The sequence below is a fragment of the Aedes aegypti genome, chromosome 2 (genome assembly GCF_002204515.2).
Source record: "Aedes aegypti strain LVP_AGWG chromosome 2, AaegL5.0 Primary Assembly, whole genome shotgun sequence".
NCBI classification, from domain to species: Eukaryota; Metazoa; Arthropoda; class Insecta; order Diptera; family Culicidae; genus Aedes; species Aedes aegypti.
In genome coordinates this window covers 266,851,318-267,139,675 of record NC_035108.1, presented here as the reverse complement: position 1 = coordinate 267,139,675, position 288,358 = coordinate 266,851,318, and the positions used below count along the sequence as shown (strand labels likewise).

The following is a 288,358-nucleotide window of genomic DNA, read 5'->3' as shown; positions in this document are numbered from 1 at the left end:
GTGAATGCAAAATACATAAATGTTTTATTAGAATGAAACCTAAGCATTTTTGTTCTATGGCTTAGTATTTCCACAGACAAACAGACGTCATACTCTCATCATTGTCCATCGACCACCTTTTTAACGGTCGATTCAAAAATATAGTAGGTGGCCAATCCACCACCCGCAGCGCTCGCATCGTTTTTGTTCGCGTTTGACGTTTGCACACTACCGCCATCTGTTGGCTCGTCGGCCAAATACAATAATTTTAGCATTGGGCGCACATGTCCTCGTGACTATGATTTTGATCGAGATTCGTTCTAAGTGTTACGTCTGTTTGTCTGTGGTATTTCCATGAGTCTGTGGTCTCTTCAATATCCACTCATGAAAGTTTAACTGTAGGCGAATTTATGGTGTAAAGAACATGACCCGACCAATGGTGGTTTTACAGGGCCACAGCCACATCTTCTGGCGATAACGTTTAAATGATGCGCAAAGCAAACAAATCGAGAGGAACTGTTGAAAATCGTTTTCTGACTGTTATACTCAGCTTATTGCATGATACTAACTGGCGCAATACTGAATAACAGGAACCATACCGCAGTTCCCAGCGAGATTGGATCTAACTGAAGGGTTGCCCTTATCACTCAACTTCCTAGTCTAACTTCCCGCGTAAGATCTTTCATTCATCTTTTTTCTATAGCCTTGAACACCTGGTGTATACGCCATTTGTAAGGGATTATCGGTTTAGTAAATATGTGTTTTTAACCTTTTATTTAAACATTTATTTGACATCCACCTAGGGCATAATGCAGCCGGATTCAATGCAAATCGAATACAACGTATTTAACAATAGCAACATTGTAAAATCAAATCATTGACTTGCCCCACAAACTTTTCAAGGTAGTGTTTCCGTAACTCTGCATCGTCAATTCAGGAGTACGAAATTCTTCTCTTTCGTAAGTGTGCTGGAAAAACATCTGGCATAATAATAGCGCCGCTAACTCTTACGGTGGAGCCTATCGATGTAAAGTTTTCTGTGGTTTGCTTGATTGATCGTTGACATTTTGATTCTTCTTTGTTGTGCTTCGGAGCTGTTGCTTCGCCAGGGGCGGTCGGCGGCTTCCAAAAGGGTGACCATTGTTTATTGGTGTTCGACATCTCGTTCTGTTGTTGTGTAGATGCTGCATTTTTCAGCTGTTGGTGTTGAAGTGAGGTTCTGATAACATTACTCTGCCTTACAGGTTGAGCTCTGGCTTCTGAGCGTCGAAACTTTGGATGCGACTTGTTACTGCAATTCTCACTAGTGTGTACTTGTTGAAAATGAGTAACAGAAGTAATTTCGTCTTCTATAGTTATGTATGACGGAATCGGCTTCAGGATTTGCATTCGCATCATGCGTACGCCATTGTTGATGCCAGGAAAGTAATGTTCCTAGATCTCATTCTGAATGCTGAACACATGACCATACTGACTCATGTGATTCATGACGTTCAGGTTATCGATTTTCTCCGGTAGATCATGGATACGCACATCGACAGTTGTACCATCTACGTAGGTTGGTATTTTTCGCTTTATGCCGTTGCACTCCATGCAGTGCTTTAAATTATGCTTTGATGCTAGGTTAACTGCGGATTTCTCGTTGTGCATCACAAGATATATAACATTTTTAATATTGTGGAGTTGCAAACTTTTCACTGTGGTCATATCTATTTTGAGTTTCTCATCGAGAAACTTCTTTATTTCAGGAATACTTGGCAGACTTGGGAGAACTGATGTATCAAGCACTACACAATTTTTTCTCGACATCGGCATAATTGTAAAAAGAATGTAAAAATCCGTTATAGCAATACGAAAACGCTCATATGGTTTAAGTGAAAGATGAATAACAACTGAAGAATCGGCTTACCAAGATCTGCTCTGTTGTCGAGCGACCATCAATAAGGCTGGTTTGATGATGGAAGACGATCTGGGATTACAATGCGTAACATGTAGGCGGTATTTGACATAGCAATCACACGATGGGTCTCACACGTCAACTGGTCACCTTATCTTCCATTTCTCCGATAGTTTGTTTTGTTTCCAAGATTCTGTTCTGACTATCAGCTGGTGAAGGTAAACAATCAGCTGATCTGACTCACTTTATAAGCACTCGTCTGAGCTCAATCAAATGGACAAGCAAAATCCAGTCAAATGAGGGTTGTAGTCTTCTAGACGAAATATCTAAGACACTTAGGTGCAAGCTTTTTCACTATTATGTTACAAGCTTTATTGTCACGTACAAAATAAGCTTTTTCTTTTAATCAGAAACTTCTTTTCAATATTTTCCAACAGTTGCATACATACCAATCTCAGGTTTGCTGCAGTTTTGGAAAGAAAATTAAATATGAGAAAATTCCAAAGAGGGGTGGTTTATCATGGGTAAGGATTGTTGTGAAAAAAAGGTCCAAAACATATAATTTTTGGAACTTTGTACGCTCATATCGCAGAAACAGTTACAGTCAACTCACCCTTACTCGATATTTCGTATCAAAATGTCGTTTGGAGAACTAAGGACTGTTCATTTGATAAAGTGGACACCTTGTGCACGCTGTATCTTTTAAATTTATCAATGAAATCACAATCGGTTTTTGTGTACATCGTTCGACTTATATTGTACAATGTTGTGATAATAAAAAAGCCTCCACAATATTAAAATTTCATACGAATAAGGAACAACGTTTAGATCGGTCGATTTTTGGAGAAAATCAGTTCTCGATTAAAAAGCTACCAATGTATTCCAACCATATGAGCTGATATCTCATCGCACTTAATCAGACCAGACAATGGATGACTTCAATCTCATTCTAGAAAAAAAAAAAATAAAATTTATACTTTACAGTTTCTCGGCTGCAATAAAAAAAAAACAGATTTATGATGATAGCCGTTGTGCAAATTTGATCTCCAAAAAAGATGCCCGGCATAAAGACATCATCTCACTTAGCAATAGCAGGGAGAGAGCACAACTTAATCTAAAGCTTACTGAACCCAGACGTAATTGGTATCCCATCTCTCGCGCTTATCTCTAGTTTCGTGGCAAAGATTGAATCAAGAAAAGATAGAAGCCTAACGGCTCCCGCAAAAGAACTTTTTGGTCCTCCTGGACCATGGGCAGTAATGAATACCATCTCCAGCTGCATCTTTGTGTATGCATTTACAATGCATCGCAGACGGAAGTATTATTTATGCATTCCGTTATCTCCGTAAGCCCTGGTGGTATCGTCCAGTAGTAAGTAAACCAGTAAGTAAGATGGACCAGGAGTGACACAGTTTTAAAAGTGAATTTACCGTAAATTTTCCGTTTACTACTATGGAACCGGCCAACAGTGCTAAAAATCAATACCTTGCGACATTTTTCTGTAAGTTTGGGGCATTTTATACAATTTATGTTGCCATCAAACAATATACGGTACATTTTCATCAGTGAATCTATTGGCAATCAGTTATGGATCCAGTGCAGGATGGATGTCACCCTCGATTCCCATATTGCAAGCGCAAAATTCGCCACTACCAAGTGGGCCAATAACTACGGAAGAAGGGGCCTGGATTGGAGCAACGCTTTGCCTAGGAGGACTCACTGGGAACATCGTTTCCGGATATATGGCCGATCGGTACGGACGGAAATGGACTGTATGCTGTTGTACCACAGATAGTCAGGAATAATTATCCTTCCGAAATCATGCAATTTCATAAGCACATGTTTTTCTAGGTTTCATGGGTTTTAATCATCGTTGCAGACAATGTGTATTACCTAATAGCGATGAGATTTTTGTCAGGATTTGGAGGTGGAGTTTGCTACATGATCAATCCAATGTTTATCGCGGAAATTGCTGAAGACAGGTAACGTATGATATGAGCTTTAAATAACGGACAAACGGTTGCAACATTTGAGAAAATATGCGATCGAATTCACCGTTCTCACCGTTCTCCTGCACACCGCCAAAGATGGCCCCAAGCACCCGTCGTTCGAACTCTTCAAGTGCTTGCAGGTCGTCTTCCAGCATGGTCCATTGGTCCGCAGCTTCTTCTGGATACCATAGTAGGCACAACTTCCACTGATGATGCGTCTCCGTATTTCACGACTAACATTATTGTCAGCCATTAACAAGGATCCGAGGTAGACGAATTCATCAACCACCTCGAAAGTATCCCTATCGTAACTATCGTAACCCTGTTTCCTAGGCAGGCTCTGTCTTGTGAGTTTCCCGGGAAAGCTGTGCTCGGGATGATTTCCTAACGTTCTCTGTTGTTTATGATGCGCTGGGTATCAGGTATCAGAAGGCCGGCTCCAAAGGCACGTTCCCCACCAGTTGGGAGATTTGTGCCATCGCCATATTTGAGCCTATTTCATCATCTACCCGATGGAAGAGGAAAGGGAAGGGAAAGATGGGAGGAAATAGGAGTGGTGTCCCTTGAAGAGGGAAGATCGCATAAGCGAAATGAGAGCATGTAGCTCCATACCACAAATGGGTTCGAACAGCGCCCTAAAAAGGGTACTGCAAAACGCATGAGCGTAAAGAGAGCCTATAGCTCATTACCACAGCGGGTTAAGAATAACAGGATGTCCTGAAGATTCAGGCTTCTGTATTCAGTTTCACTTAATAAGTGTTTACCAAGTAATTGGAATCGCATTTGCGCAAAAACTGGACAGTTACATATCAAGTGATACGAAGTTCCATAATCGGAGTCACAGCTATCACACACAAATGAGTCAGCACGCTGAATATTTGCCATGTGATAGTTGAGTCGGCAGTGGCCTGTCAACGCTCTGACCAAGAGACTGCAATTCTGCTTTGACAGATTTGTTAAATACTTCGCCACCTTTGGAGATGGCTCAGTAATATACAATTTTGTTTGACGACACGACTCCAAACTATTCCAATATTGCTTGTGCTGAGTTGCCGCCCAAGAGTTTATCTGAAGCTTCACCCAGCACTTCGAAATTGGAATAGCCGGCTCAGGGCCAATGAAGTCATGCGATGCTCATTATTGTTTGATATACTTCTTTTCAAATAGCCAGACGTCCACTCTTCCCGTGAAGGGAATTGTGTGGTAAATGTCCTGTAAGGAAAGTTACAAGCAATTGTGAGATCACTTGGAGCAAGGACAATTTTGTCCCAATTCACCAAAAGTGGAAACAACGAAGTGTGTGTAGATCTACGATTCACTGGATTTTTCTCCAGTAGATCCAGTACCCATAAACGGTAAGAGCAAGAAAGTGCTTCTTGTTTAAGATGTATGTGTAGTGGCGCAACGTCGAAAAGGGCCTCGAGCGCTGCTGTGGGAGTTGTAGAGAACGCACCAGACATCGCCATCAAGCACATCCTTTGGAGATGGCCCAATTTTGATTGGATTGTTCTCACTTCGCCCTTTTGCCACCACACAAGACATCCATATGCCAATATTGGTCGAACAACTGTTGTGTAAATCCATTTGATATATTTAGGTTTGAGGCCCCAAGTTTTACCAAAGGTTCGCCGGCATTGACCGAAGGCCATACAAGCTTTTTTGACTCTGAAATCAATGTGAGCTGTCCATAAAAGTTTGGAATCTAGAATGACTCCGACATACTTTACTTGATCAGTCACATTAATCTCAGTGCCAAAAAGACGTAAAGGTCGAATTCCATCGCGGTTTCGTCTTTCCGTAAAAAGAACAATAGATGTTTTATTCGGGTTAACCGTATGGCCATATTGGCGACACCAACTCTCGACTACCTGAAGAGCACTTTGCATCAGGTTGAATAGGGTGCTTATGCACATACCAACTATCAGAGCTAGATAGTCGTCGGCAAATCCATAAGTTGGAAAACCGCAATTATTGAGTTGCCTCAATAGCGTATCTGCTACGAGATTCCACAAAAGTGGTGACAAGACTCCCCCTTGGGGGCATCCGCAAACACTCAATTTTCGAATCGCTGCTTGACGCAATGTCGAGAAGAGATGTCGGTTTTTGAGCATTTGATGAATCCAATTGGTAATCATTGTAGGTAGCCCATGGTTTCGTGCGGCTTCCAATATGGCATCGAAAGACACGTTATCAAAGGCACCCTCAATATCCAAGAAAACACCCAAGCACGATTGCTTCTGAGCGAATGCTTTCTCGATATCGTATACAACTTTGTGTAAAAGAGTCACAGTAGACTTTCCAGATTGGTAAGCATGTTGATTCACATGAAGAGGCATGTTTGCCAAATAAACATCACGGATGTGATGATCGATAATGCGTTCCAGGCATTTCAGAAGAAAAGAGGTCAGACTGATTGGTCTTAAACTCTTCGCTTCCTCATACGACGCACGTCCTCATTTTGGGATAAACTTTACAGTAATATCACGCCAGGATTTGGGAATGTACCCGGTAGCAAAACTGCTTACAAGTAGCTTTTTCAAAACATGTTTGATAAACTCAAACCCCTTTTGGAGCAGAACAGGATAAATCCCATCCGCTCCTGGAGATTTGAAAGGAGCAAAACTATTAAGTGCCCATTGAATCGATTCAGTAGTTACGATACTGCGAGCCGAGGCCAGAGACTCGTAACTACATGAAAAGACATTTGGTTCATCCTTAGATGCTATGTCCACACATCCGGGGAAGTGTGTATTGAATAAACATTCTAAAACTTCTTCATCGGAAGAAGTAAAGTCACCATTAGGTAAGCGAATTTCGTTCACTTCGAAATCCTTAGATTTTGCAAGAATTTTGTTCAACCGACTGACTTCACTCAAACTGAAAACATTTGTACAAAGGTTTTTCCAGCCGGATCGTTCAGCAGAACGAAGAGCCTTCTTGTAAGCCTTGCGAGCTGACTTGAACGACTCTGATCCAGCTGAACGGCGTCTGTTCCAACTCCTTCTACATTGTTTCCTGAGTCTAGTCAGATCGGAATTCCACCATGGGGTCCCTCTTGTAGTCTTCACAGACCGCAGAGGACATGCTTCTTCAAAAGCTTCCATAATGTAGGATGTTGTAGTATCAACGGCATCATCCAGATCACTTGGATTTTCAATGGACGGAGAATATCCATGAAATTTGGTCGCAACCAATTCAATGTAGAGTTCCCAGTTTGACCGGGGATTCCTAAAACGCAAAGTCTGCGCAGTTACATTTGAATGTTCAAAGAAGATGTAGCGATGATCAGATAATGATTCCTCATCTGATACATGCCAATTCGTCAACTCGTGACTGATTCTATTCGAGCAGAGCGTTATGTCTAACACTTCTTCTCTATTAGAAACCATGAAGGTTGGGCGATTGCCTATGTTAAGTAATCCAAGGTCTGTACTACTTAAGTATTCCATCAGACTGGAGCCTCTCAAATTGATATCCGAGCTGCCCCAGATGATGTGATGAGCATTGGCATCACTGCCCACAATCAGCGGAAGGCCTTTTGTTACGCAGTGTACGACAACTCGTTTGAAGTCATCCGTTGGGGATGGTTCATCATGTGGTAAATATACCGAACAATAGACGTATTTCCTGTTGAGGTCACCAACAGAAACATCGATTGTGACAGCACATACATCTCTGGTAGTTAACTCAGAAATGAGTGTAGCAACGATTGCTTTATTAACGAGCACGCATGCGCGGGGCATGGAGCGCGAGTTTGCCATTTCAAGCTTGCTAAAAGTAGCAAAAACTGGGTCCACAAGGTTACCTAGATAGAAGTTCCCTCTACGAAAGTAGGGTTCTTGAACTAGCGCCACTTGGGCTGCACCATTTTGCATGAGTCTGCAAAGATTGATCGTTGCTGTTCTTTTATGCTGAAGATTGATCTGAGCTAACCTAACCGTAGCCACTACCCAAACTAGGCAGGATTAAGCTTTTTGCAATCTCAGCACGAAAAAGACCAGCAACGAAAAAACCAGATCGGTATCTATTTAAAGTCGCCAAAGGCGAAAGAGCACAGAATACACTGTGTAAAACGCATAATGCGAATCCATATAGGTGATAATTTAAATTAGATGTCAACATATTCATAATCCCACCCTTATTAAGCCTCAAGATAGAGACTGAAGAAGGGCAGCCGATTATCTCGGAGAAACACAAGGTCACCTGCACCATTGCTCCGGGTAGCACAGGAAGGACTCAATACTGTGGAGGGCGCCCTGGTACCCCACAGGCTCCATTTGCGGTTAGGTTTTATTTAGACCCCCCTAACCATTCATTCTTAGGCACGGTACGCATCACACCATAAATTAGGGGTCACCTGTGAGGTGGACTTTTACCACCGGAACAGGCAGTCCGTAGTGTTAATTCTTAGCCAGTTGAAACAACCGCTACCGACACTACGCGGCTATCTAGGCTGCTCGGGAAAAGGAGGTTAATATTGATGATTAACTCCTGACGTGCCCAAGCAGCCATCAAAACAACCACCTCGAAAGTATCCCTATCGTAACTATCGTAACCCTGTTTCCTAGGCAGGCTCTGTCTTGTGAGCTTCCCGGGAAAGCTGTGCTCGTGATGATTTCCTAACTGTTGTTCCTTCTCTGTTGTTTATGATGCGCTGGGACTTGACAGTCACGGCATTTCTAGAAAACTTGTCGTACAGTTAAGATTTGGTCCGTCATCGTGAGGCCGTTGATGAATTGAGCTTGGATTGCTTCCAACAAACACATTTGCTGCTGTTCCGTTTCCCAGATTCTGACTATCAGCCGGTCCAGACAGGCGGTAGACCTTTCCTTCATCCGCCGTGCTAACATTGTCAATTCCTCCGCTGTGGTGACCCTATTTGCCTATGTTCTCCATGCCATTCATACGTTCGTCGTAGTGCTGCTTTCACCTTTCGATCATCTAACGTCCGTCCGTCAAGATGCTTCCGTCCTTTATCTCTACACATTTCGGCTCGCGGCACAAAGCTTTTCCGGGAAGGGTTAAGCTCCTAAAACTTTCGCGTTTCTTGTAAACGATGCTGCTGCTCCATTTCTTCACATTTCGCTTCTTCCAGTCAACAATGTTTGCCCTGGTATAGGCGGGTTTGTTGTTTTCGTTTCCTTTTATATCGCTTCATGTTTTGGCGCATTCCTCACTGTAGCATCGCAGCCCGCGCTGCATCCTTCTCCTCCAAAACCTGCCTGTATTCTTCGTCGAACCAATCGTTACATATCCTCCTTTCCACGTACCCGACGATGCTCTCTTGATGGCTTCGTCAAACTCGCCCTCTTCCAGCAACGCTACCTGGAGATGCTGTGCGTATGTGATTGCGACGTTCGATTGGGCCAGCCTCGCTAGGTTATCCCGTGGCGGACGTCGATACCGTACATTGTTGATGACGGATCTGGGCGCAGTTTCACCATCACTAGATAGTGATCAGAATCAACGTTAGCGACACAGTGCGCATCGTACCTTCGTGCTGTGCGTACACGAATTCTCTCTGCTCCAAGAAAAAAAAAAACTACCTAAAGCAATAAAACAGTACTTTTCAGTGCTACATAAACAGTACTTTTCAATGTTAAAATTAAAAACGGTACTTTTCAGTGCTACTAAAACAGTACTATTTTTTCTACTATTGATCCCTTTACGATCCTTGTTTGGACCCGTGCCTTCGAAACTGTCACTACACGTGGCAAGAATGGAAGAAAGGACGTTTCCCTGGAATGCAAACTTTCTTCCAAGGGTGAAATGAATAATTGTATCGAAATGAGCAATCAGTTCGATGCTGTAGACAAATTTTCCGAATACCAAATCGAAGCAGCCTCTAGCCCGGGCTCTTTGATTCAAGTGAGGAAGCAAAGAATGCCGCCTATCGTGGTCAGTTGTTCCGAATTTGGAGGATTTAGGCAGGAGATCTTGAACTCCATTAGGGGAATCAAGGTTTCCTTCCAAATCGCAAAAAAAGGAGACTGTCGCGTTTTGCCGGATACTCTTAAAGATCGCGAACTTCTTCTCATCTACTTGGATTTTCCCCAGTCCAAGTAATCATTATGAAAAAAAAAAGAACCCAATCTGGCATTGTTCGGAAAAGGCTTTCTTAAGAATTTTATTCAAACAAACAAAAAAGAACTAAATAATATTAAAGCTTTTGAAAAACCAAAACTTTTATTTGATGTCCTTGTGACATGGGAACATTTCCAGAAACCTGGAGGAAATTACCAGAACCCCTCTCAGTGCCGTTGGTGCCAAAAGTGGGGTCATGGTACAAAAAATTGTCGCATGGATGCAAAATGCATGATTTGCGGAGGCCAAGGACGTCTGTCCAGTGAAGGAAGATACCACCAAGTTTATATGCTCTAATTGCGGGGCCAATCAAAAGTCAAATTTTTATAATTGCCCTTCACGCAAGAGAGTCTTTGAAGCTCGTGCCAGGCAGATGAAAGATAATATCCGTTACGATAACGGACGTTTCCGGAATTTCCCTGGTAGAGTATCAAACAATACTCATTTTTTAGTTAATGATCGCTTGATAAGGAATCATACCCATCAGGAAGATCATAATCATGCTCATTCACAAGCTAATTTTAATGCGTCGGGTAGCAGTTCGAATCCCACGGAAAATCCTTTGCCGATATCGTAGCAGGTAATTTGAACTCCTCCCCTATTCGTACTATGAGTACCCATTCTACTTGTTTCAAATCAAATGGAAAAAACCCTACCGCCACAGGTAACTCCACTTCTTCGTCTACCGAAAATTCTAATGGGAAATCAAATGACATGTCTGCCTCTGATTTTAATTTTCTAACTGAACAATTGAATCTTATGATTGATGCAATATTCAAAGCCACCACTATGACTGAAGCAGTCCAAGTAGGTGTTAAATTTAGTAATCAAATTGTTATTGGATTACGTTTTTCTAATCGATCGAAATAATAATTTAAATATTTTAAATTGGAATGCTCGTTCTCTGAATGGTAAAGAGGACGAGCTGTTTAATTTTCTTACAGTTCATAACGTGCATATAGAAGTTATTACTGAAACATATTTGAAACCTGCATCTAAACTCAAAAGAGATCCTAACTTTTTTGTTTATCGTAATAATCGACTTGATGGGGCATGTAGGGGAAGTGACAATCATCATTCATAGACGTATAAAACATCAACTGTTTTCGTCATTTGAAACTAAAGTTTTTGAAACTTTAGGAATTTCAGTTAAAACACAACTTGGTAAATATCCTTTCATAGCTGACTATTTGCCTTTTCAATGCTCTGGACAGCAAGATAATTTGCTGTCTTGCGAAAATTGACTCGCAATAAGTAAAAAATTTTTATCATTGGTGACTTTAATGCCAAACACCGGTTATGGAATAATTCTCAAAGTAATTCCAACGGCAGAATTTTATTTTATTAGTGCTCTTTTCTCAATTCAATACCCTGATAGCCCTACATGTTTTTCCTCTTCTAAAAATCCTTCTACGATTGATTTGGTCTTAACCGACTCTAGTCATTTTTGTAGCCAACTGATTGCTCATGCTGATTTTGATTCTGATCATGTCCCTGTTACATTTCAAATATCCCATGAAGCGATTCTCTATCCTATCAGTTCAACTTTCAATTATTTTCGAGCCGACTGGAATACATATGAATACATATCTTGATGTTAACATTTCTTTACAATCTAAACTTGATATTGACAATGCTCTTGAAACTTTAACAAATTCCATTGTTGAAGCCAGGAGCATTGCAATTCCAAAATGTGAAGTAAAATTTGAATCCGTGATTACAGACGATGATCTTAAACTCTTGATCCGTCTTAAAAACGTGAGGAGAAGGCAATTTGAACGCACTCGCGATCCTGCTATGAAAATTATATGGCAGAATTTGCAGAAATAAATCAAGAAACGTTTTGCACAATTAAGAAACAAAAATTTTGAAAATAGAATTTCTTAATCGGACCCTGGCTCTAAGCCCTTTTGGAAATTATCTAAAATTTTGAAAAAAAAAAATTTTGCAGTTTGAAAGCGCGCACAATTTTAATTTAGGACTTTCTAGTCCAATTGAAAATGAAGTTACTCAGGAGTTCAAAAATAATCTCAATCAAGAGAACGTTTTCGAAAATGCCTGGGAGACTGATTTGGAAGAATTGAGAACTATTATTAAAAAATTCAAAAATATGAAAGCTCCTGGCGATGATGGAATTTTCTACATCCTCATCAAGAAACCTCCCGAAAGTAGCTTATCATTTTTAGTTGATATATTTAACAAATGGAAAAATGAGTAGGTTGTCAATTTTAAAACCAGACAAAAATCCTGCAGAAGCTTCTAGCTATCGTCCAATCAGTTTGCTCTTCCATCAGTAAACTTTTTGAAAAGGTCATTTTTAACAGAATGATGGTCCACATCAACGAAAATTCAATTTTTGCCAATGAACAGTTCGGATTCCGCCATGGACATTCGACCACTCATCAACTTTTACGTGTAACAAATATGATCCGTTCCAACAAATCTGAACGCTATTCTATTGGTCTTGCTCTTCTAGACATAGAAAAAGCATTCGACAGTGTTTGGCATGAAGGTTTGACTGTAAAATAAAAAAAACTTTAATTTTCCAACATACATTGTTAGAATAATTCAAAGTTATCTGTCAAATCGTACACTGCAGGTTCATTATCAGAACTCCAGATCTAAAAGACTTCCTGTAAGAGCTGGTGTTCCTCAAGGCAGCATTTTGGGACAAATATTATACAATATTTTCACATCTGACTTACCTGAGTTACCTCAGGGATGTCAAAAATCCTTGTTTGCGGATGACGCAGGCTTCTTCGCCAAAGGACAAAGCCTGCATGGCATCTGTAGTCGATTGCAAAAAAGTTTGGATATTTTTTCTTCATACTTGCAGAAATGGAAGATTTCTCCCATTGCTTCCAAAACTCAACTAATAATATTCCCACATAAACCAAAAGCTCTTTATTTGAAACCTTCAAGTAGACATGTTATCACGATGAGAGGGGTTCCAATCAATTGGTCAGATGAAGTTAAGTATCTAGGGCTCATGCTAGATAAGAATTTTACTTTCAAAAATCACATTGAGGGCATTCAAGCCAAATGCAGCAAATATGTAAAATGTCTCTATCCCCTTATTAATAGAAAATCAAAACTTTTTCTTAAGAATTTTCTTTTGATATTCAAACAAATGTAAGCTGTTGTAATACCAGGAAGAAAGCTCAGCAGAAAATTCAAATTAAAATTTTGAAAATGATTCTGAAGCTTCCACCCTGGTATAGTACCAATGAGTTACATAGAATATCCAATGTTGAAACATTGGAACGAATGTCAAATAAAATAATTAATAATTTCAGGCAAAAATCGTTGTAATCTTCTATTGCCATGATTAATGCGTTATATGTTTAGGTTAAATAAGGTTAAGTAAATCGAAAACGTTATTTTTTTTCTCTTATAAACAAATGAAATCAACTCACCTGTAAAAAATCTGAACTGATACGGCAAATGAAATGTAATATTTTGTTAACAAAATGTTAATAAAATCTTTAATTTGTTTTACCAAATCCTAATTTAGATAGTGTTGTCTAATAACACAGAACACCTAGATATAAGAAATGAATGTAATGTTTGGAATGATACTAGGGTGAAAGCACCAGTTTTGGCCAGCCTGAGAGAAAATGTCAATAAAAATTATAAGGGAAGCTATATTTATTCTACAAAAATGTCAAATGCAAGCTTTCAATCCATATTATGTTTGTAAAATATCAAAACTGAGCTATAACCATTTTTTCGCTTTGAAAATTTCGTTGGTCAATATAGGCCAACGGAACCAGTTTCAGCCAGAGATTTATATTCGGTTCCTAAATTGGCCAATCGCATTGATTTCTCATGAGAGTGGCCAAATTAGGTGCATGAGAGTTGAAATTAAAAGGAAAATTAATTATTTTTCTTATGTTTTGAATCAATTTGGGCGAATAAATGAATGTAGCTCTATCATGTGAATGTGATCTACTGAACACAAAAGGTTTCATGCTGATTGGCTTTGTAAAACGGTGTATAATCCCCTATGGCTACAACTGGCGTATGGCCAAAACCCGTGCTTCTACCCTAATAAAAAAAAAGAATGTCTTCAGAAACGAATTCTGCCGCTCATCCAAAAGCATAAGTGTCCGACACTTTTTTGGCCTGAGTTGGCATCCTGCCACTATGCGCGTACCACCATGGACTGGTATCACGAAAATAACGTCCAATTTGTAAAAAAGGTAATGAACCCCCAAATTGCCCGCAAATAAGGCCCATTGAAAAATTTTGGGCTTTGATGAAAGGAAAGCTTCGGAAGAAGGATAGAGGAGCAGATGACATAAAAAAATTCAAAACAGACTGGGTAAGCAAAACCATCGACGGAATGGTTGTTCAAAACCTTGTGCAGTCAAGAAGAAGGTGCGAGAGCTGGCCAAATCCATGATTTTTTTTTTGATGTTATGAGATTTTCTGATTTTCAATAAACATTGTATTGAAATTTTGATTGCAAAATAAATAAAACTTTTTTAAATAAAGCAATTTTTAGGTGTATTTATAATTAACGATAGGGGACGGACCTGGTGTAGTGGTTAGAACACTCGCCTCTCACGCCGAGGACCTGGGATCGAATCCCAACCCAGACATAGTCACTTATGACGTAAAAAGTTATAGTGACGACTTCCTTCGGAAGGGAAGTAAAGCCGTTGGTCCCGAGATGAACTAGCCCAGGGCTAAAAATCTCGTTAATAAAGTCAAACCAACCAACCTAATTAACGATACAGTCCTTACGCAATGAAAGTTCGAGCGAAAATTACAATATTCACGTCTGAGAAAAACAAATAGCAAGAATTTTCCCAAATCTCGATTGATTTTTATAATATATCGAGTGAATGAAAGTCTCGTACTTGTATAGCATTTGAGTCACATTGGCATTTATAACATTTGTTTCAGATAGATCTAGATATCTTAAAATGAAACTATTGCCCACTCGATCTTTTGCCCCTCTTTACACATTTTGCCAAACACTACCGGTTCTTTATTCCTAGAGAAACAACCGTTTATAATCTCAAAGTTTAAATTTTTGAAGCGAACAAAGTAAAACACCAATAAAAAGTTTTATATTCTAATAAAATGTAATTTTTGTTTTTGTAGGATTCGAGGGCAGCTTGGTTCAACACTGGTTTTCTCGAGCAATCTTGGGCTCTTAATAATGTACATTTTGGGCGCATCAGTGCCGTACAATATTGTTCCATATGTGCTGATTGTCTTGCCAGTAGTTTTCCTCCTAGGATTCACTACGATTCCTGATACTCCCTTCCATTTTATGAGGCAAAACAAATATCAGGTATGTTTTCCCTCCGATTGAAAGGCTTTCGAAATACTCTTCATAAACTTTATCCACAGAGGTCAGAAAGTTCGTTGAAATTCTACCGTGGCTATCCGTCAGACACCAAACATGTTTCTGTAGAATTCCAACAGGAGCTACTCAGACTGAAGGACTCTTATGGAAACGAGAAACAAATCGCTCAAAAAAGTCAAATCACATGGAACGATTTAAGTGAGTAGATGCAGAACAATGATCCGGAATGCTTTCTCCCTTTTGTGTGTGTTTTCATTTGTAGGTACACCTCACGCCAGAAAGGCATTCCTGATTGGGATCAGTTTGATGGCTTTCAATCAATTTTGCGGATGTTTTGCCATGCTCAACTATACGGCTAGTATTTTTGCGGAATCTGGCTCAACGTTGTCGGCCAACATGTCGGCTATCGTTACCGGGTCCATGCAGATGGTTGGCTCGTACTGTTCTACGCTTCTTGTGGATCGCGTTGGCCGGAAGGTAAGGTTGTTTATAGCTGGGCAAAAAAGTGACGAAGCTCACTTGGTCAAATGATTTGTTGGTGAAAATAATGTACTTGAATCAAAAAATTGGTTTTTTAATTATCGAATTTCATTAGTTCAACAGCGTAGCAAGGGTTTCCGTTAAGGAGGAGGAAGGGGAACAAGCAACCTCGAAAATGAACTCACAAATTTTACGCAAAAAGTTCTAATGACAATTTTTAGAAAATATTCAAATATTAGATTAGTTGTTGAGTCAAGACGTTTTTTTTTTCATCGGTCCTTCTTTAAATACGCCAACGTTTAAATCCAAGGATATTCCACAGAAACTAGCACAATCATTAAGCTTTTTCAGGTATGATTTCAACCAAAATGACTTCTTCCAGCTTCTCCTGATATTCTCTGGCACAGGTATGGCAATTGGTTTATCGATTTTTTCCGGCTATTCCTACGCCAAAACTCTCGGCCATGATGTGGACTCCTTCAGTTGGCTGCCGTTGGTTTGTTTTTCGTTCGTCATTTTCATAGCCTCCATCGGGGTCCTGCCGTTGCCTTTCCTCGTTCTAGCCGAGCTGGTACCACAGAAGGTAACAATTGTAAAGTGTTGTTAAACTAGAAGCCTAAAATCTATCTTCTTCTGTTGTCTAGATCAAAGAGTTGATTTTTAGCTCCTGCATGAGCATCTCGTGGCTTTTCGCATTCATTGCCGTAAAGGTAAGTAGTTTTCATCGATGCTTGACTGAAAAATTCAAATCAAACTGTTGCCTTTCTAGTATTTTTCTACACTGTTCGATCTACTGGGCATGCATGGTACTATGCTTGTGTTTGCGGTTTGTTCTACGAGCGGAGTGTTGTTTGTGGCTTTTGTAGTTCCGGAAACCAAAGGCAAAAGTTTCGAAGCTATTGCCAAAATGATGGGCTGAATAAATAAATGTAGCTGAGTATTGCAAATGTCTTTTATTGGAGAAAGAAAAACTAGTGTTCTTGTTGCAAACTAATAAAGTACTGATTCACAGATTGTATTGGAGAAAATGAGGATTGATTGGACGCCCTGGTTGCTACCGCAGTACAGATCAGCTGCACTTACAAACGGAAACAAACAAAAAACTGCTTAGGACTTAAGGGCTAAGGCTGGATCACAATAGCGCGCTGCGCGTCGCGTCGTGCTTTGAAAACATTGCGTGCCTAATGAGCCGTCACAGAGGCGCGTTGCGCGCTTCGCGTCATTGTACTAAAAATCCAAAAATGTTTTGTCCAATATTGCTTGTAGTGCTACAGAAAACGATATCGCTCGCTTAGTTGCTGATTCACTTCACGCTGTGGGACCCGAATGCCTGAATATAACAAAACTGGTACCGCGTTGGAAAAACTGCAATGATATGGACTATATATCAATTAAGGTTGTTTTAAATAAACGATGGAAAAATGTTGCTTTGGATACTAAAACATGGCCCCGAGGTGTAAAGTTTCATGAGTTTATCAACAGGCTTAACGATACATGGAAACCGTCAAATCTGTTGTAAATTTTGCATTGAAAATTAATTGTTTAGTTCCTTTTTTATGTTGTTTATGTTGAAAGCTAACTGTAAGTTATATTGTTGTGTTCGCAGTTGTTGTTATAGTTTATGATATTTTGGATTGTATGTAACGCTTTTATATGTTGATCAGAATTGTTAATATTAGTGTAAGTAATTCAATAAGATCATCAAAGATCAGTTGGAGTATCTAATAAATAAAAATAAATAAATAAATATCGTGTGCCAAGCACGATGACACTCCTTAAAGAATAAATGCATGCAAATATACCCAAGTAATTCGAGAATATTTATAACCTGGAAAAATCATCGATATGATGGGGATATAGATGAACAAATTTTTCAAGAATTCGTTTTCTCTTGTCCTATATTTACGTTCCATTCGTAACACAATTTGTCTTTTATTCTAATATGATTGTGTGATTTTTGTGACAAACTAAGCAGTTCTTGATGAACCTTGAAACCTCAGTACACAGCCAAAAATCGTAGTGCTATTTTCTTAAAAATTCATCACCCAGATTCAACTATTCTCGCAGACCAACAAACCATAAAACAAGTTTTTGAAAAACGTCGTCCGGCTTAAGAATAGCACAGTAAAAATTCTGCGAATTTAAAATACACCTTGGTAATTTAAGAACAGCTTGACACTTTTAGATTGGATAATGCGTGTATCCCGGGCTATATAAAATATCTTTGAAAGTCTAAGAACGGCTGGATAAATCTAAGAAGTGCTGGATAAGCGAAATTTTGTAAGGATTTTAACAAAGTTTTGTAAGATGTTAGGATTTCCAGACAACCCTGCAAGTCTTGGTGGATCTATGGACTACTGGTAAATCTGCAGACTTGTGAACAATTTAATTTATATCTTTACATCAAGCATTTATCAAAATATTTCTGCGGCAATTAGGGGATTCATCTATAGTTTCCTCTTCAAAATAACCAATACATTCCTTTTTGGTTATATTCCAGCATGATTTCCCCTTGAAAATCCTTCAGCAATATCATAACAGATCTCTTAAACAAAAAAAAAAAAGAAGAATCCTTTGATCACAACTAGTTCGCAATACATTTCTCAAATAACGGCAACTTCACCGGTGGTCCAAACTACATCTAAAAGTTTGAGCTTGCACCGGTGTTGCAAATGTTGTTTCAATTTATTTTACCAGTTTTTTGGTCCTTTTTTTTGGAACAGGAATTTTTGGTCGGATTTGGACCAAGATTTGAGCTGTTCTAAATCTGGTTTGACACATGTTGGTTCATCAGTTCGGATTTTTCTCCCTGAAACAGGTGAAGGTGCAAAAGTTGAAATGATTTAAGAAGGAAAAAGGGAAAAGAAAGGATGCGCAAAGAAAGCTTACGATTTCGGAAACATTCGAGAAATGAAGGAATGCAGTTCGGAATTCCAAAGGAAAGAAAAGAATATTTGAAAATATGCGACAGGAATTTTGCCGGGGATTTCCTCCAAGAATTCCTCAGGCGATTTGCAACAGACATTTTTTCGGGCCTTTTTTGAGTGCATTAATCCGGAGATCTCCTCCAGGAATTTCACTGGGGATTTGCACCAGAGGTTTTTTTTTTCAAAAATTCCTCCAGTGATTTCCACCAGAAACTCCGGAGATTTTCTCAAGAAATTCTTTTGGAGATTTTTTTAGAGAATTTATCCAGAGATTACCTCTCGGATTTTTCTTGCGATTTAAACCAGGGATTTCTCAGGGAATAACCTCGGAAAATTCCTCCGAAAATTTCTCCAGGAATTCAACTGGGATTTTTCAGGAAATTTCAAGGATTCTTCCGGCGATATCCTCCAAGAACTCTCCTGGAATTCACAAAAATTTGCTCCGGATATTTCCTCCAGAAATTCAAACGTAGATTTGCTCCAGCAATTCATCCGAAAATTTTATTCAGAAACTCCTCTGGCGATTTTCTCCAGGAAATCCTCCGGAGATTTTCTCCTAAAATTCCTACGGACATTATTTCCAAGAACTCCTCCAGGAATTTCCTCCGGGGACATACTTCAGGAATTCCTGGGGGATTTTCTCCAGAAATTCCTCCGAAAATTTTGTCAAAGGATTCCTCGGGGGATATTCTCCAGGAATTTTTCAAAGAATTCTTCTTCTTCTTGGCATTCACGTCCTCACTGGGACAGAGCCTGCTTCGCAGCTCAGTGTTCTTATGAGCACTTCCACAGTTATTAACTGAGAGCTTTCTTTGCCAAAGTTGCCATTTTCGCATTCGTATATCGCGTGGTAGGTACGATGATACTCTATGCCCAGGGAAGTCAAGGAAATTTCCTTTACGAAAAGATCCTGGACCGACCGGGATTCGAACCCAGGCACCTTCAGCATGGCTTTGCTCTGTAGCCGCGGACTCTAACCACTCGGCTAAGGAAGGCTCTGGCTCAAAGAATTATCAAGAGCAATATTCCGCCGAGGATTTTGTCCAGGAATACTTTTGGGGATTTCATTAAGAAGTTCCTGCAAGGATTTTTTCAGAGAATTTTTCCGTAGAGTTCCTCCTGGAAGTTTTTAATGATTTCCCCCATGAATTTCTCCAGCGATTTCTTACACGAATTCCTCCGAGGATTCCAAGAATTCCTTCGGAGGTATCCCTGAAGAATTCATTCGGAGATTTTCGCAAGAAATTCCCCAGGGGTTTAGTAATAGCAATTCCTCCAGGGATTTTGTCCTGGAATTCCTCAGGGGTTTTTATTAAAAATTTACTCCGGGGATTTTTTCAGAGAATATATCCGGAGATTTCCATCGCGCATTTCTCAGGAGATTTGCACCAGGAGATTTCCCACAGGAATTTTTCGAAGATTTCGCTCAGAAATTTCTCAGGGAATTTCCTCCAGGAATTCCTCCGGAAATTTCAATGACTCCTTCGGGGATATGCCTGAAGAACTCATTTGGAGATTTTCTCCAGGAATGCACCAGGGGATTTGTAACAGCAATTCCTCCGGGGATTTCCTCCAGAAAATATTACGGGGATGTCGTCCAGGAATTCCTCCACAGATTTCCTTTAGAAACTCATCTGGCGATTTGCTCAATGAATTCCTTCGAGAGTTCTCCCAAGAACTCCTCCGGGGATTCTCTCCAAGAGTTTTCTCCAGGAACTCCTCCAGCGATTTATTGAAGAAATTTCACAGGGGATTTCCAACAGCAGTTCCTCTGGGGATTTCGTCAAGAAATTTTTCAGGAGATTACCTCCAGGAGCTGCTCCATAGATCCTCCAGAAATTGTTCATCCGAATTTTTGTTTTCAAGTATTTATCCGGGGATTTTCTCTAGGAATTCCTTTGGGGATTTCCTTAGCAATAATAAAATCAAACATTTTACCTTGATTTTCTTGATCTGCATCGAAAACCACAATAAAAAAAATCAGTGATTTGAGCAATTCTATAATTTCAGGAAAATATGGATATTTCAGCAGATATTTTCCTATGAATTGCAACAAGATCTTTTTTTCACGTGTCTTCAAAGAGCATACTACTAAATACCATACATACATACACATACCCATACAGACAGTTTTTCTTTGTGTTTATTTTTTATATAGCATTGTTTCCCAAATTTGGCTTTCTCGACCTCCCGACCTCTCATCGCTTCACTCGTTTTATCAATGAAGAGCGAGCTGACGAGACGTTTAGATCACAAATTCCAAATTTGGGAAGCTATGTTATACAAATTTTCAGCTGCTGGTTCGCCTCTTACAATACAGAAAGTTATCCAAGATACGAAGACAGTAAGAATAGGTTTTAATTTTTAAGTCACATAATGAATCTTCGAGCTGAAAGTGCATGAAATTCTTTGAAAAAAAAATGGCACTGGGGGGATTGGATGACGTTTTGTATCAGACTATTTGATAGCAAGGCGAAGTTGGCCGGGACCTGGGAGGGAGAAACCGATACAAAATTTCTGTACATCAAAATGAGCCGAGACTCTGCTGTCACTGTGGTCTCGGATCTTAAACCATGTGCAAACATGATAAAAGCTCGTAATTTATCAAAACACATTTTTGGATGCCATCAAAGGTGACAAAGGTGAACAATTATTTATTGCATATAATGTTGCCAAATATACTTATTTTCAATAAGACAATCACCAATGAAAAGTATTTCTCTCCCTAAAGTATTTTTAATCGCGAAAAAGTTCGTCGAAGTTAAAAATAAATATTAAAAAACAATAAACAATTTAAGTGGAAAACAAATTGTCATTACAGAACAAAGGCAAAAAAACTACTTTGAAATCAAATAGCCAATACTGAAAAAACTATACTTTGTTAAATAGCTGAGAAGAAAAATTATTATTTACGAGGTCGATGAACTTTGTTACCTCTTTAATATAAGGGTTCAAATAATTTATCCTTTCTTCGTGGCATGATTTGGTCAGTAGTGTTCGGTCCATCAATTGCGTCGCTTGCACCTACAACAGAATGTTTCCTGTTTGCCAAAATTCGTGATCAAAATTGTTTTGAGTCTGAAAAGTTGGTTTTAGAGGTATGGTGTGTTCAGAGAAGTTCTGTATGTTCTGTGAATGTTTGAAAATTATAATTATGCAGCTTAGTATACTGCTTACATTAAAAACTAGAAGCATAGATTCTGACAGAGAGCCTATATTACGTCATATCAGCTCTATTCTGAACGTAGTATAAAGCACATCGTTTATTGTTGGTAATTTATGTACCTTAACATTCAAGCTTCAAATAATAATACAGGAAGGAATGTTTATTTTAAGGATGTCCGGCCATTTGAACATATGCCGTTTGGCCGAACGCCATTTGGCTGAATGCCATTTGGACGAACGGGCCATTTGGCCGAATTATGAACAAAAAATCAAATTGATTCAACGTTGATGAGTAGGATTCGTAAGTGTGGACACATAACTGATCAGATAGATAATTTGTTATCAGTCAGTTAATGATTGTTATGATGTGGCCAAACGTTATTTCTGTCGCAATATTAGTACGACAAGAGAACAATTTAAACGATCCGTTATTTCAGGACAAAGTTGTGAACACGCGTCATAACTCATGACTCAAGTTTTTTTTTTCGTTTCGTTTATTGTTTCGTTTTTGGGTAACCAACGGCGATGGTTTAGAGTGATCATCATACATTTTTATTTTTTAAACATAGGTTATTCTTCAGATGTGTACTTATTCCATAAATCATTGGCAAAATTTAAACTTTTATTTCAATTAGACATTTAACCTTCTTTAAATAATCGGCAGTTCTTTGTGGTTATACCGATATAATAACACAGCGTAACAAAAATGACATTTTTGCATGTCTCAAGAATCAAATTATGTGTCTCTAGTAGATTTTGGGTCGCTGAATCTGATGCCGTTTTCAGAAATGTTCCTGCACGTCACAATTTTTAGCTACAGGTCACCAAAGTTGTATAAAACACTAGTTTAATTGATGATTTATCATGTTTACATGAAATTTAAGTATGATTTATCAAACTTTTCTGTGATCTAATCCAGCAAGCATGCAAAATAGGACTTCAACTTTCATTTTAGATACAATTTAATTTAAATTGCACGATAAAATTAAGGTTAAAACGATTTTTTCAACATGCCTGCAGTCTCCATACTAAACTGTCCGTTTCTCTTATATGGCGAAATACAATACTTTTCAAAAACACCAAAAACTAACTTTTAAACATCGATAGTATTATGAGCCGTGTTAATAAGTATTGTTCTACACATAAAGTTTGAAATTTATGACAAATTAAGCAAATAAATTGCCTTACAAGTTCGCAAACTAGCATGCAAGTTGGCTACCCAAGTAACATTTTTAGTTTTTTCATTTACTACAAGCTGTTGTTACCACCATATCGTTAAAACTCATTTTAGAACTTATTAGTCTTAATAACCTTAATAAACCTTTGATAAAACTCCGTTAAGCCCGAAAAGGCCCACACTACAGGAGGTTGTTAAGACTATACCTTAAAACTGTTTCTAAACTTCTTAGTTTTGTATCGTATGAATACATCTACCCTTGTAGTATGCTATAAAACATTCATAAGAGCTATTGTATAGACTTATTGAGCTCAACTAGCGGTATTAAATCTTTTAAGATATCCTAATACACGGAATAAAACCAATGTTAAGAGCTTATGATTGAACAAACATCAACCGATAAGTTGTTTATAAACCATAACCTTTTTTGATATTGAAACCGTCATGATGTCTGCCGACTCAAAATAATCAATTAAAATTAAAATCATTTTTTGCATGGCCGAAAATTTCCTTACGATCGCGTGAATTTCCTGCCAATAAAAATTTACTGGTGGAATGAAATAAAATTTTTCGATTTACAGCAACGCGCCACAGTTACGACATCATTATTGGCTATCTAATATTTTAATCCATGCCATTTTCAGAATGATTTCATGCTCATCTCAATCGTAAATTGAAATTTTCCACGCATATTGTAATTATCAATCCGAAACGGCGACAATAAAAATGGATTCCATCCAGTTAAATCTTGCTGGTCTTGTCTGGGATAGTTTAAGATCAATTGGTGATTATTCTGAACAATAGAACCATTCATAAACGCTTTTGATCTTAAGAACCCGTGCGCAAAACCCTCACTGGCTAAATTATTCCTAAATCAGAATATTTGTTCTGCACTAAGACAAATAGGTTTTTTAAGAGCCTTGACTTAAACTCAATGCACTCAGGAAAGCTAGTGCTGTCAAAAAGGTAAACAAATCGGAAGATACAGTTTTGTGATGCAATTCATTTTATTAAATTTGTGCCGTTATGCATCTGGATTGTTATAATGGAGCCGGCCGTGCTTGATCGGCTGTACTGATGCAGAAAACGATAAGTGATAAATGCCTGAAAATGAAAGCTTTTTTCGTGTAGCTCAGCTGTAGTGTGCAGCATAGCTATGCTATAGTTGTCCCACTTGAACGGGAAGTTCAGGCAAGCATGGGAAAAATATGCTTTATACGGTAGTCTGTTAATTCTTCGAGAGGAATATTTGTCATTTCTATGTTTGCGTTTTGATTAATCCTTATTTAACTACATGATTATCATCATCATGATAACCACACGCAGACTGCATTCCAATAACATGCATCAGACAATTGAGTTTTAAGAAGGCTTTAACATGACTTAGTGTAGTCTTAGAAGTTTTAGCCATGCCTTGACAAGACAAGCAAGATGAGGTTTTATGTTTAGGTTTTAATAGACACTACACAGCTCCTTCAAAATACAATTTATTATCAACAAATGTGGCAAACAAATAAGTTTTAACGGTAGCTCTTGTAGATATCTACAAAGCATTTTAAAGTGGGTTTTACCGAAAAGAACGTTTGGCACTTTGCAATGCTTCATTAAATCTGTAAGGAATGAATACATCTCTAATAAAACCTCCATAAATAACATCTAAGATCAAAAAGCACTGAAATTGTTACTTGGGTAATGTAGTCAAATTTTGCATTTTAAACAACCAATATATCAAAAACAAGACGTGCTATGATATTTTTGAAAACGGCAATGGATTCAACAATCCTTAAACAAATAAATAGCGGTTTTTTTATGCTTGAGACAAAAACGTGTTCCACAGTGTAATTATTTGCATTACACTTGCTTAAATTTTTATAAGAGATTTTCCCTTCTTTAAATCATAGTCTGTTCTTTCATATTTGAATATTTTTCATAGTTAATAGGATTGATGGCTTAAAATACGCTCATAAAAAGTCTTATCAATTACATTTCTTTAGCACAAGGGTTAACTTAGGTGCGATGTTATTCTCCTCCAAGATTAACTCTGCATCGTTGCTTGCGTATATCAGTAAACCGAACGACTCGGTGAACACTAACGTCAAATTGGATCACTGTTTCTCCGTCGGAAAAGAAGAAATCCAAACTCGTGTTTTTTAGAGCTATGAATTAATTTACTTAGTACGATTCGAAGCATTAAAACAAACCTATGCTACAGACGGTCGAATATAGCGTTGGACAAATTTGACCAGAACATCGATGTTACTGAATCGATTCGAATTCAATATAATGAATCGATTCATCGATTTAATCGAATCATTTTAATCGATGTTTTTGAATCGATTCAATTCTCAGGCTCATATAAAAATTTATAAAAAAAAACAAGCTCTCAAAATTAGACCATATGCAGTTGTATTTGTATATATAATTCCTTCAATCAAATAACGATTGAAACTAAAAATTTTACATTTAACGCTTTAAAACTAGGCTTGTGATTCATCAACTCATTAAACAATTGTAATCAATTTCATACTTTTGAATCGAAACAAAAATCGAATGAAGAAAATCGATTCACTCGATTTTGAGTGATCCTAACATCGATTCAAAAAATCGATTAATCGGAACGAAAAAATCGATGTTCGGAACATCGATTCAAAATCGCCCATCGCTAGTCGAATAAGTCATAAACTGTTTTAGTTACTGTCAGAGACTGACAACAAACGCAATGTGAAAACCTCTGGTGGTAGCTATTACCTCTAGCAGAGTAGTGGATGATTGCTTACATTTAGGATGTTCTTCTTTCAGCATTGACTGTTTCTTAAATTAATACTAAAGAGCTGTATATTAACGACAGTTTATCCTTCTTTAGTAGTAAACTCATCTTTGAAATTCATTATAAATGCATGAACTGTAGTTCACTATTGTTTTCAATTTTGGCCAAACAACAACCGGCAAAATGACCCTTTCGGCCAAATGGCGTTCGGCCAAATTGAAACGAGTAGATTAATATATAATCCGTCGTTTCAAATAGAAACGTTAGCTTGATTGCGCCTGTACTATAGGCAAGAAAAACAAAGTGCTCGAATCAAATTTGTGTGTGTATGGGTAATATTTAAGATAGGATAAAGTGGGAGGAGAAAACGACGATCAACAGGAAACCCGGAACAGATGATGATTTTGATGGCTGCTTGGGCACGTCAGGAGTTAATCATCAATATTAACCTCCTTTTCCCGAGCAGCCTAGATAGCCGCGTAGTGTCGTTAGCGGTTGTTTCAACTGGCTAAGAATTAACACTACGGATTGCCTGTTCTGGTGGTAAAAGTCCACCTCACAGGTGACCCCTAATTTATGGTGTGATGCGTACCGTGCCTAAGAATGAATGGTTAGGGGGGTCTAAATAAAACCTAACCGCAAACGGAGCCTGTGGGGTACCAGGGCGCCCTCCACAGTATTGAGTCCTTCCTGTGCTACCCGGAGCAATGGTGCAGGTGACCTTGTGTTTCTCCGAGATAATCGGCTGCCCTTCTTCAGTCTCTATCTTGAGGCTTAATAAGGGTGGGATTATGAATATGTTGACATCTAATTTAAATTATCACCTATATGGATTCGCATTATGCGTTTTACACAGTGTATTGTGTGCTCTTTCGCCTTTGGCGACTTTAAATAGATACCGATCTGGTTTTTTCGTTGCTGGTCTTTTTCGTGCTGAGATTGCAAAAAGCTTAATCCTGCCTAGTTTGGGTAGTGGCTACGGTTAGGTTAGCTCAGATCAATCTTCAGCATAAAAGAACAGCAACGATCAATCTTTGCAGACTCATGCAAAATGGTGCAGCCCAAGTGGCGCTAGTTCAAGAACCCTACTTTCGTAGAGGGAACTTCTATCTAGGTAACCTTGTGGACCCAGTTTTTGCTACTTTTAGCAAGCTTGAAATGGCAAACTCGCGCTCCATGCCCCGCGCATGCGTGCTCGTTAATAAAGCAATCGTTGCTACACTCATTTCTGAGTTAACTACCAGAGATGTATGTGCTGTCACAATCGATGTTTCTGTTGGTGACCTCAACAGGAAATACGTCTATTGTTCGGTATATTTACCACATGATGAACCATCCCCAACGGATGACTTCAAACGAGTTGTCGTACACTGCGTAACAAAAGGCCTTCCGCTGATTGTGGGCAGTGATGCCAATGCTCATCACATCATCTGGGGCAGCTCGGATATCAATTTGAGAGGCTCCAGTCTGATGGAATACTTAAGTAGTACAGACCTTGGATTACTTAACATAGGCAATCGCCCAACCTTCATGGTTTCTAATAGAGAAGAAGTGTTAGACATAATGCTCTGCTCGAATAGAATCAGTCACGAGTTGACGAATTGGCATGTATCAGATGAGGAATCATTATCTGATCATCGCTACATCTTCTTTGAACATTCAAATGTAACTGCGCAGACTTTGCGTTTTAGGAATCCCCGGTCAACAAACTGGGAACTCTACATTGAATTGGTTGCGACCAAATTTCATGGATATTCTCCGTCCATTGAAAATCCAAGTGATCTGGATGATGCCGTTGATACTACAACATCCTACATTATGGAAGCTTTTGAAGAAGCATGTCCTCTGCGGTCTGTAAAGACTACAAGAGGGACCCCATGGTGGAATTCCGATCTGACTAGACTCAGGAAACAATGTAGAAGGAGTTGGAACAGACGCCGTTCAGCTGGATCAGAGTCGTTCAAGTCAGCTCGCAAGGCTTACAAGAAGGCTCTTCGTTCTGCTGAACGATCCGGCTGGAAAAACCTTTGTACAAATGTTTCCAGTTTGAGTGAAGTCAGTCGGTTGAACAAAATTCTTGCTAAATCTAAGGATTTCCAAGTGAACGAAATTCGCTTACCTAATGGTGACTTTACTTCTTCCGATGAAGAAGTTTTAGAATGTTTATTCAATACACACTTCCCCGGATGTGTGGACATAGCATCTACGGATGAACCAAATGTCTTTTCATGTAGTTACGAGTCTCTGGCCTCGGCTCGCAGTATCGTAACTACTGAATCGATTCAATGGGCACTTAATAGTTTTGCTCCTTTCAAATCTCCAGGAGCGGATGGGATTTATCCTGTTCTGCTCCAAAAGGGGTTTGAGTTTATCAAACATGTTTTGAAAAAGCTACTTGTAAGCAGTTTTGCTACCGGGTATATTCCCAAATCCTGGCGTGATATTACTGTAAAGTTTATCCCGAAAGGAGGACGTGCGTCGTATGAAGAAGCGAAGAGTTTTAGACCAATCAGTCTGACCTCTTTTCTTCTGAAATGTCTGGAACGCATTATCGATCATCACATCCGTGATGTTTATTTGGCAAACATGCCTCTTCATGTGAATCAACATGCTTACCAATCTGGAAAGTCCACTGTGACTCTTTTACACAAAGTTGTATACGATATCGAAAAAGCATTCGCTCAGAAGCAATCCTGCTTGGGTGTTTTCTTGGATATTGAGGGTGCCTTTGATAACGTGTCTTTCGATGCCATATTGGAAGCAGCACGAAACCATGGGCTACCTACAATGATTACCAATTGGATTCATCAAATGCTCAAAAACCGACATCTCTTCTCGACATTGCGTCAAGCAGCGATTCGAAAATTGAGTGTTTGCGGATGCCCCCAAGGGGGAGTCTTGCCACCACTTTTGTGGAATCTCGTAGCAGATACGCTATTGAGGCAACTCAATAATTGCGGTTTTCCAACTTATGGATTTGCCGACGACTATCTAGCTCTGATAGTTAGTATGTGCATAAGCACTAGACTGATGCAAATTTTTAAATTTTTGCTCCCCTATGTTCAAACGATGCATTTTGGGGTTCTCATGATATCCTGAAAATTTCAATTTATTTGCTTTCAATTTGACTGTGCACACGCCATTTGAAGTTTGTATGAAAATTACTATGGAAAGTTCAAGCTATTCATTGCGGGTGCAATAATGCTTGCCCACATAACTCTAAAATTATTATTTGCACAGATTCATACAGCCCAAGTTAGGTACTGAAAAAGTCCAGAACACATGAAACATGTGAAACCTAAGGAAAAAATGTTATTCGATAAAATTCATTTCGGAAACTTTAATGATGATCTATTATTTTCCATTCTGGAAACACTGCTTAAGAAAAATTCTTCCCAGTAGGCTTGCAAAAAAAGTTTGTTTTGGAAAATGACAAAATGGGAAATCAATAAGGTGAGTATGATTGTGCACACGCAAATTGTGCGCTTGTTATAGGATAAATCATATGTTCTTTTTTTTTACAGGAGGGAAATCTGTCTGTTGCCTGCAACAACTTGAAGGCAAGCAACCTCGAGGTGACTACAAAGAACTTTTGGAGCTGGTGATTATGTTCTTAGGAGCCACACACCCAAAAGGGCCTCGTATTCGGAAAGCCGGGGCAATAAGTCAAGCAAGTTGAAAGGCCGGACTTATTTACATTTTAAAAATATGGATGCTTGGAGAACAAATGAAAGAAGTTGATGCCAATCTGATGCGGCACTACAAAACGTTACGTATTTTTATTGTGCAGTGCTACGTGAAATTCTGGTTTCACATAACAAGTGCTGATGCTGCTCCTCGGGTAGATCTTGAGTTTATCAACGCAATTTTTTCACGACAAACAATACGCTAAAATTTCCACACGCGCGATGTCTACTCATTTGTGGTACTTCATTGAAGCAACAATCGCTCTTCCATTGTTTTGGAGGAAAAGAAGAAAATGATCCAGTTTTTGAATAAGCCAATCATTCATATTCAAGAGCAGGAAAGCGAATTCAAAACGTCACGAAAGCCAACAAACATATCTACGCACTTATCCTTATCGCACCTATAAGTGATTTCGTTGCGCAAGCAACATATTTTTTTTTTTTTCAGAATTTTGGATATTGAAACAGTTTTTTTTTCAAAGGATCCTGAAGACTGGTCTAAAATTGAAGTATACACGATGGCACAGAAGCGAGTGGAGTATCATCGATCACTGAAATACTGAAATTTAATAAATATAAAATGTATTATCCTAATAACATGTCTTTTTCATTTTTGTTTTATGAGGGAAATACCATCAACTGTTTTATTCATCCTCATAATAAATAAGGTAAATGATAAAGTTTCAAATTAACCATCAGCTCAAGATCGGTAGCAACTTCAAAAATCGCAAAAGTAATACGTGGATGTTTATTTACAATTTTACCAAATTTAGTAGGCAGTTGTGTTTTGTGTGTTTAAGTTGGAGAAGCAGTTTGCTTAGGCTACTTCTGCTACATGTGTTGTGTTATATGCACTTGCCCCTTCCCGAAGAAATACCGTACGGTAGTTTCGGGGAGATTAGAGTCTTAGGCCAAGGGTAATGTCTGTGCATTCTGTACACCACTTGAACAATTCAACAAGAATTGCTCAAGTAGAGTGCATAGGCTGGTTATAGCAGTCGTCGTTGGTGCGGCATCTCCACAATCCTTGGGTTACCTTCTCAGGCATCTGTTCGCAGATTTCCCTCCTGTACAAAAAAAAAACAAGAACAGATGATTTGTCCTATAACAAGCGCACAATTTGCGTGTGCACAATCATACTCACCTTATTGATTTCCCATTTTGTCATTTTCCAAAACAAACTTTCTTGCAAGCCTACTAGGAAAATTTTTCCTTAAGCAGTGTTTCCAGAATGGAAAATAAAAGATCATCATTAAAGTTTCCGAAATGAATTTTATCGAATAACATTTTTTCCTTAGGTTTTACATGTTTCATGTGTTCTGGACTTTTTCAGTACCTAACTTGGGCTATATGAATCTGTGCAAATAATAATTTTAGAATTATGTGGGCAAGCATTATTGCACCCGCAATGAATAGCTTGAACTTTCCATTGTAATTTTCATACAAACTTCAAATGACGTGTGCACAGTCAAATTGAAAGCAAATAAATTGAAATTTTCAGGATATCATAAGAACCCAAAAAGGCATCGTTTAAACATAGGGGAGCAAAAATTTCAAAATTTGCATCAGTCTAATAAGCACCCTATTCGACCTGATGCAAAGTGCTCTTCAGGTAGTCGAGAGTTGGTGTCGCCAATATGGCCTTTCGGTTAACCCGAATAAAACATCTATTGTTCTTTTTACGGAAAGACGAAACCGCGATGGAATTCGACCTTTACGTCTTTTTGGCACTGAGATTAATGTGACTGATCAAGTATGTCGGAGTCATTCTAGATTCCAAACTTTTATGGACAGCTCACATTGATTTCAGAGTCAAAAAAGCTTGTATGGCCTTCGGTCAATGCCGGCGAACCTTTGGTAAAACTTGGGGCCTCAAACCTAAATATATCAAATGGATTTACACAACAGTTGTTCGACCAATATTGGCATATGGATGTCTTGTGTGGTGGCAAAAGGGCGAAGTGAGAACAATCCAATCAAAATTGGGCCATCTCCAAAGGATGTGCTTGATGGCGATGTCTGGTGCGTTCTCTACAACTCCCACAGCAGCGCTCGAGGCCCTTTTCGACGTTGCGCCACTACACATACATCTTAAACAAGAAGCACTTTCTTGCTCTTACCGTTTATGGGTACTGGATCTACTGGAGAAAAATCCAGTGAATCGTAGATCTACACACACTTCGTTGTTTCCACTTTTGGTGAATTGGGACAAAATTGTCCTTGCTCCAAGTGATCTCACAATTGCTTGTCACTTTCCTTACAGGACATTTACCACACAATTCCCTTCACGGGAAGAGTGGACGTCTGGCTATTTGGAAAGAAGTATATCAAACAATGTAGTATGTTACACTGATGGCTCCCTTCTTGAAGGTAGAGCTGGTGCAGGAGTATATTCTCGTGAGCTAAGGCTGAATCAGTTTTACTCACTTGGTAGAAACTGCACCGTTTTTCAGGCGGAAATACTTGCTCTTATGTGTGGAGTGCAATCAGCACTTCAACAGCGCGTAATGGGTAAAGTCATATACTTCTGTTCAGATAGTCAGGCTGCTATAAAAGCTCTCGCTTCGGCCAACTCAAGGTCGAAGCTTGTTATCGCATGTCGAACTCAAATTGAGGAACTGAATTCAGTCAACTCTGTAAACCTTGTATGGGTACCTGGCCATTCTTCCATCGCTGGAAATGAATTGGCTGATGAGCTAGCTCGCGATGGAGCATCGCATGACTTCATTGGCCCTGAGCCGGCTATTCCAATTTCGAAGTGCTGGGTGAAGCTTCAGATAAACTCTTGGGCGGCAACTCAGCACAAGCAATATTGGAATAGTTTGGAGTCGTGTCGTCAAACAAAATTGTATATTACTGAGCCATCTCCAAAGGTGGCGAAGTATTTAACAAATCTGTCAAAGCAGAATTGCAGTCTCTTGGTCAGAGCGTTGACAGGCCACTGCCGACTCAACTATCACATGGCAAATATTCGGCGTGCTGACTCATTTGTGTGTGATAGTTGTGACTCCGATTATGGAACTTCGTATCACTTGATATGTAACTGTCCAGTTTTTGCGCAAATGCGATTCCAATTACTTGGTAAACACTTATTAAGTGAAACTGAATACAGAAGCCTGAATCTTCAGGACATTCTGTTATTCTTAACCCGCTGTGGTAATGAGCTATAGGCTCTCTTTACGCTCATGCGTTTTGCAGTACCCTTTTTAGGGCGCTGTTCGAACCCATTTGTGGTATGGAGCTACATGCTCTCATTTCGCTTATGCGATCTTCCCTCTTCAAGGGACACCACTCCTATTTCCTCCCATCTTTCCCTTCCCTTTCCTCTCCCATCGGGTAGATGATGAAATAGGCTCAAATATGGCGATGGCACAAATCTCCCAACTGGTGGGGAACGTGCCTTTGGAGCCGGCCTTCTGATACCTGATACCTGATTGATTGCGCCTGTACTATAGGCAAGAAAAACAAAGTGCTCGAATCAAATTTGTGTGTGTATGGGTAATATTTAAGATAGGATAAAGTGGGAGGAGAAAACGACGATCAACAGGAAACCCGGAACAGATGATGATTTGTGACGGGAAAATTTTATTTATGGAAAAGGAAATCAAGTGAGAACCGGAAACCCTGAAATTAAGAAATATATTAATAAAAAGAAAAGAACAGAAATTTCTTGGTTGGTCGGGGAGATCGAGTTGAGCTTTCCCATTCGGACCGCCGAGCTGAAAAGTTATAAGCTGAAATATTAAGTGCAGTGAGAAAATCCAGAGTAAAATTAAAAAGTTTTAATGATTGCAAGTAAATTAAAATTATTAAAAAATCGTGAGTCGCGCAATTGAAAGTGTAAATAATTAGAAGGCAAGTTAGATCGTGAGTCGAAAAATATAAAATTAGTGCGAGAAGAGAAATCGAAGAACAGCCACAACCCGATGGCGAATCCACCTTGGGGTCTTTGCCACGGAATCGGAATTCGAAGGTAGCTGGAGAAAGGTGTGAGTGTGGCATCAGAACCGTGAAGAACCGGATCAATCGGTGGTGGTATCAGGCGTGATTACCCTGGGTGTGCTTATCGTCTCGTGGTGGTATACCACTATAAGCACATTCGGAGAGCGTTGGTCATCGGCAGAGATTGCTCGGCCCACGTGCGTCACACGCTACACTTGAACGCTGAATCGTGGAAAGGTCCTTAGGGGGAAAGTTTTCCCAACGCCAGCGTGATCAGCCCGACTCACGTCCACGTCCCAAGATCGGAGGTCCTCCGAAATAATACCACCCACCGACGCCAGAACGAGAAACCACGCCGACACGATCTGAAATAGTATTGGAGCCTTCCCAGCGTCTCCTCTATAGCGCTCCTTCTCGACGCTCGATCGGAATCGAGCGTGCTGTCGCGATCCCGCCAGCGTCGCCGCTACCCCATGCGCCTCACCCACTTCCAAACCCGACGCCTGCATACCCGAGTTATCAGCACGGTGATACCCCACGAGATTTCGCCGACGCCAAGCCGATGTGCTACTATCGGCTCCATCGGGGTTGAACCAGCACGATCTCCATCGGTCATCTCGATAACGAAACCACAGCACGGTTGAGGTAGGACCGAATCGACATCAACTGTAAGTAGAGACCCGCTGACACACACTATTACACCACACCAAAGTAGGGAATATTTTTGTGATTAGTAGGGGAAAAGACTAGGGTTAGAGGGGTAGGAAGACTCACGTAGAACAAACAACACGAAGGGGAGTGACGTCACGAGCAGGGACTGAGTGACCATCGAGAAGTTCGGTACCGTAGGCTAGCTCCTGCTCCGGGAGAACTTTCGATGGTTAGTCAGTAAGAAGCTGTCTCTTACAGGAGGTAGATCAGGGGACTGTATGATCGAAGCTATGAAAAAAAAAAACAAATTTTAACAACAAAACGATCTTTTCTCTAGTTTGTTTTTAACGAGAGTTGAAATAAAATTTTGATTTTCTCTATGCAACTTAATTCATAAACGGATCAAAAATTTTTGGGAAATCGTAGGAATTTTATACCGGAATTTGGGAATTTATGGGATTTTGGACTTGGGAGTGATTTTGGAGTTTTGGAAAAAACAAAGAAGGATTCTGTTGTTGGGTAGAAGCATAGCTTGCCGGGCACTCGTGATCGGAATTCTTGGTAGACGACTCCGTCGTCTGGCGCTAAAGCCAAGGATTTTAGGACCCCTAGCAGGATCCTCCTTACAAAATGACCCGGAATCTTTTTTTAAGATTTACAAGGGCACATAATCTATATAAATTTATCTATCATTCTATACAAATAAAAAATAGAGTGTGTTAGTTTATCACGAAATGGCTTGCAAGCGGGCTACCAGATTTTGAAAGTTCTGAAGTGATCATGAAACTTTCCGACGTGTTTGTGTGCACAAAAAGAAATAAAAACGGGACAAACGAAACGATTAGTTTGTATGGGAATCTTACAAAGCAAAAAATAACAGCATACTACAAGGCAATATAACATTTGCCGGACCCACTAGACATAAAATAAATATCATCTGTTACCACGAACAAGCTCTATGTTTCGCTGTAGTGTTTTTATTTTTTGAGATATTATATGTATAAGAATAAGAAAATTTTAAATTGGTCCATTCTCTCTACAATTTCTTTCTCCATTAAAAGACTATCTTTTTCATTATAATTAATACATAAGTGATAATACGATGATTTGTAGTCTTAAGAAAATTGATTACTAATATTATCCACTGTGCTCAATGTGAAATATCTCAGCATCTAGAGATGACCAATGGCCGACTTATGTCAAAGCGCTAACCTGTATTTAATGAACAAGTTTGGTGTTCTTATTGTATGCTTTCTACTAGTGCACATAAAAAAAAATTACAGTGGTTCGATGCTTCCTACGCAAGATTTATGACTACAAAGTTTTAGCATAATATTTTATATGAATTTAAAGCTGTTTCACCTTAATGATATCCAAAAATATTTAGTAAATAATAAATAGATCGCGTTTCTACAGTCAAAATCAAATATGTTATTACCAAGAGGACCTGAAAATAATCACTTAGCCATGAAAAACGGCGTGTTTAAAAAAAGTAGTATAAAAAGCTGCAAAATTTTAATTTTAAACATTTTACAGCACAGATTTTGCAGTCAAGGAAAATAGTGCCCAGTGTTAGATACCACGGACTCGATAGCTTTTGCACGCAAGCCTAAAATATTGCCCAATTGCAGAGGACCCCTCGGCTTTCATAAAGCAAGTAACACATCACCATCCCCCTCTCATCCCCAAAATAATCTGCATTCGGGCGCAGCCGGCACCGTCATTGTTTGTTATATCAATGAGAGCACCAGTATTTACATATTGAGGATGCTACTGATCCCGAGTAGTTCCTGATTCCCTGAGTAAGTTAAGCTGTAAGTATAGCTATTCTTGCAATAAGGGGTCATGCACAAATTATGTCACGCTCCAAGGGGGGGGGGGTCAAGCCAAGCGTAACAAGCCTTACAAAATTATCAGAGGACTCATACAAAAAACGTGTCAAAGGGGGGAGGGGAGGTGGTGAAAAAAGTTGAAATTTAGCGTGACATAATTTGTGTACCATCCCTAACGAAGTAGCAACAGTGGGCGGTCAATCATACTCATGCTCATGATTATTTCGGTATCTGTTTCATGCTTCGATAAAACCATAATGTTATATTTCAAGAAACTTTGAATAGTGAGTGATGCCATAATTTCCGAGATGATTCGATTCTGTCTACTGCTCCAAGATCAAAGTTCAAACGTCCATTTTCATTGGCCCATTTCATTATCTATCTCAACCAAGCTCAGCGTTGTCAACTGGCTAAGGTTAAGGGATTAAATCCGTTTTAATCAACCGCAAAGTTTCCAGTATATATCACACGGACCATAACGTGGCTGCAGAATCAAAACCGTGATAATCGCACACCGCCATAATAAAGAAAGCATTCATCCATGAATGGTATCTATAAATTAGCTTAATCTCTTCATACAGCTTCTGTTTGTGAGCACACGTTAATGGGCCAATGTTTGTTCATTACACTACCGGACCAGATAGCCGTCGCTCGAACGTGATCATGGAGTTCAGTCCACTGGAGGATGTCAAGGTGTTTTGCGGAAAGTTTGTTAATTAGATTGATTTTTGGAAAGTTTTTCAACTAGATTGGTTGAAAATCAGCTTTCAACATGAGTTCAAAGAATAGTGCACGAAACCAATATTTGGCCACTTTATGTCGTAAGTACAGCTAGTTATTTATTACAATACGGTGAATTACTTGGCTATCAAATAAGTTATTAAAATATATAATGTTTTACAGATAGTTTCGTATGGCTGACTGTTAGTGTTCGTCCCAGTCCACTGCTTAAATTGTCCCTAATAGTAATAACATAATAGTGATCAGCTAATTTGCATTTATTGTGATCAGTAGACTGATGCAAATTTTGAAGTTTTAGCTCCCCTATGCTTAAACGATGTCAATTATGATGAAAATGATCCTCCCAAAATTTGAAAAGAATCGGAAGAAATTTGGTTGTGCACACGCTATTTGAAGTTTATATGGAAATTACTATGGAAAAGGCAAACCTTTTGTATTCAGTCCTCTGACTGCTCGTCATAATAATCTATGTAAAAGTGAACACACTCATTTAATGTGAAAACTTTCCAGCTATAACTTTGCCGAAGACCACATTTTGATTGGACGTAAGGATAATTTGTTATCATCAATAACAAAGTCTATATCATGCTAAAATGATCAATCTATTACTTTCAGAGCAACACTGCTTTTTGCTGTAGAACATAGTAGCCTGGATTACTTTGACCTATGGACCAATGCACGAGTTCACTATTTGACGTTTTAGCGGTGCCGTCTTATATGTGTGACCATGGAAACCAGTGAATTCGGCACCGCTCAAACGTCAGATTAGTGAACTCGTGCATTGATCCATGGACCGATGCACGAGTTCACTATCTGACGTCTAAGCGGTGCCATGTTATTTACGTGACCATGGCAACAAGTGAATTCGGCACCGCTCAAACGTCAAATTCATGAACTCGTGCACAGGTCCATAGACCAATGCACGAGTTCACTATTTGACATTTGAGCGGTGCCGTATTATTTACGTGACCATGGAAACGAGTGAATTTGGCACCGCTCGAACGTCAAATTAGTGAACTCTTGCATTGGTCCATTGCCCATTGCACGGTGACGTCATCAGACAATCGCTCTCTTTCCTTTCTCGCGGAATCTGAAAACAACGGTGCCAGTACCTGTCAAAGTTGACAGGTACTGGCACTATTATTTTCAAGTTTTGTTGAAGAGCGAAAGAGAGAGAATTTCGCCGCGAAATGCCTAATTCTTTCCGCCAGGAGCACCACTGTTGCCTCCTGAACAACTGGTGAAGCATGCTACATGCAAACCCACTTTATGATGATGAATAGCAATTTATCATGACGTCCAATCGAAAAGCTGTAGCTGGGAGGATTTCACATTAGAAGAGTTTGTTCACTTTTCCAAAAAATGACGAAGAGTTAGAGGGCTGATCACATAAGATTGGCGTTTTCCATAGTAATCTCCATATAAACTTCAAATGGCTTGTGCACGGTCAAATTGTTTTCGAATCACTTCAATCTTTGGGAGGATGGTATTCACCATAATTAAAATCGTTTAAGCATAGGGGAGCAAAAACTTCCAAATTTGCATCACTCTTGTGGTTAGTGTATCAGACTGAATGTAATTTGAAGCTGCAGAAAGAGAGCACTGACAAATGTATCGATTTCTTCAAATCATCAAATTGCTGGTGAATTATTCTAGAAAAACTTTATTGGACTCACCTGGTACATCTATCTTCCGGTAAGGTACCCCGAGGCAAGCGGGACAAAAAAACGACAGTACAGATAAATTGTTCAATATGATTAAAAAAAAATCAAATCAAACGGCACAAAAACAATATTGATCGTTACCAATAATCAATCATGGTAATTATTTCATTATGAACACATGTTTGATCATGTTTGAGGGGCCCAGATAGCCGTAGCGGTAAACGCGTAGCTATTCAGCAAGACCAAGCTGAGGGTCGTGGGTTCGATTCCCACCGGTCGAGGATCTTTTCGGGTTGGAAATTTTCTCGACTTCCCAGAGCATAGAGTAACTTCGTACCTGCCACACGATATACACATGCAAAAATGGTCATTGGCATAGTAAGCTCTCATTTAATAACTGTGGAAGTGCTCATAAGAACACTAAGCTGAGAAGCAGGCTCTGTCCCAGTGCACAGTGGGACGGATTGGGGTTTTAGGAGGAAAGATGGAACTCACGCCTTCAATTGTGATTTTACGTAAAAATGATGTTCTACAAAGTTGTTCCTATTATAAAAAAATTTTTTGGTCGGAACGAAAATTAGGGTGGCCCTTTGTAAAAAAAGATAACCTTAAAAACTTTTTTATTTTAAGGAATTTTGGTACAGTTTGTTCTACAAAGTTGAAGATCAGAAAATCTTAAGCTAATTTGACGAAAAAAGTTTTTTTCTAGCTCAAAAATTGACCGTTTTAGAGCATTTTTCGCTATTGATGTAGGGTGGCCCTTCAAAAACAGGTTTTAGTGTTTTATTTTTTTATTTAGAGTTTTTCAGCAAAATTGCCTTCCCATCACCTGTAGAGTTGATTGAAACGCATATTTTGGGTCCTGCATAATTTTTCCGATGAAGAGTTATAAACATTTTTCATGAAAAACAAACATTTTTCCACTTGTAGATGTATTTAAGGCAAACAAAAAGTTTTTTTTTTTTTGCAATATAATGATTTCCTTTAGGCTTTAAATATGAATAACAAAGTATTTTATTTCATATTCATATAAAAGTACTTGTGAATATATTCAAAGGAGGTTAGCAATAAAAATAAGGAAAATAGTCTTCTAAACATCATCTAAACACTTTTGTTATGGGATTCACCAGCCTCAACGGAAAAAATTCTGATTGGAAGTAACGAATTTTTAATTACCGGAAATCCGTTTACAAGTAATTTGTGCATCGTAGGAGATAAAGCGTACCTGAAACGGTTGATTATTAGAGTATGATTTATGATTACGATGCTGACTTTACAGTCCAGATTAAGGAAAATAACCATATGCATTATTTATTAGAGCTGTTTTGGAAGATGCTCAAAAACTGTTTTTAACAGTTATGTACTTATGATCCAGTCAGGCGAAGAATAATACAATTTTTATTCATATTTTAAGCTGAAAAACGCTATAATAATATCAACGATTTTTTTTTTTATTTCCCATACTCTACTCTACTCTAAACCCATAAAATGTTATTTTTTGTTATAAAATGTATATAACTCTTCATCAGAAAAAATGCTCTAATATTCTTTTTCTTGGCATTACATTCCAACTGGAACAGATTTTGATTCTCAGGTTACTGTTTTTAAGAGCACTTCCACAGTTATTAACTAAGAGCTTTCTTTATCATATTTGTCATTTTGCTATCGTGTATCGATGATAAATGATGTCTATGAAAGTAAATTAAATTTTCATGACGAAAAGATGCTTGTATCTATTCGTTTCAATTAGCTTTATCTTGTATGTTTGCGTTCCAATTTGCTCTAAAAGTGATGGGAAGGCAACTTTCTGTCAAAACTTAAAATAATAAAAGTAAAACACAAAAATCTATTTTTAAAGGACCACCCTACATCAATAGCGAAAAATGCTCTAAAACGGTCAATTTTTGAGCTAGAAAAAAACTTTTTTGGTCAAATCAGTTTAAAATTTTCTGATCTTCAACTTTGTAGGACAAACTGTACCAATATTCTTTAATATAAAAAAGTTTTTATGTTTATCTTTTTTTACAAGTGGGCCAGCCTAATTTTGGCTCCGACCAAAAAAATTGTTTTAAAAATAGGAACAACTTTGTAGAACATCATTTTTACGTAAACTTACAATTGAAGGCGTGAGTTCCATCTTTCTTTCTAAAACCCCAATCCGTCCCTCTGTGCAGTGGGGACGTAACGCCAGAAAAAAGAAGAATGTTTGATCTAATTTAGGTGTCAATCATTACCCGAGGAGGAAAGAATAACTCACAATAACTTAAAAATACCATATTTTGGTATCATACCATAATTAAGTATTGCTTAGTTGTCAATACCTCATTTTGGTATTATAATGATATATGAAAAAAATGTTTAAAACAATTAAAAATACTTCATTTTGGTATTCAATAGCAATTGAGGACTGCTGGAGGTATTGAACTACTATTGGAAAATTTCAATTTTATATGAAAATCGATCATGTATGATAATCGATTTAGGTATTACAATACCTGATCTAATTATCAGCTTGGTATGTGTAGAATATGCAGAAGGTATTATTTGAGATATTTTACCTCTTATGCAGGGCTCATTCATACCTCATTCAGGTTGTAAGTATTGGAAATTATCTGGTATGGAATACCTCTATTTGGTATTCAGTAGTTATTTTCTTCTGCTCGGGTAGCTACATAATGCTTTTAGAAGACAACGTTCGATGGACGCAATGTCACATTATACAGTCGACTCTCCACATCTCGATATCGAAGGGACCATCGAGATAGGGACAAATCGAGACATAGGACAAATTTTTAATGAATACTATATTGAAAATCATTCCGTTACCAGGAAAATAATAAACAAACAGCCATCGTAAATTTTTTGGAAATCTCAAATCTAGTCTAGTAACCTTTGATAACGGAAATATCGACATTCGGAGAGATAATTGGGAATGCAAATCACATCGAGATAAGGAGGATATCGAGATATGGAGAGTGAAAATGTATGCAGAATGGAGGGACCTGAAAAATCAAAGGCATAGGGAGATATATCGAGATGTGGAGAGTCGACTGTACTTGATATTTGATGTTTTTTTTTATATAAAAAGCAGTAAGCAGAGTGTGGAATGATCAAGAATTTTTCTTTTTTTCGATGCCCACAGAGAATTTAATTTTAAAGTTACTGTCGCAATTGTTACAATGCCCTGTAACTATGTTGTTTTGTAGAGAACCGCTTAAAGGGTGGTACTACTTGTCATGTTTGGACTTCTGGATCGTCGTGTCTGGACTTATATATTGTCAACACAATATTTTCCGGCTAGTGCCATCATGAGAATGACTTTGAGCGAAAAGATCACATTTAATTTATTACCAACTTTTGATTAAATCACTGGACTGAGATATAAGCGAATAAATTGTTTGTCCACTATAACCCGCTATTCGGTTAAGTATATTGTGGCCGGAAATCAAGATTTTTGCTCGGTCCATTCTGTGAACGCATTTTTGAATATTTCTGGTCGTCAACGCTCTGACCCAACAAAACTTTAGTTTTCAAGCTATCGTAGTGTCATTGATTTCGAAACTCAAGATTTGGATTCTTGAAAATACACGCGAATAAAAAATATGGAAAGTGTTAAACTTAAGAGCCAGTTCGTGAGATATTGTACGTTTAGCTTAAGTTTTGTCATTGGGGTGATTTCTTACCTGTTGACTAAATCAATAAATAAATAAATAAATAAATAAACCGCAACCCCCTCTCTAAGTGAAGTTGTATTGATGTTCTCCGATCAGGCTGAAATTTTCAGGGATTGTTCTTCTATATAAAATAAGATGGTTTGCAAAATTTTGGAACTTTATATTAGGGAGAAGTGGAACAAAATGACCCCCAATGATTTCATATCACTAAATTGACTAAATTGAAAATCACTAAATCAACTAAAATTGAAATTTGGCATGATTACTCTACGTTATATAAACTTTTCGATTGGCATGGTATTTGGATTTGGAGAGTACTTCAAATCGAAAAAAAAAATGTTTTTCATAAAAATTTTAGTGATTTTCAAATGGATTTTTTTCTTGCCAACCGAACTACTTCAAAAATCTAAATAAAACGTTTTGTAGGGCAACTCATGGGCTTTCATTTGAGGTATAATCAAGACATGCCGTTTCAGGAATTTTCGAAACAATTTTTTTTTCGGGTTGGTGTTTGAACTCGAACCATTTTGCGAGTACCGCAAACCCCTTGTATAGAGAGGTTGCATTGATGTTCTTCGATCAAACTGAAATTTACAGGAGTTGTTTTTATAAATAAAAGAAGATATTTCGCAAAATTTAAGTTTTTTATATTAAGGGGAAGTGGTACAAAATAACGACTAATAATTTAATATCAAATATATATACAAAATCAAGTGAACTGCTATAGCTATAGTAAAAATGCACGGATTTGTATGAAATTTGGCATGTTTACTTAACGTTATATAAACTTCAAAATGAACATGGTATTTGGATTTGAAAAAATGTTTCAAATCGAGAAAAATCTTTTTTTTTTTGTAAAATTAGTTTTTGTTTTTAAAACGACTTATATTTTGTCAACCGAACTAGCTCTCGGGCCAGGGATGGGAAATGTACTGTAGCAAACATTTACCGCCTCTACATTCACATCTTTCTACACGACCATCAAAATCCAAAGCAAACCATGACAGTCCAAAACAAAAAAATGTCACGGCTCTTCAAAACTGTAATCTTCTTCTTCCCAACGTTTATTCAAACCCGAATGCGAAAAGACAGTTCTCCGACATTACCCGGAAAACCATTACCCGGAATGCAATTTACCGGAAGACCATTACCCGGAAAACCATTTACCGGAATGAACCATTTACCGGAAAACCATTACCCGGAAGGACCATTTACCGGAAAATTATATCTCCATTTCTCGACTTTTTTCATTCACGTCCTTTAAACCATTTTATGGTCATTCATGTCAGTATGTTGACTTAAACATATTTAAAATGACCAGCAAGGATAAGGTTCTTAGTTCAAAATACATAAGCACCAGAGAGGAGTCTAAGATATCTTGATACTTGATGATGTCAATATGCACCATCTTCATATATTTGCATTTCATAAATGATTCACCCTTCTTTCAAAAATAAGCTGTTCTTTCAACTTATCTTTTCAGCTTGTCTTGGCTGAATTGGCTTAATTTGGCTACAACTATGTAACTTTACGTTTAATATTCGACCGTCGATTCACCAAGTGTCCAAATGTTAATAAATAAGCAATGATCAGAATCTTCAATACTTTTCGCCGAGTGGCAATTCGCCGAATGTCGTTTCCGCAAACGTCAATCAACCGATTGTAAATCTCCAGTATATTTCTTTTTCTAGAATGACCCATTTCGGGTCATCTGATATTCACCCTTCTGTATTTGGTTGGCGGTTCTTTCGAATTCCACCGATCTCGGCATTTTTGGCAAAATGCGTTTAGTCGAAAATGACCAAATATCTTATTATTTTGATTGCTTAATGTTATTTCTTGTTTATTACACTGGCATTGAATTCATGATACAGACATTCAGAGTTATGACATTTGGAGAAAAATAGCACAATCAATCAAATTCAAAGGAAAAGTAGATGTTCCAAAAATGGACGTTACAATGGCGAATAGTGTCCCTACTCTCAATCATCAAGGCACTCTTAGTTTTCGTCTTGATTTTTTTAGCTTTCCCCAAACCATAAAGCTGACATGAGAATTGAACTGCTGTATGTTGCTACCCTCGCAAGATAAGTGTTTTTTTTTATATTTTCATACAATATTGAAATTGGATTCTGATCTGTTTTAACGTAAAGGAATAAGAAAACCATAATAACTTAACAAATATTTTTAAATGCTGAGATGTTCCATTTACTCAAATGCAATCTACCTTATTTGTTAGGCTTTTTTCGATTTCGATAATGATGATACCTTCCAAGTGGTCCTTGCCTGTAATATTTAGTTTTATAGCCTAAATTTGAAGACATAGTTTTCCGATCTGTATAAGGCGATTCTTTCCTAATTAGGTCGCCAATAAAATTACATGTTCAATCAAATTTTGGTATCGTGATATTCGTTCATAGTTTAAGGCTTACGTTGCGGCAAAGTGAATTTATTCAGAAAGATCAAGTTGAGGTTGGTTCAAAATTATTTCTGGATGACAAATTTGACAACGTTTCAGAGGCAGAGTACTTACATAAGCTGAGAAGCAGGTTTTGTCCCAGTTGAGTCGTTACGCCGGCATGAAGAACAACATATTTGACCCATAGCTGTTTGGAGATGTCTTTTGAAATAGTGTTTATGGAAACCGAGGGAGTCGAGAATGTCCATGGTTAGCGTGACATAATTTGTGCTGCGCATCAATGAAAGCGAAAGGTCGTCGAAAATGGAAGATTTGGCTTTCCGGGTAATGGTGCATTCCGGTAAATGGTACATTCCGGTAAATGGTTTTTCCGGGTAATGGTACATTCCGGTAAATGGTCTTCCGGTAAATTGCATTCCGGGTAATGGTATTCCGGGTAATGGTCTAAAATCGAAAAGACTCGAGCACAGTGGTAACACGATTTTTCCGGTTTTCGGGGTTTTGACTTTTTACCCGGTAATGGCGGCATAAAATTGAACTTGTTTATATGTATCGCAACGGAATGATTGTGCTCTTGCTGTTAGCGCTAATAGATTTCACTTAGTTGAAAACAAAAGTGAAATATTAGCGATTGAATTATTTGACATTTTTTTTCTATCATTCACCTTGGAATGGCTGCCCGAAAACGATCATAATGGAGAGACAAAAACATTCAAGCAGTGTGTGAACCGTTGGCAGCGCAACGCCTGATGGTATTGATGCTGCTGTTGCTTTGTGTTTTGGTTGACTGGCAGAATCGATGAACTGTGGTAAATTGTGGTCACAGTTCCCAAGCCTGGTCTACAATTCAATATACAGTATTGGACAAAACATTTGCAACTTTTTTGATTTTCCATACAAAATGACTAACTTTGGTAAGCTAGACATCAGTTATTTATGGACCGATTTGAATGAAACTTTCACAGAACATCAGATATAACTTGAATTTTAACATATATTTTTGAATAATTTTTCCAACCACGAGTTTAAAAGTAATAACGGTTTGACTAAAGTGTAAATTTCGACGAAAAATTTAAAACTTTTTGTCTCAAAATCTGATAGCCCAACACGAAAACTGTCTTCAGCAAACTTGTCCATCTCGTCAAAATCTACAACTTTGCTGAAGATACTATGAAGCTTCAATATGTTTAGTTATGTCAATTATAAAAAATCGTCAAAAAATTCACTTTAGTCAAACCGTTACTGCTTTTCAACTTGTGATTGGAAAAAATCACTCAAAAATATATGTTAAAACTCAAGTTATGTCTGATATTCTGTGAAAATTTCATTAAAATCGGTCCATACATAACCGAGATATAGTTTATCAAAGTTGGTCATTTTGTATGGAAAATCGAAAAAGTTGCAAATGTTTTGTCCAATACTGTATCTTTTTCTTCTTCGAGGCCAGAGCCTTCTTCTTCTTCTTCTAGTTGATGAAATTTTCTTTGAATTAAGTTAAAGCTTAGAGTTAGCATTGCATATAATCCATAGAACATAAATACTATGCTTTTTTTTCAAAAATATGCGGCAATAAAAGAAAAACTGGGAACTTCTTCGTGTGGCCCATTCAAAAATTTCATATAAAATGCGTTAAAATGAGGTACCGTTTTGACTCATGTTCCGAACACTTAAGGTCAACAGTTGCTTCAGCTGTTGGGTGTACCAATAATAATGTTGATTTAATTAGTCTTAGTATTGTATTTGCGTAAAAGTATGGAACAACATTTTGATTCAAATGCCGAACACTGTGTTTATTCTGTCTCATATTCCGAACAGCACGAATAAATCGTATTCAAATGAATAATTTTTCAATTAAATTTATGTGAGCTTGTACTACTGGTCACAAACTAGAGAACCATCACTACTCCCGCGGTATAAATTATATTGGAGACGTTAAAATTGAATTGCAATTGACTGCCATTTCCTTGTTATTTGGTGACATATTTCAGCGAAATTTTTCAACCAAATCGCCTTACAAAAACCCAGTGTTCGGAATATGAGTCTGTTCGGAATTTGAGACAAAACGGTAGTTGGATATAAAATTAGCCATATTAGAGTTATGGAATTTGTGAATGGAATCAATCAATTGTAAGATTTTTTTTTTAATTATTCGTTGATTTATAAGACGAGCTAATGCAAAATGGACCGAATCTACAATTTATCCGGAAAAAAGTGTTTCCTCTGTTCTCGTCGATTTTAGACGTTCGATGTCTTCACCCGCTTCGCAGGAGCAAGCGTCAAGGTCGAATTTCAAACACAACTCTCTATACAAATTATATAGAAGCCAAAAAATCTAACATTCTTCTACGAATTATTAAATGTTTCCCATTGAAAGGAATAATCACCTAAAAATACTATTGGGAAGCTTGAACAAGTCGAAATGTTTTGAATCTACATAGCAAAGAACCAACCGAAATGTCACTACACCCCTTTGCATTTGAGGCCATCATATCTTTGGACCGAACATCTCATTCACAACTCAAATCCAATGAATTAATTTATGTCATCTCAAAACGTGCAGGGAGATCTGCCCCGGGCCCCTCGAAGCCCAAATCTGGCACTGAGGACACCATCGATTCAATATGATAAACGAACCGGATAAAACGTATAAAATCCAAAACACAAATCATCAAACAACAACCGTTCTACCCTAATCGACGTTCAAATGGAAAGTTTAAATGAGGTGTTTCATGTATGAGGAAAAGCATTTTACTCCAGATCACGCCTATGGAAACGCATGGTGGCTTGTGTTTGATCTTATTTGAATGACAGAACAGTGTGTGTTTAAGAGTTTTAGTTAAATTTTAGCATTGTAATGCATTGGATTCTGACATTTTACGGAGAAATTGTCAGATAAGCTTTGATCTGTGCAGGTCGGATTATTTTAGTCTAAATTTCATCACACCGAGGCAAATTAAAATGGCAACACTCTGCTTTTCAAAGTATTTCGAAGAGATGATGTTGTATTTCACTAGTAAAAACTGTCACTAATTCATTCGTATCCTCAATCCATTCTCCCCAGTAAACTTCCTGCCGTTTAGTTATGGAGTTTGTTGCGGTTGGACCTCGCCATCGCTTCCGATTCTGCTGTCATACGATTCCCCTCTGCCCGGTGGTCCGATCACATCCGAGGAAGCATCGTGGATTGGAGCGTTTCTGTGCGTTGGAGGCTTTTTCGGAAACATAGTGTCCGGATGGATGGCCGACCGCTTTGGCCGCAAGCTGACCGCTTGCCTGGCTGCGATTCCTCAGATTGTACGATGAGTTCGGCGTGGAAGTTGATTGATAGGTACTTGCCGTTGATGTCGCCTTTTGGTTTCAGATTGCATGGATTTTGGTGATTACTGCACAAAATGTGTACTACCTGATGGGGATGCGGTTTTTGCTGGGGTTTTCGGGTGGTGTTTGCTTCATGGTTATTCCAATGTTCATTGCGGAAATCGCAGAGGATAGGTAAGTAATTTTGGAAGCGTTGCACAGTGGGATGAAACTAAAACTAGCTGGTCATAACCTTTTATGATTGTATTGAGGACAGTTGTTCTTTAGCGTTTTGAGCAATAACACAAAATATTTGTCAGATAAAAGCAATTAAGATAGCTGACATGTACATGAATAACCTCTATCACTTCTGCAAAATTTATGAACTTTTAAATTTAAACACATTAACTTAGTTTTAACCCTCAAATAGGAAATAAGAGGGGAGGTGGTTTTCTTTTTATACTCTTTATTTTTCTATGAGGGGGGAGGAGGGGTAAAAAATCAGTGAAAAAATACTACGACATTTATGAGTGGGCCCTAAGAGATTTCGACCGGCTTTCTTTTGTTACGTTACACTGTGCGATGGTTTTTATTTAACCTTTTCATAATCTTCAAATATAGAATACGTGGATTGTTGGGCTCTACTTTGGTGTTTTCCTGCAACTTGGGCATCTTGTTGATGTACATTCTTGGCGACTGTCTGCCGTATGCTATGATACCGTGGATTCTGTTAGTGTTCCCACTGGTTTTCCTCGCAGGATTTCTACTCATACCGGACACACCGTACTACCTTATGAAGAGAAATGATTTCGTTGTATTATTAGATTTCGTAGTATTTGACAGCTCAATAACTGTTTAGTTATATTTTAGAAATCGGAAAATTCCCTCAGGTTCTATCGGGGCTATCATGCAAGGACGGAAAATGTTTCCATCGAGTTCAAAAAAGAATTGGTCAAATTGAAGGATGCGTTATACAGCGATAAGCACAACGAACAAGAGCCGCGTATCACATTTCAGGATCTAAGTATGGGACATAATACAAATTAATTTAATGATGCAAATTTCTTGGAAAATGTTATTTTATCTCTTTTTCTAGCTACTGCACACGCCACAAAGGCATTTTTGATTGGTGTCAGTCTGATGGCACTCAACCAGTTCTGCGGTTGCTTCGCGATGCTTAATTACACGGCTTCCATTTTCAGCGAATCAGGATCAACACTGTCAGCCAACATGTCAGCTATTGTAATTGGTTCGATTCAAATGGTCGGGTCGTACCTGTCTACTGTGCTGGTCGAGCGTGCCGGACGAAAGGTAGGTTTTCAATTCCTGGTACATATCATTACATTCATTGGAGCAATTTAAAAAAAAAATACTAACGAGCACATAGAAAAAATCACGTAAATTTAAGTTACAGGAACCTGACATATAATGAATGAGAGTGTCATATACATTATGGATCAATTAGTTGCAAATCTAACCTACTGAATTAAAAATAAACAATATACAAAACATAAACAATAATAATGTAAAAGCACTAATCGTCTCATTTTACATTGGAACATCGGATAGTAAACTATTTGGTGTTCATTTTACACATTCTTCTTCTTTCTGGCGTAACGTCCCAACTGGGACAAAGCCTGCTTCTCAGATTAGTGTTCTTATGAGCACTTCCACAGTTATTAATCCGTATAGGCCTGAGTGAAAGCAAAAATTCTAAAACCCTTACCGCTCAGCGAATTCTTAATGGATTCAAATGATATTTTGTCAGTATATTGACACACATATCTAGTTTCTAGAAGTGAACAGAGGAGAACGGAAATATTCCTGTGGCTGGAGTTATTCCGGTAGATCACTGGGTCAGGTCGGGTGAGAAGGGTACTGTGCGTTGGTGCCCCTGAAGGTAGGCAGATTTCAAATCACAGATAATTTCCGGAATCGGCTATTATGTGGCCACTACATGACAGAATTTTAAGAAAATTGCATCAGTGTAAAGCTTTTGAGAAACGATTAAATTGGATAACTATGAGTTTTGCATTTGATTAATTCTACAAATTACCATTTTCGGGTCCCGGGACGCCTCAAACTTACGATAAAGTGAATAATTTGTATCTGAACATCTATGCCAAGCATATGGGGACGCATTTTAGTGAACAATTATGTTTGATTTCTACTTTTCGAGAATTGAAACGGTTTAGTATCCAACAAATCTATAGCCGGTTCTTCAGGGCATTACGTCCAAATATCCACATCCAGTATATTTGAAACGATGCAAAACTCTTCATTTAGGATGTTGAATATCAGATCTTAATGATTTATGCAAATTAAAATGATTGTCATTGCAAATAAATAAAGGTTACTTGGCATGTCCCGAAAAATAGCCCTTTTCTACCCGACTTGACCCAGTAACCCACCGGAAAAACTCCGGCCACAGGAATATTTCCGAGTTCCTTTGGCTAGTTCTAGAAACTAGGAATGTGGGCCAGTGAACTGACAAAAAATCATTTGAATCCGTTAAGAATTCGCTGAGCGATGAGAGTTTCATTATTTATGCTTTCACTCAGGCCTATACGGGTTAACTGAGAGCTTTCTTTGCCGATTGACCATTTTTGCATGTGTATATCGTGTGGCAGATACGAAGATACTCTATGCCCTGGGAATCGAGAAAATTTCCTTTACGGAATGATCCTCGACCAGCGGGATTCGAACCCATGACCCTCAACATGGTCATGCTGAATAGCTGCGCGTTTACCGCTACGGCTATCGGGGCCCCGATCATCTTACATATACAGGATTTCAAAAAAAAATAATGTTCTATCATTTGCCAAAAACCATATTATGCATCACTTTTCGCACTGTAAATCTAATTTTGATCTCATTTTTATTACCAATTTGTCACATATTTTAGCGTGAATAAGCAGGATCGACACTGGACACAAAGGCAAAAAGTAAAAAGAGGATTTCCAGCTTATAGGGGAGATACTGAAACTTTTGGAAGATTACATTCTGACTTATTTAATTTGCAGATATTTTTAAATTAAATTGACCGTCGCTTACTACTTGCTTATTTAATTGATCTTCATCTGATGGAAGCATTCGAGAGAGTACTCTATATCTTTCTTTGAATTCCGTGTCTTGAAGCTTACGGACGTGGACAAGATTTTTTAATGCGGACATCAGGAATAAAGCGGAAGAAAAAATTTTGTTCATGGAAACCCTTTATGACGGAGGGATTGTTAGGTGATGGTAATTCCACTTATGACCAATTTGCTTATTGTGACTTCCAGCTTAATAATATTCTTTACGCAAATATATGGTTTTGCAGACAGTGTTGATGACCTCGGGTTAAAAACAGAGTTTGCAGTAAAAGCTTTGAATTAATAAAAATTAAAATTGTGCCCATTATATGTATCGGGAAAGGAAAGACGAGTTGACTAAGGCGACAAAAGTTGGATTGCGCATATGGATTGTTGGTACAATGACTGATACTTTTTCAATTATTCAATCACTTTTGTTTTAGCGACAAAATGCTACTCTCGACGATAGTCAAACTAAACGTAAATCTTCGTTTTCATATTATTCAGATTCGACCACTATCTTTTCCACGGAATGTTGGTTCGGACAAATATCATAAGCTTATTGCACAATGTTTCGAAATAGAAGAATTATGGACAAAAAAGTTATGAATTTTTTAAAAATTACAGATTTTGAAAAAAAAATCGAAATAGAGGAAAACAATATTTTTTTATGTGATTATTTGAAAGTACAGAAAAATTGCAATCGAAAAGTACTTAAATAAATTTTTTCTAGGTTGCATCAATTTCGAGATATACTCATATTTATATGAACTTTTCAAATAAAAAAAGAAAAATAGGCCTTTTTCAAGCATATTTCGTGTTTCTTCATTCCAGAAAAAAAATATTTCGATTGAGCGAATCGTAGCTAAATCGTTAATCGTTTGATCAAAACATTTATGCTTAAGTATTGAAAAAAGAGTGCACGGTAAAAAATATAAACGATATTTTCAAATGAAAATTTGAAGCTAATAGTTCTTGAAAACCGCAACATTGATGTTTTTAATTTTTGGATATATTTTGCGGTTGTATTGTTTAGGACTATTTGGAAAAAAATATGCACGGTAAAAAATAATGACAGATTTTTTTTAATAAAAAAATTAAAATCGATTTTCTATGAAAATGCATCTGTGATATTTATTATTTTTGGACATGTTTTAGGGGACAACTTAAGTGATTTATTGCACAATGTTTCATAATGGAAGAATTATGGACAAAAAGTTATAATTTTATAAAATATTACAAATTTTGAAAAAAATCGAAATAAAGGAAAACAATATTTTTTTATGTGTTTATTTGATAGTACAGAAAATGCATTGGAAGAGTACTTAAACAAAATTTTCTAGGGTGCATCAATATTTTTTTATGTGTTTATTTGATAGTACAGAAAATGCATTGGAAGAGTACTTAAGTAAAATTTTTCTAGGTTGCATCAATTTCGAGATATACTCATACATATATAAAATTGTCAAATAAAAAAAGAAAAATAGGCCCTTTTCAAACATATTTCGTGTTTTTCCATTCCGGAAAATTTTATTTTGATTTCAACAACACAAACCAAGTCAAGTACACAACACTGAAGACGGCTTTACAGTTGAGGTTGAAATACGCGTATCTGTCGAAGGATACAATAGTAGAATTAAAAGGAACAGTACTACTCATCTTTTTGTATATTTACAGGCATTCTACTAAACAGGCTCCACAAGGGTTTTCATCACTTTTGCCTGTGTTAGTAGGTATGATGAACAAACACGTTTTTCCCATACCCGTACATTTGGACATGGTAAATGAATAAAAGAACGATGGTTTTTTTTAAACGTAAAAATGTGCAGATTCTACTACCTTTGAATGAAGCTTGTTATTAGAAATCGAAGAGAATGGCATTGATGAATTACAATTTGAACAGTGGGTCACAACCGACAGGTGTGATATTGAAACTTTTTTAAAGCAGCCTGATGAATTTGTATCATATTTTACTCGTAAATTGGAGTAACTAATACCTCATGATTTCATCAAAAAAGAGCAAGCTACATTTATAAATAACACAAAAAACAATTTGATAGAAGGTTAATTTGTGGTAATTTGTGGTTTTTCGGAAAACTACACATTTATTCTTCAAGATAAAGTTCAAAGCCATCATTGGAATGCTCAGCAAGCTACTTTGCATCCGTTTGTAATATATTATCGTCAAGATGGCAAAGTCAATCATTTAAGTTTTGTTGTATTTTCAGAAGATTTACGCCACGATTCTGTATCTGTCAACTTATTCATATCTAAAATGATAGATTTTTTGCAATTGGATCACAAATTAACTGTCTACAAGATATATTTTATGTCTGACGGAGCTGCATCACAGTATAAAAATTGGAAGAACTTTTCAACTCTTTAGCAATTTAAAATCAAATATGATATAGAAGTTGAATGGCATTTTTTTGCAACATCACATGGAAAAGGGCCATGCGATGCCATAGGAGGGACACTAAAACGTATGGCTACCAGAGCCAAACTACCAAAGCCAGTCTTGCCAAAGAACGTGAACATCCGATAAAAATGCTATATGATTGGGCTCAAAATCGGAAAGAAGAGCAGCTTACACAAATCTTCTTTTGTTATTTAACTACTGAGGAATATGATATGATTGCACAACAACTTAACCAACTACATATTTTCAAGTGCAAAAATAGTTCAAGGCACTCAGAAATTACCCTCGTTTATCCCTATCTCTGAAACACAAATTGAAGTTAGACAATTTTTGAGCTGTGACGATAACAAGAAAGTAGTTGATATAATTAAGAAATAAAATTGCAGTATATATATATATATATATATATATATATATATATATATATATATATATATATATATATATATTTATATTTATATATATTTATATATATATATAAAACAAAAAAACAAACTTTTTCTTCATGGTTGTACGATCTTGCCGCGATGATAGGGCTTTACCCATTAGCCGGGCTTAGCCCTGAGGACCAACTCAAGAAAACGCACCAAAAATATCGTTTTACATAAATTCGTTTTATTTATTTTTTTTAATAATTTATTTTTTATCCAAAAAATTTCCGTTTTGAGGCATTGTGCAAGAAATTACAAACAATATGCTGAAAAACATATCCAAAAATTAAAACATCAATTTTGCGGTTTTTAAGAACAATGAACTTGGGGACGGACCTGGTGTAGTGGTTAGAACACACGCCTCTCACGCCGAGGACCTGGGATCGAATCCCATCCCCGAGATAGTCACTAAAAAAATCAGTGACGACTTCCTTCGGAAGGGAAGTAAAGCCGTTGGTCCCGAGATGAACTAGCCTAGGGCTAAAAATCTCGTTAATAAAGACAGAAAAAAAAAACAATGAACTTCAAATTTTCATTTGAAAATTTCGTTTATATTTTTTTTTACCGTGCATACTTTTTTGAATACTTCAGTATATAGATTTTGATCAAACAATAAAAAAATTAGCTACAATTCACTCAATCAAAATAAAATATTTCTGGAATGGAGAAACACCAAATATGTTTGAAAAGGGCCTATTTTACTTTTTTATTTGAAAATTTTATGTAAATATGAGTATATCTCGAAATTAATGCAACCTAGAAAAAATTTATTTAAGTACTTTTCGATTGCAATTTTTCTGTACTTTCAAATAATCACATAAAAAATATTGTTTTCCTCTTTTTCAATTTTTTTTTCAAAATCTGTTATTTTTTAAAAAATCATAACTTTTTTGTCCATAATTCTTCCATTTCGAAACATTGTGCAATAAATCACATAAGTTGTCCCCTAAAACATATCCAAAAATAAAAAAAAATAAAAAAAATCGATTTTAAAATTTTGTTTTTGAAATAAAAAATAATCTGTAACTTTTTTTTACCGTGCACATTTTTCTCCATACAGTCCTAAGCAACACCTACAACTTTGTAGAAGATCTCAAATCGATCGGACAAACCGTTACGGCTATTACATTGTAAATTACGCTTTGTTTACATTCAGTGAATCAAATTGTCATCAAAGGAGACGAACAACAAACAACAAAGCATGCTCGCGCACAACCGTTTATCCCTACTTTTGCGGATTGGGTTTCAATCAAAAGCAAAATTGACATGACAATCACAGCACACAACATTGTTGCAATCATTTCAACTCGCGATATATCGATTATTTTAAACACAAAACCAAATTTGTTTTATGGATGCTCTTCGATAATGTGCCAATGTTTACCAACACGGAGAAAGTTCTCGAAAATTGCATTGCGAAGCCCAGAAAATCGCTGTGCACGTGGTGATCGATCATTGTCATATTCTGTTCAAGTGGTGATAAACTGATGATGTGGAATAAAACTGTTGCAACAAGAATAGGAGGTGACAATGTCCTTGTTGCTGCGTGTTGGGTGACATTTGAGTCACTGGTCGTTCCTCCAATGTTTATTTTTAAGGTTGACCGATCATGTTGCAAAAATGTAATGGAGTTTCAAGGAAATTACTATAGAATTTTCAACATGAATTTGAAATTCCAGCACTTTTAATTAAGTCATCTCATATCATCAAGTACCCATAGAAAAATTCTTCCAAGAACGCAATATTCGGATTCAAGGTCAATCCATCTAGCTCGTTGCGCTCCGTGTCTTCTTATTCCGAACGGATTCGTAGCGAACACTATCTTTACGAGGCACCTTCAGAATACTGGGTTTGTTGTAGAGCTGGGCGTGCTATTGGTTCATTCTTCGCCGCCGCACACTGGATCCCTGGATCATTATTACCGTTTTGTCTCAAATTCCTAACATTCCGAACAGTGGCTATTTTAAAGGCAACTTTTAAAAGTTAAAAAACTTTGAGTTGTTTGCCCGAAAAATCGCTATAAAATGTCAACTGTTCGGAATGTGAGTCATGTTTAAAATTTGAGACAAAACGGTACTCAGAGACCTTGCAATTTTTTATCGTGCATATCTCTGGTTTGTAATTAGGAATTTCACATGCCAATTCGTCTTACTTAGCCTAGTGGTAACACAAAGTAAACAGAAAGATGCAGCCTTGTCGCAAAAGTAAGGTTAGTGCTACTTGAGTTGTATTGTTCGGCTTGTGTCTGCGAAGATGATAAATTGTTGTTGCAGAAATTTGACCTAAGCTATAAGGGTATGCGATATGGACTTTTTCCATGTCGATACGAAACGAAACGATACGCGGAATATCTTGCGCTGATAATGACGAAACGAAACGAAATTTAAAAATGTTTCGTGTAACTCGATACGAAGTCACATATCTCACGGAATTTTTCGAAACGAAACGAAATTTTTGAATTTGTTTCGCGGAATGCACGTTTAAGTTTTTTTTTTTCTTGTCAAAAGCTGGAAATTTGACAATGGGCATAAAAAATGTCTTTTTAAATCCTATACCATATGGAAACCTTAGTGTTGCTCAGCGGAATCCTTCATGTTTTGGTAAAACTCTTTTCTGTTCGTTTGAAATCTTCTTAATAACTTTATAAGGTTTCATTTCAACATATCTGACATTCACACAAGGCAATGAGTGGGTTTAATTTAAATGTTACAACTATGAATTTGGTCGAAAAGCAGTTACGAACATTTAAAACAATCTCAAACATATTTAGAGGAGCCCAAAATTAATTTGATTCTTAGAAATGCCTTACCATTTTTTTAATCATGTGGATGTGATGTTATGCTAATATACACCATAAAACGAGCACTTTTTGAAATAAAATTGTTGCGTGGAGCACCTGTTGTTCATTACCACTCCATTTAAGTTCGAGACTTTTTACATGTTTAAATCGAGCTTATAATTCCTACGAAAATCGTGAAGTTAGATTTATGTCGGCCAATCTTTCATTGAGGTGAAGATGATTCGAAGTCAACCCTAAAATTTGAAAGAAACTAATCGATCAAGTCAAGTTGGTGACCCTCAGCTCAAACGGATGTTCGCTTTTCTAAATTTGTCCTCGATAAGAAATTGAGGTTAGGCTTCGATTTATCTTCACCTTAATTTTGATATTTTTAAATTTTTAATTCTAGTCTGAAAAGCTTCGTTGTATTTGGTTGAGAAAGTTTTTTTTCTTCAGGCCCAAATTTTGGAAATATTGATGAAAGTTTATTTGGTTCTTCGTCAAATATTTTAAAATTCGTGGTTTGAAAACGGCAGAACTGCTTTGGTTAAGAAATTTTAGAACTTTAGTTTTCAGTTCGATCAAATGAGCAAATTTCTGTAGCGCCATATTTTTGTTTGAATTAATTAACCACAAGTTCAGCACTTTCGAAAATATACATAGTTTTGATAAAACTCGTGAAATCTGTATTCTTAATTTTGTAACATGCAATCAAAATTTCGATAACTATCGATGTTGCATGTTCTTCAAATATTTTTTCGATGAGGTTAAGTGTCTCGACAAAATTTCACAACCAGCAAGTTTCAAAATATTATGTCGGTAAATTGGATTTCTTCAACTTTAAGAGTGGTTTTTCATAATAAATTCAAGACAACCAAATTTTATACCTTAAATTTGCATCTTAAACCTATACAAAATGTATAGGGAAATTTTATCCATCCAAATCCATTCTTAACTCATATGTTGAACGTTTTCATAGAAATAAACGAGGTATGTATAAAACTCATTAAAACTGTTTTACGTCATCCATAACTGTTTTACTTCATCCAAACCAAGTGCTCCGCGGAGCACGATAGGAAAACCGCTGTCATAAAACATGGAATAATGATATTCATTTTTTTGGCTGTACTTTATGCTTTGTGGCTTGAATGAATGTGATTGGGGACACAAGTCGATAAGTGATCATGAAAATACTAAACTGAGAAGCAGACTCTGTCCCAGTTGGAACATAGCACCAGAAAGAAGAAGAACAATAGGTAGAACAGAGGAATCACTGGAATATTTGCTTTAGTATTTGCTGGAGTATTGAATAAAATTAAATTTATAAGAATCCATCAACACATACCTAAGAAATCAATCAAGATAAATTTAAAAGAACTGCAACAACAGTAATGAACTCCAAGAGATATTGCGGCAGCAACTTAACCAGGATTGCCTGTTGGGGTTAATTTAGAAGTTCCTAATAAATTTTCTGGAAAAGCCTTGCATAAACTGTGAATTAATTCTTGGAGGGATCAAATCTGAATGAATGCAAACTTTTAAAGTAAACCTTGTAGCAACTACTGAAGGCCAGCCCTGTCGTCCTGCTTAGTCGCGCTTAGTCGACGACTAAGAAGCTTTTCTTGATTCTTTTCTAAACGCCCTTCGGGACATCAGTTGAAAATTCAAGCTGTATCATCGACCTGAATTAATTTAACTTTGTTGCATGTAGATCAGGTGCAACTAAACACCCTGTGTAACATCAATTGAAATAGTCAAGCTGTATCAACACCCTAGAGTAATTTGGCCTTGTCTCAATTAGATCAGTTGCATTTAACGCCCTGTAGGATATCATTTAATAATTACAAGCTATATTAACGCCCTAGAGTAGTTTTACTTTATTCTATGTAGATTAGATGCATCTTAACGGTCTGAATCCCTAGTTGTATCAACGCCCTGGAGTATTTTGACTTTGCTCTATGTAGATCAGATGCAACTCAACGCCCTGTATGACATCAATCGATCAAGCTGTATCAACGCCCTGGAATAGTTTGACGTTATTCCACACAGATCTTTGCGAGATCGGGAGCATCATTATGCCCTGTAGAAAATCAATCGAAATTTCTAATCTGTATCAACGCCTTGTAGTTATTTGACCTTCAGGCGCATCTTGCCGCTCTGTAGGACTTCAATCGAAATTTACAAACTGTTCCAACGCCCTAGGCTAATTTGACTATATTCCACACATATCTTTGCGAGTTCTGGAGCATCTTTACGCCTTATAGAAATTCCGAGCTGTGTAAATGCCTGGTGTGTTTTGACTTTGCCCCCCTCAACGCTCTGTAGGACATCAATTGAAAATTCCAAGTTTTATCAACGCTGTGCAATAATTTGATATTGTTTCACGTAGATCAGATACATCTTAACTCCCTGTATGACATAAATCGATTCATCTGTGTCGACGCCCTGGAGTAGCTTGACTTTATTCCATGTAGATCAGGTGCATCTTGATGCTCAGTAAATCAATTGAAAATTCCTAAGCCCTGAAAACAATTGGCTTTATTCCACACAGATCTTTGCGAGATCTAGAGCATCTGAACGCTCTGTAGAAAATCAATCGAAATCTACGTGCTCCAGGGCGTTGATACATTTTGGAGTAATTTAAGCTTATCCCATTTATATCAGATACAGGGCGTTAGTAGGACATTACTTGTAAAATCTAAGCTGGATCAACGCCCTGGATTGTTTTGACCTTTTTCCATGTAGATCAGGTGCATGTGACCGCCCTTTAGGACTTGATTTGATAATTCCAAGCTGTATCAACGCCCTGGAGTAAGATTCCACAAAGATCTTGGAGAGATCTGAAGCATCTTTACGCTCTATAACAAATCAATCGAATTTTTATTGCTGTATCAAACCCATACGGTTATTTGACTTCATCCTATGTCGATCATGCGCACCTCATAGCCCTGTATAACATCAATCGAGATTGTCAAGCTGTATCAACGCTCTGGAGTGAATTGATTTTGCCTCAAATAGATGAGCTCTATCTTAACGCCCTGTAGGACCTCATTCAATAAATGCATTGCTGTATCAACGCCCTGGAGTAATTTGTTCTTATCCTTTGTTGATTAGGTGCATCTTAACGCCCTGTAGAACGTCAATAGTAAATTACAGAATGTATCAAAACCAAGGAGAAATTTGACTATATTCCAAATAGATCAGGTGTATTTGAACGTCCTGTACCAAATTAAAATTGGTCCTACATCAATTAAAATTGGTAAACTATCAACGTCCTGGAGTAATTTGACCTTATTTCCAGAAGATTAGGTGCATCTTAACGCCCTGAAGGATATCAATTGTAAAATACAAGCTTCTAAAACGCATCAGAATAATCTGGCATTGTCTTATGTAGATCATTTGAATCTGAACACCCTGTATCATTTGAAAATTTCAATATGTACCAAGGCCCTGGAGTAATGTGACCTTATCGTAAATAGATCAGCTGCATATTAACGCCCTTTATGGCATCAATCAAAATTGTTAAGCTTCATTAATGTCATGGAGTTTGACCATGTCTCATTTAGGTCAGACCTGTAGGACATAAGCTGAAAATTCCCAGCAGTATCAACGTTCTGGAGTAATTTGACTTTATTATATGTAGATCGGCTGTATCTCATCGTCCCTTAGGACATCAATTAAAAATTTCAAACTTCATCAACGCTCTGAAATATATTGACCTAATTCCACGTAGATCATATGCATATCAACGTCCTGTATGGTATTAATCAAAATTGTCAAGCTGTTCAAATGCCTTGATGTTATTGTTAGATCAGCTGCTTTTTTACGCCCTCTATGACATCAAACGCCAAGGGGCCCAGATAGCCGTAGTGGTAAACGCGCAGCTATTCAGCAAGACCAAGCTGAGGGTCGTGGGTTCGAATCCCACCGGTCGAGGATCTTTTCGGGTTGGAAATTTTCTCGACTTCCCAGGGCATAGAGTATCTTCGTACCTGCCACACGATATACACATGCAAAAATGGTCATTGGCATAGTAAGCTCTCAGTTAATAACTGTGGAAGTGCTCATAAGAACACTAAGCTGAGAAGCAGGCTCTGTCCCAGTAGGGACATAACGCCAGAAAGAAGAAGAAGAATGACATCAAACGAAGTTAACACGAGCTTTATTAACGCACTGGAGTAATTTGATATTGTCTCCGATAGCGCATCTTAATTCTCTGTAGAACAATAATTTAAAATGTAAAGCTTTATCAACGCCCTGCAGAAATTTGAACTTAATCCACATAGATCAGGTACATTTTTACGCTCTGTAGGACACCAATCGAAATTGTCAAGCTGTATAAACACCTTGGAGTAATCAGAGAAAATTAACGCCCTGTAGAAAACCAATTTCAAGCCCTTATCACTACTGAATTTTGAAATTCTGATATTCCTTTGGTATATAAATCACTTTATCGTGTGAAAAGAAAAATTAAGCTGAAATTGCGACATAACCTCAACATGAAACAATATCGACCGAATTATCCAAATAACTCTTGAAGTTTGATAAGATACATGAAATTTCGAAGCAGAAAAAAATCATTTCATATGCTCTAAAGACAATCAGTTCGTATTCTTGTTCATTTTGGTTAAATAGTTTTCATGTGATAGTGAGAAAAATTCATTATAAAGTACGCATCAAAAACGGTATTTGCTGAAATGAGTTTGAAAACCTGTTGTAATAAATAAAAGGGTCCTAAAATGTTTAATGAAATCTTGTTTTCATTCAATAACACGAAAGAACTTGTTACTGCAACTACTTTAGCAATTTTTCCCGCTCAAATATCGGTTACATCATATTTAAACTTCAATTTAAAATTTTGGTCCAAAAATGAACCTTGACACTTTTGATCATGTTTGACGTTCGCTTAGTCGACAAATACACCACAGGGCTTTTAGTTTTAACACTGGGGTTGTTCCTATCTGACATTGCGGAAGGGACACGGAAAACAAAATATACCCAAAATTTAAGTTTAAGGCGAGGGATGTGACGAAATCTAAAGAAACATAAAAAAATGTTTTTTGAACTTAAACAAATGAAAAACATTGAAAAATTGAGTAAAAACAATAATAAACAATAGCGAAATATTTTTAAATCCAGGACAATTGTCAAATTTTTTGCACTTTGATATTACTTCTAGAGCAACATTTTGTTTTAAAATTAAGCGATATATGTATTTGGCTGAACCTCTTGTTTAATCCAAAAATAAGATTCGGACATACGCAGACAAACTAAATGTTTGTTAAATTTATGCGCTGCTCAATCCTGTCTTGGATAACACCGACAGGTTTGTTTAAATTGGTTTTGAAACGTTTTTTTACAATACTTCAAATGTCTCATGTAATTGTGACTATTATCGGCATCCTCCTTTTTTCGGCCGCCTTTCTCATAAGAACTGCAGACAAATATGTTCTCAAATTACCGGGTACCGTAATCCGGGGGCAAATTGATCAGTGGGGCGAGTTTGATCAGGTCGGTACCAAAAAACATTTCCTCCGAAGGATGCTGAAAGCTTCGTTAGCACCACAGATATTCAATGTTTTCTAGTTTATGGATGTTTAATGATGATGTTGCACTATTTCATTTTTATTAGGCTCAGTTTTGCATGAAAATATTCACACTTTTTGAAGGTGTAAGCAATACCATTGGAAATGTCGTAGCTAAACAATCTACTGGTGCTATGCGTACATATCAACTTTGAGTATTTAAAATGTTGCGTAAGCGTAAGTATGAACTACTGAACTAATTTTTGATATCATACAGCATAGCATTTATAGTTTTTTGCTCATAAAACCGTTTATTCTAAAAAAAATGAGCTCATTTCAAGGGAAATTGCCTACATTTAGGCGTATTCGGCAGATTTTCAAAGTTTAATTTTGCAATAAAATGATCAAAAACTTGAGTTGTAAGAATTTTGACATCATTTTCAGATTCAGGAGACCTAAATTTATTAGATACGGACATTTTTCATTGTGAAACCTGCTTTGTTATATGGTGATCAAGTGTGTCATTTTAATTTTTTGATATTAAAACTATTTTTATGATATGTTAAATATTATTTTATGAAAAGTCGATTACATAAACTGATAAAGAACAATGGAGTAAAAATGGTTCAAACGTCATTTAGCTCATGGAACGGAGTGAAGTGAGATGGAACGCTGTGGAACGGAACGCAGAATCAAAACAAAACAGTGAAAGAGGTACCGTAATCCGGGGTAACATTGATCATTTTTTTTAATGTTTCTTTAATATTTCGTTTGAAAATGCAAATGTTGCAATTTTTTTATTTTTAAAACAAGTACGGCCACCCATAGCTCGAGACTATATACTGTATTTTGTTTATTAAAAAATTTAAGCATGTAAAAAAAAATCTTTAAGGCGATTTTTTGATTTAGCTGATATGGGGTAACATTGATCACCTATGTAAGCAACGTTCGGTAATACTTAAAATGTCGTTACTTACTTAAATCATGGCCCCTGAAGCCGAATATGAAGGCCAATCGCTTACAAGTCATTTACTTTTTGAGTTATTTTAAAATTAAAAATACCTTGAATCACGGAATACGCCTAAAGGTAGGCAATTTCCTAAGGGAATTTTACATTCTTAACAGTAATTCGGTAATGTTGCCTAATTGAGCATACTTATAAAAATTTTGACAACGGAATCGTTTTCGGCGATGTCATTTTTAGTAAGAACCACATTTTCCTTGCTTATATCGTTTGCAGAACTTATGTGAGACATGAATCTTTGGTAGTGTCATCCTTAACAATTACAATCATTATTTCGAAAAGTCGACAAAGTTACGCATAAGGTAAACGCAATTTTCGCAAAAATATTAACTTTCATTAGCTCATGAATATAAGAAAGAGAAGCACCATTCATGATTTGGAAATGTTTCATCAATAAATGATTATACGAACTTTTGATAAGATGAGTCATTCCGATCAATTTTACCCCGCTGATCAATGATACCCCGGATTACGGTACCGTAATCCGAGGTAACATTGATCATTTTTTTTTTAGTTTTTCTTAAATTTTCCATTTCACAATACAAATGTTACAAGTTTCATATTTTTAAAACAAGTAGTGGCACCCACCGCTCCTAACTATGTACTTTATTTTGTTTTTCGAAAGATTTAAACATGTTTAAATAAATGTTTTAAGTGATTTTTTGATTCAGCTGATATGGGGTAACATTGATCACCCAAGTAAACAACGTTCGCTAATATTGGAAATGTCGTTACTTACTTAAATCAGGACCCCTGAAGCCGAATATGAAGACCAAACTCTTACAAGTCATTTACTTTTTGAGTTATTTCAAAATTAAAAATACCTTGAACCGCGGAATACGCCTAAAAGTAGGCAATTTCCTCATGAAATTTTACATTCGTAATAGTAATTAGTTAATGTTGCCTAATTGAATAAACTTATGAAAGATTTGACAACGGAATCGTTTTCGGCGATGCCATTTTTAGTAACACCCGCATTTTCCTTGATCACATCGTCTGCAGAACTCATGTGAGACATGAATTTTCGGTAGTGTCAGTGAAAATGATAGAAATCATTGTTTCAAAAAGTTGACTAATTTGCGCATGAACTAAACGCAATTTTGGCAAAAACCTTATTTATCATTAGCTTATGAATATACGAAAGAGAGGCACCATTCATGGTTCGAAAATGTTTCATCAATAAATCTTTATTTGAACGTTTAACAAGATGAGTCATCCCGATCAATGTTACCCCGCTGATCAATGTTACCCGGATTACGGTAACCAGAAACACGTTTCTAGGGTGACAAGATGTTCAAATTAAAAATGAACCCCGATGGTTTGCATGAGGTACTGTTCAAATTAGCGGGGGTGCGCGGTACACATAAGCCGGATTTTGAGGCGTATTCATTTCCATTCAAATGACATTTCTGAAGAAATTGTTTGTTCGGAAATCTCGTTAGGGGGAAGTAGACATACTAGTGGATCCCTCTTACGCTAGCTAGCAATTTAAAGAAAAGCTCATTTTTTGATACTTTTTTTTCATATATTCTAAAACACAAATTAAATCGAGAAAGTTGTAGCTTTTATATGCAACAATTTTGGTCTTTTCGAAATTGGGCATCTTGAATTTTATCAGAAAAAAAAAATGAATTATTTAAATTAAATTATTTTCACCATTAGTGCACCATTCGTTTTTAATTTTGTGATCACCATCAAAAAGCTAACTAAAAATGACATCCATTATTTGAGGGGTCTACGAAAGTGTGACAGTGCATGTATTAGGTATTGGAAAAGTGTGACAGAGGGGGGCGGGGGTCTATAAATCCCGAAAAATGATGGACGTCATTTTTGAAACTTCTCTTAGAAAAAACTGAGTTAGAACAGCTGTAAAAACTAGGTGAGTAATGATATTAGTCGTTAGAAATTAACGATTTTCTAAATATATGAAAACAACATATATCGTACAACAAAGTAATAAGTATTCAAACGCTGATTCTTTCCTCGAGTAAACTGTAAAATGGGATTAAATTTTGTGTAAAAAATCTGGTGGCCATATTGTATTATGACGCCATCTTGATGTCAAGCAAAAGTATGAGTTTTTAGTATGTTGAAATGAAGTTTTTATCATCTTGAAATGAAATAAAAACTGAGTTGAAGCAAATACTCACCATTTTGAGAATCTGTGAGAATTTTGATCATATGTCCCTGGTTATGAAGATATTCCGATGTATCTAGAGCATAGTTTCCCAAACCGTGGGTCGCGACCCCCTGGGGGGTCGTGAGCCAGTCTTTGGTGGGTCGCGAAAAAAAAACCAAAATATTAATTTATTTCGATTTTTTTTTCAAGTTTCTCAAAACTTTGGCCACTGGGTGGAACATATTTATTATATTCTTACTTAATCATTAAAATATCTTTTTCCAGTGATTATGTGATCAGTGAGTCAATCTATTAATACTATTCTAAGACTAAGAACTAAGGTTAAAACATTTGAATAATTATAAAAGAAAAGGTCGTCAACAATAGAACCACTAACAGCCTTAGTTGTTCTTTCTAAATAAACCATATAAATTCTACAGTCGAATTTCAATGATTCAAAGAGATTATCGGCCCATGGGAATATCGAGTTAGGGAACAAATATTTTCTAGAAAGTTGTTTGAGAGGAGGTACTTATTTTTTTTAAATTTTCAGTGTTGTTCAGTGTCAAAATCTCAATTATTATCGAGCCATCAGGCTCCTCCTATATTTGTACGAGAACGTTTAGCATTTAAGCTAAGGTTTTGTAGTTGTAAGGATAAAAAATAATGTTGTAGAAAATTTATGGGACAGTTTCAGCTGCAAAATTTGCTTTTCTTGACTTAGGTGTGCAAAATAACCCTTAAATTTGAAAATATCCAATTTTCTCCGACAGAATATTTACAAACTTTTTGGACTGAAAAAAATCAGCGATACATAAAACTTTGGTTATAATCGAATAATTGAACCCGTGAAACCACACTGAGTCAATATTGAGCAATGGAACAATGGACTCATGGATGTTCGGCTTAAGTTTTGCAAGAATATAATCTATTTTTAAGTTTTGACAAAATTTGAAACATTCAAACAATTCTTAGTGGTGTTGTAGGAGTTTTGTTTGTTAATATTTTCATCTTGTAACAAATAGTTTCGAGTTAAAAAAATGTTTTTATTCACTGTACTTTTAATCTAGCATACTGCATGGTCAATGACCATTGGTCATGTCAATTGCGTTTTGTGATCAAATCCCATTCCCAACAAAGTAATAAGTGACCTCAGAAGCTTCAGTACAACACTTGTTTCTGGATAATATTTCATTGGTGGGTCGCAAGGAATACGCGTGTTGGCTAGGTGGGTCGCGCAACCAAAAAGTTTGGGAACCTATGATCTAGAGGACTCGACATTATCCATAAATGTATTTTTTTTTTTAATTTATAGGTGTTTCTCCGTTTCGCGTTTTAATTGGAATGAGCATTGCACACAAACTAAACATGTGCAATTTCATATTAGTTCTCATCTGTTTGGAATATACATAAATTTGATACAACTTTCTTGTGAGACTCCCTCATTAACGCTTGGGAGTACAACTGCCCTCTGGGCTATAGCAACGCCCCCTCAAAAGGCGATGACTAAGAAGCTAAAATTTTACGACGACAGGGCTGCTGAAGGCTTTTCTATTATTTTGTAGAGCAAATACTGGAGAAATGATACTATTCCAAAATTTGTGAAGGAATTTTTGGACGATTTCTGGAAGAATTAAGGATTGTTGATATTATCTCATTTTCAGATTCTTTGTTTAGAACTGACTATAAAATCACATTTTCACTGAATTTTGAGCCTCCAAGAGATATTGCGATAAGATAAAACTATATAAAGATAAAAATATTTGAAAATTTCGAATAAAAAAAGTTTTGAACCTGGACTGCATAGCATAGAGGAACCGCAAATAAGATTGACAAATTCACCCATGTTCGTTCAGACAATCCGTCTTTCAATGAGTTAAATTTGATGTTTGGCTTATTTTTTTTTCTCGAGATTTAGATATACAAAAATCGAAAAAAAAAATTGTTGCGCTTTTCCATTGTGAAATACCCTAGGTACCCCACCAAACTTGAATCTGAATCCGGAACCAATTTTGATGGTGTTTGCAATGCATGAATCAAATTTATAACTGATTTGTGATTTTTCCTAAAATAAATCATCAAAATCGATCGAAAGATGGCGAAACTAGAGAATTTTGAAACTTGATGTCGGTATTGAAAAGGTTAAGACCATTGCCTTGCGGCATTTGGCTTCCAATACTGGTAATGATATAAAATCAATATTCGCATTTTTTCTTTTAATTGGGGGTCGTGAGGAAATTATGTCAAGTTATAAGAGGAGAGAGGAGTTGGTGGTGTGGTACAGCGTGAATAAACCTAGATTCATTTTTCGATAGAAAATGATGTATGCATCTTCCTTGTTTAAGGTGAATATATATCGAAGGCATACCTCAGAATTTCAAGAGCACAAATCTAACGAACCCGACAGCGGTTCAAGCTGAACACTTGATCGATTGGCCATCGAGTAACCAATCGATAGAGTTTTCAAACCCATACCACAGTTATGAATCTAAGATAAGACGATTCCTAAAGAAACGCCAAAACGTATGCTTTCACTAGCACACCATTCGTTTGCCTCGCAGATAATTTGCTGTTATAGTGTTCTGATCCATGATATGAGTCGATTTGATCCATAATACGGACCCATTTTTGACTTAGGCAGCGTCCATTTATTATGTAACGCTAAAATTCGAAATTTTTGACCCCCTCCCCTCCCCACCGTAACGCTTTTTGTATGAAAAATTTCAAATTTTTGTATGAACCGTAACGCTTGAGCCTACTCCCCCCCTCCCCCTAGAGCGTTACGTAATTTGTGGATGCCGCCTTATAGCTAGGAGTAGAAGCGAACGCTTTGCCTCTTTTTGTTCGAAATTAAACTCGAATTTCGCGAAATTCCGTTTTATTCCGTTTGTTTTCAATTTTCCGTGGAAATATTTAAACAATTTGGCGAAACGAAACGAAATAGCAAAATACAAATTTCGCCTGTGCTAGTTCCGTGGAATTCCGCGGAATTTCGTTTCGAAGCGTATTTGACGGAATCATTCGGTATTTCGCATACCCTTACTAAGCTATCCTAACAGTAGCCACTACTCAAACAAGGCTGAAATAAGTTTTTTTTTTGCAATATCTCATCGGCTGTTTTTTTTATCACGCCAATCTGTCATGAAATGGCCAACTTTTCTGCACTGAAATATGCAGTGCGGTAATAGTCATTACGCAACTGAAACCAGTGCTGTAATGATCTATTACGCAATGCTTTCTCGTTACACAACTGTTTTGATTTCCGTCATGAATCATTACACAAACATTTTTCAGAAATTGTAAAATAATGGTGAATGCATCTCGATATGACTTCTGATACCCTCAAGTGGTCTTCTATAAAATTGCAAAAATTGCTATACGCAACTCGTTGCAGAACTCGATTTTTACAGCGCTCGTCGTAATTTTAAAAACCGACAAGCCCCCGACAAGTTAGATGAATGTAAGACTCATGCTGTAAAAATCATCATTCTTCAAGGGGCGGTCCATTAATAACGTAAGACAATTTTCATGAGTTTTCAACCCCTCCTCCCCCATGATAAGATTTTTTGTAAGAAAATTCAAAATTAAATGTATGGTAAGTAAGGAATTTCGAACTTCCTCTCTCCCCATAACCCCTTACGTAATTAATGGACAGCCCCCAACTTGTTGCATAAACTACTATTTGTATTCTCAGCATGAAAATCGATACCTATTGAGAGCCGTCAAAGTGGGAAAAGCACAGAATACACTGTGTCAAACACATAAGGCAAGTCTATATAGGAGCAATTCTCGCTGAAACCAGGCCGCCATCGGCACCCATCGTTAGAATTCCAATTTAATGTCACTGATCGCTAGTTTTCGATAAAACTTACGGGTGGTCCTTTCTGTTTTCTCAAATTGATTGCACTCGCCATATACGTCAAAATAGTAGAACATGATTTAGAAAATCGTTCATATCATAAGGTAAATACCTTTGCACACCTAGTTTCTGTAGCCTATCTTACGCAATTTTTCCTCAGCTTTCTGATGGTGATCTCAGAATTCAAAACTAGCGGTGCGCTAATGGTGAAAATCGATTTTTCTAACAAAATTCATGATGGCGGCCAAATTCAAAATGGTCGCCAAATTTTTTTCAAGTTTAAATGAAAGCTATATTCTTTCTCTAGACGATGCCCTTAAGTTTGCTATGTGTTCCAAGTGAAATATGAGACAAATTCCATGAAGAAATACCCAAGATTTATCAAAAAATGGGCGTTTTCGCAAACTGTTCAGCTAGCTGGCGTACGAGGGGTCCACCAATTTGAGAAAACAGAAAGGACCACCCTTAAGTTTTATCGAAAACTAGCGATCAGTGACATAATCAGTGAATTAGTTAAGTTATAATATACGACTTTCAATGAAGTTCTCATAACTTTGATACTTCCAACCAATTGTTAATTTTTGACGCTGCCACACACCGTTGTCCTGCACGCCGTTGAAGATCGCCCTTAGCACTAGGCGTTCGAAAACCCTAAGAGCTTGCAACTCCTACTCTAACATAGTCCACTTCTCATGCCCGTGGAGCAGTGATGGAAAGTAGCGAACGCTTCATCTGAACTGGAACAAAAACAAAACCAAACGCTCCCGAGCGTCAGAGCGCTGGCTTACTCGCATCTGTCGACTCCCGAGTAACTGAAGCTAAAAGTGATTCGCGAACGTGTTCGGAGCTGCTCAGAGTCATATTGTGCTTTTGGGAAAAAAGCTGCTTACCCTCCGAGATTTATGGTTTTCAAGGGCTTTTGACTACAAACTAGTAGTTTACTATCGATATGATGGTTATACAATAAATTTGTCTGTCAAAACCATAATAAATCACACCTTGCTCGGTTACTCGCGAGTAAACGCTCGCGAGCTTGTTGCTACTTCTTTTGACATGTTCTCCCGAGCAGACGGGTGCGGGCTTACTCACACCTAGCCAGATCCCGAGTCTGTGATGTTTGTTATGCGTTGGTATACACTCGTGAGCTGCTTCGTGATGCGAACTTTTCCAGCACTGCCGTGGAGGATTACCGTTCTTTTGAGCGTTTTGTTCATCGTGCATTCGATGTGGGGGTGAATCTTTCTTGGCCGCAGTTTCTTCTGGAGCCTATAGTAGGCACGACTTCCACTGATGATGCACCTTCGTATTTTCCGACTAACATTATTGTCAGCCGTCAGCAAGGATCTGAGGTAGACAAAATCGTCCATCACTTCGAAGGTATCCCGTCTATTGGTCCACTGCTTCCTAGGCGGGTCTTGTCGCGCTCAGTTTCGCCTACAAGCATGTTCCTTGTTTTCTATACATTCACCACCAGTCTGACTCTTGTTGTTTCGCATTTCAGGCGGGTGAACAAATCTACCACCGTTTCAAATTTTCTCCCAATAATATCCATGTCACCGGCGAAGCAAACAAATTGTGCAGATCTCGTGAAAACCGTGCCTCGACAGTTAAGTCTGGTTCTCCACATCACACCTTCAAGCGTAATATTGAACAACAGACTCAAAAGTGCATCGCCCTGTCGTAGTCCCCGGCGAAACTAGAATGAACTGGAGTGTTCGCCCGAGATCTTCACGCAGTTGTTCACATCGTCCATCGTTGCTCTAATCAATCTTGTGAGCTTCCCGGGAAAGCTGTTGTCGTCCATTATGATCTCGTCCATGTTGAAGTTTACAAATTAAGTTAATTTCATAAGTTGATTAGAAAATACGTTCCTAAATTTAATACTTTAATCATTGGATATGGACTATCATATCACGTGAATGTTATTTTTAACTAGGGAAAGTGTACCAGTTATGGCCATAGTGGTTCCCTATTTGGCTATACGGGAAATTTCGATAACATTCACATTTTAAATCTTTTTGAATGTTTAAACATTATGATATATCTTAAATCTTACTACTGCAACACACAAAATCTTTCAAATTGTGAAAACATGCAAGTAATCTCGTATGGCGAAATAGGGAACCACTATGTCCATAACTGGTACACCTACCCTAAGTAACAAATGGATCTTAAAAATTCATACAATTTAAATCAAGTGCCACAAAAAAAGTTCTGAACTGAAAATAAAGAAACCTTGAAATAAATCCAAGTCTACACTATGGACAAGAGTACTGGACAGAATAAAGTCCAGTTTGGGTGCATCTAGCATTCCGAATAACCAGAAACTTTCGCCACAGCATGAAAGTAACCTAAAATTTTATTAGCTGGCAGTCCAAAACTTTTTATAAACTATCTCTAAAGTTAGCGCAAATCTCAAATTTTGACAAAAATGATAAAATTTTGATTTATTAATAATTTTTAATTAAAATATTAAAAGCAATGTGCCTCTCTGTAAAGTGTAGTAATCTAAATAAATTTACCCATAATTAGTAATTTTTCATAGTGTTGTTCCTGTCTCATCTTACCTCGTAGATTGTTTAACCAAACACTAATAAAAATTGCATATGATTTTCAAACTCCTAGTTCAATTCCTATTTGTAAATAGTAGAAATTTAAGTGTAGTTCACGCTAGACTAATAGTTGATCATTCTAACCTATAAGGCGAACAGTATAAGTAAGATTAGATTGTAAGTAGAAACAAATTTAGTTTTAAGTAGGAGCAACAAAATCCTAGCAACCAATTTCACTCGAGTTCATTTGTTTTCTGCATGTACAATTCATTATTGTTCGTTATGACCTCCACTGCGACCGCCCTTAGACGAACGATCCTCCATCGATCGACCGGTGTGGCTAGCGTTATCTCTTGGTGCAGTCAGAAGTGTAGTAAGGTTGCAGGTAGACGTGGTGTCATCAACAGATCTATTGAACCACTAGAAGCCTGGATTCAGATCTCTAAAATTGACAATTTTACATGGAAAACTGCCAAAGCGTTCTTTATTCTGTACAGCACTGTTTATTTTTATTAGCTACTAACTATATCATAAATAATTACAATTTCAACAAAAACATGAGGTTATCAGTCAGAACCGGCTTGACTTACAGTTTTGCGGATAGTTGAGTTTTTTTCGAACAAAAGTTTGAGCAAAATTTAAAATGTCCAATTCACGAGTCTTGATCATAAGTGTCAACTGAGCTTATGCCTGCTCAATGCTCAAGAAACTGTTGTCTATAATCAACGTGGTCATTCAGTCTTGGATTTCGAAACCAACCCCTTTCGATGCATGTATTTTGTTCTTACAAAAATGTTCAAATTTTCAGAGACCTTGGACTTTGGTCAGACCAACCCTTCTTCCAATTGCATGACCACGTGACTCATGGATTACCCCTTATCTGAAAACATGTGCCGATATTAGAGCAGGCATTCTTAATTTAATATTTTTTATGAAAGTATGAAACTCTACAGTAAAATGCATTTCTATTCTATGGCTATTGATGCATTTTTTAAACTTTGGAATTCCTTTCATAAACAAGAGAACAAATCTGACGAAAGTGTATCAAGCTAACCTATGTTATGTGAATCCAAGAACCCAAATAAATACAATTTGTTTTTAAATGAACATCGAAAACAAAGGCGTCTCCATATATCTAAATAAAACATGCAGTCGTATCATACTTGAAGACGAAACCACAGAAAACACAATGCCTATTTATATAATAATTTTGTACAACCACACGTTTAAACCGAGCCCAGCATCGGATTGCTAATCACCAAAATAATAACACTATTCCCAATTATTTTTGCAGCTCCTGTTGATAATCTCGGCAGCCGGCATTGCAATCGGGCAGGGAATCTTTGCCGGGTTCTCGTATGCCAAAAGTCTCGGCCACAACGTGGACTCTTTCGATTGGTTGCCCTTGGTGTGCTTCTCGTTCAGCATCTTCATCGGTTCGGTGGGTGTCCTGACTTTGCCGTTTTTGGTTTTGGCCGAGGTGATGCCACAAAAGGTACGATGATTCGCTTTTTGTTTAACGAGGCGATTAGAAAACCTCAGCATCTGTTATGTGAGCAACCAGCAATACTAATGTGATTGTCTTTCCCATACATCGGTGCATCGGTGTCCAGATCAAAGGATTCGCCATCAGCTTCTGCATGGGGATATTGTGGATTTTCGCCTTCGTCGCAATCAAGGTAAGCTCTGAAGTTGGCCAATTATAATTTGGTAAGGGGCATGGTGAGATCTAGCTTCAGTCAGCATTGGTTTCAAATTGGTTGCAATATGGGTAGTAGGGAAAAATATTCATCAAATCTACAATTACCAATCGTTTTCCTCTTACAAAGCTGAATGTCATAGCAAAATATTATAAATATCGTAGGGCCCGTTTTTAAATTATACCCTTTTCATTGTATATTATTTTTTCTGATAATCATGGTGCTAGAAAACTGTGCAAATTTTAGCAGAATCTGTCAACTCCAGGAAAGCGCTGAACAAGTTTGAAGATTGTATGAAGAAAAACGACCAATTACCGTTTTGATTCATATTACGGACACTTAAGGCCTCAGTGAAGTATAACCCAGCTTGGACCATACAAAATAAAGCATTCTGTATATTTTTTTAACGTTATCGAGCGTCGGAAGCCCTTAACTTTCGGATGGTGGGTAAAGAATACGTGTCCGCAACTTAAATAATTTTAAATAAATCAAAACGTGTGGCCTTTTCATGATTCTTATTCCGGACGCTCCCTCACTTTTGCCTCATATTCCGGACGCTTTGATTCGAATTACGGACAGCTCATGATAATCATTAATGGAACAGTCAAACCATCAATTGAAATCGTTCAACCACTTAAGAGACGTCTAAGGTAGTTGGGCATTATAAATTTGCAATGATATTTATCGAAAAAACCTAATAATAGCCTCGAAAATGAGAACTTTTGGACGGCGAAAATTGAAACATTTCGTGTGAAATGTTTCCTATACAAACGAGAGTGTCCGGAATTTGAAGCTGTCCGTAATATGAATCAAAACGGTACATGAGAGTCGATTCTTACTTCTTTCTTGTCCATAGATGACGTTGCAGTCGACGGATTTCTATCATTACCGATATAATTTTGCAATCAATGCAGAAAGGATTACAGCAGACCGGAAGTTTTAAGGTGAAGATGAATCGAAGCCAAGCCTCAAATTTTCAAGAGCACAAATCTGGAGAACCGAGCATCCATTTAAGTTGAAAACTTAATCGATTGGTGACCAATCGATTAGGTTTTCAGCTCAAATGAGTATTCGGTTCTCCAGATCCGTGCTTTAGAAAATGTGAAGGTTGGGTTCGATTCACCTTCACCTTAAGAAACAAAAAAATTATACTTCGAATTTCCTCAGTACATTTTTTTGTTATTTAACGGGAAAACATTCTGTGACTATAGCGCCATCTATGGAAGAAAAAGTAATTGGAATCGTTTTCCCATACATTTGGTGGATTTTCGACAAACAAATTTCAAGCTACTTCAGCCCTCTTTAAGTTGAGGAATTCCGCTTACATTTTCACTGAAGCTACAGTGGGAGTCCAAATGAACAAATTAAGGGGGTGTAAATATGTTTTTTTTAACAAACATGAACCAAACTAACAAGTAGGTATCATACAAAAAAATATTATATTTAAAAACTTTATAATTCGAAATGAATGCAGTGTTCTCCACCATCAAAACTAACCAAATAAAATCTGATTGTTTCCCCTTCTGCAGTATTTTTCGACGCTATTCGACGTGCTTGGAATGCACGGAACGATGTTGCTGTTTTCCGTTTGCTCCCTTGTCGGAGCACTTTTCATTGCCCTCGCTGTTCCGGAAACGAAAGGAAAGAGCATGGAAGCCATTGCCAAACTGATGAGCTGAAAGTTTTCATAATTTGCTGGAGCTGTGATTGTTTTATATGGGTACGCATACATAAAGTTATTTTGTGAACAGAAGGGATAAATATGCTTTTTCTTTGTTCCGTAATAATACACTGACAAACTTAAGTATAATCGTAAAAATAAAGGACAGCAACATGGATGTTGATATTTTTTTGCAATTTCTTTATTAGTATCATTTCAATTGTTTATTATGTACATCTTGGTGTTCTGTGTTAGGATCCACCGCATCCCAATTTGGTTAAACTAAATTAAGCATCTATTAACATTTTGTTAACAACATATTACGTTTCATTTGCAGCAGCAGTTCAGAATTTTTACAGGTCAGTTGATTTCACTGACTTATAAGAAAAATAAAAAGCTTTCAATTAACTTCTAACCTAGATACATAACGATTTTTATTAGCAAAAGAAGATTGCAATGATTTTTGTCTTAAACAAACGTTTTTATTAGACATTCGTTCCAATGTTTTAACATGAAATATTCTATGTAATTCATTGGTACTATACCAGGGAGAAAGCATCAGAATCATTTTCAAAACTTTATTTTGAACCCTCTGCAGAGCTTTCTTCCTAGTATTACAACAGCTAGTCCATATTGGTACAGTATACAATACGGCAGGCCTGAAAATTTGTTCATCAAACATCAAAAGCTTGTTCTTAAGACAAAGTTTCGACTTTCTGTTAATAAGTGTACAAAGGCATTTTATATATTGGTAACATTTGGCTTTAATGTCCTCAATGTGATTTTTGAAAGCTATTTCTTTATCTACCATGAGCCCTAGATACTTAACTTCATTTGACCAATTAATTCTAACCCCGCCAATCGTGTCAATATGCCTAATTGATGGTTTTGGTTTATGTACGAATAAAGTAAGTTAAGTTGTGAAATCATTAGGAAACATCTTCAATTTTTGCAAATTTGAATAAAAACATCTAAACGTTTTGCAATCATCAGATGACGCATGCAATGCTCATTTTACCCACAACTACCCTGCATGATGTGTTTCTAATCCAACCAATATTATCCCATTGAGTAAACAATATTCGCACTTCATCAACAAAATCTTCAACCGCTAATGCAAGATTTATCTGGAATCTCTTCTCATCCGGTTGCGTCAAATAATTATAATTTGCATCCCTCGCTAAATTTGGGTCACCAAACGGTACATTCAATTCGGCTCTTCACCGTCTGAGGTGCTAATTAGGTTCGGCGGTTCTTGACACACACCAGCAGCAGACGTTCGAAGCCCAAGTTGATGAATAATGGCAAACATTTTTTGTAAGTCATTGCGATGAAAAAACAAAAGTCAGTGAGCCGCATTGCAACCGAGTACTGTAACTACGTCGTTGCGTTGTCAACTTCGTTTGAAAAAATATTGCTTTGATGGTTTTTTATTCTTATTTTCTATTGATTGCTGTAACTGACCACACATTTTTTGCGTTTTTGTTTGATAATGAAGTTTAATAAACCTGTCGCATGGTAGCGTTCTCGGAAGCATTTCACTGGTAACATAATTCCACGATTTGGAAGCTTTGCACGCTGATAATGCGGCACGTTCCTATGGTTCTTTTGAAGCCGGTATCAATCGTCATGTTTGTAGTTTCCGCTCGTTGATTTTGACATTATCTATCCATCATTAATACTACATCACATGAGTATCAATTGGTAATGGAACAAAGATTCAAAACGTTCATTGATACTCTCAACGTTGAAATCATTTTCAGTCTTTTTTTCAGAATTTTATGTAATTTCCAAAAAATATTCCATTTGTAAAATATTATTTTGATAATCTTTTTTTTTTTGTTTTTTTTTTCATATTAACATTACATTAATTTCTAACATCTAGGTGTTCTGTGTTAGGCAACACTCTCATTCTTATTTGGTAAAACTAAATTGAGCATTTATCAACATTTTGTTAGCAACATATTACATTTAATTTGCCGTAGCATTTCAAATTTTTTTCAGGTGTATTGATTTCATCTGCTTATTAGAGAAAAAAAAAACACGTTTTCAATTTACTTAACCTAACGTGACCTTAATATATAACGCATTAACCGTGGCAATAGAAGACTGTAACGACTTTTGCCTGAAATTATTTATTATTATATTTAATATTTGTTCCAATGTTTCAACATTTTGTATTCTATGTAACTCATTTGTACTATACCAGGAAGGAAGCTTAAGAATCATTTTCAAAATTTTGTTTTGAATTCTTTGCAGCGCTTGTCTTCTTCCTGGTATTACAACAGCTAGTCCATATTGGTACAGCATACATCATAGCCGGCCTGAAAATTTGTTTGAAGATATAAAACTTGTTCTTAAGACAAAGTTTCGATTTTCTGTTAATAAGTGGATACATACATTTTATATATTTGTAACATTTGGCTTGAATGCCTTGAATGTGGTTATTGACAAATATTTTTTATCTTGCATAAGCCCTAGATACTTAACTTCATCTGACCAATTTACAGAAACCCCTTTCATCGTGACAACATGTCTACTTGAATGTTTCAAATAAAAAGGTAAGTCAGATGTGAAAATATTGTATAATATTGGTCTCAAAATGCTGCCTTGGAGAACACCAGCTCTTACAGGAAGTCTTTCAGACCTGGAAATCTGAGGATTAACCTGAAATGTTCAATTTGACAGATAACTTTGAATTATTCTAACAATGTATGTTGTGAAATTAAAGTTTATTTTAATTTGACAATCAAGCCTACATGCCAAGTACTGTTGAATGCTTTTTCTATGTCTAGAAGAGCAAGACCAGTAGAATAGCCTTCAGATTTGTTGAAACGTATCAAATATGCTACACGTAAAAGTTGATGAGTGGTCGAATGTCCATGGCGGAATCCGAACTGTTTACTGGCAAAACAATAATTTTCATTGATGTGGACCATCATTCTGTTCGAAATAACCTCCTCAACAAGTCTACTTATGGAAGAAAGCAAACTGATTGGACGATAGCTAGAAGCTTCTGCAGGATTTTTGTCTGGTTTTAAAATTGGAACAACCTTACCATTTTTCCATATGTCAGGAAAATATGCTAATTGAAAACATTTGTTGAATATATCAACTAAAAATGATAAGCTACTTTCTGGAAGTTTCTTGTTGAGGATATAGAAAATACTATCATCGCCAGGAGCTTTCATATTTTTGATTTTTTTAATAATAGTTCTCACTTCTTCCAAATCAGTCTACCAGGCATTTTCTAGACGGATTAAGAGTTTAAGATCATCGTCTATAATCACGGATTCAAATTTTACTTCTGATTTTGAAATTGCAATGCTCCAGGCTTCAACAATTGAATTTATTATATTTTCAAGAGCATTGTCAATATCAAGTTTAGTTTGTAAAGAAATGTTAACATTAAGATTAGAGTCAATAAATGATTCATATATATTCCAGTCGGCTCGAAAATAATTGAAAGCGGAGCTGATAGGATTGAGAATCGCTTTATAGGATATTTGAAATGTTCCCTGTTACATGATTGATTCTGATCAAAATCAGCATGAGTAACTAATTAGCTACAAAGATGACTAGAGTCGGTTAAGACCAAATCAATCTTAGATGGATTTTCAGAAGAGGAAAAACATGTAGGGCTATCAGGGTACTGAATTGAGAAATATCCTGAAGAGCACTCATCAAATAAAATTCTGCCGTTGGAATTACTTTGAGAATTATTCCAAACGTAATCCAATAACAGTTTGGTTTGTAAATTTTGCACCAACTTGGACTGCTTCAGTCATAGTGGTGGCTTTGAACATTCCATCAATCATTGGATTCAATTGTTCAGTTAGATAATTAAAATCAGAGGCAGACATATCATTTGAAGTGGGTATATTAACCGATGATTTCCCATTAGAATTTTCGGTAGACGAAGAAGCGGAGTAGGAGTTACCTGTGGCGGTAGGGTTTTTTTTTCCATTTGATTTGAAACAAGTAGAATGGGTACTCATAGTATGAATAGGGGAGGAGTTCAAATTACCTGCTACGATATTGGCAAAGGATTTTCCATGGGTAGATACATTCGAAATGGAAAGATCCGAACGGCTTCCCGACTGATTAAAATTAGTTTGTGAATGAGCATGATTATGATCTTCCTGATAGGTATGATTCCTAATCAAGTGATCGTTAACTGAAAATTGAGTATTTTTCGATACTCTACCAGGCAAATTTCGGAAACGACCGTTATCGTAACGGATATTATCTTTCATCTGCCTGGCTAGAGCTCCAATGACTCTCCTTCGCAAAGGCCAATTCCAAAAACTGGACTTATGATAGTTCCCGCAGTTTGAGCATAGCATAGTGGTGGTTCCCATGTTACACGGACATCAAACATAATTTTTGCTTTTTCTAAAGCTTTAATATTATTTAGTTCTTTTTTGTTAAAGTGAACTAAATAAAATTCTTGAGAAAGCCCTTTCCGAACAATGCCAGATTGGGTTTTCTTTTTCATAATGATTACTTGGACTGGAGAAAATCCAAGTAAATCATTTATTCCATTTTTGATCTCTTCAGGTGACTTATAGTCACTTGAGAGACCTTTCAAGACGACTTTGAACAAACGTTCAGTTTTGTCGTCATAAGTAAAAAAATTTGCTTCTTTTCTTCAAGATGTTTGAGAAGTTCGCGATCTTTAAGAGCTTCCGGCAAAACGCGACAGTCTCATTTCTTTGCGATTTGGAAGGAAACCTTGATTCCCCTAATGGAGTTCAAGATCTCCTGCCTAAATTCCCCGAATTCGGAACAACTGACCACGATAGGCGGCACTCTTTGCTTTCTCACTTGAATCAATTAGCCTGGGCTAGAGGCTGCTTCGATTTGGTATTTAGAAAATTTTTCTAGAGCATCGAACTGATTGCTCATTTCGATACAATTATTCATTTCACCCTTGGAAGAAAGTTCGCATTCCGGGAAAGCGTCCTTTCTTCCATTCTTGGCACGTGTAGTGACAGTTTTAAATCCCACTTTTTTGGAAGGAAGTAGTGAATTCAGAGATTCACCCTTCCTTTTGTTTGTTGTTGATACCATGTTTAATTAATAAACGAAAGAAGACGTGACCTTCGAGAGGTTTTTTCCCCAAGACGGTGTCCAAGAAGGATTACCACCGTTAGCTTTCTCCAGCGGGTCCAACGAAAAATCGAAGGCACGGGTCCAAACAAGGATCGTATAGGGATCAATAGTAAATAGTACCGTAAAGCGGGGTAACTTTGATAATGCGTGTAACTTTGATAGTGCGAGACCCCCAACATATTAAACGAAATAATGAATTTTCTGTCAATCAGTTAAGAAAAACGAATGCAAAAGTAAAGAGTATTAGTATGACACTTCATACTTCTGATAAGGTACAGTGGGGGAAGTGTATCAGTGGGGTAAGTGGATCATTTGTCAATATTAAGCATAAATACTTGTATATGTTGTATGTTTTCGCACCATTGCTTCGTTTTAGGTTATATTCTTACGCCCACACTGATACTTTTGCAAAACTGGTACTACACGTACACAAACACAAGCAAACATGTTAGCTGCCAAAAATAATTAATTTGAAAATTGTTTAACATCAACCAAAAATCCATTGTATCTCTGTCTAAAATCAAATACCGTAAAACGGGGTAACTTTGATAATGCGGGTAACTTTCATAATGCGAGACTCTCAACATACTAGACGAAATAACAAAGTTCCTGTTAATCTGTTAAGCAAAACGAATGCAAAAGTAAAGAGTATTAGTCTGACACTTCATGTTAAAGCTATTTCCGTTGGAATCAAGTACATTTGAGGGTTTATATGCAAACATGGAAAAGGAGATTGGGCAAAAATGTATGGGGTTTGGTCCCGGAATGTACACAGATGACTCATCTTCTTCTTCTTTCTGGCGTTACGTCCCAACTGGGACAAAGCCTGCTTCTCAGATTAGTGTTCTTATGAGCACTTCCACTGTTATTAACTGAGAGCTTTCTTTGCCGATTGACCATTTTTGCATGTGTATATCGTGTGGCAGGTACGATGATACTCTATGCCCTGGGAATCGAGAAAATTTCCTTTACGAAAAGATCCTCGACCGATGGGATTCGAACCCACGACCCTCAGCATGGTCATGCTGAATAGCTGCGCGTTTACCGCTACGGCTATCTGGGCCAGATGACTCATATATCATTTGAAAGATCTAAATGAGACAAGAAAAAGTTGATATGGGGCCAAAAATATTCGTCGTGGGAGAAAAAAGTTATGTGTGCTGGAAAGGTGTGAAAAGGGGTATGTTTTGAACAGTTTTGTATTAAATAATATTTTCTTGCGCAAATGTTTTGAACTCGTGCGTGTGTATGTACTTATGCATGTTTTTATTTGAACTGTTTAGATTTTTCAAATATTGTGATTTGACACAGATTGATCAGATGTATTCCTGCAATGTGAATAATTAAGACATACGGAGATAAAAAAAAATAAGGATATAGGTATGTGCGATTGACAAACACGTCGCTTTAGGTAACAGGACACAAATATCAAATCGTATTATCCTAATTCAGTGTTCTAGTAATATGTTTGTATAAATCAGTGGTTTATGTACTCAGGAAGGAATTTCCAGACTATATCCGTTTTAACATTACTGCGGTTGCGTTGTTGGATTCTGTTCTACACTGGTAGAATTACCTCGCTTGTCGTACACAACTTAAGCGTACTTGAAATCTGCGCGACAGTTACCACACATCTATCTCTGATATCAATAACATAATACTGTCATGCTACCGCCTCTCAGAGAAGGGAATCAATTGAACTGGAAGCAACTGCAGTATTTGACTGTTTGCTGTGTATAAACTGCCAATAATTCGAACAAAACCATTTCAGTTTGCTATCAATGTCAGTTCCATTGGCGACGCCTAAGCACATGTGCCTCCGCTTCGCTAAAATCGCTAAATACTCATAAGGATATCAATAATGTGAATGTTCTGAAGTAATCACACTTGAGCTGGGAACAACTTTCATCGTGATGAACGACATGCAAAAACATGAAATCAGATGGTGGTCGATCAACAAAAGAATGTGCAGGTTGAGCATCAACGGACTGATGATGACAAAGACGCAACGACGACGACGAAAGCAAGTAGGCCTGCCACCCAAGCTTCCACGTCAAGATCATCATGGGAGATTAGAACGCCAAGATGAGGAATTGAGATGGACTATTGGGAAGATCAGTGCTCACCGACTTGCGAACATGAATGAAAGCTTAAATGATTTACCATCTCCAAGAATATGGTCATTCGCAGCACCTACTTTCAAGATAACCTCCCGTACTAATATAACTGGCGATCACTACTGCAAACGGACCCAAATCGATTAGGTATGGATTGATGGATTGCACATCTCCGACATAATCAACGTCAGAATCTATCACGGTGCTAACATTTACTCTACCCTTTACCTGATAATAAGAAAACTGTGCTTAAAGCTCCCTGTCATTAACGACGGACGGTACCGACGCCTGCCTCAGCAAGACCTTCAGCGACCGAAGTAGAAGCATATCGCCACAGCATCGCTCCGCATCTCGAGCAGTCGTTACCGGAATTGGTTTTACTGGCTGAAACCCTTCTTGGTTGTTCTACTACAGTAAAAGTAGCTATCAACTCACAGGTGGAATCATTGTGGCTCCACGGCTTTCGTATACCAACTCGTAAAACGATAATGATTGACATTTTAACTTAAGACTGGTTATATAATGTAGGAGTACATGTAACACTAAAGGTCCACGTATGCAGTATACAGCGTGAGATGGTTTATAGATTGTCATTGATTTAACCACATGAAATGCTCATTTGAACTTATCAGTAACATATGCGTAGTATGTATGTTACTGATAAGTTCAAATGAGCATTTCAATTCACATTTAATGTTTTTTAAGGCTGATTATGTTGTTCATTGAGGTTGAGCTGATAGTTTATTGATCTCTTCGCAAAATCCGTTCTGGAGAAATATGTACTTTAGCAAAAACAATTAAGTCAGTTCTCTTATAAGACATCACACACTTTTCTATCACCGCTGTTTCCCAATTGTTTTTCATCGAATGAGGCTGACCGTTTTTTTTATTTGAAAACAAGTTTGTTACCCTATTGCGAAAAAAGGATTGGTTGGTCAAAAAACTGCGATTAGTATAATGTTAGTAGCAGGGTCTGGTTGAAAACTTAACTGAATATACATACATATTTTATAACGATTTTAATGTTATTATGGTCTAACATCACCTTGTAATATTTTCATCTCTGAACCAAAGTTCTAATTCACTTGTTTAAGACAAAGAGCTTTTCTTCATAGGTGCAGAAAACATACATGTTTTTATTTTTATTCGATAAAACATATAGCAAAAATATAATAAAATACATAGAAAATCCATCTCAAACCATGCGGAATAATTTTTTTCTCCCACGACGAATATTTTTGACCCCATACACACTTTTTCTTGTCTCACTTAGATCTTTCAAATGACATATGGGTCATCTGTGTACATTCCGGGCCCAGATTTGCCCAATCTCCTTTATAAGATTTTAGCAATTTTGAAATGCTCTCAAACAATCTGTTCTACGATCACTATTTGATGAAGTCATAATGAGGGGACGGACCTGGTGTAGTGGTTAGAACACACGCCTCTCACGCCGAGGACCTGGGATCGAATCCCATCCCCGAGATAGTCACTAAAATCAGCGACGACTTCCTTCGGAAGGGAAGTAAAGCCGTTGGTCCCGAGATGAACTAGCCCAGGGCTAAAAATCTCGTTAATAAAGATAGAAAAAAAAAAGTCATAAAGAATTCGTCACTTATATCAAGTAGTTATAGTAGAACTCCAATTCGGTCTCAAAACTCTTAGCGAATACTATTTTTACAAACTGGGACCATTTTTGTAATCTAAGTCAGAAATTTCCATATAGCGTTAAACGCCAAAAGATATGCAACGCCCTACAAATGTTCTGTAATTCATTCAATTTTGTTCGAGTGATGCTTCATTATCAAAGTTACCCCAAAACAGAAAACCGACTTTCGATCACATGAAAAATTATAAAGCCATTAAGAATAAATCTTTTGGATATCTATCAACTGGAATCGATAGTTATGATACCAGTACTTGTTTTAAAAATATGAATTAAAATTCTTTGAAACAGCATGCATAAATATTCAAGTTTTCTTCGAAAAAACTATCAAAGCTACCCCGTTTTACGGTACCATAAATTTTTTCAACACATGGTGAGCATTTCAGTTCTAATTGAATCAATTACAATAAAAAATATGTGATTTTTATAAATAAATTCAGAGATATTGTACATGGTACACTTACCCCTACTTTTTAATGGGGTGGGGTAAGTGGATCAAGTATTATTATCATTTATTGGCAGACTGCTTACAAGAATCTTAATAAGTTTGAATATCCGTAAATATTGTTTTCCTTTTATTTTTATCATTCCCAGCTTAAATTTGTCAAATTGACCATAGAAAATTTGAATTAATCCGCCTAAAAGTTTGTTTAACCTCTCTGGTATAAAAAAAAATTATAAAAGAATAAAAATTTCAAAATTTACACGAAATTTTTCGTGGTCTATCTAAGCTGAGTTGCTAAAGAGCAATATATACCTATTTTTCAATTGAAAGCATATTATCGTGCCTTATTTGATTATATAATTTGTACTAGACAGATAATACAAATATATTCATAAATAGAATAGAAGGATTTCAGTTTGTTATTCAAAAGTAAATGTAACTAATATTATTAAACTTCGAGTGTTTTTTTAAAACATCGTGAGGAATAATCCTTTAATACTTCTGTTTAACTTACTGCTAAAAATGGATGATTTTTTCCAAATTATTCTAGTTACAATGTTTGTTTTTGTTCGAATTGTTGTGAATTAATGTTTACTAATTTTTCATTATATTTAGATTAAATAAAAATAATTTTTAATTTTAAACTATTGAAATTTAACATTACTAGCACTAGCAATAACACCCGAGGAGGGACAAATAACTCCCAATAACTTATGCATACCAGTTTTTGGTATCATACCAAAATTAGGTATTGTTCAGTTGTCAATACCTCAATTTGGTATTATAATGGTATTGAAAAGAATCTTTAAAACAATTAAAAATACCTCATTGAGGTATTAAACAGCTATTGAGGTCTGCTGGAGGTATTGAAATACAATTGAAAAATTTCATTTTTATATGAAAATCCATCAAGTATTATTGAGGTATTACAATACCTAATCTAGTTATCAGTTTGGTGTTCGTAGAATATGCTTGAGATATTATTTGAGGTATTTTACCTCTTATGCAGGACTAATTCATACCTCATTCAGGTATGTAGTATTGGAAATTATCTGGTATGGAATACCTCAATTTGGTATTCAGTAGTTATTTTCTTCTGCTCGGGCAAGAACGAGAGTAATATCATTCTCACTATACAGAATTACACCGCATTTGTTTGAGAACAGATTTTTTTTATTGGTGATCCACTTACCCCCCCATGGTGGGGCAAGTGGATCATTTGCCACAAATTTTTAAGTCTCTTATACTCAGTACATAACAATCCGAAAAATCGAAATAAATATCGAGTTGACGTATATTAGTCCCTCATTTGTTATCCACAGAAAAAAGTTTGAATTACATTATCCACGTTAGCTGTACATAACAATGAAGTTGACTATTGATTTTTCTGTATGCACTTACCCCACGGTACCTTAACAGCAATGGATTCTGCTACCCTTAATTAAGTAAATAGTGGTATTTTAGTGCTTGAGACAAAACCGTGTTCCGCAGTGTTATTTACATGAATGTGTAGGCATCAATCCATCCATTAACGGAATTGATAGCTTCATTTTCATAAGGACTCAAGTTTGCGAATTGATTGAAGATTGAATAATCATGGGAATCAACTATTTGCAACTGCCATTTGAACGATACCAACCAGTCGGTTAAGTTAATTCTTGCATACATCCAGCTCAATTGCCTATGCTAATCATATCTAATGCAGCACATGGCCAATACTGCGCATGCCCGGCACCAATTGATATCTGTCAACTACGTTTCGCGTGGTGTTGCTCAACGGAGTGTGTGAGTTACTACGCCAGACAAACGGCTCCACTACGCTGCATAGGGGAACCCATTTCCGTCTGTTGGCATATTTACCTATCTATATCGATAACCATAGGCCCTGACGGTGTTTTAAATCGTTCTGAGTGGCCTTACTCCCAAGAACTCAGTACATATTGGCAATTGTCAATCTCCGTTCAGCTGTCAAAAGTCAGTTTTTGTCGTCTGCTAGTGAGAACGGTTCGCGAGACGTAGTGTAGTTCTAAGGGGAGTGGATTGAAGCCATTTAGATATATCGTTTGATCTAACGGCGGAATTCCGAGCGTCGGAAAATTGTGAACAATGATTCTACAGATTTTTACGTACAAATCTTGTACCAGTGATTAGTGTATCAAATCTAGGAAAATAAAGGTGTTTTCTAGTGTCGTAGTGATATAGATCCATTGGTTAACTAGTTTTTACGTAAGATGTGAAGAAGCAGCCTCGGAAAATGTAGGTGAATTGTACGTGATGCATTATAAACAACCGCTGAATGCTGTGTAGAGCAATGCAAAGAGTGCCTGAGCGAACAAGAAGAAGTAGAAGACATCGATTTAAATAAATGAATGGTTCTCCGATCCTCCCGAGCGAATGGTCAAACAGTATCCAGACGGTAGATGGTGTTTGTGTAATTTTCGTCGGTTCATCTACCGGAAAAGGTCATTTTAAGAATATGATACCGTACGTACGGCCATTTTTTTAAGCTGGTGGAATGATCTTTCCAAAATATGTAAAAAAATATCACCTCGGCGAAATAAACATCCAACAGTAAAGTCTGATTGCACAGTGTTGGTGCTTATCGAGCTTTATGGTGTTTTGATGTACGGCTGTTCAAGACCGTTGTACAGATAAGGGATGTCAGTCTTAATAGGTCAGATATAGGTAATTGGTGTGGGTGGCACGGAGGAAATTTTGCTACTCGGAATGGGTAATCAAGCACACTGTATGAACTACAACTGGGTCAATAGAGATTCTACGGAACTAAAATAGATTGCTGCAGATAGAGATGATTGGATAAGTGATTTTATCACCATTATGAAAGGACGCCAATGAACTAATTTGCGATGAAAGCTATTTTCAGTAGGAAGAAAACTTTTATTTACAAGAAATGAATGGTCTCGTGAATTCTCGCGGAACATTACTAAAGGACCTATGTACAAATGAGAGGTTCTCTCCTCTCTCGTTCTCTTTCGATTATAACAGCGGAATACTAAAGATTTTGGGAAGCTTTTCACTATAGATCGAAAGATTTCTTTGACTAGCGTTTCATACAAAAAACGCAACAGAGGAGGTTAATGTGACTCAGTCATTAAATAAAGAGAAAGTAAACAAAGAGAGCCTCTCAATGTTAGATAGGTCCTTTAGTAATGTTCCGCGAGAATTGATCTTTAAAAAATCTTCAGACGGCACTGTTGTATGCTGTACAATATGGACAAGCTGTTGCAATACCAGGAAGAAGTCTCTACAGAGCGTTTGAGCGGTGCCAAATTCACTCGTCACTATGGCTAAAAAAATAACATTCTCAAACATCAAATAATGAACTCGTGCATTAGTCTATTGAAACTCTGAACTGCTGAGCTACTATTGTAAGAGCATAACTGTTCCAAATGGTTTTGCCAACTAACACATTTTTTCATCGCAATATTCATGTTTCAATGTAGAATTTACTATGCATATAAAATTGGTGCAGTACCTACTAAATTGAAAAACAAAATAGACGTATTTCGCGCCGAAACGTATTCCCAGATGGCAGCACCCTCTCAGATTTCAATGAACATTTCTGGAGTTTAGTTTTTCCATTTATCTAGACTATCATTTGAAAAGGCCAAACTCATTTATCAGATTTTTTTTTCAAAACATGTGTGATCGAAAAATTGCAATTTTTATAAAAAAAGTGTTGTGTGGATGGCTTGTATAAAATGGGCACTTCTAAGAAACAAGTTGTTCCAACAAAACCTTTTGCTTGTCTTAAATTAAATTTTTAGCGTGTTATTTACAAACAAATGAAGGCCACAAGCACATTAGAATTCAATGAAGCTCAATAAGCGAGCCAATTTGGTTAATCAAGAATTTCATAAAAAGGGACTTGCATCATCAATATATAATGTTATTAAATATTCAAATGTAAGTTGTACACAAATTATGCCACATTCCAGGGCCCCGGTCAGGCATAATGTGACAAGCCTTACAATTTTTTTTGGAGTGACAAGGGGGGTGGGGATTGTGGTGGTCGAAAGAGTCGAAATTTAGCGGGACATGATTTGTGTACCATCCCATATCGATAACATAGATATTATAGGATCAATTTAATCGATACGATATATTTACCGATATTGATAAAGATAAAGCTATTGAATTATTCGCATTCATTAAATAAAACGGACTATTTTTTTTTTAATAATTGCAGAGAAGAACATGTAATGGAATTAAAATCGAAATGTAAGAAATCCATGACGTAACAATTGGTCTTGAAGATAACTATAAGGGACTGTCCATCAATTACGTAAGGGTTTATGGGAAGAGGGAGGCAGTGAAATCTTACACACCATACAAATAATTTCAAATAAATAATGATTCACATTTAAGTTATTACAGCGGAAAATCAATGTTGCTCTGAAAGCAGTTGAATAATCATCTCAGTGTTTTTTAGACCTTGTTATCAATAATAACAAATTATTGTCACGGAGTGGAGTTTGATGCTTCGACCATATCGCTTGCTCCTCGCCCGCCCCCGCGATCATATATAAGCGTCGATTGAATAGTAGTGAAAAAGCGCCGCGAATCGATGGAAGTATTTGATCTATTGATCGCGTCGTGGACGAATGATGAACATTTATTCAGCGTACGATGCGATTAATATTGCGAACCCGGTTAGGCGTGATTGTATCATGGATCGAATTACCAAACATTGGTGACTCCCACTGACCCAATATCCTTTCCATGACAACTGTGGAGATGCAGAGATATACTCGGTCTTTAGTAACAACGGTTGTCTAACTAACATTCCTTTCCTTCCCCGATGAACGTAAAAACGTGTTCTGCGCCGTCATTGACTTATAAAATTTGAGCACTCGACTTGTGCGCATTGAGAAGCCACATTAATTAAATCTCTGTGCAACTTCAATTGTATATGGGGCCTTCTTTAGCCGAGGTGTTAGAGCCTACGGCTACAAAGCAATGCCATGTTAAAGGTGTCTGGGTTCGACTCCCGGTCGGTCCAGGATCTTTTCGTTATGGAAATTAACTTGACTTCCCTGGGCATAGAGTATCATCGTACTTGCCACACGATATACGATTCCGAAAATGGAAACATTGGCAAAGAAAGCTCTCAGTTAATAACTGTGGAAGTGCTCACTGAATAATAAGCTGAGATGCAGGCGCTGTCCAAATGAGGACGTAATGCCAAGAAGAAGAAGAACTTCGATCGTTCTGGTCAATCACGGAGAAGCAACTACGAATTTTACGGTCATCTATGCTCATTCCCATTAGAGTGATGCAAATTTTAAAATTTGGCTCCCCTATGCTTAAACGATTTTTATTATGGTAAATAGCATCCTCCCAAAGTTTGAAATGATTCGGAAGAAATTTGACTGTGCACACGCCATTTGAATTTCAGATGTAGATTACTATGGAAAACGACAACCTTCCATGTTCAGCCCTCTATCCAGTCATCTTATTTTTTTTGGAAAAGTGAACAAACTCTTCAGAAGTGAAATTCTTTCAGGTACAACTTTGCTGAAGATCACATTTCGATTGAACGTCAAAATAAAATGCAAATAATATTTTTTTTTTAATTTCTTTATTAGTATCATTCCAAACATTACATTCATTATTGCTTATATCTAGGTGTTCTGTGTTATTAGACAACTCTATCATCCTAATTTGGTAAAACAAATCTAAGTGTTTGAACATCACGTCAATATGTGTAATTACCCTACTTATATTACCTATACCACAATGTAGATATATATGAATAAACAGTTGCTATTGAGTCTCCGCCATGGCTGGACGATCAGAAAATCGATTGTTTTTATTTTAACATCACTTCGAGAGGGATTCGCGATAAGGGCCTATCTGACAAATCAATAACAATGAGAAAATAACCAATGAAATTTTCATGTGCAATTTTTAATCCCAATTGAAGAAAATATACTCCAACTTTAACTATTTCACTTTGATACACATTTCATAAACCTAGTTTTAAAATCCTCATCAATACCACACACATCTCCTTCAATTTTCCTAGCTATTTCGTAATAAAAAATATTATAAGGTTTCGCCTTAAACGCACTCAAGAATGCCAGTATCGCCCAATGTTATGAGCCTGTAATCGATATTATTTTCAGTGTCGCCTACTACTTTGCGCCGCCATGTACGCCTTGTTTATTTTTTGTTTGCAGTGTCGCCGTTTACTCTCGCCGTGTTTTGATTTCGATTTCAGATGCGCCCATCACTTTGATAAACAAAAACACAGGCGTAATCAATACAGTGTGTGGTTTTGCATGAGGTGAAGTTTCGTCTTCTACAAATTTGCGTTTTTCGAATAGTTAAATTATCGAAAGGGGAAAAGTTCAAGTGCAGTGAATAGACAATCAAGCTACAATTTCACCGCTATAGTTTCTTAAATTGTGTACATTTTGTCAGTTTCGCCCAATTCGCGAATCTGTCTAGACTTAATCACAACGTAGGAAATAGTATCCTGCCCAATGTCCGATCATAATTGGTGCCGTGACCAAAAACGCGAAACTTTGGGTAGACGGTAGAATGTTTTATTGCTAAAATGTACTATGCAGAAAGTTCGACGCAAGTGACGATAGCAGACAGGCGATGTGAATGACACTGACAACAGCAAGCAGTCCTACGGCTCCCAGCTACGGTGGTGTGGCCCAAGGTAGCCACCTGGCAGATCATGTACGTTCTTGACTCGCTTTGAACTCCGGATAGTTCTGATCAAGAAACATGTTCCTCTCAAACGGCGAGTGCGTTTACTGGATTTTTGTGTTGTTACCGTATTTGCGACGCTGCTATCTGCATATTGCAAGGAGAAACAAAGCTTCGATGTATAGTGGCACAACAACTAAAATTCTTTCTACACATGTTGATGACCGAATCTGCCGTTCAACATTTTCGTTTCCTGTATGTGTATTCAATGTTACTCTCGCCAATGCACGCTTTATTAATAGAAAACCGTATGTTTTGGCGGGCGGTATGTTTGAACATCACGTCAATATGTGTAATTACCCTACTTATATTACCTATACCACAATGTAGATATATATGAATAAACAGTTGCTATTGAGTCTCCGCCATGGCTGGACGATCAGAAAATCGGTTGTTTTTGTTTTAACATCACTTAATCACAACGTAGGAAATAGTGTCGTGCCCAATGTCCGATCAAAAGCAAATCTAAGATTTTATTAACATTTTGTTAATAACTTATTACATTTCATTTGCCGTAGCAGTTCAGATTTTTTACAGGTGAGTTGATTTCACCTGCTTATAAGAGAAAAAAAAAACGCTTTGAATATACTTAACCTAACCTTACCTAAACATATAACGCATTAATCGTGGCAATAGAAGATTGTAACAATTTTTGCCTGAAATTATTTATTATTTTATTTGACATTTGTTCCAATGTTCCAACATTGGATATTCTATGTAACTCATTGGTACTATACCAGGGAGCAAGCCTCAGAATCATTTTCAAAATTTTATTTTGAATTCTCTGCAGAGCTTTCTTCCTGGTATTACAACAGCTAGTCCATATTGGTACAGCATACAACATGGCTGGCCTGAAAGTTTGTTTGAATATCAAAAGATTGTTCTTAAGACAAAGTTTTGATTTTCTATTAATAAGGGATAGAGACATTTTATATATTTGTTACATTTGGCTTGAATGCCCTCAATGTGTTTTTTTGAAAGCTAAATTCTTATCTAGCATGAGTCCTAGATACTTAACTTCATCTGACCAATTTAGTGATACCCCTCTCATCGTGACAACATGTCTACTTGAAGGTTTCAAATAAAGAGCTTTTGGTTTATGTGGGAATATTATTAGTTGAGTTTTGGAAGCATTAGGAGAAATCTTTCATTTTTGCAAGTATTAAGAAAAAATATCCAAACTTTTTTGCAATCGACTACAGATGACACGCAGGCTTCGTCCTTTGGCGGAGAGGCCTGTGTCATCCGCAAACAAATATTTTTGACATCCCTGAGGTAACTCAGGTAAGTCAGATGTGCAAATATTGTACAATATTGGTCCCAAAATGCTGCCTTGGGGAACACAAGCTCTCACAGGAAGTCTTTCAGATCTGGAGTTCTGATAATTAACCTGAAGTGTACGATTTGACAGATAACTTTGAATTATTCTAACAATGTATGTTGGAAAATTAAAGTTTTTCAATTTTATAATCAAACTTTCATGCCAAACACTGTCGAATGCTTTTTCTATGTCTAGAAGAGCAAGACCAGTAGAGTAGCCTTCAGATTTGTTGGAACGGATCAAATTTGTTACACGTAAAAGTTGATGAGTGGTCGAATGTCCATGGCGGAATCCGAACTGTTCATTGGCAAAAATTGAATTTTCGTTTATGTTGGCCATCATTCTGTTCAAAATAACCTTTTCAAAAAGTTTACTGATGGAGGAAAGCGAACTGATTGGACGATAGCTAGAAGCTTATGCAGGATTTTTGTCTGGTTTTAAAATTGAAACAACCTTAGCATTTTTCCATTTGTCAGGAAAATATGCTAATTGAAAACATTTGTTAAATATATCAACTAGAAATGATAAGCTACTTTCTGGAAGTTTCTTGATGAGGATGTAGAAAATTCCGTCATCGCCAGGAGCTTTCATATTTTTGATTTTTTTTTAATAATAGTTCTCACTTCTTCCAAATCAGTCTCCCATGCATTTTCGAAAACGTTCTCTTGATTGAGAATATTTTCGAACTCCTGAGTAACTTGATTTTCATTTGGACTAGTAAGTCCTAAATTAAAATTATGCGCACTTTCAAACTGCATAGCAAGTTTTTGAGCTTTTTCGCAATTAGTTAGTAATAATTTGTTTTCCTCTTTCAATGCCGGTATTGGCTTCTGAGGTTTTTTCAAGATTTTAGATAATTTCCAAAAGGGCTTAGAGCCAGGGTCCAATTGAGAAATTTTATTGATTTCTTTCTGCAAATCCTGCCATATAATTTTCATAGCAGGATCGCGAGTGCGTTGAAATTGCCTTCTCGTCACGTTTTTAAGACGGATCAAGAGTTTAAGATCATCGTCTATAATTACGGATTCAAATTTTACTTCACATTTTGGAATTGCAATGCTCCGGGCTTCAACAATGGAATTTGTTAAAGTTACAAGAGCATTGTCAATATCAAGTTTAGTTTGTGAAGAAATGTTAACATCAAGATTAGAGTCAACATACGTTTCATATATACCGTTTTGATTCATATTACGGACACTTAAGGACACAGGGAAATATAACCCAGCATAGAGCATACAAAATAAATCATTCTAAATGATTCCTTAGCGCTATCGAGCGTTGGAAGCCCTTTACTTTCGAACGGTGGGTGAAGAATACGCTTCCGCAACTTCAATAATTTTAAATAAATCAAAATGTGTGGCCTTTTCATGATTCTTATTCCGGACGCTTCCTCACTTTTGCCTCATATTCCGGACACTTTGAATCGAATTCCGGACAGCTCATGATAATCATTAATGGAACAGTCAAATCATCAATCGAAATCGTTAAACCACCAAAGAGACATCTAAGGTAGTTGGGCATTATAAATTTTCAAAGATATTTATGGAAAAAGTTTACTTAAACAAGCCTTGAAATTGAGAACTTTTGAACAGCAAAAATTGAAAAATTTCGCGTGAAATGTTTCCCATACAAAGTAGAGTGTCCGGAATTTGAAGCTGTCCGTAATATGAATCAAAACGGTATTCCAGTCGGCTCGTAAATAATTAAAAGTGGAGCTGATAGGATTGAGAATCGCTTCATGGGATATTTGAAATGTAACAGGGACATGATCAGAATCAAAATCAGCATGAGTAACTAATTGGCTACAAAGATGACTAGAGTCGGTTAAGACCAAGTCAATCGTATATGGATTTCTAGAAGAGGAAAAACATGTAAGGCTATCAAGGTATTGAATTGAGAAATATCCTGAAGAACACTCATCAAATAAAATTCTGCCGTTGGAATTACTTTGAGAATTATTCCATGACCGATGTTTGGCATTAAAGTCACCAATGACAAAAAGTTTTGATTTATTGCGAGTCAATTTTTGCAAGTCAGTTTGGAGCAAATTAGTTGCTGCCCAGAGCATTGAAAAGGCAAATATGCAGCTATGAATATGCAGCTATGAAAGTATTTAAACATAAACACTTAAAAACTTTAGTTTCAAATGACGAAAACAGTTGATATTTTATACGCCTAGGAATGATGATTGCAACTCCCCCACTAGGGCGAATCAATTTTTTAAAATGTTTGAAAATCCAACCTCCCATGTGCTTCTTACCATAAAACTAGTGTTCTGTGAAATTTTCAGCTCTCTAGGTGGAGATTTAAAGGTGGCCCAAAGACAATGTAGGTTTATATGGAAATTACTATGGAGAAATTTTGATAAATATTCCAAACACGCTGGTACTGCAATGTAAGTAGAAACTTATCATCCCATATGGAAAACTTATTCTTCAATTAATGAAGGATGTTGCTGAAGAAACAAATCCCTTTCGAGCCAATTTTGTTTGGGATTTTTGTACATGTTTGCAGGGCTATAATCCCATATTAAGCTAAATAATAGCAAACAAACTCACGAATATCTCTTCTGCTATACGTCGGATTGAATTTCTCTCTTAAGCAAATTTATTTGTTATGGTTTGAATAATCAGTTTTAACTATGAGATAACAAGTTTGTACTTACATGACAGTACTAGCGTTTTTGGAACATATCTCAAAATTTCTCCATAGTAATTTCCATATAAACCTACATTGCTTTTGGGCCACCTTTTAATCACCACCTAGAAAGCTGAAAATTTCACAGAACACTATATTTATTGTAAGGATGGTAAGGAACATATGGGAGATTGGATTCTTAAACATTTTTAAATTTTGAACCGCCCTACTCCCCCACATGCCCCATCAAGTCGATCGTAACGATAAACAAAAAAGTTAGGATCTCTTTTGAGTTTAGATCCAGGTTTTAAATATGTTTCGGTAATAACTGCTATATGCGCGTTATTAGCTGTAAGAAAATTAAACAGCTCGTCCTCTTTACCATTCAGAGAACGAGCATTCCAATTTAAAATATTTAAGTTATTATTTGGATCGATTAGAAAAACGTAATCCAATAACAATTTGATTTGTAAATTTTACACCTACTTGGACTGCTTCAGTCATAGTGGTGGCTTTGAACATTGCATCAATCATTAGATTCAATTGTTCAGTTAGAAAATTAAAATCAGAGGCAGACATATCATCTGATGATTTCCCATTGGAATTTTCGGTAGACGAAGAAGCGGAGTAGGAGTTACCTGTGGCGGTAGGGTTTTTTTCCATTTGATTTGAAACAAGTAGAATGGGTACTCATGGAACGAATAGGGGAAGAGTTCAAATTACCTACTACGATATCGGCAAAGGATTTACCGTGGGTAGATACATTCGAAATTGAAAGATTCGAACGGCTTCCCGACGGATTAAAATTTGTTTGTGAATGAGCATGACAATGATCTTCCTGGTGGGTATGATTCCTAATCAAGCGATCGTTAACTGAAAAATGAGCATTTTTCGATACTCTATCAGGCAAATTCCGGCAACGACCGTTATCGTAACGGATATTAACCTTCATCTGCCTGGCACGAGCCTCAACGACTCTTTTGCGTGAAGGGCATTCCCAAAAGTTAGCTTTATGAGGGCCCTTGCAATTGGCGCATTCAAACTTTCTGGTATCTTCTTTCACAGGACAGTCGTCCTTAGCGTGAGAAGAACCTCCGCAAATCATGCATTTAGCATCCATGCGACAATTTTTTGTACCATGACCCCACTTTTGGCACCAACGGCACTGAGTGGGGTTATAATAATTTCCTCCAGGTTTCTGGAAATGTTCCAATGTCACACGGACATCGAACTTAGTCTTGCTTTTTCTAAAGCTTTAATATTATTTAGTTCTTTTTTGTTAAAGTGAACTAAATAATATTCTTGAGAAAGCCCTTTCCGATCAATGCCAGATTGGGTTCTCTTTTTCATAATGATTACTTGGACTGGGAAAAATCCAAGTAAATCATTTATTCCATTTTTGATCTCTTCAGGTGACTTATAGTCACTTGAGAGACCTTTCAAGACAACTTTGAACAAACGTTCAGTTTTGTCGTCATAAGTAAAACATTTGTGCTTCTTCTCTTCAAAATGTCTGAGAAGAAGTTCACGATCTTTAATAGTTTCCGGCAAAACGCGAAGGAGACTTCTTTGCGATTTGGAAGGAAACCTTGATTCTCCTAATGGAGTTCAAGATCTCCTGCCTAAATCCCGCAAATTCGGAACAACTGACCACAATAGGCGGCACTCTTTGCTTCCTCACTTGAATCAAAGAGCCTGGGCTAGAGGCTGCTTCGATTTGGTGTACGGAAAATTTGTCTAGAGCATCGAACTGATTGCTCATTTCAATACAATTATTCATTTCACCCTTGGAAGAAAGTTTGCATTCCTGAGAAACGTCCTTTCTTCCATTCTTGCCACGTTAAGTGACAGTTTTAAATCCCACTTTTTTGGAAGGAAGTTGTGAATTCAGAGATTCACCCTTCCTTTTATTTGTTGTTGCAACCATGTTTAGTGAATAAGAAGACGTGACCTTCGAGAGGTTTTTTCCCAAGACGGTGTCCAAGAAGGATTATCACCGCTAGCTTTCGCCAACGGGTCCAACGAAAAATCGAAGGCACGGGTCCAAACAAGGATCGTAAAGGGATCAATAGTAGAAAAAATAGTACTGAAAAGTACTGTTTTAGTAGCACTGAAAAGTACTGTTTGTGTAGCACTGAAAAATACTGTTTTATTGCTTTAGGTAGTTTTTAAGAAAACTTCCAAGAGCAGAGAGAATTCGTGTACGCACAGCACGAAGGTACGATGCGCACTGTGCATAATCATAATCATAACTTACTGCTCGGCAGTCAACAGTGTGGTGCTCCTGGCGGGTAAAATAGTTCAAATTAATCCAGGCCACTATGTTCTACAGCAAAAAAACAGTGCTGCTTTGAAAGTAGTTGAACGATTATCTCAGCATGGTTTAGACTTTTTTTACTTATGATAACAAATTATCCTTACGTCCAATCAGAAGGTGGTCTTAGGCAAAGTTGTAGCTGGGAAGATTTCACATGAGAAGAGTATGTTCATTTTCCATAGATTATTTTTACGAGCAGTTAGAGGAATGAACACGAAAGGTTTGCATTTTCCATAGTACTTTCCATATAAACTTCCAATGGCGTGTGCACAACCAAAAATCTTCCAAATCACTTCAAATTTTGAAGTATTGATTTTTATCATATATGACATCGTTTAAGCATAGGGGAGCAAAAACTTCAAAATTTGCATCAGTCTAATGGTTACTTCAAATAATAACTTTTATGTTAATACCCATAACTGCACGAAGCACTGAATATTCCATGCAATTAACATACTCTGTGTAGGTTATCCCAATTTGTCACTGCGTAAATTAATTTGTTTGTCCATAAGCAATCAACAATCAATAGCTTTGGCAGAAACATTGTAGATAATTGTTTGCACGGCACGGACATAAGATTAAATCGATTCTTCTAGCTCTAGTATGAGCTCAATCAACCTCGATTATAGGGTCAAATCAAATTCATTTCTGTGCCACGAAGCTGCCGAATAAGTAGCCAAATATTTGTTTCGGGAGTAGAATGTGCAAAATTATTATCAATTATCGCCCGGAATGAAACCGTGGTGTTTTCTTTTTCTAGTTCAAAAAATTACGTGGTTGCCAATATCAGCTCTACAATTATCAATGACCCGTTGCATGTCCACTAATCTTTGCTGTGAAATATGTTTGGTCTGGTGGAGCTTGACAGAAGCATCTCCGTTCACTCAAAAACTCCTAAAGGTCTTGATCTCAATTAAATGTAATCTTTTGGCTGAATCAGACGGTTTTAAGGTGAAACAGTTCTGAATCAACTTCTAAGATTGTACTAAAACTTCAAAGGCACAAATCTCGCAAAGAAAGCATCCTTCAAAGGTGCACTTTTTATTTTGGCTTTGTGCACTAGCAGAAAGCTTAAAATAAGAAGATCAGGAACGTTTGCCAACTATTTCTCCAGTTTTTTGTATTGAAAACGTGAGTAGGGGGAGAAGTCGGTCATTGTTCCGGCCATCTTTGGATTCCGAGATGTTTCACCTTAAGGTTTAAACGGTAGCTTATGATTTAAATTTTACACAAAAATATTTTTTTGGGTGGGCTGGGCGACCTTTGGTCCTTTGGACGATTTTTTTTTCTTTCGACCTTTTCGATTCCCGGTCGGTCCACGATCTTTTCATAATGGAAATTTTGTTGACTTCTCTGGGCATAGAGTATCATCGTATCACGATATACGAATGCGAAAATGGCATCTTGGCAAAGAAAGCTCTCAGTTAATAACTCGGAAAGTGCTCGTTAAAACACTAAGCTGAGAAGCAGGCTCTTTCCCAGTGAGGATGTAAGTCAAGAATCAAAAGAAGAAGAGAGGGAAAACATAGCCACTTACTCTACTAGTACACTTCCCCCACAGTACTTTATGTTAACCCGATTTTTGTGGCGAATTTCTATGCATTTCGACAGTCCATTTACCTGAGTGTAGATATGGCTTTAGGGCCAATGTACACTGGAATTTGCATTTTGATAGCCAATCACTACGATGAAGCTCAAGAATCGCCAAGTAATCATTTAGTTTTTTTTCTGCAAAATACGTTTTATGCGGAAATTAAGCATATTTGTTTTAATATATTCTCAAACATTTGTACGCTATTTGGTTGTACATTCCGCAAATTTACAGTTTCATATATGTTATGATGAATATATATCGAAAGAAATAAAATTGGATAAATTGTATCAATAATTTCAGTTGTAAAAAAATCAAATAATGTAACGATTAATTACTATGAACGCCTTCAATCAATAAGGTATATGTCATGATAAGCTACATATTGCATAAGCACAGTTCATTCATTTTGACTGGTTTGTTAATCTGTTTTATTCTCACTATCTCACGTTGAATGTCTTCTGTAACTGCTACACGTTTTGAAGAACTCACCCATACTTGATACCTTCAGCCTAGCAGAATTGAATAAACCAGCAATAAAATTAACTAGAAATATTTTTCGTACAGTAATTCCAAATGAACACAGTTTTTTTCCTAGTTTTTTCTAGTTTAATTTGATATTTAGTTTAAGTTTTATATGAAAATAAATTTTCTTAATTTTGCGTGAAATCATCTACCCGTTTATACCGCAGCCACTGCTGCTGCATTATCAGGTGCATACATTGCATTATTCTTCGTTCACACAAACAAACTGCCATGCAGACACATCATTCACATCTCCTGTGAGTTCCAACGGAAGCAACTTCTTCATCTTCTTCATTATGACTCTATGTTTACATTGGAACTTGGCCTTCCGCTATTACCAAATATTCTCCTATAAATTTACAAAAAAGCTGAGAAAATTTTCCACCCAAAAAGATCGAATCCCCTACCTCAAAATTGGTAGTCAGACGACTTTTTCTCGAAGCAACCTTCGACCCCTAAATAATCAAGCCCGTCAACGAAGTTAAGAAAAGTAGCAAGACAAACTGAAGATGAAATTCGTTGTCGACGTTGACGGCCGGCTCCTTCAGCAGAATGCGAGTGCGGTTGTGTTATCAAAAACAAAACAAAAATAAACAAAAATAATCATTAGGAACAACGTGAGCCTAATGGTGAGATGCATTTTTTCGGCTATCGTTTTACGTAAGAACGAGGCTGGTTCAGTAATAACGGATTTTTTGTTTTCAGGATAATGTGTGAGTATCCCTGGAATTTAAAACTAATACGCAACCTACATAGTACGAGACATATACTGATAGTATTCCTTACTAAGTTGTTCGATTAGTACTTATATCCTCCCTATTATTTTGATCTGAATTTTTCTATTCTTTTCGAACATAAGCTGTTCCCTGAATTCATTTTGTTATAGACGCTTTCACGCTAAGTCGAACAGATTTCAGTTTTCGATCAAACTTTCTGGATGCGTAGTCCTTAAAAAAGTTAACCACTAAGTATTCAAACAGTTTCAAATTTGATCTGGACTATCATTTGAAAAGGGCTAAACTTTTCCACCATTTTTTTTATATAATATAATCGAAAAATGGCAAATCCTACAAAAATGTGTTGCATGGATTAGTTGTAGATAATTGTCAAAATTTTTAAGTAAAAATATTGAAAAAATAACTGAACGAAAAATTGATTTTAAATATTTGTACCTATTTTACCTTGATATCTTGATGGCTACAGCGTAGCGTCACGCCGTTGCCGGGCGTATTGTAGAGCTCCATCTTCGTCGGTCTTGGGTGAAACTTCTCCAGTTGCCACGCACGTTTGAGGTCGCCAGGTCATCTTCCACTGCGTACAGCCAGCGTATTCGTGGTCTTCCCCGAAGCCGCTGACCTCTACCTGGTTCCCTGCTGAATATTATTTTCGCAATTCTTTCTGCCAACATTCGCACTAAATGACCAGCCCACTGAAGTCTGTCGTATTTTACACGCTTACTTGATACAACTCGAGATTCATGCGTCTGCGTCACACACCATTTTGGAGTTTCCCACCGAATATTGTCCGCAGCACTTGATGCTCGAAAACATCGAAAGCTTTCTGGTCTGCCACTTTTAACGTCCACGCTTCGTGCCTATAGAGAGCCACCGGAAGAATGAATGTTTTATACAGGGCGAATTTTGTTTTCGTTTGCAAGCTGCGGGACCTAAGCCGGATACGTAGTCCTTAAACGGCCCTATTCACAGCCGCAAAACGTCTCTTCAGTTTGCGGAAAACGTCGATATCACATGTCACATGTGTTCCAAGGTAAATAAATTCTTCAACAACCTAATTAGTTTCGCCGGAATACCATGTTCAGACATTATCTGCTACAGCTCATTTTTTTTTCACTGAGTTGTACACCGCCTTGAAATCAATAAACAATGGAGAGTCTGCAAGTTATACTTTATCTAGGATCATTCGCAAGCTAAACATCTGGTCCGTTGTCGAACGGCCCTCACGGAAACCAGCTTGGTATTCGCCGACGAAGGACTCCTCAAGTGGTCTCAGTCTATTAAACAGAATGCGCAACAGAATTTTGTACGCCGAATTGAGCAGGGTCCTCTGTAATTGGAACACTCCAGTCTGTGCCCCTTCTTGTAGATAAGGCGTATGAGGCCATCCAACCAACCGGTGGGCAATTCTTCGTTCTCTCATATATTCAGAAGTACTCGGTGCATCGACTGATAAAGCTGCTCACTTCCGTCCTTGAAAAGCTCTACCGGGATCTCGTCCTTCGCAGCAGCCTTACAGTTCTTCAGCTCGCTGATAGCCTTTTTGACCTCTTCTATGGTCGGTGGGTCAACAGCTTGTTCGTCATCATCAATGTTCATCCTGCTCTTCGCTACATTTCCATTTTCACCGTTCAACAATTGCTGAAAGTGCTCCTTCCACCTGGCAGCCACCGCCTTTTTATCAGTCTGCAAATTCCCTTCTCGATCATTGCACATGGCGGGCACTGGTACGGTATTGTGCCGCGCCCAATTGACCGTTCCTTAGAATCTCCGCATATCATTCCGGTTCATGCTTTCTTGAGCTTCAGCTATCACACTATTCGTGCTGCCTTTTCTTTTTGTGGTGGATTTGCTTTTCTTCGGCTCTCGCTGCCCTGTACCGCTCTCTATTCTGTCGGGTACCGGCCATAAGCATACGGCTTCTGAGGCAGCTTCCATAAATGACGTAGCATTTTTGGACAGTTTTGACACCCCCCTCCCATATCGCAGCCTATTTTCCCATACCTAATACATGGCTTGTAGCAGAATCGTATGCTCCCTCTCCCTCCATAAAACTACGTCATTTATGGACGGTCCCTGATGACATTCTTCATGTATGTCACTCTCTGGCACTCTTCATCAAACCAGTCGTTTCGTCTTCGACGTTGACCAGTGCCAATCACTTCCCGCGCCGTTGTTGTCACAGCTTCGTGGATAAGGTCCCACAGGCTGTCGACATCTCCAGCGACGTCGATTCTTCCCAACTGCTCGTCTAGCTGCTGGCGGTAATGGGAGCAGGCATCGCCACTCGGGTAGGTGTGTTTGCAGATATTCTTTCGTGCGAAGTAGGTACTGCTGATTGCCATCCCTCTAGCAGCAGCGAAGGTTACTAGCCGCAGGCCATTATCAATGGTAATGGAATGGTGGCTTCCGTTCCAATGACAGGTCGGAAGAAATCTTCTTTCCCGATCTGCGCATTTGTGTCGCCCATGACTATCTTGACATCTTGTTTTGGGCACTCTCCGTAGGCTTTATCCAGGCTCTTATAAAACTTATCCTTCATGTCATCGGGCTTATCTTTCGTTGGCACATATATGCTGAACAGGCTGCAGTTGAAGAACTTGCTATTCATTCTCAACACACAGATTCGCTCGCTCACCGGTTTCCACCGAATAGTTCGCTTCATCTGCTTCCGAATCACTATGAAGCCAATTCTACGTTCTGCACTGTTGCCACCGCTGTAGTTGATGTGGTTCTTGAATGAAGTGTTGGCGATGGGGTCCACTGCTCGGATTTCACGTTCTTCGGTTCTCGGCCAGCGTATTTCCTGGATAGCTGCCTGGATAGGAGCCCAACCTTCCATCTGCTCAGGTTCTTTCGGACATGCTACTATGCTGAGCTTAAAGAATTACTCCTGTTCCAGTGCTTTCTGCAGAAATTTCTCCAAGCATACTTACAGAAATTTCCCCACGTAGACTTCTCGAGATTTCTCCAGGAATTTTTCCGGAGATTTCTTCAGAATTCCAAGAGATTCTCCAGGAATCCCCGAGATTTTTTTCCGGAGATTCTATATTGGTATCCGAATATTCCTGTTCAAGTTCCTCTAGAAAATCCCCTAGTGAATTCCTCCATGGATTTAATCAGAAATTACCCTAAGAGTGCCTCCAGGGATTCCTTCAAATTTTTTTTTCCAGGAATTGCTCTAGGAACATCTATTGAAGAAGTTTTTGAAAGCCCCTGGATAAATTCGCTGGAGAAATTCTTTGAGCCATCTCTAAAGGAATCTCTAGAGGAAAAAAAACTATGAAGAAATCCCTAGAGATTCCTAGATGATCTGCTTAAGAAAAAGAATGTGGAGAAATCTCTGTATTATTACATGCATCCTTAGAGTAATCTCTTCTTCTTCTTCTGTCGGGTGTGGGATCACTGCGCCCATTTTTAGGACTATTGTGATATACCCTATTACTCTATGTACACAATGTTTTCCAGTAGCAAATGTGCCTCCGGAATACTTTGCGCATTTGACTGAACTTTGAACCATCTGCCATTGATGGGCAGAAGTCCTAGGTTGCAGTGTTGTAGTTCCCCCAATCTGGCGTGATCAGCCTAATAAAGCTAACCACCTCCCTGGGGGATGCGTTCCAAATATCAGCTGGCTGTAAGTAGTGCTTGCCAAATATTTTGAACCTACGATGGATGTGTGCACTGCAAGAGCAGAGAAGGTGTTGTGAGGTTTCGTCCGTCTCGTCACAGAAACGGCAATTTGTGTTTTGGACGACACCGATCTTGTATAAGTGGTATCTGCTTGGGCAGTGACCAGTTATTAGACCGATGTATGTTCTGAGATCCCTTTTGTTGAGACCTATAAGTTTTTGTGTTTGTGTCGTGTTTATTGTTACGAACCTTTTGGACTGATTCGCATTGGAAACTGTATTCCAATTTGATTGAATTTGACCGAACAACCAGTTGTTCAATTCCGTGTTTAGTGCAGAGTTTGAAATGCCAAGGAATGGCTCTGGACCAATGAACATATTGGTTGATCCATTCCTTGCTAGCTGATCGGCAATTTCGTTACCCTCTAGACCCGTATGTCCTGGGAACCAATATAGTTTAACTCGATTGCGTTCAGCTAGGGATTTCAGTGCAAGAATGCATTCCCACACAAGTTTTGAGTTGCAAGTGAAAGCCTTCAAAGATTGAAGCGCTGCTTGACTATCAGAGAAAATACAGATGGCGGCATGTCTGTAATTTCTTTTCAGACACAGCTGCGCACATTCCTTGATTGCATAGACTTCTGCTTGAAATACTGTAGGCCACTGTCCAAGAGAGACAGAGATTTTGGTTTTCGGTCCGTATACTCCAGACCCTGTCAAATTATTCATTTTTGAACCATCTGTGTAGAATTTAATAGATCCCGGTGAAATGGTGGGTCCACCTCCTTCCCATTCCTCACGAGAAGGAAAGACCACCGTGAATGGCGAGTCATAGTTTACCACTTTTTCCATCCAGTCACTACATTTTTCAACAATAGGATTTATCGAAAATTCGTTTAATATACTGAGGTGACCTGTTAAGTCCCCTGACAGTAGGACTGTTGATCGTTTTAGCCGAAGAGCACTTTTCTCAGCATCCAGCTTTATGAATTGATCCAGCCGGGGCAGATTGAGTATAGCATCTAGGGCAAACGAGGGGGTACTACGAACTGCACCGGTTATGGCAATACAGGCAGTACGTTGAATTTTGTTCAGCTTTGCTCTAGCCGTAGCTTCCTTTGTCTTAGGCCACCAAACAAGGGACGCATAGGTTATTCTAGGCCGAACGATTGTTTTATAGATCCACATGATCATACTGGGTTTTAGACCCCATGTTTTACCACAGGTCTTTGAGCAAACCCAGAGTGAATTGAGACCTTTATTTATGATTGTTTGAAGATGGGTGTTCCAATTTAGTTTTGCGTCAAGTGTGATGCCAAGATACTTGACCTCATTTGAGTAAACTAATTGTATTTGGTTCAAGAAAAGAGGGTGGAGTTGTACCTTTCGTCTTTTTGTGAACGGTACAATTGTTGTTTTTGAAGGGTTTATTCCTAGTTTCTCTTTTTGACACCAGGAGAGTGTGTGATTGAGAGCAATTTGCATCCTTGATGAAATAACGCTGTCAAATTTGCCTCGTACAATAATGACTACGTCATCTGCGTATCCAACAACTTCAAAACCCCTTCTTTCTAAGCTATCTAGCAGTTCGTCCACCACTAATGACCACAATAAGGGAGATAGTACTCCCCCTTGAGGGCATCCCCTTGTAGCCATTACAGTAATGCGCGAATCACTCAGCTCAGATGAGATCTGTCGATTTGCTAGCATAGCATGTACCCAGGTTGCAATGCATGGGTCGAAGTTTCTCCTCAACATTGCCAAACCTATAGACGAATAAGAAGCGTTATCGAACGCGCCCTCAATATCAAGAAATGCTATAAGAGTGATTTCTTTTGCATTAAAGGTTTTCTCGATCTTGTTCACTAGCGTGTGCAGTGCTGAGACCGTTGATTTTCCGCTTTGATAAGCAAATTGGGATTTAGAAAGAGGCATAGTTTTCATAAATTTAGAATCTATATACTCGCATAATACCTTCTCCATGATTTTAAGCATTACCGAGGATAGGCTTATCGGTCGGAATGCTTTAGGGTTGGTTTTGTCCTTTTTTCCTGCTTTTGGAATAAAGACAACTCGAACTTGACGCCAATCATTTGGAATGTGTCCCAGAACTAAACTTGCCTTAAAAATCTCTACCATGTGTGGAATCAGTGTCTCTTCCTCTTTTTGGATAAGCGCTGGGAAGATTCCATCCATGCCAGCAGATTTGAATGGCTCGAAAGATCTCACTGCCCTAACAACCCTATCGCGAGTAAAATCTTCTTTGGCAACCTTTATTGCGTCCCTTTTTGCTCCTGAGTCCCCTGATAGGAACCCGTGTGGAACTGAGACGTCAAGTCTGGCACCTTCAGCATTTAGACTCGTTTGTGGGATTGAATCAGGAAAGTGAACTCTTAGCATTTCACTCAGTGTTTCACGAGGTTCCACAGTGAGTGAACCGTCAGTCCTTTGAAGACTTCCCAAACCATTGGAGTGATCCTTCGAAAGAGTTTTATGAAGTCGAGCAGCTACGGGAGTTTTCTCAATGCTTTCACACATGAGAACCCATGATTTCCGTTTTGCTCGTCTCATTTCTTTGTTATACTCTGTCAGAGCCTTTCGGTATAGACTCCAATCAGAAGTGCGTTTGGCTCGGTTGAATTCCTTCCGAGCAGTTTTCCTGAGTTTATCAAGGTTGAAGTTCCACCATGGAACATCTCTGTTCGAACTAACTGTTTTGATCGGACAGCTCTCTTGATAAGCATTTAGAATTTTGTTTTTAATAGAATCCGAAGCTGCTTCTAACTGTATAATAGTCTGAATATTCGGCTCTATTATATAGTCTTCAGAACGGAGAATAGCTGAGTAATCTCTAGAAGAATATCTGGGAGAATCTCCAAGTATTCCCGCTTAATGCCCGGAAGATTCTTTTCGGAAAATCCTTTGATTTGTTTTTTCAAGAGACTATTGATGAATACGCGAGAAATTTTTGGAGGAACCTGGGTAAATTGCTGAAAGAATCCCTGGAAGAATCCGGGAGGAATACTTGTAGTAATCCTTGGAGGATCCCTGAGATAACCACAGTTAAAATTATGCCGGAGGAATTACTGAAGAACTCCCTGTAGAGGTATTTATGGAGAAACTCCTGGATAATCCTTGGAGGAATTCATTGAGAAATTCTGCAGAAATTTCTGCACTGGAGAAATATCTAGAGAAATCCATAAAGAGATTTCCCTAGAGGAATTCAGGCCAAAACAAATCTTTGGATAAATTTCTGAGGTAATCCATGGAAAATTACCTGGGAAATTCCTTAAAGTAATTCACTTTGCGTTTCTCCAGTAGGTATTATTTAATGAAAACAATCATAAAAAATGGGTGTAGTAAAGAATCCTTGAAAGAGTTTCTGATTGAATCCCTTAAGATTTTCCTGGTGGAACGTTTTCGACCCGAAAATTCAAACAGCTCTCAAAAATAATTGTGTTGATCGATTTTAGTTCTATTGTACTTAAATGAAAGGAACACGTGTGAAGTTTTAGAAACCCTCCCGGAGATCCGAGTTTGGTCACTGTGGCCGCCGAGAACGTGCTACATATGAAAAAGGTTCCTTTATAGACCTTTACATTGACAACATGTAGTTTCGTAAATAATTCTTGAAAACATTGTTTTAGTGTAACCAGTGCCGTAGCGTGCGGTTGGCCAGGTTGGCACCCGCCAAGGAGCCAATCCTTTGGGGGGTGGTTTGCCAAAATGCATAAATCATTTGGTAAATTTTGAAATATATTTATTAAATAAATTATTATCTTAAGTCACAATTACAATAGGAACTCCCCAATAATGGAAAATTGAAACGATTCCTGAAACAATTTCAAAGATTGTTTGATACTTGGATCATCCTTATTCATTCATTTCAAAATTTAACATTGCAGTTTGTATAGTTTTTGCTGAATCTCTGAAACTGGTTTAAGCATGAATCAAGTTTGTAATGTTCACTTGGAGGTTCATATTGCGAAAAAATACAGAAATATTCAAATAAACTTGATAAAGATTATGAAGACTTTTTAAAAACCCAACACAAATTTAAACTTCTATTGAGCGTGAAATCTAGTTATTGCTTAATTGTCATAGAATCCCGAACATTTTCAGAGAATTTCATATCGGTGAAGGGCAAACATGACTTAACAAGAATGGAACTATTATATTTTTCCTAGTATGAACATATTCAATGCTGGCTAACAATAGTTTTTTTTAATGTTGGCTTTGGTGGAGATGATTTAGCACTAGCCAATTTCAGATCCCCTTACAATATCATTTCTGAAGTCAAACCTCAAGAGGCGGAAGTGTTGGGGTTCTAGAACAGTTGCAGTTGTCTTCTAGTATATTACTCACGCGAGTATCACTGAAAAAAGGCTATTGAGTGAAGAGAGCATGTAAACTCGTAGCGAATTATGCACTTACAGTTAACTCTCCCTTACTCGATATTTCCCCTAACTCGATGGAATGCGTGGTCCCTTCAATCTAGCATGGTTTTATACCTCTATAAGTCGATACCTCTCTAACTTCATGTTCCCTAACTCGATGTGATCTGTTTGACTTTCCCATGTGAGTTTACCTCTCTAACTCGATATATTCATGAAAAGTCCCAAATGTTTTCCAAATGTTAATAAATTTCATGAATTTGAATATCATAATTAAATTAATAGTAAAATTATGGTTTACTGCTCATTTCTGATAGATAAAATTTTTAATTTTTGCAGAATATTAAAAAAGTGCCACATTGGTAAATGTACCAAAATTGATTTATTTTTCACATTGAAATCACTTTTTTCAATTTTGTCAAAATAATGTAAAGTTTAAAATTTGAAAAATATGTGTTCTGTGTCTCGATACCTCCCTAACTCGATGGTCCCTTCAATATCGAGTTAGAGGGAGTTGACTGTAGTTCCAAGCGCATTTTATTATTTAATAAAACAATTACCATGTTACTAGTGAGAAATTAAACTTCTGCATGATATCTTGGTGAAACAAAGATTTCCATACAATTTTCTTTGATGCAACCAAAAAATATAATTATATAAGATTAATTTATTTCATTATTAAACCTAAAACGATTTGACGTTTTTGCTTCCACTTTTTGGGAAGACTCTTGAGCGGTTCCATTTTATTCGAATGTCGGTTTTCTTTTGTATTTTTTGATTTAGCTGAAATTTTGCACATGCTTTCTTTGTACCCAAAAATGCTTATTTGCATCATCGGTTCGCCATTTTTACCCTAGCTTTACTTTTGAGAAGGGCCTAAAAAAAAAGCCTTAACAATTTTCAAAAAAATAAAACTTAAAAACTATGTATCGGTTTGGTGTCTTCCGCAAAGTTTTAGGTTATTGTTGGAACTATCTGGAAAAAATATACACTGTAAAAAAATGTTGTAATATTTTTTATTTCGAAAATAAAGCTTAAAAATCCAATTTCTCAAAAATCGTTTTTTTGGTTTTTTTTTCTATTTTTTTATTTTAAAGTAGACAAAAAATAGAGTCTTTTGCACAGTGGGTCAAGATGGAGAAATCATTGATAAAAAAGTTATGATTTAAAAAAAAAGGTTGATATTTCAATATGGTCTAAATGAACTTTTTGAATGCTTTTCGACCCGATTTTATGAAAGTACGAAAAATTTGCTACAAAAAAGGTATATGAGAAAATTTTGCTTATTGCTACCGTTTTCGAGATACAGCGATTTTAAAATTAAATTTCCTGAAAATTCACAACTTTTGGTTGTTTTCGGATGTTTTTCGAGTTGATAAAATAATATTTTTTTTTTCTGAAAGCATTTGATTTCATGTTCTTATACAATGATAGAGCGTCCTATTTTGATACAGATTTCTTACTTTTTCATAATGTTTACATTTTTTACTATCATTACAGTTTGAAAATTGCCTAACTTCTATTTTATCTACGGAAACTGGAATACATGAATGGTATTTTTGTGTTCCCTGAATAGTTATTGCTTTCGAATATTGTTCATTAAGCTGCTCCTTGATATGTTCATATTCTGTTGTAGTTGCATAAGAAATGAAAATTTGTGTTAGTTGCTCCTCCTTTCGCTTTTGAGCCCAATCAAATAATTCCTTGGCATTTTTGATGGGATGTTCGCGTTCTTTAGCTAGATTAGCTCTTGTAGCCATGCGTTTTATTGTTCCCCCTAATGCATCGCAGGGCCATGTGATGTTGCAAAAAAAAAAATGATATTCACTTTTTGGATGTATTCAGGGACATTGGAATCCGTTGTCCCAATCGATGTTGCCGACGTTGCTTCTAATGTCCCTTACTAGAAACATTCAAGTTGGAGTTCGTTGATTCTATTGAAGTTGCTGACGTTGCGTCCAATGACTCTTGACTAGGAATATTCATATTGGAATCCGTTGACTGTATTGAAGTTGCTGATGCTGATGCTTCTATTGTTTCCTCTTCCATGCAAACATCTTCCTCTTCACTACTTGATAAGTCAACACTGCTTGATAATGCTGTTCTTTTGGGCAATTGTAAACTAATTTTTGTAATTTGTTTATTAAGCTGATTTTCATCTGCAAATCCTAGTTCAACTAATTTGACAATATTACTTTCCGTGAGATTTCGGTAACTTTTTGAATATTTTTTTGAAAACACATTTACACAACCTTTGTTGATGGTGTTCATTTTATACTTCATTGTTCTAAGCTATCTTTTACTTTTCACTTGATTATCACTTTGCTTGTTTATCACTTGCTTGTGTCTTTGCTGCATCAGCTCTTTTTTATACCAACATGTATACTAGAATCAACTATTAGGTACGTTTCTGTCCTACCACAAAAATATACCAACGTGCTGTACTTAAGAAAACATCAGTTATATGTGTGAGACAACTGGGCACGTTACTCCTCTACTCATAAAGCTTTTGTTTTCGAATGGAAATATTTCATTATCATAAATCGATATAAATGCATTTCACGTATCGATTGCTTTATATTCGTTATTTTGTTATTTTTTAACTTTTAACATTTTGTTCCATATTTTCTTGATAATTACATATCAAAATATTACAATGTTGAATGTTGAAGTTGTGTTTCGTTAAAAAAATAAATAAGTCATTTTTACAGGGCACATTTTTTATTTCGCCTCATACCATGAAAAATTACCAAATCAATATTTTTTCAAACATTTTAGTCAAAAATGTTCTGCTCTTTCAGAAAATGAACAAATTTCTAGGCTTATGAGCCTCGAAAAACATTCGAAAATGACCGAAAATTGAAAATTATATCATAATTTTGTATTAAAATCGCTGTATCTTTAAAACGGTAAAAGTTAGCCTGATATTCTCTTGTACCTTTTTTGTTGTAAATTTTGCGTACTTTCATAAAATCGAGTTGAAAAACATTTAAAAAGTTTATTATGACCATTTTCAAAAATTCACCATAATTTTTTTGTCCATGATTTCTTGACCCACTGTGCAAAAGACTTCATTTTTTGTCTACTTTAACATATAAAAAAAAAAATCATAAATACGATTTTTGAGAAATTTGATTTTTAAGCTTTATTTTCGAAATATAAAAAATTACAACATTTTTTTACAGTGTTTATTATTTTCATCCAGATAGCCCCAATAATAACCTAAAACTTTGCGGAAGACACCAAACTGATCGGACAAACCGTTTCTAAGTTTTTTTTTTTTTAAATTGTTAAGGATTTTTTTCTTAGGCCCTTCTCAAAAGTAAGGCTAGAGTAAAAATGGCGAACCGATGATGCAAAAAGGCATTTTTGGGCATAAAGAAAGCATGTGCAAAATTTCATCCAAATCAAAAAATATAAAAATGTAATTTGAGAAAAAAAAGTCATCATTTTCTGTGGAACCGCTCTCTTGTCAAAACAATAAAAGAAATGTTTTCTGGAGGAGTTGATATGCAAGAACCTGCTTTTATTTGTTTAGAACAAATGAAAAAAATAGTTGGTTCATTGCATTCAAGGGATTAACAAATATATTAAATTGTCCAGCGATTTCAAGAAAAAAAAATTTAATGTTATGCTCAATGGACCAATGCACGAGTTCATTATTTGACGTTTGAGCGGTGCCGTGTTATTTACGTGACCATGGAAACAAGTGAATTTGGCACCGCTCAAAAGTCAAATTAGTGAACCCGAGCATCGGTCCATTGTTTCTGCAGACGTCCCTCATGAACAATAATTTTCTTATGAATTTCTTCAAAACCGCTTTTAGATAATTATCCAGTACATACGTAAGCCCCAACATCATATTTTTGAAGACGTCGATAATAATTTCATCCAGTAGTCGTCGTAGTATTTAAAAAATATCTTTATTGACAATTGATCAATACATCAAGTACGCATGGGATTGAAGCTGCAATGTATGCATATAAACGGTATATATAAAGCTAGCATTACTGTATAGCTACAATTAAAGTTGATTTTAATCGGGAAAGGACGCCTCTAGAGCCATATTGATATTATATTTTATAACTGAACATTTTTTGGGCCTTTTCCTACTCTGAATGCACCTTAAGGGGAAGTTGCATCGGATTTTCAAGAGTACAAATCTAAAAACCTGATGATGAATCCTTAAAGGAGTCGCTGGAGGAATCTTTGAAATAATACAGGCTAAATCGCTTGAAGAACTCGTGGAGAAATATCTGGTAGGATTCCTGGAAGAATCCTTAGAAACATTTCTTGAGAAATCCCAATAAAAATTGTAATTGGGAAATCTATGAAGGATTCACTGGTAGCATTTTTGCGAAAACTCTTTGCGAATTCTCTAGAAAAATCCCTGTAGAGATTTTTCTGTAGAAATCGCTGCTATAATCCTTGGAATTACTGAAGCTATTCGTGGAGCCTTAATGGAGCTGGTCTCAAAAATCATAGTGATCAGAAGTTCTTCCCTATTGTTATGCATGTTTTGGTAATACTTTGTTTCATCTTTTAATTGATGTGTTGGCTTTATAAAATATCGTTCATTTTGACCTAATTCATCTTGCAATTTTTAAGATTTCTATGATCAGATAGGACCATATTGGAAAACTTCACTTATTGTGCACCAGCAACTATGAAGTAAACCCAATCTCTTGACATATAAGCACATAACAATGCAGCTTAACTTAACAGTTAATTGCCATCCCTATAAGAATAAGCGCCGTCGCATGAAAGTAAAACCAAATCCCACCGTCTGAACCAGCCTGTTGAGGTAGCCAGTGGAGACAAAAAGGAATGGAAAAAAGGCACCTCGACGGCTTGTGATACTACTTGAGTATGGGCTCTGCAGCAGGGTGTCCCATAATGATAAAGTTACACCTCGCAAGTTTGTTAATTTCGACCTCTAGAAGCTACTGGAGGGCTAAACGAGCTTGGAGTTTGTATAGATGAAATAGAACAAATATATGGAAAAACAGTTCAAATGACATTTTCGACCTTAGATGGCACTGCAATCAATTAGTTCTCGCGTATTTTTTCAAAAGGACCTATATAACAATGAGAGGCTCTCTCTGTTTTTTTCTTTTTTATAAATATCTGAGCCAAACAGGAGAAAATTTCTCATTGTTGCTCAGGCCCCTTAGTAAAGTTAACGAAAAGACTTCGTGTTTGTGTTGAAAAATCTTTAAATACAATATGAAACAATTATTGTTTCATTCTGGATTTTTAAGATTTTTCAATCAATAGAGAAAAAGCTGAAATAAACAATCTTTTCTTTAAGAATCAAAAAATTTATACTTAGGGAAACTGAAATGTTGGTTTTACCCGGAATGGTCAATTTAATTTCAACTAACTTCAATTTCGCTCAAATTTTCACAGTAGCTTCTGGAGGCCCAAATGAACAAATTTGGGAGGTGTAACTGAAGATGTTTTTAAAGTTTAATTTTTCTCATATAATAATGGGCCACCTTGCTCTGTAGCCATCAGCAGCAGCAGCAGCTCCTCCAACTAAAACGACAACAACATCAAGCACAACACCAACAGCCAGCGCGGCAAGAGAGGAGGAGGTTTTTACGAATCCATCCATAAACTGTCGATGGTCATGCTCGCAGCGCTCTTTGCAGTTGTTCAGCGGCGTTGGACGAATACGGACGCGAGTGAAAGTGAAATCGCGGGTTTTGCTCACACACTATTTTTTCGAAAGGCGGTTTTTTCGTGACGTTGTTAAACTGGTTTTAATATTTTTGTGTACACACACTTCACACATCTCCCGAATAGTTGCTGCCCTGAGCTGTGCCAGTTCCTGTAAGGCTGCCTTCCGTCGACGGTGTGCCATAGAATCCGAAGGATCAACCTTCGCGTCCAACTCAACAGTGAACCCCCGGACACGTGCTCGAATTTCAAATGTTATCCAAGGGAATCCGGAATCAATACTTTGCAACAATATGTGGTAAGTGCCCCAATCTCATGTTTCTTCTCTGTTGATTGTTCCGAAGATTGTCACCAGCTCTTGAGCTGGTCGCTTGGTAAGCCCCGTGACATTCTATGAGTGCAGAAGTCTTCAAGAGATCGAGAGTGTTGCGTTCGGGAGAATGGCGCAGATCGGTTACTCTGTAAGCCATCGAGTGCGTTAAATAGATACGCAAAGAAATCGTGAGAGCGAAAGAGAATGATCGAGTGCATGTGGGCTTATTGAGCGTATAATACACAATACAGCTGACCGCCGAATAGATCATTTTTGGGATAAGTGTTTTATGTCGTGCTACTAAGAATAAGTTTTTGTTGTATGAGTTTATCCTGATCAATCTCGTTTTCAGAACCAAATACTCTTCTAGGTTCAAGTCAATCAAAAATTCCAATAGTTTAGCATTGAATATTCATCACATGAGATTTGAAGTCCATTGAATTCACTTGTTGGGCTCTCACTGTACATCTGTGTTAGACTTGCGCGCCGGCGTGCCACTTTGTTGCAACATTTCATTACTGTCAATGTTTCAACTGCTTCTGATTACTGATGTGATTGAATATAAAATCAAATGGCGACCTAAAGCAAAATCGTCCCAAGCCTCAACGATGGCAGACGAATTGGCTCGCCCATAGGCGGAAAGAGAGAAAACTAACCATCGAACCGAAGAAATTCACGACACATCTTACGCATTTATGGGCCTCTAGTTTTTTGGGTTTCTCCTTTGCTCGACCATATAAAGAGACACCACCTTGAAAGCGAAAAATGACATCCCAGTAACTGCTTTCACTGCCACGACTCGCAGATTAAGTAAATATTAAGTACCGCCGAGTTCGCTTTTCGATGTCCGTCGAGGTTCGTGCCGGTTTGCCTATCCCGAGGAATTAGGCTCTGTTTCCAAGTGCGGCTCCGCACGGTAGCATTGCACTATTGTTGAGCTGCTCCTGTTAGCACAAGCTTAGAAGATGCATTCCACTTGCACAGAGTGGCTGACAATGGATTCTGAAATGAAACGAATAGGGCACGTAGTGGAGTTCATGACCGCGATTGAATTGGTTGATAATGACGTGAAATCGTCCAGTTTAAGATGAATGATTGCATGTTGGCATTTGGAGCAAAAAAATGACTTCTTTGTGGCTTTACATCCATACTCCGTTGTTTCGAAAAGTATTAATTCTTCAATTAGAGTAAATTTATCACATTAATCCCTCATTTTTTACCACGAAACAAATTTTAATTCGCTATAACTGTTTTGTTTAAAGATGTTTTTGCATTATTTATTCACAATATCTCAAAAAACTCTTCTAGTTTTAGAATATGTGTCGATATTGATCATTGGCCATCTGCATTCGGAGATATTTCAAAATTCCTTGGTGGACCAACACGCATCCATAACCCACGTAAATAGCTCAGGCTACAGAATTATTATCGTATTTGGATATTCACTTCTCGGAACAATACATTATTGAGAGTATGTTGTGAAAAAATGAATCAATTTGGTTCAGCCGTCTTTGAGTAATGAGGATTTATGTTTATGGTACCACGCTGGCCAAATAAAGATCTTGAAAACCTTCAGAAAACCTCATACCGTAATATTCAGATTTCTGCAATAATACTGGACTTACTCACTCTTTTTTATCTGAAATTTACGAAAATGTGTAGATGTAACTCACTTTTTAAGAAATATCTCTGAAAAAATAACAATTTGCAATACATGACATTATTAGTTACTATATTGTACAATGTACGTAAATCTCCAATTTCTCTACTAAGCAGTTGATTGTCGGAGGTTCCAAATCTGAGAGGATCAAGTTTGAAAATATACACTGATATAGCCCATGATATAGCGAACTAAATTTCAGTAGGACCTCGAAGTCAAACGACAGTCATAATCATACTCTAAAAGAGAAGAAGCAAATTCTGAAGTTTAATTTTAATTTTGGTTGCAGTTCTGAACGTAATCATCAATTCGATCTATGATAATTCAAATCTATAGTCAATCATTCGATTTACCACTATTTCGATTCTCAAGCAAATCCTTCAATACTTGCAGGCTTATTACACGGTATTCTCACGACATTACCCCGTATTTGTCCAGTTTTTCTCTATCTTTTGGATGTTAGATACACCAATAGTTCGCCGAGATCGTTATTCATTCTTCATCAGCGTTGCAAAAATCTTGAATTCCCATATCTCATGCTTAAGGTGAAGATGAATCGAAGCCAAAGTTCAAATTTTCAAGAGCACGGATCTGGAGAATCAAACATCCAACTCAGTTATTAGGTCCCCAAGTGGCTCGGTAGTTTAGTTGGTAAAGCGCTCGTCTAGCATACAAGAGTCCTGGGTTCAAATCCCAGCCGAGCACGTGGATTTTTTTCATAATTTCACCCATAATTTGTCCATCTTTACCATGCGTAATGAGTTAATTAATTTACTATACAGTGAACCTTCAACATATTAGCTATAATTTTGCTGAACAAACTTGTGTCAAAACTCAACGAACTTTTGTCCCACAGGTGGGGCAAGAGTTCGAATCTAATGTGGGGCAAAAGTTCGTTGGTAAAACACAAAATATCGATACTTTAATGACAGGCATACTTTAAACCAGCCGTAAACTTACGTTTGCAGAAAAATACACTCTAAATAATATTATAATATACCCAAAATAGCAGTTTTTCGCAAAAATTAAGTGTAAATGTAAAATTTTGGTGACATTTTTCATACCATTAGGCAAATTTTGCTAAATTTGAAGATTTTGCTAAATTTGGTGATTTCAGACAATTTGAATTTTTCTTTTTGTATTGGTCGAACTTTTGCCCCGCTGAATCAAACTTTTGCCCCACTATGAGCCAAAAAGTGTTTCCAATTATTTATGCAAAAATTAATACACCTCAAAGCATTCTTATGATAGGCCTAGAAACGCCCTTGCATAAAATATTGAAAAATATTTTATCTTCATTTCGATATTCAAAAACCCATGCATCGAAATTTGACCAAAAATTACAATATTCACGTTGAAAATCAACAAAGAGCCATAAGTTTTCCAAATATCAATCGATTTTTATGATGTTTGGGCTGAAAGTCTCTTACTTGAATAGCATTCGAACCACCATGACATTTATAAGCTTTGTTTTGAATTGAGCTAGAAATCTTAAATAGGAACTCTTGCCCTCTCGAACTTTTTCCTCTACTCTACTCTATTGCTTTTATGGATGAAGCACATAACCCAAGTAACACTGCTTATTGTTTGAAATTTTAAAATTCACGTTCGATATATACACTACCCGTCATAAATACGGACTCACTCAAATAAGTATTGCAACACACAGCTGAATAATGAATCACCCTGAAAAGTTTAGCATCACCTCAAAACAGGTTAATTCACATTGCTATATCTCGAGATCCTTACGACTTACAAAGAAGCGATCTTCAGCAAAGTTGTTCAGGGCATCAAGGACATCCGGAAAGCGAACAGTTTAGTTCGCGATTTTGCCGCTAGGTGGCGCTAGTGAGTATTTAAAATTGAGCATTTTGAACTAGTTCTAGCTTGTGATCCATAAGAGATAGAAAGTTCGGGTCTTCGGCAAAGTTGCTCAGGGGTTCAAGGACATCTGGAAAGAGAACAGTTTAGTTCGCGATTTTGCCGCTAGGTGACGCTAGTGAGCATGCAAAATTGAGCATTTCAAACTAGTTCTAGCTTGTGATCCATAAGAGATAGAAAGTTCGGGTCTTCGGCAAAGTTGCTCAGGGGTTCAAGGACATCCGGAAAGCAAACAGTTTAGTTCTCGATTTTGCCGCTAGGTGGTGCAAGTGAGCATGTAAAATTGAGCATTTCAAACTAGGCACTTTCAGACCTGCAGTACTTAAATATAATGCGAATCAAACCTGAATCACTTGAATATGGTGCGAATCCGACATGAATCACTTGGATATGAAACGAATCAAACATAAATCGCTGGAAATAAATCCTAAATCTCTTGAATATGAAATCAATCAGACCTGAATCACTTGTACATAAAGTGAATCAAACTGGAAACATTTGAAAATGAAGTGAATCACTTGAAATCATTTGAAAATCAATGAATCAACCCTAAATCAGTCGAATATGAGTGAATCAGATAAGAATCACTAGGATATGGAACAAACTGAATCACTTGAAAATGAAATGAATCAATTCTGAATAACTTAATAATAAAGTGAATCTGACGTGAAACACTTGCGGGTATGGAGAGAACAAAACTTGAATCTATTGAATATAAAATGAATCAATCCTGAGTCTCTTGAACATGGAGTGAATTTGACATGATTTTTGTTTACTCCATATTCAAGTCAAACCTGAATTTCTTGAATATACAGTCGACTCTCCACAACTTGATATTCTATAACTCGATCGATTTTTCGGTCCCCTCAAATTCCCATATATCGTGCTCTCCATAAGTCGATATTTCTATTACTCGATATCTCAATTAGTCGATGTCACGTGAGAGGAAAATTTCCCTCCATAACTCGATATCCATTTTAAAATCCTTCTTATACTGGGAAACTTGGATTTATTCTGGAAGTGAATAAATACTTGCAAGTTGTAATAAATGTTTAAAACATTAAAATAAAAGAAAAAAAAATACGTAAGGAAAAACATGGGACATTTGTTTGTAAAATAATATCAACAAAATATTATTGCTTTCTTACAGAAGTAATCATATATGTATTGGAAATACTGAAATTTGTTTCTTCAATTTTGGGATTTTTTGCGTTGGTATATTCTATAACTCGATAATTCTTTAAGTCGATGGTCCCTTGAATATCGAGTTATGGAGAGTCGACTGTAGAGTGAATCAAACCCGAAAGACATGAATATAAAGAGAATAAGACATCAATCACTTGGATATGAAGTCAATCAAACTTGAACCATGAAGAGATTCTGACTTAAATAATTTGAATGTGATGAATATGAGTCCTGACTGAGTCACTCGCACATGGAATAAGTCATACCAGAATCACTAGCATATGAATCAGATATGATACACTTGAATATACATTTGATCAGACCTGAATCACTTTAATTTAATATGATTCCATCCCTAATCACTCCAACTTCCAAATGTCAGAGAATATCTGAACAGCATTCTGGGAATTCTATCTTATCAAATTCATAATGTTAAGGTACAGTCATCCCTCCAGAGTAAACTGTTTCCTGGATGCCCTTGACTTTCCGAACAACTTTGCCGAAGATTCAAACTTCCTATCTCATCTGGCTCGAAAAATAGAATTTGTTTCATATATTTAATTAAATATGCGTACTAGTGCAACCTAGTGGCAAAATTAGGAACCAAAAAATTTGATATTTGGATGTCCTTTACTTTATTTCTGTTCTTTACTTACCGAAGACTCGAACTTTCTATCTCTTGTGGATCGCAAGCTAGAACTAGATCAAAATGCTCAGTTTTACATGCTCACTAGCGCCACCTAGCGGCAAAATCTCGAACCAAACTATCTGTCTTCCGGATGTCCTTGACTTTCTAGAACTAGTTTGAAATGCTCAATTTTACATGCCCACTAGCGCCACCTAGCGGCGAAATCTACAACTTAACTGTTTGTCTTCCGGATGTCCTTGACTTTCTGAGCAACTTTGCCGAAGACCCGAGATTTCTATCTCTTATGGATCACAAGCTAGAACTAGTTCAAAATGCTCAGTTTTACATGCTTACTAGCGCCACCTAGCGGCAAAATCGCGAACCAAACTTACTGTCTTCCGGATGTCCTTGAACCCCTGAGCAACTTTGCCGAAGACCCGAACATTCTATCTCTTATGGATCACAAACTAGAACTAGTTCAAAATGGTCATTTTTACATGCTCACTAGCGCCACCTAGCGGCAAAATCGTGAACTAAACTGATCGTTTACCGGATGTCATTGAACCCCTGTACTGTACTGCCAGTACTGTAAAATGAATTTTCAATCCTACAATTCTAGCTCTGATTTGAAAATATGTTATCATAACGTTTTATTTATATCCTGACAACAAATTAATATGACGTCCTTGAAAAAAATAACATACGTCAATAATACATTTTAAGAGCATGTTTAACTTACTCTCAAATATGTTTTTGAGTTGCGATAGTTGTTATAGCACCAAAATAATTTAATTATAGCATCTTTGGCAGCAAAACATCAAAATATTATTTGTTTGTAAATATTGCAGGTTTTAGTCAAGTCATATTTAAAAAAAATGATAGCGTGGATAAATCAAGCTAGTAATTACATGGATAGATTAGCGGCTTTCAGAAAATAGGCAGACGTTTAATGAAACCTATCACTTACTAGAGTTTGGCGGACTACTATTTTAAATATAACTCAAATATTACACAAGCTGTCAAGGTTTTCACCTATATAACTCTTATACAACATCATTCTCTATGACGACATTAAAAAAGCCAATTTTATATGCCAATCGAACTACTCCTCGGCCCTTGGGACCAACCATAATAATAACAATAATAACAAATTTGACAAAAACACGATTTTGTTATAATTTTTAAACGTATATCTTCGAAACTATTAGACAAAGAAAAAAAGACCTTTGATACATTTGTAGGAAATCGTTTGAAAAGTGAAGAGCATAAAAATGGTGTAGTGTAGAACTAGCCCTCGTGCGTTAAAATACACTCTAATAAAGATTTAAAAAAAAAAAAAAAAAAAAATAAATAAAAATGGTGTATACAGGTATCAGAAGGCCCAGATAGCCGTAGCGGTAAACGCGCAGCTATTCAGCAATGCCAAGCTAAGGGTCGTGGGTTCGAATCCCACCGGTCGAGGATCTTTTCGGGTTGGAAATTTTCTCGACTTCTCAGGGCATAAAGTATCATCGTACCTGCCACACGATATACGCATGAAAAAATGATTATTGGCATAGTAAGCTATCAGTTAATAACTGTGGAAGTACACAAAAGAACACAAAAGAAAGCTAGATAGTCGTTGGCAAATTCATAAGATGGAAAACCGCTGTTATTTAGTTGCCTTAATAGCGTATCTGCTACGAGATTCCACAAAAGTGATGATAAGACACCCCCTAGGGGACATCCGCACTCAGTTTTCGAATCTCTGCTTGACGCAATGTCGAAAAGAGATGTCGGTTGTTGAGCATTTGATGAATCCAATTGGTATTCATTGTAGGTAGCCCATAGTATCGTGCAGCTTCCAATAAGGCATCAACAGAAACGATATCAAAGCATGCTGTTTCACATGAAGAGCCATGTTTTCCATGAGTAGTTTTCTTTACAAATTCAGTATGATCTTCTTCAACAGCTTAAATGTTCACAGCAAGTTTCTCGTTAGCGTCTGCATATATTTTCGTTTCTGGAGTATTTTTTGCAAGTTTCTTCGGAAGCTACCTAAGAGTAGTCCATAAACCAAAATCTACAGTCCATACAAATTTCAATTTTTTTTGTATGGTTAAAAGATCACGAGGGTGTTATGAAAATCCTGAAAAATGATCATGTGGTTTATGGACAGTCCGTAAGCACGATCTCCGACTGTTATATGTAAACTTGGAAATTTATGTTACTGATAGAAACAAGCTCCGATGCAATCTGATATACCAAAAAGCTGTCGCAGTTTGAGCAGCGAAAATGTTCAATTGGTAAATAAAATGTAGAGAGCAATGTTTCAAATTTTGATTGAAGATTTTGACAGGAAATAAACCCATTTTTGGAAGGTAGTTTGGGCTTCCGATGGTTTTATATTTTTTTCGTTCTAAGTGAACCACTTTCCCTAGCCTATTTATCAGCTAAGGGATCTACCTACGATTATACAATAATACCCCAGCAACACACATGTTATAATTGTGTATTATCAACTGATATATGACGAAAATTAGTTATATATTAGTTGATAATACACAATTATAGCATGTGTGTTGCTCGGGTATGCTCAGGGATCAAAACTATTTTTAGTAAAAGAAGTCTTGAAACGAAACGAGAACCAAACCTTTTCATAGAAGGACCACATTTGCGTCATAGAAGGACCACATGACTTAGGAAAACCCAGCATTTAGCAAACGGACCTGACTGTGGTTCAGGTTCATCGTTTGCTTGCAAAATAAGGAAACTGACTATCAGGACTTTATGTACTTCATGAATATAGAACGTCAAATTTACGTAGCTTTGCCTGCACCGGAGATAACTATCAAAGTTTGTTTTCCTCCTAGATTGGTTCGCTCGCCGGTTCATCGGTCTATTCCAATCAAAACACAACTCTGCTCAACGATCGGCTGGCAGCCTCAGTGCTCGTTGGAGTGTTGTGATGCTTTTTCACTTTTTTCCTCCATCTCTTCTTCTTCTTCCGTCCGTTCGTCCGTCTTACTGCTCTAGCTGGCTGGCGGTGTTGGTTTGCCGAAGCTGATACCGAGGCTGCACCGCGTCGCCGCTCTCGGCTCGGCTCCGCGGGTAGACTTTGTGACATGATGACCTAAAACAACTACCATTTAAGGCGCACATGCTGGTGTGCTGTTACGCAACCGCTCCGTAGACAAGCACGCACATATATAACACTCGATCCCCGTGGTGCCGTGCCTTGCCGTTGGAAAAGAAGGCAAAAATCAAGATTGATCGTAATAAAACCCGTGCTGCCCGAGATGGGGAAGAAGCTGCTGGAATGTAGGTGTACGTGTGCAGTACACGTTCCCTGCTAGAGCTGGAACTCGATCAACCACCCGCGCACGCTCGCTCTCGCACACGCACTCACACACACGCTAGCGGGCCATTCCCGATCAATGACGACGGCAAAGCATCAAGGCGCCTTTTAATTGACGCCGAGGAGAACTTCCCTAGATAAGTGCGTAGATACCTATGCGATTCGCACCACTTCGGCCTATAAGGAGGGATACCTACCATAGATAGATCGTATGGACTGGCGTAGACTGGTCAGCGCCGCCGTCAACTCCGTGTCGTCATGATCGTTTACGCTGTCGGTTGGCGGTTGGCTGATCGGTTAGTTCATGGTGGAAAGTGAAACTGATCGTGTACTGCCTCAGGTGGTTGGATGCCGGCAGGCGAACGAGATGAAGAAATAGACAGTGGAGTCATTTTCTTTGCCGGCAGCATCTTCGGTTCGGTTTTATGGAGAGGATCAGCTGATCGAGTGATGTGTGGCGGCAGACTTGTCCATGGTGGAATAAGAGAAGTTGTTGAACTAAAATTTAACTGAACTTTTGAACTCGATGAATATATGTTCACTGTGTTTCGGTTATAAAATTGGATACAATGAACATATATCCATGTGAACTTTCTTAATTTCAAATGAAAAAACTACATCACAAAATTTGAAATTAATAACGGATGTTGTCCTCTTAAATGAATATCTATTCCCATAAGACTTATAACACCACCTATCAAATTGTCTAGGCATATTTCAGATACCTTTGAATTAAAATATATAACTATTTTGATCTGCAGAGTAATAATTCAGTTTGAGAGAATCTTAATAGTTTCAATAATGTATAAGCTGTAATTGATATCACTTCAAATGTTTTCTTCCAGTGCTTCATATCCCATCATTCCAAGTAACATTTTAAATTTTATCGTGGTTTCAAAGCTGACTTAAAATTGTCTCAATTGACAAATAGCCAGAAATAACGCCAAAATTACGACTGCGTTAGTTTTGAAATGTTATTTTTCCCTTATTTTTTGGCATGACGTCCTCAGTAAGACAGAGCCTGCTTATCAGCTTAGTGTTCAATGTGCACTTCCATAGTTATTAACTGAGAGCTTTTATTGCCTAAGTTGCCATTTTAAAAGACACGGACACCGTCTTCAGCCACTTAGCTGCACAGACTGTAACTTAACACTATACAACTAACAAGCATGCTCCAGTGGCACATCCAAGAAACATTCTTGACGAAAAGTTTCAATGGCTGAAGCGGGAATCGAACCCACACCCCATGACACGATGCGCTCAAACGCCTGTCGACACTTACCGCACGGCCACGAGGCCCACAAACCCAGATACCTTCAGCATGGCTTTACTTTGTAGCCGCGGAGTTCAACCACTCGGCTAAGGAGGGCCTCTTTTGAATGTTCTACTTTTCTATTCAATTTAGGCCACATTTACTTCGCGTAGTTTCGCGGTCTCTCTGGACATAAATTCAGAAGTACATATTATGCATACAATGTTACATCAGATGACAGATCTACTGCTACGATCAACTGAGTTTGAAGGTTTAGGGGAGGACACATATCGGTGCCCTTAGTTACGTATTTTTCCTATCTCACTTGAAGGTCCGGGTTAATTAAAAGGTGAGAGCCAGCACCCATTATTGACAGCAATCGCTCTTTGAGGAAGAATTTATAATTTACACAGATGACATTGTAGACGTTTCAAATGAACAACAAGTTCGTTTATGGATCTTTGAAAGCTATGCAATTCATTCGTAAATATTTGGCTATCTTCGTCAAAGTACGGGTTACCAAGTTTCTCATCAAGCTTACTCAAACCAAGATCTATTCACTATCAGATCGCGTTTAATGCATTTCTGAAGAGTGACATAAGTCATTTATTCAGGATTATGTAATTTTCAAATGAACCTATACATGTCACATACTTTCGAATTTCAGAGGTATTCCATATATGAAGATTTGCACCTCAAATGCACACAACAATACTAACTTAGCCCTTCAAGAATTGTTCAGAGATTTCACCCAAAGCTTATTCCAAATTCTACACTATTTTTCTGACAATTACTTCAGGAGACGAGAATTTTTTCAGCATCTTTTTGAGCGATGCCTCTAGTGACTTCACCATTAGATCTTCTTACCTCTTAGCTGTTTAACTAAGCAAACCTCCATTAGATAAATGCTTATATATATTCTCTATTTGGAATATGCAAGTAATTCTCCTAGAGCACTTAAAAACTTCTTTCACAATTCATGCAAAAAAATTTCCTAGTTCCTCCTTCAGATTCAGATAAGCAAGATTTGTTTGTAGCAACTTCTCCAAATTCGTATTAAATATTCTTCCACAGTTTTTTTTTTTTTTTTTTTTGAATTTCTACTGTTAATAATTTATGGAGTCAAGAGATGCCTCCAGGAATCAAAATAGGAATTCCTCCAGAAGTTTCTTTAACATTCATGCAAAAGTTTCCCAAAAGCTGTTTTTATCAATACAATCAGAGTTTCCTTCGTGGATTTTTGGGTGTTTTTTAAGGATACCTATTAGTTTCGTTCAGGGATGTTTACAGGGTTGCAATCGGTATTCTTCCAAAAATTTCCTTACGAATTTTTTTTAGGAATTTCTCCTTGATTTCGATCAAGACTTCCTCCACTGATTTTATTGAGAAATTCTCCCAGGAATCATTTTTGAGATATCTTCAACGATTCCAAAAGTGATTGTTTTATCGATTCTTTTTGGCGTTTCTTTTAGTAGTAGATTCATGTGTTCCATAGATGCTCGTTTATCACACATATCTCCAAGATTTTCTTCTAGAATCTTTCGAAGACTACAAAGATTTTTAGAGTCAGCAGGAGTTGTATGGTTGTCCAAGGATTTGCACCTAATAAATTGTGGAGATTTTTTCAAATACTTCTGAGAGATTTTTTAGTTTTTAGGAGAACTTATTTAGGGATTTCATCGGAAATTTCTACAAACATTTTTTTCTTATTTTTTGCAGAAATTTCTCTAAGTATTCTTCCAAGATTTTTTCTCTACTTCTTCAGAGGGGCCCAATAGAAACGCGCAGCTATTCGGCAATACCAAACTGAAGGTCTTGGTATTGGATCCCACCGGATGAGGATCTTTTCGCGAAGGAAATTTACTCGACTTCCCAGGCCATACTCGCCACACGAGATGCACATGCAAAAATTACCAATTAACAAAGAAAGCTCTCGGTTAATCCACAGTTATTAAGCTCATAATAACACTAAGCTGAGGTTCTGCCCAGTGGGGACGTTACACCAGAAAGAAGAAGACAAAGAAGAAGAATTTCTCTGTAGCAATTTCTTCAAATAGTCCTGCAGAATTTTTGTTTCGGTTATTCAATATATTCCAGTTTTTTTATTTCAGGAGTTCGTTATGGAAGTTGTTGAAATATTTTTAAAGAATTATATTAATGAAACCTTCCATGAATTTTACAACATATCTACACAGTAGCAGTGATCAAAAGTAGCAAACATATCTGCTGAACCAGAACAAAAACAAAACAAAGTGCTTGCGAGCACCAGAGGGCTGAGTAATCGCATCTGTCGTGCTCGCGAGTTGATGTGTTCTTCAAATTTGTGTGACTTCTGAAATTGAACAACTTTGTGGAACAGACCAACAACCCACAACTTACCGTTTTCGAATCAAAATAAAAAGTCTCTCGGTTACTTACTTTTGTCTTTGAACAACCCTCTGAAACTCTATGTAAAATGACTGCAATGTAATAATTCCCTTACAGGCAATACTTCAAGTTATTTGTAGTTCGACATTAAAATTTCAGCCAATTCGGACTACCAGAAGCTGAGTACAGCACCCCAAACTTGGGCATTTTGTATGAAAAAAAAAGCATTTGGTTACTAACTTATGTCACTGACTGTACAATTGATTTTTCTGCCAACACTCTTTTGGTATGTTCTTACGAGTAGCAGGGTGCAAACTTACTCACACCAAGCCTGTCTGCGAATCTGTCATGTTTGTTTTGCGTTAGTTTACGCTCCTGAGGTGCTTCGTGATGCGAGCGTTTCCACCACTGCAGTAGCCGATCAAATATTCTCAGGAATACTTTCTCAATGGTTACATATAGAGTTAATTCCAGGTTTGACAGAAATACCAATGGCTTTAGTGGAAACATACTTTTACTTGGCATTTTTAATGCAGTTATCAATTTCTCTCTGAAAACTAATGTCCTGAATATTTTTCTGAGGAATGCACATGTAGAATCTTATCCTCATACGTGCTTCATGTACCTTGTTAATACTTTCAGCATAACACCAGCGAGGGGCGTAATTATGATTTAAATACGTAATTAAGGTGAAACATCTCGGAATCCAAAGATAGCCGTCACAATGGTGACCCTACTCGCGTTTTCAATGGCAAAAAACTGAAGAAATAGTAGATAAACGTTCCTGATCTTCTTATTTTGAAATTTCTGCCAAAATAAAAAGTTCACTCTTGTTGGATACTTCCTTCGCGAGATAAGTGTCTTTGAAATTTTGGTGCAATCTTTAAAGTTAGATTCCAAGCTGGACTTAAACACTGTAGGTAATTAATTCCAACGTAAAAAAAACCGTTTTTAAATTAAACATTGTAATATTTGTTCCAAATGATCAAAGTTATTCAAACAATAATGTGAAAGCAATTTTTTTTCTTGGGCAAAGAAAAATAAGAAACCCAATTAAATCTCTACTGTATTATTTAAAGCTCGAATTTGAAGTGCCAAACTTGCCAAGGGTACATTGTTGGAAAACTCAAATTTAAACCATTGAATTTGTTACGAGAGAAAAAAAAATATTTGAGTTGGCTACCAACTGAAAAGTGGGCAAAGGAGTACAAAAGTTACCCACACCTTCTATATCAACCACCTGAAGATAGTTGCAGAATCAGTGCAGAGGCTGCGGGATCAGTACAGATAGCACTAGCAGCTAGTTACGACATTCAGTAACGACATCCGAATGGAGTTTGGGATTGACGAATACCGGTCAATTCATCTACGTCGATGGTTATGGATGCCAGCTGCTTCCGCGTCAAAGAGCAGGAGGAGATTCGGAATATGGTTGTAGGCTAAACGTGTAAATACCTCGGATTCCTGTAACTTAGACGTATTCGCCACACGATGAACAAAAGGAGCTGCAGGAAAAGTTCATGTCTCGTGTCAACTGTATTTTGAAAAGCTTTCTGTCTGCCGGCTACAAGGTGAAGGCGATCAACACGTTTCTGTGTCCCTGTTGATGTATACTTTCGAGATGGTAAAGTGAACCAAGACTGACTTGCAGGCGATGGCACGAGCAGTACGAGTGGCGTTCACCAAGTATTGAATGAGCCATTGAGAGAGTCACCCTGGCACGTGCAACAGGAGGAAGATTCATCACCGATATCCAGGCACTTTGTGTCTCCCAGATCCAGCAGCTGCGGGTATTTCGTAGAAAGCCAGAACCGCCACGAAATTTACCGCACTGTATGCGAAATTGACCACGGTTCCAGCGCCCTGCATCTGGCGCAGGAGGATTACCAGCTGAACTGCGACATCAGAACCGTCGATAAGATGATCGCAATATGGAAGCAGAAGGAGTTATATGGAACGCACCCCATTCAACTGGATTTCGAGCACATCGATAAGGTGGCTGGTGCGAGGTGACTACTTCTCAGAAACAGAAGGTTTCGTGGTAGCCATCCGGCACCGGGTAATTGCTACGAAGAACTATCGACAGTACATATTTCACGAAGATGTGGAGGACCGCTGTAGGAAGAGCAATTCTTTAGGGGAGACTATCGAGCATTTCGTTGCCGGCTGTTCAGTACTAGCTGGATCAGCCTAGCTCGATCGTCACAACGAAGTTGCCAAAATTGTGCACCAACAGCTTGCTCTTTAGCACAGCTTGGTGGACCGGTTTGTGCCCTACTACAAATACCTGCATGACCCGGTCCTGGAAAATAGTTGCATTAAGCTGTACTGAGATTGCGAGATCATAACGGACGTCCTCATCCGTGCCAATCGCCCCGACATTGTAGTCTTCGACAATAGGATGAAACAAATCGACATCGCTGTACCGTTGGACCACAATGTTCAATCAACGTTTTCCAGCAAGATAACTAAGTACCATGACTTGGTGGAGGAGTTGAAGTAGATGTTGCACCTAGAGGACGTCCGTATAGATTCAACAGTCCTCTCAGCGATCATAACTGTCCCGAAACTCTCCTGAGGTCTCAAAACGAGCTGGAATTTATAAGGACCTACACAGCATCTAAAAAGCGGCGTTTATTGGAACCTGCAGTATAGTAAGACATTTGCTGAACCACCAAAACTGAGAAGTTCATCCAGCAGACTCTTTAGGATAATAAAAACCTACGAATGAGATCTACAGAGCCTAATCAATAATATTAAAGCTTATCACAGTATCTCCAAGAGCACGTGAAATGATTTGGAATCGGTTGAGTTATACTGCAGTCATGTTCAAATGATTAGGTTTTTCCACTAATTGGACAAAAAGTAGAGACAGTTTTGTATTGAACTGCATCTAGTTTCAGACAAAGTTCATGTTCGTCAGATAAGGTATGGTGTAGAATGGTGCTGGAAGATTTGAAATTGATACAAAAATAATAAATGTTGGCAAATTTAGATTGTGTGGGCATTCTTTGATTTTGAAATTCTTCTTCTAGCTTCGATTTTTTTGACTTAACCTTGCAGCTTTCTCTCACATCACAATATTGTGTGTAATTGTTCTCCCGAACAATTGATCCTGTTTGCACGAATCTCTCAAAATTGTCGGATTCTACCTGTCAATAAAAAAGTTAAAACAGTAGATGAAAAGCCGAATATACCATTAAATTCCACTAGAGTTTGTATCCTTTGACACCTTATGGTATTCCACTATACAGCTCGAAAATGTATTATCAAGTCAAATCAGTTCGTTGTTTGAGTAATAATTTCATGTTCCTTTATGTAAAAAAAAAAACATCTATTGAAAAATATTATTATTGCTAACTGCGTTTTTCAAAAAATGGTAAGTCGATTTTGATAAAAGAAAGAAGTAAACGCTACTTAATATTTAGGTTATTTTGCCTATTCTTGTATATTTCAACATGTTGGAAAATCTTGTCTGATACCTTTTCATAGAAACCTGAATCGTCCGAAGTAAAGTTATTTCTCGTCTTGAACTCACTTAAAAACCAGAAAGGAGACCCGATCGAAGCCAATTGGCAAGCAGCAAAAAAAAAAAAAAATTGCAAATAATTGCACACCTTGGCCTCTTAATTTGCAACGTGGAACAAGCGAGACAGCTAGCGAGCCGCCACAAGATCACAGAATACGACGTCGCTGGAATCCACCATTTGGCTTCCATCAGCCGCCGCAAGCACGCAGTGAATCAGACGGACGAATCCTATATCGTCAAGCAGCCCCCTGACAGAAACACTTTTTAAAAAGTATCATTGTGCGTGTTGCTGACCAATAAATGTTGGCAGAATTCCTAAGAGGCACACAAAAAAGTAAAATCCCCGCCAATCGGATATCGTTTGCCTTTATTGGTATTCCACTCGGGTCGGGTCGCGTTTACTCGGTGTGTTGATGATGATGATGATGATGATGTTGGCAGTGTCCAGTGTCCCTCTCTTTTGGGACAGTGGACCCCAATCAAGATTTCCTCCATATATGGGGGAGTGGTGGTAAAATGAACACCTAAGAAATGAATCGAATGGTGGTCAACATAAACGAAAATTCATTTTTTGCCAATGAACAATTCGGATTCCGACATGGACTTTCGACCACTTACCAACTTTTAGGTGTAACAAATTTGATTCGTTCCACCAAATCCGAAGGCTACTTTACTCGTCTTGCTCTCCTAGACATAGAAAATGCATTCCACAATATTTGACATGAAAGCTGGAGTGTAAAATTAAAAAAAACCTTAATTTTCCAACATATATTGTAAGAATAACTCAAAGTTATCTGTCAAATCGTACACTTCAGGCTAATTATCAGAACTCCTGGTCTGAAAGACTTCCTGCAAAGCTGGATGTTAATGTTTTTACATCTGTTTTACCTGAGTTACCTCAGGGATGTCAAAAATCCTTGTTTGCGGATGACTCAGGCCTCTCCGCCAAAGGACGAAGCCTGCGTGTCATCTGTAGTCAATTGCAAAAAAGTTTGGATATTTTTTCTTCATACTTGCAAAAATGGAAGATTTCTCCTAATGCTTCCAAAACTCAACTAATAATATTCCCATATAAATCAAAAGCTCCTTATTTAAAACCTTCCAGTAGACATGTTGTCACGATAAAAAGGGGTTCCAATAAATTGGTCGGATAAAATTAAGTATCTAAGGCTCATGCTTTTACAAAATTAACTTTCAAAAAATCACATTGAGGGAATTCAAGCTAAATGCAACTACTATGTAATATGAATGCGTCCAGTTTTTAACAGAAAATCAAAATTTTGTCTTAAAAACAAGCCAATTTACAGGCTGGTCATGTTGGTAATGTTCCAATATGGACTAGCTGATGTAATTCCAGGAAGAAAGTTTTGCAGATGATTTAAATATCTTGAGAAATTAAAAAAGTATGCATTTACTACCACAGGTTTTCGTAAAGAAAACATTCTAAATGTTTTACAATAAATGTAAAGATTATATTTTATTTGCATTGTTCAACTATATCTTAGTTATTCTGACAGTATATGATGATAAAGGTTACTATTTTCATGTTGTTTTAATTGAAATTGAGATTTAAATTTTATTAGACTTAACTTGGTGACTTTTAAAAATTTGGTTGATTTTTTCAGCTTAATTGACTTTCGTACCAAAATGAACACTTCAATTAATGCATCTAACTGTTTAAGCGTGATAAAAAAATAATTAAAATTTGTTTTCCCATTCGAAATTAGCATGATGTTCAATTTATCACCACCTCCCCTACACGTAAACCAGCATTCAGTGAAACTTGTGCAAAAAATTTAAATGTCAAAATGTTTCCCCCCATGCAAACCTTTCAACGGACATGGCTTTGGGGCTTTCTCGAGAGGTGAGAGCTCACGACACAAAATCCACAGCGACCAAACCAGGCAACAAATCGGTGACGCATCCCAAACCCAGGGCTCGAGGGTCCCATGCAGACAGGTCCGAACCGGACAGACATCGCCGGATTGTTTGTATGAATAATTAGCTCGCAAAAGGAGAAAAATCTTGCGCTGCGTCCGGAAGGCCCCGCGGAGAGGTCCAACCGAACAACGAAACTTGCCTCGCAATGGTCTGCGTGAGCTGTTTGTGTAGGCTGAACGGAACAGGTTTTCAGGAATCAAAACAACAACCACCCGAACAGGTGTCAGGCGGGGGTGGGCAGTGATGGTGGGAAACGAGGCGAAATATGGGCAAAAACAAACCAATCCAACACGTTTCGGATTTCTTGTCTGGACAGTGCTGGCAGATTTGTAGACATGTGCGTACTGGGATGGTCGGTAGCGTTTCAGACAGTTGCGGGTGGCGAGCCAATAATCTTTTGGAATCTCCAAGAGACTTTGATGATGCTGCAATGTTCAACATTATGGAAGCTTTAAGAAAAGCTTGTCCTCTGCTTTTAATGCAGACTACAGCAGGGACCCCAAGGGGAACTACCGATCTGACTAGACTCAATGTTGAAAGAGTTGGAATAGGCGTTTAACTGGACCAGAGTTGTTCAAGTTGGCTCGTTGCGAGAAGGCTCTTCGGTCTTGTAAACGATCTGGCTGCGACAATTTTGTAAAAATATATTAAAATTGAGTGAAGTCAATCTATTGAATTCTTAGAAATCTCAGGACTCCTAAGTCAACGATATTCTGATGGAAAAATATTAGAATGTTTATTGTGGGATTCGTGGCCGTGTGGTTAGTGTTACCAAGCATATAGCCGCATCGAGTCAAGGGATGTGGGTTCTATTCCCGCTTCAGTCCGGAAAACTTCTCGTCAGGAGGATTTTTAGACTGTGCCACTGGGCGTTGCATGCTAGACCGTTGTCTAGTGTGGTGCTTCCTTCAAAGGGCAAATCGTCTACCGGAAGCATTAACGTGTCAGTGTCTTATTCAACATACACACTCCCCCGTAAGACATCTACTAAAGAACCAGATGTAGTTGCGAGTTTCTGACTTCGTCGTGCAGTATCGCAACTAGTTTTTTGAGTGGCTTAGCATGTCAGGAGTTAATCATCAATATCAACCTCCTTTTTCCGATCAGCCTAGATAGCCGCATAGTGTCGGTAGCGATTGTTACAATTGGCTAAGAATTAACACTACGGATGGCTTGTTCCGGTGGTAAAAGTCCATCTCACTGGTGACCCCTAATTCATGGTGTGATGCGCCTTAATGCTTACCGTGCATATGAATGAATGGTTGGTGGGGTCTATATAAAACCTAACCGCTAACGGAGCCTGGCCAAGTCTCTACAGTACTGTGCCCTTTCTGTGCGTTCTACACAGTGTATTGTGTGCTTTTCGCATTTAGCAACTTTTCAGAGATACCGATCTGGTTTTTTCCGCTGCTGGCCTATTTCGTGCTGAGATTGCAAAAAGCTTAATCCTGGCTAGTTTGGGTAGTGGCAACGGTTAGGATAGCTCAGATCAATCTTCAGCATAAAGGTACAGCAACGAACAATCTTTGCAGACTCATGCAAAATGGTACATTCCGTGTGGCGCTAGTTCAAGAACCTTCCTTTCTTTAGGAAATTTATATTAAGGTAACCTTGTGGACCCAGTTTTTGCTACTTTCAGTAAACATAAAATGGCGAACCCACGTGCCATGCTTCATGCGTGCGTGCTTGTTAATAAAGCAATCGTTGTTACACTCATGTCTGAGTTAACAACCAGAGATGTATGTCTGTTGGTGACCTCAGTAGGAAATACGTCTATTGTTCGGTTTATTTACTAGGTACATGATAAACCATCCCCAACGTATGATTTCAAACGAGTTGTCGTACACTGTGTAGTTAGCCTTCCGCTGATAATGAGCAGTCATGCCAATGTTCATCATATCATCTGGGGCAGCTCAGATATTAATTTGAGAGGCCCCAGTCTGATAGACTACTTCGATGGCGCGGAAAGTGGGTAGGACATGTGGTTATTCTTTTTTTTATTATAGTGAGCAATCAAAAAGATTCAAAACCAGGCCTGTAGAGAATTGGCACTGTATGGGATTCATATGAATGCCTGACGTTTTCTCGATCTGTGCTCTTGCACTCTGTGCAGTTTACCAGTGGTTTGCTCTTGCATGTTGAGCAGACTGCCTTTTCATCTTCCTCCGCATATTTGTCTCCACCCGTCGTTCATTCTATTCTTCTCTTTTCAGAGGTTGTCACCAGTACCGGTTGGGGGAGACGTCCGCACTACCGGCGGCTATTGCATGGGAGATCTTCGTCTTCTTTCATCGTCAGGTTGACTCGAGTGCCGTGGTCGGTCACGTATATCTGCAAGATCTACGTTATCACCATCACCATATCGTTCGCCAGATTCCAAAGGTTTAGGATCGCTTACCATCTTCCTTATCATTCTGTCTGCATTGAATTCCTGTCCAAAAGTAGCCACCGCCGCACTTTATTCTATGTTGAACCTTGGGCAATTGAAGACAACATGTTCAAAAATTTCCTTACCTGCCTAGTGTCTCCCTGCTTATAGCATTCGATGTTTTCTCCCAGTGTGATGCAAATCGGAATCATCCCAGGGATCACACATACTGCATTCGACGATATTGTTCTGTATGCACTTGCTACTCTCATGGTTATGAGCCGGAACGTGCTGTTGAGCTTGTCTTGATTACGCTTGGTTTGCAGTGCTGCATCCCAGGCCGGAACTCCGTATTTCAGTATCGACGATGATACGCTAGCTAGATGAAGCCTCCTACTGCTTCTCGGACCATGAGTGTTCGGCATGATCCTGGTAAGTGCGTTAGTCACATTTGCTGCCTCATATGCATAGTTGACGTGGCTGTTGCAGTTTAGCCAATCGTCTATTATCTTGCCCAGATGTCTGAGCGACCACTGTGATGCAATCTCAGCGTGCTGAACCGCTTTGCGATTGCTGACTAGTAGCATTTCCGTTTTGTGGTGGGCTTGACTACATTCATCCAATTATCGACCGTGACCATTGCCTACGTGGCAAGCACTACAATTTCCTCCAGCGTTTCTCCAATTACTGTTAGTCATTAGCGAAGCCGACGATCTCGACGCTTGTGTGCTGATAGTCCGTTCTCGCTCTCAGCACATTTAGCCTCCCTGTTTAGGATGACTCGTTCCAAGAGTTTGCCCAGTGTATCCAGCAAACATATACTCCTGCATAAAGATGGATTACCTAATGGTTTTCCTGACTTCGGTAGCAGCACCTGCTTCTGGATCATCCATATATCTGGGAAGTGACCTTTCTCCAGGCATTTTTACATCACCTTCCAGAACATATCCGGGTACGCTGGGGTCGCCACATTAAGTGCCACATTCGGTATTCCATCCAGTCCAGGGGCCTTTTTCACCTTCAATGCTTTCACCGCTGCTACAAGCTCGTCATTGGAGACCTAATGATCTTTGGCGTTTGCTTCTTCGTCGTCGACATGCGGTGTGGATGACCACTGTGTCAGATCATGTGATGGGGAGAGACCCTCGACAATAACCCTAAGCTTTTCAGTACACGTTTCAACCGGCATTGATGAACCCTTGACTTTCGCTTTGACCACTCGATAAGCGTCCCCCCAGGAGTTGGAAAACGACTTTTGCTCCTTTTTTGACTTCTACGACTTTCTTGTTCTCTGGTAACGCCTCCTGGCTTTAAGGCAAGCAGCGCAGAGGGCGTTGACTGCCTCATTCAACCAGTACGCAGGACGTCGATCGTTGCGGGGCTCCCGTTTCCGTGGCATCGCTGTATCACATGTCCTTGCCATCGATGTTCTCAGCCCTACCCAACTTGGATACGGTTTAGGGTATCGCTGTCGGTGCGAAGTGCCTCAACGAAGAGATCTTTGTCGAAAGCCTTCGTCTTCCACAGCCGGTCGCCAATTGTGTTCCTCTGCACTGCCACAGTGTTCCACTGGCCAATGCTGTAGCGTAACGCCTGGTGTACTCTTCACTTACCCTCCATTTCATGTTGCCTGCCAGTGATGGGCTATAACATGTTAGGATGATGATCGACTCCCGTTCGTCTTTCCAAAATGTGCTAATGATGCCTTCGTTGCACAATCGTTCGTCTAGCTCTACTAAAGCCTCCAGTAGGTTGTAACCACTGGCCATGGTTACTCCATGGCCTATGCATTGAAGTCACCTCCAATCAGCGCTGGTTTTCGACCAACTAGCTCGTCGGTCAACTCCTCCAACATCGACTAAATTCTTCGAGCGTCCATCTTAGAGGCGCGTAGCAGCTGCAAAAGTAGATACAATTGTAGGAAACCTACCCATCACTTGTATCGTCACTGCGCCTGTGCTATCCGCCACCCAATTGCCGTTATTGAGTGGTACTTGATACGGTTCAGCAATTATCGCTACGTCGCACTTAGTTTCTGTTTTAGACTGCCACAACAGTTGATGTGCGGTGTCGCAGTGATTCAGGTTGATCTGCGTTACCTCTGTTACTGTTGGGCTGCGATCGCTTTTTAGTACGCACGGCAATTGAAGCTACCCGTCGAAAAGGTGTTTCCTTCCTCCGGTGAGCAGAGCAAGCACCTTGGTCTATAGCAGTCCCTCCCAAAATGATCTCTTTCTCCACATTTTCTGCACAGTTCGGTTCTGGCCGGACAACTAGTCGCCGAGTGTCCAAAGTCTATGCACGTGAAACATCGCACCTGTGGCCTATCTGCTCGACCAGCCAATTCTCATCTTGCCTTTCTCCATCAGTTTGTTTGCCGTGTCAAATGGTAACCGGATCGTCGCTGACAGTGTGCCGTCGTACGACTTCCTCAGACGGATTGCAATGGCCTCCTCTCCAAGGTTGCATTGCTAACGCACCTCCACAGCTCACCACGTCCAGATATCTGCACCCAACAACTGCTTCCTCAGTGAGTGCTCTTACGTCTGCCTCGTTCGCATATGGTTTCGTTTCTTACTCCTGACAGACCGAGCTCTTGATCGCTGGATCACTCTTCAGCTCAAATAGCATCTCCTCTTTCTGGGTGCGCTGCGTTCTAACCATGACATGTATGCTCAAATAAAAACCTGAGTAGGACAGTCAAAGGATTGTCAACAAAAACAAAACAAACAGATCAGCAGAAAGCCTTCCTTAGCCGAGTGATTAGAGTCCGCGGCTACAAAGCAAAGCCATGCTGAAGGTGTCTGGGCTCGATTCCTGGTCGATCCAGGATCTTTTCGTAATGGAAATTTCTTTGACTTCCCTGGGTATAGACTATCATCGTACCTGCCACACGATATACGAATGCGAAAATGGCAACTTTGGCAAAGAAAGCTCTCAGTTAATAACTGTGGAAGTGCTCATAAGAACACTAAGCTGAGAAGCAGGCTCTGTCCCAGTGAGGACGTTAATGCTAAGAAGAAGAAGAATTAGCAGAAAGCTTGAAAAACTCAAATTTATCAAATGTAATATTTAATAAACAAACAAACTCGATCAGAGTCGTACTTATTCTTATGAACGGTACAAGACACTATAAGGTTTTTTATTGTTTATCATATCTAGTGAATCGTGATATGGTTTGTGCAGGACCCCCAAAAGTGCTGGCGCGTTTGAAGAATGCGCTAATCCATACTGAAAATCCTGGGAAACCAACTGCAAGAATTGTTACAAAAAACTTCTTTAACCGTTAAGGCGAAGTAGGCCGTCATTGAAATTTGTACGCACCGTTGATGATTGTTGCTAATTCATCTCACGATTTTGAATCAAAGAAAATCAGTTGGTTTTGCACTGACACAGCTGAAAAAGTATCAGCATACTTTATGTATGTTGGTGCGTGCAGTGATACTTTTTCAGGTCAATATAAACTATCAAGAATGAGTTTTATCACTTTGAAAGGGTACGGAGCAAAGTCATCATTGCTGCCAAAACGAATGACGGGCTACTTCGCCTTAAAATTGCTAATAGAGCAATCTTCTATGGCATATCTGAATGCAACCATGGATGGTTTCTAAAAAATCTACGATCAATCCTTCATGTACTCAAGGACAAATTGCCGTGAGCTTTCGAGGAAGTATTTTTCGTTTCTGGAACATCCATAAAGAATTATCAGAAGATCTTTGGAGAATCAGAATCTTTGGAGAAAGTAATGGATTATTCTAGGACCAGTTGCATCGTATTCTACACAGTACGAGTGTGGAGATGGTAGCGATTTCTGAACGTGCGATCACTCTAGATATAATCTATCCAAGTATTGCTGAGTCTTTTGACGGTTAAAGCAAACAGTTTGTTCGTTATGTGCTATTTTTTTTTAATGAAACTGATTTGAAAAGGATAAAAACATACGGGATGATAATGGTGCCAAAGACAAAAAGCTATCTTAGGCTTGCGGTAATGACTGGCATGGAACAAACCTAATTTAAAAAAAAAAACTTTGAATTTTTTCAGTATTTTTTCATTATATTCAAATCGAATATGAGTCAACAAACCAAGCCAGTCTTTCAAGAATTGGACCCAGAAGTAAAATGAGATGGATGGATATGGGTTATGAAAGGGGTCCGCGTGGTCTGTCGGGATTTAAATTCTAAATTTGTAACCAACTCAGTTATTGGGTCACCAAGTGGCTGGGTAGCTTAGTTGGTAAAGCGCTCGTCTAGCATACAAGAGTCCTGGGTTCAAATCCCAGCCGTGCACGTGGATTTTTTTTTTCATAATTTCACCCATAATTTGTCCATCTTTACCACGCGTAATGAGTTAATTAATTTAGGCACTTAATAGTTTTCCTCCCTCCAAATCTTTAGGAGCATATGGGATTTTTTCCTGTTCTACTCCAGAAATGATTTGAGTTTATCAAACATGTTTAGAAAAAGCTACTTGTAAGCAGTTTTGCTACCGGGTATATTCCTAGATCCTGGCTTGATATTACTGTAAAGTTTATTTTGAAAGAAGGACGTGCGTCGTATGAAGCAGCGAAAAGATTTCGACCAATTAGTCTGAAATTGTTTCTTCTGAAATGTATGAAACGCATTTTCGATCATCACATCTGTGATGTTCATTAGGCAAACATGCCTCTACATGTGAATCAACATGCAACTTGAAAAGTCCAGTGCTTTTATATTATATCAGTACTAAACCAACAACCCTTTTGAGGTTGGTTTTTAACTATCAAAGATATCCACTATTCGTTTCCACTACTAACTCGACACATTTTATTTCTCTTTGCAGGTAAGTTCAACAAATTGGCTGCTAAAACTTTCTACAAGATTGTCACTGGTCCTAAACTAGGCCTTCGAAAATTGATAGCTCCGGTGTCCCCAAACGAATTGGTAAGACATTAACCTACTTCTAACTCCGGCAGCCTCAATCACTTCCGTGAATCGAAGCGGACTTTCGCTAACGATATTTTGCCACAGGTTGTTTTAAGTTCAGAAAATGGGTCAATTAATCTACTAAACTGCCACTCCTATAAACTCCAACCGATAACTCATTTCCGCAAGCCATCGATTCCAATCACACCGAAATCTGGCACCACCGGCCGCCGTCCAACAACAATTCGCCATAAGCTGCGCTGCCACGAATAAATAAAAAATTCTGCACGCTTCTCCTCTCACCCACTGACCCCTAATCACCCTCCCCGTGTTAAACTGACTTGCTAGCCTTCTTCGTGTTTGGATGTTTCTACTATCCGACTGATCAGGTAGAGCCTGCCTTCTCCGCCCCCCTTGGATCACCACAACCATCACAAATGGCACGTTCTTCTTCCTCGGCCCCCTCTCATATGGCCCGCAGCCAAAAGTGGCAGCCGGTTGGGTCCTTCTCGTAGGCCCCAGCTACCGATTGGATGCCACCGCCGTCTTTGCTGCTGCTGCAGGTTGCCCTCGTGCCTTTTTCTGTGTGTCTCTTCTTTATGGGTTTTCAGATATTGGTGTTGTGGTTTAATCCCCGGCACTCTCGGCTCTGCCAAAAATTAAAAAAAAAACACTTCCAACACCAACGGCAGCAACATCGAGCAATGTCTGTCTGAACGTATTCACCTATGGAGTGGTTCAAATCACCTGAATGAAGATAGGCTCGATTCCCGGTTGGTTCATGATTCATAATGGAAGTTACCTCTATTTTCCTGGGCGTCAAGTTTCAACGTTCCTGACATGCGACTTACAAATGCGCTAATGGCAAATAAGGATAAAAAAGTTCTTCTTTTATTGTGGAAATGCTCTTGAATACTAAGCTAATAAGCATGCAGTTTTCCAGTGGGATGTGTGCCAAGAAGAAAAAGAAGACAACTTCAAATCATTATGGAAAATATTAGATGATTGTATGAATCACTTTAGATATGAGTTAAAAAATGGACTTACAAAGCAGCAATGCTAAACTCGGAATTGTTCAGCAAGACTATGCTAAGGAAAATGAGTTCAAGTCATGAGCGTAGAACAAGAGGAGGGCAGAGAAGGATGCGTCGGCCCCTGTGGACGACGGAAACAATTTCGATACTAGTATCAATTTTTCGTTTGAATTTTCCAAATAATGTCTCTAAATTTCTTGGAGTTCACCAAAGAATCAGATTCTGAAAAAGATCATAGCAGAAATTATTGGAAGGTTTTATCGACACTCTGTGATGGATCTAGCGTAGAATCTGGAAAATTTTTTTAATGTGTATCAAAGGGTTTCTGTCAAGGATATTAAAATTAATCTATTCAAGAATTCATCAAGGATTTTCTTTGGAGAAAGCTCCACACATTTCCTCAGGAAGGGGGCGCAGCACGGTTTGACCCCGTCAATAATTTCCCAGAAGGGTAAAGTATTATTTCTGAGGTGGGGTGGTATTGAGGGAAAAATATTTTGAAATGCGTTCTCGTGTTCAGCAAAAGTTCAGTTTGAAACTTTCTCAACAGAAAATATGTAGCGTATCCTAAATTTGTAAAAACTTCGTTCCATATTTCTTCCTGAAAATTTTAATATTCAGTGTTTTTTTCAGTAATGGTCTCGAATGTATGTACATGGTACATAGGTGCACTTATAATACGAATTTGGGAAGTTTTTTGTCATCATGGTGATGTTTTTATGCAAAAACTTGTATTTTCAGAGCTTTATCCTCGTCGTATTGGGTGTTTTTTTAAATCTGATTGAGCACAAATTTTGTACCAATGCTTTTAGCACAGATAAACCATTTTTGTTCAGCAAAATTGTAACAAATAGATCGATTTCCACTGTGTGATATTTTAATGATTTTCTAATGATGATGATGACTGTTTTTCTTACTACTCAATTCTTACTAGATTTTTCAGCTTTTTACAGATACGCTTATTAAGACCTCAAATAAAAAAGTACGTTTTCAATGACGAAGAATTTGATTTATAATTGGAAATGAACTGTATAGCACTTAGGGTAAATGTTCCAATAGTGGAAGAACAAATCTCTAAGAGACTTCATTTAATCGCTAAAAGTTCAAAAAGTGCAATGAATGTACATGTTATTGTTGTAACGGAAAGTAACGATCAATCACATAAAGAGAAAACTGATTTTATCGTTGTAACTAATTTTAAAGCAATTCAAACGATGTTTTCAAATATTTCGTGTATCTACAAGCCAATATATCCATTGGCAGTGTCGTTTCTGTGCCTAATTCAATGAAATCAATAGAGTAAAGTGGTGCAAAAGTTCGAGTGGGGTAAGAGTTTCTTTTTAAGATTTCTAGCTCAATTCAAAACAAATCTTATAAATGTCATGGTGGTTCGAATGCTATTCAAGTAAGAGACTTTTACTCCAAATATCATAAAAATCGATTGAGATTTGGAAAAGTTATGGCTATTTGTTGTTTTTCGACGTGAATATTGTAATTTTTGGTCAAACTTTCGTTGCATGGAACCAATTGAAGATAAAATCTTTTTCAGTATTTTATGTAAGGGCGTTTCTAGGCCTATTATAAGGTTGCTTTGGGGTGTATTAGTTTTTGCATAAATGATTGAAAACAATTGTTGGCCCATAGTGGGGCAAAAGTTCGAATCAGCGAGGCAAAAGTTCGACCCATGTATAAAATCACGGAAAAATTTACAAAATGCCTAAAATCCACATATTATCTTCAAATTTAGTTGAATTTGTCTGATCATGTGAAAATTGTCACCAAAATTTTACATTTCCACTTAGTTTTGCGAAAAACTGCTATTTTTGAGTATATTACCGTTTTAACTCGAAATCCGGACACTTAAGCACCGGGTTAACTTCAAGCACTATTTTTATGATTCATAATATATATTCCCTTTATTTTTTGTGGTTTATCATGAAGTTAAAGGTTTATTCTATTGCTTGGTACAATAAAAAAGGGATTTATTATGCATAAAACGTTTAAATATGCAAAAACATGAGATGAGTCTTGATTCGAAATCCGGACACTATTAATGGGTTGCTTCGAATTCCGGACACTTTTGCTTCGAATCCCGGACACTTCTTTTTGACAAAATATTTGCATATTTTGTATAAAATTTAACACACCAACTCTCAATTTCACAATTTTGAACAGTTTACTGTATGTGATCATAAAAGTGTCGAGTCGGAAAAAACGCTGAAGCTGCCAGAAAGGTACATAAAGTATCGTCAAAAATCACTCCACTCACCTTATGCTAGCGCCTGGATTCACAATGCATTACCCCACCTATAGTTTGATTCACGGTAACACTCTTGATTTGATGCACCAGACACTAAAGTAGCACAATTTCTCTTTTGTACTGTTAAAAAATGAATGTTCGTTGGTTAACTAGACACGACACCTCGCAATGAATTGGATTAAACTTAGTTTTCTTCAAATATTCCTGTATGTCCGGTTTTCGAAGCAGTCCTAAAATTTGCTTCTTAATCCGGACACTGAGATTTTTTCACATAAAACTAATAATCCGAGCATTTCTGGTTATTTCCACTTCACAGCAATAGGACACAATAGTTGGCTCTTCATTTAAACATGATTTGGCACAATAACACTGTTTTCAATTAAATTTAAATCGAATCTTTCTTCAACGGCAACTGTAAGATGCAGTCTAACAAGTACTGAAATGTGTGGGGAGTCGATACGCATTTTGTTTTTTTATTTTTATTTTTTATATATTGCAGCCTACTGCGATATATTACCAACTATAACATACAATTAAAGTTAAAGAACAGTTTTGTACATAATTAACATCGAAAAATTTCAATTTATATTATTAAAGACGTAAAAACAGTCATAGTGTCCGGCTTTCGAAGCGTCCGGCAATTCGAAGCAAAACGGTACAATTAACTCGGTTGTGGGCAATTTTTTGATGAAAATTTAGTGTGTATTTTTCGGCAAACTTAAGTTTACGGCTGGTGTAAGGTATGCCTGTCATAAAAGAATCGATGTTTTGTGTTTTAACCAGCGAACTTTTGCCCCACACTAGATTCGAACTCTTGCCCCAACGGTGGGGCAAAAGTTCGAATAAGAAAATCAATTTTGAAACTGTTATAACTAAAAATGAGTTAATATTTTGACACAAGTTTGTTCAGCAAAATTATAGCCAATATGTTGAAGGTTCACTGTATGGTATTTGTTTTGTTTTAACTGCTATTGTTTTCCTGGAAACTTTGGTTATACCACTAAGGTCGAACTTTTGCCCCACCTTACTCTATAAAAGGCACTACCGCAACCATAGTAACACGCACAAATACTCACCCAACTAACAATTTTAGCGCTATAAGCCAAGATTTCTGTTGTATAACAGTTCAATTGAAGCAGAGGACATTGTTAAAAATCAAAAATGTCAAAAATAGAATGATTAGCGTTAATACAGCTATTACGCAAACATTTTGAAGCTACAAATCTTAGCTAACTATATTTTGTCTTTTATCGTTTTTGCTGCTTTTACTCAACACCTTAATCAGTAGCAAGAGATCGTGAGTTTGATCCCAAGCGGTGGCGGGTACTCTAATAGTGTAGCGTTGGAAACATTAAATTCATATACTTATGAATTCAGTTCCGGAAGCTGTGAAACAGCTTGAAAATAATAATTAGGGTGCAGAAGAGCTACTTGGGCACTTTCATGATTCACTTTGGCATGGGGTGTTTTTCTCACCCGATTTATCTGAAATTTTGCAATAGAAAGTACTTTAATATGACGCATATTGTGACCAAATATGAGCTTTGTAGCTTTCAAAAAAACCTACACAAGGTGCCGAGAATAGGATCCGACTTCCTAATCGATAATACAGTAAAGCTGTATAATTTTTTTCCAACAGTTGCGAAATAGTTGAAAAATCGCCTTCCGAAGATGTTGTTCAGCAACATGTCTTAGGCGGCATCCACAAATTACGTAATGCTCTAGGGGGATGGGAAAAGTAGGCTCAAGCGTTATGGCTCATAAAAAAATCATACAAAAAACGTTACGGTGGGGGGGTCAAAAATTTCCAATTCTAGCGTTACGTGATAAATGGACGCTACCTTATAACAGTCGAGACAAAGCAATGATCGGTACGCATGAGAGCTGCAAACACAGTTTAAAAATAGCTGAGTAGTTTCGGCAGTAAAAGTAGTTTGTTGATTAAAAGATCGCATATAAGCTTTCGTTTGTATGTACAGCGCATGTACTCAGCATTAAGCCGTATAAAAAGACCTTTAAACTCGCGTATACTTCCCCTCAATATTTACCGCCATTTTCCTGAATATTTCAATAGAATGTTTTTAACCATATATAGGGACAGTTCCAGGTTTTTTCAGTATTTCAATGTGACAGTACGGGGCTACTTTAGATTCCGGGGGCTACTCTGAACACTCACGTTTTGAATTTATTTATTGCATAAATATTATTCTGAGCAATTTTGTGTCTTCAGCACTTTTATTACCCAATGCATGCTCTAACACTAGGCATGCATTTTTTTTAGAACAACATCATCAATATCAGGATAAACAAGAAAACATGTTAAAAAGGTCCGAATAAATATTCACAAGATATAAAACATAGGTTATACAAACATTGTTTAAGTTTTTCACAAGTCGTGTAAAATTATTGAGAGCGTCACAAATCTATCAAATCGTCATGGTTCATAAAAAAATGTGATAATGTTTTTCCTAAAATTGTTGTTTTATTGAAATTATTGATCAAAGGTCTTATTTTCAAGAGGTTTATGTTATTATAACATTTTGGTTTGTATATCCTACAACAAAAAAAAATATTTGGAAAAGTGAATGTACATAAAACGCTCATATTTTAATACGTACCAATGGCAAGTTTACAACATAATCTCTAAAAAAAAATATCCGTCATATTTTACATTAATAAACAGACAAAAAAAATGCATCCTTCAATTGCCAAAATGAACTACTCTTTAGCCAGCTCTAAATTGCTAAGAAGATAAAAGCATATTACAAAAGCCAATTTACGATATTCCAAAACGTTCCTTTATAGATTGCATTATAAATGGAAATATCTTTCTAGTTACTGATATTAATGTTATTTTTCTACATATCGTTCATATAACAGTAAAAATAGAAAAGAAAGTTTTTGTACCTAACTCATTAATCATCGCAGTACCTAGTAGTTTCTTCGTTTGTTTGTGTCAACTTTAAAATCAAGCATTCATAACTGATAGTTCCGTTGAAAGTTTAAGATTCATAGTGCAAACTAAAAATTGTGAAAAGCATGTTTCGCTGAAATTTATTATATATGTGTAATTGTTTTGAGCAATGAAAAAACGTTCAAAAACATCACCATGCGCAATCTCTATGGGATCAGTTTGAAATTTATAAGAAAAAATCGTTTTATTTTCAAATTGTGAAAATTTCTGAAAATGTCCAAAGTAGCCCCTTTTTGGTTCAGACGGACACACTTTTCTTGCTATTCAACCATTTTTGTTATTTTCTGATGGATTCGCCTCATGTTTTGCACACCTGTTACTTACGTATACAACTTAAATATATGCAAGAATTATCAATATATATCCATAATTATAAGAGTTACAAGTGCTCAAAGTTGAAGAATGTGGAAATAATGTCAAAAGAAGCCCCGTTTGACGGTACTTCCTAAATATATGCATTGAAGCAATCCCCATAAGAACTCTGAGTGTTATTCAAGAACAAATTCAAGGCAAAATTATTTGAAATTTTCGAATATGTTATGAGTGGAGATCTTAGAACAGTTAGTGAAATTCTTATTTTTGAGAACATTTAAGAATAAATAATGGAAGAACTTCCTTTAAAAAAAATCGTGGCTCCTAAGGTTTTTGTTTTATTGGATTCCTAGAAGGAATTCTGAAAAAATACGAGGTCCTTAATGAAATTCTGCTGGGATATATTTTAGAGGTGGTTCAACTCGCACCGGTCTAGTATCCTTTTGGGTTGAAATTTTTCTTGACTTCCAAGTTCAAACATAATCTTCGTACTTTCCTTACGATTCCTTACACGAACAATTGCCAATTCGCAAAGAAATGTTCAGATTTTCCTCTTCGTCTTCTTGACATTACGTCCTCACTGTGACAAAGCCTGCTTCTCAGCTTAGTGTTCAATTAGCACTTCCACAGCTATTAACTGAGAGCTTTTTTTGCAAAGGTAGCCATATTTGCATTCGTATATAGTGTGGCAAGTACGATGATATTTTATGCCCAGCAAAGTCAAGGAAATTTCCATTAGGAAATGATCCTGAACCTACCGGGAATCGAACCTGGACACCTTCAACATGGCTTTGCTTTGTAACCGCGGACTCTTACCGTTCGGTTAAGGAAGGCCCAAATGTCTCAGATAAAAACTGTTCTCAAAGAACACTTTTCTCAGAACCTAGATTTCTCACCGTAAGATGAATTGAAATACTCTGAGGACGAAATTCTATCCAAATAGGCAACTAATAATTTGAAAACACACATCTTTTTTATGCTCACAATTCTTTACTCCTAAAACAACTCAATTTTCCTGACCTAGCTCCAAGAAGCGTAAACCCAGGTAGACGCATGTCTACACGCCCCTCGTCTTCAACACCCGCACCCATCCCGGTAGACGTTGGGTTAGCTTGGGGGATGCCTCGTGCGGAACGGTTTGTGGTCGAACCCTGGCAAGTGGCGGAGTGCGGGAAGCTGCATGGTCGCGCCGGAAACGATAACTCTCGTTTTTACTTTCATGATGTGTTTGCTTTTGGAGCGCAGAATACGCGCCTCGCCGGGTCCCGGCCTTTGTCTGCATGCAGGGGCAGGTTTTCGGAATACTTTGGATTCTTTTGGGCACTTATTTTTGTATTTGGATTGTTGCTTCCAATATCAGCCGAGTGTGCCAGTGCAAGGAATGTGGCGGTGGCTCGAGAACAGATAAACAAGTCACTCTTTGAGGTCGAGTTTGTGATGGTGGCTTTGAGCTGTCTGAGAATTGTGTTGGTGAGTTCTATTTGCTTCTTGCTGGTCGGAGGCAACGAGAATTTTAATTATGACAAGCCATCAAAAAGATAACGTGGTTACAGTCACGGTGTCTTTGTGGAGCAACTTTATTACAAAAAAATAGGTAAGTCTGAAATTTCGAACTAAAAACAATTAGATTTTGCTCTTTCATTTGCGACCAAAATCTAAATAATCGGTCGGGGGGTCCAGAACATTTTTTTTTATTTTGTGTGAAGTATTCATGGATACCTATGTGTTTTTGTACCGACACACATTGCGTTGAACATAGATACGGGACAAACTGCAAGATCAAACCATTTGAACACCTTGGCTTGGAAGGTAAAGTTGTTCTTGCTCAAAAGAGCTGTAATAAGCATATATGACATATGATATACGCATAATTGCAAAACTGTCTCAAACGTCATTTTAGTTATTGTCCACGAAAAACCTTGAAAATCGTATTTAAATTGGTCATAATGATGTAAGAAGTTATTAGGAAATATTTTTAATAGGTGAAGATGCTTCGATATCAAACCTCGAATTTTCAAGAGCTTGTTTGTAGATTTGTATCTTGAGAACCTGACAACCTTTTGCGTTGAACATTTTATTGATTAGTCGCCACCAGCGAGTGACCAGTAAGTTACCGGTTGTCTGCTTTTCTAGACTTGTGCTTTTGAAAATTCGAAGTTTGGCTTCTATGTATATTCACCTTTAAAACCATTGATAACCGAGTGTGTAGCTCTTTGTTATTAAGCAGATAAACGGAACAAAATAAAAACTGTCACCGCTGGGAGACAGAGGAGGATCTTCTCTTCGTCGTAGCATTGTGAAATAAAGTGTAAATCCATTCGTTTGCTCAGTAATAACAAGCTATGGCTTTTAGGACGAGATCATAAATTATGCGAGATTTCTCTTTTTATTCGTAGGGGATGGTACACAAATTATGACACGCTAAATTTTAATTTTTTCGACCGCCATCCGACACCCCCCCCCACCTTTGTCACACTTTCTGTATGAGTCCTCCGATAATTTTGTAAGGTTTGTCACGCATGGCTTAACCCCCCTTGGAGCGTGACTTAATTTGTGCACGACCCCTAGATACAAAAGTGACTAATCCGCCTTTCAAACAACACAATTTCAGTTATTCGAATTAACTAGTAGAGGGCTTCGCATGTGATAAACCTTGTTATAAGGCATGTAATATACTTGCCCCATGGTGCTGAAAAATACGCTTATTTGGATGGTATTTGAGAAGTTTCAAATCTTATATTTTTTATGTTATTTTCTTAATGGCACAGTGCTTATGAAAAGATCAGAAACTAACATCATGAGTCTAAAATGGGTTTGAGATTTTTGTACTTGTTTGCAGTACCATAACCCCATATTAATCCCTCTACCGGCAGCTTCATTTTTTCAAAATATTCAAATCGCGATAACTTTTTTGTTTCTCAATATTTTTGAAAAAAATTTCCACAACTTCTCAAAAAACTCTCTTATTTTCAGAATCTGTATCGGTTTTGAGCATTGGTCATCTGTATTCGGAGATATTCCAAAATTACTTGGGGGACCGACGCATAGCCATAACTCTCGTAATTAACTCTGGCTACAGATTTTTTCTCATATTCGGTTATTCGCTTTTCAAAACTAAACTTTGATGAAAGTCTATTGTGAAGAAATTAAACAAATCGGTGTAACTGTTTTTGAGCAATGAGCTTTTATGTTTTTGGTACCACTCTAGCCGTAACGAGATCTTGAAAACTTTTAAAAACATAATATTGATATTTTATATGGGATGTTTCGTTCCCTCAAGGAACACCGAAATATTTTTAAAACCAGTTGACCAATGGTCAATACCGACATAGATTCCAAAAGTAGAAGAGTTTTTTGAGAAGTTGTGAAAAAATGGTGGAAAAATATAGAGAAACAAAAAAGTTATCGCGATTCAAATATATTTTTGTGCTGAAAAAATGAAGCTTCCGGTAGAGGGGTTAAGCTAAATAATAACAAACTAACTCATGAATATCTCTTCTGCTAACTGTTGAATTGAATTTCTCTCTTCAGCAAATTTCTTTATTATGGTTTGAAGAATGAGCTTTTACAATGGGATAATAAGTTTGTACTTACATTACAGTACAAGCGTGTTTGGAACATACCTCAAAATTTCTTCATAGTAATTTCCGTATAAACCTACATTGTCTTTGGGCCACCTTAAATCACCACCTAGAAAGCTGCGAATTTCACAGAACACTATTTTATAGTAAGGATAGTAAGGAACATATGTGAGATTGAATTCTCAAACATTTTTTTAATTTTGAACCGCCCTAATGTACATAAACACATAGATAGGCAAATTCAAACATATGTGCAAGTCTCTCGAAATCAAAAAAAAAAATTACTCTGGACCCCCCGACCGATTATTTTGGTTTTAGCAGCAAATGAACGCGAGAAACCTAGACTTTATTGTGGAGAAGTTTCAGACTTACCTATTTTTTTGTAATAAACTTGTTCTACGAAACACACCGTGACAGTGTATGATGCGAGGGAAGAGGAAAGGGTATGTTGAACGATTTATGGAACAGCGCAAGATACGCAGCATCATGGTAACAAATTTACTTTTGTTTTCTGCGTTTGAGCAAGCTTCTCAGAATTTATGATGCGATGATGAGTGAGAAAGTTTTGGATTTAATTACAACTTTTTCGGGTTATGAATTCTCGTGTTGGTTTTCTAGAACAAATGTTGATGATGTTGCATATTTCGGAAAACCTTTGTGAGAATTGGTTCATATGTTCATCATGTCTGCGATATAGGGGGACATGGGGCAAGAAGGACACCCGGGGCAAAAGTGCCACCTCTAATTTCACGTAGTTCAAATCATTTTTTTTATGTTCAACGCGGGATAAGTATAAATTGAGTACTAATAGAGGGTTGTGTAAATATTACAGTTAAAAATGTTTAGTACAAAAAATTAGAAAAATGTCTTTTACTCACCAACGCAAAATATGCGAAATATTATAAGAATGTAAGACTGCAAAACAAGGTTTGACTCCCAATAAATAGAAAACATATTGGTTTTTCCGCAAAGTATCGATGATTTTCAATTGTTTTATATAGCTGTGTGGAAATTTTTTCGAAAAAGTTCTTTTGACATTAAATATTACATTTATAATAACAGTATGTCTTATGGGGCAAGAGGGACACCGCAATTTTCTCATATAAAATCAAATGAACTTTTATTTTTCTTGTTTAATATTGCATTAAATCAATGTTTCCTACTTAATAAAATCAAAATAAACCATCTTGGACAATCAAAATGGTTTTTGAAAATTTTTACTATTATTGTTACGGTCAAATAAAATGAAAACTAAATTAATTTCGTAAAATTACTTTTTAATTATAAGCCAACTTTTATCCCTCAGTTTTTATCTTTACTTACTCTACAATTTATCGTCATTCATTCATTTATTTAGTTAACATCTACACAGATAACACTGAATCAACAATTTCACGCCACAATACTCGGTTCGTGGCCGCATCTCTCCATCCTCGGTTCTGCCCCACGCTCGCCAAATCGATACGCACTTGATCCGCCCACCTAGCTCGCTGCGCTCCACGCCTTCTTGTACCAACCGGATCCGAAGCGAACACCATCTTTGCAGGGTTGCTGTCCGGCATTCTTGCAACATGCCCTGCCCATCGTATCCTTCCAGCTTTGGCCACCTTCTGGATACTGGGTTCGCCGTAGAGTTGGGCGAGCTCGTGGTTCATCCTTCGCCGCCACACACCGTTCTCCTGCACACCGCCGAAGATCGTCCTAAGCACCCGACGTTCGAAGACTCCAAGTGCTTGCAGGTCCTCCTCGAGCATCGTCCACGTTTCATGCCCGTAGAGGACTACCGGCCTTATGAGCGTTTTGTACATGGTACATTTGGTGCGGGCGTGAATCTTTTTTGACCACAGCTTCTTCTGGAGGCCATAGTAGGCCCGACTTCCACTGATGATGCGCCTCCGTATTTCACGGCTAACGTTATTGTCAGCCGTCAGCAAGGATCCAAGGTAGACGAACTCGTCGACCACCTCGAACGTATCCCCGTCTATCGTAACACTGCTACCTAGGCGAGCCCTGTCGCGCTCGGCCCCACCAGCTAGCATGTACTTTGTCTTGGCCGCATTCACCACCAGTCCAACTTTTGCTGCCTCGCGTTTCAGGCGGGTGTACAGGTCTGCCACCTTTTCAAATGTTCGGCCGACGATGTCCATATCATCCGCGAAGCAAACAAATTGACTGGATCTCGTAAAAATCGTACCCCGGCTGTTAAGCCCGGCTCTCCGCATAACACCTTCTAGCGCAATATTGAACAACAGGCACGAAAGTCCATCACCTTGTCGTAGTCCCCGGTGGGATCCAAACGAACTGGATTGTTCGCCTGAAACCTTCACACAATTTTGCACACCTTCCATCGTCGCTCTTATCAGTCTCGTGAGCTTCCCGGGAAAGCTGTTCTCGTCCATGATTTTCCATAGCTCTACGCGGTCGATACTGTCGTATGCCGCCTTGAAATCGATGAAAAGGTGATGCGTTGGGACCTGGTATTCACGACATTTTTGGAGGATTTGCCGTACAGTAAAGATCTGGTCCGTTGTCGATCGGCCGTCAACGAAGCCGGCTTGATAACTTCCCACGAACTCGTTTACTACGGGTGACAAACGACGGAAGATGATCTGGGATAATACTTTGTAGGCCGCATTTAGAATGGTGATCGCTCGAAAGTTCTCACAGTCTAACTTGTCGCCTTTCTGGTGAATGGCATCCTTAACCTCCCTCAAAGTGGGAGCTGGTTGGCTCCCATCTTCCGCAGTACTGACGAAGGCATTTCCTCCGTTGTCCCGTCCTTCATTGCCTGTGCTCTCAGCACCATTCAGGTGCTCGTCGAAGTGCTGCTTCCACCTTTCGATCACCTCACGCTCGTCCGTCAGAATGCTCCCATCCTTATCCCTGCACATCTCGGCTCGCGGCACGAAGCCGTTGCGGGATGCGTTGAGCTTCTGATAGAACCTACGCGTTTCCTGAGACCGGCACAGCTGTTCCATCTCCTCGCACTCCGTCTCCTCCAGGCGGCGTTTTTTCTCCCGAAAGAGGCGGGTCTGCTGTTGCCGTTTCCGTTTATAGCGTTCCACGTTCTGCCGGGTCCCTTGCTGCAGCATGACCGCCCGCGCTGCATTCTTCTCCTTCAAAACCTCCTGGCACTCCTCGTCGAACCAATCGTTCCGTCGACTCCGTCCCACGTACCCGACGTTGCTCTCAGCTGCATCGTTGATGGCTGCTTTTACTGTTCTCCAGCAGTCCTCAAGAGGGGCTTCGTCCAGCTCACCCTCATCCGGTAATGCAGCCTCGAGTTGCTGCGCGTATGCCGCTGCGACATCCGGTTGCTTGAGCCGCTCTAGGTCATACCGGGGCGGCCGTCGGTACCGTACGTTGTTAACGACGGAGAGTTTTGGGCGCAGTTTGACCATCACCAGATAGTGGTCAGAGTCGATGTTAGCGCCACGATAGGTCCTGACGTCGATTATGTCGGAGAAGTGCCGACCATCAATCAGAACGTGGTCGATTTGCGATTCTGTCTGCTGTGGTGATCTCCAGGTGTATCAGTACGGAAGGCTGTGCTGGAAGTAGGTGCTACGAATGGCCATATTCTTGGAGGCGGCAAAATCAATTAGTCGTAGGCCGTTTTCGTTCGTCAGCCGGTGGGCGCTGAACTTTCCAATCGTCGGTCTGAATTCCTCCTCCTGGCCAACCTGAGCGTTTAGATCTCCTATGATGATTTTGACGTCGTGGCTTGGGCAACTGTCGTACTCGCGTTCAAGCTGCGCGTAAAAAGCGTCTTTATCATCATCAGTGCTTCCGGAGTGAGGGCTGTGCACGTTTATTATGCTGAAGTTGAAGAACCGGCCTTTGATCCTCAACTTGCACATACTCTCATTGATCGGCCACCACCCGATCACGCGCCTCTGCATATCAACCATCACTATACCATTCCCCCTATATGTTCGGAGGACCATAGTGCGCAGTTTAGCTTAGAGTCCTTCTCTGGCACTCGGACGATGATCAGCCGCCCCTGACATGGGGAACAGACGCTGTTGTGAGCCGCTCCTAACATGGAGTACAGACGCTCAAGGTTTGCAGAAGCAAAAGCAAAAGCAAACCCCCCCTTCCCTGTCAGCATACGACCAAAGTTCCCACCGGGGGTTGGTTACCCGATCTTCCCTAAGGTTACTCGTACCCCGGCCAGTACCGCGAGGAGGTAGGGATAGGAGTTGCTGGGCAAGAGGCTAAGGACCGCACAAAGGGGTCTATTTTATTCCTTCAGGTACGCGAGGTACCAATGGTACGCCATGCCCAGCCATTTACCAACCAATGTATCGTTTAGGTGGGAAAATAATAATATACAAAATTTGTGGCATTTTGCTCTGGTGGTCTTCTTGCCCCATACAAGTTTCACTCTTGCCCCGTGCCTCGTTTAAAAACCTCACAGGAAGGGACATTTTAAAAAATCTCAAATCATCATGTGTTTCTTATATTTTTTAAATCTATCGATAACATCATTTAGAACACGAGGTGAGCTTGCCCCTACACTGGAATAATCTTCAAAAATTGTGCTAATCAACCATGATTTGAACCTATATATCTTATGGTGTCCTTCTTGCCCCCAGCCCCCCTACTAATAACTGTCTACTCTTGTTCCATTATAAGCCAGTCTAATTTCTTCTCTGCAATTTTCAATTGATGATGTACCAGAAGTACAAAATAACATTGTTACGTTTTTATACGAGTTGCAATAACAAGATTTTATGGTAATTAGCTAAATCTTTCAGAAAATATATAAATTTAAAGCAAAACCACTGTTTCCATCATCCCTACAATGAATTTTTGCATCCAATTGCCAACAGCTTCCGTTGTCATGTTTCTAGCTTAAGGTAAATTTCCAAATCAGGGAACGACAAAGTGAACGACAATGCATCACTTTGAAGCAATTTGATACGGTGCAAATCAATCTTGCTCAGAGTCCACCGATAGGGACACTCCTCTCCCCCAATCACCCCCCCCCCCCCCCCCTTTGCTTTATAGTTCAATAAAGACAAATTTATTGGTCTATAGACTGTCAGACTGCTTGACTTGTGGACCTCCGGACCAGCAGTCGTCGTCAAAGCGGTTCACGTAGAATGCAACGTCTATCTTCTCTACCGTCCTGTTCGACTCCTGTTCTACAACGACAAATAAGACGGACACCGAAGGCGAGCAAACACTCACACATTCGTTGTGATTCACTCCATAGTTTAAATTTTATTCAATTGATATGATCACCAAGCGCCAAATGTTGACACTTTGCGGTGCTATTGCGTCTGGAGAGCTGCAGATCCGATGCAGTTTATTTGGATTCGGTTCCGCTTCTAGCGCTTCTTCGGCATACGACCTCCACATGATACTAGTTGCTGACTGTGGATCCATTTAGAAGACTGTTCAATGATATGCATATGGACCTGTTTTTTGTTTGTTTTTAGACGTCTGCGTTTTAGACGCGACGAGACTGCATTGAAGCTAATTTTTTAAGTGATTCGTGGGACAAAATATCGCTTTTTTCGTTCGGTGCATCATCCATTGGCGAAATTGCAAAGCACTTTGTTGATTGCTTTATGATAGGATTGAATAACACGTGCATACAGGGACGAACTTAGGAAGTCAAAAATGAAAAAAACATAATAATAAATCGTCGATTGTTCAATGGCATACCTGTAGGTAAATAAAAGTCAAGTCTAGTACACGACACATTTGACGACAGCTTAACAATAGAGATTGAATTATGCGTATCTTTTAAGGAATACAAAATGGGATATTAGTTGGAATGATGTGGTTATAATATTAAACTCGACATGTAAAACAGAAATGCTATTCTATTTAAAATATACAATTTGTGCTGCAATCACAATCGAAATTACAAGCTAAGTGGCTCGATAGTACATTTGATTTCGTCATTGATTTTTCATAAGAGCTTAAGGTACCCGGGGCAAGTGGGACATAAAAAAACGATAGTTCAAACAAATTGTGCAATAAAATTTTCATAAGTCAATATTTTTCAAATCCAACAACACAATCACATTTTGGAATCATATTTGCTGGTGTGTGCATGAAACTGATCGAATAATTTTGAAATTGAGAAAACCTTAGAAGAAATTTTTAGAATGAGCCATTAGACGCAGTTACCTCGCTAAACGGGGCAAGTGGGACTCATCCAGTTTCATGCGTTAATCCACATCAGTGAGTCAACCATTGCAATAATAGGATTGATTAGTAAAAGATTTTTAATTTTGAGAACATATTTGATGTACGTAAGGGATCAATAATAAAATACGTAACGCTTCAGGAAGAAAACGTTTATTTAATAGTATGTCACATCGCACTCAATATTAAGGGAAAATTCCTCAATAAAAGCGTAAAGAGGAACTAAACATGTTCAAATTATACCATTTCTAAGATTTTTATTAAAAACTAACATATAAACTTTCAATAATTTACGAAATTATGGATATGATCAGTTATTATTTATATTTATGGCAGAAAAACACTTATTGAGAAGGAATAGTTTTCCGTAACTACTAAATTTGTAAGAAATAACAAATAAAGTTAAATTAAAGTAGTAGAGTTATTCGTCCTCATGATGCATTTCATCTCTGTCTTTGTTCAATTTTGCAAAAATAAAAAAAAAATGAAAAAAATATAGAAGAATTACACATTTCTTCTTCCTCTTATGTACCGTTTTGACTCATATTCCGAACACTTAAGGCCAACAGGGACTTCAAATGCATCTGATTGGCATAAATTAGCTGATATTTGTGTAAATTTTAATTTCATTGCAAAGTCTACCTGTTAGCTGTGGGGTGTACCAATAATTATGATGATTTTATTAGTTTTAGTATTGTTTTTACGTAAAAGTATGGAACAACATTTTGACTCAAATACCGAACACTGTGTTCATTCTGTCTCATATTCCGAACACCCTGATTCAAATTCCGAACAGCACGAATAAATCGTATTCAAACGAATGATTTGGCAATTAAGTTAATCTGAGCTAGTTCTATTGGTCTCAAACTAGAGAATCATCACTACTCCTGCGGTATAAATTATATTGGCGACGTTCAAATTGAATTGCAATTGACTGCCATTTCCTTGTTATTTGGTGACATATTTCAGCGAAACATTTCAACCAATTCGCCATACAAAAACCGAGTGTTCGGAATATGAGGAATTTGAGACAAAACGGTAATTACGTAATTTGAGTTTGATCTCTTTTGATAAAACTCATTTGTTTCAATGTTTTGGTGCTACTTTCTATGAAAATGTTTATAACATGCAGGAAAAGTTTTTTTTTTCTCTTTTTTTTACCCCGGGTATCAAGATATTTTGGAGTAAGTTAGAGCATCGAAAATTTCATATGAAATGAAAACAAAATACCGGTTTATCGTCAGCAGCTAGTAATAACACCTAAAATTGTAGCTTACTGATGGAAACACGATTTATAACACATTGATTTTTTGCGAGTCAATGCAAGACGTGAAACGTGTCAGCATTTGTCATTCAAGTTGAAAACGGTGCAGAATTGACAACTGTTACATGAACCACATGGTAATAAAAATTACAATATTTTTTGTACTTAATACATTCCTTGTCATTGTACCTTTAACTTTCTAGAAGAATACCCCCCTTCATCGTTGCTCTCTTTGCATTATTGCAGAAAACTGATTCACTTTTTGTAACATGGTTTCGTGTTGAAGGATAGAGAATCACTACATCTTCTTTCATGAACAAAAAATATTACGAATGTCTTGAATTTGCGATGTTATTAGTGCTGGAGAGTATCTATTAAGAGAAAAAGATCTTGTCAGTTAAGACCTTATGAAGTCACACCATAACACAAAATAACCTCTAATACTGTCATGTCATTAAACATGTAAAATCACAAAACCTGCTAGAATCATAGCAAACATGTGCAAATTAAGTTGAAAATTAGCTTAATAACTTAACGTCCCATAAACATCCAACTGAGCGTGGTAACAAAACGCTTCCAATCGAGAAAAACCTGTATTTCATGAAGAGTTTAGTGATTTTCAAATCGACTTTTTTCTTACCAACTGAACTAGGCCAAAACAATATATATGACTTTATGTAGGGCAACTCAAGGGCTTTCATTTGAGGTGTAATCTAGGAACGCAGTTCCAAAAAATGCCTTCTTTTTCCGATAAGGTGTTTTAACACAGCCAATCAGCCAGTTTCATATTATATCCATGTTCTCGGATCAGGCTGACATTTCATATAAAACTTTATATAAACTTCATATTAAATAAGATGCTTGGAAAATTATTGTGTTAGGGAAAAGTAGGGTTTCCCCAAAAAATCGTGTTGAAAAATACACAAAAACATATTTACAACGGATTTTTTTTCTGGGAAACTCTTGAAACGGTTTTCCTTTACACCTTAAATGAAAGCCCTTGAGTTGCCCTTCAAAACGACATAATTAGTGTTTTGACCTAGTTTAGTTTGTAAGAATAAAGTCGACTTGAAAAGTACTGAAATTTTTATTGAAAAAATGTTTTTTTCGATTTGAAGCATTTAGGTTGTATTTTTTCGTAAAATCTTTATGAATTATTTTGTCATCCTTTCCCTAATACAAAAAAATTAAAATTTTGCGGAATATCTTCACTAACTGACATTTTTGTGTGTCTCAAGAATCATATCACGGTGCCCCGACAGACCGTTATTATGTAAACAAAATGTCCATCAAATCTGAGCATAGAACTCGATTTCTGAGGTCATTCTGCACCTCTGCGCCAATTTTTAAAAAAATCCATAGGAGGAATCTCGAGAAATTTTGATTTTATGTTTTTCACTTAAAAATTCTATATAATCCATATTAAAATTTTGCAATATTATGCTTCTCGAGAATTTTTAGCATTTCGATCACTTTCTCTTTGCTTCTTGTGTTACGCGCCAGGGTCTGGGACTAGTTGGGCACTTTGCGAATCTTTTCTGAAAACCGCAGACCCTCGAAAAAGTTGTGCGCCGATCCCTCATGCGCCGAGTTGTGATCAATCAAAACGATTTAAAACGCTTGCTACTTGAAAACAAGAAGGTACGAACATTTTTATTCCATATGTTTTTTATCGATTAAACAATTTTGCTCGCTGTCCAGTTTAGGACTGAAGACCTAAAAGTGATTCACTTCCTCGGCGGTATATTTTGACATTTCTTTATTTACTTTTTGGCTGGCGCACAACTCGGCGCATGGGCAATCGGCGCGCAACTTGTTGGACAGTCTGCGGATTAAAGTTAAGATTCGCAATAGCACTGCAAAAACTACAAAAACGCTCAAAAAGTTGGCCGAACTGTTCTCAACTAGTCTACAATTGTTACCGTTGTTACAATTAGAAATATTTATAACTGGCTTAACTTACTAGAGTGGCTTAAGTATATTTTTACATGCCTTAAACCAGTCAGGTTTAATAGAATGAAATCTAAGAAACAAATGTCAATATACAATTGATATCACGTTCGATAAACGTGAAACATTCAATGCAGAATATTATTAATTAACAGCTTATTTTACTACTTTCATACTAAGTGACCAGCCCACCAAAGTCTGTCGTATTTATTTTGCTTAATAAAAATTACTTTTTGTACATCTGTTATTGGCTCCTGATGTTTACGTCAAGTTTTCCACCGAGTATAGCCCTCAGCACTTTATATAAAAATGTTTTGTTCAACATTCTTAGACACAACAGGACTACAAATACACGAGATACATGATTGTCAAATGGTCGGTATTCAGACAGACTGGATCCAGTGTTTATTAATGGTTTCAGGAAAACGTACCCCAAGCATTCGGTATAAGTATAATCAAATATGTGAATTATTTGCTGTAATAAGGGAACTTATCTATTTGAAGAAACATATGTTTCAAAATAGAAATGGAAATATTGTAGCTTATGGAGTCTTTGACTTATCTTTGCAAGGCCAAAATGTCATCTAGTCAGTTCTGTCTGAACACCGACCATTGTTCGGCGATTAACAAAGTATTTAACAACTTCAAACAAATCCCCAATAAGCACTACTTAAGTATCCACATCACTAGAACTTCCACTCTATATACCTGCAATCCTTCACCTCGTTATATTTTTTCGGGATCGTCCATCTGTTTATTGACTTCTAAGTCGCGTTCGACTCAGTAACAAAAAATAGCTGTTGCAGGTAATATCAAAGACTTCAAAATAAGACTTATTAAGCTGACAAACACAATCAGGTGTAAGAATTATAGACGAGGAGCATATTTTTGTTTGTAAAATTACATGGAACAAGAAGAGATGAATTTCTGAATTTACTGTTCAATATTGCGTTTTATCGCATATACTTCTTGATTTTGCAGACAATTACTTGATTGGAATCGATCGCAGTTCAGTAAAGAAGGGTTTCACTATTTCAAAGATGGACAACTACGATAAGCTTGTAATGCCAAACGTATACGGTTGCATGTAGAGAAAGAATCAGTTTCAGATGTGTTGATACTGAAGCATTGCTTGATTGAGATGTGGATGAATTTGTTGAAGAGCCATATAAAACTTGTGACGTATGATAATAATGTTTCCCTTGTAGTAAAAACACGTGTTCTGGCTGCGAATATCTCCTTTTACGGATTACGTAACCAGCTTAGGAACACGCAACTTGCAAAGGGAAACGACATTTCTACACTGTTGCTTAATAGAGGCTTATCTGACTTCATATTCATTATTTCATTAACAACTTCGCCAAAATACCTCGCAATCCTTTATTGTACAACACTAAAAAGTGTTTCGAAAACCAAATCAGTTTTCAATAATAATGCAAAGAGAGCAACGATGAATGCAACCATGTCACTGTTCATCTTGCCATGTATAAAACGCTTATTCTTGGCTCCCTTAGCACATTTATTTGAGAACAGAAGCGAAAACTATTGAGCGAATAAAATAGGCAAACTTCAGTAAGCTGGTCATTTAGTACGAATGCCGGAAGAAAAAATTGCATCGATCAGGTGAAGCTCAGCGACCCCGTGGAAGACATCGGCGTATGATCATTTTGTTATTGACGTGAGCGTACCAGAGAAACCAAATCATTCAAAATTTGGAACAACCAATAATTCTAGCTCTAATTGACTATAAAAGTATTCACATGACTTATCTGCTAACTATTATTGTGCTTCATTTATTCTCAGATACTTATTTTCAAATAAAAACATTCTTAATTATTGATTTATTTTGTTTACTTTCAATTGGTTCAACATAGAAAAAAAAATCAATAAAATTTAAACTAGTAAACTTTGAAAAAAAAAAGTTAAATCGAAGCTAAACATCAAATTTTCAAGATCACAAATCTGGAAAACCAAACATCCGTTTAAGCTGAAAACCTTATCGATTAGTCACGAGCTGGTGGTGACCAATCGATTCAATTTTCAGCTTAAACGGGTGTTCGGTTTTCCAGATTTGTGCTCTTGAAAATTTGAAGTTTGGCTCCGATTTAAGTTATTTTTTCATTCATTTTCACCTTAAGCCACTCCTTAAGTTAAGCAAGTTGTAAATATTTCTATTTGTAACAACAGTAACAATTGTATGCTAGTTCAGAACAGTTTGGTCAACTTTTTGAGCATTTTTAAAAGTTTTTTTTTCAGTGCTATTGCAAAATTTTAATATAGAATATACTGAATTTTTAAGTAAAATACTTCCAATCAAGATTTCTCGAGATTCCTCCTAGAGATTTTTTTAAAAATTGGCCCAGAGGTGCAGAATGAACTCAGGAATCGAGCCCTGTGCTCAGATTTGATGGACATTTTTTTTACATAATAACGGTCTGTCGGGGCACCGTGCATATTATATGCCTCCCGTAGATTTGGGATTGCAGAATCTGATGTCGTTCTCAGCAATGTTCCAGCACGTCACAATTTTTAGCTACAGGTCGCCACAGTTGTATAAAACACTGGTTGCAAATTTAAATTGCTATCACCACACAAAATTTTTCGTTTCTCTGAACCATAAAAAAAAACTTTTGAGCATGAAAAATATGAACTTTGATGATAACTATTGTTATACACATGAAGTATGACTTCTGTGGCGAATTAAGCAAATAAATTGCCATACAAGTTGTCAAACTCGCATGCAAGTTGACTGATATAGTCAAATTTTGCATTTTTAACAGTCAATATCTCAAAAACTAGACGGTCTATCATATTTTTGAAAATGGCAATCAGGGTAGTCCAGTAAAGGACATTTTTGTATTTTTCGTAATGCATTCAAATAGGACAGTAGAAATTTGATTTGGATATTAAGTATCGCCAGGCGCTCCTAAGTGTGAAACATAATTGTAGCCAAAGAGGTTTTAGGAAACATTGTCTTCCTCTGATTGACGGACAATAAATTCGAAACTAACTGGTTTGTTAATCTGTTTGATAATCTGCTTAAGGATTCTTCTTTATTTTTTTTCTGAAAATTCCTGAATATAAATTATAATTTAGTTTAGCTTAGCTTAGCTAAGTTAGTGAAGATGCACAAATAATTAACTAGAAGTTCGGCTGGAATTGGCTAGATTCTTCTTTAGTGTGCATAATTCAGTCCCTCTATTTATACAGGGTCAATAACGGCGCTGGTCACGTTCTTGCAAACAGGTGGAAACGAAACTATATCATTCAACAAGACACGATAAGTAGAAATAGTTAGGCGTGGATTTAAACTGTTTTGTGTCTGTCTATTTTGTGCTATCGTTCTCAAACTTTTTTTTTTTCCTTACTTTTTATTTATTTAGGCACTCCGTGCACTTGGCCACTACTATGCCGAGTATCATATTTTAGAATCTATTTATATCCTAGTTCTACTCTCATACCAAGTAGGTAGAGGAGAGTGCTGCCGTTGGTCCAATCCATATCCAATATCGAAGTCCATTTGGTGTGCGGTGGTTCATTTTGCCATGTATATGTGTCGTGTGAGGCAACAGCCTACAAAGAGGTTCAAGTGTGTCTCAGTCACCATCCGATACTGACGAATGACGGATGTGTTCCCCAAACACGGTGCTTCGTGCGGCGTCTTCTGGTGGCTGGACGGAGTTTTTTGTGTGGGGGGATTGGGAATCGAACCCATGAACTTCCGCTCACGAAGCGAAAGCGTAACCTCGAGGCTACGGGTCCCCCCTTATCGTTCTCAAACTCGTAGCAATCGAGAATTTGTAACAAAATTTGGACCGCAGTTGCAATCGAGTTTTGTTAGCCATATTGATGTCGCAGCTCGTAATTTCGCTTTCGTGATGAAGTGCTATCTTTATCTCATAGAAAATGTTTAGAGGTAATGATTTCTGATAGAAAATCTACAAAGTGAATAGGACAAATGCAATAGTAGAATGTTAGTAGAATGTTTATATTAAGCTCACAGCGGATAGTCCAAGAATGAATTTTGAAAATGTCCAAGCATTTTGCAAGAAAACGATGGAAAAAATAGGAGGAATATGTTCAAATTTTTTTTATCAGAAATCATATGTACGCTGTACGTAATATTCATAGGGACAGGATTTTCTGCATGAAGGATTTTTGCAAGCATTTTTTTTTATTTCCTAACGATAACTACAGTGACTGTTTCAAAAACTGTCCTTGAATATTTTAGGTTTTTACTAGAAATTTCATTGGGATGTTACACGGAAGTTCTTAAAAATGTGTATGATATTTTATTTTCTTGAATAAACTTACTGTGAACACGAATGACAAAAATGTATTGAGCTACCAATCGAATATCATTCCTTAGTAGATTTACTTATACAAACATACACTTGCAAATTTCGTGCTTTTTACATTCTAACATGTTTCACTTTTTTGTTTTTTAGTGTTTGAAATTACCGTTTTGATTCATATAACGACCAATTATAGTTTCAGTGAAGTAAGCATTTTAAATAAATTGTTCTTCTTTATCAAGCTATTAAAATGGCTTCTGCAACTTGAATAGATTTTAATATTTGGAAATGAAAGGCCTTTTCATGATTCTTATTCCGCGCGCTTTCTCGCTTTTGTTTTATATTCCGGACGCTTTGATTTGAATTCGAATTTGAGCTCATGAAAATCATAATAATGGAATTCAAACCATTAGTCGTACTCACGAAGCTACTAGAGAGACATCTAATGCAGTTGAACATTCTAAATTCATATTGGCTTCTATAGAAAATGCTTGCTCAAACGAACCTACAAAGTGGGGACGTTTGATCGGCAAATTTTGAGAAATGTTTGCCATTTGAAAATGAGCGTCCGAATTTGAAGCTGTCAGGATTTTGAATGGGAGCGGTACAATAACACGCCTAAAGTAAAGATTTATTGAAACAATTTTTCACGCATGCAGTTATTCATATGCTTAAATTTCTTCTTATTTTGTATGAAACATCACATCAGATATAACTGTTAGAAATTTTGTATTAATTACTGTAAATTTCTTATGAACATTTGATTAAAATTCTGGTAGTTTGTGTATGGCTCACTGTTAGTATTTTGAAAGAGTTGAGTAGCGATTTCCTTAATGTATCCTTGGATGAAATTTAGTGACGTGGGAAAAGTATTTAGATTAATATTGATGCTTGAAGAATCTACGAGTAAACCTTAAAAATGTCTTAACAATTTTCTCAATGGTATCTTTGGGCTAACGTTTGGAGCAATCATTGAAACCGATTTCTCCTGATACCTCAAGAAAAAAATGGGATAAGGAGATTTACCGGAACAGAGATGAGTTTTCAGTTCAATGTGCGACAGGATAAGGAGTTCATGTACCCAAGTTATGAGTTATGATGGTATGTACAAATATAATTAGAATTTCATAAGAATTATCAGAAGAAATATCTAGAGAAATATTCTGCGGATATTTCAGAAAAAGTGCGAATTCATTTTGGAAGATCGTTTTGGACTAATCTTAAATTGGCTTCTGAAGGTAAAATTGACAGTATCCCTGAGAAAATCCTGTGAAAAATCTCAGTTGTAATTCTTGAAAGAATTACAAGGAACACTTTGATGTATTTGTTGATGCATTCTTGGGGGAGCTACTAGTGTACCTGAATTTTTCTCGAGTCCTTTAAATATAACTGAAGAAATTCTTTATATAGAGGAATTTTGTTCAAATTTATTGTGAAATCCTTGAAATTATCAATGAATGTATTTTTTAGAAAAGAATAAATTACATGTATGAATAAATAAAATAAATAAGGATGTATTTATAGAAATTGAGATAAAAAACTCAATCTTTCAATGAACTTTTATCTGAATGCACGAAAAAACTTTGAGAGTTATCATTAGTGAAACGCTAAAGGAATCTTTCCTGGATATTTCATTATGTTGATTTCGAGCCTCTTTCGCCAAACACTAAATCTTTAAACTTTCTCCAGTTTGTGCAAACCCGTTAACAAAGCCCCTAGGTAACGAGAAATTTAAAGGAAGTTCTGGCTTTGCACTTGATATGAAAATATATACACAATTATTAGTGTTAAGTGAAAGCTGTCAATATTTAATCAAGTTTTAGTGTAGAAATTGATGAAAACAAAAACATTTTGTTCAAACAAGATTCAAGCATTCAGTTAACAAAAAATAACCTGTTGGTTTCGTTATCTCACCACTTTGTGTCAAATTAGTAGCTGCCCTGCCATTGGCAAACCGAAATGCATTTAAATTCCCGCATCAGTTTCCATTCATTGCGATTGTGACACACTTTTTTGACAAGTAGATTAACAGCTTTAAGCATACATTAACGTGGCACACCAAGAGAGCGTGCCATTTGCAAATTCTCATTCAACTATTGCGAAATACTTCCACCGCAATCATCCAATGATCCGAGGGTTGCAAACCACGCATTCAGCTAAGCTTCGCACCTCGATCTGGTGCTAACTAGTTTTACCACAATCCGCACATTTCGCAATATCAAACTGCGCCGCACGGAGCAAGAACCATATTGAATTAGAGGTAACCTGCCGACCAACCCCTATAGCCAACCCGACGCTTAATTTAGCGCGTTAGTTATTTATTTGATATTTTTGTTTTCGGAAGGAACTTGCCACACAAGTCATACACACTGGCAAGTTTGAATAATATGGTGGCCAGTGTTTCGAGTTTGCAATGGCCTGAAAAGCTCATCAAGCAATACGACGACGACGAGGAGAACAAGAAGCGCTTCGTCGTCGTCGTAGTCGTTGTTGCGGCAGTATAACATTGTTACCTTTGCCGCGAGTTGAACACAAACTACACACAACTACACCGTATATCCAACACCACAGCAAGAAATTAATCATCCAAATTTTGGTGAACGCACAAAACTTGTATAAACTTTGGTGAAGATATAGTTATGTACTGAGCAGCCAGAGCGACAGGGTTTTCCAATCTACGGGCTTTGATAGAAACTTGAAATAATTCAGCTGCTAACATGACACTTCAACCTCTTTTTACAACTATAATATAGGGTACTAGATGCAGCTAAAAGATATCCGGCAAACAAGTGCGCCTGCACAAATTATTTCTGCTCTCGGAAGTTTTTGAAACTTCCTAAAGAAATAAAAAAGTACTATTTTTCTACTATTGATCGCTTTACGATCCTTGTTTGGACCCGTGCCTTCGATTTTTCGTTGGACCCGTTAGCGAAAGCTAGCGGTGGTAATCCTTCTTGGACACCGTCTTGAGAAAAAACCCCTCAAAGGTCACGTCTTCTTTCGTTTATTCACTAAACATGGTTGCAACTACAAACCAAAGGAAGGATGAATCTCTGAATTCACTTCTTTCCAAAAAAGTGGGAATGCAAATTTTTTTCCAAGGGTGAAATGAATTATATTAGTAATTGCATCGAAATCAGCAATCAGTTCGATGCTCTAGACAAATTTTCCGAACACTAAATCGAAGCAGTGTCTAGCTCAGGCTCTTTGATTCAAGTGAGGAAGCAAAGAGTGCCGCCTATCGTGGTTAGTTGTTCCGAATTTGGGGGATTTAGGCAAGAGATCTTGAACTCCATTCGGGGAATCAAGGTTTTCTTCCAAATCGCAAAGAAAGGAAACGCGTTTGCTGGAAACTCTTAAGGATCATTCTTGTCAAATATATTGATGAGAAAATGTACACATGTCTTTCTCATGATGACAAGAATGAACGTTTGTTCAAGGTCGTCTTAAAAAATTTCTCAAGTGACTGTAAATTATGCGAAGAGATCAAAAATGGAATATTTTCACTTGGATTTTGCCAAGTCCAAGTAATCGTTATGAGAAAGAGAACCCAATCTGGCATTCTTTGTAAAGCCTTCTTTAATGAAAGTGATCTCAATAAAATTAAAGCTATAGAAAAAGCAAGACTAATGTTCGATGTTCGTATGGAATGGGAACCTGGAGGAAAATTCTAGAACCCCACTCAGTGAAGTCAGTGCTAAAAGTGGGGTCATGGCACAAAATATTGCCGCATGAATGCTAAATGCATGTTTTTCGGAGGTTCTTCTCACGCTGATGACGTATGTCCTGTGAAGGATGATACCAAAAAGTTTGCATCCGCAAATTGCGGGGCAACCACAAGTCTTACTTTTGGGATTGCCCTTCGCGTGACGCGTAGGCGAGTCGTCGAGGCTCGTACCAGGCTGATGAACGGTAATGTTTTTCGTTCCCGGAATTCCCCTGGCAGAATCTCCAACAATGCTCATTTTTTAGTCAACGATTAATTACTTAACAATCATACCCATGCATAACATAACATGCATTTTCAGCTCCTCCCCTTTAAATTGTTTACTTACGGATGATCGTTCTAATTGATTCAAATCATATGGAAAAACCCCTGCCGCTGCAGGAAACTCATATTCCATCGCTAAACTAAAGTTCTTACTGTTTATTGAATTGAATTAAAGCTCTATTGTAGTATTTCAGAATATTGGACTTAAGTTACTGTCGCGAATTGATTACTTAACTAATCACTGGAGACTGAATGTAAGTAAATTAATACAAAATATGATGCTGAAATTGATCCTAAACATATATTATTCGTAGCTTATTGAGCTGATCATACTTCCACAATACGCGAGTTTCTGCTGCAACATTTCTAAAAAATCTCTTCGTTACGGTTTACTCAAAGATTTACCGGAACAGATATGAGTTTTCAGTTCAATGTGCGACAGGCACGGTCCCGAAGCTATTGAGCAGGTGAATGCTAACCTTACTCCACCGGGTGACGTCGGTAGAAAGTCAAATAGGTTGTCGGCAGATTCGTTTATCCCGCCCATGGTTGATAACGCTAGAGGGGAGTTGCATGACTGCGGCGGCTGTAGACGGCCGAACAACTCAGAGATGTATATGGTGCAGTGCCTGAAGTGCAGCCTCTAATATCATTTCTCACGTGCGAATGTCAGCACTACAACGATAGGCACAATTAACTTCGTTTGTGGAAAGTGTATTTCAGGTGATTACTTCCGATATCTTTAAGCGTAATAAGTGGTATTTCTAGTTCTTCGAGCACTCGTAGAGGAAGAATAGAGCACGAGCTTCAACTTATGGAGGATGAGAAGTAGCTACTGGAGAATCTAAGTCGCGAGAGGATTGAGATGGAACGAGCACTTCGCGAACGAGAATTCCAAGATAATTTGGAGCGTGAAAAAAGTTTATCGCTCGGATGCACGTATTGTTGAGTCGGCAGGATGACGACGAGGAAAAAGGTATGCGCAGTATGCGAAGCAACCAGAGATCAACGAAGTGCACGGGAGATTGGATAAGAAAGACCGGGTCGGGCGTTGGCGGTGGTGAGGATACTGTTGAACAAACAAATGCCTCGACGTCTGTGGATTTTGGTCATCCAGAAGGTCCAAGTCTGGCAAACACGCAAGAGGTGCACTCTGATTTGACGCCACTAAAGACCGCAAGCGAGATATTTCCAACCTATGGTGAAAGCAGGGTGAACACGGGATCAGAGGTGAAGTCGATCCCACAAACCTTGGGAAGCTCACGATCAAAGATTCGGAAGATTCCGCCGTGGGCGCTACTACAAACGCTGGAGTGCTGAAACAGGAGAGCTGCGAAAGCAAAACACTCTACTACAATAACAACCATCTGAAGCGAAGCGCTTCGGCTACAGCTAGCCGAACTGGAGACTGAAATCCAGTGCCTACGCGAAATAACACAACAGTTGCATGGACAGCTAGAAGTGGCACGTCGAAGTGAACAGGAAGATATATTGGGACTTGCACGACAAAGTAGAACAGGTAGGTCGTAACGGCGATCGTTCAACGGACAGTGGCAGTTCGCCTCCAATGTGATATATCACATTGGTTCGCCTCAGCTTCATGGTTGGAACCACCAAACACGCTGGGCACAGAAATATCTTCCACTAGTGAGTAAAACCCCCCTTTTACTTCACCCTTCCTTGGGTATCGGTCAATAATGTTCTGCCGGGTGACAGTCGAGAATTCCTTCCGTTATCGGGACACACTTTTTTTTACTATTTCGTTTATTTATTTGGCTCAAATGTTTAATTAAAAACTTTACGGAGCCGAGGATCTGAACAAATAATTTGTTGTAAAAACATATTCTAATAATAGGATTTTCGCGAACATTTTTTTCTCATCGCTAAGCTTGAGCCAGAGCTAGAACCTAGAACCCGAACCTGATGCTGCTGATTGAGCCCGTCGTTGCTTCGTCTGTGTTTTAACCATTGCTTCCTGGATTGCTTGTGCCACCTCTTCTAATATTGCCACACCTTCTTTTCTGCGTTTTTCTCTATCCGATACATCCGGTTGCTTATGAACGATATGCTGTGTCCGATCCGATTCATCTGTATCCGTGTACTGGTCGATACTTTCTTCCAGTACTTTGATAACATCCTCCCCAAAGTGTTCCATATTTTCCTGCAAGACCGGTTCAATTTCCTTCCTAGCTACGACCCCAGCATACGAAGTCAGTTGTTCCTTTCTCTTCTCCTTCGTTTTTCGAACTTCCTTCTTGGGACAAGAGTATTTCCGATGTCCTTCTTCTTGGTATAAAAAACATGTTTCCTTAAGTCCGTCATAGAAGACATTTCCCTTCCAACCGGCAATATCTATCGACGAAGGAATGTTCTTTTTCACATCCATCTCGTACACCAGTGTACAGGTGGTCAAGACCTAATTCCGGTGGAAACTTTTTCCTGGTCACGCATTCCACCTTCCCGAACTCTTGCAGCACGACCGATAAAGTTTCATCACTTATCTCTGGCGGCAGATCAAACACGCGGACATACCGCATATCGGAACCCGCGGTTGACAAGCGGACTTCAAGCGACTTGCCACTCGTATACACGAACGATTGGGGTTCCATGTTTTTCCTCAACGATTCTTTCATTGCATCGGGAGAAGCGAACTTTATAAATAATGATCGATCGCGAGCCGTCTTGTAAACTTTTTTGCAGCAAATCAGTTTTCAGTTGCTTTAAAAAGTTTGCGATTTCAGCCCAAATGGGTCTTGGGCTACCCATTGGGAATCGAAACTGCATTTGACGATTTGCGACAGAACTGTGGGACACACTGTTGGTGGGATGATCAATATGAACCCTGTTTATTGTAGTTCAGGGTTCCAGGGTCAAATATCCCATCGCAACAGTCGTCTCAGTTTCTGATGCCGCCTTATGCAAGCAGCCTCGGCCCTTTGCCTCAGCCGTTAGCGGCTCAACAGGTTATGACCAAAGAGCTTCCAATTTTCTCCGGGGATCCGATCGATTGGCCGCTGTTTATAAGTAGATACCAACATTCAACGGAAACTTGTGGGTACAGCAACTCGCAGAATCTTTTGCGGCTGCAGCGCAGTCTGAGAGGTAGTGCGAGGGACTCTGTCAGCAGCTTTTTACTCCACCCGTCGACAGTATCCCAATTCATGTCTACATTGTCACAACTCGACCGGTTGGAAACACTGGTCAGCTTTGGACTAGTATTTCAGAATTATCGTGGGCACCTGAAAGCAGTTGGTCTAGAGCAACATCTGGCGAATCCAATCCTACTTCAAGAGCTGATTGACAAGCTAACCGTGACGGTGAAGTTTAGTGTTTATATGGCGAAGGTATCTTCAGCAGCTAGTGGCGTTACTCAGTTAGCTAGCGTGTTGCAAAAACTGGAAAAGGAGGAACGGAATCGACAGAAGGAGAAATCGTTTGTTAATATCCATGTTTCCACGAATCAGCCAAGTACGACCCATCGAGAAGACACAGAGAAAGACGGAGGAAGATGCCAACAAAAGCAACAGTATTTCGTGCGCTGTTTGCAACGTCGACAATCACCGAATTGAGAGCTGTACATCGTTCAAAGGTCTAAATTTGGATGGGAGATGGAAAGCAGTAAAGTCGCATTGAGGTCTCCATGCAAACTGCCACGAATACCAACGAACGATCTATCTTACACAAGTTGATTTCCTCAGAATTAGAACGTATCGATGTTTTTTTGACGTCATTTGAGCTTTCATTCAACATCAGTCCAACAAGAAAGTGAATACTAGGCAGCAATCATGTTTATGTTTGCTTTCTCACAGCAAACAAAATCAATGTTGTGACAGTTCTCACAGCAAACAAAGAAAATTTTGTCAATATTGCACTACGTAGGCAATTGGATTGGTCTATAGACTATGTGCTCGTTGCCTCACATCACACGCACGTTGGCCTTGCAAAGAGGAGGTTTGTGGAATCAACAACTGCGCTAAGCGACATCACAGTCTACGCTGAGAGTACGGAGTAGCTGAAAACTGTACTTGCATGACGTGGCGCGCAAAACAGGGCACGTGACGAGGGTTATTATAAAGCTGACAGACGAAGGAAGGAGAACAGGGGAAATAAAACGGTTCATTCTTTTGATCCATGCTGATCAAATGAACCGGCTCTCGCCAAAAAACAGCCACGATTTTTTTTGTGATCCGGATCTTTTGAACGACTGCGATTCTTTATACCCATCTCTAGTTGTAACAGTTAATCGTCAACTCTTTTTCGTATTCTCCCAGTCACTTTGTATGGATGCAAAGGGCAGCTATGTCTTCCTAGATGATGGTTCGTCGGTGACTCTCGTGGAACAATCAATTGCAGCTGCTCTTGAAGCCAGAGGAGAGACGGAGACGTTGCGTATCGATTGAACTGGAGACATTAACAAGACAAATGCTGGGACAGAAGTCGTCATGATGTAGATCTCCGAAGCAGGTGGCAGAAAAAGGTACAGGTTGTCAGAGGTATATACAGTAGACAATCTTGGCTTGCCACAACATACTACGGATTACGCTGAGCTTTCAACACGATTTGCACACCTCGGTAAACTGCCAGACAAGAGTTTCCGCTCCACTGTACCGGGAATCTTGATTGGGCAGAGTAATTCGTACTTGTTAGCTACGTTGAAGCTGCGTGAGGGCAAATTGAGTGATCCGATTGCGACTAAGACTCGAATTGGATGGACGGTGAGTCTGCGAATGCCCTCAATGCATAGACAACTCCACATGCATGCCGAGCCTACAGACGCTGATTCTCACGAATATGTTCCCCATTTTTTCGACGTCAAGAGTTTGGGTGTAGCTGTGGTTCCAGTGGTGAAAGGCACCGAGAAGCAACTTGCGTATCAAATCCTGGACAACGACGGCAACGCGGCGACGGTTGAGCAACGATAAGTACGAGACTGGCCTGATCTGGAAACACGACTACGTGGAATTCCCCGACAGTCGACCGATGGCGGAGAGGCGGTTCAAGTGCCTTAAAAATCGTTTGAAACAAGATCCAGTGCTTTACGATGGCGTCCGCAGACAAATAGAGGATTTTAATGCCAAGGGTTATATTTACCAAGCAACGGCAGAGTAGATTAAAGAATTCGATCTGCGCCGAATATGGTACCTGCCAATTGGAGTCGTCATGCTCGAAATGCTGGGAGTCATCGAAAGCCATGCTACTGGAAAAAAAAGTTGCATTTGAGCGAGTGCTGGGAATGCAAGAAGATGATATATTCACATTTTCGCTACAGTGTTGGGAAAAAGTGCGTAACCTGCTGGAGGATGCCATGAATCCAACTAGCAGGGAAATGTTGCGCTTGGTCATAAGTTAAAGATTTAAATCTGAAGGTTATTCTACTGGTCTTGCTTTTCTAGACATAGAAAAATCATTCGACAGTGTTTGAAATGAAAGCTTGATTGGAAAATTTAAAAAAAAAAAGTTTTATTTTTCAACATTTATTATTGAAGTAATCCAGTAAATGTACACTTTAGAATAATTATCAGAACTGCAGGTCTGAAAGACTTCTTGTAAGAGCTAATGTTCCTCAAGGCAGCATTTCGGGATGAACATTATACAATATTTTTACGTCAGACTTACCTAAGTTACCTCAGGGATGTCAAAAATCGTTGTTTGTGGATAAAACAGGCATCTCCGCCAAAAGACGAATTCTGCGTGTCATATGTAGTAGATTGCAAAAATGTTTGGATATTTTTTCCTCATACTTGCATAAATGGAAGATTTCTCCTAATGCTTCCAAAACTCAATTAATAATATTCCCACATAAACCAAAAGCTCTTAATCTGAAACCTCCAATAAGACATGTTGTCACGATGATAAGGGTTCAAATAAATTGGTCAGATGAAGTTTCGTATCTAGGGCTAATGCTAGATAAAAAATTGACTTTCAAAATCACATTGAGAGCATTCAAGCCAAATGTAAAGAAATATTTAAATTGTGAAAAACAATCGTCAAGGGTGCAAAAAAAACCTGTGTGCTATGAAAAGAGGCACAACAAATTAAGTGGTCCATAAACAAAAATTTAAATATCTGAATAAACCGTTCAGACTTATCCTTCTCTCTAAAAAGTCAAAAGTGGTTCATTAACGTCTCCTGCAATGCACAACGAGCCCAACAATCGTAAATTATAATTAAGTTTCAACTAATCGCACAAGCCAAACAAATATTTCTTGGTGTCCTCAACAGCAATAAATGAAATATGCATTATGATTTGTACTCGGAAAACCACATTGAAAGCCACTGCTCTGATACACATTCGGGTCGTTGGAAGGCAGTTGGCAACACAAATCTTCCGAGGACACAAGAACTCAGCGTGGTTTGCTTCCAAGCCAAGATGAGAGAACTGCGTGCAAGCACCATCGCGCAGTGTCCTGGCGGCAGCGCGGCGGTTGCGGCAGGTACAGAAGGGCATAATTATTTCAATTTTGTCGGGAAACGAGATGAAAAACTTCGGAACAACAACAATCACACCAGCCACTCACTCCTGCTGAAGGGGTGCGGTGCGGTGGCGAAGAAGGTGCTGATGTTAGTGGCTGGTGTCGCATCGTTATCGCTACCGCGCGCGTTGCTGGTAACCTACAGCAACGACCACGGAGGAACGGGTAAGGGTATGCGATATTTTAAATGGTTCCGCAGCGGAAAAAAATCCGATGAATACCTACCAAAGAATTCAATGAGATTTATTTTTTCCAATTTATTAAAATTTCATAAAATTAAAAAACAATTGGCGGAATTTATCGGAAAACAGAAGAAACAAAATAGTACCGTTCCATTATTACTATTGTTAGAAATTACGTGTTGTATTTCCTTTCGTATCAACAAGAAAGAAAAAAATCTGTATCGCATACCCTTAAACCCAACAGACCACGCCGAGAGCCCGAGTCGAACAACAAAAGATTTCGTATTTCCGACGCGCAAAAAGAGTTCCAGCAGAGGAAGGACGGCGTCGACCGCGTTTGCCCTGAAAGACGAAAATATGCCTAATAAGAGAATATTATACATTCTCGTTCCAGCACGGATCAGTGTGTATAGTCAATTATCATATTCTTCTGACGCAAACCATCTTGGCCGTGTCCATTCCGCAGTTCCACCTCACGCGGCAGTTCACTTCCTCCATAAAGGCCTGAGCCGGGAGATCTCTTCATTCAAAGCAGGGGGAAAGATCTGTTTTTTCTCGGAATTTCGTCGAAATTTGTTCTCCTTGTTTTTCTTGCGTGAAGCCCTTGAATATACACAACAGATTCCAGAGGCGATTGGCATTTTCGGAATATTTACCTCGAGTTCAATGAATCCTTCTAATGACAGGGTCATACAGGGCGACGCTCATCTCCTCGCAGGACTGTGTGGTAGGGTTTACGTGCAACGTTTTTTTCGGTCGATGGGGTTTTCCAGGAAACCATCGGGAGGACTTTTTGGTTTGGCTTGATGAGCAATGTGGCGGTCATTTAATTATGAATATCATAAACTACTGACGGCTAAGCAAGCTGTAGCTTTGGTCAGCGATAAACTAATGGAACATTTTTTATTCGGAAACAAATTTGCGCGGACTTTGAACACAACACTTGTTGAATGTTTGTAAAGGCTAAGATGATATGGACTGTATCGGATATAATCTAGAAATCATCCCTTGGTATGACAAAAAATGTTCTAAATTGGCTCCATCAATTGCTTTCTAGTAGCGGTTTTTCTAATCAATTAGGATCGGTGGCCCCTTAGTAGACAGGCCTAGAGTCGTAACAATGACTTTTTACTGGCTGTTTTGCTATAAATCATTGCTTAATATTTTTGTCTTGAAGGAGCTATTTATCTAAGTACCATTGATTCACAGCTCGATTTTGTTTCCAAAAATTATTGATATAAATAGTTCCGCTTGAAATTTAAGCTCTCTTGAACCTATAGTAGACCTATTGTTCCTATAGTAGCAAGAGAAACTAACTTTTATTGAAAAATAATTGAAGAACTAAGAACTTTTTTTACATCAATCGAAAAATTCAAATCTTCACATTAAAAAATTAATATTGTTTTGTGTTTTGCCTATTCCTATAGTGCTACTCTAGGAACAGAAACAAGAAATAGTGCTCCTATAGGCACATGTGTTTATAGTGGAATAATCGATAATTATTACAAACATATGAGTTTTCGTAGTTTTCATAATTTTTACACAAAACCAAGATAAAAAACAATCTTGCCGCTGGCTATATTTTTCGATTAAATTGCTGTTGAATTCATTATTTCAACTTAACTTACCCATTTTGTCTTCTCTGGAATTTAAGATAAAGTAGTTCAAACTATAACTCAAATAGCAGCAATGTATTACACCTTATCTCATATCAAATATTTTTATTTTTGGGTTTTCGTGGAAGAAACAAATTAAATTGTATTACACTCTTCAGTTATGAGTAGGATTATTATATGAGTTACTACAATAGATCTTCTACCTGATTGCAGAGATGGACCCGAACAGGAATAAAAATGATGATTTGGACAATTTCGAGTTAATACCGGGGAGAGTCATCAAATGACAATTACTTTCGATGAACTTACTGAAATCTGTGAGACTGTTCTAGAAAATTCGAAAAAAAATACCAAGTTGTTTTGTCACATTGGCAATTGTAACCGCATAAAGGTCACAATGAGATTATACATTAGCCGCGTAATGCAGTAGCAATGAAATTTATATCAGATTTATTTTCTGACTATTCACCCAATATGCGATATGAGTTGTACGAAATTTCAGCCTCAAATAAGCACTTTTGAATTCTTAGTGATTTTTCGAAATTTAGTTCCCACCCATACTGCAATAAAATGCAAACTATAGCACTAGCTTTTGATTTTCAAACAAATTTTCAGGCCAGCCAAGTTGTATGCTGTACCAATATGGGCTAGCTGTTGTAATACCAGAAAGAAAGCTCTGCAGAGAATTCAAAATAAAATTTTTAAAATGATTCTGAAGCTTCCTCCCTGGTATAGTACCAATGAGTTACATAGAATATCCAATGTTGAAACATTGGAACAAATGTCAAATAAAATAATTGATAGTTTCAGGAAAAAAGCGTTACAATCTTCCTTTGCCACAATTGATGCGTTATATATTTAGGATAAGTTAGGATAAGTAAATTGAAAACGTGTTTTTTTTTCTCTTATAACCAGGTGAAATCAACTCACCTGTATAAAACCTGAACTGCTACAACAAATGAAATGTAATATGTTGTTAACAAAATGTTAATAAAATCTTAAATTTTTTTTACCAAATTAGAACGATAGTGTTGTCTGATAACACAGAACACCTAGATGTAAGAAATGATTGTAATTTTCGGAATGATACTATAATAAAGAAATTTAAAAACAATATGAAAAACATCTAGAAGAATAAAAAAAATGTCTTTTGAATATTGTCTGACACGATGACATTTGAAGAAATCATAAATTTTGCATATAATTCAGACATATCAGATCATAAACAACAAGAATAATATGATCTTGCTTATCATCTCGAATGTGACACGCATACATTTAAAGCAGAGCCTAAGCGCCTATTATGAAATAGACTGCAACAAACAAAACCGTAACTTCTCCTAGTGAAGCTACTGTGGTCAGAGGCATTCTACGTTTTTAAGTACAGAAGCGGGCGTCGGTACTGTGTTACTTAAATCCTTGTGTGAAATCTGACTTTATATCAGTTTTCGGTATTTATAATCATACACCTATTCTTTTTGCATTAATATGGCGTTGTAGAATCTTAAACAATGTCAAATTTATTGACCATATATCTTAAACAAAAAGTACCTTTCATTGATTTTAAATCAGTTTGCAAACCCTAGCGCCCTTCGCCTCCCAAAAAAGCACGTACATGCGTGTAAGACATGTACGTAAATTACTATTCCTCTTCACCATCCGTCGTGCCGATGCATCGACGCAAGCATTTACACAGGAAAACATGAATGCTGGAAGAACCCAACTGCATTCTAATTTGCTGCCACAGGCGCTGAATTTAATTACAAACGCTGTACAAACAATACACCGAAGACCGCGATTACGTAATGCCAAACTTCAGCGCAAGGCAGCTATTAGCGGTCGCTTGGCTGCACCGCGTCTTCGCTTCTGGGGGCCCGGGCCGGAGTAGCGCGGCATTCAACTACGTGTTTGACGAATCTTTCGCCCAATTGAAGATGATTGCCGGGCGGCAAGTAGTTCCTGGCAACTTCCGTGCAACAATATAAGTTGCATATTGAGACTTCTCCCGAGTTTCATGTATGCCAGCGGGTCTGATAATTGACTAGAGATAAAGTGATTCTAAATCAACAGGCCGTACTCGTCTACTATTTGTCACGCTTGTAAGTGCATCCGACACGGTTTCCGATCTGCTATTGTGATAAATCATTTTCTCTGTCGATAATCATCATGTAGCATCGAATGTGAACTTGAAAGGGTCAAGTGCAAATGCAAGCTGTAAGTCAACAGTTATGTGTGGTCAATGTGATTTGATAAGGTTCTATTCTTACCATCGCACAGTGGCGCACGGCCTGACAAAACTTCAAAAATTAACGTTCTTGGAATTCGACAGCTTCACTATATATTGTTCACTTCAAACAGCTGTATCACACTAAAATTTCAGTCAATTCTCACCAAGTTTTGTTTGTTTTCAACATGATTTATATCTAATCACAAAGAAAAAGATAGTATAAAATCTTGTATTGAGATTTTCGAAAAAAAACTCAAGACTGCTAATTCTTGGCCAATAGAAAGTTGAGCATTTATCTTAAATTTTTATTTTCTATTGTATTTTATTTGAATTTGATGATAAACAGCCTTTCAATCAGAATTGGCGCAGAACGTTACCTGGGTTCGGTGCAAAGGGTCATCCAAAAAACGATTTTTATTTTTTCATCTCTATGAAAATTAAGTTGAGTAAATTGCGTCGCGTTTGCAATATGGTTCTGAATAAGAAATTAGTTTAACTTCAGTTACAAGTCACTATTAGCTTCTTATGTTGCAGCGCAACGTTTAGTGCGGTCAACGGACTCTCGGTTTGTTGTGGTTTTCCGTGCCCTAAATGATTTTTTGATTCGTTGTTTGTTGTTCAAAGCGAAAGCATATGCGCAATGGTACCCCCACAGTATGTATCAAACCAACTACTATACCAGCTCTGACCGCGAGAAAGACTCTACGAAAGTTCACCATCCACGCCATACAAACGTACTTAGCGACCGACAAGTGGACAATGTTGTGGTAATCCACTCACCACCTAGCAACTAGCTACTGGATGGGATGCCAGGGTTGGTTTTGAGGAACAGATTCATTTTCATTTCTTCATTTTTTTGTTAATATTTTTTCTATCATTATATTCATTTCTTAAATCTAGGTGTTCTGTTTTAGACAACACTAGCATCCTAATTTGGTAAAACAAAATTAGATTAAAGCACTGATCGTACTTTTAGAATATTGCATCAATTTTTATCTCAAAATATTGATTATTAATTTTATTCACCATTTGTTCCCATGTGTTAACATTGGATATTCTAAGTAAATTATCAGATTTTCACTAGGCAGTTTCAAAATCATCTTCAAAACCTTATATCAAATCTTCTGTAGAGCTTTCTACTTGGTATTACAATAGCTAGTTCATATTGGTACAGCATACTACATGGTCCATCTTTGTCGGTCTTGGACGATACTTCTCCAGTTGACCCGAACGTTTAGGGTCGCCATGACCTCTTTCACTGCGTACAGCCAGCGCATTCGTGGTCTTCCTTGAAGTAGCCTACCTCTAATTGATTCACTGCTGAACATTATTTTCGCAAATTTTTCTCCCAGCATTCGCACTAAGTGACCAGCTCACTGAAGTCTGACGTATTTCACACGCTTGATAATATTCGCAACGTTTTGTTCCACCGAATAACTCGCTTCATCTGCTTCCCAATCACTATGAAGCCAACTCCACGTTCTGGTCTATCGCCGCCGCTATAGTAGATGTGGTACTTGAATGAAGTGGCGATGGTTTTCAGCTAATGTATTTCCTGAATAGCTACTACGTTTACGTTGACATTCCGCAGTTCACGAGTCAGGAGCCCAATACGCGCGGATTCGTTCAATGTTCGCACGTTCCAAAATCCGATTTTCCAATCATAGCCATTTATTCGTCTGAATTGGGTTTCATTCATTTATTAAGTTAACATCCAAACAGAAAACAATGAATCAATAATTTCACGCCACAATACTCGGTTCGTGGCCGCATCTCTCCATCCTCGATTCTGCCCCACCTAGCTCGCTGCACTCCACGCCTTCTTGTACCAACCGGATCCGACGCGAACACCATCTTTGCAGGGTGCCGTCGTATTCCTGCCCATCGTATCCTTCCAGCTTTGGCCATCTTCTGGATACCGGGTTCGCCGTAGAGTTGGACGAGCTCATGGTTCATCCTTCGCCGCCACACACTGTTTTCCTGCAAACTGCCAAACATCGTCCTTAAGCACCCGACGTTTGAAAACTCCAAGTGCTTGGAAGTCCTCCTGGAGCATCGTCCACGCTTCATGCCCATAGAGGACTACCGGCCTTATGAGCGTTTTGTACATGGTACATTTGGAGCGGGTGTACATCTTAACCGCTGCTTCTTGTGGAGGCCATAATAGGCCAATGTGGTATAAAGGAGGTGAGGAGAAAATCGTTGTGTGTTTGTATTAGTAGAGTGAAAAATCAAAATAAATATTAAGAGGAAGGTGGGTGACGTCATACCGTTTCAATGAAAATCTATGAGTGGGTAATAAAAGCTCCATATTAGCTTAGCTTAGCTTAGCTTAGACTGACTACACATATCAATGGTTGCTATTCCGTGATTGACCGAAGTCAGTGAAAATGCACAAAGAATCAACTAGAAGTTCGGCTGGGATTGGCCATAATCTTCTTCAGTGTGCATAATTCAGTGCCTCTATTTATACATGGTCAATAACGGCGCCGGCCACGTCCTTGCAGTCAGGTGGGATTGGGGGAAGGAATGTTAGTGTGTAACCTTTGCTATTTGGAGACCGTGTTTGCCTCTGCATCTCCACAAAGGTTACTGGGAGGGATGTTTTTTAATGGGAAGGATCATTGGGTCACAGGATTCACTTTGATAAGCGATTAGACCATAATAAATAATTATTTGTGAGATATAAACATGCTTATATGTAAATATAATATTTTCATTTGATATGAACAATATCTATGTAGAGAAAAATTATGCCGACACTTGAGGTGACGAACCTTTCAAAGTTTGTTGAATAAAGTGAACCTTTCCATAATAAATAATTATTTGTGAGATATAAACATGCTTATATGTAAATATAATATTTTCATTTGATATGAGCAATATCTATGTAGAGAAAAATTATGCCGACACTTGAAGGGTCGAACCATTCAAAGTTTTATTTTTGATTACAAAAATAAAGGTAAAAAGAAGAAGGTGTATTGAATAAAAAAAAATTAGACATAAACAATTAATGAATCAGAGTTTATGTCGACACTCACAGTGACGAACCATTCATATTTTTTTGAAACATCATATTTACATCTCACCGTTGTAACGATTAACGGTACAGTCATACATATTTTATAGAATAGGAACAGTAGCATAAAACGAGCTCACCAATTGATCCGTCATCATTGAGCAGCAACAATCCTCTTTCAGCTTCAGTCGTTTGCTGGGCTATATAAAAGCACTCAGAGAAAATAGGCGCGCGACCCGTGATGGAAAACAACTGACGACTACTCGGGCTTTCTTGAAGCACTGCCCAGGAGCAAGCGTCAATGTTGGAAGATCATAAAGAACTAATCGAAAGCGGCACTTTTTTACTTTACTCGATCGACGCGCGACATGTTTGATCCTGCCCTCATCGTCGGCCCCCGCAGGAGCAAGCGTCAAGGTCGGAAGATCAAACACAATTAAGCAATCGCGGTTTTTTTCACTTTTACTTGACCGACGCGCGACATGTTTGATCCTGCCTCCATCGCCGGCCCCCGCAGAAGCGAGCGTCAAGGTTGAAGGATCAAACACAACTAACGGATCACGCCACTTTTTCACTTTTACTTGACCGACGCGCGACATGTTTGATCCTGCCTTCATTGTCGGCCCCCGCAGGAGCAAGCGTCAAGGTCAAAGGATCAAACACAACTCTGGGTAATAAAAACTCCATATTGTGGAAAAAGTCAAGATAAGACCGGAAAAAATCTCTAGCTAACATCTAGACGTAAAACTCGTTTAATTGGATTCCAGGAATAACGTTCCTTGGCAATAAATTCCCGGATTAAACTATTTTTTATAATTATATCAAATTTCAGCACTGCAAATAGGGTCGCTTTACCTCACGCAAAATATTCGTTAAACTTATGCACATTCAATAACTACCACCACCTTATGGATTAGTATTTTACGATGCCTTCCATGATTCTAGATTGAAGGATCTCCTCCTCCTCCTGCATTGAAGATTTCAACCTAAAATAAAACAAAAGTATTTTGAACATGAGCTCTTATTTTACTCGCTCTTAGAATTACATATTGAACGTTTATAAATGACTACGTCCAAACTAATGCTTAGCATTTTGCCCAAAATGTCATTAAGAACTTTAAATGTTTTCCTCAACAATTGTTACTGAAATTCTTACATAAATACCTAAAAGAAATAAATCACCACAAACAATCCGATTGATATGTCAAAAAAATACAAGCACATTAACAACAAAACATTTGTGATCAACACAGTACTTAAAGCTGATCATGTCATCATTTGATGCTTCTATTAAACTTGCTTTTACCGAAGATAACCATGTAGTCATGTTACAATGTAGCCATAATTTATACAGCTTGCCAGCTTTATGAGACTCCTCATATACGTTAAACAATAACTTTGAAATATGCGAGTTCTACTTATTAGTACGTTCAATATTACCTTTCTTAGCTTGCAATGTTCACCACCATTTTCATTTTGTCTTATTTTCACTTTATTTTAACTCAAAATGTTAGGTTTCAGTACCAAATTATCATTGATCAAAGCACATTGATAATAGGCCTCACTTCCACTGATGATGCGCCTCTGTATTTCACGGCTAACTTTATTTCAAGGATCCAAGGTAGACGAACTAGTCGATCCCCTCGAACGTATCCCCGTCTATCGTAACACTGCTACCTAGGCGAGCCCTGTCGTGCGAACTAGCATGTACTTTGCCTTGGTCTCATTCACCACCAGTCCAACTTTTGATGCCTCGCATTTCAGGCAGGTGTACAGGTTTGCCACCTTTTCAAATGTTCGGCCGACAATATCCATATCATTCGCGAATCAAACAAATTGACTGGATCTCTTAAAAATCGTATCTTGGCTGTTTAGCCCGGCTAACGCATAACAATATTGAACAACAGGCACGAAAGTCCATCACCTTGTCGTAGTCCCCGGCGGGATCCAAACGAACTGGAATGTTTGCCTGAAGCCTACACACAATTTTATTGGGTTTGTTACCCTTAAAATCAATCCGCTTGCTAGAGCAAGTTAACTATTGCCTTTCATGGTTTGTTAAGTGTTTTCAGTGAGCCACCTAACCACCGTTGCGCTACCTATATCATCTAGAGAGGCTGTCTTCTCGTCCGTTTGTTCCTCATATAAGTGATCCTCAGTGATCTGGTAGAGATTAAGCGTTCTGATGTTTGACTTGGGACGTTTGGCAGTAAATCAATAAGATCGATCATCAAGCGCATCTGCGCTCAAATGACCCAAATCGTAAACATGGCAACAAAAAGTCCGGTTAGCATTGTAAAGTTTAAATACTTGACTTTCATAAAAACTGAGATCTCTTGAACTTGAAGAAACTTTAAAATGTATTTAGTCTGCCCAAACTTTCACTAACGATTGGCCATTTTTTTAGGTAGTGGACCGTAATTTACTAACACTGGGCATTTATATCCAGGTATTTCTCATTCCTGATTCAGTGCTTAATTTTAAGATGGAAGTGCGTTTAAATAGCTTACGCACATGCGAGTACTAAGTTTTGCAAGTATGTGAGTTAACGACAATCAGTCATTTTGCGAAATGATAACAATGTTGAAATTGATGTTTTTACACATAGTATTTTCCTTTTCATTATGGTAAAGTCATTCATGTGTTGATATACAGGGGATAGGCAAAATGATTGAGATAGGCAAAATTTTGCCTAAATTCAAATGCTCATAACTTTATGAAAAATTGATAAAATTGGATGCATCTGGAAGCAGTCGACGGCAAATTTGGTCTACTTTCAGGAACATGCTTGGCCATGCATATTGGCCACTGGACACCGGAGATGTTCCGGATTTTCCGAGGTCATGTCTAAATGTCATTTTTTCTGTCACTTGTATTTTTGTGCGGTGTAAAGTTGGATAGATGTTTACTATTTTCCTAGAAACTAGAACTAATAGGAAGTCGAATGCCGTTGGACGCATAAAGATTGGTTGGAAATCTTCAGAAATATAACCATTTCCGTAAAATGGTTCCGGAAAACATGATCAGTCATGTGTGTATTTCCAATTATGTAAATATTAACCAGAACTATATCCAAGTGGGCATCAACCTTAAAAATAATGTTTCCAGCAGCATATTCAAAACCATTAGATACGTAGACCACTCGACAGAAGGTTCCAGGTGCCCTGGGGAAAGTGGTCAATTAGGAACATATCTGGAACCATATCAATATGGGCATTCAACTTCATGGTTTTCAAAGCTTATGCTATCCGAAGCATTTCCAGCACCACCGGCTGCCATGACTACTTAATTGTAGGTTCCAGGTGCCCCAGGGGATTTGGCCCCACATGTTCCTACCAGAATTGTGTTTTTTTTTGTAGATTTTATTGTAGAAAGGTTTTTAATGTACGGGAAATATTTCACACGAAATGTTTCAATTTTTGTCGATCAAAAGTTCTCATTTTCAAGTCTAGTTTTATTAAGCATTCTCCATAGATATCTATGAAAAGTTATAAAATCCAGCTGCCTTAGACGTCTCTTTAGTGTTTTAACAAATTCAATTGACGATCTGAATTCTCCAATTATGATTTTCATGAGCTGTCCGGAATTTAAATCAAAGTGTCCGTAATATGAGACAAAAATAAGAAAGCGCCCGGAATAAGAATAAAAAAAAAACCCAATACGCAACATACGCAACTTTTTCGAATCCAACCCTGAATAAGCGGAAGATTTCAACCGTTTGTTTTTCCACGAGGTCACCGAGGATAAAGTTTATTTTTCGGATGGTGTGCAAAGTTGACAGGCAAAAAAAATGTGAAACTCTCATTAATTTTCATCACACAACCTAACACTGCGCTGACTCCGGGAAACTGCCAGTTGGCCCTCAATGGTGGCTGGGGCTTCATCGGTCAATTGGAAGGAAGGTGGTGCTACATTAGAGTGATGCAAATTTTGAAATTTTAGCTCCCTTATGCTTAAACGATTTTATTTATGAAAAATAGCATCCTCCCAAAGTTTGAAGTGATCCGGAAGAAATTTGACTGTGCACACGCCATTTGAAGTTTATATGGAGATTACTATGGAAACGACAACCTTCCATGTTCAGCTCTCTATCTCTTCGTCATAAACATTTATGGAAAAGTGAACAAATTTTTCTAATGTGAAATCCTCCTAGCTACTACTTTGCCGATGACCACTTTTAGATTGAAAGTCAGTATAAATTGTTATTCGTCATTATAAAGTTGGTTTGCATGTAGCATGCTTCACCAACTGTTCGGCAGGCAACAGCGGTGCTCCTGGCGGGAAGAATAGATCAAAGTAATCCAGGCTACTATGTTCTACAGCAAAAAAAACAGTGTTGCTCTGAAAGTAATTGAATGATCATCTCAGTATGATTCAGACTTTGTTATCAATAATAACAAATTATCCTTAAGTCCCATCGAAATGTGATCCTCGGCAAAGTTGTATCTGGGAAGTTTTCACATGAGATGAGTGTGTTCACTTTTTCATAGATTATTATGACGAGCACTTAGAGGACTGAACTCTTCAAATTTTGGGAGGATCATTTTCATCATAATTGACATCGTTCTTCAAAAAAAAACTCAAAAACTTCAAAAACTTGCAAAAACTTCAAAATTTGCATCAGTCTAGTGCCACATGGCATCAATTCCTATCCCAATTTTGCGATTAATTTTGCCGACAGCAGCTCTCACTGTGGGGGTGGGAGTAAGCTGACGCTTGTTGAAAGGATATGTCAACGTTGTCAGTAATTGACATTTTTTGCTGCCCGGGATTGATAGGAATTGGGTCTCCTGGTGCGATAAATAGCGGTGACCCAAGGGATGTCCATGCGAGCAATCTGCGCCATGAAAAGAATTATCCTTCCGATGTCAAACGCGTTTTTCTTTTATCCTTTTTGAGCTTGCGTATCAATGCTGCAGTGGCTGAGTGATAAAGCAAAATTAATTGAAAGAAAGTTTTGACGACGGATCTAGAGGCCGGCATAAATGAATCAAAAAGGGTTTCCAGTTGTCTAGAAAGTCTACATCATTAAATATTGTTAATGAGAATTCAGTCTGACGGTTGCACATTTTGATTTGGAAAGATTCCATTAGTTCGAAATTGCTTTCAACTGAAACCAAGAATAATGTTTTCCAGTTCAAAAATATGCTGTGCAGATGTTGAGGAACAAAGGAAATTCGAAAAACAAAATGTGGTTCGTCTTAAAGCCAAGTAATTTAACTACACTGCAAACAAGTATTCCTAATCCAGAGTAAACATTTCTCAAATTACATTGAAATCCAATGAATTTAACGAAAATCGCTACCAGCCAAGTAGTGTTTTATATATTATTATAGTAATTCAAATGTAATTGGAGAGTAATGTACAGTGCAAATTATATGATAATAATTATTGTGCTGGGTGCATAAGTTGATTGAAACCTCGTTTCGCAAAACATCCCTACCTCATTTAACGCATGGTCTGTTTTTTTCTAGTTCATAGATTCGGGAGCTTATCGCTGCGGAAAATATATTTGATGTTGCACCTCTGTTGCATCCTCTCGTATAGTTTCCATTTTGCTTTATTTTGGACTGATATTGACTTTTCACTCGCAATATGCACTCTGTATTACTATAGATAAGCTCCATTTCGTCGTATGGTTCACTCAATGTGTACATCAAACACAACGGCTCGGTTATCAAATTTAAAATCCACTGCATCAATCGAAATAGGCCAGACTTAAATATTGGAAATCTATTCATATTTTATGTGAATTTCGAGATAGCTTCCCTTTGTTCATGCATTGATACTGTATCATGCATGGTATTTTAATACTGACAAATGGTTGAAAAAAATAATTTGATAGGCTCAGCTTTACTATAGATTCTAAATATATGCAATGAATATCTATGTTTATTTTACATCTATAATCTATACCCAGGCTTCAAATACAGTCTACTAATGTTTCGTTTGTGAATGAAATAAAAAGCAATAACACAACACTATTGCACTGTGTTTTATTTTGTCGATTTCATGCGCTTTTTGAATAGCGCTCAAACCGTTGATTTTAGCGATGTAGTTAATTCGGAGAAGTTTCTTGGTATATTAAAGCACATCTTTTGATGCAAAAAGTTTTGTGATCAAGCCACCTAGCAGTGAGATAGAAAAACTATTTTTTATAACATATAGATAGACATATGGTGTCCTCAGCAAAGTTGTAGAATAGGCAATTGGAAGCAACTTTGTAGAAGACACGATTTTTCTATCTTTTATACTTTTTGAGATATATGCCGTTGTATGTGAATGATTCCTAAATATCATATTTTTTATCATAACTTTTTTCGAAGATTTTTAAAATTTTTTGTGTTCTGTACAAAGTTGTTTGTCATGAAAAAATCCGTGTTTTTGCTGAACGAATCATCACGCTATCTGTTGAAGTAACGAAGTTATTTATTAATTACTCTTAAGGGGTAGTTTAGGCCCCAATAACTGCCTTCGGCGCGAAATGGCAAATCGTGAAAGTACCATATCTTCCCTTTCGGAATTTGATAAAAACTTTTGTCTATGACCGTCTTTTCATGGGTTTTCACTATCAAACAAATAAGCCTTTTTAAAACGAATTCGACCGATAATTCCATTATTTTAAGAGATAAAAAGATGCGATGTTCAGCAAAAACACGCGTTTTAAGATATCTGACAACTTTGTAGAAGTTTAACCTTAATTTTCCATCTATACGTTCAACGTGTTGGACCATCTTCAAATCTTCATCGAAATGGTTAAAACATTTTCAGAATTTCATTATTTTTCAAATAATGTGCAGAAAGTATGGGAGATGGGATACTCAAACTTTTATGTTATTTGAACCACCCTGGACAAACATTAGAAAAGGGCACATCGACATTAGTATAAAATGGCCTTGCTAGACACTGTTGAGTCGAATTCAACTCGATCACGCTCATCAACATCAGTATCAGGAAGAGCTAACACTTACCTTCCTGATAGTGGTGTTAGTTTGCGTGAGCGGACTGAAAACATTTCCCTATCATCTCTAAATTGACCTGCATTCAGACGCAGCTGGTGCCGTTATTGTTTGTTATAATAATGAGAGCACCAGTATTTACACATTAAGGATGCTACTGATCCCGAGTAGTGTCTGTTGGTTCCCTGTGTAAGTACAGCTGTTCTTGCAATAACGGAGTAGCATTTGCAGGCGGTCAATCTTGCTCATTCATGAATATGAGTCTAAAGAAAAAACATAAAAACAAGTATTTTTGGACTTAACAAATGAAAAACATTAAAAAATTGAGTGAATAAACATGTGTTTAGGCTTAAACTTAGGCTTCTAGCACTAAAATTGAGACAGGGCTTTAGAACCCAGTTATTGACACATTTTGCAAAACGTGTACTACTGATCTGGGGGATACGAACTGGAAATCAACAAGCAGCCAAGCTGCTGTCAATCTTAAATTTTCGTAAAAATGATCTGAGTGTGCCTAGAAATGTACGGTCATAATTTCGTCACGCTAAAAAAATTTATATAATTTATATAACACAAAGACCACCGACTTTTGGAAAAAGTTGTACTTGGTCTAAATTATGCTTGAATATTTTACTACTTTTCTGAAATTTGTTTCTAACTAACATACAGTTAGCAACTTTCTGATCTAGTATATTTATTGGGTTAATTGCCTACACCGAAATGGTGGAGATTTGTGTGAAGTATTTCAAGGATACACTTAAACTGTGGTTTTCTGCGAGGCAATCAAACAAACACCGGTTAGCACTCGTGGAAAAGTTTGAGCCATTTGAGCAACCTAATTGTTCGAGTCCGTTCCCCTAGGTACAGATAGATTTTGACCCATATGCGTGCTGTTTCATTATGTCATATTCTGCCATGTACCAAAAATACAAAACCGAAAAATCTAATCCGTTATTTTCTTTATTCTTACAGGTATGTTATTGGAAGATCACTAGACAAAGTACAAATGTCGATATCACGATGCAAAATTGAGTAAGCTTTATTGGTAAATTATTGGTACCGTAAAATCGGGTGAAATTGATCATCGTATCACACGATTTTATTTATTCGTAATGGAGCACAAATATCAATGCAAGCTGCAGTGAATAAACGTTACTTTTCGTAACTTTTGTCGAATTATGTGTCGTGAAGTTTTTTGCGTTAAAGAATGTTGATTACAATTAAAATAATGTAAAATTTCAAAATCATGCACGGTGCGTTATTGACACACACCTATGAACTTCTATTTCTAAGCAAGGATTTGAACATGATATAAAACTGAAAGTTTGTGAGGATGCTTGAGATATATCCCTAAACCAGATTTCATTACCAAAACTCTTACCAATTAGCTCATATGGTTGAAATAACTGAATTTCTGTTAAATATCATGGAATTCCTTAGGAAATTGCATACATTTAGGCGTTTTTCGCGTAATTCCTGAAATTTAACTGTTCGTTATTTATATAAATATTGCATTGTTAAGAATTTGACCAGCATATTCGGATTCAGGAAGCTCAAATTTATCATGTAGAGTTGTTTTGAAAACTAACAATAATGGCATTGACAAGTGATCAATTTCACCCCGGAATGAGATCCCCTGATTTTTTATTTTAGAGATATATGTTAACACTAAAATGACATTTGTTAGAAAATTTCGGTACATGAGTCGATGAGGCTCACCTTCGTACTTGTTTTCCTACATTTAGTTGTTTGGCATTGTTAACATTATAGAAAACAGGCTAGGAAAACCGCGAAAAATGATCAATTTCACCTGAAATTACGGTAATCGTAAGCAGGCTAGACAATCTTTAGTCGGCGACTAAACTGAAAAATGAATCGTCTGTGTAGGATGACTATTTGCTGCAATGATTCGCAATATAGGATTTGCGTCATGACGAACAAATAAGCTTCCATCGTTACAGCCAAATCTTAGTTGAGGAGCTCTATGCCGACTGAAAATAATAATCGTGTCATCGACAGACTATGAGCCTTTTATGAAAAAAAAAATAAACGAAAACATTTTTTACAAGTTTACGTAGGATAACCATCTCATGGAGATTCAAAATCACAACATTTTGCATTTTTAACAACTTTCCTGTAATTTTGTCTAAAATTTCGAACATATCTCATCCGCGCTGTTTTTATTGACAAATCACTATAACAGATGAATGTTCGGAATCTTATTAATATGAGATCTTCTTCTTCTTCTTCTTTGCATTACGTCCTCACTAGGACAGAGCCTGCTTCTCAGATTAGTATTCAATGAGCACTTCCACAGTTTTTTTTTTTTCACTGAGAGTTTTTTTTTGCAAAAGCTACCATTTTTCGCATTCGTATATCTTGTGGCAGGTCCGATTATACTCTATGCCTAGGGAAGTAAATGCAATTTTCATTACGAAAAGATCCTAGACAGACCGGAAATCGAACCTAGACACCTTCAGCATGGCTTTGCTTTGTAGGCGCGGACTATAACCACTCGGCTAAGGAAGGCTTTCCGAAATATGGGATAATTTGTTTTAATGTCATTTCTTTGAGTTCAAATTAAATATTTACTTCTAGTAAAGTGAAATTATATGAGAATTATTAAATGCAATTCTAGCTTTTATCTTATTTTGTTGTGTTGTTCGGAAAATTTTCTGAAATTTCTAATTAGTGGGTATAAGTATATATTCTCAAACATAACTAGCCTTTTTCTAAGACAATAATATGTCACCTTTTCGAAGACACACGCCAGAAGTACATCAATTCTGTATAGCTGACAAGATTATTTTTTTATTAAATCTTTAAGAGTTTGCAGAAATATATTCATTAGAATATTCAAAAGAAATTGTGCAATATTGTCGCCAGAAATTTACCGATAATTTTTGAAAGTTATTTGTGTGATTAAGATCTTACAAGAAAATTATTAGAAATACAATAAAACAATCAAGCATGTTTTTTTGTTTTTAAAATTTTTTTGAAATCCACTTCAATTTTTTTTCGATGATTCATGAAAAATGCATGGAAATGGTGCTAGGATTCCTCGAATTATAGTTTTATGATGCATCTTTTAAGGAAATTCACAAAGCCTCCATTATGTTTTTATTAAGATCCTGTGAGAACTCGCTAAACAGCTCGACAGAAATTCATCACGGGTCTTACTGAAAATCAATCAATTTTTTTGGGAGAAATTTAGTCAAGATATTATGATAATGAGAATTCATTGAGAATATCTCCAAAAACTCTCCTGAACTGGTTAGATATGATGTGGATTGCGAAATGTTAGGCGGTCGTGCATTCTCTGGTAATGCCTAGTCTAATTTCAGCCATGGTTTCTTTCAATATTATTTGCTTAAAAATGGCAAATTGTGCTTTTGAAGAATATCTACAATGATGACAGCAATCGTACAAGAACTCCCACATAATAGTTGTTTTAGTTCCAAAAAATGTAGGCATTTGCGATGCACCAAAATATTGCACGACGATAGGCAACAATTTTATTGTTCTCATAATTCCTATCATTTATGCTAACACTCATAAACGGAGTATTGACAATCTCTTCCATTCTGATAGCGATAGAATGATAGTATTTATAAATTATGTTTAACATTCCATGGTATTCGGCGAGCAGGAAAAAAGCAGGACAATGTGAAAAATAAATCAGAACACCTTAAAAGAATACTCACATCAGGATATGCCCTGCTAAATCAGGACGGATGGTAACCCTAATCTTGCCCTGTTCTTAAGGTGAATATAAATCGAAGCCAATCGTCAAAATTTCAAAAGCACAAATTTGGAAAACCAGATAACCGTTCACGCTGGAAATTAATTGATTTGTCACCCCCGGCGAGTGACCATTCCATCAAGTTTTCAGTTCAAACGGATGTCTGGTTCTCCACATTTGTGCTCCTGAAGATTTGAGGTTTGGCGTCTATTCATCTTCACCTCAAGAATCTCCATGATGTCGCAAAACGGTGTTCGTTGAATTTATCAGTTTCAAGAATTTAGCATTATTCCGGATGATTTGTAAAATTTGCTGTTGCATGTCTAAGCCTTCTTTTTACACTTTTAACGTGAGTGATGGAAAGTTTTTATCAAATTAACTAAACAGATCACTTTAACTACAGGTAGCCACAATACTCTGGGGGCTTTCCATCATCGCCTGCAGGCTACATGTAAAGCACTCAGCATTCTTCCAGAAATAATCCAAGTATTGAGTACTTTGACAGATCACTCATGCATTCTCACGCTGGCAAAAATCCCTTCTAATTACTCCATTCAAGGCAATGAGAAAGCGGACTCTCTAGCTAAGGAAGACACTTTTTACGTTCTTCAAACCACTATCGATGATTTTTTTTTTTTCACTGTCCCGTAAGGTGACCTTAATCAGTTGGCAACAAAAAAGGAGAAACTTCGAAAAGCTTTAGTGCAAAATCTTATCCCTGATGATCCCTGATGTAACGTTATGTCTTAACTAATCTCGAGTTGTCACGAGCACTTTGCTTTTCAAATTTTAATTGGTTTTCAAAAACTCATTCAAGTGTCGATAAAAATACAAAAATACTCCTCGGTTCCGTAAAGGGTACCATGCGACTGAGTATTATAAAAAAATAAAGAAGTTAATCAAAAATGTGACGAAAATGTAGGAGTTCATGTTTTAAATTTAGATCAATTTTTTAAATTGAATAATATCCATTACTTTGCGTACACACTTTGAAAAGAAATTTCAAGTATTTATTTAAAAACAGAAGCAGTTCAATTCGTAGCATTATCTTGTTAAAATTTATTGACTTTTCAATGATTTTTCTTGTAATTGCTCAAATATTTAACCCTTAAAAGGCGTGGACGACTTTGTTTTACGTTTTCAATCATATCTTTTGACTCAATAGACCAATTCTCAAAAAAATAACGGTATTGTGAAGGAATTAGTTGCACCTTTATATGCATCCACTAGGAATCGGATACCGGTGGCCAATCCGGATACTTGGCCGGAAATTTAGTGTACACTTCTTATCCCAAGAGTGATTCTTGGAAAACTTTCAATATAATTCGAATGTATTTATGTCAACGTATATAAATATAGTATGTATTAAGTCTAGCGATCGCATGTAGGCCAATTTTGCATCACATTAATCACTTGACTTTTTGACATGTTCAGATGTCGGAGGCCATAACTCTCATTATGCGATTTTGTGGAACCAACCCAAATCAATTTTTTTCCATAGAAACCAGATTTACTCGAACTCATATGACCTATGGAAGCAAATCTGGTCATTTTGAATACTTGTGACCATTTTAAGTCTAGTTTAAGAACTTCATTTTTTGGTTTAAAATTGTCAAGTTGTACCACAAGAAAATTATCATTAACCAAAACTTAAGAAACCCACTGTTTCAGCAAATTTATACTGTTCTACTAAATTTGAATCATTCTGTACGTATAGATATCATTTAAGGTTTTGTTCAGTAGATCCGGTATTGAAATTCGGAAATAAACAAAAAAAAAAAACGCGTTACGAAAGTTTCGGCTTCCTATATCTGAACATGTCAAATAGTCCTGTAATTATTGTCGTGTCAAAATGTAACCACATGCGATCGCTAGACTTTATACATACTATATTCATATACGATCCCATAAATACATTCGAAATATATTGAAATTTTACCGAGAATTACTCGTGGAATAGGAAGCGTACACTACATTTCCGACCATGTATCCGGATTGGCCACCGGTATCCAAATCCTAGTGGTGCCACTAATCCTCTTCACAATATCGTTAAAACATTTTGAGAACTGGTCTATTGATCAAAAACCTGAAACAAAGTCGTCCACGCCTTTTAAGGGTTAATTAAAAAAAAACGTAAAATTTCTTCTCCTTCTCGTTTCTCACGTTTTCTTCAAGAAACATTTCTACTAAAGAGGCATTTCCCGTAAGAATTGAAATTTTAAGGGAATTGAACCCAAATTACAAACTTTTCACACTTTAGAGACATTCAATTCAGAATTTTCGTGTACCTAAAGCTGGAATCATATTAGCATGACTCTTTAAGCAATGAAAAAGTTAGCCCATTTCAACGGCAAGAGTGGCAAATGTCCACCGCTCGGTGGCCATCGTACCGGAGCCATCCAAGACTTCGATGTGTGTTTCGTTTTATTTATTATAATCACGTCCGTTTCTATGAATTAACCAATTGCCGTGTGCGCGATTTGAGACGAAAGGTACACAATAACTAACGCACTACGTATACAATGACCGGAGGCAATCGTACCGCACCGCAAATAGTCGTCGTTCACCTCTTCGTCTTCGGTTTTCGAGGCGGTCGGTGGTCGGTTCTGTGAAGGGTCCTTTGACCCAGCCTGTAGGGATATGAGCTACGATGTCAAAGTATGCTGACAGCAAATGGGTTCGAAGGCTGTTATGTCTATATTGACTGTAGACTACAGTTATCATTTCCCACTCAATTATACCAACACCTCTTAAACGTCGTCATGATGGCTAACCCTACAATTGTTATTGCCATTGCACCCGAAAATTTAAGTGAAGAAGAACTGCGTCTAAGTTGGGACGTAACGTCAAGCAGTGAGGCAGAAGAAGCTGTTGGTTGAACTCATGTTTGATTTGCACGCTTATTTATTCACAAAATTTGTTGTGCTCAGAACTATTAATGTTATCGATTTATGCAGCTCGCTTTACGGTGATGCAAGAAGAAATGATTAATGGAACTTCTGCAGCACTGGTGAATGCTTGTAGCACTAGACTATGCGTTACCGTTCGATGTGACAAGTTTTATTTGAATTGATCTAGGAAATTCGAATCATGCATGTTGATGAAGACCGACAGTGTTGTCTGGAAGAACTTTGGTTCAGACTGTGGAAAAGTTACAGTTTCAATAGGCGAAGAAATATGAATTTATTTGCACTAGTTGCCAGAAACCAACGAATGGTGAAGACTGCCAAAATAAATGCGGAAATGTTTTCTGTTCAAACTCCCATTCGTAATGAGTCCATCCTTTTTGCCTGATTGCCGCCGAGTCAGAGGTGACGTGCTTCGAAACTTGAAATTTCGTAGCAGAGTTTCCGCACGTTTTCGATTTTCGACGCTAAATATATGGCTATGGCGCTTATCAATTGAATACAAAACTGCAGTTGCATAAACAGATTTATCAGCACATTCTCCGATAGACTGTTTTAGAAACTCGTCAAATAATATCTATTGCATCATGGAATCACCCATCAATAAACCATGCACTTTCATTCGGCTATCGATGGCGGATCTGAACTTTGTTGATTTGTGAGAATCGATAAATCACCCCCATACAAATCATCTTATCATTGACAACAATATTGTTGATATACCCGGTTGTGTCTGTATTGTAATCACTCCTTCGCTCACATTGCTCTCAACTCATCATCACGTCGTGTTTTCCGAAATTAGGCCGGTAAATGTTTACTGTTTGCGAGCAACAGCAGCAGCAGGTAACGCGCCCTAACCCACTTGTTGGGGGTGATAAAAAAGGCCAACAGCAAATGCCTAAAGCAAATAGATACAGTATAGCCGGCAATTTGAGTACCGTAAAACGGGGTAACTTTGATAGTTTTTTCGAAGAAAACTTGAATATATATGCATGCTGTTTCAAAGAATTTTAATTCATATTTTTAAAACAAGTACTGGTATCCTTACTATCGATTCCAGTTGATAGATTTCCAAAAGATTTTTTCTTATTGGATATATAATTTTTCATATAATCGAAAGTCGGTTTTCTGTTTTGGGGTACCGTAAAACGGGGTAACTTTGATAGTTTTTTCGAAGAAAACTTGAATATTTTTGCATGCTGTTTCAAAGATTTACAATTTACATTTTTAAAACAAGTACTGGCATCCTAGCTATCGATTACAGTCGATAAATTGGCAAAATATTCATTTTGAATGGATGTATTATTTTTCATATAATCGAAAGATGGTTTTCTGTTTTGGGGTAACTTTGATAATGGAGTATGATTCGAACAAAATTGAATGAATAACGAACATTTGTAGGGCATTGCATACTTCTAGGCGTTTAACGTTATATGGAAATTTCTGACTTAGATTACAAAAATGGTCCCAGTTTGTGAATATGCTTTTCACTAAGAGATTTGAGACCGTATTCAAGTTCTATGATAACTAGGCTATCAAAGATAAGTGGCCAACTATTCAAAACTACATCAAATAGTGATCGTAGAACAGATTGTTTGTAAGCGTTTTGAAAATGATAAAATTGTGTAAATTTTTTAAATTCGTATAAAAAGCCTAAAATGTTCTTGATTTAAATGAAAACCACTCTAACATGAAGTGTCATACTAATATTCTTTAGTTTTGCATTCGTTTTGCTTAACTGATTCACAGAAATTATGATATTTCATTTAGTATGCGGTGGGTTATGCACTATCAAAGTTACCCGCATTATCAAAGTTACCCCGTTTTACGGTAACTTTGATAATGGAGCATCACTCGAACAAAATTGAATGAATTACAGAACATTTGTAGGGCGTTGCATATCTTTAGGCGTTTAACGCTATATGGAAATTTCTGACTTAGATTACAAAAATGGCCCCAGTTTGTAAAAATAGTATTCGCTAAGAGTTTTGAGACCGAATTCGAGTTCTACTATAACTAGGCTGTCAAGTACAAGTGACGAATTCATTATGACTTCATCAAATAGTGATCGTAGAACAGATTGTTTGAGAGCATTTCAAAATTGCTAAAATCTTATAAATTTTCCATATTTGCATATAAACCCGCAAATGTACTTGATTCCAACGGAAATAGCTTTAACATGAAGTGTCATACAAATACTCTTTACTTTTGCATTCGTTTTGCTTAACAGATTAATAGGAACTTTGTTATTTTGTTTAGTATGTTGTGAGTCTCGCATTATCAAAGTTACCCGCATTATCAAAGTTACCCCGTTTTACGGTACATGGTATCGTCGTGGTGACAGCTTTTGCAAGATATCCCGGCACAAGCTGACTGGAGCAGCTCAAGTGGGTGCGATTTGCTGCAAGGTTATCAACGATGACTGGTCTGACGAAGCTTTTAAGTATTTCGAAAATGTTTAATAACCTTCGATAACACATTGTTCTGTGCAAGGTTGAACAGAGGGGGGTAATGAGGCTGTGGATACTACATATTAGAGTTCGGAGACAAATCGACCAAATTTTAAAATTTATTCATAAATCACACAAGTCAGTCCCATCTGTTAAGCATATGCATTGAGAAAATGATATGAGAAGTTTTTAAGCTCGTTTTACTTACAAATGTTCCAAACAGTTTCAGGAATTGGAGCATATTAAAATTTATCATATTTTACTTTTTACACGGATTTCTTTCCGAGAAATATATGAATATAACCAAACTACGGTTTTTTTGTACAACGCGGTGGAAAAATCTGTAGTGATGTTTTGAATTTTGGAGAACTCCTCCCAGAGCTAAACATACTTTACTTTACTTTTGATGGCGCTACGTCCTTCAAGACATGACCTGCGCCCAGTGCTGTAAACATTCGACAATTTGTGCGACGTTCGTTTCGTTGCCATGGTCAGCAGTCACAACACGAGCTGTAAAATGAACGTCGACAAACATAAAAAAGTATCAACTGAATGTCGTCTTACATGACGACATTTGCATAAATCATAAGTTTTGTATAGAATTCAGACATCGGATCATAAACAACATGAATAGTTCGATCTTGCATGTTATGTTGAATGTGACACACATGCAGTAAAAGCAGAACAGAAACAAACAAAACCGTGATGTTGCCTAGCGAAGCTATCGCGGTCAGTGGCATTCAATTGACATTTTTCTTTTCGACAAACGTTTGATCGCTCGTGTTGTGCATGTTTAAGGGAAGCGCTGCCGAATATCAGCGAAAACGTGTCGACTATCGTGATTGCTTACAACACTGCCTGCGCCATAATGTTACGCCAACTAACTCGATCCATGGCACACAGAAATAAATCCGTTTTCGTATCCGTGAACAGTAGACGAGAACTCGTCAACAAGCAAAAATACTCCGTGAACTAGATCATACTTATGTGTAAACATGATGGTAGCTCATGGTGTATTTTTGACAGTTCACTTTTTCCAGAACTCTTTTTTGAGCGTGTAGTTTCTCGATCGCCCCACAGTTCCAAGATCCTGCTCCACTTGGTCAAACCACCTAGCTTATTGCGCTCCCCTTCATCTTGTACCGGCCGGATTCGAGGTGAACACCATTTTTGCGGGATTATTGTCCGGCGTTCTCACAACGTGTCCCGCCCATCGTACCTTTTCAGCTTTGGCGACTTTCTGCATACTGGGTTCACCGTAGAGTTGCGCAAGCTCGTGGTTCATTCTTCTCCTCCATACGCCGTTCTCACATACTCCGCCAAAGATCGTCCTAAGCACACGTCGTTCAAAAACTCCTAGCGCTTGCAGGTCCTCTTCGAGCATTGTCCACGTCTCATGCCCGTAGAGGACTACCGGTCCTATCAGCGTCTTGTACATGTTACACTTTGTACAGAAGTGAAGTTTACCAGACTGCAAGGCCTTGTGGAGTCCGTAGTAAGTACGACTTCCGGCAATGATACGTCTTCGAATTTCTCTACTGCAGTTGTTATTCGATGTTATCAATGATCCGAGGTAAACAAATTCGTCCACCACCTCGAACTCATCCCCATCGATCATCACGCGTCTGCCAATGCAAGCTCTATCGCGTTCGGTTCCTCCAGCCAGCAGATATTTCATATTCGACGTATTTACCTTCAATCCAACCCGATCTGCTTCACGTTTCAGGCTGGTATACTGTTCAGAAACCACCTGGAACGTTCTTCTGACAATGTCTACGTCATCAGCAAAACAGATGAACTGGTTGGATTTATTGAAGATCGTACCCCGCATGCTGAAGCCCGTCGGTTTCATAACACCTTCTAACGCAATATTGAACAGGAGGCAGGAAATATCATCGCCTTGTCGAAGACCTCTGCGTGTTTCAAACGAGTCCGATAGTGCACCCGATATCTTCACATAGCACTGTACACTATCCATCGTTGCCTTGATCACTCTTGTCAGTTTCCCGGAAAAACCTCGTCAAACCAACCATTCCGTAGATTTCCATCCATGAAACCAATGGCACCTTCCACTAAGGATATGCGATATGGATTTTTCCATGTCGATACGAAACGAAACGAAACGAAATTTAAAAATGTTTCGTGTAACTCGATACGAAATCAAATATCTCACGGAATTTTTCGAAACGAAACGAAATGTTTGAATTTGTTTCGCGAAATACACGTTTAAGTTGTTTTTTTCTTGTCAAAAGCTCGAAATTTGAAAATAGGCATAAAAAACGTCTTTTTAAATCCTCTATCATATGGAAACCTTAGCGTTGCTCAGCGGAATCCTTACATGTTTTGGTAGGACCCTTTTCTGTTTGTTTGAAATCTTCTTAATAACTTTATAAGGTTTCATTTCAACATATCTGACACTCACACAAGGCAATGAGTGGGTTTAATTTAAATGTTACAACTAAGAAGTGGGTCGAAAAGCAGTTACAAACATTTAAAACAATCTCAAAAATATTGAGAGGAGCCCAAAATTAATTTGATTTTTAAAAATGCCTTACAATTTTTTTTAATCATGTGGATGTGATGTTATGCTAATATATACCATAAAAGCTGGAAACATGATATTCATTTTTTTTTGCTGTACTTTATGCTTTGTGGCTTGAATGAATGTGATTGGGGACACAAGTCGATAAGTGATCATGAAAACACTAAACTGAGAAGCAGACTCTGTCCCAGATGGAACATAACGCCAGAAAGAAGAAGAAAAATAAGTAGAACAGAGGAATCACTGGAATATTTGCTTTAGTATTTGCTGGAGTACTGAATTAAATTAAATTTAAAAAAATCCATCAACACATACCTAAAAAATCAATCAAGATAAATTTAAAAGAACTGCAAAAGTAATAAACTCCAAGAGATATTGCGACAGCAACTTAACCAGGATTGCCTGATGGGGTTAATTTAGAAGTTCCTAATAAATTTTCTGGAAAAGCCTTGCATAAACTGTGAATTAATTCTTGGAGGGGTCAAATCTGGATGAATGCAAACTTTTAGAGTAAACCTTGTAGAAAATTCTGAAGGTATTTCTAAAATTTTGTAGAGCAAATACTGGAGAAATGATCCTTTTCCAAAATCTGTGAAGGAGTTTCTGGAAGATTTTTGGAAGAATTAAGGATTGTTGATATAATCTCATTTTCAGATTCTTTGTTTAAAACTGACTACAAAATCACATTTTCACTAAATTTTGAGCCTCGAGAGTATTTTAAAAAATATTTGAAAATTTCGAAAAAAAAGTTTTGAACCTGCACTACATAGCATAGATGAACCGCAAATAAGATTGACAAGTTCACCCATGTTCGTTCAGACAATCCGTCTTTCAATGAGCTAAAATTAATTTTGGAATTCCATCACGACTGTCAGTGTTTATTTGGTGAAAAAGGGGGGGTGGTATTCTCGGCCTTAGCAGTCCATATAGACTGCTAAGACCGAGAATACCCTCTTTTCCCCATGCTAAAATTAATGTTAGGCTTATTTTTTTTTTCTCGAAATTTAGATGTGCGAAAATCGAAAAAAAATTGTTTTGCGCTTTTCTATTGTGAAATACCCTAGGTACCCCACCAAACTTGAATCTAAATCTGGAACCATTTTGATGGTGCATGTAATGCATGAATCAAATTTATAACTGATTTGTGATTTTTACTAAAACAAATCATCAAAATCGATCCAACGATGGCGAAACTAGAGAATTTTGAAACTTGATGTCGGTATGTGCCTTGCGACCAAATTCCAATACTTGTAATAATATACCTATCATGAATATTCGCATTTTTTTATTTGGGGGTCGTGAGGAAATTATGTCACGTTATCAGAGGAGAGAGGAGTTGGTGGTGTGGTACAGCGTGAATAAACCTAGATTTATTTTTTGATATAAAATAATATATGCATCTCCCTTGTTTAAGGTGGATATAAATCGAAGGCATACCTCAGAATTTCAAGAGCACAAATCTAACGAATCCGACAGCGGTTCAAGCTGAACACTTGATCGATTGGCCATCGAGTAACCAATCGATAGAGTTTTCAGCTTGAATGGAGTCTGGTTCTTTAGATGTGTGCTCTTGAAGATTTGAGGTGTGGCTTTGGATCACCCAAATCAACGCGATTTTTACGGCGTCAGCGACAAACAATCGCTGCGATTTCGCTGCTACATGTAGAGTTTTACGACACAACAACGAAATCGCGGAGAGCCTTTACTCATTGATGCATGCTATTAATTTTATCTTCTATTCTCCTGCTGTTCTTATACAGAGTTGAAAGTGACGTCATAGCGGGAAAGCAAGAGAGAGAACTAATGCGCGCATCAATAATCTGCACCACCTGAGCAAATTCAGAACATTTGTGTACAAACAATTTTTGCGATATATTAACGGATTTGCTCAAAAGGACACGCGATGTTCCCCGGAGGAAACTGTGGTTTTGCTCTCTTTATTCTTATGGAAGATATCATTGCGGCAGTTCATCAAACGCAGTTGTTTCTTTCCTGGGCTATTCGCCGCGAGGAATTTAGGGCAAATGGGCGTTTTTGGAAACTTTACAACGGCAGTGCAGTATATCATATCCTGCGGACCAGTCAATACTACAGTCATCCCACAGTTATGGATAGCACACAGATATGGATCAAAGTTGGATTAAACGGAGAATATCTCATCAAATAGAGTAGTAATTACGCAGAACCCATTTTACCTACGTGAACCATAAATCTATACAGCATCGCAATCAACAATAACATGCTTAAACACATTTGTTCCATTTGTAGGAAATAAAATGTCATACATATGCCTAGAAGCGTTGATTCATATTTGTGGGCCATTGAAACCCATACCACAGTTATGAATCTAAGATAAGACGATTCCTAAAGAAACGCCAAAACGTATGCTTTCACTAGCACACCATTCGTTTGCCTCGCAGATAATTTGCTGTTATAGTGTTCTGATCCATGATATGAGTGGATTTCTCGCGTAACATTACTAAAGGACCTATCTAACATTGAGAGGCTCTCTTTGTTTACTTTCTCTTTCATGAATAACTGAGTCACATTAATCTCTTCTGTTGCTTTTTTTGTATGAAACGCTAGTCAAGGAAATTGACTTTCGATCTATAATGAAAAACTTCCCAAAATCTTTAGTATTCCACTGTTATAATCAAAAGAGAACGAGAGAGGAGAGAATCTCTCATTTGTACATAGGTCCTTTAGTAATGTTACGCGAGATTTCTCGCGTAACATTACTAAAGGACCTATCTAACATTGAGAGGCTCTCTTTGTTTACTTTCTCTTTCATGAATAACTGAGTCACATTAATCTCTTCTGTTGCTTTTTTTGTATGAAACGCTAGTCAAGGAAATTGACTTTCGATCTATAATGAAAAACTTCCCAAAATCTTTAGTATTCCACTGTTATAATCAAAAGAGAACGAGAGAGGAGAGAATCTCTCATTTGTACATAGGTCCTTTAGTAATGTTACGCGAGATTTGATCCATGATACGGACCGATTTTTGACTGTAGCTGCTAGGAGTAGAAGCGAACGCTTTGCCTTTTTTTGTTCGAAATTAAACTCGAATTTCGCGAAATTCCGTTTTATTCCGTTTGTTTTCAATTTTCCGTGGAAATATTTTAACAATTTGGCGAAACGAAACGAAATAGCAAAATACAAATTTCGCCTGTGCGTGTTCCATGGAATTCCGCGGAATTTCGTTTCGAAGCGTATTTGACGGAATCATTCGGTATTTCGCATACCCTTACCTTCCACTATGAGGTTTTGGCTGCTTTGACACTACTCCAGCAGTTGTCAAGAGGGGCTTCGGTGAGCTCTCCCTTTTCCGGCAACGCTGCTCCAAGGCTTTGCGCGTAATCAGTTGCGACTTCGAGTAGCTTGAGTCGTTTCAGATTGTACCGTGGCGGGCGTCGGTACCGAATATTGTTCACGACGGAAAGTCGTTGGCACACTTTAAACGTCACAAGTTAGTGGTTCGAATCGATGTTTGCGCCGCGATAGGTTCTGACGTCGATAATGTCCGAGAAGTGTCTTCCGTCAATTAAAACGTGGTTGATTTGCGAGACAGTCTGTTGGGGTGATGTCCAGGTGTACCGATACGGGAGACTGTGCTAGAAATAGGTTTTACGTATGGCCATGTTCTTGGAGACGGCTGAATCAATCAGTCTAAGGCCGTTTTCGTTCGTAAGCTGGTGAGCGCAGGACTTCCATATGATCGGTCTAAATTCCTCCTCCTAGTCAACCTGAGCGTTGAGATCTCCGATTACGATTTTGACATCATGGCTTGAGCAGCTATCGTATTCACGTTCCAGCTGCGCGTAGAAAGCGTTCTAATCGTCATTGTCACTTGCTTGGTGAGGGCTGTGAACGTTGATTATGCTGAAATTGAAGAAACGGTCTTTGATCCTCAACTTGCACATTCTGTTGTCGATTGGCCATCACCCAATCAAGCGCCTCTGCATTTCGCCCTCCACGATAAAAGCTGTGCCCAGTTCATGTCTGTTACCGCAGCTCTGGTAGATGGTATAACCATCCCTATAAGTATGTACCGTCGGCCCTTTCCAGCAAACATTCTAAAGCGCTACGATGTCGAACTTGCGGACCCTCAATAATTCGGGAAGAATTCGGGTACTTCTCAAAAAATTGAGAGACTTACAGTTCCATGGTCCGAGTTTCCAATCGTTAGTCCGTTTTCGATGCCTGGGTCTATGCCGATTGTTCCGGTGCGAATCTACATTGTATGCATCCTTCTTCTTCTTTCTGGCGTAACGTCCCCACTGGGACAGAGCCTGCTGCTTCTCAGCTTAGTGTTCTTATGAGCACTTTCACAGTTATTCACTGAGAGCTTACTATGCCAATGACCATTTTTGCATGTGTATATCGTGTTTTTTTTTTTTTCTTTTTTTTTCCTTCTAAGCAATGGGGGGATAATCTGCTCAACAGACTCCGGACCGAGGTCCGGGAGTGTGGGGTTGGGGACCATTTACTACGTACAAACAGGACTACACCCCCGACCCACTAAACCATTTCCATTGCCGCCAAACCCTTCGTCTCTCCGGGACCACCAAGAAGGCATTGCTTCGGAGAGGGGCTATTGCACATCGCATCCTCCAGGTTAGCTGCGTAGCCATGCAGCAACGAACATCGATGACACGCTTATGGGGGTCCACCAAGGTAGCATGCTGGCGCATTGCCAGCTTCCCGGGTGGTCCTCACCTCCCGTTGTCCGCTGAAGGCGGGCAGGGTCGACCACTAAGCCCGCGCCCAGCTGCACCGCAGGTATCAAGAACTGATACTGCGGGCTTCGCAATTTGACCTACTGAAGGCTCAGGCCCTATCAGCTAGCACGAGCTGGGATTGCTGACGAAGGGGCCTCCACCTGCCCCGAACAACCAGAGGCTCGTACCCACCCAGTAGGCCGGCGCCACGACAGCAGCGCTACCAGGATGTTCTCCCCGCGGCCACTTAATCGCTGTAAGGGTCGATTATATCGTGTGTATATCGTGTGGCAGATACGAAGATACTCTATGCCCTGGGAAGTCGAGAAAATTTCCAACCCGAAAAGATCCTCGACCGGTGGGATTCGAACCCACGACCCTCAGCTTGGTCATGCTGAATAGCTGCGCGTTTACCGCTACGGCTATCTGGGCCCTACAAGCCAGCCGTAAAAATTATCAGTATAGGATTGTATGCATCCTATACTGATGATTTTTACGGCTGGCTTGTAAGGCCTGCACTAACCCCCTGTCTCGCCGGAGGACTATCATGCACAGCACTGTTTAGAGTCCCTCGCTGACACTAGGATGATGATCAGCCACTCCCAACATGGAGAAGAGACGCTGTTTGGAGCCGCCTAATAAGCTACACACTGAGAAGAGAGGAGCCCCTTTCCCTGGGGTTGGTTATCCGATCTTCCCTAAGGTTACTCGTACCCCAGGCGGCACCACGGGGAGGTAGGGTTAGAAGTTACTGGACAAGGGGCTAAGGATCACAAATGGGGTCTATTTTATACCTGCAGGTACGCGAAGTACCAATGGTACGCATTGTCCAGTCATTTACCACCCAAATTTATGCTGAACAGTTAGGAACGAATGTTTGGTTTGAAATGAGATGTAATTTGATTTTTTTTCGACACATTCTGCTATTATTAAAACTTTTGTCATCCGTATAAAGCTTTCGCTTCATGTCGCGTTTACACTTACGACATTTCTAAGTATTTTTTTTTTATAAAAATCGTTTATTTGTCATTGGTATAATTACATTCATATTAAAAACTATAATCTACAAATTTTCTAGGTGAAATTTGATTGCACTAGCATCTACAGTATATAAACTTGACATAGTTTATGAACAATTTCATCGTGTTTGTCTTTTTTTCTCTTGAAGTATTTATGTTTGAGAATAACAATTCAGAGAAACTATAAGCTCTACCTACTACGGCCTCAATAATCTGTGTTAGTATTCTCCACGAATCTCTTACTCTCTGAAATTTGGAAAAAAGATGTTCTAAGTCTTCATCTGCAGAACAACAATGTAGGCATGTAGCTGTATCTGCCAGTTGCATTGATACCAGAAGAGTACGATGCATAACTTTTTGGTTAATTAAGGATTTGTAATTCGGAAACGGTGGGCTCGACAACCTATGAGATATTTTTTAACCTCCTGGAAATAGTGGTGACTATTAGCACTTGCTGGATAGGTTCCAAATAACATGAATCAAGTTTCGTCTGAATAATCACAAAATTTTAAATTTCATATATGAGATTTTTGTGTTTCGGTTTGTTTAAGTATGATTCTAAATGATTTTGCTATTGCTAAAGGTTCATTGATTGAGATTCGATGATCAAAACTTGACAACAATTAAATTAAATTAGAAAAAAAATGATTTCTTTAGTTTTGAATAAGCTGATGAACTTAAATTTGAATTGAACGCGTTGCAAGAAAAATGTGAATTCTTGGAAACACCAAAAACATTTGTTTTGTAAAGATAAATCGTCGAATTTGTTGAATGGAGATCTGCCATTTACATCTAGCAATGTTTTTAGCAGGTTTGTAATCAAAAACAAACGCCTCATTTATGTAGATCATTCGGAAGATATAATCTGTGGATTCGATTTTTTTGAGTTGAAAATAGAGCTACTAGTATGACGGACATCTAGAGATCTATTTCTCAAGTAACTTTGAATTGGCCTTCAAACACGACACAAATTTATGCTGAACTTTTATTTAAGGATATTAACGTAATGTTAATTTGAATACAACAAATTTTCCATTTTTATAAATCTTTAAAAAATATAAAGATTTTAAGCTATTCTGAATTATATATTATTTAAAACATTCTATGCGGATTATATTGAAACAATGGGTGTCTCACAAAGACCAGCGTGTTATACACGCAATACAATATGATCGCATTTTTATGATTGCATGTATTTGATGTAATGTTATAAGTACCAAATATTCAATCTTTTGACATAAACTCAAAAAACAGCTAAATGTGAATAACTTTCCTTGCTTGCAAAACAGTGTAATGAGTATATCTCATGAATTATAATCAAAGAGAGGTCCAAATCACTGAGTGATCATTCGAAATGAACACTTCTAAATTTTGAACTTATGTGTTTATTTTTTTATAAATAATAAAGGTTTGTATTTCAAGTAAAAGAAGATTTTCAATTGCGATTTCACTCAAAATATTTGCAGCAACGATTTTTGAACTGACTACGTTTGCAATTGTAATTAAAACTATGACAATATAACCCATAATAACTGTTCCAAAATTAATACAAATCAGTAAAATCATAAATACTCGTCACGCAGAACAGCTAAATCAATAAGGAAAAAACGATTGACCATTTTTCCCTTGATACAAGTCCCCAAATACAAGTTCTACTATAACTAGGCTGTCTAGGATATTCGAGCTGTTTAAGGTTAAGTAGCCCGTCTTTCGTTTTGTCAACAATGATGACTTTTCAGCTTGCATTTCAAAGTGATGCAACTCAGTCTCTACAGTTTATATTGACTTGAAAAAGTATCACTGTACGCGCTAACATGCTTAAAGTATGCTGATACTTTTTCAACTGTGTCAGTGCAAAATCAACTGATCATCGTGAGATGAATTAGCAACAATCCTCAACGACGCGTACAAATTTCAATGACGGCCTACTTCGCCTTAATACTTCATCAAATAGTAAACCTAAAAATCAGATTGTTGGTGAAAATTCCGAAAACGATTAAATTGCATTGAATTTTAAAATTCTAATAGGCAGCCTAAAATTCTTTCGATTTAAATGAAATTATCTCTGACATGAGATGTTAAACTAATAATTGATTCAATACATTCTGTTATTTCGTTTAGTATGTTTTGGGTCCTGCATTCTCAAGGGTATTATGAATCATCCAAAAAAGATTGTGAAAACCCCTCCATGAACGATTTTCTGGGGATAAAATGAATAATTTCGGAAATAAATTTTTCTACTGGTCTCGAACTTGAGAATCATCACTACTCCCGGGGTATTAAATTGATTGGTAGACGTTAAAATTTAATTGCAATTGACTGCCATTTCCGGGTTATTTAATAACATATTTCAGTGAAACATTTCAAACAAATCGCCATACAAAAACCGAGTGTTCGGAATATGAGTCTGTTCGGAATTTGAGACAAAGCGGTACGTCAATTATTCCAAAATTTTAACAGCAATGCCTGTTGGTGCCTTGGGCAACTTTGATTATTCTGGTCAATCGCGAAATAGCAAACACAGTCTACAACTTGTAGGTCATCAATGGTCATGCTCAATTCAAAATTCTAGCTAAGAATCAAAAACGCTAAGGACGATGCTCATGCGACGATGGTTGTTTGCTGCTCAAAAAAAAATCTATGAGCTCATTAGCAATTAACTATACATTTAGCGGACATGTGTAATACAACAATACCACACCCTTCTCGGTGCTTTCATTCACTTCGCTAAACAAAATGCGTCCAACCCAAATAACTTGCATGCTTACAGGTGGTATACCTACTTATACCGATATGAAGCAAACTGAATTGAACTGCGCGCGAATACGCATAGCGCCATCCACACTGAGCTCGATAGCGCAGCAAACAAGCAAGCAGCCCTTGTAATGTAATCAGCGCACGCGCTATTCGATCAATTTGAAAAAAAAAACAAAAACAAAAGTGAACTGGTGTAAAACGATGCCAACTTGTTTGACACCCGGCATATCGACGCAAAATACAAACAAAAACAAAAACAACACACCCCAAACGTATGAAAGCGAAAGCAGAAGAAGCAGCAATCGAGTGGTGGCAGCATTTCCCGAGGAGATGAAGATCGCTGTAGAATAACAATCTAGGGTAATCGGTACCAGATAATTTTCAATCTCAAGCACATTCTACAAGCACCAAACTGATAACTAGATCATGTATTGCAATACCTAAATAGTAAATGATGAATTTTCATGCAAAAGTGAAATTTTTCAATAGTAGTCCAATACCGCAAGCAGTTCTCAATAGCTTTCGAATGCATGTCAATGAGGTTTTTTTAATTGCTTTCAACAATTCCATGATAATACCAAATTGAGGTGTGGACAATACCTGAACTACTAAACAATACCTAGTTATGGTATAATACCATAATTATGATATGCAATGATAAGTGCGAGTTATTCGTTCCTGCTCGGGTTACAACCAGCTAGGCAAAGCAGCAGCAAACAGTAGGGCCAAAAACGGGGTCATCTTTGTTGAGAGCCAAGCCGGGTGAGAGAATAGCTGTCAGCGTCGAGTCAAGCCGTACGAAATCGAAATGCGAAAGGGGGCGTTTGCCACTTGCTTAGCTGTTCTCTGTGAAGAGCCTAGGAACGAAATGAAACGGAAAGTCAATCTCTCTGACTTGGGTCAGTTGCTAGCTAGGCGTTCTAGGGGAGGTACCCAAACCTAAACAATTGCCCACCGTCTTTATAAGCAGGCACCCCTCTGTTCAAATGGCAATCGGTCTACTCTTAGAGTAAGATGGGGCAAAAGTTTTACCTTTTTTAAGGAGGTCTAATGGTTTGAATTTTCGTTACAAGACCCGTTTGGCTATTCGCATCAATTGGCCTTAGTGGAATTCTCAATTTTAGGTACCGTAATTCAGAATAACAATTATCGGTTTTTTAATATCTATTGAACATTTTATTTGAAAATGCAAATGCTGCAGTTTTTGCATTTTTGAAACAAGTGCTGGCGCCCATCGCTCATTACCATACACTGTAATTCGTATTCTGAAAGATTGAGCATTTCATTTTTTCATTCCATTTATTTAGTTAATATCTAAACAGATAACGCAGAATCAACACTGTCACGCCACAATACTCGGATCGAGGCCGCATCCTCGGTTCTACCCACGCTCGCCAAATCGATGCGCACTTGATCCGCCTACCTAGCTCGCTGCGCTCTACGCCTTCTTGTATCAACCGGATGCGATGCGAACACCATCTTTGCAGGGTTGCTGTCCGGCATTCTTGCAACATGCCCTGCCCTTCCAGCTCTGGCCACCTTCTGGATACTGGGTTCGCCGTAGAGTTGGGCGAGCTCGTGGTTCATCCTTCGCCGCAACACTTCGTTTTCCGCCAAGGATCGTCCTAAGCACCCAAAGTTTAAAGACTCTTAAGTGCTTGCAAGTCCTCCTCGAGCATCGTTCGCGTTTCATGACCGTAGAGGACTACCGGTCTTATGAGCGTTATGTGTATCGTGCATTTGGTGCGGGTGTGAATCTTTCTTGACCGCAGTTTCTTATGGAGCCCATAGTAGGCACGATTTCCCGACTAACATTGTTGACGGCCGTCAGCAAGGATCCGAGGTAGACGAACTCGTCCACCACCTCGAAGGTATCCCCGTCTATCGTGACACTGCTTCCTAGGTGGGCCCTGTCACGCTCAGTTCTGCCTACCAGCACAACTTTGTTTTCGACGCATTCATCATCAGTCTGACTCTTGTTGCTTCGCGTTTCAGGCGGGTGAACAAATCTGCCACCGTTGCAAATTTTCTCCTTATAATATCCATGTCGTCCGCGAAGCAAACAAATTGACCGGATCTCGAGAAAATTATGCCTTGACTGTTAAGTCGGCCTCTCCGCATTACACCTTCAAGCGCAATATTGAACAACAGGCACGAAAGTCCATCGCCCTGTCGTAGTCCCCGCCAAGACTTGAACGAACTGGAATGTTCGCCCAAGATCTTCACGCAGTTTTGCACATCGTCCATCGTTGCTCTAATCAATCTTGTGAGCTTCCTGGGAAAGCAGTTCTCGTCCATGATCTTCCATAGCTCTACACGGTCAATACTGTCGTATGCCGCCTTGAAATTGATGAACAGATGATGCGTAGGGACATGGTACTCACAGCATTTCTGGAGGATTTGTCGCTCGGAAACGATCTGGTCCGTTGTCGAGCTACCGTCGATGAAACCTGCTTGATAACTTCGCAACAAATCGTTTGCTATAGGTGATAGTCGACGGAAGAGAATCTGGGATAGCACTTTGTTGACGGCGTTTAGGATAGTGATTGCACGATAATATTCACATTTCAGTTTGTCGCCCTTTTTGTAGATAGGGCATATAACGTCTTGCTTCCACTCTTGTGGTAGTTGTTCCTTTTCCCAGATTCTGACCGATGCAGACAAGTGGACAACCTGTCCGGGCCCATCTTGATAAGTTCAGCTCCGATACCATCATTGCCAGGGGCCTTGTTGTTTTTGAGCTGTTGAATGGCATCTTTAACTTCCCCCATTGTGGGAGCTGGTTGGTTTCCACTGTCCGCTGTGCATCGTAGTGCTGCTGCCACCTTTCGACAATGACATCCGTAGCGTTAATTTTGAACTGAGCAAGAAATATGAAAACGATACTTTTACTCTAAGTCATACTAATTTAGAACCCTAAAACTAGTTTCCGATATCTAAACGTGTTTCAAGAAGGGGGTATCTTCTGAAGTGTTAGAGGGTATCTCATAAGGCCACTAGTTCTGCTCAACCATCAGAAGGTCATAAGTTCAATCCCAGCCCCGTTCCTCATTCTAATGGAAGGTTATGCATTTGATTAGTTAACAGTTTCACATCTCTCTTTGTTTATACCTCCAAGCATGCAGATAAAACTTTGCGATTATTAAAAACAAAATGTTTTTGTAATGAATCATTCAGTTTTTGTGCACCTTATGTGAGTTTTCAAATATCATATCATATAACTGAAAGTATTTTTTAAGATATCGTAGATCTGAATGAAACAAAAACAAATATTTCAAAATAGTTAAAAAATGTTTCGATGACTGTCTCATAGGGAAATTTTAGGATTAGGAAGCTGATGCTTTTTCTGTCGGTATCTGGTTTTTACTCGTTATTTGGCACTACTTGGACATTTTTGAAAATAAGATGAAAAAAAATATCTTTACGTTATGTTTCAATGAAATACAAGCGATAAAATTTTCTGGATGATAATCCTTTTAAGTTTTTAAATGGATGCAAAAGCGCCTTCATGATCGTACAACACTCATTAAAAATTTCTAAAACTGTCAAAACTGTATCCATAGTCGTTTCAATAATTATCACTTATCGTTTCTTGAAAGAGATATTTTGGAAGGTTTTGTTGATGAAAGAAAATAATTAAACATAATGCGTTTGAATATGAAAGCACAGTGTAACAAAAATTACATTTTTGCGTGTCTCAAGGAATAAATTATGTTGACTTGGAGTCGCTGAATCTGTTATCGTTTTTAGAAATGTTCCTGCACGTCACAGTTTTTAACTACAGGTCCCCAAAGTTGTATAAAACGTTATTTTAAGTGATGTTGACATGAAATTTGAAGTATGATTTATCAAACTGTTTTGTGGTCTAATCCAGCAAACATGTAAAATAGGACTTTAATTTCATTTCATGTATAATTTGGTTGAAAAGTCACAATAAAATTAAGATTTCATCGAGTTTTTAGAAACAATATTGTTCCACAGTGCACTATGGTCCAGGAATCAGTTTTACGCGGAAAGATGCATTTTGAGCTTTAGAATGAAACATTAGACAAAAACGGTCTTCTACAAAGTTGTTTGTATTAGTTAAGCCCTTTGTTTGGTTTTATTGAAAATTAGGGTGGACCACATTTTCATTGAAATTGTGTAACTAACTTTCTTATTTGTAAAAATTATATTATACATGCTTCAGCAAAGTTGTAGACCATTCAATTTCAAGCAACTTTGCCAAAAAAAGTTTTTTTGTATCTCTTAAATTGACCGATTTAGAGCTTTTTTCGTACGGTGACATAGGGTGGTCCGAACAAAACTGGTTTTCTGGCTCTAGAGTTTTCAATTCAAATTTCTCATCAAAGTAGTCTATGAAACACTTTTAGAGCTTTGAAAAATGCGTAATTTGGTGAGTGAAGAAACTCGCTATCTCGTTCCGTTTAGGAGTTATTGTTGTTTTTCTCTCAAAAACATGCCTACTTTGATTGTGAATATCTCTGATTGGGGCAAATATAAAAAATATCTTTTGACGGCGTTCAAAAGACAAAACATAATTGTACATTATATCAAAAAATTACAGATGTGTTATTTTTGTAACTCTAATAAAACGTCTTGAAAGTCAAATATTTTTTATCACAAAAACATCAATAACTTTTGAACTAAAATAGATATCAACAATCTTTTTGCATGAAAATTTGCGTTTTGTCAAGTTCTAAGTTCATAGACGACATTGACGAGAAAATAATATTGAAAAAACTAGAGTTGAAAAACTTATTTTTGTTGGACCACCCTGCGATGATTAGGAAAAAATGCTCTAGATTGGTCAAATTTTGAGCTACATAAAAACTTTTTTTGGCAAAGTTGATCAAAATTTCAAGTTCTACCGCTTTGCCAAAGAGCATATACCAGTATTTTTGCAAATAAAAAAGTTGATTATATGATATGTGTGATATTGTGGACCACCCTAGTTTCAATTGACACAGTATGAAAGCTTACATTTTGAGTAACAATTTTGTAGAAGATCATTTTTGTCTAAAATTTCATTTTCATGCTCAAAATGCAAAATAATAAAGAAATACATACTATGAAAATCTTCAAAACAGTTTTAGAGCCCTATCTTTCTTATTTCAGATATCTCGTCAAAGCGGTCTATGAGTGACTTTTAGAACTTAACAAAACGCAAATTTTCATGCAAAAATATTGATGATATCTATTTTAGTTCAAAAGTTATTAAAGTTTTTCTGCTTAAAATCCTTTGTTTTTCAAGGCATTTTATTAGAGTTACAAAAATAACACATCTGTAATTTTTTGACATAATATACAACTTTATATTGTCTTTTGAATGCCGTCAAAAGATATTTTTTATGTTTGCCCCAATCAGAGATATTCACAATCAAAGTAGGCATGTTTTTGAGAGAAAAACAACAATAACTCCTAAACGGAACGAGATAGCGAGTTTCTTCACTCACCAAATTACGCATTTTTCAAAGCTCTAAAAGTGTTTCATAGACTACTTTGATGAGAAATTTGAATTGAAAACTCTAGAGCCAGAAAACCAGTTTTGTTCGGACCACCCTATGTCACCGTACGAAAAAAGCTCTAAATCGGTCAATTTAAGAGATACAAAAAAAAACTTTTTTTGGCAAAGTTGCTTGAAATTGAATGGTCTATAACTTTGCTGAAGTATGTATAATACAATTTCTACAAATAAGAAAGTTAGTTACACAATTTCAATGAAAATGTGGTCCACCCTAATTTTCAATAACACCAAACAAAGGGCTTAACTAATACAAACAACTTTGTAGAAGACCGTTTTTGTCTAATGTTTCATTCTAAAGCTCAAAATGCATCTTTCCGCGTAAAACTGATTCCTGGACCACTGTGCAGTGTGATTATTTTAATGTTATACGGGAAGGCATGAAAGAAAGAAAACGTTGAAGAAGTAAACCTCGGGTTTGAGTGGATAGATAAAGCTCAAAATTTATTGGGTGGTGAGCACTACTTATGTGAAAATACTTGATAACTTTTCAGACGGTAATTATTGATAACTTTTTTTAGTTATGGCTATAACAGTCATGCGACTCAAAGGTAAAGGGAGTCCTTAGAAGTTTTTTGCACAAATAATTGAAATGAAAAAGTAGATAGACGTCGCAAGGGAGCGACAAGATTGAAATTTTATTAGGTGGTGAAAATTGAGCAAGCCGTTTTAAAGTCAGTAAGCATTAAAGCGTCCAGTATTCTACCTAGCTTCTCTACTGGAGAAGGTTTGGCTCAAAGCTTTGAGCTTTTCCACCAACAGAGGCATACTCACATAAGCCTGATGCTCATGTATAACACCTAAAACACTTTAAAATAATCTTGATAGCGTTCTCCCAGGAATTCAACTAGTCAACCATCATGGTAGTCATGTATAAATACTTCTGAGATTTTCTTCAAAAATGATTGAAGAGATTCCATTCCAGCGATTTCAGAGATTCCTTTAAGGGTTTTTGGAAACAATTGATCAGTATTGACTTAACGGAATCCCGCCCTAAGAATATCTTGATAAATTTCATCAGAAAATTGTAATAGAATTCCCCCAGGAATTTTTCCAGAATCATCATCACCAAGTAATAAGGGTATAAAGTTAATACTCTTAGTTCTCGCACGGAGAACAAAATATAGTGTTCGTAATCATTTTTCCGGTCAAGTTAACTATATTCTAAAGTTAATCTAGAGATAACTATAAATATAGTTGATTAGACAGTGTATTGTTAAAATCAACTATACCGTATAGTTATTAACAACTATATTTTTTATTGAATTTACATACGTCAAACGTCAAAATTCAACTATAATTTAGTTGACTCAAAGTAAATTTAATTGAGTTTATAATATGTTGCAATGTTTACTCAGCATTTTGTTCTGCTTTATCAACATATCTGAAAAGATTCGCTGCTGTTTTATCGATTTAAAAAAAAAACATTGCAACAATCAAAATAAAGTGCGCGTCGGAAAACTTGATACGTGGTCCCCTGAATGAGAGGTGGTCATCTTATCTACTACACTAATCCTTACAAGTTAAAAGTAAGTAGATTTGTGAGGATGACTTGAAGTCTAGGGATGTGAATGTTTTCGGATAGTGGTTATTATGCAAGTTATAATTGATATAGGTACAAGTGGATAGCTGAATCAATGAAGTGTGTGTAATTGATTTGACGTTAATTTAGTGTTGGCGTAAATTAATTTTACTTCGAAACAACTAACTGTGCGTAAGTAAAAGTAATTAACGAGATAGTAATCTCAACATAAAGAAATTTTTCTGCGTGCGGGAAATTTATTCAAAATATCTGTCAAGAAATTACAAAAGGATTTATTTTAAGAGTTCCTCATAATACAATTCTTTAAATTCTATAATTGCCTGCTAGAAATGTTCATGGACGGCTCAACATTATTTTCTATAAGGATTTCTGAAAGATCTCTATTAGACTTTCTCCGAAGTGTTCAAGGAATCCTTCAAAGATGTTTTCGGAACACATATCTTTTAAGATAACTGCAATAGAGACGTTAAAATGAAAAACAATGAAATAAAAGGAAAATATTTGAAAAAAACACGGAAAAATATAGTAACAAGTATGTAAGAAGAATGAAATTACCTACTAGGACAATAACATCAATTTTTGATCCATATTCTCATGATACAATTCATGTTGATACAAATTAAGAAAATAAAAAACTTGGCTTCGATATAACGTAACCTCGATATATGGTAAAGAAAATAAAAATTGAGTTACGTTATATCGAGGTATTACTGTAATAATTATGCAAAATTATGAAAGAAATATTATAGATATTATTGATTTTTTATTGATATTTCTCAAATTGCCATTAAAACACAGATGAAGAAAATGCAACATTACTTGATCGATAGTCAAAACCAATATCTATCAAATAAGTTATTTGATTTTCCACTTCATGCAATATTTTATAAGAAACTTTTTTTTTATTTACTTAAAATTATTTTTTGAAAAAATATCCTAAAAAACATATAAAAAGGAGTATTTAAAAAAAATGCTTTGTTGCTCATGAACAAACGTTTGAACGAAATGGGTGTCTTAGAGAAAAATCCAATTATCGTCATCTACAACTTTGCTGAAGGCAGAAACCGTAAACCGGGGTTTCTTTGATAATGCGGGTAACTTCGATAGTGCGTTACCCACCACATATTAAACGATATATGATAACTTCTGTTAATCGGTTAAGCAAAACGAATGCAAAATTGAAGAATAATAGAATGACACTTCATGTAAGAGCTGTTTTCATTTGAATTGAGAACATTTGGAGCTTGCTATACGAATATTAAAAATTGATACGATTTTATCATTTTCGAAACGCTTACAAACAATCTGTTCTACGATCGCAATTTGATGTATTTTTGAATAGTTGGTCACTTATCTTTGACAGCCTACTTATCATAGAACTTGAATATGTTCTCAAATTTCTTAACGAAAAGCGTTTCCACAAACTGGAACCATTTTTGTAATCTCAAATCAGAAATTTCCATGTAACGTTAAACGCCTAGAGGTATGCAATGCCCTATAAATATTACGTAATTCATTATATTTTGTTGGATTTATACTCCATTATATCTTTTTGCAATCTATCAACTGCAATCCATTGCTAGGTTGCCAGTACTTGTTTAAGAAATATAAATTGTAATTATTTGAAATATATAATATTATTAATGCATGCGTAATACTTTTATTTAAGCAAAATAAAGCTTAAATATGAGATACCCTACAACTCTTCAGGAGAAGAGATGAGATAAGTACTGTAGCAAACATTTACCACCTCGACATTCACATTTTTCTACACGACCATCAAAATCCAAAGCAAACCATTGCCGTTTTTCTAAACCCGAATGCAAAATGACTATTGGCAGAATCGATGAACTGTTGTAAATAGTGGTCACAATTCCCAACCCTGTTCAGGAGACACTTTCCTTTTCGAAATCACGTTTGCACAACGAAAACTAAAAGTCTCACGTTTTGCATGTTCAGTACCAGTGTATCTCTCGATCTTTTGCCCCACCTTACCCTACTGTGAGCAGAGCGTTGTCCTCGCAGCACTGCATCCACAACAAACATCAACTAGGACAACAAACGACGACGGCAAAGTGGAAACGGAGGAAAATCGGAGCATAGTTTCAACGTACCCACTGGGCGTCCGTCGTCGTCGTCGTCATCGCCGTCTTCTTCGTCATCTCGTGGCAAACGCTTCGATGTAAAATGCGGCGACCGAATTACAGCGGAGGAAAAGCAGCAGCAGCAGCGTATCTGTAAATAGCGGAGCACTCGAACGCTATTTGGTAGAGCGGAGCATTCACGCGAACCGATTAATGGCAATCATATAGGCCTAGGGATGATGTTCCAGTAAGTGGAGATTAAATTCACTTAGGGTGAATATTCATCGACGTCAAACCTCGTCATTTTATAGTATTTGGCTTGAATGCCCTCAATGTGATTTTTGAAAGTAAATTTTTATCTAGCATGGCCCTAGATGTTAGCTTCATCTGACTAGATTATTGGTGGAACCCTCTCATCGTGACCATCACGTCTACTTGAAGTTTCAAATAAAGCGCTTTCTGGATTTGTTGAAGATTATTAGTTGAGTTTTGGAAGTATAGAGAAATCTTCCGTTTTTTGCAGTATAAGTAAAAATATCCAAACTTTTTTGCAACCGACTACAGTTGAACACGCAGGGCTTCGTCATTTGGCGAAGAGGCCTGTGCCAACCACAAACAAATTTTTGACATCCCTGAGGTAACTTAGTTAAGTCAGATGTGAAAATATTGTATAAATTGGCCTCAAAATGCTGCCTTGACGAAACACACCAGCTTTTACCAGGAAGTCTTTCATACTAGGAATTCTGATAATTAACCCTGAAGGGGACGGATTTGACAGATAACTTTGGATTATTCTAACAATGTAGTTGGAAAATTGAATGTTTTCACTAAGCCCAGCTATCATCCATCCACATACGTCAGTTGGGAGTGCCGTTGAAAACAGTATAAATGGCATTACCGGCAACTATAGGAACACCCACAACTATCAGATCACTTACCCTAATACACAGTAAGATGGTGTTGCCAACGAACCGTAGAACGATGGGAAAATGGGTCTTGATTTAGAACGCATTCGCTTGAGTTGAAATTTGCTGGTAAAAGGATCTGACCTAGTTCGGGTGGGAAATATTCCACGATTATTGGTTATGATTCCTTTTGGGATGAATAAGTGCTTGCGATTATTTAATCACCAACATTATTCATGCAAATTGTACGTAGAGCTGCAGCGCATAAATTTTGCCTTTATTGATATGGGCTACATTCTTCTCCCCGGTTCAATAGACACCGATCGGAGGCGGCAATTTAATATTTTATGGTGAGCATTATACTGGTAGCTTTCCATGTTATATATACCTATTATTACGAAGCACCATTCTTAGCTAAAAAAAAATCTGACCCCAATACATTAATCACAGCGATTTGAGGGTTCAATCAGAATTAGAATTATCATGCCGCACGAATATGCAGCTGGAGCAATTACAAGAGGTCATGTGGATCAATGGTAATTATAGATTTTCTACAGCATCTTGAATGCTTATAAATTAAGTAAGGTCAATGCAGTTTAATGAATGATTACTTGAACTCGATAATTTCTTACAAAATTAAACAATACATTTGATTCTTTTTTATATTTCCCATACATATATTTTTGCCATTGAAAAATAACCAGTAACATTTGGGAACTAATGATTAAGTACAATTTGTTTTATTTTAAGATGAAACGTTTAAAATGCTTTGTTTAATAGACTGGCAACAATCCCTTAGAATGAAACATGGACTTTTATTGCACATCTGAGTACGAAAAAAAAACTATGGGAAAGCTAATAAAATAAAAGAACTAAGAAAACCAGCACTCTTCTTCGATATATTCACTTTTCGTCATAATTTGACAATGTTAATCTGATGGAACATGTTATTACTGGCTAGCCATGGATTGCTGTGCCGTTATTCAGCGTAATGACCTAATTTTGCCATAAAAAATGAGTACATCTCGTGTCTAGAACATTATCTTATCAAGATGAAGCTGAGATGTTTTAGTTCAGCCTTATCGCTACGATTAAAAATGCCCGGAATTACAGTCGACAGTGTTGTATATTTCATTAAGTAAACTGTACTCGAGTAACCTCAAACGTTGTTTATTGTCCCGTCTGTTATTCTTAATTACAAACCTTGAACTTTTGTTGGGCAGTGAACTGACACAAGTGGTGGAAAATTCTTGCATGATTTACTGAGGTATACTTTCTAATCGAATACCATAAAAAATTGAAGTTAAATTTTCGGCAATGCTGCCTTCTTGTATTCTCAAACTCAGTATCTTCTGCATTTTTTTCGGGCATGGAATTTAACAGTGTCAAACAACTTTTTTGATCTTCTTCTGAAACCACAGCAGCGTAGAATGATTGTCCGTCCAGGAGAAACTATTTTGTACAAACTATCGAAAGCCAGACACTCACAGCAAAACTAACGCTGTTAGCATACTAATAATTTGCGCACTGTCTTTCCATTCGTCATACTGGTTGATGACTTAGCAAACGACATCCCATGCGTATCACATGCTAATTGTGCACTGTTTGCCGCTGTCCGAATTGCGAATAAATGCCAAAACTTTCCTTTTCTCTCCCCTCTCTCCGTTCATAGCAAACCTCGCCACACTCATATACGGTTTGTCCATCGGCTGGCTGTCACCAAACTTGGAATTGCTGCTGTCCAGTGCCACTCCGCTCAGTTCCGGTACGATCACCCCCTCAGAAGCCGGCTGGATCGGTTCGATCGGAACGGTAGGATGCGTCCTTGCCGTACTCATCTGCGGATGGGTAGCGGAAATCGCCGGCCGGAAGGCCGCACTCATGCTCATCGGTATAGCGCAGTTGGTAAGTAAGACGGCATCGGCTTAGAAGGGGTTTTTTAAGTAAATAAAAACGTATTTAGTACTATTACCATTTAATTCCACTAGAGTTAGTATTCTTTGACAAATGAGCGTATTTCAACCAGTGTTGATCAGACTCATTTCCCCGAAATTCGAATTGTGAAGCCATGAACTGTTATAACTGTGCGTTGTATTCCTGAGATGGAGGGGGAGGTGGTTGGGCTTGAGTGTTGCACATGGGATCCGACAGTTTTGATCTCGGTGGGCCGCAATTCAAGTTTCGGTGAAATGATTCGCACTCACTCACTCACTCATTTCATTTCACCGAAACTTGAATTGTGGCTCTCTGGGATCAAAAATTGATCGATTTTATGTGCAGTACTCAAGCTTAACCATCTGCTTTTCTATCTAAGGAGGAGAGATCATGGTTGTAGTAGTTCGTGTCTTCGTAGTTCGGAAAATGTTATTTTCGGGGAAATGAGTCTGAACAACACTGATTTCGACCTAAAACTGCACACAGCAAAATATATATCTATATCGGCTGACGTAATTTGTGTTTGTGCATCGGAAATTGGACGCAAGTGAAATAGATTACATAATCTTTAGAAGAATATTCCTTTCAAACGTAATCGGATTTCGATTATCTAAAATGCCAAGAAAATCGTCCCGAGAAGTGACACAAAATAAGCAGCAAATTTAACTTACACAGTAAAAAAATCTTAAATTTACATTGCACCTATACTTTTATGGTTATCATGTAAAACGAGTTATGACTGAATATTCAACGATAAATAATGTGAACTGCCGCATTGCATTCAGAAATGCTTGCAATCTTGAGTGAAACTGAAACATTTCATGATCTTGCTTCCAACATTCGCCAATATTGTATGCTTTCTTGCATCTTGAAAGTGAAATTGCAAACGAGAATGCTCGGTTTACACGATTATACGCTGAACAATCTAACAAAAATAATGCACATGGAAGGATCGACAGCTTGGTCATTCCATGTGCATTATTTATGATTGATTTTTTCAGCGTAAAATCATGCTGTTTCGCTTGCAACGTTATTTGAGAGAAGTCGTTTTGTGTACAATTTTTAGGATTGTACTAGGAACGTTGGAAACATTCGCTGTGTTTGTAGGTTTTATCATTGAATAATACATTAACAAATGGCTTTATATGATTGAAGCTAAAAATACGTGTTGTGTAAATCTAAGATTTTTTTCTGTGTAGTGTATCGGTGTCATACGCCCCACCCGGGCAATACGCCCCTCCTCGTTAAATATCGAACCAGATTCAATATAAAATTTAAAATGATTGGGAATCCTTACTATTCGCGAGACAGTCTCACTTTGAAAATTTGACCAGTTGTTAATACGCAGAAAAACACCGTGGTACCGTAGGGTCAAGTGGATACAGAAAAATCAATAGTCAACTTCATTGTTATGTACATCTAACGTGAATAATGTAATTCAAACTTTTTTCTGTGGATAACAAATGTGGGGACTAATATACCGTTTTGTCTCAAATTCCGAACAGACTCATATACCGAACACTCGGTTTGACGATTAGGTTGAAATGTTTCGCTGAAATATGTCACCAAATAATAAGGAAATGGCAGTCAATTGCAATTCTATTTGAAAGTTTCCAATGTAATTTTTACCGCGGGAGTAGTGATGATTATCTAGTATGAGACCAGTAGAACAAGCTCAGATAAATTTATTTGCAAAATTTTTCATTTGAATAGGGGAATTCGGGGTAAAACCGACACCCTAAGCTTATTGATAAAATTTGTGTACTTTCGCTTGTTGACCGAACCTAAAATTGTTGTAGAATCACATATTGTTTATAAATCTATCAATCCTTGCGGATCGCTGGATGATATATTAAGGTTATATAGTGATTTAAACCAAATTGAAATTCCATCATTTTTGAGTGAGACAATTGAGAGTGCGGGTAAGATCGACACCCTGTTGGGGTAAAACCGACACATCCACTTTGAGTAGAATTTATACGTTGTGAACATCACCCAGACAACCAGAAATCGCATGAAAGTTCACGTTAAAACTCGTTTATTCATACTAATTACATCAAACCCGCAAAGCACCGTGGATAAACTGGTCAAAATTGATGAGTATTCGTCCCGTTTACTTGTACAAAGTAAGTCGGATCAATTCGTAGCAGCTATCAACATTTGTTATCATAAGTTAAGTCGCATAAGATAACAGGTTAGTTCGGGAGAATATTTATACACTCGCATTGTATGTTATTCATCAAATAAGTTGAAACGTGATAACATAGATATATTTTTTTAATACTTAATGATAGCTTGTGGTAAGTCATATAATGTCATATTCTACATGTTAACAAGTTCACCATCCGTGAAATTCACTGGAATTCGAAAATTAAGACTCAGGTAAACTACAGAGATAGTCTTCCGAATAGAAAGATTCCCTGATGTTAGATTATGAAGCAAAGAAAGGTGTCGATTTTACCCCAAATGAAGTCTCGATCTTACCCCGAGAGGACATTTATTTTTCAATAGCGTTTTCAGCTGTCGAAACCCAAAATTAATTTCTCCTTCATGTTGTATCAACGAATTAATAGTAAATGATGAGGTAGACGCAGAATAAATAATTACATTTACATAATTTCACATGCGAAATAGTTAAAGAATAACAGCGAAATATTGCAACTGCTGTTGCTTCTATGTTATCCAATATGATTTCGTTGTTTATTTTGGTAGTTTATCGGTAGCGTCAGTTGTGATGTCATTCGAAACACTACATTTCACAAGTTAAGATAGAGCGTGGTGGAAACTGCATGAAAAACTGCTCAAAACATGAAAAATCAAAGGGTGTCGAGCTTACCACAGTGTCGGTTTTACCCTGATTTCCCCTACGATTAATTCGTGCTGTTCGGAATTTGAATCAAGGTGTTCGGAATATGAGACAGAATAAGCACAGTGTTCGGCATTTGTGTCAAAATGTTGTTCCATACTTTTACGTTAAATAAATACTTAAACTAATTAAACCAACATTATTATTGGTACACCCAACAGCTAACAGTTAGGCTTTGCGAAGAAATTAAAATTTACACAAATATCATCCAATTCATGCCAATCAGATGCATTTGAAGTCACTGTTGGCCTTAAGTGTTCGGAATATGAGTCAAAACGGTATTAAGTATGAGGGACTTAAAAAATTTCGCCAAATGATCCACTTGCCCCACCATGCTACCAATAAAAACAATCTGTTCTCAAAACAAATATGGTGTAAATATGTATAATAAAAATGATATTATTCTCGTTCTTGTTATAAGTACTAGTAATGTTACATTTTATTGCTTTAAAATTGAAAAATTTCCTTTTTTTAATCAAAATATTGTGATAAATATGTATGCATTTCTTCGCACTATTTCGAACAAAAAAATAACATTGTAACTAGAACAATTTGGAGAAAATTCATCCATTTATACACATAGGTTAAACAGAAGTATTGTAGGATTATTTCTAACAACATTTTCGAAAACATACTGGTAGTTAAAAAATATTAGTTACATTTACTTTTGCATAACAAACTGAAATCCTTTTATTCTATTTATGAATATATTTTAATCATCTGACTAGAACAATTAATATGATCAAACAAGGGGGTTGAAGGGGGTGGGTGGGTGCCCTTACGATGTTACGGCTCATACAAAATTTGTAGAATGTTCATACAAAAAGCGTTACGAAGGGGTGGGTGGGTGTCAAAAATGGTCATTTTCAGCGTTATGAAATAAATGAATGAGCCCTAAGGCCGTCTTCAGTATCTATCTAAATTTAATCGATGAAAATATGTTCACTGGTCGGAGAATAGAATACAATAAAACTAAGGGTATGCGAAATACCGAATTATTCCGCTAAACACACTTCGAAACGAAATTCCACGGAATTCCACGGAACTCAAACAAGCGAAATTATTATTTTACGATTTCGTTTAGTTTCGCTAAATTGTAAAATATTTCCACGGAAAATTGGAAACATACGGAATATTGCGAAATTTCGCGTTTAATTTCGAACCAAAACGACATAGCGCACGCTTCTACTCCTATGTAGCATATCGCCCACAACTACACACAAATGGTCGACGTTAAGTCAGAGTGGACCAAGTGACATTTTCATATTTTGAGAAAAATGGGTTTAAAGTCTAAAGCTCTGTAATTTTTAAACTCGTTTAAATTTTGGTACAATATTTCTACACATCTTTGTGTTACATTCAAACAATATAATGTGAAGTGACAATCATGAAAAATCATAATCCGAGCCTCTGATAGAACGATTTTTTGATGGACTATGTATACTTGGTCCACTCTGACTGAACTAAACATCACCGTTCAGTGAGTTGGTTCACTCTAACTGAAAAATTTCTAGGAAAATAGTAATCATTTAATGCTTCAATGCTCAAACTGGGTGCATATCTCCAAGATAAGCAGATTATCAAGACCCTTCGACACCAGTATCGTAAATTCTTCAATAATCTATATGGTCAATACCAAAATCAGTGGCATTACGATAGCTTGAAAATTAAGATATTGCAGGGTCATTGTATTGAAGACCAGAAATATTCAAATTTGCGTTCAGTCAGAGTGGACCAAGTGAAAATCTTGAATACCGACCAAAATATACTGGTCCAATTAGTGGGTTCTAGCACATTTCATACATACACCATAGCACTACCATAAACTTCTATCGGACTCTGAAATTGACTCAAAAAATGCAATAATCAATTAGTTTATTGCTTTTCAACACTTGGTCCGCTCTGTCTGCACAGAAATTGTTGCAATTTCTGACCACCCATTCAAATATGGAAAATGGTCAAAAATCATATTCAAATGCATTGAATTAAGTTATACTTATCAATTTCTATTGATGGATAAGTAGAAGAATCATTCGATGTCGAAAAATCTGACAGATCTCTTGACATAATTTTCATTTCCTCGCATTCCTCAGCGCGCTGATCATTTTTGCTGTTATGGTAATAAGCACTTGGTCTGCTCTGACTGCACACTTTTATCGATTTTATTGATCATCCAAAGTTAATTTGTAACATATTCTCGCAGTTTAGGGTTCATTATTACGTAACGCAAAATTTGTCATTTTCAGACCCCCTCCCACCCCCACGTAACAGCTTTTGTATGAAAAATTTTATATTTTTGTATGAACCGTAACACTCTGTTAGGCCCCCTCCCTCCCCCTAAGGCGTTACGTAATATTTGAACGGTCCCTTACAGCATTCATCAAATCTGGTCAAAGTGAAACGGAGGAAAGGTAATTTCGCATCTAATGAGAGAATAATCCAATTTTCCCAAGTTTTGTACTTGGTCCCCTCTGACTTAACGCCGGCCAAATGTAAAAAGGCCTTATCCCAATATTTTCGCGAGCGAGAGTCCCCAATGTTACGGAATAACTCAGAATAATGACACGCGTATTCTTTATTCTTTCACTTACTCTCCCGCTGTTTTTTATGCAGAGTTATATAGTGTCGTCATTTTTTGCTCTGCATAAGAACAGTAGGAGAATAAAAGAGACAACTAGTGGCACGCATCAAAGATGTGGACTACCTGAGTAACTCTAGAAAATTGATCGAATCTTTATGCTGTGCCGGTGTTGTCGGAAATCACGAGTCGAGTTCCGGGTAATTTGTGTTGTATTTTACAAAAAAAATTCTACGAAAACCCCTGCGATCGCCGTGAGTTTACTGATGACGATATGATGGGACCGTAGTTTGGCAGCCAATGATAATATATTCTAAGGTGTGAAAGCAGAAGCAATGGCTATGCATTAGTAAAGACAAAAGACGTAAACAAAAATAACAACATCACTAACTTACACAGTTTTTATGGGAGCTCAATCGCTTGTACTTGTGGATGCCAAATATCCCACAATGGTCTTAACCTTTACAGTACTGGGTACCAACATCAATTTTTCAAAATTCTCTAGTTTCGCCATCGTCCGATCGATTTTGAAACGATTTGCAGGAAAAATCACAAATGAGTTATGTTTTTCATTCTTGTATTGATTATTTTGAATTCGATGATGTTTCCGGATTAGGGTTATTTCGGAATGGAAAAGCACAATAGTATTTTTTCGATTTTTGCACATTTAAATCGCGAGAAATCAATATATAAGGTAAACATAAAAATTCACTCATTGAAAGACGGATTGTTTTAACGAACATGGATGATCTTTTTAAACTTATTTGCAATTATATTTTCTCCAGGATTTTTTGCGGGAAATTTATTAGGAACTCATTAACAAACTCGACCAGAGAATTCTTGTTTAGTTTCTTCAGCAATATATCTTGGAATTTGTTACTCTTTTAGTTCTTCCAAATTTATCTCCATCGATTTCTCAAGGAAACTTTCATGTATACTTACAAATTCATTTTAATTCTATACTCAAGCAAATACTACATCAGTTATTCCGGTAATTCCTCTGTTCTTCTTCTTCTTCTTCTTTTACTCCTTCTTACTGGAGTTATGTTCCAACTAGGACAGAGCATGCTGCTCAGCTTAGTGTAATTTTGGGCACTTATCGACTTGTGCCCCTAATCACATTCTTTTTATCCGCAAAGTATACAGTATGGCCATGAAAAAAAAAGACAACCATTATTTTTTGTTTCATGGCAGTTATCGACATAACATCACCATTGCACACTGGGCCAGGAGCAGAATTTAGCCAGACAAAACCTCTAGCGCTTTAGGAGTGCATTTTTTCGGGTTGGTGTCAAAGGAGACTTATCTTGAATTTGTTTGTTCTTCAATTTGATGATAAAAGTTAGTTGGAAATTTCGCCGCATAGGTGGCGCTGCGATGCAAACTTTTTTGTTTTGCGTCCTAGAGCTTTCGCGTCTTCGGCAATGTTTTAGAACGTGTAAAAATACGAGAAGTTGTCGAAGACACCAAAGTTCTAGGACTTCAAATAACAAAGTTATGGTAAAAATGTGTAAATCACTTGAATTTTACGTTTTTTTCTACTTTTTACGTCAAAATCGTAAAATGTTTCATTTTAACAACCATGCGTCGCTTAATTTCGATAACATGCATATACTTTATGAAAAAAAAAATCTTATTATTATATAAATATTTGAATTTTTGAACAAATTATTGTAAAAATATGATAATTTTTAACATAACTTAACTCAAAAAGTTGCAAATTTTTGCAAAAACTTATCAATGATCCCAAATACGCTATATTTCATCTACCAAATGTCAAAGTTTGCCGGATGAATATTTTGGTATATTTGAGATATCTGAATTCAAAATCATATCATATAATCAACTTTTTTATTTGCAAAAATACTGGTATATGCTCTTAGGCAAAGCGGTAGAACTTGAAATTTTGATTAACTTTGCCAAAAAAAGTTTTTCTGTAGCTCAAAATTTGACCAATCTAGAGCATTTTTTCCTAATCATCGCAGGGTGGTCCAACAAAAATAAGTTTTTTAACTCTAGTTTTTTTAATATTATTTTCTCGTCAAAGTCACCTATGAACGACTTTTATAACTTAACAAAACGCAAATTTTCATGCAAAAAGATTGGTAATATCTATTTTAGTTCAAAAGTTATTAAAGTTTTTTGTGATAAAAAATGTTTGACTTTCAAGACGTTTTATTAGAGTTACAAAAATAACACATCTGTAATTTTTTGATATAATATACAATTTTATTTTGTCTTTTGAATGCCGTCAAAAGAAATTTTTATGTTTGCCCCAATCAGAGAAATTCACAATCAAAGTAGGCATGTTTTTGGAAGAAAAACAAAAATAACTCCTAAACGGAAGGAGATAGCGAGTTTCTTCACTCACCAAATTACGCATTTTTTAAAGTTCTAAAAGTGTTTCATAGACTACTTTGATGAGAAACTTGAATTGAAATCTCTAGAGCCAGAAAACCAGTTTTGTGCGGACCACCCTATGTCACCGTAGGAAAAAGGCTTTAAATCGGTCATTTTAAGAGATACAAACAAACTTTTTTTGGCAAAGTTGCTTGAAATTGAATGGTCTACAACTTTGCTGAAGCATGTATAATATAATTTCTACAAATAAGAAAGTTAGTTTAATCATTTCTATGAAAATGTGGTCCACCCTAATTTTCAATAAAACCAAACAAAGGGCTCAACTAATACAAACAACTTTGTAGAAGACCGTTTTTGTCTAATGTTTCATTCTAAAGCTCAGAATGCATCTTTCCGCGTAAAACTGATTCCTGGACCATAGTGCAGTGTGCATTGCATGATTTTTATATACATTATAAAGTATTCGTAATGATCAAATTGCTTGTGGGCTTAACTCAACAGATATGGTTTGACAACGTTTTGAGAACACCCAACCATCTCCTTGAGCGTTATGAAATTTATGAATGGTCTTTTATCAAACAAGACATAAGACATGAAGGTTTGTTCTTGAAAATCAGAAAAGTTTCCAACACGAAAAGATCCCAAAACGAGCAGGGATTCAAACCTGTCACCCTCAGCATGGTTTGGCCAAATACCGTTTACACAACTGACTTCGCGCAGCGCCAAACATTTCGCGATTGGTTGAAGCAGTAAATATCATTTTTCAATCGTTTGAATTTTCTATAATTACTTATAATTACTTACATTCATACTTTTCTATGAAATTAAAATTGAATTAAGAACAATCACTATTTTTACAAGGTTTTTCAAAAAGTGCGTAAAGTTATACCTTAGCAGTTTAATTCACTTCGTAATTGGACATATTTGGCACCGAAATCGACTGAAGTGTAACAGTAAGATGCACGTAATATATTAAAAATATGTGAAGCCCGATGAGTCATAAGATTAAGCTGTCAAATTTATAAAAATTCACACTACGTGTAAGTATAGCAAAATTATCACTACACAAAAGTTTCGCGAAATATTCTGGAAAATTTCGTGTTATTTCGAAACATTTCGTGACGATTTGAACTTCGTGTCGGTTCTTACGGAATATTTCAATTATTCATTTCGTTTCGCTACGTACAGTGTTGAAAATTTCGCATATCGTTTCGTTTCGTATCGCCATGGAAAACACTTATATCGCATACCCTTACAATGAACCAGGGCTGCTAAATGGCACGTGACATTGACAATTGAATATTGCTAACATTATCGTTCCTCGTGGAAAACGTCACTGGAAAATGTTTTTCCCGGTTACCTTTTCCGGATAACTATCGGATGCAATTTTTCGCATGGTAAACTGCTATGAGCATTTTAATTTTTCTAAAAGTTTGACATTTAACAGCACTGCAATGAACATATTTTTCTGTAAACTTTTGAACAAAGTTTTGAGTTTGAGTTTTGAAAATTTCCTTCATAATCGTTGATAAAAATTGATAACTGTCTGTCACATAAGCTTCGAATAAATAATATTCTAAGTAATTGATTGCTCAATGAATTTACAACAAGTTTTTTTAGATTATTGTCATATTTTCTATTCAATCTAAAAGTAATTGATTCGCAATACATCATAAGTTGAAGCCATCCCCGTGATCTCTGCAGCAAGTGCGACCGTCAGAGCAAAGAAGAAGAAACAAATCTCGCGTTGAGTATCATACAGGCGTATCTGCAGTGATCGATTTCTCTTCGTCGATTTTCTCTTTGCATTATTACAAGTAATTCATTCGGTTTTTGAAGCATTTTACGGTTCAGTACGATGAAGGATGTTGAATATTTTCTACTGAGTAATAAAAGTCAGTCAAAAACATTCACCCGGTCAAGTAATAAGTTCAAGAGAAAATCGATAAAGAGAAATTGATCACTGCAGTTACGCCCTTATGATACTGAACGTGAGAAATATTTCTATTTTATTCTTTCTTACTAAATTTCTAACTTAAAATGTTACTTCTCACGGGACCAGCATTCTTGATTACAAATTAGACCAAACTCCATGATTTTGCTCATTTTCTTTAATTTGTTTCTTCAAAACACCTCATGATGTTGCGGCTCATACCAAATTTTTAGAATATCCACACAAAAAGCGTTACTAGAGAGTGGATGGGTACAACAACTGTCCATTTTTGGCGTTATGAAATTTGTGAATGAACCTTTTTGAGCCTTTCATGTGAAATTACGCTTTAAAAAGAAATCCCAAATTTCCAATATAAAATCCCAAGGAATCTTGGATTTCGACGAAACATTTATTTCTCAATTCAAAGTGAAGATGTTCTGAGCTAATTAAGAGCCAATCTGACATTTGACAAAAATTGCTGCAGTTTTGTTAGTTCACCATTTTTTTACAAATGTTTTTTGAATATTATTCAATCCAGTTGTTACACAGTAGTATGATTTTATCACGGATCCAAAAATCTCGGTGTGGTATAGTGAAGCTTGATTTTATGAAACAGTTTTATCTTGCCATCATTAAAATCTGACTAAAACATAGCAGAAATCGAGTAAATCGAATAAAGCATATGACATAGATTACATGGGAAAGTAGCGGTTATTTTAGGATAATCGTTTAATCTGAAATGTATGAAATAAGTATGATTATCGAGGCATGATACAATCGAGAGTAAAACCGTGCTTAAATCCAACGTGACAAATTGAAGCAAGGCAAAATTGAGCAGTGATATAATCGAGAAACTACTGTATTAACAAACAAAAAAACTACTCTAATCAAACATGAGATGGTAGTGTCTTGCATATTAACTTTATTCAATTGAAAGTCTAGTTAAATTCAATTTCAGAAGCACTTTGTTCCTGGGTAGTTCTATGTTTACGGGTTTATAAGATTATAATTTAGTTATAATGATGCTTTTTTCGTCTCAACCCAATTGTTGGAGTAATTTTGGATGTTGAAGTGACAGAGTCCAGGAGCTGTTTGACTAAACAACTTCTAAGCTGAAATATATTTCTTGTTAGCTTAAATCTTATTCAATACATGTTTGTATGCTTACATTTCTGTATAATTTCTTAATTCAACGTGTCTCCAAATCCAATAATTTTATCGGTTTCTACTGCAAACCTTGAAATGATAGGTATGAGCGATAAAACAATAGTTCAAATCACACACTTATGATAAGCTACGTTGGTTTTTAGATGTTTGCATGTGTGTAGATAATCTCATGGGTAGTCTGCTAGCGAGGAAATTGATAAGTTGCTTCACACTTTAATATCGGCCCTACTGCACAGTGGTTGCGGCAACACCAATCATAATTATTTTAATTCCTAGCACTATTACAAACTACTACATTTGTTTAGCCAATATATGAAATATTAGAAAACGTGTAGGTTTGGCGTGATTTGAAAATTCATGTCGCAAGATAGGTTTCACACCCGTAAGCTTACCCGAGCAATGCCCAACATCATCTGCTCTCAGTTTTGATATTTTAACCGTTAAAACGACCAAAATGACAACGAACTGAGTTATCAAAATCCGCGACATCACAACATCAAAATTAGTTTTCAATATGATCTCAAGCTTTGCTCGGGTAGTGATCACTTTCCCAAGCAGGGCTGGTTGTGGTCAGACTGCAGAACAATAGTGACTTTAGTGACCAAAATGATCAAAATAATGATCAAAAATATATAAAAAACAAAGAATGAAAATTAGAATATTACCCAGCAAACCAGAGATCATATAAGGATGTTCATTTCAAATTGTATGAATGTACAATTTTCGTTGGAATTAGATATGATGCAAAACTGAATTGATTGAAATCGTTAATAAAGTCATAAATTTCATCAGACTTGAATTTGCATCACATAGAATTCCAATTTAGTCTGACCAAATATGTAACTTTGAACTGTCATTCCATTATGATTTTAACTTCACTTGGTATGACTCTATTATAATCATCAATGTGAGATTACATATGAGTTCATCTGATGTAGATATAAAATCATACAGGGCACATCGCCGAACGCAACATAAACATAAATAGTGGAATTCATGAACAAATTGTCTTACCTATTGAAAGAACATCACTGTTCAACAGAAACACAATGTCATCACATTGCATAAGTATTTTCGTACGATGTCTTTAATAAATTGCTGCACTTCGTTTCAATTGCAAACGTTAATTCGATAAAACATGAAACCTTCAGTGTTGCACTGGCTCATTTGCAAAATGACAATTAAGTTCGGTTACATTCAAACATGATGCTCTACAGTGTTTCATTTATATTTGCTTAAAGACATTCTCCTGCAAAAAAAAACTGTACGGTACAGTGGTAGTTTATCTGACTAGTGATCTAATGGTCAGAGGTTCGAGGCTTGTCTCTCGATATTTTGTTTCTTTTTATTTTATTTGTTTGTAAAAAGTAAGTCATATAAACTGCAATGCACAATCATACATGAAATTATAGTGAATGCCAAATCAAATTGTCTGAAGTTGTATTCTCTAAAATGTACGTATATGGCCTCCAGATTTGTGCGAATAGAGGGAATTCGTGCATTTTATACAATCTGTTTTTACCGAATAAGTGTCCACTTTCTTCACTTGCAATCTCAGTTATGTGAACATATTTGTTGGCTGGGTACCTAATCTACATACGTTTTTCTGAAAAAAGTGACTTTAGTGACATTTTGCTGCATGTAGTAATTTTTAAGTGACCTGCCAGTCCTGCCCTAGGGAATCAAATATACAAAAATCAAAATGCGTTTGAATTATCTTTCTTCCAAGACTCGATAAATAAATTCAAGATATTTTATGTGTCGCAAGCTTCTGTCGCATAACCACCAAAATTCAGTACGAGTATTCAGTGCAATCCAGCATGTTACCAAGCCATCTATATAATGCTTTAATTTTCATCCTTTACAATTGGTTTGCAATATCATGAAGTTTGATGTATGCAAGTCGTGTTTTGGGCTGGATATTGAAGTGAATACTGAATCTTCAAGTAGGCTTATCTCGATATTCTTCGCGATAATTTCCAAACAACCGTAATTTTATTTCGATGGCCGCGGTTTGAATAATTAGAAGAATTTCGCAATCTACACTTAACATTTTAAATAAGTTTGTTTAATAAGAAAAACTAAATTGAATAATTTTTATTCCAAACTTTCAAATTTGACGTACGGCACGTAATTTAATTTAATCCCGGAATACAAAGACATAGTACAGGTTGTATTCCGAGTGGGATCTAAGGCCAACGTGAGAAGAAGATCTTCAAAATGATTTTTCAAAGGCATAGATTATTATAAACTGCATACTAAATATGTTGTTCACGATAAGCGCTTCAAAAATATTGTGTGACAGTTATGCCAGGATAAACTGTAACGGAACAGTTAAAGTGGAAAAACAGTTTCTTTTCAAGTTCTAGTGAAATTAAAAAACATATGTTATGGTGGTTCCAATGCTATTCAAGCAAGGTACTTTCGCTCCAAACATCATAGGAATTGACTGAGATTTGGGAAAATTGTAGCAATTTGTTGTTTTCAGACGTGAAAACTGTAATTTCCGATAGCACTTTCATTACAAGAAACAAAATGAAAAAAAAATATCATTAGATTTTTTTGTAAGGGATTTGGTAGGCCTTTCGTCAAGATGCTTTGAGAAGTATTAGCTTTTTTCACAAATGTTTGGAAATCAATTTTGATCCATACTGGAACAAAAGTTCGACCCATATATTTTCTCGCGAAAAAAATGGTGAATAGATCAAAATAGTTAGGTCTTATATTAGATGCTGCCATCCATCGCAATTTCCCAGCTTTAAGGTCGTACGGGACGGTGTTTTAATTACCCTCTCCATTTGAAGCAGCAAATCTCAAGTACCACTCAATATATCGATGCGAAAAATGTATCACTATAATTATATATATGTAGTGCACAACCCAATAAATTTTCAGTTTAATCGGTTCACTAAAACTAGAGATTTGCTTCTGCAAAGTTAGAGTGAGACAAGAGATAAGGAAAATAACACGGTTTCCCGTGTCACCTTAATGTCAGCTGATTCTAGTGAAATTTGGTAAGTAAAAGGCCTCAGTCACAAATGAAAAATCATCTTCATCTGATCGAAAACAGGTGAGAAATAGCGGTGGGATGAAAGTGAAGGCAGAGTACTATAGGAGACCTGACTGAAATACCTTTAAATTTAGCTAAATATGCCCGATCGTATTAAAAAAAGTCACTAACATATAACATTTTGCAAAAAAAAAACTGCTATTTTTGACTATTTTACTGATAATCCTGTTTTGGGCAAAATTTCTGTCCAAAATTTAGTGTGTATTTTTATGCAACATCATTTACGACACGGAAGGTGACTTATCGAAATACTCGTATCTGTCAAAGGGCGCAATCTCTAGTTGGTATAGTAGTAAATTTGGTTTAAATTAACTTACATAAATAGTTCGACGACTTATTATCATAAGATTGGTTTGTTGATGATTTAATTTTTCTTTTCGATTCTCTCAACAGGCTAGCTGGATCGTGGTGATCTTTGCCTCCAACCTTAACATGATATATACGTTTAGAATTTTGGGCGGTTTCGCCGGAGGAGGTACACTCTCAGTCATACCTCTGTTTGTGTCGGAAATCTCGGAGGATAAGTGAGTATTGCGTGTGTGATATATGCGCGGTTGATCGATTTTTAATTTTCAATTGTTCCTCTAATCGACAGAATCCGTGGAAGTTTGGGAGCCGTTTTATCCATCACTTGCAATATAGGCATACTGTTAGGTTTTATCCTATGTTACTATTTAGAATACTATACAGTCTCGTACATTGCGTTAGCGTGCTGCATTTTATACTCTGTTGGGTGTATGTTCCTACCCGAATCTCCGCAATATCTGTTCACCAAGGAAAAGAAAGATGTGAGTATTTTATTTTAAACTTCCTTAAGGTCCTTCTTTAGCCGAGTGGTTAGAGTCCGCGGCTGTAAAGCAACACCATGCTGAAGGTGTCTCGGTTCGATTCCCGGTCGATCCAGGATCGTTTCGTAATGGAAATTTCCTCGGGCATGAGTGTCATAGTGCCTGCATACGATATACGAATTGGAAAATGGCAATTTTTTTCGAAGAAAGCTATCGATTAATAACTATGGAAGTGTTCATTAAAACACTAAGCCCCGTGGAGATGCAATGGCAAGATGATGAAGAATTTTTTATTAAAAAAAAGTTAGATGTTAAACTCATTTTCGCGGTTTTTTTCTGGTGGCATAAAACATTCAAAATAAGCGTCAACGAAGATTACAATTTTCCTACAAATTTTTTAATTCGGTAAATCTGTGCTATGTTCCATCGGAATCGATTTGTGTGGTCTTCAATACACCAAATGACGATGACCTTATGTCAGCGAAATTAATAATTTACCATCCAATCTGTACTTCCTAATGTAGTCGCTATAATCGTAGGTTAGTGCTTACTTCTTTTTTCCATAATGCCATGCGTCATCGTGATAAGAGATGGTCTAGCAACAACGCACTAAATGTGGCAGTTAGTTTCGTGATGTTCTGTTGTTGTCTGAACCGGAAAAAAATATCGTCTCATCTATAAATCACCTTTTTTCTTTATTTTCCCCATTTTTTCTTTCCCGCAGAGAGCGATAAGGTCCCTACGCTTCTACCGAGGAGAAGCCGACAATGAATCGTCGAAATTTATTTCGGAAGTTGCCAGATTCAAGGAAATGCACAGCAACGCCCCGAAGGACTCTACCAGAAAAGTGCAATTACATATTAAAGATTTATGTGAGTATTAAAGATTTATATAGTATTGCTCGTATTTGAGCATAATTTTATAGCTTTTTAGAATATTTTGAGGATCGTTTTACTATTAGTTGAAGTTTCAAGTGATGGAAAAGTATAGATTTGGAGTATTACGGTCAAAATTATTCTAGAACATCTCTGGGTCAAGTATGGTAAAAATCACAGAAATATCCTTTTGAAACTGTTGCATCGTATTCAAACAAAATATTTCAATTCAAGAGCTGAACAGACTCGTTATTTTCGATAAGTTACAATGGACCAAAAGGATTAATAAATATTTATTTAAACTAGAGTAATTTTGAGGCATTTAGAAATTTCAGCCATTATATTCACAGGTTCATAAATTATATTAACCAATTTTTGATGCCTAAGTTTAATTAATATCAACATTTACAAAGTCTTAACAGACGAGTCCGCAATTTTTGATAATATATTGGATATTGTCAGTCATCCAGATCGTCCTGGAATTCAAGTCCTAATGATCTACCGAGTCTACTACAGTCTATATAAAGACTATAGTCATCCAGCTACAATACATACAATACATTTTCATTCTTATCCATAATGCTTCATTATCGCTCGAAAAGTGTGCTGCTATAAATATTGTTCACCCAAGTAACATTGATGGCTGAACAACAGCTTATTCAGCTTTAATTCTCTTTATACAGCCTTTTTTCAGCATAATAAACTGTTATTCAACTACCAATGTTACTTAAGAATATCAAGGTCTTCAGAACATAATGGGCATGGTTAATGCTTGCATAACAGTTTATTCAGCAGCATAGAGGCTGTATAAACCACATTTATGCTGAAAACATCGTACTTTTCTTGAGGACTGCTGGAGAACAGTGAAGGCAGGAGAATATGTATTTGTAGTTAGACAAAATATCGATAACACAGAGCGAACACGAATTTAAAGTTACTCTGTACCGCGAACAGCCAGTCAGGAACCCCTGTCTAATTTTTGACCAACCTAGGGGGACTGGGGGTAGTTTGCCCACGTTAAGGAAAGCAACGATTTTAGATGTGAAAAACATAATTTTATGCTCCTTTCTAATTATTGTCGGATAAACAAACATGTTTTCTATCAGATAGTAGAAACAGCTATCAATTTTAGCTAATTCAGGGTTTATAAATCAATTTTTAAAAGATGCTTGCTTAACTGCATATGTATTGTTTTGCGGGGTAAAACGCCCCGCTTGAGTTCAATGTTACTCGTGCTGTAAACGTACGCACACAATCATGCTTGTTTATAGGTTGCAAACATCCGGGCGTTTGATCAGATGTTATTGTTCAATAATAGTATACATGCTGATGCGAAAAATGTACATTTGTAAGGTTCCAATTTGTGCGTAACTTCAACGTGGCATTACGTTTGGTAGAATTTGAATTCAAACGGCTGTTTTGGTGTTATGAAATAGGGGTGGGCGTTTTGCCCCATGAGTTGATTAAAGTTTAGGTCCTTTAATTAGCTTTTTAAGGACAAATTTAACATATGTTTTGCATGTAATACAAAATACGACAGTGCACAAGTAGGCTCCCGGCGATAGTTTCTGAAATTTGATTATTTATCGACCTAAAAAATGACCTTGAAAATCGCACAAAATTGCAACGAAAACAGCGAAAAACGTTTTTATACGTTTTTAACGATTTTCTTGATTAGAACACTTTAAAATATATTACGAGAAGCTTTTTTATCCATTTTCTATGATCTAGGGTGAAAAAGAGCATTGTAAAACACATCGTTCGTCCAAATCGGAGGTGGCGCGTTTTGCCCCCTATGGGCAAATTACCCCCAGTTCCCCTACTATCAAACAGCAAAACAGTAGCATTCGATGCGATCGGTTGGAGAAAAGTGCCAATCCACACACGCACATCAGTAGCATCAAGAGATCTGTCAAAATCAGAGAGCGGTGAGAAAAACCGCCGCTCATCACAACAACCATAGGCCAGGGGAAGTGGTTCACCTAGAGTGAATTTCTGTCAAAGAAAAAGTAGATTTTGTATGAGATTTGACAGAAAAATGAATGACAAGTTCATCCACTTCTCCTGGCCTATGCTCTGGTAGCATTCGTCCGCAAGACATCACAGCATCGATAGACGAGCGAAGGAGGAGGGATTCCACGGAGGCATGCAAGTCGATTCTGATCGACCATTTCAAAAATATCTGAAACTTTGCACAGTTTTTCAGTTCCATCTAAATCGTCATTTTCCGATATCAAATCTTCAAGTTGAGTCACGACTAACTTTTCAAAAGGGTGTATGTGAAAATGGTTCAAAAATATTCAAAAAGCTGCACAGCAAAAACGGTTCGTTCGATTGTTAGACAACTTAAGAAACAAAGTTAGACAACTAAATAAAGATTCCAAAAAAAATACACACAGTAAAAAAATTTTTTTTTTGCATTAAAAAACATCATTTTTGTCACAAAAACTCAAATATCTCAAAACCCTATCGGAATACCAACGTAATTTTTTGAGGGAAAACGGTCCATTATATTAGCTATCTACCATAAAAATTTGGTGATGGTAAGCCAATAAACAAAAAAGTTATGACATTTCAAATATTTCACAAATTTGACACTTAGTGAAATTTTTTTTTTTTCATTGTTAATTTTTTTTAGGACCGCAGTTTGTTGCTGAATTTTTTGTTAAGGGTACCACATGAGGTTAACAAGTTGTTTTCATGATATTTTATTTAATTATTCATAACTATTATAGCATCTATTAGAAAGTTAGACGCGATCCAGTGTTGTGATCTAAAGTCTTGATAGTGTCATATTTTTTATTGTACGTAACTGAAGAAAAATTCTCTCAATAGTTTTGAAACCTTTTGATAAAAGCAACCTTTAAGAAATCTAATATTGAAGACAAAAGCTACAAAAAAAGTTTTCTATACAGGTATACGACTAGTTTACCTGCAAAAAGTTTACCTCGTAGAGAACAAGGCGGGTCTATACCCAGGTGATCTAGTATACGTAAAGCAGGTCGGTTTTGTGGAAAATACAGACTACGATGAGGTAATTATGAATATGAAGGAAAGGTTTTCGAATCTAGCCACGACAAGGAAAGAAAAATTATTGATTTTGTCGATGCTGCCAAGCTCGTGGTCTATTCAAGACGCCATTGATGAGTTCAAAACCATTAGAAATACAGCAAAAGAGGCAAAACAATTCATTCATAACTGTCTTGCTACCAAAAATGCTAGGTCGAGTACTTCATTAACAGATGAGACAAAAGAAAAAAATAATTCAATATTTTGAAGACGATGAAGTAAGTAGAGCTATGCCTGGCCAAAAAGATTATGTATCTGTAAAAAAAGATGGAAAGCGTCAAGCAATCCAAAAACGATTAATGATGACTACTTTGAAAGAAGCGTATACACGCTTCAAGGAAATTAACGAAAATATTAAGGTAGGTTTTTCCTCATTTGCAAGCCTTCGTCCAAGGCAATGCAAGCTTCTATCCAATTCAGGAACACATAATGTTTGTGTGTGCACAACACACGAAAATATTAACCTAATCTTACATAGTTTGAAAAGAATCAATTTATCAAAGGATATTAAAATGTTAACTGGTAGTCTTTTGTGTGAAAATACAACATCAAATTGCTATCTACAATCTTGTTCGGATTGTCCAGATTCTTCATCATTGGAAAATACTTTATTCGCTGAGTTTGAAGAAAATTATATTGATCAGTTATCATTTGAGCAATGGGTGACCACGGATAGGTGTGACCTAGAAACTATTGTAAAACCTGTAGATGAGTTTGTGTCATTTTTTTGCTTGAAATTAGAAAGTTTAATTCCTCACGACTTTATTAAAACAGAGCAATCCCGCTTTTTAAAAAATACGAAAAATACATTACAAGATGGTGAATTTTTAGTCATTTGTGATTTTTCTGAAAACTATAGCTTTGTATTGCAGATGAAGTGCAGTCCCATCACTGGAACGTACAACAAGCTACAATTCATCCATTCGTTATTTATTTCAATGGAAGTACGCAAATTGAACATTTTAGTTTTATTGTAATTTCCGAAGATTTAAGACACGACTCAGTATCTGTAAATTTGTTCATTGCCAAAATGATTAACTTTTTACGCGTTGATAAGGATAAAGAAATCAGAAAGATATATTTCATGTCTGATGGAGCAGCATCGCAGTACAAAAACCGTAAGAATTTTTCGAGCCTATGTCAATTTAAATCAAAGTACGGAATTGATGCAGAATGGCATTTCTTTGCTACGTCACATGGCAAAGGTCCTTGTGATGCTATTGGAGGAACCATAAAGCGCATGGTCACAAGAGCAAGTTTAGCCAAAGAACGTGAGCATCCAATTAAAACTGCAAAAGAACTATTTGATTGGGCGAATCGCAGAAAAGAATAAGATTTAACAAAATTATCATTTTGTTTTACTACTACTGAAGAGTACGAATTAACGGCATCGGAGCTCAGCGAGCAATATAATAACGCGAAAACGATCCAAGGAACCCAAAAATTTCACTGTTTCATTCCATTGTCAGAAAATAAAATTAAAGCAAAACTATACTCGAACTGTACTGATTATGATGCAAAAGTGTTCGATATTGTAAAAAAATTGAATAACAATAAATAAATAAATAAGTATTAATAAAATGTTTTCATGATCTCATAACGCATACCCAAATCCAAAACTTTTAAAGTTTATATATAACATTTAGAAACTCATCGATCATACTCTAAAAAAAATATCCTGGTAAAAAAAAAAATATTTTCGTGTAATCTGTTAATTCATTTTAATTTATACATATTTACATATACATATAATGTTTATACATATACATAATATTTATACATATAATATACATAATACTAATGAATACATGAAAACGACTTGTTTAATTCACGCAAGGCCCTTAACAATAAAATCAGCAACAAACTGCGGTTCCCGTAATAATTTGCACCGAAAAAAAATTTTTTTTTTCTACTAAATGTGAAAATTGTGACATGTTTGAAATGTCATAACTTTTTTGTTTATTGGTTTACCATCACCAAATTTTTATGGTAGATAGCTAATATAATGGACCGTTTTCCCTCAAAAAATTACGTTGGTATTCCGATAGGGTTTTGAGATATTTGAGTTTTTGTGTCAAGAATTATGTTTTTTAATGCAAAAAAAAAATTTTTTTTTACTGTGTGTATTTTTTTGGAATCTTTATTTAGTTGTCTAACTTTGTTTCTTTAGTTGTCTAACAATCGAACGAACCGTTTTTGCTGTGCAGCTTTTTGAATATTTTTGAACCATTTTCACATACACCCTTTTGAAAAGTTAGTCGTGACTCAACTTGAAGATTTGATATCGAAAAATGACGATTTAGATGGAACTGGAAAACTGTGCAAAGTTTCAGCTCAATAGAAAAAAATGAATTAAAAAATTTACCAAATTTTGGTGCTGTTGCTTGGAATCACTATTATCACTATTATTTAACGTTTGCGGATGGCGAACGCTTTATGCGAACACGATCACTGCATCATTCTCTTGGGAGCAACCGAACAGCTCTCGCGGGCCGTTTGGGAACCGGAGTATCTTTGATCGCAAAATTTCTGAGCAAAAATCGGCCATCTTGACTCTTTTTAAAGTGCGGCAGTGAAAATGCGCAGATGCGAAAGTAATAACAACTTATTGGATCGTCAAAGTTTTCACTAGTTTGCGTCGGCAGGGCAACATTTACGTTAGCCAGAAGAAAGATCCACCATTTTGCGGATCCAAACTACGTTTTAACAGCAAACCGGCGTAGACAAGTATTCAGCCGCAGCACAGTGGCGCATGGCCGGACAAAACTTCAAAAATTCATGTTCTCAAAATCACTCGTCAATATTTTTTATAGACTTTTTTACTATTGAGCGACAATTTCTCAAAATTTGAGATTGATCTGTTCTGTTTTCGATTTTTGGCAGCATCGTTAGTGTGGGAAAGTCAGCGAAGTTGGACTGCTCGAAATTCATCAACTATGATTCACCTAGCAAACTTCAAACAGCTGTATCTCAACGAAATCATAACCGATTGAGGCTCAATAGGTTCCATTTGAAAGCGTAGTTATAAGCCTTAGTTTTGGCTATAATTATATAAATTTTAACATATCAAGTTGTTATTTGTAGCAAAAAAAGTTTCAAACAATCTTTCTCCAAAATTTTGTTAAATTTTCAAAACTTCGTACGTTTTATGTGAAGTGTTTCGGAAAAATGAGTCACTCACTATGAAGCAGCTAATCATCCATACTTTCAAACGTGCAATAGTTTTTCTTGCCCTCTTTGCCCCTAGAGGTGAAAATTCCATTTTCATTTTATATTATAATTTATCGATTTCATCATTCAAATCTATATTATTTGTCATAATTCGTTTGAAACTTTAGTGGAATTACTAAAAGGAAGTTAAATTTGTATCTCTAGTTTGGGTTTATCCACAAATTTCTGCATTACAACAACAAAAAATGTAGTGATAGCCTTTTTATACGATTAGATGAAAAAACTTTATTTGGACCAATTTCACAAGAAAATCGAATTTTCAATTTAACTGTTATTTCCAACGGGATGATATCAGGTATGCGAGATAATTATTAGATTACCATTATCAAGCATTTTGAGACGTATTTGAGGTTTTGTCCGACCTTTGTATGAAGGACCGCCACTGTGCGCAGCCGGAAAGACCCGGGGCCACAACGTCACAAGCGTCGAAATCAGTGATTCACAAGCTGCAGAATCGACACACCGGGCTTTTTTCTTTTGTGGTTAATTCCGTTGCAGCCAAATGCTCACGTTGAGCATCAAGACGGCCGACCATTGAGATCAAGACGAGACGGATGAGCGTATTCGTGACGCAACGAATATTCAGCGTCGGTGGAGTACGACGTCGGTCGGTGACTGGTTGCAGGCCGGATCAAACCACGACCATTTTTACGAGATCGAATCAATTTGTTTGCTTCGCGGATAATATGTACAATATCGGCCAAACATTCGAAAAAGTGGCTATTCAGGACAAAAAACATGCTAGTAGGCGGAGTTGAGCGCAACAGGACTCGCTTAGGAAGTAGTGTAACGATTGACGTGGAAACTTTTGAGGTGGTCGACGAGTTCGCCTACCTTGTATCCTTGCTGACGACTTGATAATAATGTTAGCCGTTAAATACGGAGGCGTATCATCATTGGAAGTCAGGCCTACTATGGCCTCCGCTAGAATGTAGCTGCGGTCAAAAAATATTAATATCTGTCCCATGTATAAGCCCGGTAGTCCTCTTCGGGCATTAAATATGGACGTTGCTCGATTAGGACCTGCAAAAACTTGCAGTCTTTGAACGTCGGGTGCCCAGGACGATCTTTGGCGGTGTGCAGAAAAACGGTGTGTGGCGACGAAGGATGAACCACGAGCTCGCCTAACTCTACGGCGAACCCAGTATTCAGAAAGTGGCCAAATCTGGAAGGATACGATGGGCAGGGCATGTTTCAAGAATGCCGGACAGCAACCCTTCAAAGTTGATGTTTGCTTCAGTTCCGGACGGTAGAAGTAGGCAAGAAGCGCATCGAGCTAGATGTGCGGATCAAGTACGAGCGATTTGGCGAGCATGGAGTAGAATCGAGGATGGAGAGATGCGGTGAACCGAGTATTGTGGCGTAAAACTGATGATTCAGTGTTATATGTTTAGATGTTAAATAAATAAATGAATAAACATTGCATAAATACAGTTTATCAACCTGTTTTGGTTATAGCTTTAACTCTTGAATGTGGCCTCAAGGCCTCAAGGATTACTCTAGGTTATATACATTTATAAATCTCCTTGTCCAGGACAAGTCGTCCATTTTACTAATCACAAACCACGAGTTCGTTGACTATTTGTACGAAAACATTTTACATCAAAACAATAAAATAGTTTCAAAAGGAAGTTTATGCGATTTCCAAAAAGTGTTCTGGAATAACTTTGTCTACAGTACTCTGAATCAATACATTCGCAACACTGAAACTTCAATTAACAATGAAGCGGTTTTCAGAATTTCATGAAAAATTATTGACTTCTGTTCAAGTATGAGCAATTAGTATTTTTCAATGTTAGCAACGTAACCTAAGGGTCAAAAATTTCAAATGATTTCAATCTTATTTTCAAATAAATACAAATATAATTTATAATATTTCTTCTTTTCTCTACTTTCAGTAAATAAACCAACCTTGAAAGGCATTTTAATTTGTGTCATAGTGATGATGTTCCTGCCGATGTCCGGGTCGGTCACGCTCATCACCTTTACCGATAGCATTTTCCGCGAGTCGGGTTCGGATCTTCCGCCGGCCACCTGCGCCATGATCGTCGCGGCCATCCAGCTGGTCGGTTCCTACGTGTCCTCGGTGACGGTGGACAATGCCGGCCGGAAGGTGCTTCTCATTACCTCAGCGCTGGGCTGTGCAATTTGCTCCGCCACGATGGGAACCTATACATTCCTGAACGTGAACGGGGTCGACCTGAGTTATTTCAAATGGATCCCGGTGACCAGCTTGTCCGGTTTGGTGTTCATCACCGCCATCGGAATCGGTATAGTTCCATTCATCATCATGCCGGAGATCTTGGCCCCCCGAGTGCGCGGCTTTGTCATCACGTGGTGTTTGCTCGAGTTCCATGCGGTCGCATTTTTAGTGGTGAAATTTTTCCCAACCGTGGTGGACAAAATCGGTCTCTACCCGGTTATGTGGTTCTTCTCGTGCTGTTGCGTGGCGTCAGCACTATTTGTGATATTCTACGTGCCAGAAACAAAAGGTAAAAGCTTCGAAGAAATCACCGAATCGCTCGATTCTGAGAAGAAAACCGTACCAAAGCGAACCTCCCTGGATGTTTAAATGTGCTATAATTATCGAGTCAAACATACAAAATGTTTATGAAGAGAGAAAAGTTACAACAAAATGCTGTAAAGTATACAATAAAAAAAATGGCAACTACGCGCATGACAAGTTCAAATGCTAGATTTAAATTGTTTTAAGCTTTAATTTTTATATGTATAAAATTTATTACGTTAATAAATGTAAGTCATTTTTATATTATTCTTTGTCGATGCATCTTTGAGTCGGTTTCCGCAGTTTTATCACAACCCTCGAGATGTTCGTTATCTCCTAGACAAACATAATTTAAACAAAGCATCATCTCAGTTGGCGAGATAAAGCACATCTTGTCCACACTTCCAGTTTGGATTAGCCCAGCTGATGAGCAGGGTGTCGTTCGGTGTGTGATCTCGGTTGTGATAAGTGTGTGATGATGTTGGTGTTGGTGTAAGAATTCAATTAGCTTCGGATCGCAGATAGAGGTCAACACATTCAAGATGGTCCTAGAATTTTTGTCTAAGCGTTACTGGAAGCAGTTTCTTGCCATCAATGCTGGTAATTAGACATAACTTTGAAAATAACATAATTGCGCTTGGATTGCAAAGATTCAGTCATGCATTGGTATAAGATTGTTATTTAGTACAACAATACCGCGTGAACAATTATATGTCATACTGGTCGATTCGCAGCTACTATCCTCCATCCCAGGCTTCGCTCGGATCACAAGCGAATACCATTTTTGTATAGTTATTGTCCGCCATTCTTACTACACGCCCTGTCCAACGTATCCGTTCATACCCAAGTAACATTTTTAGTTTTTTCACATACTACAAGCTGTTGTAACCACCATATCGTTAAAACTCATTTTAGAACTTATTACTTTAAACAACCTTAATAAAACTTTGATAAAACTCCGTTAATCCCCAAGAGGCTCACACTACAGGAGGTTGTTAAAACTATACCTTAAAACCGTTTCCAAACTTCTTAGTTTTGTATAGAATGAATACATCTACCCTTGTAGTGTACGTTAAAACATACATAAGAGCTATTGTATAGTTTTGTTGAGCTCAATTAGCGGTATTAAATCTTTTGCGATATCCTAAAACACGGAATAAAACCGATGTTAAGAGCTGACGATCGAACAAACATCGGCCAACTAGTTGTTTATTAATCAAAACTTTTTTTTATAATATTGAAACCATCATGATGTCTGCCGACTCATTATATCAAATTAAAATAATCATTTTTGCGTGGCAGTAAATTTTCTTGCAATCGCGTGAAACTCATGCCAAAGAAAATTTACTGGTGGAATGACAAAACAAAAATTGATTTACGGCAACGCGCCATAATTACAACATCATAATTGCTTGTCTAATATTATATTCCATTACATTTTTAGAATGATTTCATGCTCTTCTCAATCTTGAATTGAAATTTCCCACGCATATTGTAATCATGAACCCGAAACGGCGTCAATAAAAATGGATTCCATCCAGTTAAATCTTGCTGGTCTTGTCTGAGATGGTTTAAGATCAATTGGTGATTATTCCGTACAATATAATCATTCATGAGAGGTTTTGATCTCAAGAATCCTTGCACAAAATCTTCCTCTAGCTATTATATTCTTAAATCAGATTATTTTTTTCTGCAGTAAGACAAATAGGTTTTTTGGGAGCCTTGGCTTAAACTTAATGCACTCGGGAAAGCTAGTGCTGTCAAAAAGGTAAACATTGTGGAAGATTTGATTTTGTGATGTAGTTTAATTTAGTTCATTCGTTCCGTTGTGCATCTAATTACGTTTTTACTTGCATGAATTGTTGCGGGCTTTATCGTGGTTGATCTTTTTTTTTCTGACACAGACAACGGTAAGTGATAAGTGGCTGAAATGAAAGCTTTATTCGAGTAGCTCAGCTGTTGTGTGCAGCATAAATTTCCCACGAGAACGGGAAGTTCAGGCAAGCATGAGAAAAATATGCTACACACGGTAGTCAGATAATTCTACGAGCAGAATGTTTATTATTATGCCGTTTTATTTTCGTGTTTTATGACTCTTTACATTTGTGTTTCATAATTCTTTACATGATTATTATTATCGACATAATGATAATGATAACCACACGCAGACCATAACATGCAGCAGACGTTTGAGTTTTAAGAAGACTTTAACATGACTTAGTGCAGTCTTAGGAGTTCTATTGATGTCTTTCTATGACAAACAGGCTGAGGTTTTAAGTATAGGTTTCAATAGACACTATACAGCTCCTTCAACATACAATTTATTATCATCAAATTTAGCTAGCAAAAATGTTTTAACAGAAGCACTTATAGGTATCTACAAAGCAATTTAAGGTGGTTTTTACTGTGAAGATCGTTTAGCACTTTCACATCTATTATTAAATCTGTTGGGATTTAATGCATCACTAATAAAACCTCAATAAATAACATCTAAGATCAAAAAGCATTGAAATTGTTACTTGGGTATTCCAGAGTAACACAGAGCTCATTCATTCAGTCTTCGTCGCTTGAGCTGTTTGCCTCGCTTACCACAGTCGGAGTGTTTTGTCTGAAAATACGTTTTATTTTGTGTATATTATTTGTTTAATGTTATGTAGTGTATTGCATTCGGAAACGCCAATTTCACTGCACAAGAAAACATCTTCCTGAGTCTACGAACGTGCATTTATTGCCGATTTATTTCATTGCGGGAACGAAATTATATTCATCACCATCGTTTCGACTCTACTTGCATCCAACACAGTTGTTATTCCCGATTGCTACACGACGCCATCAGTACGTATACTTCTCGTCGATAACAGTTGGTGACGTAATGGATAGCTGCAATGCATGTAAAGCCGAAATCCCTCCAAAAGATATAGTTGTTTCTTGTGACATGTTATGTGAAAGTCGGCACTGTTTTCATGCTAAGTGTGTGGGTCTAACGTACGACGAAGGTTGTGCATGCTTACATCGCAACATTTTTTGGATGTGTGACTCCTGCAGGAACTTCATCGAAACCGGTCGATTCCGAACTTCGGTAAAGGATGAGGAAAATGTCGAATATGCGACGAGAAATGAGCTCAACTCTTTGAAATCAGAGGTGGAACGAATCAGTAAAATAATGTCCCAAACTGAAAAGAACTGCGAGACTGTAATTGATACATCCGCTTCATCTAGTCAACGACATCATAACTACATCGCTAAACATTCTACTCCTGTTACTTCAAGTTTGATGCATGAAAACGACCTGGCTGCCAATATTATGAACGATTCAATAGATCTGTACGTATCGAACATTGCAACCGACTTGACCGAAAATGAACTGAAGATGATGGTATGTGAGTCCATTGGAGCGGAAAATGTGTTGCATGTTAAATGTTTGGTAGCTTCGTGGATGAACGTCTCAACACTGAACTATGCATCTTTCAAAGTTTCCGTCGATGCACGATTCCGTGATGCTGCCCTGAGGAGATCTAGTTGGCCAAACGGAGTAAGATGCCGTGAGTTTCATGAACACGCAAACGTTGTATGGCGACCAAATCGAACAACATAATCCTATTTTGATTTATCTAAACCGTTCTTTTAAATTTGCATCTCTTTATATGTAACTTTGCTGATATGTAATGTATTTTAGTTAAGAATTATATCATACTACTAGCAATCTGTACGACTTAGTCGAAGATGAAGTATAAATAAATAAATAAATAAATAAATAAATAATCCCCACGCACCGTTCTCTTGTTAGATTCCTCTCACTGAAACCAGAATTGATCCCAATCTTAAGGCCTTTTGGTGCGTCATCACAAAATGGCTTCTTTCAAAAACATTAACATAATGTTATGATAGTATTGGTATTTGCATCATCAATAAAATATAACGGCTCATCGCCTGATTATATGGATATTTTATACGAAGAAAAATGCTTCAGATGGTACTCCAATATTTAATCATAAATTTCAGATACAGCATTGTTAATTTAGTGACACTATTCTTGAGATTTATATTCCCAAAAAAAATCTCCAAACTTATGCCGCATTTCATTGCCTCACACAACTACACTTGTAAATAGAAGGTGCTTACCTTTTCCGTTGTAATTCTGCATTAAAAATGAGTGTATTGGATTTTATATTGCGTTCACAACACTTTCACTAAACAAATCTTTCATTTACTTTCCTTAAAGGAACACATTTCAAACGGGAACTGAAAATTTTTATAGTTTTATCAACCGCAACAATCAAATATGATGGCGGCGTTTTTCACTTGTAGCAAATCGACGACGACGACGACATCACCGTACGTGCACAATCATCGCGATCGTGAAGCGCAGTGATGCCAAGGATGCCTTCCATAAATTCATTGCAATTAATGAGAATTGATCACAAAAATCGTGGAAATTTCATTGAATCAGTTATCTTGTGATAAAAAACTTTTTGAAGAATTATAAGGTTTCATAATATGCGGCAATGTTCTGAAAACGAACATATTACAATTCGTAGAAATATCTGTCACCTACAACCTGGCAACACCGTCATCTCCTGCAAACATAAACAGTGCCGATGCATATCAAGAATATGCGATGAATTCTACATCAAACAGAGAAGTTCCGTTGCTCGTCAATAAATCATAATGTGTTCTTTTGATATGTACGATTAAACAGCAGATTTTTGATTTTCAATACTCGTCAAATTACTGAATTTCCCGTGTGTTTACATAAAAATATGCTAAACAAAAATTATATAATTTTTGTTTGTTTGTTTTGAAAATGTACATGGAAAGGTTACACTACTACTATTACATCAATGATGATTCCAATGATTCTTTGACTTACACGCCGCTTCACCTTAAGCCAAATAAGTTCAGTTTGCTGACGAATCTCTCTGACGTCGTTTTGAAGTGATTGTTGATTTAATTCCAGTGGTTTCCAATTTGTATTTATAATTTGTGGCCCCTTTTGAAGTTCCAGAATAGGGGGTTTCAGGCATTTAGCCTCACGGAGCACATTTAAAAATAATTAAAAATGTTTACATCGTAATACTAAAGAGTCTCCCTTTGTAACATTTTCAAGTATTGCGCTTGGTCTCGAAGAGCACCTGTTATGACTTCGCGAAGTACCTTAAACCGGGGGCAAATTGATCACTATTTTACAATTGTTTGTTATGTTATCCTTCGGAATTTAAATATTTTCAAAATAGCTTTATTGATGATTGATCTTAATCAGTTTATACAATCGATTATTTATGAGATAGCATATAACATTTCATAAAAGCATTTTAATTATCCAAAATTGAAAATGACACACCGGGGCGAAATTGATCACCATGTATCAAAATGGCTAAAATATAAAAAATTACCCTTTTTACAAAATTAAACTTTGTAAATTTGCATAATATGCCTATATAGGTAATTTTCATTAAAATAAAAATGTTTTTTTCCTAAAATAAGCGGTTTCATGAGCCAAAATCTATGCTTGTAATGCTGTACGATTACAAAAATCAGTTCAGGAGTAAACACTTGAGCTTACACAATATTTAAACACTCAAATGTAGGCTTAGCAAGAGGGGATTGTGCAGCACTGGAATCTCCAACAGTATTAGTTGCACCTTCAAAAACTGCATTTTTCTTTACAAAACAGATATTAATATAAATGAAATAGTTCAAAATCATCATGAAACATCCATAAACTAGAAAACATAGAATGTATGTGATGTCAATGAAACATTCAGCATCCTTCGAAGGAAATGCATTTTGTTACCGACCTGATTGAATTCGCTTCAGTGATCAATTTGCCCACGGTTTACGGTACCAAGTGCATCAAGAGCAGGGTCTGGGTCATTCGGCATAAAGCCAATTGGCATATGGTCATTTAGCATAACCCGTTTGTCATAAAGGACATTAGGCATAATGGTCATTTGGCATAATGGTAATTTGGAATAAGAAAATTTCAACAAAAACAGGCATATTTTGAAAGAATGGATATAATTGTAGTTATGCCAAATGGCTATTATACCAAACGGCATTATGCCAAATGACCTTATGCCAAATGGCTTTATACCAAATGGCTTTATACCAAATGACCCGGTCCCCCAAGAACACAATTTGAAAACCACTGGACTACGGCCCAGAAAGCAGTTTTACGTGGAAAGATGCATTTTAAGCTTAAAAATGAAACATCAGATGAAACCTGTCTTCTACAAAGTTGCTTGTATTTGTCTGTTGTTATTTGAAAATAAAGTGGTTCACATTTTCATAGACATGCAGGTGAAATTCGGCGCATATTTTCTTCGAAGAAAATATTTTTCTTCCATAATCCACCAGCAAGAAAATTTTCTTTTTTTCGAAGAAAATACGCGCCGGAATTCGCCTAATGGTATAACTAACTCTCTTATTTGTAGAAATTATATTATACATACATGTGCAACACCTGGAGAAATTCTTGATGGAATCACTGATGGAATTCCTTGAGCATTCCGTGGCAAAATGCCGGTAGAAATCTCCGGAATAATTCCTGGACGAATCTCGAGAGAACTACTTAGGGTATCTTTGTATGTATCCATGAAGGAAGCCTTGGGGTGAATTCTGAAGAAATCACTAGAGAAATATCTAAAGTTCACCATTAAAAAGATTGTCCTAGTGTAACTTCTGGAGAAGCCTCTAGAAGTTTTCCTTGAGGAATCTCTGAAGGAATACCAGAAAAAATTGCTTGAAAAATCACTAGAGGAATATCCGGAGAAATTTCGGAAGAATTGCTGAAACAGATACAGGAGGAATCCCTGTAAAAACTCCAGGAAGATTTTTAGTGATGATTTTACCGGAGAAATGTATGAAAAAATCACTTGAGATCATGGTACGGCTAATTTTTCAGAAGTTCTCAAAACCAAAAATTCAAGTGCTCTTCTGAATTCAAATCACATTAAAAGGGAAACCTCAAATTTGGAGCCAAAATTATTAAGATTTAGGGGTGGCGCAAGTGACTTGATAGTGAATTTTCAAGTTATGAAACAATAACTGCAGTAAGGCCTTCATAACTTTGTTGTTTCCTAACCAATTGAAAAGCTTTTAGCATCGTTCTCTTCAAAATTAAATTTATGAATAGTTTGCAGAATGTTAAGTTTATCTAAAATCAGAACTAATTTTAGTTAAAAGAAGTTTTCTCCATATGTTTCCTCTTTACACTAAAATCTTTGTATCTTTGTTTGGTCTTAACCGATTTCAAATCTTTTCACATGAAAATTTAGAAGTTTTAAATCTGAGGAAACAAAAATTTAATTTAGAAATAGTTTTGTCTTGGTTATTCAACAAAAACTGCCCAAAAACATGAATTCTCATTTTTTTGATTTGTTAAAGCTTTTAAAACAACCTTAGAAGCAATATTTCGTAAAATTTTGAACACACATTTTTTTTTATTTTAAAAAAATATGTGCATTATCTTATTTTTAATTATTACAAGATCCTTTACTAACAGTTAAAACGTAATTCCGGCGAAAAAATAATCAACAAGCCGAAGATTTTTTGTTTTTGTTTTATTAAATTTACATATTTAGGTAGCTTGTGTTAAAAAACTAGGTCAAAACATTTTATTTATTACATTTATTGTATGCATAATTTGAAAAACTAAATTAGCTGCAAAACCACAAAAAAGATCTTGATTCGGATGAGTATTCATAAAGATATGGCCAAACAAAAAATATTTTTTTAGTAAAAAGAAAAAAAAATGGAGGAAACTTCTTTTTTACTGGACTAGTTTAGACGAATTGGACATTGTACAAACTTATCAGAAATTTATTGGTTATAAAATAACAAAGTTATACAGACTTCACTGCCACCTCTAAATCTAAATATTTTTGGCTCAAACTTGAACGTTTCCCTTTTTATGTGATTTTTATTCAGAAGAGCATATGATTTTTTTGTTTTGGGAACTTTTGAAAAATAAATTGCACTCTACTGGAGATATTTTTGTAGGAACGCCTAGCGGAATCTCTAAAAGCATTCTTGTAGATATTTTCTTGCAGGAATACTTGGAGGAACTCTTGGAGGAATTGCTGACTATTAGTAAATTTTGATATTGATTGCTAAAAGTGATACTGATATGATAGATTATAAGAGATGAAAGGTCTCTTTTTTTAATAGCATTGAGTTATTCATCGAATTTTGCTACTGTTCAGAAGTTTTAGGGGTACAATTTTGATATTTTCTTTAAATATGTTATCTCTTATGTCAATAAAGCCAATATCTCATTTTGATTGTCAGTATTTTGCTCCTGCTCGGAGAAAGCATTTCTGGAGCCCTTTCAGAACCGGTCCAAAATGTTTCATGGCAAAAAAAATCTCGAGGAATCTCTAGCAAAAGCCCTGGTGGAATCCCTAGAGAAATCGCTGTACGGTGGAGATTATTTTGAAGAATTTTATTGTGAAATCTCTTTAGGAATCTTTGATGGAATTCTCGGAGAAATCTTTGGAAGAGTCTTTGGAGATATTTTGAGAGGATTTTTGAAGGAATCAAAAGCTTTGACAGCGATAAAATGTCGATTTACTTACAGATATTTAGTATTGGTAATTCTGCTGACGACTCATCTGACAGACGTTTCTCTCATCGTTGTTCGCAATTCGTCATACCTTCAACAGGGGGTCCAGTATACTCGGCGGTACAGGCTTGTCCCGATGTTCCGAACAGTTGATGTTATGTATAAGAGGCCCATATAACTGTAGTGGTAAAAGCGCAGCTTTTCAGCAAAACCAATTTGAGGGGAATGACATTTTTTCGATTTCAAGATGTACCAAATTCATCTTTAAACTTCCAGTCGTCGCGCGGTTTGCTACCGTCAGAATCACCGCGCAGCTGTTGTATACGAAAAGCGAGGTTTTTTCAGCGGTGTTGTTCAAAATACAACAGCGCGACGACTGAAGTGTTAAAATACGAAAATTTTCGACGATGAAAGATTTTTCAAAATACTTATCTTGACTGCCAAGGTATGAAAAAACATCGTAGGTTGATGAAAGTTCGATGATTATCTTTATGAGTTGTACTTATTTTAACTTTATTATCTATCCAAAACTATTATAATACACTACCTGCTAAGAAATGTGGAATTGTAACACTTCTTTTGAATATTGCACCCCCGAAAAGTTTAGAAGTTCAGAAGCGATTGCATATTTATGGCGGACAGTGTATACATTTCACCGATAAGTCATTTTGTTGGAATGATACACATACAGAAATCTCCCAAAACATTATAATGAGAAAATTGAATACAATTACGAACCTTTCTTAACATGGATTCTTTACTCAGAAATCGTCCAACGCCTTATTGATGACAGGCCAATCTGTGCGTGCATCTGAAACTGACATCGAAACAATTATCAAATTAATTCCCACTGATTAATCGTGTTATCTTTTCCCTCGTGCGAAAATCTAGTTCACATCATAACGATTGGCTATGGCGTAACGGTAGGATGGACGGCACCAATTATCCCACTGCTCCAGTCGGCCGACACTCCACTCCCAGGGGGACCAATTACGGTGGAACAAGTGTCCTGGGTTGGGTCGTTCTTCTCCATCGGTGGCATGTCGGGGACAATTCTCTACGCCCTGATTCACACCTATTTCGGGAAGAAGACAGGACTGCTGATGCTGGCGATACCTCACCTTGTACGTAAGAACCACCGCAAAGTATAGTGTCACGTTCTCTTTGGCTGGGAGGAGAGTGTAAAATCCCCAGTAAATTGAGCTGTCAGCACCCATTTCCATATTATTATTATTATTTTATCCCGATAGATCCTTTGGAACCTACTGTGGATGGGAGACAGCGTCTACTACATCTACGCAGCAAGGTTTTTGGGAGGCCTTACCGGTGGTGGAATTTTTGCCATGGTGCCGCTGTATGTCGCAGATATCGCCGATAGAACGTGAGTGCACGGTGCTTTACAGTGATGCATGGGCGTAAACAGGGTTTACTTCAGGGGAGATTAAGCGGGCAATATTTACCTATTAAGGCGATTGTATATTTATTTTCTCCTATATGTTTCTTACCATCCTTACCACAAAATTAGAAACGTGATTTCCCGACTCCAGCGTTTTTGATTTTAATATTTCATAAAAGAAGTGTATGAAACACTATTGGAGCTTTGAAAAATGCGTAGTTTGCTGAATGGAGGAACTCGCTATCGGTTTGTTTAGTACATACACAGCTTAGCCAAACGTACTGTGAAAGTTTCAGCTTTTTCGGTGATGATTTCAAGGTAGCCCAAAGACAATTGTGCTTATTCTGCGCAGCGTGTGAGTCGAGTCGCTCTTACCTCGAGTGACGTGAGACGACTAATATTAATCAAATGAGAGCAAGTCGACAATTGTCACCCCATTCGACTCGTCTCACCTCACACGCCGCGCAGAATAAGCACGAATGTTGGTTTATATAGGAATTACTATGGAGAAATTTTGAAAAATGTGCCAAACACGTTACTACCGTAATGTAAGTTGAAACTTTTTATCCCATAGTGAACTTATTATTCAAATCTTAGTGGATCCTTCTTCAGTCGCTGAAGGAACAAATCCTTTTTTTGGGATTTTTGTAAATGTATGCAGGACTAAAATCCCATATGAAGAATGAGGTTTCACTATTGGTCGATAAGTTTGTACTTATATTCCAGCATGAACGTGTTTGAAACATTTTTCAAAATTTGGCCGCATCGTCTTTGGGCCACCTTCAAATCACACCTCGAAGCTGAAAATTTCACAAAAAAATATTTTTATGGTAAAGAGGAAGATATGAGAGATTGGATTTTCAAACTATTTCAAATTTTGAATTGCCTTACTGCCGTGAATCACAAGTCAGTCCCATCTGTAAAAAGTAGGCATTGAGATAATGGACTGTGAGGTTTTCAAACTCGTTTTCCATACGAATATTAAAAAAATTCCAGAGGATTGGAAGATATTCCAATCTTAAAGAAACATTCACAATTTGCTTTTCATTACGATATCTTCCCGAGAAAAATATAAAGATGATCAAAACAAGTTACATTTTTGTGTTCCACGGTGCGAAAGTCTGTAGTGGGACTGATATGCGGTTACTTTTCATTATGGGAAAATTTGACTTGCTGTATTTCCCAATTTTTCCGAACAAATTATATTATTTCATTAGTGTAGCTGAAAGCAGGGCTGGCATCTCCTCAGTGCAAACAGAAAAACACAAAGAGTTTGCACTTTGTGTTGATCATGAATTTGAGTGCAGTGCGACAGCTACACATTCTCACTGGTTCTTACCTCTTTGAGGCCTCTTTGTGTTTCTGTTCTTGCTGCAATGCATCCGTCGACACAAAGTGTTGATGGAAATTGGTGAACACAAACTCTTTGTGTGGCTCATTGAGTACCTATTGAATGGGGCGAGCTTGTATTGGAAAATATGGGAGAATTGTTAGAACGGGACCGACGAGTAGGTAACGGAAATCGATGTCCGATGTAATTTTGGAATCCAAGATGGCGACTTCCGGTTTGCGAAAATCCTTTCAAACCCATCCAATATAAGAATTTTTGGAATGGGGCTGACAAGTAAATGACGGAAATCGATGTCCGACGCCATTTCGGAATCCAAGATAGTGACTTCCGGTTTGCGAAAATCCCTTCAAACCTATGCAATATGGGTATTTTTGGAATGGGGATGACAGAAATCGATGACCGACGCCATTTTGGAATCCAAGATGGTGACTTCCGGTTTGCGAAAATCCCTCCAAACCAGTGAATCAAATTATCATCAAAATAGACGAAAAACAAACAACAAAGCAAGCTCGCTCACAACCGTTTGTCACAACTGTTGCGGATAAAGACACAATCAAAACCCAGCAAACCAGAGATCATATAAATATGTTAAATTCAAATTGTTTAAATGTGCAGTTTACGTTGGAATTGGATACGATGCAAAATGTGATTCTTTGAGATTGTTTATGAAGCCAATAATATGATCTGACCTGAATTTGCATCTTTTCAATTTCAAATTTCATTTGGCAAAATATGTAACTTCAAATTATCATTCTCTTAAGATTTCGATTTCACTTGGTTTGATTATATTATAATATTCAATGTGATATTGGATATGAGTTCATATGATGCGCAAATTGAATCCTACAGGGGGAGATCACTCATCGCCGGATCCATCTCAAAACCAAGCTCAGTATATGCCTGATGTTCATGTGATGTGATATTCATGCATAAATTAACAAATACCGAAGTTTTACAGTAACACAATGGCATTACTTTGTGTAATTATCTGTTTAATGCCTTCAAAAAGAGTAGTGTTTGATCCTTCGACCTTGACGCTTGCTCCTGCGGGGGCGAGTGATGAGGGCAGGATCAAACTTGTCGCACGTCGTTCGCTCAGAGAAATGAAAAAGCGCCGCGGATCGTTAGTAGTGTTTGATCTATTGATCGCGTCGCTTGCTCTTGCGTGGGCGAGTGACGAACACTTGTTCGACGTACAATTCGATTATCGAACTATTTCGCGAATCCGGTTAGGCGCGATTATATCATGGATCGCATCACCAAACATTGGTGACTCCCAGATCTCTACCTTATTCCACAAACCCAATATCCTTTCCATGACAACCGTGGAGATGCAGAGGTGATCTCGGTCTGTAGTAACAACGGTAGTCACACTAACATTCCTTCCCTTCCCCGATGACCGTAAGGACGTGGCCAGCGCCGTTATTGACTTTTAAATTTGAGCTCTCGATTTGTGCAAATTGAAGAATGGTAAGCTAATCCCCAGCCCCATTCATTAATTCCCTGTGCAACTTCGATTGTTCTGGTCAATCACGGAGTAGCAACTACGAATTGTACGGTCATCTATGCTTATTAGGGCTGTTCAAAATTTAAAAATGTTTGAGAATCCCATCTCCCATATGTTTCTTACCATTCTTACCATAAAAATAGAGTTCTGTGAAATTTTCAGCTTTCTAGGTGGTGATTCAACCTTCCAGTGGTCGCGTGGTTGGCCACCGTAAGAACCACCACGCTGCTGTTGTGAACGAAAAGCGAGGTTTTTCACCAGTGTTGTACAAAATACAACAGCGCGACGACTGAAGTGTTAAGGCCACCTGTTGGTTTATATGGACAATGTTGGTTTATATGGAAATTACTATGGAGAAATTTTGAGATATGTTCCAAACACGCTAGAACTATAATGTTAGTACAAACTTAGTATCCCATAGTAAAGACTCATTCTTCAAATCATAATAAAGAAATTTGCTTAAGAGAGCAATTTAATCCGACGAATAGCAGAAGAGATATTTATGAGTTTGTTTGTCATTATTTAGCTTGATATGGGATTATAGCCCTGCAAACATGTACAAAAATCCCAAACAAAATTAACTCAAAATGAATTTGCTTCTTCAGCAACATTCTTCATTAAGGTTTGAAGAATGAGTTTTCAATATGAAATGATAAGTTTCTACTTACATTACAGTACTAGCGTGTTTGGAACATTTCTCAAAATTTCTCCATAGTAATTTCCATATAAACCTTCATTGTCTTTGGGCCGCCTTTAAACAACCAACTAGAAAGCTGGAAATTTCACAGAACACTATTTTTATGGTAAGGATGGTAAAGAGCATATGGGAGATTGGATTTTTAAACATTTTTAAAATTTGAATCGCCCTAATGCTTATGCTTATGCTATCTGTTTAATGCCTTTAAAAATTACCTCAATTTCAGGTGGATGCAGTGGGAGGCGACTGCGGTCACTATTTGCACCGAATTTGTTCCCCCGTCTTACAGTGCGGTTACAGTTCCATACGTTCAATCGATGAAAATATAAAATCACACAGGAGAAGACCTTCACCGTTCCACTGACAAATATTAAGACCACTAATTGTATTCATTTTAAAACTGAAGTAAGAAATATGCGGCTTGTATCACGATTTTTTTTTACGTTTGTTTGTAAAAATTAAGTTACATAAACTGCAATACTCAGTCATACACAAAGTTATAGTAAACGCCAAATCAACTTGTTTCAAGTTGTATTGTCCATGATGAGTTGTCTAAGATGTATGCATATGGCCATCATAGTTGCGCAAATAGGGGAAATGCATAGTTTTTTTATTTAATAATAAAACGTTCAATAATTGCTAATGTATCATTATCACGTACGGTACAAATGAATTACTTCTAAACTGTGTCAAGACGACGAATTTATATGAACATATGTGGCACTGTGGATGGGGTAGAAGTGAATGCAAATGAGCTTTATTGTTGGTTTTATATTTGCCAAATTTTCGTGTCATTTAATAGTCACTGTACGGTGGAGTGGCTGCGTATATGATTAGCGATCTGAAGATCATTGCGTGGAGGCTTACACCTACTTGTTTTACTTTTTTTATTTTTGTTTGTTTGCAAATACAAAGTTATATATAATGAAAAACCCAATCATATACGAAATTATATAAAGCACCAAACACACTCGTCTGAAGTTGCATTTACCACACTGAATTTTCTGGAATGTACGTATATGGCCTCCAGATTTGTACACATAGAGGGAATCTATGCACTTTAAACAATCTTCTATTTCCGAATAGGTGTTCACTTTGGTAAGTTAAATCTCAGTTATGTAAACAAATTTGTTGGCTGGGAAGCAAAATTGTCATGACAATCACAGAACGCAACATTGTTTCAAACTTTTCAACTCGCGATTAATCAGTTATTTTAAACACAAAACCACATTTGTTTTATGGATGCTGTTTGATAATGTGTCAATGTTTACCAAGACGGAGAAAGTTCTCGAAAATTGCAATGCGAAGCCCAGAAAATCGCTGCGCACGTGGTGATCGATCTTTGTCATATTCTGTTCAAGTAATGATAAACTCATGTTGCGGAATAAAATTGTTGCAACAATAATAGGAGGTGACAATGTCTTTGTTGCTGCGTGTTGGGTGACAATTGATTTACTGCTCCAAACCCATGCAATATGGGTATTTTTGGAATGGGACCGTCGAGTAGATGACGGAAAACGATGGCCGTCGCAATTTTGGAATCCAAGATGGCGACTTCCGGTTCAAGGAATCCCTTTAAACCCATGCAATATGAGTATTTTTGGAATGGGGCTGACAAGTAGATGACGGAAATCGATGTCCGACGCCATTTTGGATTCCAAGATGGCGACTTCCGGTTTGTGAAAATCCCTTCAAAATGGATGACGGAAATCGATATCGGACGTTGTTTTGGAACCTTCGAAGGCGACTTCCAGTTTGTAAAAATCACTTAATTAAGAATTAAAAAAATATTTATGTTGCGTGGTTTTCAAGTAATTTTACAAACCGGAAGTCACCATCTTGGATTCCTAAATAACGGCGTACACCGATTTCCGTCATTTATCCATCGACATCGTTCCAAAAATACCCATATTCCATGAGTATGAAGTGATTTTCACAAACCGGAAGTCGCCATCTTGGTTTTCAAAACAAAGTCGGACATCGATTTTCGGCATCTACTCGACCGTCCCATTCCAAAAATACCCATATTGCATGGGTTTGAAGGGGTTTTCGCAAACCGGAAGTCGCCAGCTTGGATTTCGAAACGGCGTCGGGCATCGATTTCCGTCATCTACTCATCGGCCCCGATCCAAAAATACTCATATTGCATGGGCTTGATGTGATTTTCACAAACCGGACATCGATTTTCACAAATCGGACATCGATTTTCGGCATCTACTCGACCGTCACATTCCAAGAATACTCATATTGCATGGGTTTGAATCCATTTTCACAAATCGGAAGTCGCCATCTTGGATTCCAAAACAGCGTTAGACATCGATTTCCTTCATCTATTCGTTGGTCTCGTTTCAAAAATACCCATGTTATAAGGTAAAAAGAGCCAAATTGTGTACAGTTTGAGCATGTTTTGCCAACACACTCCGTCAGCATCACTCTTTGCGTAATCGCTTAAACTCTCTTCCCTACTGCGTGCCCTCATTGTGTTCGTATTGTTACATTTTGCGCGCGTCTGTCTCCTCTTTGTGCAGTGATTGAATTCTGCTCTTTGCGCGAGTTCGCGTTCTCGCGTTTGGGATTTCTTTTTAAAAAAGAACTAAGTCGATTGACTACTAAACTTAAACTGATTTATTGTCTTAATGTAACCTACAACCTAACCTAATAGTGCCATATCAGCACCCTACAACTGGCCTCGATGCCAATCGATGATACTGCTGACCGAGCTCCGTGCCGTCGCCGTTGCCGAGGGCACCCAAATTGCTGACGTCGGTGGTGCCATCGATTAAATGTGCAAAGTCCGGGTGGCCGGGGCGTTAACTCGCGCATTGTGCGAGTTGATGCCAGCCCTGACTGAAAGAGCGTTGGAAGAGATGTTGAAAACTGAACTCAACTCAATTTTAACGAAAATACAGATGGGACTGACTTGCGATTCACGGCAGCTTAGTGGTTATATTAATCTTTTGTAAGAAACGTAACTGAAGGACATAGATTTACCCTAATGTTATTACAGTTGGAAAATTTAAATCTTAAATGTGTATTTACTCAATTTCTTGACTAGGATTTAGTCAATTTATTTAGTACTAGCAAAAAGATTCAGTTGGCAGTTTAGGACGAGATCATCCAGTAAAAACTCCAGAATATTTGCAGACATCTGGAAAAGAGTTAATCAAAGGATTCTTCCATGTGCAATTACTCAGGATTGTATATCAAGATTTCTGTAGACATATATGGTAGAAACACCGGTTTTGGCCATAAGTAAGTCGTAGCCATAGTTTATTATACACTGTTTTTTAGATGCCCACCAATAACCCCCACAACAAAAAGCTCTGCCTCAAGCCTCCTGGTAGTGAACTCAAAGATAAATTTACAATAATTACACTTGTAATGTAAATGTTATTACATTGGTGTGTGAACGAAAGTGTTGAATACTACTACAGAAAAAAACTCAATATGTCTAGGAATGCCCAGTGGAACTTTGATCCTTTTAAGGGCCACATAGCCAATCACCATGAATCATTTTGTGTTCAGTAAATCACATTCACATGATAATCCTTAAGCACACCAAATATTTAAAAATATTGGTAAAAGCCCCGAATCGAGATAGAATATTAAAAAAAAACTTGAAAGGGAACTTCTGAATAAATTACTGGCTTGCTTTCCAGAACACACTGTTGAACAAAAAATGTAAAAAAAAATCTTGATTGAAACTGTACTTCCAAGCCTATCTGAACATGGGCTATGAAAAGCCTATTTACCGCGGGACAAATATGCATAAAACGGCAGAGAAGATTCCTCAGGAGAAGTTCTAGTTAAATTCTTACTTATGTAAAACCTTCCGAAAAAAAAAACTGGTGGAATTGTCGACAAAAAGTGTGAAGGAACTCCTGCAAGGACCGCTATAGGAACTAAGTTAGAAGATTAAAAACCTTGAATAATTCTTGAAGAAATCTGGAAAATGTACGGCTAGAAAAGTCTTTATCAATTTCCAGGAGAGAATGCCGGAAAACAAACTCTAGGGAAATATCTTAAAATATTCTAGACAAATTTATGGAAGTATCTCTGCAATCTTGTTGAGAAGAAATACTCAATAAAATCATGATATAATTTCCTAGAAAAATGCGAGAAAAGTTCTATAAAAATGTCTCAAAAATTCTTGTTGTATTACTTCCAAATTTTTTCAAGGATTTGTTGATAGAATTTTTATAATATTTTCTTGAAAAAATGCTGTAAGATTATTGTTGAGTACAGTTCATTTTATAAAACGGACACTTTGTGCACGCTTCTTCTCTTCTTCTTTTTGGCATTACGTCCTCAGCTTAGTGTTCTTATGAGCACTTCACAGTTATTAACTGAGAGCTTTCTTTGCCAAAGTTGCCATTTTCGCAGGTACGATTATACTTTATGCCCAGGGAAGTCAAGGAAATTTCCATGACGAAATGATCCTGAACCAACCGGGAATCGATCGCAAACATCTTCAGCATCGCTTAGCTTCGTAGCCGCGGACTCTAACCACTCGGCTAAGGAAGGCTGCACTGGCTACACCACTGGTCCATCACCCGAGAGGCTTTGGGACTTTTCCATATTTGACATACAGAATCTAACAAAAATTGTTCGGCTGAAAACCCTGAGTAATACCATCGTGACCATCCTTTGTTGGTGATATTACTAGACTTATTTCTGAAGGGGTATCAATATTGAAAAATATTGGTAAAAATCCTATTATAAATCTAGACATAATACTTGCAAAATGCCTCATAGAGGACCTTTGAATAAATAACTGGAATGGTTACCAAAACAACTCCTGAACAAAAAAAAGTGAAAAATTCAAAAAATTTAGAACTTGCTTTCAAACCTGTAATGATGTCTTGATTGAGAGAAACACTACTTGAACTTTCAAACTTCACCTCACTTTTGCAAAAAAAAAAAAATACTTAAAATTACTAGTAAGGCTAGCAAATATCTTTGAACTCTAATACAGGTCGGACTCGATTATCCGGACTACGTTTATTGGTGTTCTTGTTTTTTCAGTTTTTATGCATAAATTTGAGATAATTTAGTATTGCAATACAGAATATGAATGGTTTAGCAGTTTTAGAAGTAGGTTGGAAAAGGAGAGTTTGAAAAGTGTTTGTTTTGTGTATGCTGGTCAGAGAGGCCTTTTTCGTCTGTGTCTTTCAGACTTCTTCAGAGTCGAGTGCTTGACTTGATTATCGTTTTACAGATTTTTTAGGAGAAGTTCTTGTAAAATTTTTATAACGACCTTTCGAAAAAAACACTGTTGGAATCGTCGAGTATTTTCCGAAGAAATTTTTGCAAGGACCGCTGCCTGCCCATTACTGCATATTTTTCACATTCGATATTTTTATCAATTAAGAGTTAATACCGTGGAGAGTCATCAAATGATTAACACTTCAACACAATTTATTGATTTCTGTGAGATTGTTCTAGAAAATAAGAAAAAAATACCAAGTTGTTTTGTCTCATTGGTAATTGTAACCGCAAAGCAGTCATTTTGAGATTATACGTAAGCCTCGTTATGTATTGGCATTGAAATTTCTATCAGTATTATTTTCCGACTATTTATCCAATATGCCTTAAATAAGCACTTTTGAGTTCTTGGTAATTTATAAACATTTTAGTCTCTTCTCATACTGCCATGAAATGCACACATGGTATCCTATTTAGTCAATGCCTATTTTTGTCGAATGCTACAAATATGCATCCCTGCAATCTTGTTTATGAAGGAATGCTCATAAAATTGTTGGTATAATTTCCTGACCGCAAAATGAAGGAAAAAATCCTATTGAAATTCATCAAAGATTCCTGTGGGATTACTTCTAAAATCATTTTAATTTATCAATGAAATCACAATCGGTGTTTTTGTATACCGTTAAAACGATTGTGCTACTTTTCCCCGAATGTCATTTCCCCGAATGTCGTTTCCCCGAATGCCAGTTCCCCAAATGACACGTTTCTCCGAATGCCATTTCCCCGAATTGTGCTACTTTTCCCCGAATGTCATTTCCCCGAATGTCGTTTCCCCGAATGCCAGTTCCCCGAATGACCCGTTTCACCGAATGCCATTTCCTCGAAAAGTGGAGCAGTTCAAATAGGTGCTAGAATAGTTTTCAGTGGCAAGGTGATGGATAGAAAGAACGATAAGCAATCAAAAAAGGAGGTATTTGGTCATTTTCGGGGCTATACACATGTTGCCAAAAATGCTGAGAACGGTAAAACTCGTAAGAACCGCCAACAAAATAAAGAAGGGTGCATATTAGAGACCAGTACGTTCACCACCCTGAAATGTATAAATATATGACAATTATGAGTTCCAAAAACTTTTTGGGGAAGTGGGTTATTCGGGGAAGTGGGTTATTCGGGGAACTGGCATTCGGGGAACTGGCGTTCGGGGAAACGACATTCGGGGAACTGACATTCGGGGAAAAGTAGCACAACCGTTAAAACAATAGGGTAATCAACTACTTGGGCACTTCCATGGTTCACTTTGGCATGGGGGATTTTCTCGGCCAAATTGTCTGAATCTTTGCAATGAGCACTTCAATACGATGCATATAGTGGTTCTGTAGCTTTCAGAAGCAAAGCAAACCTCTGTAGAAGAGAATCAAAAGTGTCATAAATGAGATTCAGCTCTTAATCGAACAATGCTATGAGGATAAATGGTGTCCACGATGAAACTGCCACACACAAAATTGGTTCGCAAAATTCGAGTTCTCATCCGATTGCCATCAAATTTTCAGAGATTGAAAAATAACTATTAAACTTCATTTTATTCGTATTTTATTTACAGTCCATACGCAAATGCACGCACCTTGGCCTTAACCCCGGCCATAAGATTCTGCACAACCTGTGAATCAACCGTTTTTTGCATGTAAACCTATACTTTCTTCAGTTCCTCGACTGTCTTCACTACCTTAGGTCGTTTAAGAAGGTGCTGCTTCATAATCACTCAGTACTTCTCGATGGGGTTGAGCACCGGAGTGTTGGGAGGGTTGAACATTTTCGGCATGAAATTGACCTTATTGTCCACATACCACTTCAGCACGTCCTTGGAGTAGTGGCATGAGGCCAAATCCGGCCAGAAGATTGTTGTGACGTTGTGGGTCTTCAGGAGAGGAAGCAGCCGCTTCTGGAGGCACTCTCTCATGTACACCTGTCCGTTCATCGTGTCCTGGCTCACGAAAGGTGCACTCCGCTTCCCGCAGGTGCAGATGGCTTGCCAAACCAGGAAATTCTTTGCAAATTTCCACATCTTCTGAGTGCGGACATGCTTCGGAACGCTGAACTTATCCTTGGCAGTGAAAAACAGGTTGCCGGGGATCTGTTTGAAGTCGGCACTCACATATGTTTCGTCGTCCATGATGCAGCATTCAACTTTCGTCAGTATGTTGAGGTACAACTTCCTGGCACGGGTTTTGGCGGACTTTTTCTGCTTCTCGTCGCGTTTAGGGGCGTTTTGTACCTTGAACGTTCGAAGCCCAGCCTTAGTTTTGGCCTTCTGGACAAAACTTCGACTTAGGTGCAGGTTGTTAGCCACATCCCGAAAGGAGGCGTTCGGGTTTCAGTTGAAGGCCCCAACTACGCGGTTGTGATTTTTGGTGTTGTACGGAATACTTTTTCCTTCACTTCTGGGCTTCAGATTGGTGGTCAATCGTTCCTCGAACCGCTTAATCACTCGTGACATCGTGGAATTCGCGATTCCCAACGTTTTAGCAATGGAACGATGCGAGAGATCCTTGTTCTCGTGATGAATGCGCAAGATTTTATCACGCACGAGCTGTTCTTCCGACTCCATTTCCGCGAGTTTTGATCACAGGACTTTAAAATATGTAAGGATTAAAGGATGTAAATAATGCACTATGAACTAAATCCACCCAAATTTTTATTAAATTCTACCCAACGGTTAAAAAGTTAGAGCAATTTTATAGTGTGGCAATTTCATCGTGGCCACCCTTTATAAAAAAAAAAAAAAAAAAAAAAACACAAAATAATTGAATTTTATACAAATGAGGAAAAATGTTAAGAACGATTAATTTTAGAAAATTTTCTAATTCAATAATTATTAAAATTGGCTTGAAAATTTGGCAATATTTTTTCCAATTTTCATACAGGGCTTGGTCTTAAATACCATCATCAATGAGAAAACTCTTAAAAAGATTTGTGACAACAATTCTCGAGATTTAATAAAAATCTTGTTCATCGATTTTTGAGAGAAAAATATTTATAATTTAGAGGCAACTGTAATGAGTACAATTTTTACATTCCAAGTACGTTATGACGGAAGCGCTAATAAAGTCTCATATAAAAAAGTGTACGCTTTTATAGAGCTGCCTATTTAGTCCCACGTCATATTTGAAGCCCAACAAAGAAAAAAATCGTTATTTTCAAAAGTTATCTTGAAGCATAATAAAAAATATCTTAATTGGCAGCACTGCTGTAATAAAATTGGATGTATTTTTTCCATAATATGCTATTCTGAAAATATTTTGAGAATTTCTTTACAAATTGCTGTGAACCGGTAAACGCACATCAGAGAACAAATTTGAGAATTTTCAATAGAACGAAAATAGAGAGTAAAATTTATACATTTGAATGATGTAAAAACTCACGATTTCTGTAGTATTCTGAACTAATATTGAACACGATTTTGAACTTCACTCTTTTGTTGAACGTTAGAGAAAATCAAATCAGAAAATTATGCCAAAATGGATTAATCATGAGAGTGATATTGTATCATAGATTTGTGGAATATTATTGATGGTTTTAATGATCGACCTTTGTCAGAAAAATGAAGGATACCAAAATATAGTTTATTCATGAAAATAAAGATACAATTTTTGCAAAAAAAAAAAAAATAATAATGGTAAACTTTGTCCTACAGCTTTTCTTAGCAGTTTATGAAAAAACTATTGAGTTCTTCAACCAAACGCATTTTTCTGGATCTCGTATTTAATCAACTTCGATAAATAGCAATTGAACGAAAACATACCATTTGTGATTTTAATAATAAATAAAAATACATGCGCCATAAACATTGTGATACCGTTCAAAATCCAAAAGGTTTTGTAAAAACTCGGTGGCTGAGGCGCCACTCCCGAAAACCGAGAGACCACCCGTCGTTTTTAAACTTTTCCAAACTGTTCCAGAGACCTTTTCCTCAGGAGACTCGTGCACGGCTTTATTAACACTTCAGTATTCGCGCTGTTGTATTTTGTGCAACACTGCTGAAAAAACCTCGCTTTTTGTTCACAAAGGCAGCAAGGTTGCTCTGACGGTGGAAAGTCTGAAAGGCCAACTTACCAGAAAACAAAATGCAAAACGTACGTTACAGGGTGAATTCTCTCGGAATTGCCCAAAACGGAAAAATCAATTGGCTTTCAGAATTTCAACTACTCTTTGTGAGCATAAGCATGAGCATGATACATAGATAGATGACCGTACAATTCGTAGTTGCTACTCCGTTATCGACCAGAGCAATTGAAGTTGCACAGAGATTTAATGAACGTCAACTACTCTTCATTTACGAAAGCTCATTCGGGTTGGACCTATTTATTGGCGGTATCAGATAGTAAGGGAAACAATCATGGCCATGAAAAAGGTTTCCATGTACCTGTGCAGGATTTTTGGTGACGAAGACTCGATGAAGTTGTCTGACGTATCTGGCGGTTGCCGGCGAAGGACGGGGGACGTAGCTTGTCCGGTGACGCTGCTGTGATAGCAGCAGCGATGAAAGACTGATCTCGGGGAGTATGGCCGAAATATAGCTACGGATGAGCTGGAGGCTGGACAGAAGGCTTCCGATTTTATCTTCCTCGTGAGCTGCAACGACGGCTTGTCGTGCTTCCCGGGTTTGACCGCCTCTTCAAGGTCGAGGCCAACGTACCGTCGCACGGCTTTGCCTTGGGGGTTCTGACCTCATGAGGTGAAATCAAACCCCTAGGGGAGCCGGAGTTTTTACGGTAGGTCACTGGATCAAGTCGGGTGGAAAAAGATTAAGATCTGATATTCAACGTTATTAATGAATAGTATTGACAATTTCGGCTGGATCTTGAATACTACTTTCGGATGAACTCGGGAATACTCCTGTAGCCGGAGTTATTACGGTAGGTCACTAGATCAAGCCGGGTAGAAAAAGGCGGTTTATTGGGACCTGCCAATTTATCTTATTTTTTTTCAATGGCTATCATATTAATTTGCATAAAGCATTAAGATCTGATGTTCAACGTTAATAATTGAATAGTAATGGCAATTTTGGTTGAATCTTGAATACTACTTTCGGATGGCTTTCTCAGTCTGGAAGTCGAAAATCGATGTTTTTTTTACATTCCCGACGTTTTGGCCGATGGGTTTTGGCCTTTTTCAAGGGGTGTAAGGTCTATCGTCTCCCGTTATAAATAGACTTTCGCACGTCGTTCGCGTAGTGAAATGAAAAAGTGCCGCGGATCATTAGTAGTGTTTGATCTATTGATTGCCTCATTTTCTTTTGCGGGTGCGACGAACACTTGTTGCAATGTGATTATCGGATGATATTGCGAATTCAGTTAGGTGTGAGTATATCATGGATCGCATCACCAAACCATTGGTGACTCCCAGGTCCTTACCTTTTCCCACTAACTCACTATCTTTTCCATGACAACTGTGAAGATTCAGAAGATTCTTCGGTCTCTAGTAACAATGGTTATCTAACTAACATTCCTTCCCTTTCCCGATGACCGTAAGGACGTGGCCGGCGACGTTATTGGCTTTAAAATTTTGAACTCTTGATTTGTGCACATTGAGAATGGTTAGCTAATCCCAAGCACAATTCATTACATCTCTGTGCAAATTCGATTGTTTTGGTCAATCACGGAGTAGCAACTACGAATTGCACGGTCATATAAGCTAATGGGAACAATCTTTGGAAAATTTGAACAGTTTATTTTAGGTTTCCGTTCAGTAGGAGGAGGAGCAACACCTTACCCCTTCCCGCCCTCTTTCTACGTCCATGCTCCCGTGGTACAATTTTACACTCGATTTATTGTTTCCTATTTTTTCATCTGGTCTGCTCTTTTGCTATGATTTTGCAGAATTCGAGGGTCGCTTGGTTCGTTAACGATGCTACACATAAACTTTGGTCTGCTGGCATCGTACACTGCTGGAAATTACCTTCCGTACTACCTCATACCGAAAATCATGCTTTGCTTGCCGATTGCCTTCCTTGCGATGGTTTGTTTACTGCCCGAAACGCCGTACTGTTTGCTGCGGAAAGGAAAAGTTGTTGAAGCGGAAAAATCACTCATGTTCTATCGCAACATACCGGACGTGACGCGCAAAACACTTGCGTTCGAGTATGAGTTCGAGAGTCTCAAAACATTTACTCTATCCGAAGTCAACAAGGAAAAGCTATCGCTGGCAGATTTCAGTGAGTTTGACTTTGAACTTCAAACCGTACACAATAAGGACAACTTTCATATACCTCAGATTTTCTTTAACAGTATGCAGCTTGATCTAGCTCTTGATAACCTTGAGGAATCAACCTAGCGGAAATCGCAAAATATTCCACATTATATTTTGTAGGGAAATTGTATTTTGTAGTTATTTTAGTTGACCTTATAAGTTCATACGTATATGAGGAACAACATTTCAAATATTTCACTTGTTTTTTTTATTGAACGTGTAACGTGTCTAAGGAGCCGGCCGTAAACCAACTTTTAGAATGAAAAAGGAAGCTATAAAAACAATCCCAAAATACGATATCTCACGAAGTTGGAATATTTTGTGGTTTTGCTGAGTAGCTAGTTTATTATCAATTAAGAGCAACATCCTGAGCGAAAAAATCTAAGGTACATGAAAATAGTGTATCATAGACATATTGTAGCAGCACTAGATGAAAAATTAATAACACTTTTTTTATGAAATGCAGCGACCCCGGCAGCCATCAAAGGACTTTTCATTTCGATCTTCGTCATGGCTTTAAATCAGTTTAGTGGAATATTCGCTATACTCACGTATGCTGGGAACATATTGGAGGCTTGCGGAACCAGCATGGACATCAAATATGTGCTTATTTTGATTGCACTAATTAACATCTGCGGAAACATCACTTCGTTCATTGTCGTTGATATGGCCGGTAGAAAGGTAATTATACTAATAATCTTCAATCGATTCAGTCAATTCAGTCTCATTTCGTTAGACGTTCCTGCTAATATCAACCATCGGAGTGGGAGTGTCACTCGGCATCCTTGGCTTGCATTCGTACTTCTCCTACAATGATGACGGCTTCGTAAGCTACTCTTGGGTCCCAGTTTTGGCGCTGCTGGCCAACATATACTCAGCCGGGCTTGGCATCACCAATATGGTTGGATTCGTCATTCCGGAAGTTCTTCCCGCAAAGGTAAGCTGAGGCGGCGAAATCAAATCAGAATGGTTACCGTGATTGACTTATCTTGCCTTTATTGATTGATTGCAGATTCGTGGCATTGGAAGCACTATCAGCGTGGTATTGCTGTGCTTCTTCGCTTTCGTCATATTGAAGGTGTATCCGATATTACTCGAGAGGATTCACATTTATGGCACTATGTGGATTTCGTCTGGCGTGTGTGCTGTTGCGATTTTGATAATCATATTCGTTATGCCGGAAACTAAAGGGAAAAATTTGATTGCTGAGGAACCGACTGAGAAGCCAAGGACGAATGCTTATTAGGGTTAACTTATTTCCAAATCATAGGCAGAATATAAAGCTAACGCGTGTTTTACTAAATAATGCTGGTAAATAAATATTTACTTCCTTTGTTATACGATTGTTCAGTTTTGGATTCTATCAAAATTCTGAATCGGGAAAGATTAACTACGGTCAATTAATAAATTTATTCCAGTGTATATCAATAGTCGAGGCAGAGAAGACGTCGCGTTTTTCTACTCTGGCTATTTATCATAGTAAAGCGTCCCAAGTCGCGAAAAAATCGTCCGTTGAATTTGACGATACTGCAAATGACCGGACTTGTTGGTGTGAAATTGCCTGTGGACCCGTATCTCATCGGGAAAAGTATTGAATTAAGGTGATATGCTAGTATCCATCGCTTTGATCAGCGAGAACCTGAAACTTCCCCAGTATTGCAGTGAATGATGCTGATACAAACCTATGCCAAACAATTCTTTCTCAAAACGGTTTTGTATTGCACAAGAGAATTTTGATAAATCTGGATCGTCTTATTGGAAATAATGCAATGAAATTGCATCTTGCCGTATTCTAAATTCGTCGCATCGTTTTTATTTCTGTCGCAATCAGTTTCCAAATTCGTCTCACATATCGTGATATAGTGAGTGGTCAAAATCTGGGGGGTGCGAATTGAATATTAACAAGCAGCTAGGTTACTGTCAAACTTAAATTTTCGTAAAAATGATCGGAGTATGCCTGGTCATGATTTCGACACGCTGAACATTGTTATACAATTTATGTAACACAAAGACCGCCAACTGTTAAGGAAAAGTTGGGATTGGCCCAAATTATGCATAAGTCTTCTAACTGTTCTTAAATTTATTCAATCTCCCTCTATTCCTTCAGAATTATAGAAAATTTGTTTTTCATTGTTCGTCATCAAAATTCAGCTCAAACACATAAACGCAATTCCTTTTGACCGAGCAATTATGACATTTTCTCACAGTGCAGCGAAAACAACACAATCAAAGGAACCGTTTCTTACGCCGAGAGTCGCGCACAAGCTTTTTTTTCTCAGTACGACGGATTGAACTTTACGCGATCTTTATGGAAATTTCATGAATTATAGGACTTTTACGGTGTGGAATTGGAATAAAATCTTTCAGTGAAGAAGTACGAAGGTTTTCCATAGTGAAAATAAGTGTCCGCAGAAGTAAGTCACACAGGGGTCGGGAAGAAATTTCTATCATAAAGTGGTGTGACTGGTGACGATCGTTAAGCATTTCTCTCAAATCGTGTTTGTCCGTGCGGTTTCAGTGAAAAAGTGCAAAATGGATAGTTGAATTGAAGTTATTTAACGAAATACAGTTCTTTTATTGCATTTTTGGTGTACAAGCGTACAAACCATAAAAGCTTTAACAAAATTATACTTGGAAAATGAATCTATGTTGCAAGTAATTGGAATATCCGCCGTAGTGGAACATTTTAAGATTGATACGACGAATAATAGCGCTTACGACGAAGTAGAATGAAACCCTATGACATTTTCTCACTGTGCATCGAAAACAACACAATCAAAGGAACCTTTTTATAGAGCTTAGTGACATTTGAACACACGTAGACTAGCATACGCTCGTCATACACAGTTTGTTTTTGTTTTCCTCAAAGAAACTTGCACACGCTTTCCAGACTCATCAAAATGCATATGGGAATATTACCCAATTTGCAAAAAATATACCCGGGTTCTGGGTGTTTTTCGAGACAGAGTGCATATTGTTTTCCTCTAAGGTTCACAAATACATCTACACTAGGGCACCCATACCATTGAGCGTGAAAACCACTATACGCCGAGGATCGTGCTCACATGGATGCGTACAAGCTTTTTTTTCTCAGGTCGACGGATTGAACTTTGTTCACATACTTAATTTTACGCGGTCTTTGAGGAAATTTCATAAAATTTCGTGAATTATACAATTTTTACGGCGTGGGATTGGAATGAAATCTTCCAGTGAAGAAGTACGAAGGTTTTTCATAGTGAAAATAAGTGCCCGGCATTTGCTCGCTATAGTCTATTTTACGCAACGGCAACGCTGATGATATTTTTATTACTTTTCCACGTTACAACACCGCCTATTGTCAAAATTCCATTTATAAAATAAGCGATCAGCTGTTCAAAAACGTCTCGTAAAATGAATTTTAGCTCGCGATCGGTTACCGGAGGACGAACCTCCGTACGAATTTCGTTTTGTGTGTTAAGAAGTTATTAATAGCTATGATTAAGTTAAATAAAGTGCCTTTTCTTAAGTTGTGTTTCATGTAAATTGTGTACAGTCACCCCACAGTTATGAATAGCACACAAATATGGATCAGAGTTGGCTTAAAACGGGAATATCTTGTCAAACAGAGTTGAAACTTCGCAGAACACATTTTACCTACGTGAACAATAAATCTGTACAGCATCGCAATTAATTCTAATATGCTTAAGCATATTTTTTCTGTTTGTAGGAAATAAAATATCAACCGTATTCCCAGAAGCGTTGATTCTTAACTGTTGGGCATTGAAAACCATATCACAGTTATGGATCAAAGACGATTCCGAAACAAACGCCAAAACGTATGCTTTCACTTGCACACCATTCGATTACCTCGTAGATAAATTACTGTTATAGTGTTTTGATCCATAATATGAGTCGATTTGATCCATAATAGGGATCTTCCTCTCGCACTAATCCACATCTATCGAAATCGACACTATTTCGTAAATAACCGCAAATTTTGAGGTGTATTCTACTGTACTCTTTTGTTTTATACAGCGTCACTATGATTTTTAATCTTATTTTTGTTTATACAGCGTCACTATGCTTTTTAATCTTATTTGTTCTGAAAAACGACCCTTAGTTGATTCAAAACTGTGGGGTGACTGTACCGTGTGAATAAATGACCAGAAGGAGCTTATAGAGAAGAATTGTTGCCGGGAAGGCCCTCGCACGCGCTGAAACAATCCTGGCTGTATAAACCCATCACTTACCCAAGAAGATCATCTAAAGGGCTCTAAAGTTAGACGAGAGGAACGGAGTTTTGTAGGTATCCCAACATAAACTGTTCCTTCGAGCCGGGTTCTATCGACCGGTGATTCGTTGATTGGGACCTGGAAACTAATTCCAACTAGGTCAAAATCGTATGAATGGGTCGCAAATTGGTGTTCTTCCCTTATGCCATCGCAGGACACGGTGAATACAATCATCGCCATTACGACTGGCTGATATTACTGCAAAGCATTGCGCATTCCTAGCTTCAGAAGGACAACCGATTAGGATTGATAGGCTGGTGGTGTTGCTGTTCCTAAGCAAACTTCGTCGAAGCTGTCGCCATAGAATTTGCATGCATTTCAACTATTCGAGGACTTTCAGGACTACGTAGAAGAGTGCTGTTCTGCCACCGGGTATCTAGGTTAGAACACGTATATATCTAGCCGAAGCCTCCTTCAGTAACACCACTATTTCGATACTATCTCCCCTTGGACGAGCTTCAAATAATGACCGGTGTACTTATTAATCGGCGTGCGACGGACTGATCGATCGATGTGGGCTTATGGCGAATGTGCGCCTTTGCTGGGCCGACGTCTTCTGCAGCCGAGAAAAAGAGAAAGGATCGTTGACGTTTTTGCGATTGATGACTTTGTTGTTGGATGGGTCTTATCCCCGAAAACGGAATTTTTCGGGAAGCCCACCGGTCGCGGTGGTGTGAAGATTCTTACAGGTTCATTGAAATGATGGTGCGGTTGCGTTAGGAGTTTTGTTAGTTGGATGGGATTTACCCCCGAAGGAGAGGTGCTCAGAGAGCCCACCAATCGTCCAATCCTAGGTATTCACTGACGTGGATTGAGTTGAGATCAGGTTGTGAAGTCGTCACGTGCGGAAGTAGAGTCTGGCTTCCTTAAGAAAGCAAATTAGGGCCGCCAATGATGCGGGGTCATTTGCGAGGGCATTGTGGATGCTTCCGGGAATGTTATTAGTGCTTCAGTGGTGTCCGTATAGATTACATGTTCCGCTGAGTTGTGTACACCACATTGTTCACACTCTTGACGGAAGGATCTGTCATCAAAGTTATAGGACAAAACGGTTATGCCCGGTTCTAAGGCCCGAAATTATTTTCTGGTCGCGGAGCGAGGAGAGCTTTTACAAACTAGAAGTATCACCCTTTCCCTTCCGAAGCTGAGCCGGAGTATTTTGGTGCCACTCGTGGGCCCAATAGCCTCTGACGGATTTAGCGATCCAGTGTTTTACGTCTGAAGGTGTAACGGAAAGGGTAAAACGAGACATTTGGTGTCCCGTACCAGCTAACAAGTCTGCAGCCACATTTCCTTGAATACCGCAATGCCCAGGAACCCAGGAAAAGATGACTGTCTCTGGAGTATGGGCTCGCATACCCTGTATCCAAGGGTGTGACGGTCGTTCTGACTGCAAGACTGATAGGACGCTTACGGAATCGGTGATGATGAGGATTGGTGCACTTGCCGGTGAGATGGCTGCATAAAAGATGACCGCTGCTTCGGCAGAGACAACCGAACACTCAGTTGGAAGGCTTTGACACAATGTCAGTTCAGCGCCAGAGATGCCGATACCTACTCCACGCTGCGAAAGAGAGCCATCTGTGTAACGGTGTATGTGTTCCGGGTGTTTAGTCCGCAGAAGTTCCAGTACGGACGTTCTGAGCACCGTAGAGTCATCGCCACTACGGAAGGTCTTTTTTATCTGCTCGTCTATGATTGGAGGGAGAAGCTGCCAACTGCTCGCTCCATGCCAGTGTACTCTAGCCACAGGGGGAAGACTGGAATTGACAATCTCATGGAGGATACGATCTGATACGATAGCTTGTGCTACCCTGGAGTGCGTGGATCGATTGTTGGATCTATGCGGCTTGGATATCGTTTTAATGATGTTCAGACGGGAATGACAGTTCGTTTTGACAGCATTGAGATGCTCCTTAAACTGCAGGTTACGGTCAGTCAAAATTCCTAAAGTTTTGACAGTTTTCCTGTTTGGAATGGGTTGCCCGTCAATTGTGATTCCTGGACTCACTAGTTTGTGTCGCGAGTTACAAAACATTATCGCGGACGCTTTTAGCTGCGGAGAGGGAAAAACCAACAGAAGAAGCCCATTTGTGTACTGCCGTTACTGCTGCTTGCGCCAAGGAGTATGACCAGCAAGATGTCGTCAGCATATACAAAAATGTAAATGACTGGCGGCAAGTTTTCAAACACTCCGTTCATCGCTACCAGGAACAGTGTAACCGCGATGACCGAACCTTGTGGGACCCTAGTTTCCTCGGCGAAGGAGCTTGAGTTATGTCCCTACTGCAACCCGAAAAGATCGATGCAGTAGAAAGTTTTGAAGAAAGACGATCAGGTTTCCGGAGAAACTCCATTCCGTCAGTTGTTTTAGTACCAAAGGCGTCCATGTTCTATTGAACGCCTTGGAAATGCTCAGTGAAACGAGGTCTGCATGCTGTCCTTTTGTCCGTTCATCAAGAAGGAGGTCTCCAAGGAAGGCGAAGCAAGAGTCAGCGCCGTATCCCGGCCTGAAGGCATGCTGTCGATGCCCGAGGCGACCATCCGCTTCGAGCTGCTCTTTTAATCGTCGGTTAACCATTCTCTCGACCACCTTCGAGAGGCAACACGTTACACGCAAAGCCTGCTCAACGCAGCGCATGTGTTAAAACTACACAGAATGAGGCAAACAATTCAGGACTCTCTGGCTGGGTGAAAATTCTGTGTAAGTCGCACTCATGCTATGTGTAACCGATGTGTTGGCCATTGGCTGTGCGTGGATCGATGGAAATGGAACTGTCAGTCATCTCCCGCGCGGCAGCGAACAGTTGGCCGTTGTTGGTAAGATGGGGAGTTTTCAGGAATTTTTTCCAGCGAAAAGCCGGAAGATGGTCGCAAATGAGAAAGTTTTTCCCCCATTTGCTTCCGCTTCGGCTATTCGAATGAAAAAATCTCTGAAAAACTTCAAAATCGGAATGTTTTTTCAATGTTTTCAGAAGTAAAACAAACATGGAAGCGAATAAGCCATTTTACGAAGCCTGGTCAAATGACAGGAGACCTGGGATTTTTCAATCATCGGCGTCAGTTTTCGCGATGATGATTTTTTATGTGCAATATGGGTAACAAAGAGGTAGCTGATACAATAACTAGGTGTATTGTTGCAGAAACGAACATTTTTGGATCTCATTTTTGTCATTTTCTCCATGTCCTCGTTTGGTAAGATGAGGCGTTATTGAAAATCACGCTGGATTTAATCCCAGATCTCCTGTCAATTGACGCCGTTGCGGCGATCAGCTGTTCCGAAACACCTCGTAAAATGGCTCATTCCGCATTCCAAGCGTTCCTCCTCTGTGCGCATTTCACTCATTTGGTTTGTTCACCACCGTTTGCACAAAACTGTGTACAGCCCCCTTTGCACAGAATCTGTGCTGCATGAAGAGAGGCCGATTTTGTGTACTCGGCACTCATTCTGAGCGGATGCAGTTTAGCGTGGATGCAGTTTAGCGTGTAGAGATATGGGACGATATTTAGATGTGTCCCGAGAGGCCACGTTGGTTTTGGAAATATGGATGACGAGACTTTCTCTCCACTCGTCCGGGAATGAGCGCTGTTGCCACATACAATTGATTAGCTTTAACAGTTTCGCTTTACCTCCGGGAGGGAGCTTTTTTATGAGGGGGTAGCCAATATCGTTGGGGCCGGCGGATTTACCAGTCTAGATCCGAGGGCAAAGTTGAGCTCCCGCATGGAGAAGGAGCAATTCAACTTTTTTTTTTAAATTTCTTTATTAGTATCATTCCAAACATTACATTCATTATTTCTTATATCTAGGTGTTCTGTGTTATTAGACAACACTATCATCCTAATTTGGTAAAACAAATCTAAGATTTTATTAACATTTTGTTAACAACATATTACATTTCATTTGCCGTAGCAGTTCAGATTTTTTACAGGTGAGTTGATTTTACCTGCTTATAAGAGAAAAAAAAAGTTTTTAATATACTTAACCTAACTTAACCTAAACATATAACGCATTAATCGTGGCAATAGAAGATTGTAACGATTTTTGCCTGAAATTATTGATTATTTTATTTGACATTTGTTCCAATGTTTCAACATTGGATATCCTATGTAACTCATTGGTACTATACCAGGGAGGAAGCCTCAGAATCATTTTCAAAATTTTATTTTGAATTCTCTGCAGAGCTTTCTTCCTGGTATTACAACAGCTAGTCCATATTGGTACAGCATACAACATGGCTGGCCTGAAAATTTGTTTGAATATCAAAAGCTTGTTCTTAAGACAAAGTTTTGATTTTCTATTAATAAGGGGATAGAGACATTTTACATATTTGTTACATTTGGCTTGAATGCCCTCAATGTGATTTTTGAAAGTTAAATTCTTATCTAGCATGAGTCCTAGATACTTAACTTCATCTGACCAATTTATTGGAACCCCTCTCATCGTGACAACATGTCTACTTGAAGGTTTCAAATAAAGAGCTTTTGGTTTATGTGGGAATATTATTAGTTGAGTTTTGGAAGCATTAGGAGAAATCTTCCATTTTTGCAAGTATGAAGAAAAAATATCCAAACTTTTTTGCAATCGACTACAGATGACACGCAGGCTTCGTCCTTTGGCGGAGAGGCCTGTGTCATCCGCAAACAAAGATTTTTGACATCCCTGAGGTAACTCAGGTAAGTCAGATGTGAAAATATTGTATAATATTGGTCCCAAAATGCTGCCTTGGGGAACACCAGCTCTTACAGGAAGTCTTCAGATCTGGAGTTCTGATAATTAACCTGAAGTTTACGATTTGACAGATAACTTTGAATTATTCTAACAATGTATGTTGGAAAATTAAAATTTTTCAATTTTACAATCAAACCTTCATGCCAAACACTGTCGAATGCTTTTTCTATGTCTAGAAGAGCAAGACCAGTAGAGTAGCCTTCAGATTTGTTGGAACGGATCAAATTTGTTACACGTAAAAGTTGATGAGTGGTCGAATGTCCATGGCGGAATCCGAACTGTTCATTGGCAAAAATTGAATTCTCGTTGATGTGGGCCATCATTCTGTTCAAAATAACCTTTTCAAAAAGTTTACTGATGGAGGAAAGCAAACTGATTGGACGATAGCTAGAAACTTCTGCAGGATTTTTGTCTGGTTTTAAAATTGGAACAACCTTAGCATTTTTCCATTTGTCAGGAAAATATGTTAATTGAAAACATTTGTTAAATATATCAACTAAAAATGATAAGCTACTTTCTGGAAGTTTCTTGATGAGGATGTAGAAAATTCCATCATCGCCAGGAGCTTTCATATTTTTGAATTTTTTTAATAATAGTTCTCACTTCTTCCAAATCAGTCTCCCAGGCATTTTCGAAAACGTTCTCTTGATTGAGAATATTTTCGAACTCCTGAGTAACTTCATTTTCAATTGGACTAGTAAGTCCTAAATTAAAATTGTGCGCACTTTCAAACTGCATAGCAAGTTTTTGAGCTTTTTCGCAATTAGTTAGTAATAATTTGTTTTCCTCTTTCAATGCCGGTATAGGCTTCTGAGGTTTTTTCAAGATTTTCGATAATTTCCAAAAGGGCTTAGAGCCGGGGTCCAATTTAGAAATTTTATTTTCAAAATTTTTGTTTCTTAAATCTGCAAAACGTTTCTTGATTTCTTTCTGCAAATCCTGCCATATAATTTTCATAGCAGGATCACGAGTGCGTTGAAATTGCCTTCTCCTCACGTTTTTAAGACGGATCAAGAGTTTAAGATCATCGTCTATAATCACGGATTCAAATTTTACTTCACATTTTGGAATTGCAATGTTTCTGGCTTCAACAATGGAATTTGTTAAAGTTTCAAGAGCATTGTCAATATCAATTTTAGTTTCTAAAGAAATGTTAACATCAAGATTAGAGTCAACATACGTTTCATATATATTCCAGTCGGCTCGTAAATAATTGAAAGTGGAGCTGATAGGATTGAGAATCGCTTCATGCGATATTTGAAATGTAACAGGGACATGATCAGAATCAAAATCAGCATGAGTAACTAATTGGCTACAAAGATGACTAGAGTCGGTTAAGACCAAGTCAATCGTAGATGGATTTCTAGAAGAGGAAAAACATGTAGGGCTATCAGGGTATTGAATTGAGAAATATCCTGAAGAGCACTCATCAAATAAAATTCTGCCGTTGGAATTACTTTGAGATTTATTCCATGATCGATGTTTGGCATTAAAGTCACCAATGACAAAAAATTTTGACTTATTGCGAGTCAATTTTCGCAAGTCAGTTTGGAGCAAATTAACTTGCTGTCCAGAGCATTGAAAAGGCAAATAGGCAGCTATGAAAGTATATTTACCAAACTGTGTTTCAACAGAAACACCTAAAGTTTCAAAAACTTTAGTTTCAAATGATGAAAACAGTTGATGTTTTATACGCCTATTAATGATGATTGTAACTCCCCCACATGCCCCATCAAGTCGATCATTACGATAAACAAAAAAGTTAGGATCTCTTTTGAGTTTAGATCCAGGTTTTAAATAAGTTTCGGTAATAACTGCTATATGCACGTTATTAACCGTAAGAAAATTAAACAGCTCGTCCTCTTTACCATTCAGAGAACGAGCATTCCAATTTAAAATATTTAAATTATTATTTGGATCCATTAGAAAAACGTAATCCAATAACAATTTGATTAGTAAATTTTACACCTACTTGGACTGCTTCAGTCATAGTGGTGGCTTTGAACATTGCATCAATCATTAGATTCAATTGTTCAGTTAGAAAATTAAAATCAGAGGCAGACATATCATCTGATGATTTCCCATTGGAATTTTCGGTAGACGAAGAAGCGGGGTAGGAGTTACCTGTGGCGGTAGGGTTTTTTCCATTTGATTTGAAACAAGTAGAATGGGTACTCATGGAACGAACAGGGGAAGAGTTCAAATTACCTGCTACGATATCGGCAAAGGGTTTACCGTGGGTAGATACATTCGAAATTGAAAGATTCGAATGGCTACCCGACGGATTAAAATTTGTTTGTGAATGAGCATGATTATGATCTTCCTGGTGGGTATGATTCCTAATCAAGCGATCGTTAACTGAAAAATGAGCATTGTTCGATACTCTACCAGGCAAATTCCGGAAACGACCGTTATCGTAACGGATATTATCCTTCATCTGCTTGGCACGAGCCTCAACGACTCTTTTGCGTGAAATGCATTCCCAAAAGTTAGCTTTGTGAGGGCCCTTGCAATTGGCGCATTGAAATTTTCTGGTATCTTCTTTCACAGGACAGTCGTCCTTAGCGTGAGAAGAACCTCCGCAAATCATGCATTTAGCATCCATGCGACAATTTTTTGTACCATGACCCCACTTTTGGCACCGACGGCACTGAGTGGGGTTCTGGTAATTTCCTCCAGGTTTCTGGAAATGTTCCCACGTCACACGGACATCGAACAAAAGTTTAGCTTTTTCTAAAGCTTTAATATTATTTAGTTCTTTTTTGTTAAAGTGAACTAAATAATATTCTTGAGAAAGCCCTTTCCGAACAATGCCAGATTGGGTTCTCTTTTTCATAATGATTACTTGGACTGGGGAAAATCCAAGTAAATCATTTATTCCATTTTTGATCTCTTCAAGTGACTTATAGTCACTTGAGAGACCTTTCAAGACGACTTTGAACAAACGTTCAGTTTTGTCGTCATAAGTAAAAAATTTGTGCTTCTTCTCTTCAAGATATCTGAGAAGAAGTTCGCGATCTTTAAGAGTTTCCGGCAAAACGCGACAGTCTCCTTTCTTTGCGATTTGGAAGGAAACCTTGATTCCCCTAATGGAGTTCAAGATCTCCTGCCTAAATCCCCCAAATTCGGAACAACTGACCACGATAGGCGGCACTCTTTGCTTCCTCACTTGAATCAAAGAGCCTGGGCTAGAGGCTGCTTCGATTTGGTGTTCGGAAAATTTGTCTAGAGCATCGAACTGATTGCTCATTTCAATACAATTATTCATTTCACCCTTGGAAGAAAGTTCGCATTCCGGGGAAGCGTTCTTTCTTCCATTCTTGCCACGTGTAGTGACAGTTTTAAAACCCACTTTTTTGGAAGGAAGTAGTGAATTCAGAGATTCACCCTTCCTTTTGTTAGTTGTTGATACCATGTTTAGTTAATAAACGAGAAAGACGTGACCTTCGAGAGGTTTTTTCCCTAGACGGTGTCCAAGAAGGATTACCACCGCTAGCTTTCGCCAACGGGTCCAACGAAAAATCGAAGGCACGGGTCCAAACAAGGATCGTAAAGGGATCAATAGTAGAAAAAATAGTACTGAAAAGTACCGTTTAAGTAGCACTGAAAAGTACCGTTTTTAATTTTAGCACTGAAAAGTACTGTTTGTGTAGCACTGAAAAGTACTGTTTTATTGCTTTAGGTAGTTTTTAAGAAAACTTCCAAGAGCAGAGAGAATTCGTGTACGCACAGCACGAAGGTACGATGCGCACTGGAGCAATTCAACTGAGAGGTGCCATGGTCCTGTGGTCCATGGTGGTTGTCCAGGGAAATCGGCGTGATTTTACTTTTACCACTTAGGGCATTAATCTTCCCCCATAAATCTGCCGAGGTTTGGGACGAATTCATGGAATCAAGAAATTCTTCCCATGATAACCGCTTGGCTGTCCTTATGGTGGAACGATATTCTATGCTGACGGCTCGGTAAATCCTGATTTTATCTTCTTTCTCCGGAAGTCTTTTAAGTGTTCTCAGGGCTTTCCGGTGTGCTTTGACAATGGAGCGGGTGTCATCAGACCACCAGCGAAGAGCTTTCCTTCCTGGTCTACTGCTGCTTTTGGGGATGGCTGAGGCACCTGGCTGAGGTAGATTTACCAGTCCGCCCGATCGTAACATCACCTGGGGAGTCTGGTGATTGGCGGGGACGTGACCGCTGTAGAAATCTGAATCGGATAATGATCACTACCATGCAAGTCGGCGCAAGCTTGCCATAGGAACTTGTAAGCTAAAGAGCAACTTGCCATTGATAAATCTATGGACGAAGTGACACGGCCGTTGTAGAAGGTGGGTGAACCGTCATTTAAGGATACCATGTCTGAATCTTCAAGGGCGTCAAAGATAGCTGTTCCGCGTGGATCTGTCCTATCGCCACCCCAGATTTGATGGTGCGCGTTGAAATCTCCAAGGAGCAGTCGGGGCTCTGGAGTAGTCCTGGTTATGTTTAAGATTTTCTCTTTGATTCCAGAGAGGGAGCCGCAAGGAGGTAGCAGTTAATGATCGTTAGCCTCAAGCTACCAACTTATCGAACAGTTCCTCCTGCTGAGCAATAACCCAAGGGAAACTGACGTGTGTCAAAAGCTCTAGATTGCTCAAATTGTGGTAAAAACCGTTAATATTCCACTGGAGGCAGAACTTGGTGGGATCGGGTAGAGTTGTGGGGAACCGGGATCGGAAATCACAGTTCTCGGATGGCTAGTTTTTTGAATGGGTTGATGGAGATGATGTATCTTTGCTGTTCTCAGAGTGATGTCTGGGAAAATTCGGAGGAGTTATAGCAGCGGAACCATTCAGCGAGTCCCCACCAGTTCTATATGAAGGAAACCCGGAATGATCCTTGCTTCCTAGGTTCAAGTGCCCGGGGCACTCAAACAATGAGGTGTCAAGGCATCGGTGGTGGTCACCCAGAAGCGGTGAAATATGGCGTACTAATAATGTGAGAGCGGCAGTGGTTGCGTCGGAGTCAGTGTTGTGAAAAACTCGATTTCTCATAACTCACGCTTGAGATTTTTCATGCGTGAGTTGTCAATCACGCAACTCAGCAGTCAAAAAATCATGGATGAGTTGGCTCACCTTTTTAACTCATTGTCTCGTAGTCCCACAGTTTACTCACACATGGCAATAATTTCTTGTAAGTCTGGTAAAATTATAGTAATCCTTTCTAACGTAAACAACAACATTCGGGTTTCACGAGTTTCTGATAGGTTATAGACTGAATCATTTTTTTGAGGTTTGAGTTGATTGAGTGATTTTGTATCAAAATCTCAGGCGTGAGATTTGTGAAGCAGATCTCTAATGAGTTTGCCCTCACGTGAGAGCATATTGATTGAGGTTTCAGTGTGAGTCTATCAACACTGCACATTGGACAGAATCGACAATTTAGCCGGAAAAAAGTGTTATCTCTGTTCTCGTCGATTTTAGACGTTCGATGTCTTCAGAGAAGTTATTCGTAATTGAGTTTTGCATCTTTTAATGAAAAAGTTAAATAGGGTGGCCCATATTTAAGCTAACATTTTGACTCAAACTTTTTTGTTTGATTAAATTTGTGGCTGCGCTTTTCTGTAAACTTTTAGAAAATGTTATTTTGAACAACTTTGTCGAAGACACTTTTGATCTAACTCTTCATTTAAGCTAAGTAAATTGATTTTGAAAGTTTTAACAAAGGGTGGACCCAAAAAATCAGTAATTTTGATCTAACTTTTTTGTTTTTAGTTTTACGTGAATGTGGTCTTCAGAAGAGTTGCAGAGGAAGTAAAGATACACATTTTTGCTGAACATCGCAAGTTTGTAATTCTTGTGATTTTGAAGTTTTAAGCAAATTTAAGTGAAAAACTATGAAATCTTAAGATGCCCATAACTCATGGAGTTGGTTCGATAAAATTTTTCTTTAAGTGGCATTAGAAAGGCCATACAATAGGCAACTTTTGCTGCAAAAACTGTGAGAACGTATTTTTTGTAAATTGAGAAAATTCACTTCAAAAATAAACTTAAAAAACTCGAAATTCGCTTGTAACTCACAAGATTTTAAAGTTAATGGCGTGCTGTATTCAGCGAAGTTGTAGAACTTAACTAGATCTATAACTTTCCCATACACCAATTTTAAGAGAAACATGAAACAATACGGGGATACGTTGCTTACACGATATAATAATAGCAAACTTTTGAGGAAAAGGCAAGTGTAGGCGTTGCTAAAACTTCCTTCACTTGCTAAAAAATCTGTTGGTGAGTGTTGGTAGTGAAAGGATTCGATAAAGCTGTCTAAATCATGGATCAAGTGGTAGCAGCAGTTGAATAATGATTTAATGTTAGTGGAATTCCTCAGTTATAAATTAGATCCGACAACTCGACGTGGTTGGGAGGAATATGCTACCGTGAATCGCAATTCAGTCCCAACTGCATGTGAGGCACGAATCTGGCTGTTGGCGTAATCTGTAGTTCTCTAGGTGAGCTTTACAGTATATGTACAGCCGAAGTTGACATTTTTTGCATACTACATCCGCCCTTTTCTGCCTTTTTTTATGACTGGAACGAATTGGAGTCTGGAACTACTACATTACTCATACATGTGGATGGCTATCGTTGGTTTCAACATTAGACTTGATCGGCTTCGAGAATGGCACTGCTTTCGCTGCACCACGATGGCGTCCAAGAATTTAAAAACTTTGAAGGGGCGTCACGTTCAGCAATATTCGATGAATACTTGTTTTTAATTATGAATCGTGGTTTACGGCTAACCAGCCGAGTGGAAGTTGAACAACTACCGAAAAGCTAAACATTACATATATTTTGCAATTGAATTAAATGAACAAATTGATGTGAAGTTTTACGAAAAAGTTACACGTCTTCTCAGTGAGAATCGAACTTACGACTCCCTGATCTCTAGTTAGGGCACGTTACCCCTACGCCATGGACACAGAAGTTAACCTGAATTCGATTTCAGCTCAATAATCACGTGATCCTTTTTCGCAATATGCACCTCTTTCGGAAGAATTAGATGCCCATCCAAACACAACGCTTTTTTATTTATATCCAATGCCTAGCCCGAGAGCGCATTATTTTTTAGGTAATGGAATAGCACACCACACTGAGAAGACGTGTAACTTTTTCGCAAAACTTCACATTAATTTGTCCATTTAATTCAATTGCAAAGTACCGTTTTGATTCATATTACGGACACTTAAGACCTCAGTGAAGTATAACCCAGCTTGGACCATACAAAATAAATCATTCTGTATGATTTTTTAGCGTTATCGAGCGTCGGAAGCCCTTAACTTTCGGATGGTGGGCAAAGAATACGCGTCCGCAACTTGAATAATTTTAAATAAATCAAAACGTGTGGCCTTTTCATTATTCTTATTCCGGACCCTCCCTCACTTTCGCCTCATATTCCGGACGCTTTGATTCGAATTACGGACAGCTCATGATAATCATTAATGGAACAGTCAAATCATCAATTGAAATCGTTCAACCACTTAAGAGACGTTTAAGGTAGTTGGGTATTATAAATTTGCAATGATATTTATGGAAAACAAATAATAAAACTAGCCTCGAAAATGAGAACTTTTGGACGGCGAAAATTGAAACATTTCGTGTGAAACGTTTCCCATACAAACGAGAGTGTCTGGAATTTGAAGCTGTTCGTAATATGAATCAAAACGGCATATGTAATGTTTAGCTTTTCGGTAGTTGTTAATATTCGATGGTTTGAGAGTGAGATGAAGCAAGATGTAACGGCTAGTCCGATCAATGTTAGAATTTTTCATCTCGATGAGTTGTGGTAGTCAATCAACAAGACTTGTTGGGAGAAAAAAGCGCAAGAGGAATTTGAATGGAGGAATGTTCGACTGCCGCAAATAAAACAACAGTCATTCGATGGGGACACTGATGAGTGGCTGAGCTTCAGGGACACTTACACTTCCCAGATTCACCACAAGGTAGATTTACCACCTGTTGAGAAATATCATTTCCTTAAGGGTTGTCTTGGAGAAGAGACAAGGGCCCTACTAGATCCTCTAAAGATCACAGTGATTAGCTACCAAATTGCCTGGGATACGTTGCTTAAACGGTATAATATATATTTTTTTTTTAAAATTAAAATTTGTTTATTTAGTCGTACAGCATAAATAACAAATATGAACGTAAAAACTAATCTTCTAGATTCAAAGTGAATTCTAGCTCACCAACATCGATTCTATTATTAACATTATTATTAACATAGTTGATGTATTTAATGAAAATTTTAAGGATTTCACTTCTTCTCGTTGATGTAATGTTGGCCAAAATCGGTCGGATGAGGTCGTCGAATGAAAGTGTTTGCCAACCACTGAGCATCACTGTTGTTTTCCGCTGAAGCAGCAACCAAGCCGGAGCTACTCGGGGACACTCGCAAAATTTATGATGCAGGGTCTCGATGTCCAACACGCAGTGCTGACAATTCGGATCATTTGCTCGGCCAATGATATTCATCAGCCTCCGATGTTCTGTTTTTTCGTTGATCAAAAGGTAGAGATCACTGCGTTGCTTCGAAGACAGCCTTCTCGATGAAATATTGAGCCAAATATTTTTCCAATTCAGCCCCGGCGCATGCCGTTCTACATCGGTCTGATTCAAGTAGAAACGATGGATTTGTCCGCTTGTTGGATTTAGTGTTATGTGGTTGGGGAGTGTCGCAAATTGCTGGGAAAGTAGCTTGAGGCATGGGAATTCTGAGGTGGCTGGGGTGTTTTGCGTTAGGAAAGAATGATAGAAGGGAATTGAATCCATTTCCTGAATATGTCGGTTGATAAACAGAGCTTTGCTTTTGATTGCTGGGAGATGCAAATTTAGACCTCCTTCCTCTTTGCTACGAGCTAGCTGATACATCGGAATTCGTGCTGGCAGCCCCCGAAACAGAAAAGTTCCCATTGAAGCAGCCAGTTTCGCGGTATGCACACATTGTGGTGGAAGTATTGATGACAGATACCACACTTTCGCTGTAATGAAAGTGTTCAGCAACACAACCTTCTGTTGCAGGTTCAGAGTGCGCAAGCTGTGCATCCAAATTATTTGGGCTATTTTAGATACCATGCTATCCCAGTTGAGCTTTGACATAAGCTTGACTGAGTTGGTGAAAAAAATTCCCAAAACTTTCACCTTCTCCGCAGTTTGCAACCCCGAAAAGGCCAGTGGATCTCCATTGATGAAACCAACATCGATCGCAACTGTTTTTTGTCGAATTAATTTTGCCCCAGCCACGATCTCGAAGCAGTCAAACAGTTGAAAAACTTGGCCGATAGTCTCGTTCGAAGTTGCAATGATCGTGATGTCATCAGCGTACGCAACACACAGATCACCACCACATGTCTGCTCCAGTCGTGTGAGGAGAGGATGGAGATATAACACGAACAAAATCATCGACATTGGATCTCCTTGTCGAACGGACTGTTCTGTACGGAATGGTTGAGATAGTCTTCCATTGATAAGCAGGCGTGAAGAGGATACATTAGCCACGCGGGAGAGCCAGCCGACAAAATCTTGGTTTATCCCCAGACCCAGCAGCGTCCGATGTAGGAACTCGTGAGAGACACGATCGAACGCGTGGTCCATGTCGAAAGAGATCAGTTTTGCTCTCTGTTTTCTCGAAATCAGCTGAGCCACCCGATCCTTGAGCGAGAGTGTTGCTTGAAAGATTGAGCGGTCACTGTTTGCACATTTCTGTGCGTCACTCAAAACCCGATGAGCCTGGAGAATTCGTTCCAGCCGATTCTTCATCACCCGGCTAAGAATTTTATAGTCCACGTTGAGGAGACTAATCGGACGAAAACTTCTCGCTGTTCCATCGCCGTCTCTCTTTTTGATGAGCACAATAGTACCATCTGCGAATTCAGGGGGAAGCTCATCCGTCATTGCTTCATTCATGACGCAATAAAGTTCTCGGTATATGACGTCGAACGTTCGTTGGTAAAACTCTACCGGCAGACCATCGGACCCGGGTGATTTTCGTTTTTGAGAGGTACGAATGGCATTTTTCAACTCGTCGAGAGTTATCTCGCTCATCATGTTTTCGTTTTGTTCGTCGTTTTCGGGAACTGATCCCGCAACTTGAAACACTTCTTCCGCATCCTGTCTCGTTTCCACCCTTGCATAAAGATTCTGGAAGTACCGAAACATGTGTTGTTCGATCTCCAGAGTGCCATATATTTGTTCTCCCTGCTCGTTCTGTAGTTCTGTGATAGTCGTTCTCTTCCTGCGTCTATCTCCCAGCTGGAAAGTGGATAAGCTTTCTCCAGCCACAAATGTTTCATTAATTCTTATGAAGTTTTGCGTAAACTGCCGCTGCAACGTGAGCATTTGCGCTTTAATGCGGTTGATAGATACCAG

At 37.6% G+C, this 288,358-nt stretch overlaps 4 protein-coding genes across 7 annotated transcripts; all 4 read left to right on the top strand.

Annotated features, from left to right (window-relative positions):
• Window positions 1–3,657: 3,657 nt before the first annotated feature.
• Window positions 3,658–16,691, top strand: LOC5568778 (facilitated trehalose transporter Tret1-2 homolog). 2 transcript variants are annotated; one of them, XM_021845023.1, is made up of 8 exons: window positions 3,658–3,670; window positions 3,728–3,858; window positions 15,064–15,256; window positions 15,316–15,469; window positions 15,534–15,748; window positions 16,134–16,334; window positions 16,396–16,461; window positions 16,521–16,691. In XM_021845023.1, the coding sequence occupies exons 2-8, from the start codon at window positions 3,779–3,781 to the stop codon at window positions 16,668–16,670; spliced, it is 1,059 nt and encodes a 352-aa protein (XP_021700715.1). In that variant the 5' UTR covers window positions 3,658–3,670; window positions 3,728–3,778; the 3' UTR covers window positions 16,671–16,691. The 2 variants fall into 2 exon arrangements, with proteins under 2 accessions (XP_021700715.1, XP_021700716.1); XM_021845024.1 differs by lacking the exons at window positions 3,658–3,670; window positions 3,728–3,858 and adding an exon at window positions 14,856–15,006.
• Window positions 16,692–36,528: 19,837 nt separating this feature from the next.
• On the top strand, window positions 36,529–74,932 carry LOC5568779 (facilitated trehalose transporter Tret1-2 homolog). 2 transcript variants are annotated; one of them, XM_021845022.1, is made up of 9 exons: window positions 36,529–36,719; window positions 47,458–47,690; window positions 47,758–47,888; window positions 48,315–48,504; window positions 48,564–48,717; window positions 48,790–49,004; window positions 72,770–72,970; window positions 73,089–73,154; window positions 74,705–74,932. In XM_021845022.1, the coding sequence occupies exons 1-9, from the start codon at window positions 36,671–36,673 to the stop codon at window positions 74,852–74,854; spliced, it is 1,389 nt and encodes a 462-aa protein (XP_021700714.1). In that variant the 5' UTR covers window positions 36,529–36,670; the 3' UTR covers window positions 74,855–74,932. The 2 variants fall into 2 exon arrangements, with proteins under 2 accessions (XP_021700714.1, XP_001658144.1); XM_001658094.2 differs by having other exon boundaries at window positions 48,315–48,507.
• Window positions 74,933–86,129: 11,197 nt separating this feature from the next.
• On the top strand, window positions 86,130–244,262 carry LOC5568780 (facilitated trehalose transporter Tret1). Of its 2 annotated transcripts, none has more exons than XM_001658095.2 (7): window positions 86,130–86,434; window positions 113,882–114,053; window positions 219,289–219,521; window positions 233,920–234,050; window positions 234,122–234,314; window positions 235,039–235,186; window positions 243,388–244,262. In XM_001658095.2, the coding sequence occupies exons 2-7, from the start codon at window positions 114,008–114,010 to the stop codon at window positions 244,059–244,061; spliced, it is 1,425 nt and encodes a 474-aa protein (XP_001658145.2). In that variant the 5' UTR covers window positions 86,130–86,434; window positions 113,882–114,007; the 3' UTR covers window positions 244,062–244,262. The 2 variants fall into 2 exon arrangements, with proteins under 2 accessions (XP_001658145.2, XP_021700711.1); XM_021845019.1 differs by having other exon boundaries at window positions 86,130–86,445.
• A 128-nt stretch (window positions 244,263–244,390) lies between these two features.
• Window positions 244,391–270,300, top strand: LOC5568781 (facilitated trehalose transporter Tret1). Its single transcript, XM_021845020.1, has 7 exons — window positions 244,391–244,595; window positions 253,450–253,682; window positions 253,809–253,939; window positions 268,591–268,925; window positions 269,427–269,641; window positions 269,697–269,897; window positions 269,973–270,300. The coding sequence occupies exons 1-7, from the start codon at window positions 244,538–244,540 to the stop codon at window positions 270,204–270,206; spliced, it is 1,407 nt and encodes a 468-aa protein (XP_021700712.1). The 5' UTR covers window positions 244,391–244,537; the 3' UTR covers window positions 270,207–270,300.
• Window positions 270,301–288,358: the final 18,058 nt, after the last annotated feature.

Bases quoted from the DNA above. Each gene is read 5' to 3' on its own strand.
- LOC5568778 (XM_021845023.1), top strand. From the start codon at position 3,779: ATGAGATTTTTGTCAGGATTTGGAGGTGGAGTTTGCTACATGATCAAT. The intron at 16,335-16,395 runs GTAACAATTGTA...TCTGTTGTCTAG, and splicing joins CCGAGCTGGTACCACAGAAG to ATCAAAGAGTTGATTTTTAG. The intron at 16,462-16,520 runs GTAAGTAGTTTT...TTGCCTTTCTAG, and splicing joins TCGCATTCATTGCCGTAAAG to TATTTTTCTACACTGTTCGA.
- LOC5568779 (XM_001658094.2), top strand. From the start codon at position 36,671: ATGAGTTCAAAGAATAGTGCACGAAACCAATATTTGGCCACTTTATGT. The intron at 47,691-47,757 runs GTACGATGAGTT...TTTTGGTTTCAG, and splicing joins TGGCTGCGATTCCTCAGATT to ATTGCATGGATTTTGGTGAT. The intron at 72,971-73,088 runs GTACGATGATTC...ATCGGTGTCCAG, and splicing joins CCGAGGTGATGCCACAAAAG to ATCAAAGGATTCGCCATCAG.
- LOC5568780 (XM_001658095.2), top strand. From the start codon at position 114,008: ATGTTATCCAAGGGAATCCGGAATCAATACTTTGCAACAATATGTG. The intron at 219,522-233,919 runs GTAAGTAAGACG...TTCTCTCAACAG, and splicing joins TCATCGGTATAGCGCAGTTG to GCTAGCTGGATCGTGGTGAT. The intron at 234,315-235,038 runs GTGAGTATTTTA...TCTTTCCCGCAG, and splicing joins TCACCAAGGAAAAGAAAGAT to AGAGCGATAAGGTCCCTACG.
- LOC5568781 (XM_021845020.1), top strand. From the start codon at position 244,538: ATGGTCCTAGAATTTTTGTCTAAGCGTTACTGGAAGCAGTTTCTTGCC. The intron at 253,683-253,808 runs GTACGTAAGAAC...TTATCCCGATAG, and splicing joins TGCTGGCGATACCTCACCTT to ATCCTTTGGAACCTACTGTG. The intron at 269,898-269,972 runs GTAAGCTGAGGC...GATTGATTGCAG, and splicing joins CGGAAGTTCTTCCCGCAAAG to ATTCGTGGCATTGGAAGCAC.